General features: G+C 43.8%; 3 protein-coding genes and 2 pseudogenes across 16 annotated transcripts; 3 read left to right on the top strand and 2 right to left on the bottom strand.

Annotated features, from left to right (window-relative positions):
- The first annotated feature begins 27178 nt into the window (after nucleotides 1-27178).
- Nucleotides 27179-27331, top strand: LOC128105926 (uncharacterized; annotated as a pseudogene).
- Nucleotides 27332-71030: 43699 nt separating this feature from the next.
- On the top strand, nucleotides 71031-126292 carry Tmem45b (transmembrane protein 45B). 3 transcript variants are annotated; one of them, XM_052755894.1, is made up of 6 exons: nucleotides 71031-71112; nucleotides 111016-111215; nucleotides 114781-114990; nucleotides 115420-115604; nucleotides 116064-116209; nucleotides 117180-126292. In XM_052755894.1, exons 2-6 carry the CDS (start codon nucleotides 111032-111034, stop codon nucleotides 117289-117291), a joined length of 837 nt encoding a protein of 278 aa, XP_052611854.1. In that variant the 5' UTR covers nucleotides 71031-71112; nucleotides 111016-111031; the 3' UTR covers nucleotides 117292-126292. The 3 variants fall into 3 exon arrangements, with proteins under 3 accessions (XP_052611854.1, XP_052611872.1, XP_052611863.1); XM_052755912.1 differs by having other exon boundaries at nucleotides 116064-117295; XM_052755903.1 differs by lacking the exon at nucleotides 71031-71112 and having other exon boundaries at nucleotides 110267-111215.
- A 115-nt stretch (nucleotides 126293-126407) lies between these two features.
- On the bottom strand, nucleotides 126408-160900 carry Nfrkb (nuclear factor related to kappaB binding protein). Of its 9 annotated transcripts, none has more exons than XM_052755812.1 (26): nucleotides 160803-160900; nucleotides 158435-158608; nucleotides 155484-155685; nucleotides 153448-153575; nucleotides 151966-152140; nucleotides 151335-151472; nucleotides 150699-150772; nucleotides 149860-149944; nucleotides 148830-149004; nucleotides 148116-148221; nucleotides 147430-147556; nucleotides 147123-147188; nucleotides 144784-144863; nucleotides 144640-144686; nucleotides 143693-143753; nucleotides 143137-143311; nucleotides 141200-141306; nucleotides 139691-139814; nucleotides 138722-138801; nucleotides 138355-138572; nucleotides 137982-138252; nucleotides 136955-137167; nucleotides 133439-134206; nucleotides 129141-129247; nucleotides 127806-127941; nucleotides 126408-127692 (listed from the first exon to the last, which is right to left on the bottom strand). In XM_052755812.1, the coding sequence occupies exons 2-26, from the start codon at nucleotides 158567-158569 to the stop codon at nucleotides 127567-127569; spliced, it is 3924 nt and encodes a 1307-aa protein (XP_052611772.1). In that variant the 5' UTR covers nucleotides 158570-158608; nucleotides 160803-160900; the 3' UTR covers nucleotides 126408-127566. The 9 variants fall into 9 exon arrangements, with proteins under 9 accessions (XP_052611772.1, XP_052611799.1, XP_052611790.1 ...); XM_052755839.1 differs by having other exon boundaries at nucleotides 143693-143750; XM_052755830.1 differs by having other exon boundaries at nucleotides 144640-144683.
- Nucleotides 160901-164941: 4041 nt separating this feature from the next.
- On the bottom strand, nucleotides 164942-272891 carry Prdm10 (PR/SET domain 10). Of its 4 annotated transcripts, none has more exons than XM_052755772.1 (22): nucleotides 272609-272891; nucleotides 235741-235940; nucleotides 233019-233183; nucleotides 230498-230557; nucleotides 222625-222832; nucleotides 220837-221078; nucleotides 218174-218377; nucleotides 211635-211707; nucleotides 209459-209576; nucleotides 205228-205357; nucleotides 204028-204270; nucleotides 197691-198038; nucleotides 195678-195833; nucleotides 192071-192250; nucleotides 190976-191086; nucleotides 186688-186888; nucleotides 185514-185657; nucleotides 184915-185085; nucleotides 183536-183676; nucleotides 182155-182323; nucleotides 172304-172407; nucleotides 164942-168339 (listed from the first exon to the last, which is right to left on the bottom strand). In XM_052755772.1, exons 2-22 carry the CDS (start codon nucleotides 235807-235809, stop codon nucleotides 168136-168138), a joined length of 3441 nt encoding a protein of 1146 aa, XP_052611732.1. In that variant the 5' UTR covers nucleotides 235810-235940; nucleotides 272609-272891; the 3' UTR covers nucleotides 164942-168135. The 4 variants fall into 4 exon arrangements, with proteins under 4 accessions (XP_052611732.1, XP_052611748.1, XP_052611740.1 ...); XM_052755788.1 differs by having other exon boundaries at nucleotides 204028-204246; XM_052755780.1 differs by lacking the exon at nucleotides 272609-272891 and adding an exon at nucleotides 259158-259701.
- Nucleotides 272892-281590: 8699 nt separating this feature from the next.
- On the top strand, nucleotides 281591-281686 carry LOC128105912 (uncharacterized; annotated as a pseudogene).
- Nucleotides 281687-288358: the final 6672 nt, after the last annotated feature.

Below are 288358 nucleotides of genomic sequence, written 5' to 3'. Positions count from 1 at the left end.
TTCAGCCCTTCCGGTCCTCCAGACTGGGAGGCCTGGGGATTTTTTTAGTTCCTTGGGGTCCATCATTTCAATAGTCTGGTGGCTAGAGGAAGGGACTCCTTTTAGAACACTTCCCTTCTGTGTTTAGACCTCTGTCTTGAGAGACTTGAATGCTAAGTCGGACTTGGTGTAAAAGTTCCTAAAGTCTGCTCCTGCCCTGAAGAGGTGTTCTGCTTGCCTGTGGATAATGTCTTGGTGTGACAGAACATACTGCTCGGGCTCTTTTGTAAGAAGCTGTAACTCGGTAGGATGCCGACAGACCGCAGAATTCAAGCACAAGGATGGGAGCGAATATCTAAAGACAGCCAGGTGAGCACTGAGCACACCTAAGAGTCAGTGTTCAGGGGTCTGGGTGTAAACTCTTTAGAGACCAAAATGTGGGTAACAAAAGCCTTAGACTTCCCACAATCAGAATGTTGCAGAAAGTTCAGCAGTTGGCAAAACACTCATCTTTGCTTAAAGAGTCTGGTCGTGAGGGCTGGAGAGATGGCTCAGTGGTTGAGAACATTGGCTTTTCTTCCAAAAGACCCAGAATCTGATCCTAAAACCACAGGGGTATCCAATGCCCTACTCTGGCCTGTAAGGATACCAGGCACACAAATGGTACACAGACATGCATGCAGGCAAAACACCTATACACATTAAAAAAGTAAATACAAATAAAAAATATTCTGGTCATAATACAATTAGGACCATGTGAACACCAGCCAGAAGAGGGTTTGAATTACCAATAATTCCAGTTTAGAGGGCACAGCTCAGTAATCTCTTCTTTAACCTTTGTATTCTAGAAGGCTTATATACTCAATGAATATAAATACATTCAGTATCAAAGAAGCCAACGACAAGTAACACACAGAATCCATTCTACTTGGGTTGGTTTTTTGCTTTTGCAGCAAAATTTTGAATTCTTAGCTTATTAGAATTACAAGTGTACAAAAACTGCAAAAATAAAAACATCAGTCCCCTGTTTTATTTCAGTGTGTGTGTGTGTGTGTGTGTGTGTGTGTGTGTGTGTGTGTGTGTACATTAGTGCCATAATTCGTATGTGGAGGTCAGAGGATATGTGGAGGTCAGTTCTCTCCTTCCACCATGTGGATCTCAGGGGTCAAACACAGGTCAACAAGCCTTGGCCCACTGTGTCATCTCATTGGCCCCAAACTTATAAAGATTTAGGGACTGGATAGTGACTACAAATAGGCTCATTTTCCAATGCACAAAGTGTATCTCATCTATACAATTAGAAAATGTTTAGTTAAAGCAAATAGACGTAGACCCCGATCTTAAATACTAGGACTGCTCAAATGGCAGGTTTTTCTTTTGAAAGATACTGATAAAAATAGCAAAACATTTTTTTTTTAAAAAGGCCTCTTGGTATGTTGAAAGTCTAGATGCAATATTGTATGAAAAAGAACACTTCTGATAACTTTGCATATATTCAACTTACATACTTTGACTCTGCCAACACAGTCAAATAAAATGTAAATAGGTAGCTCTGCACATTTCCAGTCAGAGACAGGCATAGGTATTAATACACTAGATTCACCTTAAAGTAGGAATTGTTTATAAGATTGTCATCAAAGTGTTCTGACATAAATGGATATTGAAATGAGCCTTGGCTTTGTTAAGACTCAGTTTCCTAAATAGTTAAAAACCTTACAAACTCAGCAGAAAACATAAGCAATTAGCTTCATGAAACATAAAATCTGGAAGCTGGGTATGGTAGCATGTGCCTTTCATCTCAGCACTGAGAAGCCAGAAGCAGGCAGATCTCTGAGCTCAAGGCAGGCCACCCGGGGCTGCATAGTAAGACCCTCCCTCAGAGAGAGCAAAAAGCAGAAAACCTGTCTTTTAAGCCACTTCTCTTCATAAATGTCACTCAGAGCAGAACAACATTTAAAAAAAAAAAAAAAAAAAAAAACTTGTTGCTTCAGAACCAGAGAATTTGTCTCTAATTTTACAGTGGTGTATTAGTCCTAACCTTAGAAAATCTTCTGGAAAAATTCATACTTAGAAACATTTTTCATATTTTTTTGAGTAATGTCAATGTTCTAGTTGCTTTTCTGGGACTGTAATAAACATCGGAACCAGAAGCAGCCTGAGGGAGGAAGCGGCTTATATCATCTTACAGGTTCCGAGGAGAGAACCTATGGCTATTATTCTGCTAAATGGACGTGGTATTAAACTGGCTCCTAATAATACATTAGTGCATCTCTGAGGCCTCTGCAGAGAGGCTTCCTTTTGTTCTCAAATGGCGATTAGCACAGACCTACCTGATGGAGCTGTAGAGAGGAAGATTCTGCAGAACTCTAAGCCCTCACTGTAAAACTTGTGTTTATGACGAGGAATTGAAATCTTTTTATCTTCCCCGCCTTGAAAGACTTTTATGTAAATATTTTAATCCCTCCCACACAGACACCCCAAACCTGGTAAAACCTTGTTTACACAGAGGCTCTGCTACCTCCTCAGAACTTAAGTGACTGACCCCTGTCCACTTTCCTTCATTTTCTTTGTGCTGATTCTCTAAAGTGTAGACAATTTTGAAAGACTATGAGGTCAGACCCCAGGCAATAGGGAAAAGACAGTTAGCACCTGCATGTGGATGGTAACCAAGCACATCTCTCACCCTGGTGTGCTCGCTCTCTGCCTCTTACTTGCCATGAGTGTCTCTCAATCAGAGTAAAGTGTTGCCTTGCCAAGAGACTCCAAGAGGAGTGAGCTTTTGTTTTCCCTGCCCCCAAACTTATCTCTAACGCTACAAGGAAATGATATTCTCCAGACAGAACAAGGCACTTGCACATAGGAATTCATAACAGGTTTGACCGTATGCACAAGACCTGTGAATACCCAAGCCAGACAAACTCTCCAAATGGTGAGAGGAGATGAGCAAGAAGTCCCATCCTGGGCTAAGGAACTATTGGCAATTGTTGGCTGCTGGAAGAGCCAGGGTGGGGGTGGGAGTTGGTTCTCTTCAAGGCTGTGGCCACTAGCCAGTCAACCATGCTCCAGTGGACTGCCACACACACAAGAGCATATGGGTAGGACAAATTAGACTTGATGGATTTTTAAAAAGAGGAAGAAGACACAAAGTTGGGAGGGTAGAAAAGTGGGGGTGGGTCTCGGAAGAGGTGAATTTAGTCGAAATACATTGTATGAAATTATCCAAGAACAGATAAAAATATGGGAAAACAAACTTCTGGTCTTTTGTCACTTGGCTGAGTGTTAGCATTCTGGCCCGCCCAGCGTCCTGACAGCGTAAAGTCCCCTTTAAGAGAAAACTCCTATGGGGTTGAAGATTTAGCTCAGTGGTAGAGAGCTTGCCTAGCAAGCACAAGGCCCTGGGTTCGGTCCTCAGCTCCGGAAAAAAAAAAAAAAAAAAAAAAAAAAGAGAAAACTCCTGCCCCGCCTCCCCATTCCCACAAGGTGCTCACCTCTCTCTCTCTCTCTCTCTCCCTCTCTCTCTCTCTCTCTCTCTCTCTCTCTCTCTCTCTCTCTCTCTCTCTCTCTCTCTCTCTCTCTCTCTCCCTCCTTCTTCCTTCCCTTCCCTTCTCCCTTTTCATGTGAGTGAAATGTCTTTCCCACGGCTCCCACCTGCCGTGATCGCCGCCCGCTGTGTCTGCACCGCCCTCAGTGGGGCTCCACAGCTCCATCTCACCAAGGTCTCCCTCCCGCAGTCTTTACAACTCTTGAGTGTGAGGAGGGGATGAGAGAATGGGATCAGAGCGTTGGATCTCAGGTGTGCCGTTTCTAGGTGAGAAGAGGGAGAAAAGAGATGTGACAGCAAGTATTTTTGTGGGCTAGATAAGCAACTTGGCAGTCTGGATTAAAGGCAGATTTTTATTTTTATGCAAATAGAGCCAAATCGGTGGCTTTAAGGGAGGAGAGGCTTTCCACCCTACTTTGACTGCTGTAGAGAGCAAAACGGACGAGGATTTCCATTAGCAACAAATCGGCAGTGGGTGGGGTCGGGCCAGAGGTGGCTTGGTATTTCTGAGGGGTTGGGTATTTGTGGGTGGAGGCTGGTGTGACAGGCTGCTTCCTGCATTCCTGGAGGCAGATCCAGGCAGAGCCAAAAGAAAGGCACACAATTTGCAAAGATAACAGCAGTTGTAAGGGCAAGATCGTGAACATGGCAATTTAGGACAAGGGTCAGATTTAAGAAGAGGGAGATGACATTTAGGAGACCGGCTGGGAGAATTTTCATGGAGAAGGGGGAAAAGTGGGGTGGCATGAACAGAAGAGGCAGAAGTGTGGCAGGAGCCATTCTGGACAAAAGCTTGGGTGTAGGGAACTTCAGACCATGTTCCTTTGTGCTGGAGGAAAAGGGGAAGTCTCATTTATTTGTGAGCTGAACACGCCACCCATCCAATCGACACTGGCCATTATAGAGAAGGCAACACAGTCAGGCCATGCTAGAGTAGATTGCAAGATGTTTGGGCTTAATTGAATGCCCCTTTGAAGAGGATGGTTGTCCTGTGGCCATCTGGTGGAGTGAGCCAAGAAATTTTCAAATGGACAGGTTCTGTTTGGTGAAGAGGTAACGCCCTAGATCAGCAGTTCTCAACCTGTGGGTCACAAACCCTTTGGGGGTCAAACAACCCTTTCACAGGGGTCACATATCAGATATCCTACGTATCAGATGTTTACATCACAACTCATAACAGTAGCAAAGTTACAGTTATGAAGTAGCAATGAAATAGTCACCACAACTTGAGGAACTGTATTAAAGGGTCGAAGCATTAGGAAGGTTGAGAACCACTGCCCTAGATAAAGAGAGGCAGCATCCAAGGATCCTTTGGAGGGGCATCAATAGTACAATCTTCAGGAAACTCCCCACCCATTGACAGGGTTTCTGACAAGTCTGCCTTGTGGATGGTCCAAAAGAGGGTTTTTTTGTTTTTGTTTTTTTGGGGGGGGGAGGGGCTTCAAACTTCTCTCAAATTCAGTCAGCTGGTGGTGGCTGTAATGAGCTCAGTGGAGGTGGTCCCTGTAAGAGTTGCTCAAGCAGGAAGAGGAGCAATGAGTTCACGGGGTCAACAGGAAGGAGAAAAGAGCAGAGGGGGACTACCTTTGGAGAGCCCATACTTAACCTCCTGTACAGTCCACCAGTGTAATACCAGTGAGTACCAAAGGCAGACAAGTGAATGAGCAGCTCAAGAACACCACGGGTTTTTATTCGGGTGAAAAACCCACAGAGGGTGTCTCTGAGCCAAGAACCAGAACCTGCTATCTGCTTACAGACTGAGGACCATATAGGACAAACAAAATTGGGGACAGAAACTAAAAAGTGTCCTTTTATGGCCTACAGTTGTCCAACACTGGGGGTAATCAGTGAGTCAGCTAAAGACCATATCAGATGATCTAGAAGCCTCTCTCATGGCTGGTCATGAGTGATGTGGGGGGGATGGACACAACAATAGAGTGGGTAAGGCGAGAATGCAGAGAGACAGGTTACCTTAGTTCTAAGAACCAAGTACTTTGGGAATTGCCATTATTCAATTAAAATGGAGGCGCTTGACAAAATGGCATGACCATGGATAACGTCTAAATCATCAGAGCATAAAGTCACAAAAAAAACCCAACAATTCTGTGGGTCGTTAGAAATAATAGCAGGGCTATATTTCCAGCCTTTGATCCCTGAACTCATGAATCTTGACTATAGGAAAAATGGCATCATCCATGGGCTACCCACTCAGAATCTAAGTAACAGCCATTTGGAGACTCTTCACAGTAATGCCACCTACCTGGCCACTGTAGCCACAGGGATATCTTCCAGATGGCTTGCCAAAGTTGCTCCATGGGCACCTAGATTTAAATCAACAACTTTCTAAAAGTCTCTAAAAGGCCATTAAACCTTCACCTAAAGCCAACTGCTTCAAGGTAGTGGGGGACACGTTAAAACGAGGGGATACCATGAGCCAAAGTCCCTGGTATCGCCCTATTTTATGTAAAATGAGCTATTTCATCAAAGGCAGTGTTATGTAGAACACTATGACAAAAGGTGAGATTTTGGAGATGAACATTGCAAAAGCATCACATAAAAGAAAACCAAGCACATAAAAGAAAACCAAAACCACGTTTAGAATAAAGACTAATTCTAGTAAGAACAGACTGCCAAAAGTTGACATCTAAGAAAACTTCAGGAAAGAGATCCCAGACCGTTAGCTAAGAACAAGTGCAGGTACTTCTCGGTAGCTGTGAGAATGAAGAGCAGCTTAGTATAATTATAGTTAACAGTTCTTGAGATGTGTGCAAGGTGGGAAGAGAAACCACAGTAGCCAGTGATTAACAGCTAACAGACAGTCAGGGTCAGCAGCTAACAAACCACAAATCAAAGATGGATGTGGGGGTGTGGCGTGGTGGGGCTTCAGCCACTCCTAACCATCCCTAACTGGATAGGAAACCCATGAACAGTGGGTGATCAATGCCCTGGTTGGGCCAGAGGGATATGCATACAAAAACCTCCTGAGGAGAGAGCTCAGTGGCTTTCTAGTCTCTTGCAAAACACTTGGAAGTTTGTCTCACTTCCCCCCGCCCCCCAGTTTCTCAGTTTCTCACTTTTCTTTCCTTCTCCTTGATAAAGTTTGCTTCTGTTTAGAAAGGCCACATCTTTAGTCTTCACTGATATAAGACAACAAACTTGGAGCCCCTATCTCAGGTGGATCTTTGGTGAGCATAAATGTCCAGAATCCTAGGTCCTTGGGTCGTGTACAACTAGACTATGACTTTCATACTCAAAGTGCTGAATTAGTATCTTCACATTGTGGAGAACCATATGTTTGTTGATCATATATTTATAGTCATGTTATCTACAGAAAGTCATTGACTCACTAGTCTGTGATTAGAAGTCCAAGATTTCTTGGGGCCTGTGAAGGGAATCATGTGGCATGCCTCTCTGCTAGTTTTTGGTGGTTTGTTGGTCAGCTTTGGCACACGTCAACCTGTGCTGCACCACATCACCTTCAGCCTTCATGCTCACATGGCATTCTCTGTCTTTGTCTAAGTTGCTCCTTTTGGTAGACAGCAGATATACTGGATTAAGACTTCATTCTATCCATATTCAGATACATACATCATAACATTACTTTTGTGATGGCCCTATTCCCAAATCATCTCACATTATGAGGTATTAAGAGTAAGGACTTCCAGGGATGCGGGGGTGGGGGTGGGGGGTGGGGACGACAACATGGAATTCAACCTATAATATCCAATAGAACATCAACAATGCAATAAATATTTAATAAATATTTTTCAAATGTACAGAAGACTTACATCAGTACATATACTTATTAAAAGATGTGTTTTAACAAGCAGAAGGAAAATGATCCAACATGAATGTCTAATAAAAAGAAATAAAGATGACAGGAAGTAGTAAATATAGAAGTAATACTTAAAGACTCTTATCTTGCCAGTCTGTTTAGAGGTGGGTTACTGAGATGGATTACTTGGTAAAGCTGCTTGCTACCAATCCTAACAACCTGCGTTCAAACCCTGAGCCCCACAATGTAGAAATAGAGAACCAGCTCCTATAAGTTCTCCCCAGACCCAGCTACACACACACACACACACACACACACACACACACACACACGTACAAGCACTCACGCGCATACACATGCATGCACACACGTGTGTTTTCAATCTGTTTAGTCAGGTGAGATTCCCCATCTGTAATTCCAGTATGCAAGGGGGTGCAACCAGAAAATCATAAATTCAAGGCCAGTACGGGCAACTTAGTGAGTTCAAAGTCAGCATGAGCTACTTAGTGAGTCCATATCTTAAAACAGGGCACTAGGGATGTAGCTCAGAACACTAGCCTAAAATGTGAAAGTTCTGGGTTCAGTTCCCACCACCACTCCAAGAACATTGTTTACGAGATGATTACACTTTCAGGGCATTAGTTATTTTCTGTTGCTGGGAAAAAATAGCGTGACCAAAAGTGACTTATGGAAGAAAGAATTAAAGTTTCTGAGAATCTGTAATGCGCATGACAGCAAGGTAGAGTGGCAGGGACAGGAAGCTGAAAGGTCATGACCCCAACCACAAGCAAAAAGCATAGGAAGCAAATTGGAAGTTTGGGTGAGGCTATACTCAAAGCCTGTATGTGGTGGTTTGAAAGAAAATGCCCTCCAAAGGGAGTGGCACTATTAGGAACTGTGGCCTTCTTGGTAGATATGGTCTTGTTGGAGGAAGTGTGTCACTGTTGAGGTGGGCTTTGAGGTCTCATATATGCTCAAGCCATGCCCAGTGACTCAGACCACTTCCCATTGCCTGCACAAAATGTAGAACTCTCAGCTACCTCTCCAGCACCATGTCTGCCTGCACACTGCCATGTCCCACCATGATGATAATGAACTAAACATCTGAAACTGTAAGCAATTAAATGTTTTCCTTTATAAGAGTTGCAGTGATCATTGTGTCTCTTCATAGCAATAGAAACCCCAACTAAGACACTGTCCCAATGACATCCTTCCTGGAGCCAGGCCTCACTATCTATATAAACAGTGCCACCAAATAGGGACCAAGTATTCAAATTCAAATGCCTGAAACTATATGGGAAAATTCCCACTCAAACCACCACATTCCAGTCCCTGACCCCCATGGGCTTGTGGCCATATCATACCACAAAATGTGTTTCATTCAACTTACTTTTTCATGGTCTCAACACTATTTAAAAGTCCAGAGTCCCTTCTAAGTCTTAAGGCAATCTCTTAATTGCAAACCCCTGCAAAATCAAAAGGCAAATTTCATATTTCCAATGTACAATAGCATAGAATATGTACTCCAACACAGACCAAAGACCGGCTGAGACGTCCAGTCTTGTGAACTCACAACTACAGAATTCTTGGCCTTTCCATAAGGGAGACAGCTGTTGTTGGACTAGCTGGATCACAGCCTATAAGCCACTCTATATAGCCCTTTTTAATGTAGCTTCATTCTATCAGTTCTACTCCTCTAGAGAATGTTGACTAATGCATTATCCAAGAACTGTAGAACTACAGAAGGTGCAGCATGCTCATAACGGTAATGTAACAGGACAAGATGTTGTCTCATCTTGTCTCATCTAAAGCCATCTTTGGTTTCTCCCCCCTGCCTCCAAAGTCCCATGGGAAAGCACCCAACCCTGCTCTAGAAACTCGGGGTTGAAATGTCCCAGCTAACTGCATGTTCTTGGCTCTTGTTAAACTGCTTGCTTGCTTGCTTCCTGCTGCAACCGCCAACAAGGATGTAGTTTTTCCGTATTCTTCGTCTTTAAAAATAAGTATTCAAGGTTGATCTGTGAGAAGTGTTTCTTTCCAGGCAGTCACAGGCTGGCTTAATACAGACTCTCAATTTGAACTTTGGTCATGCTGAGTGATCTTTGGGTCTCTACCCCACAACAGTAATACCAGCAACCAGAATGGGAAGAAGAAGCAGGAAAAAAAAAAACAGCAAATTTGTCATAACTGAGAACTTCCTTAAAGTAATGCCAAACCCAAAACCTTAGCACCTGTAACCTGAGAGAACATCATGCAGGATAAATGTCCAAAACCTGACCTGACACCTAAGCATATCAGTTTATTATAATTTTATTATCATCATCATTGTCGTCGTTGTTGTTGTTGTTACAAAATGTCGAAGAAGACAAGACTTAATTTTTTGTTTATTTGTCTTTGGTCTGTCACTATCTTACGGCTACATTTCAAACATTTTCCATCCTTGCGTGGATTACCGTTTTACTGTGTGGCCCATTTCCTTTGCTGCACAGAGCTTTTCAGTCTAATGCAGTCCCAGCTGTCAGTCCCAGTTGACTGCATTTGTTTTTGTTGTTTGTGTGTTTGGTGTCATAGCCAATGAAAATGTTCCTCAGACCAACGTCAACAATCAACTGACACTGAATTACATCACCGTCTTTCCTCCTCAGAGTCACATAGTTTCAGGTCTTGCGATTAAGTCTTTAATCCAAGTGAGTTCTATATATGGTAAGAAAAGAGTCCAGCTATGCTCTTCTGTTTGTGGATATTAAACTTCCCATCACTGTTTGTAAAGGTGACTACTAGTAATTCACAAGTAAGGGATAAGCTCCCAATACAGAAAGAGCCAGGCCAAATAGGCTCATAGATGAGTTACTCTGAATATTTACACAGGAAATTACAGTAATCTGAGAAAATAACTGCTGAGTGGATGCCTCCTAACTCCTCTATGAACACTCTAATGCCAAAACCAATGATCTTATGATAAAATTGCTTACAAATACCTCTTACGAACATAGATACAGAAATCATTTTAAAATTCGTGAATCAAATCTCAACAATATATAAAATCTATATAGTTAACATCAATTCCATGGGTCTCAATTTATGTGACCATGTGAAATTGGCAAAAAAGAACAGATAAATGGATCAATTAAACATAGTGGAGAGCCCAGAAACAGACCCATGTGAACATAATCAACTGATTTTTGCAAAAGAAACAAAAATCAATGCAATGGAGACATGATAACCTCTTTCAACAAATGATACAGAACAACTGGAAATCCACATGGAAGAAAGAAAGAGGCAGGGAGGAGAGGAGAATGGGAATGGAAGGGCATGTAGACACCATATAAATGTCACAAAACTTAACTCAAAGTGGATCACAGACATAAACATAAAATGTAACTCTCAAATTCCTAGAAGATAACAAGGACAAAAATCTAATGACCTTGAGTTTGATAATAACTTTTTCATTGTGACACTAAAAATGTAATCCCTGAGAAGACAACAAAGCACTGTTCAGCTAGAGTTCATTGAAAGTAATGGTTTTTGGTGACACATGGAAACAAATGCCTGTAATTCCAGAACTCTGGAAGATAAGGTAGGAGGATTGCAAGTTTGAGCCCAGCAATGTATTTTGATCATGGTTTCCTCCCCCTACTCCTCCAGCTCCACCTTAACCTCCCTACCTGCCCAACTTTGAGTTCTTTTCTCTCTTTCTTTCAAAAAACAAAAGAAGAAGGAGAAGAAGGAGGAGGAGGAGGAAGAAGAGGAGAAGAAGAAGAAGGAGGAGGAGGAGGAGGAAAAGAAGGAGAAGGAGGAGGAGAAGGAGAAGGAGAAGGAGAAGGAGAAGGAGAAGGAGAAGGAGAAGAAGAAGAAGAAGAAGAAGAAGAAGAAGAAGAAGAAGAAGAAGAAGAAGAAGAAGAAGAAGAAGAAGAAGAAACAAAAACAAAACATAAGAAACACAAAAAACGAAAATCAAAACAAACAAGCACATGCCTTTAATCCCAGTACTCAGGAAGCAGAGGAAGCAGCAAGCCAACCTACAGCACAAGTATATTCATTTCTCTCTGCTCTTGACTGTTTGATTAAATGAAATCCCAGTACCAGAGATGAGCTACCTTCCTATAAGTTCTTGGTATGGCAGGCCCAAGAGATCCCCCAAAGCAACACAGCAAATGCCATTGCTGTTGCTTTCCAACAAGATCCAGATGCTAAGACCTAGTTGCTGAAGACGCCACATGCCCTGGTCACAGAACATGGAAATCAAATTGGAACTGGGCTAGAAGCTGTTCTGAAGGCTACAGTTAAAGGATTGTCCTCAACAGTCTTACTCCGCTGTGGATCCTGAGTACACTACCAGCTGCCCAGGCCTGGAGAAACAGTGGCAAGTCTGTTGCGGGGTAACTAACTGCTTTCTTATTGGCACTGAAACACATTCTACAGGAGAGAATTCATGTCTGGTACCGTGAACCTGTTCAGGAGCCTGTGGCTGGGGAAGTGACAGTCCCTAATGCACAAGCTATCTCTGTCAAACTGCTTTATACCCATAAACTAGCTCTGCTGTCCTTCAGTCAGAGAAGCTCCCTTTTACAATGACCAGTGATTCACAGCCAGTCAAAGTGCCGAGAATAAATGACTGTTGACTGTTCAGCCCGACGGGACATAATATATCAGCCAATATCAGCCCTCCAAGGCTCAAGAAACACCACAGTGGATGGGAAAGAAAGAAGAAAAAGGCCAAAGGAAATGTGCGAGTGGAAGTTAGTTAGAGGGTTCTGTCTTAATTAGGGTTTCTATTGCTGTGAAAAGAGACCATGACCACAGCAACTCTTATAAGGAAAACATTTGAGGGGGCTCTCTTAGTGTCAGAGGTTCAGTCCATTATCATCATGGTGGCTGTTCAGGCAGACGTGGTGCTAGAGCTAAGACTTCTATATCTTGCAAGCAACAGGAAGTCGACTGACAATCATGCCGAGGGAAGCTTGAGAAAAGAGACCTCAAAGCCCGCCCCCACAGTGACACACTTCCTCCAACAAGAACACACCTACTCCAATAAGGCCACACCTCCTAATAGTGCCACACCCTTTAGGGGCCATTTTCTTTCAAACCATCACAGGGCCCTTCACAATGACTGTGTGCCCCTTCAGAGCGATGTCCACGTTTCCTGGAATGTCAACAGTCTGACTGCTGAGAATGACCTTCATTTTTGCAGCAGATGGGGCAAAAGCATTTAACCTGCTTTTAAGAGAACAATGTAACAGTCAATCTTACTTGTCCTGGATTTCCCATGTACTCAGCTTTTGTAATCTAAGCTAATGCAGGCCGAAGTCTTCTATGGTTTGTGTGTGTGTTCTGACAATCGTTTGCTGAGAGAAGACAATAAACTGAAGGCAACCTTACAAAACGAACCCCTGCTATAAATGCAGAAAGCACAATTTGGATTTTGCTTGAGAGTATTTGTTCCTGAGTTAGTTGGTGTCAGTGACTTAGTCATTTGTAAAACACTGTTAAATGTTGCACGACTCCTGAATAGTCTTACAATAAAAACCCAGAGCCAGCTATCAGGGTGAAAGTTGAAAGATCAGAGAAGCAGAAACAAGCCACCTCTTAACTCACCAACTCCTCAGCCTGCAAGAGCCTGAAAAGACTGAGTTCCTGTCTCCTCCCACCTTATATTCCTTTCTTCACCCAGACACTTCCTGTCTCAACCTTCCTAGTGCTAGGATTAAAGATGTGTGATCCCAAGTGCTGGAGTTAAAGGTGTGTGCCACCACTGCCTGGCTGTTTCTCTTTTAGACTGGATTAATCTCATGTAGCCCAGCATGGCCTTGAACTCACAGAGACCCAGACAGATCTCTGCCTCTGCCTCCAAGTGCTAGGATTAAAGGCGTGCACCGTCACCACCTGACCTCTATGGCTAACTCTGTGGCTAGCTCTGTCCTCTGATCTTCAGGCAAGCTTTTATTTCTTAGATTACAAGCAATATATAATCGCATTGTTACTTTTGGTCTAAAATAATAAAAGAAGGTTATAACTAATATAAGAAAAACTATATACAAAAGGTACTATCCTTTGATATGACTAAAAACCACCCACCCCACCTCTTGGAAATGTAGGCATCATGTTCTTTAAACTACTTCCTACTGTCTCAGGGTGATGGCATCTTTAGAGGATCCTGAAAAGAAAAATTTTGGGTTAATTGTCAAGTCCTGGGAGAAGTAGCTGTATCGTTTCTTGTCCAGTCTCTGCATAATGGGAAAGTGCAGGGCTTGTCTCAAGTCCTGGCTAAGTTTTCCTGTATCCCACCTGGTCCCACAGCTGCTCAGTCCCAAGTAAACACACAGAAGCTTATATTAGTTACAAACTGTATGGCCTATGGCTCAGGCACATTATTAACTAGCTCTTATAACTTAATTCAACCCATTTCTATTAATCTGTTTTGCCACATGGCTTCATGTCACTACCTGTTCTCTCACATCTTGTTTTTCCTGGCGGTGGCCACAGCTTCTGCTCTGATCCTACCTTTCTTCTCTCTCTCTCTCTCTCTCTCTCTCTCTCTCTCTCTCTCTCTCTCTCTCTTTGGTTTTCCACCTGGCTCCGTTCTGCCCTTCCATAGGCCAATGCAGCTTTATTTATTAGCCAATGGGAGCAACACATATTCACAGCATACAGAAAGACATCCCACAGCACTTTCCCTTTTCTGTCTAATCAAAAAGCAAGGTTTTAACTTTAACACAGTAAAATTATATATAACTAAACAGTTATCAAGCAAGAATTACAGTTATAATATCTAGTCTATTTGTATTTGGCAAAATTAAAGAAAATACTCTATCATCTATCCTATTTTTGTGAGTCTAAAGTTTCATATCCAATTTACCTTTTATTATAACCAAGGAAAACTATAATAATATCTAGTCTTCAACTCCATCAAATACCCCAGAAGGATATAATATTACCTAAGTAAACAAGAAGTGCATTGTAAGCAACTTCCAAAACTCTAGAAATTGCAACAGACATCTGGTTGCTTGGACAGTTACCCAAAATTCCTCTGCAATGTTGGGGAATCCATCTTCAGCCTATAGGCAGACTTTTTAGTGAAGCAGGAAATTTGAACGATTGTCTTGTCTATTGGCAAAGTTCATCAGTTATTTTCCTCTATGTCCTGCAGAATGTCTGGCAGTTTCTTCTGTGAAGCAGTAACCTAAAAGACACTCTCACCTTGCTTTGGCAAAGTTCAGTGGTTACTCTCCTATGAGTCCTGCATGTCCAGTTTATATGACATATTGTCAAGCAGTCCAGGCAAGAGTGGTTTCTTACCCAAATAGCTAACTTTTGCCATAAAGAAAGTAAACTCCATATGGAGTTTCTTTGATGTCCATCATCTTCTCTGAAGTAATTGGTGCTGCCAGGAGCAGATGTGTCTCATTGTCCAGAAAAGTCTAAGTTTTTAAAATATTTTAAATGCCATATTCTGTAGATCTTTGAAGTGTCTGAAGATTATATATCTAATTGAAATATATCTTTGTATACCTAAACAACTCAACTAACACGACTGTAAGTTTGATTATCATAGATGGCTACTAATCTGTATTTCTTAATGATACATTACACTTTTAAATGAGTTGCATAAACATGATACCTTAAAGAAAAGTAGAATATACATACAGTATAACAAAATTCTCCTTGTATTTGTATTAATAAACAAAATCCATACTAATGTAAAGTATTTTGAGATTAACAGTTGTTTTTTGGATTAAAGTGGATTCAATAATCTACCTTTTTCTCATCATTTCTATATCCTATCTCCCTTTCTTCTTCTAGAAAGAGATTGACCATGACCAATAACAATTTGTAACCAAACCCCTAAACAAAGACAAACATCCATAATACATTTTTTGGGAAGGTGGGCATAGTTTTCTAGGCTACTTCCTGTTGATTGAGGGCACTGGTAATCTTTGGGGGACCCTGGGAAAATTTAAGATTATAGTCAAATCCTGACTGGAGTAGTCTGTGAGGCTGGATCATCTCAGCCAGCAGCCTTGAACCTGTTCTGGATGCAGAACTAAGAGAAAAATATAACAGATGTATTTTGAGATGCTGGATCATCTGGGACATTTATTTTCATTGGTATCTGGTCCCCTCATCCTGAAAATACATAGACCTTTAATGGTAACATATATATCTGCATTAATACAGATAAGTACAAACTGTAGATTGTACACAAATCAGCCAAAGATAATTTCTTGTTATGTTTTTGTGCTTGTAAAATATACATCATGTGTCTTGCAATTCTTTCAGGTTTATGTTTTCATGCCTGTAGTTAGTATTTCAGGGGGTCTTCCTCGATCAAATCTGATCATCTTTAATTTTGAATGAATCCATAGCCTCTCATTTCCTATGGAAACAAAAACATAACCTCTCCCCCAAAGTGGCATACCTTTTGACTTAAATTTTGGGGTCAAGATACTTTTAAAATATATAGATTGGTTTAATCCAGCAGCTTTTATAATCAAATGTCTTATAGTAGTCAAAAATTTTAAAGACAACAGAATATTATACATATTACAGACTTTATGTGCATTATCCATCCTTATGTGGTTCATTTTCTTTATATTACTTTACTGCCCTTTCTAAGGTTTTTATTTTATTAATTTAAAACTTTATGCTTCTTTTTTATGACTATCTATACCTTCTCTTTATTCTCCCAAACCTACATAAATTTTTACATATATTGTAAACTGCTCAGAGTTTTTTCCACCTGAATCTATCCTATTGTGTATCTATAATTGTTTTTTGACCAGAAGAGATTTTTAAACTGCTAAGCTGCATGGCTAGGAAAAAAGCAGCAGCCCCAGCATATGTCTCCATCAAGCAGCATGTAGCTCAGATCCTTTTTTTTTTTTTTTTGGTCTGTATTAGCAAAAGCTAAATCTACCATGCAGTGCTCTGTGCAGCTTGGAGACACCTCTGTGTATGCGGTGGGAATCTGCCATGCTGTGCTCAAGCTTGAATGCTGTGGCATCTGTACCATGGCTGCATGAGAGACATGAACTAGGAAGCTGCTCTTGCCTCCATTTCTGTGCATTTCAGGTCTATGTGGATCAGTGCCCCATGTTGGGTGCCAAATGTCGCTGGAGGTTTTCCTGTGTCCCACTCGGTCCCATGGCCACTCAGTCCCAAGTAAACACATAGAGGCTTATATTAATTATAAACTATATGGCCTATGGCTCAGGCGCATTATTGACTAGCTCTTATAACTTAATTCAACCCATTCCTATTAATCCACATTTTGCCATGTGGCTTCATGGCATTACCTGTTCTTTCACATCTTGCTTCTCCTGGCAGTGGCTCACAGCTTCTGCTCTGACACCGCCTTTCTTCTTTCTCCATCTCTCTTGTTTTTCCCACCTGGCTCCATTCTGCCCTGCCATAGGCCAATGCAGCTTTATTTATGAGCCAATGGGAGCCACACATATTCACAGCATACAGAAAGATACCCCACAGCAGTTAAAGATTTCTGTAGAGAATCCTATTTCTTCCCTTGTCTGATGATTTCTTTGATGTTCAGCAAGGCAGAGAGAAAACACCCTTTGTTAGGGACAGACAGACAGACAGACAGGGATAGGTGGATTCACAAGGCAGCATTTATGAAGGCACAGATTTAGGCTCACACAGCAGACAGACAGGAACCATGGAAGACAAAGGGAAGACAAGAGGAGGATTCTGACCCAGGCTCTCTCTTGGTTAAATGACATGAAGGGGAAGTGCTCTCATTACTTTGATTGTTTTGTTTTGTTTTTTGAGACAGGGTTTCTCTGTGTAGCAATCCTAGCTGTCCTGGAACTCGCTTTGTAGACCAGGCTGACCTTGAACTCACTGAGATCCACCTGCCTCTGCCTCCCAAGTCCTGGGATTAAAGGCATGTGCCACCACCTCCTGGCTTCATTACTTTTTTTTTTTTAATGCAACACCAATGCATTATTGGTGACTCTAGTTTATTATTGTTGCATTCAAACTGACTGCATTTTGGTGCTTTATGTGAGGGATCTATAATGCATTTAATCTATGCAGCACTGGGATAAATAAAATGTTGCAGAACATTTGCTTAACTAGGCAGAGTTGTGCTGCATTTGTTTAACTATATAAAGACATGTTGCTGTTTACCTTGCCTGCTTGAGGCACCTGATTGGTCTAATAAAAAGCTGAACAGCCAATAGTGAGGGAGGAGGTATAGGTGGAACTTCGGGACAGGGAAAGTAAGTAGTTGGGGAATTTAAGCTCTGGGAAAGAAGGAAAAAGAGACGTCAGGGAGACCCCAGGAAGATGCCAGGGGCCAGCTAGACAGACATGGAGGAAGCAGAAAAGTAAGACATACAGAATGGAAGAAAAGTTAAAAAAAAAAAAAAAGCCCTGAAGCAAACATAGATGAATAGAAACAGGTTAAATAAAGTTAAAAGAGCTAGTGAGACAAGCATAAACTAAGGCTGAACACTCATAACTAATAATAAATCTCCATGTCTTTATTTGGGAGCTGATTGGCAGCCAAAGAAAAATTTCAACTACAATATGATTTATTTTGATTTTCTATGTTTGATATGTTTTTATGAGAAATACAGACAGGAATGTAAAGATCAAAGAGGAGGAAGAAATGAACCACTGAATGCAGGAATGGGGAGAAGAGGTCAAGAATGAGCTAGTGCTTGACATTTTTAAAGACCACATTAATCAGAGGAAGTACTGTTGGTATAGCTTTCATTTTTCATTTTTCCTTCTTCTTAAAAACCTTTTGTTCATTAGCACCAAGGCCTGCAGAAAGGAAGTCGACCATTTCTATAATTTTTTACTGAACATCTGCTTCTAAAAGCTTCAGTGGAAGGACAGTATGAAGCCTTAGTCGAGGCATAGCTGAACATTTGCTCTGTGTACTGCTCTGGAATAAAGAGTGGGGCGGGTGTGCATCCGACACACAGCAGACTAAGGTGCTTCTCATCACCAAGCTTGAGGAACCTCAAAATCAACTTCCCAGAGTCTTTTATATTCTTCTTCACACATACTGAAAATATTCAGCAAGTAATTAAAGCCATTCAAGTGGCCTCAAAAGGGAAAGCGAAGGAGAGTTCCAACTCCAACTGTAATCAAAGTAAATTACTCAGGAAGTTATTAAACTATATTACGAGGAATAAAGCAAGAAAATGGGATCAGACAGATGATGTAACGAACATGTCCTAAGCAAGGATAAGTCAGAAATCACTATAGCAATTTTTTTCTCTGTATATTTTAGCTCGGGCAATCCAAAGTGCCAGTGTTGGGGACGGCAAGTTGCCTTAGTGAGTAAAGATGCTTGCCTCCAAGCCTGAGGACCTGAGTCTGTGTGTGTGTGTGTGTGTGTGTGTGTGTGTATTTGCACATATCCCATGGCATCCCATGTATGTGTGGAAGTCAGAGTACACTTAGGAATTGGTTCTCTCCTTTCATCGTGAGTTCTGGGCATTGAACTCAAGTCATCAGACTTAACATGATAAGTGCTTAACCCAATAAGCCATCTCACTGGCATCTTCTGCTTTTTTGGTTTGTTTGGTTGTTTGTTTGTTTGTTTAATAGCCCAATGAGTTTCACTAGGATTGTATACTTGGGCCTGGGTTTGTTTACAGGAGCATAGGCACCTGTTAATGGTTATGTCTCTACTTCCTCCATCAACAATTAATTGTGTCAGGCTGTGGTGGGACACTCCTTTAATCCCAGGACTTGGGAGGCAGAGGCAGGCAGATCTCTGTGAGTTTGAAGGCAGCCTGATCTACAAAGCAAGTTCCAGCATAGCCAGAGCTATTACACAGAGAAACTTTGTCTTGAAAAAAACAAAACAAACAAACAATAAAAACAAAAAACAATTAATTGCTCATGAGTCTTCAGCGATTAGTGCTCCCTAAACCTAACCCTAATCTAAACCCTAACCATAATTTAGGATTCCAGCCCCAACCCTGACCCCTTAATCCAACCTGTGGTAGTCTGGATATAATTGGCCCCCGTAAACTCATAGGGAGTGGCACTATCAGGAGGTGTGACTTTGTTGGAGCAGGTATGGCCTTGTTGGAGGAAGTGTGTCACTGTGAGGCAGGCTTTGATGTTTCCTATGCTCAAGATGCCACCCAGTGTGTGGGAGCCTACAAAGATTCCAACTTGTGGTTTGACTCAAGGTCAGAGAGTCAGAGTTTATGTTCCTCTCCAAGGCTGCATAATAGTATGCAAAGGCCTGGTTACTATGTGTCTTATACTTCAAGGCCTCATCACAAGATGCTTTGCTATGGGGTGTGGTTACCAGGTATTTTGAAGGGTCTACACTTGGTTGTACATTGTGTTTTGATCTTGAAAGGGGGAGTCTTTTGCCTCTCCCCTTGCTAGTGTATAAAAAGCCCATTATGAATAAACTTGAGGCTGCTGAGTATTGACCCAGGGCCCTCTCGAAGCTATCCTGTGTCTCCATCTTTTTCCTCATCTACGTCTATATTTCCTATCTAGCATTTTTTCAATTTCTCACTCCCCACTCCAAGCGACTTCAATAGGTCAGGGCTTGACTAAAACACTGGACCGCAACACCAGACCACCTCCTGTTGCCTGCAAGATATAGAACTCTCAGCTCCAGCACATCTGCCTGCATGCTGTCATGTTCTCCACTACGGTGATAATGGACTGAACCTCTGAAACTGTAAGCCACCTCAATTAAATGTTTTCTTTATAAGAGTTGCCATGGTCATGGTGTCTGTTCACAGTAATAAAAATCCTAACTAAAACAGGTCCCAAAGGAGCCCTCTGTAGGGACTCCAATCGCATCAATATAGAGCTGAGTCTCCTTGGAAAGAAAAAGAAAAGCTCCGGGTTGACGAGTGGTGGAGTAACAGAAAGGGACTAGCCACTGTTCGAACCATCTACAGTCACATTCAGAACATGACCAAGGGTGTTACACTGGGCTTCTGCTACAAGGTGGGGTCTGTGTATGCTCACCTCCGCATCAATGTCCTTATTCAGAAGAATGGAACTTTGGTTTAAATCTGAAATTTCTTGGGTAAAAAATACATCTGTATGGTTCAGATGCAGACAGGCATTGATCGTTTAGCCCAGAAGGATGAATTAACCCTTGAAGGAAATGATATTGAACTTATTTCAAATTCAGTGGAATGTCCAGGGAATGAAAATTTCAATAAGTCAAATAAAAAGCCCCACAGAAAGCCTCATAGATATGGGGCAGTGGTGGCATACACTTTTAATCCCAGCACTCAGGAGGTAGAGGCAGGCAAATCTCTGTGAGTCCAAGATCAGCCTGGACTAGAGTGAGTCCCAGGACTACACAGGGAAACCCTGTCTCAGAAAAATTTTTAAAAAATCCTCAGAGATAGAATCAATTATGGAGAAGATATAACGTAAGGTCTTTAGGAGAAAACATGATATAAGGTCTTTAAGACAAGGGAAAGGGACTAGAAGAGTCAAAAGACAATCAATGACAAAGATTAATCAGGAGGTACGAATACACCACTTAGGGACTGAAGAGATGACTTGGAGATAACAGCACATACTGCTCTCGAGGACCTAAATTCAGTTTCCAGTAACCACATTGGTTGGCTCACAGCCACCTCTAACTCCAGCTCTAGAAGCTCTGATGCCCTCTTCCAGCCTCTCTCTACACCCACGCACCCACATTCATGTGTACATACCCCACACAGACACACGTGCAAACACATAAACAAAACTAAAAAATAAATCTTTTAAAAATGTACTGTTTGAGATCAATGAAAAGATTAAATATATGAAGTATGGACATAAAAAGAGAAGGCCTAGAGAGACACCTCAGCAGTTAAGAGCATACACTGTTCTTGCAGAAGACCTGAGTTCAGCTCCTAGGACCCACATCAGGCTACATAGAACTGCTGGTAACTGCATCTCCAGAGTGGCATACACTCACACAAACATGAATACACATTAATTAAAATGTTTTAAGGCTCTTAAAAAAGGAGAAATTCATGCTAAAGACAGAGAAAACATTTTCAGTAAAAATCATAGCCTACATTCCCACTGAATCTATAGGTTGCTTTTAGTAAGCTAGCCATTTTCACACGATGAATTCTTCCAATCCACCAGCATGAGGGATCTTACCAACTTCTGGTGTCTTCCTCTGTTTCTTTCCTTGGTCTTTTCACTGTGAAGGTCTTTCACTTGTGGTATTTCCCTCCCTTGGTTAGGTGTACTCCAGGGCACTTGTGGTATTTCCCTCCCTTGGTTAGGTGTGCTCCAGGGCACTTGCTCACTCTCCCATCCTCTCTCTTGCTCTCACTCGCTCTCCTTCCCTCTCCCCCACCCCGCTCTCACACTGCGAATGAGATTGTTTTCTTCGTGTCTTGACATTTGTTTGTCATCCGTATACAGGAAGGCTGCCAATGTTCACATGTCAATTCTGTATCTGCAAAACCTGTGAGTAGGGATACTTTCACTTCTAGTTGTCTCCCTTCCGTTGCTTTCCCTGGTCTTATCGCTCTAGCTAAGACTTTAAGCACTATATTGAATAGGACTAGAGAGAGTGTTACCCTTGGCGTGTTCCCAACCCTAATGATAATGCTTTGTGGGTTTTTTTCCAGTTATCATAATGCTGGTTATAGATTTATCTTACACAGCCTTTATTGTGCTGAGATATGCTCCTTCTGTTCCTAACTTACCATGACTCCTGCCATGAAGAGCTGCTGCTTTTCATCAAAGGCCTTTTCTGTATCTATTGGGGTGACGACTATGTGATTCCTGGGTTTGTCCATTTATGTGATAAATTACATTTATTGATTTATGTATATTGAGCATGTCTAGAATGAAACCAGCTTGATTAGGGTCTAGACTGTTTCATGAGGTTTGTCAATCTTTTTATTTTTTTTTTTAATTTATTTATTTTTTTTTTGTTGTTTTGTTTTGTTTTTCGAGACAGGGTTTCTCTGTGTAGCTTTGCGCTGTTCCTGGATCTCTCTCTGTAGACCAGGCTGGCCTCGAACTCACAAAGATCCACCTGCCTCTGCCTCCCGAGTGCTGGGATTAAAGGTGTGCGCCACCACCGCCCGGCTGAGGTTTGTCAATCTTGTTTAGCTTTTCAAAAAAATCCACTCTTTGTTTCACTGATTCTATTTTTAAAATATTCCAATTCATTAATTCCTACTTCCATGCTCATTATTTCTCTCCATCTGCTGCTTTTGGAACTGGTTTGTTCTTGCTTTCCCAGTAAATCTTCCAAATGAGCTGGCTAGCGCCACTCCTAGTACTGACCCCAGAGACCCCAAGCGGATCCGTCAGAGACACTTGCACATCTATGTCTGCTGCAGTGCTGTTAACGATAGCTGAGTGATATCCCAACCTAGATGTCCAACAACAGGGGAGTGGAGAAAGAAACTGTGGTACATATAGACAGTGGAGACTTTTCAGCATGAGGGAGACTGGAGGCATGTCACTTGTTGGAAAATGAATGTAGCTGGAGATAGTTATAGTAAGTGCATTAAGCCAGTTCCCAAAAGACAGATGTTATATGCCTTCTCTCATTTGTGGTTTATAGAGTTCATACGGTTTCATAAAATCATGTACACAGATATCAAATGAAAGAAGTTAAACATGGAGAATAAAGAGGAATAAAGCAGACAAACAGGAAGGGGGATAGAAAATGGATTGTACATCTAAATTAGCTTTTCAAAAAGCTAAAATTTTTCACCAGGCCTCATGACATAAGCCTTTGATCCCAGCTACTTAGAAAGCTTATGCAGGGGTGTCTTATTTCAGAGTCTTCATGGTCTAAAGAGTGAGGACAAGCCCAATGCAAACTTAGCAAGTCCTTGTTTCAGAGTTAAAAATATTTTTTTCAAGGACTAGGACATAGTTTAATAAAGGAGTACTTATCTAGCATGTAAGAGCCCCTGGGTTCAATACATAGTGCCACAATAAATAGATAAGTAAATAAAGAGATAAATAAATAGGTAAACAAGTAAATAAATAAACAAATAGCTTTGGAGAAGACTAAGTAAAAAGAATGACAAAAGAAAATATAGATTTGAAAAAAAATATGTACAAAATAATCGGAACTTGTTCTTCTAATTTCAGTGCTCCGAGCCTGAGTGTGGAGGATGGGGATGAGGTGGAGTCCTGTCTGGACCACAGAGTGAAACCCTGTCATAGACAACAGCAACAAAATGACACACCTAGTAGGAACCACACACACAGAGAAGTTTTAGAACTCAAAAAATAGTTTGAATAGATTGAATTTTTTACGAATATGTCTTTCTGTCTGTCTATGGATACATGCATGTAAAGGCTGGTGTGCAAAAAGGTGCTGGATCCCCCTAAAGCTGGGGATTCAGATGATTGTGAGTTACCCAGTGTAGATCCTGAGAATCAACCTCAGTCCTCTGCAGGAACAGCAAGTGTTCTTAACTACTGAGCCACCTCTGTAGCTCATCAAAGATTATTTTAAAAGCCCAGTATTTTACCTGTGATCAAAAGCCTTGATTAAAACAAACAAACAAACAAACAAAAAAAAAAAAACCTTACCAAAGACAATGGCTAAACAGGGCATAAGCATGCAAAAATACGCTTGTGACATATGACTTCCAGAAATGCAAATTAATAATGAGATATCATTAAACATTTACTACAAGGCTAAATTCCAGAGCACTGACAACAATAAATGTAATCAAGGGTGTAGAGCAGACCTGGTAAGATGGCTGAGCAAGTGAAAGCCCATGGCCTGAGTTCAATCCCCCAAGAGAAGGGGGAAGAAGAGAATCAACTCCCAAGATGCTTTCTAACCATATATGTACCATGGCATAGGTGTGCCTGCATACACACACACACACACACACACACACACACACACACACACACACACCACCAACAACAACAACAACAACAACAACAATAATAACAATATAAGCAATTTTTTAAAGGATGCAATCTTTTATCTCTCCCTACTCACTCCTTAGAGCTAGAGCCAGCCTGGAAACTCAGCCTGCAGAGAAGCTCATCTCTGCAGCCTCAAGGATATGGCTGGTGGGAGGGTAGAGGCATCTGCCCAGGCCACTGGACCAGCAAAGCTTTGTTTCTCTGGCCAAGAGGTGTGGAACCCAATCCTGTCCCAGGATGTAGGTGCCTGGCAGCTGCCATGAGACCCAAGACCATGAGGATCTACAGCAAAAGACATTTCCCAGGTGGAATCCAAGACAAAATTAAAATGAACAAACCATCTTTGGAACCTCTGAAAACTGATAACAGACCAGAAAAATCCAAACAAAAGCCACTTTGGGAATAATATTTTATCTTGACTTGCCTTCTATCACCATATCTAAAAATTATGGACATAAAAAAATCTGGGAGAGTGAGCTGAAGAATTACTCAGCAAAGATATCGGACATCTGTTTTCCAATAAATGGGAAACAAAGTGTTCACAAACACTGGGTTTAATTTCTCCAAGTGCAGAATCTGCATTTACTGCAGAAACCACTGCACCTCAACCCAGCTACAATGGAAGTTTCTTTCAGCCTCCAGACATAGTGTTTAAAACAAGGAAAACAACTGGTTGAAAGAGCTCTTGAGGACTCTGGTTTTAATTTTGCTAATAGTATATCATCAAATGCCCTATCGTGGCGAGTAAAGAGTCTTCATACTGAGGACATAAGAAAGTTGTGCGTACTCAAGAAATCAAGAGAAGTGGGGGAAAGATGATGTTGGAATACAAAACCAGGAAGATTTTAAAAGCATTTTTTTCAAGGTTGAAGAGGTGAGCCAATCTTGAGAGGCAATTTAACCTCCAGCTGCCAGTATGTCTTTCATAAACCCTTCTACTGAGAAATTTTCAAGCCTGTCTGATTAGATAAGCCATCTAGCATCCAGTGCACACTGAGGCTAAATTCAGAACTCGTATGGATAGTAATAAACATGGTGGGACCCCAGTTCAACATCAGTGAAAGGAAAGAAGGGAAAAGGACATGGTGGGTGTTGCTTATGATAGACCCCAGACCCAGGGTACTACCTTCTCGGGTGGGTGCCCCAAGAACCCAGACTCCGGTCCAGTTGATGCAAACAGCAAGAGGTTTGTTGATGCGGCTGTACAATTGGGCTCCTCTTGTCCTGAGAGCAAGAGTCACGCCTACTGCAGCCACATAGGTACTTTTTAAGGAAAAAACCCACAAAAGCCATAAGATTACAATTCCTATACAATTTCGTTCCGATTGATTTATGTCTAGAGGCTAATTTCACAATATCATGGCCTGATCACAGGGTGGGTACAATCACATCCACAAGTACATTCTTCCCGAAACCTCAAGGGGGGTATCAGGGTGGGAGTGAAGGTTACACAAAGGTTACAGTGGTCTTTCCTGGAACACTTGCAATTATCCCAGTCACAGTTGAGGGCATCTCTTAACAGAAATCTCTTTACATTGCTACATTGGGGCAGGGGTGGTTGAGTAATGGCTGAGTTAGTTTGCCCTTGGAACTAGCTTTTTAGTTCCTCATTCTCCTGGGGCTTGGGGGGTATAAGCCTGAAGGGTTAGGGTCTTTCATTTATAGAACTAAGAAGTTCTTGAACCTATCAATGGGTTTTTCCCTTGGGAAACTGTTTCTTTAAGTCCAAATAATACTTCTCTGTTTACATCTTATCTTACTATTCTGATTGTAGCATGCATGATGAGAATTATAAATACTGTGCATTTTTCTTTTATAGGAACACAATTTTTTATTTTGTGCTGGGGTTGGAACCCAGAGCTTTGAAAATTTTAGCCAAGTGCATTAACATTGATTGACATAGTCAGCTTGAAACATTCAAAAATTTAAAGGCCCCAAAGAAGGGAAACCAATACTGAGAAATAATTTTTATTTATTCAACAAGTATTTATTGACTGTTTACTTACAATAAAGATGAGAATGAGAGGATTGATAGAATATTGGTGTGAAGGGTGATGGAAAGTCCCATGTTACAATATTTTGGGTCTGCATAATTGCAAATGTTGCTCATCAATTATTAATAGGAAGAGAAAATTGAAGGAAGTAGGCAAATGTTCAAGGCAGCAAGTTTCATGAGCATGTCAGGTGACAACAGTTTTTAGAGATGGAAAGTCTCAGAGCTTGGAGGCTGGCATAAAGAGCAAAGCTTTGGCTGTACTGGCTGTCTGCATGTGTGCCCTTAGACAGAGCTGTGCACAGCAGGTGCTTATTAATCTTAGCAGTTGTTAGGGGAATTCCTAGCTTTTAAACAGTTGCTAGAGAGACAGATGTGATATACAACTAGCACATCTGTAGTCCCAAATCCTCAAGGCGGGAGGAACATTTGAGTGCATAACTCGAGTTCAACATGAGCAACAGAACAAGAGTCCCACACTAATAATAATAATAATAATAGTAATAGTAATAATAGTAATAGTAATAATAATAATAATAGTAAAATGGTTGCTTTGATATTTTGTTTTACTTGAAAGGCACAATAGGAAACTTGAAGAGAAAGAATAAAATCTGAAAATGTTGATTCACAAAGTATCTCTGTCTTCATATTTTTAAGTCAGAGTTTGATTGTTTTATAGCCCGTAATGAATTAACACTTATTAGGATTTTTAATTTTGTTTTGCTTGTATAACAAAGGAAAAATTAAAGGTTTAGAAACAAAAAGATGCAGAGCAACAGGAACACTATTCATTGACACTGAAAAGAAAAATTCATGGGAAGGTCTTTTTGAGGTTTCTTGCAAGCCTAAACATAGTCTTTTGTGTATGTGTATTTTCCTAGACAGGGTTTCTCTGTGTAGCCCTGGCTGTCCTGGAACTCACTCTATAGACCAGGCTGGCCTCAAACTCAGAGATCTGTCTGCCTCTGCCTCCCAAGTGCTGGGATTAAAATCATGTGCCATACTTACCTGGCAGGGGAGATACCATGATCACGAAGGTGGCGAGGCTTATCCATTGCACTCCGGATGTGCTGACCCCTGCGATTTCCCCAAATGCGGGAAACTCGACTGCATAATTTGTGGTAGTGGGGGACTGCGTTCGCGCTCTCCCCTGTAAAAATAGAAAAAAATAAAAATAAAAAAAATAAAATCATGTGCCACTACACCTGTCTAACATACTCTTTTTAATGTTCTATCAATTGCCCTGACTAGTACTTACACAAAGCAATTTAAAATATATCTGTAGCCGGGCGGTGGTGGCACATGCCTTTAATCTCAGCACTCTGGAGGTAGAGCCAGGCAGATCTCTGTGAGTTCGAGGCCAGCCTGGGCTACCAAGTGAGTTCCAGGAAAGGCACAAAGCTGCACAGAGAAACCCTGTCTTGAAAAAAAAATCTGGCCGGGCAGTGGTGGTGCACGCCTTTAATCCCAGCACTCGAGAGGTAGAGACAGGCGGATCTCTGTGAGTTCGAGGCCAACCTGGTCTACAGATCGAGATCCAGGAAAGGCGCAAAGCTACACAGAGAAACTCTATCTTGAAAAACAAAAAAAACAAAAAAAAAAAAAAAGACAGAAAAAAAATCTGTATAACAACTTGTACATGGATGTTTATACTACTTTTATTCAAAACGCAAAAATGAGGAAGCCATCAGGATGTCCTTTAGTAAGTGGATGGATAAATAAACTGGTACATTCAGAAGATAAAATATTTGGTGCTTAAAAAAATAAGCCATGAAGAAACATGATAGAAACATTATTTATATTATTAAGTGAAAGGTACCAATCAAGAAAGGGCATGCCAAGAGCCATGACATAAGAACAGCAGATGGCAATTAATATTCAAGGTGTCAGCCCACCAGGAGGAAAACTCTCTGATGGGAAACCTCATTTAGGCAAGGCCACAAGGCTACAGACTCCAAAATATCATTTGCTTCTGTCTGTAATTACATATGCTATTGCAATTTTCCCCTAGCGGCTATGGGGAATCCTCCATTGCCTGTATTGTAGTGTGTTTTATTCATGAATGCATCCCAATTTATTGGGGATCTCTTTCTGTGGATTGTCTAGAAGATGACTTCTCCTTAAGCTGCATTGAGAGAAATGCACATAAGGGAGGCCTGGCTTGTGAAGTTCCAGAGTCACTTAAAGACTCTAGCAAGGCTATTTGAAAAGTTTTTTCACCCCAATAAGCCTCTCCACTGATGCAGCAATCCAAATCAGACCAAATCAGATTAAATTAGAAAAAGCCCAGGTTTAATGGGTAAAGCATTCCTGGGTGATTCTCTGGCACCCAAAAGAGGAGACAGGGACAAGACACCAAAAAAATGACATGTCTATTTTCTGGGAGTCAGTTTAAATACCCTATAGAAGTGGTCTTGAGCATCTCTGGGAGAGGAGCTATGTTTGGTGGGACTTTCTGAGGGGCAAGGTCTGGGCAGAGAGGTGGGGCTTCCACCAGGACATTCCAGACTCTTTGGGCATATGGATGCCAGGGTGCCAGAGGCTGAGGTGGAGCTTCCACCAGGACATTCCAGACTCTTTGGGTATATGGATGCCAGGGTGCCAGAGGCTGAGATGGAGCTTCCAGGAAATGTTGAGAGCTTCTGACACAAACTTCATGACCCTGCCAGTCCTCGCTCAGTTGGTGTCCTCAAAGCTAGTGCAGAGGCTGAAGTATCTGGAGGGCCCCTGTGGATTGGCCTTGGACATGTCTGGCAGGAGGAATGGACCCTTAAAATACTCAGGAGAGAGTGTGGGGGCCAAAGTGAGTGTGGCCCCAAAGTGGTTGAGAATATTGCCGCCAAGCAGAGTTATAGGGGGCAAGCCGATATGACTAGAAAAGAGTGTGAGAAAAATCTCCCTGCAAGAATTCAGGGAAGTGTCGGGGTTGTAAGTGGGAAAGAAGGGGTCCCCATTCACCCCCATGACAGAAATTGGCGAGGGAACTATAGGACCCAAGTGAGATGTCAAAACAGAAAACGGTACCTTCCGTGTCCAAAAGAAAGTCAATGGACTTACCTGCTACCAGCAGGGTCACCCTAGGCTCGGAGAAGGAAATGGGAGTCACCAGGTCTAGGCCATGTTAGTTCTCCACCCGGCTTAGGAATTCAAAGGCCAGAAGAGTCTCAGTTGCCAGTGTGGGTGAGGCTGGGCCTCCATCATGTCATGTGGCATAGAGGACAAGCTTGCACAGGGGGCATTCAGATCTCTAGTGTCCAGGCTGTCGGGAGACAGGTCATGGCCTCCTGGGCGCCTGCTGGCCACATTTGAAGCAGGCTTCTAACGGAGTCTACTTGGGGTGAGCTCCAGCGGAATAAAGCCACATGGTTGACCTCCCTTGTCCTCCTTGTGGGGGATCTGGTGGCCTCAGGGCAGCAGCTAAAGCTTGGATTTGGAGCATAGCCTTCTGTTTCAGCCTTCTCTGTCAGGATGACTCAGCTGTAGGTAAAAACTTTAAAAGCCATTTTTACCAATTCCTGTAGGAGAGTTTGGGGACCCTCTTCAAACTTTTTAATTTCTTTCTAATATCTGGTGCTGACTGAGAAATGAAATGGGTGGGAAGGCAGGAGTCTGGTGAGACTATGAGAAGAAACTGGGGAAGATGTGGGGGCATTAGGCCAGTGTATAGAAGGGGACCAGGATGCAGGTTGAGGCATTGGGGGATAGTGGGGGGCAGTGGGGGTGAGGGGAGGACAGGAAGACAGGTAAGGAGGAGGAATTTGGTCTTCAACTTTTGTCCCAGAGGGCATAGGAGGGAGGAGGGGCGGATAGAGGGAGGGATGTGTGGAATGTTGGCCAATGAATGAAACACGTGGCATCCAGGAAAGGGGTGGGTAGAGAGAGTTGGGGGGAAGTGGGGGAGGGACCAGTGTCCCCAGCAGCATGATCAGAGCCGAATTTTGAGGGTCCCAGTTCCAAGATAGGCTAGAATGTAGAGGTGTCATGACCCTAGCCAGCAAGACCAGTGCTGTGGGATATTGGCTTTTCTAGGGAGGGTGGGAACACAGAACCCAAAAACTGTGGACATAGGGCAGTTCTGTCCAATTATCTCCAAGCCGACAAAAATTTTCAAGATCACAGAGGATGGAAAATCTAAGGTCCCCTCCAGAAGCCACCTTGATTGGTTATCAAGGGTGTATTGTGGCCAGGCCTTAGTGCTCAGAGAAATCAAGCAATCTGGACAGATGGTATCAGCCACAATTTGAATGGATTTTGTAAAAGACACCCCAGGGGCATTTGAGGATCAAGCTTTGAATGGCAGATTCCCATTTCACAAGTCTATGCCCAGGACCTGAAGCCTAGTGCAAATCGTCCACTGTGGTAGGCCTTGGGTCAAAAACGGGGGAGGTGGAGGGTGAGAAAAGGGTCAGGGGGCCTAGCGTGGCTGTGTCTTTGGCAGGACACCCTGAAAATTGAAGGAGGCCCTGGGCCTCTAAGGCAATGACTTAGAAAGGACAACTTACACAGTCAAAAGCTGATCTTAGTCTGGCTGAGAGTAGGTGTGTGTGGGGGGGTGCATGCAGGGGTGGGGGTGGGGGGGAGGAGAAGGATGTTTTCCCATCCCATGCCCTGGGCCAGTGGGGGGAAAATCAGCCCCCTCGGTGGAACTTCCCGATGAAAAGTTTTTGCACTCAGATAAGCTTCTCCACCGATGCAGCAATCCAATTCAGACCAAATCAGATTGAACTAGAAAAGCCCTGATTTAATGTGTAAAGTGGTCCTGGGTGATTCTCCAGCCCCCAAAAGAGGAGACAGGGACTAGAGGCCAATAAGACCATGTGTCTGTTTTCCAGGAGGCAGTTTAAATAACCGGTGGGAGTGGTCTTGAGCATTTCTGGGGGAGGAGCTGTGTTTGGCAGGACTTTCTGAGGGGCAGGGTCTGGGCAGAGAGATGGGGCTTCCACCAGAAAACACTGTTTGCTATTTTGAGTTGAGAGTCTACAGTTCCTGTTAGCTGGGGCTGAAGAATCAGCTGTGATTAACAAGAGACCTGAACCACAGAAGTGAAATCTTTGCTTTGCTGGGACAATTGATGCTGGTCATCTGGAGCTAGTTAAGCAATTAGTGGTGATTAAAAAGAGACCAGCATCACTGAAGTGAAATCTTCTGGGAAGTGTTTTTTCAGAGTCAACACACTAAAGCTTTATTCCAGAGGCAGCCAAAGTTGTACCTCACACTGATAGCCAAATTTGGTAGTGTAAGAGTCACCCAGGTGGTACTGGTTTTGAAGACATGAAGGGATCTTAAGAATCCGCTGAGGCTTGGCACTGTGAGAAGCCAGGAGAGGCCACCGGAGATCGCAGACTCAGTTGTAGCAGGAGACTGCCATTTTGGCGATGCCTATAGCCTGGGATGCCCCCAAGAACAACAGAGGCTGAGAAGTCAAGTCAACTGGCGCCTAGAACACCAGCTGTGTGAGCTGCCAAAGAAATGACCCAAGCCCTTTGGTTCTTCTCTCCGGAAGAAAGGATTTAACTTAATTTTGGTGTTTACAGGAGCCTACAGTTGAAAGAATTTGAGCTTTTAAAAGATATTTTGAATTTTTTAAAGATACTGAACTCTCAATGTGTTTGAATTGGTAAAGACTGTGATGTTAGTTTGCAAGCCTAGGACAAACAGGCTGAGGTGCCTATTTAACATATCAAAGTGGACCTGGCCGCCAGGTTTCCCGTCCTTCCCTCAGCCCCTCCCTACCTGTCACAGGCCTCTCCTGGCTAGCAGACCCCACCCCCTACCCTAAACTTCTCCAGCCCAGGGGCTGGGCCGCCCTTCCCCCAGCGGCCTTTCCCTGTATAATCCAACCATTTTGGTTGCTTGGCCTTGTTTGTCTACTCTCTTTGGGGCCTCGTGGATGCTGCACCTGGTGCCCCTCTCTCCCATCTGCCCTCCCCATTGGCTCAGGGTCATGTCCACTCTGGACTCCCGCAGATGTCCCTTCCTCTGCCTCTGGCTATGCGCTCTCACATGTCTAAAATAAACTTTCTCCTCCACCGTACCCGGGAGCGGTCATGTCCTTTCCCTTCCTTTCCTTTTTCATTTATTTGTTTATTTATTTATTTATTTAATTTCACGAGGGACTTTTTAAAGTTAGGCTTCATATTGTGATTTAATATTTACATGCCATCTTGTGCATACATAAGAAAGGAAAGGTTCTAATTAAAAAATCTTGTGTTCTGATGTAAAGTTGACAAGGAGTCAATTGTCAGCCCCTAACCCTGACATTGTTCTTAAGTTTGTATTGTTGTAATGAACAATAAGATAGAGAATGGTTACATAGTTTACCCGCTGTTACGTTCTAAGTGGCGGTTCATCATCTTCGCTTCTTTTTCTTTCCGGAGAGCTGTTGCCTGCCTATGGCGAGTTTGTGGGTTATTTAGAGATGTTATGTAGATGTGACAAATACTTCCTTCCGGTGTGTTTCTCACTTTTTCACTTTGTGTATATGTGTATGATTTTTCTGAAAGGTTGTTTGTTTGTGTTGGCTGTTAATTGTCATACTCTTGTGCCCATTTTTTTGATTATTTAATACACAGTTTGTGCCCCAAAAAAGCCAATACAAATGTTTAATTCTTTTCTGTGTTTGCACGCTTGTGAAGGCCAGAGGCCAACCTCAGGTCATTGTTCCTCAGGATGGCCACTCTTTTTTTCTTTTTTTTAGGCAAGGTCTCTCAGTGGAACCTGGGGCTTGCTGATTATGGTAAATTGCCTGTGCAACAAGTTCCAGATATTCTCCTGTCTCTACCTCTGCAGCACTGGGATTACAAATATTGCCACCATACTAGCTCTTACTGTGGGCTTTGGGGCTTGAACTTGGTTCTTCATGCTGGCATGGCAGGCACTCTACAGATGGAGCCGTCTCCCCGGCCCCTCCCTTTTCTCTTTCCTAATATAGTTCTTTAATGAACAAAAGGTCTTAATTTTAATGACATTTTATTTATCTATCTTTTCTTTTGTTTCTTGTCTTTTTGAATTTTTACCTTTGTGTGTGTGTGTGTGTGTGTGTGTATGGAGGCTCACCTATACCACTGTGCACATGTGAAGCATAAAGGATAACTTTTTAGGAGTTGGTTTTCTCCTTCTACCATGATATCTGGGGATGGCACTCAGGTCATCAGGCCTGTGTGGCAAGCACCTTTACCCACTGAGTCATCTTGTCAGCCCAGGTTTTTCCCTTTTCTATCATTGTAGACAATATTTTTTGTCCTCAAATAATAAATACATTTTTCTTACTATCTTTGAAAGGCATTATTGTGTAGCTTTTCCATGATCATTTCTATAATTGATTGTAGCTGTGTGTGTCAGTGTGGTAATAGTGATGGAGAGTTTAAGCTAAAAGGACTCCACATGAATATGCAAATGGTTGGATTGCTTGTTTGAAACTTTTTTCCCTAGTGCCCAAAACTACAAATGTCAAAAACCAAGAGACTCTGTATGTGCGGGTCACTTTCTGAACTGATTTTTTTGAATGGTTGTTGTTTTTGGGTTGGCTGTTAGTTGTTTTTGTCTTGTGCCAATCTCCTTAGCTCCTTGCTATACAGTGTGTGCTAGAAAAGTCAAGACAGATGTTTCTTTTCTTTGGGTTTCTAATTTTTAAAATAATTACTTGTTACCTCAGCAACTTTCTAAGGTGTCTAATGAGTTTTGTTTTCCCTATCTTTTCCTTCTGAGTATCATTATAAAGTGATGGTTTTTATATGTTCAATGTACTTTTATAAAGTTTGAGCATTTTATTGGATTTTAGATTGTCTCATTTTTAGACAGAATGTCTATTCATGAAAGCTTCTATGTGCTTTTTTGACAATTCCTGTCTTGACCTAGATTTTCCAAAGTCAGACACTGAGAACAAGGCTTGGATATAGGTGATTTATTTGGGAAAGTATTCCAGTAAGGAGAGTATAATAATAAAAATGAGTTGATCGTGGGGCTAGAGAGACTGCTCAGTGGTTAAGACCACTTGCTGCTCCTACAGAGGACCCAAGTTCAATTCCCCACACCCACCTGGCAATTCACAACCTTCTGTAATGACAGTTCCAGAAGATCTGACGTCTTCCTCTGGCCTCTTTGGGCACTAGGCATTTACATGGTTTACATACACACATACATGCACATAAGCTAGAAATAAATATTTCTAAAGTTGACCAACAGCAATTTTTTTTTTATTTTCAGATTGACACATTTAAAGAAGTGATTTGTTCACTTATTCATTTATTTAGTTATTTGCTGGTGGTTTTTAACTAGGATCTCTCTGTGTAGCTCAGGTTGGCCTTGAACTTGCTATGTAACTCCATCTGGCCTTGAACTTAGAGCACTCCTCTTGCCTCAGCCTCCCAAAGTGCAGAGATTGCAGATATGTCATTGCTACTTATTTGTGGTGCTATTTACCAGGCAAGAGAGAACACGAGGTACAATAAAACGCACTACAAGAGTTTTATTGGGGGCCGGGGAGTGGGACTGTGCAATAGACCTACTAGAAACAGTTTGGAAGAGAGGGTGAGGGGCAGGGGAACGGGTGGGGAATCTGCTTTTATAGGTCCCCCCCAACCTTGTACACGTGCTCATGTGCATATGGGCTTACGTAGCTATGCCACACATGCACATAGATTACATGATCATGCTGCATGCAGATTATGTGACCACAGGGTGCATGGATTACATAGGTCATAAGGCCCTGGATTGACTAAGCATTCTGCCTGGCTGCTGGACAACACATACACTATCATGTAGCTAGGGGGTGGCTAGGAAATTATAATAGTCAATGTGGCAGGGCCCTGTGCTGTTGTTCCCTTTGTGGGAGGGGGCCAAGTAGTCGCAGAGTCAACGACACAGACTCTGGGAGAATGTCGAAACAACAAGCTCAGTTTATTCAGGGAGAGGCAAGCCTTATATATTCTCAACCCCACCCTGGGGGGAAGTCTGATGAATATGCATCTGCTGATGTGACATGGCTGCCTCTCATTGGTCCAGGTCATCTCCAGATCATGTTTCAACAGCTGTTGCTAAGGCGGGTAGGCAGACCCAGCTTGGCTCTCAGAAAGTATCTTTTTTTACTTGTTTGGGCCGGGTGGCCCTCAAGCCTGTTAGGGATGAGTCATCCCACAAATCACCACACCTGTCTTAAAGAAAATACTTTAAATAAGTCTGTGCAAAGGGAGGGAAAGGTTGAAATATTTATGCTGTGGTTGCCGTTCCTCATTGATGAAGGCTGGTCTTGGAAGCACTAGTTCCTCAAAATTCCCACTGGACTGGCACAATCATTGAGTAGACTGTGAAGCCTCAGAGAAGCCACAGGGCACACTGCAAGAGACCTGCAGTATGAGTGTACAGGAAATCCTCTCCATGTCTGTACAGGGCCAACAGAGACTGTAAACTAGTTGCCACAGCCATGAGGGAAAGAACAGTTGAGGGTGTGGAGTTATTGAGGTGTTAATTGCTCAGGAGGTGCTAATTGCCACCCATCTTGAGCTGCAGACACACCTCTTTTGCGCAGTACATTGAAGGGCCTTCTGCAGTCCAGGGGCCAGGTAGCTTCAGAAAGTACTCCACTGAGAGAAGCAACAGAGCATGCTCTAGTCCCCACTGCTCAGCTGGCCATAGGTTACAATTGAGATAGTCATCATGTATCCTTGACTACCTCAGTCTAACTTTGGAAGCAACATGCTTCTGTGAAAGACCTCTTCTGTGAAGAGTTGGTCCCTTCCCTGCCTCCCTCATGTCTAATGTTACACCTACAGAGTAACCAGAGTGGCTTTCTAGAACTTCTTTGTATGCTCAAACACATACCCCAAGCAAAGAAATATATGTTGTCCAATAACATGATTGTGAAATAAATGAAGTAATAAAAATTAAAAATGCCTGATCTAATTAGTGTGCAGAACACCACGCTCATCAGCAAAAAGATAACTCCTTTATCAAGTACCTGGGACCTTTTCCAGGTAGACCATATGGTAGCCCACAAATCAAATCTCTATAGATTCTTATTTTCTTTTTGGAAACAGAACCTCATGTCGCCCAGGCTGACCTCAAACTCAACATGTAGTTGAGGATAACCTGGACTCTTGGTCCTCCTGCCCCTGACTTCCAAGTGCTGTCTGTATAGCCCTGTGCCCCCACACCTGGCCACAAATCAAACTTCTATAGACTTTAAAAGATAGATATTGTCCAAGGTACTATCAACTGTCCACACTGACATGAGGCTCAAAACCTATAATAGAAAGAAAACCAGAAATCCCAAATGTATTCAGATGTAAAAAACACACTCTTACACAACTAGTGGTCTGCCTTAACATGCCACAGCTCTTGACCTGCAATGACTTCTGGTCCCTCCCTGCCTCTGGACTCTCTTGGCCCCAGGGGAAGTAGAAGATGAGATGACAAAGCTGAAGTTACTCAACCTCCTGAGGATCTATTTTCAGGAAAATCAACTACACGGTGGTCACAGCCACACTCACTGTTTGGGTGTCTTGCTTCCCACAGTGTTTCATCTCTAGTGAGCATGGTGATACCTGAGAAGCATAACCTAGGTGTCTGTTGAAGAAAACCCTGAAAGCACTATTGTTGGGTATTAATGGCTGTTGGCAGGAAGTGTGTAGCTAGTCTGGGCCTGGAGGAGGATCACTGAAGGGACTTGGGTCTGCTATGCTCATCTCCATATTGTGCAGATTAGATGATAAACCGGCCCCCGGAGAAGTATATTTTAGGGGTAATTTTCCTTTCTCTGGGCAATAATCGAATTTGTAAATTCTAATATAGTCACCAACACAATTGTACCTATTTTCGGAAAGACTGACAAAGTAATTTTTAAAACCTGTACATAATTTTAAGAATATACTTTTGAAAAAACAAAAACAAAAAAAAATAGGGCTAAAAGAGATGGCTGAATGATTAAGAATGTTCGTTGTGCAAGCATGATGAGGAGAGTTTGAATATCAGCAGCCACATGCCTGGTGAGGTCACACATACACCAGCACTACGAGGAACAGATACAGGATTGCTGGGGCTTCCTGGCAAAAAACAGGAGCCTGGGGTTCAGCACGAGACTCTGCCTTGGATACAAGATCAACTCAAAAAAATCAGTAGCCCTCCTATACACAAATGAAAAAAGGGCTGAGAAAGAAATCAGAGGAACATCACCCTTTACAATAGCCACAAATAATATAATATACCTTGGGATAACACTAACTAAACAAGTGAAGTACCTTTTTGATAAGAACTTTAAATCTCTAAAGAAAGAAATTGAAGAAGATATCAGAAAACGGAAGGATCTCCCATGCTCATGGATAGGTAGGATTAACATAGTAAAAATGGCAATCTTACCAAAAGCAATCTACAGATTCAATGCAATCCCCATCAAAATCCCAACACAATTCTTCACAGACTTGGAAAGAAAAATACTCAACTTCATATGGAAAAACAAAAGACCCAGGATAGCTAAAAGAATCCTGTATAATAAAGCAACCTCTGGAGGCATCACCATCCCTGACCTAAAGCTCTACTATAAAACTATAGTAATAAAAACAGCTTGGTACTGGTATAAAAACTGACATACAGACCAATGGAATCAAATTGAAGACCCTGACATTAATCCACGCACATATGAACACCTGATATTTGGCAAAGAAGCCAAAACTATACAATGGAAAAAAGAAAATATCTTCAACAAACGGTGCTGGCATAACTGGATGTCAATATGTAAAAGATTACAAATAGATCCGTATCTGTCACCATGCACAAAACTCAAGTCCAAGTGGATCAAAGACCTCAACATAAGTCCAGTTACACTAAACTTAATAGAAGAGAAAGTAGGAAGTACACTTGAATGAATTGGCACAGGAGATCACTTCCTAAATATAACACCAGCAGCACAGACCCTGAGCACAACAATTAATAAATGGGTCCTCTTGAAACTGAGAAGCTTTTATAGAGCAAAAGACACAGTCAATAAGACCAAAAGACAGCCTACAGAATGGGAAAAGACCTTTACCAACCCCACATCTGACAGAGGACTGATCTCCAAAGTATATAAAGAACTCAAGAAACTAGACATTAAAATACTGAACAATCCAATTAAAAAATGGGCTGAAGAGCTAAACAGAGAATTCTCAAAAGAAGAATCACTAATGGCTGAAAGACATTTAAAGAAATGTTCAACATCCTTACTCATCAGAGAAATGCAAATCAAAACAACTCTGAGATACCACCTTACACCTGTCAGAATGGCAATGATCAAAAACACTAATGACAGTCTATGTTGGAGAGGATGCAGAGCAAAGGGAACACTCCTCCACTGTTGGTGGGAGTGCAAACTTGTACAACCATTGTGGAAATCAGTATGGTGGTTTCTCAGAAAATTGGGAATCGATCTACCTCAAGACCCAGCCATACCACTCTTGGGCATATACCCAAGAAATGCTCAATCATACCACAAAGAAACATGCTCAGCTATGTTCATAGCAGCACTATTTGTAATAGCCAGATCCTGGAAACAACCTAGATGCCCGTCAACTGAAGAATGGATTAAGAAAATGTGGTACATATACACAATGGAGTACTACTCAGCAGAGAAAAACAATGAAAGCATGAAATTTGCAGGCAAATGGATGGAACTAGAAAAAATCATCCTGAGTGAGGTAACCCAAACCCAGAAGAACAAACATGGTATGTACTCGCTCATAAGTGGATTCTAGATATAAAGCAAAGAACAATCAAACTGCAACCCACAGAACCAGGGAGGCTATACAGCAAGGGGGACCCTAGGATGACTGTGGCTTATAATAAGTTTTGGTTTTACTCAATTACTGGGCAAGCCTCAATGAAACATTTCACAATTAGGATAAGAATTTATATTGTATCAAGCTGATAATAGAAAAATAAATTTAAAAAGTGGAAAAAAAAATCCGAACATGAAAAAAAAAAGCCAAGGCTGTCTCAGAGACCTGAATTTCCCCTCCTACCTACATCACTGGCTATTCTTTTAAAGTTGCTGTTCTAAGAATACCTTACAAGTAACATCGCTGTAGTTCAAAGATACACAGAGGTGTTCCGCGTGAGTGTGTGTGTGTGTGTGTGTGAGTCAGAGTTTCAGAATGTAAAGATCCTCAAAATTCAAAAGACCCACATTGCCTGAGGATGTAAGTCATGGACAGGTCTGAATGAGACTCATCTAGATGTTGTCAGAAAAATTAAATCTTCACTTCATAATTCCTTGGTGTGGACCCTGCTGTGCATGGCTTCACTTCTGACTGGTCACGCTCTCAGCACAGGGACTCACTATGTAGCCCTAACTAAGTCGACCAGGAAGAGTTCATCTTTGACATCTTTTAGAAAGTCATTCTTCCTTGCCCATTGTCAAAAAGGTACAGGGCTGTAGCAATCGCTCATCAGTCAAGAACATTTGCTGCTCTTGCAGAGGACCTGAGTTCCTAGCATCGCACGTGGTATCTCACAGCTATCCCTAACTCCAGTTCTAGGGGATTAGATGCTCTCTTCTGGCTTCCATGACTTATGCCCATGTAGGCAAAACACTCAAACACATAAAATGAAAATAAATATAAATAAATCTTTTTTTTAATTATAAAAAGAGAGAGAGAGAGAGACTCTGCCTCACAGGACCAAGAGTGGTAGCACCCTGCTTTGGCCTCCTCATGTGCATGTATACAACACACATACACACACGTCTACACACACGAGAAACCACAGGGAGGTTAGATGTTGCTTATATGTGATGAAAACGAGAATACAATATTCTGGCCCCCCCACCCGTGTGTGTGTGTGTGTGTGTGTGTGTGTGTGTGTGTGTGTGTGTGTGTGTGTGTGTGTGTGTTGCTAAAGATCAAAACTAGGGCCTCACATATGCTAGGTAAATGTTCTACCTCTGAGCTACACTCCAGTATGAGAATATAACCTATTGAAACATATGGGGTACAACAAAAGCAGCACTAGGTAGGAGAGTTACAGCTGAGAACACTTGCCCAGAAAGATCTCAAGTCAGCAACCTAACAGGACTGAACAATGACTTAGGGGAAAAAAAAAAACTGAACTCAAATTTGCAGAAGAAAGAAAATAAATACTATAGCAAATATAACCAAATAGAGAGGAGAAAAATATGGAGGAAGTCCACAAATCTAAAAGCTGATTCTTTGAGATTAATACAATTGACAATGCTTAGATTGACTAAGAAATTAAAAAAAAGGGCTGGAGAGATGGCTCAGAGGTTAAGAGCACTGACTGCTCTTCCAAAGGTCCTGAGTTCAATTCCCAGCACCCACATGGTGGCTCACAACCATCTGTAATGAGATCTGGCACCCTCTTCTGTATACATAATAAATAAATAAATCTTTAAAAAAAAAGAAATAAAAAAAATCCGCAAGTCATAAATAAAAGGAGGAATATTATTATAGGTTTTATATAAATAAACAGGGTTGTAAGAGAGTTTGGGAAAAGATTTTACTTCAACAAACTTGATAACTGATACAGCTTTAATGTTTGTGTCCCTTCCAGAATTCACATGAACACTTACTTCATCCCAAGTGCATTGGCATCATGAGCCATGGCCCTTAGGAAGTCATTGAGTCATGATGGTTTACCTTTGTAATAGGATCAGACACCCTGTTATTATAGGGCATGATGAAGGAAGTCATACACTATGTTCCCCTCCTTTGGAGGAAAAACTGGGCCTCTTGCCAGGCATCATACCTACTCAGTATTTCTTGATATTGACCAATTCTGCCTCCAAAATTCTAATAACCTCCTGTTTACAAATCACTCAGTCTTATTATGCCAAAACAGGTGTAGTAACACACCTATTGTGTACAGGTGTTTTATTATAGCTTCACAAACAGTTTAAGACAATAAACTAGACAAAATGTACAAAGTCCTGGGAAGAGACAGTCTGCCAAAACTCAGTCATGAAGAAATAGAAAACTCTGGAGACTTACAGTCAGTAAGTCTGACTTAGTAATCAAAGAAAAAAAAGTTTAATAACTTCCCAATAAAGAAAGGCCTGCACTTAATGACTTCATCAACAAATTCTGTCAAGTGGTTGAATAACTAACACCAATCTTTCTCAGGATCTTTAAAGAAAAAGTGAAGAGGAGATGATATTTCCTCAGTCATCTCATGAGTCCTACTACACAAGAAAGCTATCGACAAATGTCCCTTGTAAATACTAATGCAAAATCGTCACCCAGATACAGGCAAACTAAATCCAGTAGCATATAAAAGAAATCAAATAATCCCTATTTTCAGATGATATGATATATGATATGTATACATAGGAGATAGCACAGATTTCACAAGAAAACTTCTAGAAACAATTTCAGCAAAGCAGTGGGGTACAAAACCAACTTCTAAAAAATCAGTAGCCCTTCTATACACTAACAACAAACACACCAAGAAAGTGATTATGCTGCAGAGTCAGTGTAATCCCAATCAAAAATGCATACAACACTCTTCGCAGAAATAGAAAAAGAAAAAAATCCTGAAATTCATATGGAACCAGAAAAGACTCCAAATAACTAGAGCAGTCCCAAGCAAAAAGAACAATACTGGAGAGATTACCATTCCAGACTTCAAGATGTATTATAGCATTATCATAATAGAAACAATATAGTATTGGCACAAAAACAGACGAGTAGACCAATGGAATAAATTAGAAAACCCATATGTAAATAAGTATTTGTAACTACAGAAACATACACTGGAGTAAAGACATCTTCAACAAATTGGACTGGGAAACTGTATGTCCACATGCAGAAGAACAAAATTAGACCCATATCTATCACCCTGCACAAAAATTAGCTCCAAGTGGATCAAAGCCCTCCCTCCATCTGAAACCTAAACTGTTAAAACTGCTAGAAGAAAACCTAAGATTTAGGTGCAGGGAAAACTTCCTGAATGGAACTCCATTTGCCCAGGAACTGATCAACAACTGGTGAGTGGACCTCATTAAACTAGAAAGCTTCATCTTGCTAAGGAAACAGTCATGAAGAAGCCCACGGAATGGGAGAGGATTGTTACCAGATACATCTGGCAGAGGATTAACATCCAGACTATACAAAGAACTCAAAAAGAGTCAAGGAAACAAATGATCCAGTTAAAAATGGGCTAGGGACTTGACCAACACCAAATAGACGCCATGGTTTTTTGTTTTGGTTGTTTCTTGGTCAGTTTTTTTTTTTGTTTTGTTTTGGTATTTTTGCCTTATTGATATTTTTTCTTTTTCTTTCTTTCTTTTCTTTTTTGTGGGGAGTATTTTAACTTTTAATTTTTGCTGTTGTTCCTGTTTGGGGGGGTTGTTTTGTTTGTTTGTTTCTTAGAGAGAAAGAGAAATAATATGAAGTTGGGTGGGTAAGAAGGTAGGGAGGACCTGGGAAGAATTTGGGAGAGGAAAGGATGTGATCAAAATATGTTGGATGGAAAAAAATTAAATAGGTTAGGGACCTAAATTGGTTTTTTAAAATCTTTTGTTTTTTATTATTTTGAGATTAATATAATTATATTGTTTCCCCTTTTCTTGACTTCCCTCCAAACCCTCCCATATACCCCTCTTTGCTCTCTTTCAACTTTATGGCCTCTTTTTTCATTAGATAGATAGATAGATAGATAGATAGATAGATAGATAGATAGATAGATAGATGGCCATTTGGTATTGAATAAGCAGTTGTGGTGCTCTTCCCTAGAGAAGACTATTCTCCCCCTGCACCTCCAGCATTCCTTACTTGCCTGAAGTTTTTTGTGTAGGGTTGAGCGTAGACAAATTTCTAAACGGTCTTATTAAATAAAAAACACAGAGCCAAATATAGGGGTGAAAGCCTTAGAGATCAGGGCAATAGTGAGAGCCACCAACCTTACCTCTCCAGCTCTGCAGCTACTAAAAAGTGAGCTACTTCCTATCTACCCGTGCCTTCATTGCCTTGCTGTTCTGTCCTCTCATTGCCTCTTAGCCCAGCTACCTCACTTCTTTGTCACTGCCTGTCTGTACAGATACAGACCTCCAGGTCTCTATGTTTGGTACTGGGATTAAAGGCGTGTGTCACCACGCTTGGCTCTGTTCCCTGGTGTGGCCTTGAACACTCAGACCCTGCCTGCCAAGTGATCGGATTAAGGGCGTGTGCTACCATTGCCTGACTTTTGTGTTTACTTAAAATGGCTTGCTTATTTCCTCTGATCTCCAGGCAAACTTTATTTATTAACATACAGATAAAATATCACCACAGTTGAGGCTTGTGAGCTTTTCCTCATCCATGTCAGCATGTCCAGTGGCGTCATCCTTGTTCGTCTCACGTTTAAGCAGTCTTGTTGGTGAGACTTTATGAGTGTAGCTTCTGAGACAAGAATGTCACTACAACCCTACCCGCCCCACCCCGTTCCTCTGGTTCTTGCAATCTCTCTACCCTCTCTTCCTCAATGACCCCCAAGCCTTAGGTGCAGGAATTGTGTTGTAGGTATATTATTTGGGGACTGGACTCCACAACTCTGCATGTTTTGATTGGCTGTGGGTTTCTGTAATAGTTTCCATCAGACAGAGAGTTCTTAATAGAAGAAATAAAAATGGCTTAAAAAATACCCCAAAAAGTGTTTACCAAAGCCAGGCAGTGGTTTAATAATCCCAGCACTCAGGAGGCAGAGGCAGGAGGATCTCTGTGAGTTCAAGGACAGCTAGGGTTACATAGAGAAACCTTGTCTCAAAAAAATCAAAAACAAACAACTGTTTATCATGCTTATCAATTAGAGAAATGCAAATTAAAACATCTCTGAGCTTTCTTCTTACACGAGTCAGACTAAAACCAGCAACACACCTGACACCTCCTCCCTTTCTTTCTTCCCTTTTCTCTTTCTCTTCTTCTCCTCCTCCTCCTCCTGCATCAGACTCCACCCGCTTTCTCTTTCATCCCCCCTCCCTTTTCCCCTTAATAAAATTTTCCACGTGAGTGCCGCCTGCATGGTGTGAGTGGCTTTCCACCCATGCCCCTTGGCTCCACCCGCCAAGGCTGCCTTGCGACGTTTTTTAAAATACAACAACAACAAACGCCGGCATGATTGTGAGGAAAGGGCAACCCTCATTCACTAATGGTGGGGATGCAAATTAGTGCAGCCACTCTGGAAATCAGTGTGAAGAATCCTCAAAAAAACTAAAAATGAATACACTGACCCAACTATACCACTCCTTGGCTTATGCCCAAAAGACTCAAGAGCGTTGCTACACTATTCACAATAGTCAGAAAATGGAAACAACCTAAATGTCCCAACACTGATGAATGGGTAATTAAAACATGACACACATACACAATGGGACACTATTCAGCTGTAAAGAAAAATGGAATCATGATCTTTTCAGGCAAGTAGATGGACCTAGAAAAGATTATATTGAGTGAGGTAATCCAGACCCACAAAGATAAACACTGCATATTCTCTCTCATCTGTGGTTTCCAGCTCCAAATATTCAGAAGTGAACACACAACTTGGAGTAACCGCAGAAACCAGGGAAATATAATCATTCAGGGGAGTTGGGGAGGGTGGCTTGAGAGAGGGATAGCAGAATACAGCTGATATGAAGTGGGAAGCAGAAAAACTGGGCAGAGGGCTCCAACTGGGGAGGAGAAAAGAGGGCAATACAGAAAGAGGAGAGAGGAAAGACAAGTAACACTAAGGTTGTTTGATGAAGCTTCAAAGAATCTTATTATTTTATATTACCTGAAAATCAAACTCTGTGTGTGTGTGTGTGTGTGTGTGTGTGTGTGTGTGTGTGTAAATGTATGCTAACAAAAATCCCAGTACCAGGCATGTGAACTCTCCTTTAGAATGGTTGGTCAATTTAGTCCAAGTGACTCTCAAAACAACATAGACTATGAATATTACCCTCAGTAGCCTCTCAGAGCCCCTATTGCTGAAGACACTGCATACTTAGGACACATGACTCAGATTATTCCAGATGGATCGAATCTGAAAGCCGTCATGTGGTCTAGTTTCCATGGTACCAGAAAATACCCTTCAAGATGCCAAGACAGAGAAGCAATTAAGAGTCCTACCCAGCTTCAACACCTATGAATCTGTCTTAGTCACTGTTCTATTGCTGTGAAGAGATACCATGACTAAGGAAACTCTTAGAAAAGGAAGCCTTTAACTGGGGGCTTGTTTACAGTTTTAGAGGCTTAGTTCATTATTGTCATGGTGGGGAGCATGGTGTTATGCATGCAGTAGTTGAGAGGGACATCCGTATTTGTAGGCAAAGAGAGAGAGAGAGCCTGGGCCTGGCTGGCATGGGCCTTTGAAACCTTGAAGTCCACCTCTAGGGACACATTTTCTCTGACAAGGCCACACCTGGTAATCCTTCTAATACCTTCACTTCCTGGTAACTAAGCGTTCAAATATATGAGCTTATGGGTCCATTCTTATTCAAAGCACCGCAGAACCACCATGGCCATCACAACAAGATATCCATAAAAGGTGTAATAAGCGGCACTTGCATGTGATAATCGACTATGTAGTTAGACCAAGGTCCCCTCAATAGGAGGGAAATCATGCCTAGTATTAGAAACATAGCTAACTTCCCAGGGCAGGTATGGTCATGAGTATTAGAAGAGAATCAATAAAGCCACTATGCTAGGCCAGCAATATTCTGACTACATTCTACATCTTATCCTTATTCCCACAGGTAACTAGCTATCACCCCTCATCAAGAAGCAATGGGGGCACATGCCTTAATCCCAGCACTTGGGAGGCAGAGGCAGGCATGTATCTAGAGTTTGACACCAGCCTGATTTACAAAGCAAGTTCCAGGACAGCCGAACCTACACAGAGAAACCTATCTCAGAAAAAAAAAAAAAAAAAAAAAAATAGAAGCTTCTCTTTATAGCAAATGGAGACCATCTCAGAAAATCACAACTAGTCACAATGCTTAGGTCAACAGATCATGGAGATCTCGGCCCCATTGGATACAACTCCTGCCTCTGTGGCTCAGGGAACATTGTAGAAGACTAAACAGAAAGATCATAAGAGCCAGAGTACAGGGTAACTGCTGTGAGGCCATCTCCCCTACAAATGACTCCATAAACAAGACCTGAGCAGTGCAATATCAACAGATGTGCTAGTGAGGAAGGGGAAATCTCCGGGGCCACACCACCCGACAAAGAATGACGGGCAACTGATGACTGCTGAAGAAGAGAGAAGTATCCTCTGCCAGGGGTGAGCTCCCTAGTCAGGCACCCAACTGTAGCAATAACGCCCGCGCTGCCATCACCCGTTCACCATGTCCGAGCAAGGGGCTGTGGATCGACAAACAGAGACAAAGACAGCGGGTCACTCGCCTCAGCAGAATGCCGAATGCCGTTTATTGAAAGAGGGAGGAAACCAGCCGGGCGGTGGTGGCGCACGCCTTTAATCCCAGCACTCGGGAGGCAGAGCCAGGCGGATCTCTGTGAGTTCGAGGCCAGCCTGGTCTACAAAGTGAGTTCCAGGAAAGGCGCAAAGCTACACAGAGAAACCCTGTCTTGAAAACCAAAAAAAAAAAAAAAAAAAAAAAGAAGGAGGAAACCTTAAATAGAGGCTTACAGCACAATGGGAAAACCCCAGAGGGCAGAAGTTCAATACTGATGTTTACAGTCTTGCATCTAAGCTGCTAATGCCCAATATGCAGGATACAGAGACAAGGACCTTCCCTTAAGCATTCAGGAGGGTGGAAACCGGCAGGGAATTAGCATAGGGAGGACATCTGGTCAAGGTTGGCAAGCAGGCAACAGCTTACTCAATATGGGAGGAGGCCAGGGCCCTACACCCAATGCAGAGTGTTCAGCCCTGAAACCATACGCATAAACAACAAGAATGGACTCAGCATGTTGTATTTTGTACTTGTGGATATATTTGCATAGGTATGTAACAATGATAATGGCGAAGAAGGAGCCATCAGTTTGAGAGTGAGGAGGACATGGAAGAAGCTGGAGGGAGGGGACTTAGAAGGGGCCAGACGAAAAGGAACGGAAAAAGTGATACAATTATATTTTAATTAAAAAATATCTATATATGCAAAGGATTATAAACTGTCCTGATTTTCCTTCTGTTGCTGTGATAAACACTGAACAAAAGCAACTTGGGAGGAAATGGTTTGGTCCATCACTCAGGGAAGCCAAAGCAGCACCTGAAGCCAGGCAGGGTCTGGAGGTGAGAACTGGAGCAGGGCAGGGTCTGGAGGTGGGAATTGAAGTAGGGCAGGGTCTGGAGGTGGGAACTGGAGCAGGGCAGGATCTGGAGGTGGGAATTAAAGCAGGGCAGGATCTGGAGGTGGGAACAGGAACAGGGCAGGGTCTGGAGGTGGGAACTGGAGCAGGGCAGGATCTGGAGGTGGGAACTGGAGCAGGGCAGGATCTGGAGGTGGGAACTGAAGCAGGGCAGGATCTGGAGGTGGGAATTGAAGTAGGGCAGGGTCTGGAGGTGGGAATTGAAGTAGGGCAGGGTCTGGAGGTGGGAATTGAAGTAGGGCAGGATCTGGAGGTGGGAACTGAAGCAGGGCAGGGTCTGGAGGTGGGAACTGAAGTAGGGCAGGGTCTGGAGGTGGGAACTGGAGCAGGGCAGGGTCTGGAGGCAGGAACTGAAGCACAGAGGAGCATTGCTTACTGGCTTCCTCTCTAGGGCTTGCTCAGTTTGCTTTTTATACAACCCAGGACCACGCCCAAGGAGGCATCAATCACAGTGAGACAGACCCTCCCACATTGATTATTAACCAAGAAAATGCCTCCTCAGGCTATAGGGCAATCTGATGGAGGTATTTTCTCAATTGAGGTTCCCAGATGAACCTGACTTGTGTCAAATTGACAAAAAACTAGCCAGCACATAAACCATGACCAAGTGGAACAATATTTCACCATATATGGGAATGTTTTAATATATAAAAGTTGGTGTCGGGCAGTGGTGGCACACACCTTTAATCCCAGCACTCGGGAGGCAGAGCCGGGCAGATCTCAGTGAGTTCATTGAGACCAGCCTGGTCTACAGAGTAAGTTCCAGGACAGGCACCAAAACTACACAGAGAAACCCTGTCTCAAAAAAAAAAAAAAAAAAAAAATGGCTAATATAACATAGCACTCTAACACAGGATAATAATGTGAAATTTAAAAGAAAAAGATCACAGTCATTTCAGTTGACACAGAAAAAGTATTTAACAAACTGCATGCTCCTGAGAGCTGAGCATGATAAAGCACACTTGTAATCCCAGCACTGAGCATGGAAGTCAAGGAAGTACCAGTGGGAATTCCAAGATATACGTGGTGTTCTGAAAAGACCAAATCTAATGATAATAGGCATAGAAGGAAAAGAATCTCACTATAAAGACATTGAAAAAATTTTAAGACTCATAACAGAAAATTTCCCAGAGTTAGGAAAAGATTTGTCATTCTAGACCCAGGAGGTATTTAGAGACCAAAGAGACAAGACTAAAAAAGAAATCTTCCTCATCATATTATAATTAAAACAATACATACACAGAATAGAAAAAGTATCCGGAAAGCATCAAAAGAAAAACACCAAGCCGCTTCCAAAGGCAGGCCCAGCAGAATAACCACAGATTATTCAGTTGAAACTTTAAAAGCCAGGAGAACCTAGACAGATGTATTTCAATTTTAAAAGAGAACAATTGCCAACCCAGGCTATGATGTCCAGCAAGGCTCTCTGCAATATTGAAAGAAATTCTAAACTTGATTAATGAAAACAAGCTAAAGGAATTTATGACCACTGAGCCAGCTCTTAAAAACAAAAACAAAAACAAAAAAACTTAGAGGAGTCCTTCAGACTAGCCAGGCGTTGGTGGCACACCCCTTTAATTTCAGCACTTGGGAGGCAAAGGCAGGTGAGTTCCAGGCCAGTCTGGGCTACAGAGTAAGATCTAGGACAGGCTCCAAAGTTACACAGAGAAACTCTGTCTTGAAAATGCACCCCCAAAAAAAGAAAGAAAAAGAAAAAGAAAGGGAAGACTGGAGGGAAACCATTACGTTAAATACCAATGAAATTCAGAAAATAATTAGATCTTGCCTTGAAAACACATACTCCATGAGATAGAACCCATACCCAACACTGCTCGGGTGACCACGAATCAGAGACTAGGAAGCCCAGGAACCTAGGGTAAAGCCAAATACGGCTGCTCTACTAAAAGAATGTAATAATAAAATGACATGCTGCTGTACTAGTGGTTCTCAACCTTTGGGTCTTGACCCCTTAGGGTTGGACAACCCTTTCACAGGGGTCACATATCAGATACGGATATTTACATTGCAATTCATAACAGTACCAAAATTACAGCTATGACGTGGCAACAAAATAATTTTATGTTGGGGGGGGTCACGGCAACATGAGGAACTGTATTAAAGGGTCGCAGCATTAGGAAGGTTGGGAACCACTGTGCTTACTCAGCCATCATCCAAGAAGCTTCCTCCTACCAGCCATTATGCAGAGAGTAAGAGGCCTTGGAACCCTCAGCCCTAAACAGGATGTCTCCATCAAATCCCTCCTCTCAGGAATCTGGGAACGCTGTGTGCAGAAGAGGTGATGGAGGACACAAAGGAAACAAGGCCTGCTAAATCAGCACGATGAAATCTCATATGAATTCACAAGGACTGAGGCAGCATGCACAGGGCCTGCACAGGCCTGGACCAGAGTCCTAGAACTGAGGGAAGAAGTAGACACATGTCCCCATCCCTAACCCAGAAGCTCTCTCCAACTGATAACCACTTGCAAATAAAAAAATCTAGTTTTCTAGACAATTACTTTTTTTCTAGACAATTAAGAGACAAATTACTCCTAAGGGTGCGATGCACTCCCGGAAGTGGAGAGGGCCAACGAAAAACAAACTCAACGGCATCTTCGGAGTTTCCTTTTCTCCTAATGTCATGTTAGGGCTTTTTTCTTTTTTCTTTATGTATTTCATTTTATTTTCCTTATTTTTTTCTCTATTTTTACCCTACAGGTCCTTTTCATATATATTACGGCTTCCAGTTTAGTGTTTTTATGGGATTCCTGAGTATGCAAATGAGTGGGTCTCTGCATCTGTATCTGTTTCTAGTTCCTTTTCTTGGACTCTTTTCCTTCTATTTATTTTGTCCTATTCTGATGTGTTAGTTTTATCTTACTGTATTTTGTTTGATTATTATCCCTTAGAAGTCTGTTTTCTAACCGACAGGGGGTGGGTCCAGATGGGAGGGGGGGTGGGGAGGAACTGGGAGGAGTAGAGGGAGGGAACCAACAGGATGGAGTATGTGAGCAAAAACACTATTTTCAATAAAAGGAAAGGAAAAGAGAGAGCACACTGAGTAAGCCAGAAAGCCGAGGTCCTCCGTGGCCTCTGCCCCAGGGTCCTGCTTTGGTTCCTGCTCTGACTTCCCTTCATGGTAGACTTTTAAACTGTAAGCTGAAATGAACCTTCCTCCCCACAAAAAAAAAAAAAGAAAGAAAGAAAGGAAGAAAGAAAGAAAGAAAGAAAGGAAGGAAGGAAGGAAGGAAGGAAGGAAGGAAGGAAGGAAGGAAGGAAGGAAGAAAGAAAGAAAGAAAGAAAGAAAGAAAGAAAGAAAGAAAGAAAGAAAGATAGGAAGAAAGAAAAAGACAACACACACTCCACTAAATTGGAAAAATCTAAAAGAAACAGGTAACTTTCTAGGTGTATGTGTCCTACCTAAGTTAAACCAAGATGAGATACAAAATGTAAACTGATCTCTAATAGGCAATGAGGTGGAAGCCACAGTCAGAAAGGCTCCAACTAGAAAATGCCCAAGCCCAGATGGACTCACAAACTGGCAAAGAAGAACAACACCAAGGCTCTCCAGCTCTTCCACAAGAGAAAGGGAAGGAACCGCAGCAAAATCTTGGGCAAAGCTATCCCGCTACCCAAAGCAGATGTGGTGCCATCACATCAAAGAAGTAAACAGAAGAAGATCACAGACCAGTCTTCCTGGAGAAGTCAGACAGGGTTTCTCAAGAAAATATTTGCAAACTGAATTCAAGAAGACAGCAAACACATCATTCACCATGATCTGGTTGGATTTATTCCAAAGATAAAGGGATGATTCGATGTACATAGATCAATAAATGTTCTACACTACATAAACAGACTCAAAGACAGGAATCATGTGGTCATTTCAATAGATGCAAAAAAATGCTTTTCACAAAATCTTACATCCCTTCATGTTAGAAGTCCTGAAGAAACTCAGAATATAAGAAATATATATATCAACATAATAAAAGATTTTATATATATATATATGTCAAAAGCTACAGCTGACATTATACTAAATAGAGAAAAACTCAAAGCATTTCTAATAAATCAGCAAGGCAAGGCTGTCTACCTTCTCCATTCTTATTCAGTGGAGTACTTGGGTGGGGGAGGGCTGAAAAGATGGCTCAAGTGTTAACAGAAGAGTTAACAGCACTCAGCACTGGCAGAGGACCCAGATTCAATTACCAGCACCCATGTGGTAGCTCATAATCATCTGTAATTCTGGTTCTAGGAGACCCAGTGCCCTCTTTTGACCTACATGGGCACTAGGCACTCATGTGATACACATGCATACATTCATGCAAAACACTCATATACATAAATAAAAAGGATACTGATCAGCACGGGAGTTTGGACCTACTCCATTTCTGATCTGGGCCGGTTCACCCTTCCTTAGGCAACCTGTTGGTTCCCTGCTCCCAGGAGGTCACCATATTGATGCCGAACTTAGTGCGGACACCCGATTGGCATAGTGCACAACAGCCCAGAACTCCTGCACTCGAGCAATCCTCCAATCTCAGCCTCCTGAACAGCTGGGACTACAAGCATGTACCAATACTCTGTCATCATAGAGCCTCCATCCAGTAACTGATGGAAGCAGATGCAGAGATCCACAGCCAAGCACCAGGACAAACTCCAGGAGTCTAGTCCAAGAGGGAGAAGAGGGATTCTATGAGCAAGGGACATCAAGTTCATGATGGAGAAAGCTACAGAGACAACTGAACCAAACTAGTGGGAACTCATGAACTTTAGACCAACAGCTGTGGAGCCTCCATGGCACTGAACTAGGTCCTCTGCATAGACGAGACAGTTGTATAGCTTGATCTGTTTAAAGGGTCCCTTAGCAGTAGGATCATGATCCATCCCTGGTGCATGAGCTGGCTTTTTGGAGCCTATGGTGGGACACCTTGCACAGCCTTGACGGTGGGAGGGGGGGCGCCTTGGACCTGCCTCTACTGAATGTACCAGTCTCTGCCGACTCCCCATGAGAGGCCTTACCTTGTTGGAGGAGGGAATGGGGGTTTGGGGGTGGGAGAGGAGGGAAAAGAGGGGGATCTGTGATTGGTATGTAAAATGAATAAAAAATTCCAAAATTTAAAATTAATTAATTAAAAGGATACAAGGAGGAAAAGAAAAAGTCAAAGCATCTCTATCTGCAGATGATGTGATTCTATACACAAGAGACCCTAAGACTCCACCAGAAAACTCTTGGAATTAATAAATACTTTCAACAAAGTAGCAAGATACAAAATTAAGACACAAAAATCATTAACCTTTCCATATACCAATGACAGACAAACTGAAAGAGAAATCAAGTAAACAACCTATTGACAACAGCCCCAAAACATGCACTGGAGAAACCTAACCAAGGATGTGAAAGACTTCCATAATGAAAACTCTAAAACCGTGAAAAAAGGAGAAGCCAGGCCAGGTGGCTCACGCCCTTAATCCCAGCACTTAGGAGTCAGAGGCAGGAGGCTCTCTGTGAGTTCGAGGACAGCCTGATCTACAAAGCAAGTTCCAGGACAGCCAGGACTTTTACACAGAGAAACCCTGTCTTGAAAAAAACAAAAACAAGGGCAGGGGGAGAGAGAACCAAAGAAAGAAATTGAGGAAGACACTAAAGGATGAAAAGACCCCCCATCTTCTTATATTAGAAGGATCAATACTGTGAAAATAGCTATCTTACCAAAATCAATTTACAGATTCACTGCAATACCAAACAAAATCTCAATGACCTTATTAGCAGAAATTTTTTGGAACTCTTACAATTCATGCAGAAGTACAAGAGACCATGGATAGCCAAAGCAATGCTGAACAAAAAGAAAACTACTGAAAGTCTCACTATTCCTGATTTCAAGTTATACTACAGAACCACAGTAATAAAAACAGTATAATATTGACATAAAAACAGACACATGGATCAATGAACTAGACTTCAGAACCCAACTACAAGGCCATGTAACTACAGCTATCTAAGTTTTGACAAATATTCCGAAAATACACATTGGAGAACAGACAGTATCCTTAACAAGTGGTGATGGGGAAAAACAAGCCTGTAGAGGAATGAAAATTGATCTTTATCTGACACCTTGCACAAAACTCAGCTCCATTTGCACCACAGACCTCAACACAAGACCTGAAATTCTCAAACTGTTAGAGGAAAAAGTAGGGAGTATAATTCAAGATATAGGCATAGGTTGGAACTTTCTGAACAAGACTCTGATAACTTAGAAAAAAGACCAATAATCAACAAATGGATCTATTAAATTAAAAAGGTTTTGTTTTGCCGGGCGGTGGTGGTGCACGCCCTTAATCCCAGCACTCGGGAGGCAGAGGCAGGCGGATCTTTGTGAGTTCGAGGCCAGCCTGGTCTACAGAGCGAGATCCAGGAAAGGCACAAAGCTACACAGAGAAACCCTGTCTTGAAAACCAAAAAAAAAAAAAAAAAAAAAAAGGTTTTGTTTCATAAATAAAACTGCCATTTAAGATGGGTTGTGGTGGCACATTCCTTTAATCTCAGCACTCAGGAGGCAGAGGCAGATGGATCTCTGTGAGTTTGAGGCCAGCCTGGTCTACAGAGTGAGTTCCAGGGCATCCAAGGCTACAAAAAGAAACCCTGTCTCAGAAAAATAAAAATAAAAAAGTCATTCAAGTGAAGAATCATCCTATATAACAATAGAAAAATCTTTGCCAGATATATCTGGCAAATCAGTATCTATAGTTTTAATGAGACTTTCCCCCACAGGCTCATATATTTGAATGCTTGGTCCACAGCTGATGGAACTGTTTGGGAAAAATTAGATTTGGCCTTGTTGGAAGAGGTGTGTCACTAAAGGTGAGCTTTGACACTTCTCTCCTCTCTCTCTCTCTCTCTCTCTCTCTCTCTCTCTCTCTCTGCCTCCTGCTTATGGATCAGACTGTAAGTGCTCAGCTACTTCAGCCATGCTTCCTGCCATGATGGTCACAGACTCACCCTCTAAAACTATAAGCCAGCCCCCAATTAAATGCTTTCTTTTATAATTTGCCTTGGTCATGATGTCTCTTCACAGCAATAGAAAAGTAACTATGACAGTATCTAGAATATACAAAGAACTCAAGAAACTAAACACCAAGAAAATAAACAACCAATTTAAAAAGTAGGTCCTAGAGCTAAACAGAGAGTTCTCAAAAGAAGGAATGTGGTGATACTGTGTTCCCCAAAATATTGTGCACCCTAATAAACTTATCTAGGGTCAGAGAACAGAACAGCCACAACATTAAACATAGAGGTTAGGCAGTGGTAGCACATGCCTTTAATCCTAACATTCCAGAGGCAGAGATCTGCCTGGATCTCTGTGAGTTTAAAGCCATACTGGAAACAGCCAGGCATGGTGACATGAGCCTTTAATCCCAGGAAGTGATGGCAGAAAGCAGAAAGGCATATAAGGCATGAAAACCAGGAACTAGAGCTGGTTAAGCTTTTAGGTTCTTAGCAGCAGTTCAGCTGAGATCCATTTGGATGAGGACTCAGAGGCTTCCAGTCTGAGGAAACAGGATCAGCTGAGGAATTGCCAAGGTGAGGTGGCTGTGGCTTCTTCTGCTTCTCTGATCTTCCAGCATTCACCCCAATACCTGGCTCTATGTTTGTTTCTATTAATAAGACCTTTTAAGATTCATGCTACAAAGGAATATAAATGACTAATAAACATTTTTGTTTGTCTCTTTGTTTTGAGACAAAGTCTCACTATGTATCTTTGACTATTCTGAAACTCACTAGATAAACCAGGCTGTCCTCCAACTCAGAGATCTGCCTGCCTCTGCCTCCCAAGTTCTGGGATTAAAGGCCTGTACCACTATCTCTGGCTCAAACATTTTTTAAAATGTTCAACATTGTTAACCTTTGAGGAAACGTAAATGAAAATAACTTTAAGATTCTGTCTCACACTAGTCAGAATGACTATCATCAAGGAAACAAATGATGATAAATGCTAGTGAAGATATGTGGAGTTATTGTCCAATGTTAGAGTGTAAATTGGTGTATCTGCTGGGAAATCACTACAGAGGAGTCTCAAAAAGCTGAAAATAGAGACTAGAAAGACTGCCCAGTGGTTAGTAGCTTATCTTGCTCTTCCAGAGGACCTGAGTTTAACTCCAAGGACTCACATCAGGCAGCTCACAACCATCTACAGTTCCAGCTCCAAGGGACCAATGACTCTGGCTTCCATAGGCACACATGTACACACACACACAGTTTGATTTTTTTACTGTTTTAAAATTTTTGATTAAAATATAATTACATCATTTCCCCCTCATCCTTTTCCTTTCTCCCACCTCTCCAGTGTCCTCTCCCTCTGATCTTTCTCATGTCCTCTCTTACTCCCTCTCAAATTCATATCATATTACACACACATATATGCACAAATATGTAAAACAGCCTGCTAAGTCCATTTAGTGTTGCTTATGGTGTATAGAATTTCAAGACTGACAACTTGGTGTTGAATAACCAATTAGGGTGTTCATCTCTAATTCTCCATCTCGCAGGAATCATTAGTTGCTTTTACCTTTTGTCTAGGGATGGAGTCCATTGAGATTTCTCCCCTTCCATGTTAGCATGTCTATTGCGTTGTCATTGTTCAAGTCTTGTTCAGGAAACAATTTTGTTGTGGTATCTTGAATTTAGCTTCCTTGCTGTCTTAGTTAGGGTTTCCATTACTGTGAAGAGACACCATGACCATGGTAACTTTTATAAAGGAAAACATTTAATTGGGGCTGGCTTACAGTTTCAAAGGTTTAGTCCATTATCATCATGTTGGAAAGCATGGCAGTGTGCAGGCAGACATGGTGCTGGAGAAGGAGCTGAGAGTTCTACATCTTGATCTGCAGGCAGCAGAAGGAGAGTGATATATCACACTGGGTCTAGCTCAAGCATATATGAGACCTCAAAGTCCATCCCCACAGAGACACATCTCCTCCAACAAGACTACACCTACTCCAACAAGGGCACACCTCCTAATAGTGCCACTCCTTATGGGCCAAGCATTCAAACACATCTGTGGGGGCCATTCCTATTCAAACCATACTTGTCATTTCTAGGATATGCAGTCTCACAGCAAATTTCCTGGTTCTATAGCTCTTAACAACCTGTCCCCTCTTCCACAGTGTTCTCTGAGCATTAGGTAATGGAGTTGTGTTGTAAGATTTTTCCACTGGGACAGGGTACCCCCACCATCAATTTTTTTCCTTCATATTTTGTGCAGTTGCGGTTTTCCTGGTTGATCTCTGTCTGCTTTAAAGAAAAGCTTTTGTGATGAGGAGTGAAAGATATACTTTCTTTGTGTGTCTGTGTGTGTAAGGATAAGCATTTAGAATGTGACTAGGAATCATGCTGGTCTAGTAAAGTGATGGTGGTAGGTTCTCTTCTAAAGCCATGACTTCACTAACCCTGGATAGTTGACTAGGTTTCTAGTACCATGCATGACTTTCATCTTGTTGAGCAAGTTGTAAGTCCAACAAGACAGCTCTTGCTTATTGGCAAGATATGAGTGTCACTATTGCACCAATATGGTGATATTTTATTTGTACTGAAATGTGATTTTATTTGTATGTTAATAAATAAAGTTGCCTGGGGGTCAGAGCTAATAGCAAGCCATAGCAGAAACTGGGCAGTGGTGGCACACGTCTTTAATCCAGATCACATGACAGATAGATCTCTGTGTGTTCAAGGATACAGCCAGCATGGAGACACATGCCTTTAAACTCAATACCAACCACAGAAGACCTGGACGTCTGTATAGACAGGCAGTGACGAGGAGGTCACGTGGTTGGGTTTACAACCAATGAGAAGGCAGAACAGAAAGTCAATAAAAGGACAGACACACAGGAAGTAGGCCTCTTGCTGAGGGGAAGGACAGCAGCGGCAGTGAAGGGTAAGAAAGGGTTTTTAGCTCTTAGCTACTGCTCTGACCTCTTGGGCTTTTAACTAGGCATTTGGGTCTGTGTTTCTTATTTAATAAGTGTAGCTAGAGTTTTCCTGCCTGGCCCACAGTCAGGATAAATCTCTGCCACCCGCCAGTCCCACAACTGCTCAGACCCAACCAAGTAAACACAGAGACTTATATTGCTTACAAACTGTATGGCCATGGCAGGCCTCTTGCTAAATGTTCTTACAGCTTAAATTAATCCATTTCCATTAATCTATACCTTGTCACATGGCTTGTGGCTTACCGGCATCTTCACATGCTGTTTGTCATCGTGGCGGCTGGCAGTGTCTCTCTTCCGCCTTTCTGTTCTCTCAATTCTCCTCTCTGTTAGTCCCGCCTATACTTCCTGCCTGGCCACTGGCCAATCAGTGATTTATTTATTGACCAATCAGCAACACATTTGACATACAGACCATCCCACAGCAAATAAGACTGTTCATCTACACACCTTTCAAAGTATCTTGCATCGCTGATCACTGTTGTGGTTGGTAGGCATCAAAGCTGGGTAGGACTATTGACTGCTCCCCTCTTTGGCAGCTTGCATAGCACCTTCTGGTACTACAAAAACTAGTCCTAAGGGAGGAGACTTTTATGTCAGACCCAGCATCCTGTGTCTAAAGTACATGGTCTTCAGCAATAAGGAATCACCTTCGATCTCTAGGAGCCAACCAAGGATGACAATAATAACCTATATTGTTTGGGGAGCCTCTTGGACTCCTCTGACCAACAACTATTATAGGGGTTTCTCACGCACAGTGCTGGAGTTTTTGTTAGTCTGTAACCCTTGTGGGCAGCATTGTCAGCCCAACTAGCAAAAGTTCATTAAAGCTGTGTGTGTGTGTGTGTGTGTGTGTGTGTGTGTGTGTGTGTGTGTACATACACTAATAAGTATCATTTGTAATAAATATGTTTCCTTAAGGCTTTTCCAAACAAAATCATTTTTTACGTTAAAAATAGAACCACCATATTACCAGATATACTGCTCCTGGGCATAAACCCGAAGGACTCTATAGCCTCCCACAAAAATGCTTGCTCATCCATGTTTATCGTTGTTTTATTCACAAAAGCTAGGAAATGGAATCAGCTTAGATGGCCATCACCTAATGAATGGAAAATGAAAATGTAGTGCATATTGACAATGGAATTTTATTCCACTTAAAAGAAAAAAACTATGAAATTTGCAGAAAAATTGATAGCACTGCAAAGTATTAAGTGAGGTAAGCCAGGCCCAGATGGACAAACACCACACATTCTCTCTCATATGGTGATCCTTGTTTTGACTTTTTTGATTCATGTGTTGAATTTGGAGTACCTGTAGAGGTCAAGAAGTTAGAAAGGGCCCATGAGAGGGAGAGGGGCCCTTAGGAGGTGAGAGGATAGCAGAGCACATGTGCTATGACAGTGGTGAAGGAGAACACTGGGGGTTTAAGTGGGAATGGAAACAGGACAGGGAGAGAAGGGGCTAGGAGTGATTTAACTAGAGCTAAGGCTATATGAGAAAGCCACTATTTTGTAAGCTAATTTTCAAAAATAAGAAATAAATAAAATATAAAAATTAAAATTAAATAAAGGGCACAGCTACCCTTCATGGATAGTCAATGTTTCTCCAGAATATATTAAACAAAGATCTCAGTGCCAGGTACGGGATTCTTCCCTGAGTCCCATCCCCTCCTCCACAATAAAAACACAGGCTATTGCTACCACTCTTTTTTTTTTTTTTTTTTTTTTGGTTTTTCGAGACAGGGTTTCTCTGTGTAGCTTTGCGCCCTTCCTGGGACTCACTTGGTAGCCCAGGCTGGCCTCGAACTCATGGAGATCCGCCTGTCTCTGCCTCCCGAGTGCTGGGATTAAAGGCATGCGCCACCACCGCCCGGCCTTTTTTTTGGTTTTTCGAGACAGGGTTTCTCTATGTAGCTTTGCACCTCCCTGGAACTCACTTGGTAGCCCAGGCTGGCCTCGAACTCACAGAGATCCGCCTGGCTCTGCCTCCCAAGTGCTGGGATTAAAGGCGTGCGCCACCACCGCCCAGCCATTTGCTTCCACTCTTGGCCTAGCGTAAGTATGTGGTAAAGCCTTACTGCTGAAGACACAGCACTTTGGTTGTAGCACGTAGAGAAATCAAGTCAGAACTGACCTGAAAACTGCCTCCTTGTTGGCTATCTTTCACAGTTCTGGAAGGAAGGTGTTATATACAGGCTGCTTGGGAGACAAATTATCAGTGGTATTATTCATATTTGAATATCAAATGCTAGACAAGTTGTCCCCATGAGTGCAATAATGGCATAAAGGTTATGGGGTTAACCTGTAGCAGGGTCCTTGCTGTTGTTCCCTTTGGGGGTGGGAGCCAAGTAGATGCAGAGTCAAACCACACAGACTCCAGGAGAATGTCAAAACAACAAGCTCTCTTTATTCAGGAAGAGGCAAGCCTTATATACCCTCCACCCCACCCTGGGGGGAGGTCTGATGAATATGCATCAGCTGGTGTGACATGGCTGCCTCTCATTGGTCCAAGTCATCTCTAGATCTTGTTTCAGCTGCTGTTGCTAAGACCATCAGGCAGACCCAGGCTGGCTCTCAGAAAGTATCTTTTTTACTTGTTTGGGCTGGATGGCCCACAAGCCTATTAGGGATGATGAGTCATCCCACATTAACCAACTGCTTTCTGATGGGATGTGAGTCCTGAGTATGATCAAAATGGCTTGGGTGATCATAGACCCTAGGGGGAAAGCTACTACTGTTGTTTTGCTAGATGGACATATTGTCAAACTGCCTTCTACATATTTATGTTTATACCTATATATTAGTGCTGCTGCCAACCTTGGCTACAGAAGCGTCTTTTGTGGTGGGCAGCAAGTATAAAAACTCGGGCTGGGTGGTGGTGGCACATACCTTTAGTCCCAGCACTCAGGAGGCAGAGCCAGTCGGATCTTTGTGAGTTTGAGGCCAGCCTGGTCTACAGAGTGAGATCCAGGAAAGGTGCAAAGCTACACAGAGAAACCCTGTCTCAGAAAAAAAAAAGAAAAAAAATACACAAAAAAAACTCGGGAACTAGTCAAAGTGCTGTAAATAAGAGACTGTTGAGTGCTCATCCCTAAATACAACATCCATATCAATCTTCCAAGACTCAGGGAACACTGGAGAAGAGGGGACAGAAACAGTGTAAGAGCCAGAGGGCAGGGAGGAGTGCTGTAAAAAGACGTCCTCTGTATATGATATGTCTGTCACACTCATGAACTTACAGCAGACCTGCAGAGGATCAAGCCAACAAGATCAGCAAATATACCAGCAGGCAGTCCTAACTAGACTCAGTGAGTTACAAAAGAGATGGGGTTGGGGTGGAGTAGGGTGGACACAAGAAGGTGAGAGAAGACTATTGGAGTAGGAGGAGGGAGGGACATCCAAGGGAGAGGAGAATGAGAGGAAGGATTTAGGGGTGGATGAGATCAAAGTATTTTTTAATACATGTAGTCAAAAGTTTTCTCCAGTCCCACCCGGCCCCATGGTCCCACAGCCGCTTATAAAATAATCACTCAGAGGCTTAGCATTATTTACAAACTGTATGGCCTATAGTAGGTCTCTTGCTAGCTAGCTCCTATATCTTAAATTAGTCTATTTCTATTCATCTATGTTTTGTCACATGTTCCATGACTTTACCAGTCTGCTGGCATGTTACTCCTTGGGTGGCAGGCTGGTGTCTTTCCAGACTCTGCCTTTCTCTTTCCTGTCTCTCCCCTTGGATTTCCCACCTGCCTCTAAACTGCCTTGCCATAGGCCAAAGCAGCTTATTTATTAACCAATGGGAACAACATATATTCACAGCATACAGAAAGACATCCCCCAGCATATACATGTATAAAGTTGTTGAAAATAAAAAAATTTTTATTAAAAAAAAAGCAATGAAAGACATAAAGATATTCTTCTAGTTGCCTTCCTATTGTCATGATGAAACATAATGACAAAGGAAATTTATAGAAGAAAGAGTTTCATTTGGGGCTCAGGGTTTCAAAGGCAACCATGACCATCATGGCCACCATGACCATCATGGCCACCATGACCATCATGACCATCATGACCACTATGACTATCATGACCATAATGACCATCATGACCACTATGACTATCATGACCTGTAGCTAGAGTTTTCCTGCCTGGCCCACAGTCAGGACAAATCTCTATCACCCGCCAGTCCCACAGCCACTCAGACCCGCCCAAATAAACACAGAGACTTATATTGGTTACAAACTGTATGGCCGTGGCAGGCTTCTTGCTAACTGTTCTATACAGCTTAAATTAATCCATTTCTATTAATCTATACCTTGCCACGTGGCTTGTGGCTTACTGGTACTTTACATCTTCCTTGTCCTGATGGCGGCTGGCAGTGTCTCCCTCACCCAGCTTCCTGTTCTCTCCATTCTCCTCTCTGTTAGTCCCGCCTATACTTCCTGCCTGGCCACTGACCAATCAGTGATTTATTCATTGACCAATCAGCAACACATTTGACATACAGACCATCCCACAGCAATGACCATCATGACCACCATGACCATCATGACCACCATGACCATCATGACCACCATGGCAGGGAGCATGGCAGCATGCAGGTAGGAATGATGTTGAAGTAGTAGCTGTGAGCTTACATCATTATTTGAAAGTAGGAGGCATAAAGAAAAATGATTGGGAATGGCAGGGCTTTGAAAACTCTCAAACCCTACCCCTACTGATATGCCTCCTCCTAAAAGGTCATACCTCCTAAACTTTCCCAAACAGTTCAACCAACTAGGGACCAAGCATTCAAACATGGGAGCTTATCAGGGCCATTCCCATTCAAACCACCACAGAGAAGATCTGGCAAGAATTTACAACTGATCAAATTAAGAAGAGAAAGGTAAACAGACTAGCAGGTTGAGTCTAGTATGAGTCTAAGATTTTAAGCTGTTGAAAGAGACTTAAAGAGCTAGAGTGTTGCTAGAGTTTTCCTGCCTGGCCCACAGTCAGGACAAATCTCTCTCACCCGCCAGTCCCAAGCCGCTCAAACCCGATCAAGTAAACACAGACACTTATATTGGTTTCAAACTGTATGGCCGTGGCAGGCTTCTTGTTAACTGTTCTTACAGCTTAAATTAATCCATTTCTATTAATCTATACCTTGCCACGTGGCTTGTGGCTTACCGGTACTTTACATCTTCCTTGTCCTGATGGCGGCTGGCAGTGTCTCCCCAACTCAGCCTTCCACTTCTCCGCTCTATTCTCCTCCTTGTCCCGCCTATACTTCCTGCCTGGCCATGGACCAATCAGTGATTTATTCATTGACCAATCAGCAACACATTTGACATACAGACCATCCCACAGCACCTCCCCTTTTCTTTTCTTAAAAAGGAAGGTTTTAACCTTTACATATCTCCAAAGTCAGCTTGGTATATTTGGGAATTTGGGCGTAGCTTCTCTTACTACTTCCTGCTGGAGGGGGGCACTGTATCTTATGGGGACACAAAGAACATTTTAGGATTATGGAGTAGTCCATGAGGGTGTATTCGTCTGAGCCAGTTGCCTTGAAACGGTTCTGGATGTTGGATCATCTGGGCCATGGTGTCATCGGAGACCTTTCAGGGGGTCTTGGTTGGTCAAACCTGATGTGTCTTAATCTGGAACAAATCCATAGCCTCTTGCTTTCTGTGGAAACAAAAGAGACTCTTTTCCAAAGCAACATATCCTTACATCCAAATTTTGAAGTCAAAGTATCTTTAAAATATACGTACTGGTTTAACTCAGCTTCCTTTACAATCAAACATCTCTCTGTAGTTAAGAATCCCAAAGACAACACAATCCAGACTCTCTGTGTAATAGTCATCTCTACGTGGCTTATTTTTTATATTAATTTTACTGTCTCTTTAAAGACTTTATTTTTTAAAACCATGTATTTGTTTTTATACTGTATATATCACCTTTTTTTGTCTTTTTTAAGCCTACGTATATTTTACACACATTTTAAACTATTACATCTGAATCTGTCTTATTGTGAATCTATTGCTTTAAGCTACAGCAGCTGTGGCTGCTGGCTCCGCCCACCTCAGCTTCCCAACATGGCGGCAGTATGCTTACCGCCAGCTCTGGGAGCCATCGTGGGTCTATGCTTTTATCCAAGCAGCATGTAGCCCAGAAACCTCTTTTTTTGTTTTGTACTAGCAAAGGCTAAATCCACAATGCAGCTTAATGTGCCACTTGCAGAGGCTTCATTCCCGCCGTACGGGGGCAGGTCGAGCGCACACGCTAGGAACCCGCCAGTAGCTCAAACCGGCAGCTGCCGCTCATTTGAGAGAGACAATTAGGAAGCTGTTTTTAGCTCCGTTTTAGAATCTTTTTTTTTTCAGGTTTTAGGTGGAAACTCTTGCCCCACGTTGGACGCCATTTGTTGCTAGAGTTTTCCTGCCTGGCCCACAGTCAGGACAAATCTCTCTCACCCGCCAGTCCCAAGCCGCTCAAACCCGATCAAGTAAACACAGACACTTATATTGGTTTCAAACTGTATGGCCGTGGCAGGCTTCTTGTTAACTGTTCTTACAGCTTAAATTAATCCATTTCTATTAATCTATACCTTGCCACGTGGCTTGTGGCTTACTGGTACTTTACATCTTCCTTGTCCTGATGGCGGCTGGCAGTGTCTCCCTCACCCAGCTTCCTGTTCTCTCCATTCTCCTCTCTGTTAGTCCCGCCTATACTTCCTGCCTGGCCACTGACCAATCAGTGATTTATTCATTGACCAATCAGCAACACATTTGACATACAGACCATCCCACAGCAATGACCATCATGACCACCATGACCATCATGACCACCATGACCATCATGACCACCATGGCAGGGAGCATGGCAGCATGCAGGTAGGAATGATGTTGAAGTAGTAGCTGTGAGCTTACATCATTATTTGAAAGTAGGAGGCATAAAGAAAAATGATTGGGAATGGCAGGGCTTTGAAAACTCTCAAACCCTACCCCTACTGATATGCCTCCTCCTAAAAGGTCATACCTCCTAAACTTTCCCAAACAGTTCAACCAACTAGGGACCAAGCATTCAAACATGGGAGCTTATCAGGGCCATTCCCATTCAAACCACCACAGAGAAGATCTGGCAAGAATTTACAACTGATCAAATTAAGAAGAGAAAGGTAAACAGACTAGCAGGTTGAGTCTAGTATGAGTCTAAGATTTTAAGCTGTTGAAAGAGACTTAAAGAGCTAGAGTGTTGCTAGAGTTTTCCTGCCTGGCCCACAGTCAGGACAAATCTCTCTCACCCGCCAGTCCCAAGCCGCTCAAACCCGATCAAGTAAACACAGACACTTATATTGGTTTCAAACTGTATGGCCGTGGCAGGCTTCTTGTTAACTGTTCTTACAGCTTAAATTAATCCATTTCTATTAATCTATACCTTGCCACGTGGCTTGTGGCTTACCGGTACTTTACATCTTCCTTGTCCTGATGGCGGCTGGCAGTGTCTCCCCAACTCAGCCTTCCACTTCTCCGCTCTATTCTCCTCCTTGTCCCGCCTATACTTCCTGCCTGGCCATGGACCAATCAGTGATTTATTCATTGACCAATCAGCAACACATTTGACATACAGACCATCCCACAGCACCTCCCCTTTTCTTTTCTTAAAAAGGAAGGTTTTAACCTTTACATATCTCCAAAGTCAGCTTGGTATATTTGGGAATTTGGGCGTAGCTTCTCTTACTACTTCCTGCTGGAGGGGGGCACTGTATCTTATGGGGACACAAAGAACATTTTAGGATTATGGAGTAGTCCATGAGGGTGTATTCGTCTGAGCCAGTTGCCTTGAAACGGTTCTGGATGTTGGATCATCTGGGCCATGGTGTCATCGGAGACCTTTCAGGGGGTCTTGGTTGGTCAAACCTGATGTGTCTTAATCTGGAACAAATCCATAGCCTCTTGCTTTCTGTGGAAACAAAAGAGACTCTTTTCCAAAGCAACATATCCTTACATCCAAATTTTGAAGTCAAAGTATCTTTAAAATATACGTACTGGTTTAACTCAGCTTCCTTTACAATCAAACATCTCTCTGTAGTTAAGAATCCCAAAGACAACACAATCCAGACTCTCTGTGTAATAGTCATCTCTACGTGGCTTATTTTTTATATTAATTTTACTGTCTCTTTAAAGACTTTATTTTTTAAAACCATGTATTTGTTTTTATACTGTATATATCACCTTTTTTTGTCTTTTTTAAGCCTACGTATATTTTACACACATTTTAAACTATTACATCTGAATCTGTCTTATTGTGAATCTATTGCTTTAAGCTACAGCAGCTGTGGCTGCTGGCTCCGCCCACCTCAGCTTCCCAACATGGCGGCAGTATGCTTACCGCCAGCTCTGGGAGCCATCGTGGGTCTATGCTTTTATCCAAGCAGCATGTAGCCCAGAAACCTCTTTTTTTGTTTTGTACTAGCAAAGGCTAAATCCACAATGCAGCTTAATGTGCCACTTGCAGAGGCTTCATTCCCGCCGTACGGGGGCAGGTCGAGCGCACACGCTAGGAACCCGCCAGTAGCTCAAACCGGCAGCTGCCGCTCATTTGAGAGAGACAATTAGGAAGCTGTTTTTAGCTCCGTTTTAGAATCTTTTTTTTTTCAGGTTTTAGGTGGAAACTCTTGCCCCACGTTGGACGCCATTTGTTGCTAGAGTTTTCCTGCCTGGCCCACAGTCAGGACAAATCTCTCTCACCCGCCAGTCCCAAGCCGCTCAAACCCGATCAAGTAAACACAGACACTTATATTGGTTTCAAACTGTATGGCCGTGGCAGGCTTCTTGTTAACTGTTCTTACAGCTTAAATTAATCCATTTCTATTAATCTATACCTTGCCACGTGGCTTGTGGCTTACTGGTACTTTACATCTTCCTTGTCCTGATGGCGGCTGGCAGTGTCTCCCCGACTCAGCCTTCCACTTCTCCGCTCTATTCTCCTCCTTGTCCCGCCTATACTTCCTGCCTGGCCATGGACCAATCAGTGATTTATTCATTGACCAATCAGCAACACATTTGACATACAGACCATCCCACAGCACTAGAGAGTAGTGAATGAGGAATCCCAAGATCGACCTGATAAAATAGGGTTTGATTTTAGGACATAGAGACAGCTAGTAGAGAATAAAGGTCAGAACTAAAGCCTAAAAGGAAAGGACTGCAAATATGTGCTAGGGTTGGTAGAGCTGAAGCTTAAGAAGCACTGCCTGCAGAGGAAGTGTCCTGCAAGACGGATACACTTAAGGAGTCCGTCTATAATCTTATTTGGGGACTATACTTCTTTAGTTATATGATACAACTTTGTTTATTTCTTTATGGTCTCCATTTTCAATGATGTAAGAATTTCTTGGTAATGTGGAAACCATCTTTGATTAAATTAAATTACTGAATCAGCTCTGTATAAGGCTAGGCAAACTGGTTTCTGTGGTGATATATTGTGTATCCTAATAAACTTGCCTGAGGATCAGAGGACAGAGCCAGCCACTAGATAAGACATAGAAGTCAGGCAGTGGTGGCACACACCTTTAATCCTATCACTCAGGAGGCAGAGATCTGTCTGGACCTCTGAGTTCAAGGCCACACTGGGCTACATGAGATTGATCCAGGATAGGAGAGAAACAGAGCCAGGCAGTGGTGTACACGCATTTGTGTGTGTACTCACCATGCATGTGTAGGTGTCTACAGAAGCCAAAAAATGACATCAGATCCACGGGAGCTGTGGGTACAAGCAATTGTAAGCTGTGCAATATGGATACTGGAAACCAAACTTAGGCTGTGTAAGAGAGCAGAAAGCACTCTTAACTACTGATTCTCTTCTCCAGCCCCCATGATAAAGGTCTTTTAAAGAACAGCTATACTAGCAACAGCTACAAAATCAACCATTTCCCATGCCATTCCTTTAAGTGTTTTGTTAGGACACAAAATTATGGGTTTCATATGACATTTTCATACACAGATGTCACTGTAACTTGCTCATGTTTGCTCAATCCTCTCCCTCCCCTTCCCACAGTTCTCTCATACAATCCTGCCTAGGAGCAGGTAATATTTTGTCTTTCTTCCCCCTCTTATCTTCTCACATTTCCCCTCTCCCTTTTCTTTAGATCCCCTCTCATCCTCCACATAGTCTCCCTTTGACTTTTGTGCTTATTTATTTTGATTCTACATATGAGAAAACACATGTAACATTTGTCCTTCTGAGACTGAAAATACAATCTTTTGCTTGTTAAGGTCCAAATAAGGACATTCCAGATACTAGTCTGTTATATTTCTTTGTGTGTTGTGTGTGTGTGTGTGTGTGTGTGTTTTAAGATTTATTTATTTATTATGTATACAGTGTTCTGTTTGCATGTATCCCTGCAGGCCAGAAGAGGGCACCAGATCTCATTACAGATGGTTGTGAGCCACCATGTGGGTGCTGGGAATTGAACTCAGGACCTCTGAAAGAACAGCCAGTGCTCTGAACCTCTGAGCCATCTCTCCAGCCCCTATGTTTTGTTTTGTTTTTTAATTATTGCTTATTTTTAGTTTATGTGTCTGGGTGTTTTGCCTGCACATATGTCCATGTACCACATGTGTGCAGGGCCTGAAAAGGACAGAAGAGGGTATGGGATCCTCTGAGACTGGAGTTACAAACAGTTTGGAGCTGCTGTGTGAGTGCTGGGAATTGAACCCAGGTCTTCTGGACGAGTAGCCAGAGCTCTTAACTGCTGAATCACCCTTTCAGCCCTGCTCCTGTCTTTTGAGAGTCTGTGAAGTCTGGTTGCCCTTGAACTTGAAATCCTTTTGCCTCTAGCTCCTGAATGGTGGGATTTATACAGATATATGCTACCGCCCAGGAGTTTCCTCTTTATCAAAAGACAATTTGATCATAATTTATATTATTGTATTATTTTAAAGTTGATTTCTTGATACTTTGTTTTTTGGGTGTTTTTTTTTTTTTTTAGTTCACCTTTTGCAATGGGTACGAGGCAGAGTATAAGAGGGAGGGGGTCTTCATCTGTTTCCTGCTGTTGCTGTAGCTGAACAGTGATGCTGTGCAGTTTATAAAAATGGAAGTTTGGCCGGGCGGTGGTGGCGCACGCCTTTAATCCCAGCACTTGGGAGGCAGAGCCAGGCGGATCTCTGTGAGTTCGAGGCTAGCCTGGGCTACCAAGTGAGTTCCAGGAGAGGCGCAAAGCTACACAGAGAAACCCTGTCTCGAAAAACCAAAAAAAAAAAAAAAAAAAAAAAAATGGAAGTTTGTTTGTGGCATGGTTTTGGAGACTGGGAAGTCCAATATCAAAGTTCCAGCATGGGGTAAAGTCCCTCCTCCTCTGTAGAACCTGATGAAACTAGCCCATGTCTTTCTAACAAAGTCACAGATACCATCTTGGGGGCCTTACCTTGTGACCTCACTGTTTACCTCATGACCTCTGAAAGGCTCCACTTTCTATTTCCTTGAATGTCTGCTCTTGAGGACTACATTTCCTTAATTCCAAAGCAGGGGATTTGGGAGGACATATTGAGGGCAGAGTGGCAGGCATACCTTGGAGTCCAGGGACATATGCTTGCTTCCAGATACTCTGTTTTTAACTACTTCATTGAAACTGATTTCAGTGAAGTTAAGGGCAAAGTTATACTTTAAAAACTGGCTTGTCAGCCAGGCAGTGGTGGCACACACCTTTAATCCCAGTACTGGGGAGGCAGAGCCAGGCGGATCTCTGTGAGTTCAAGGCCAGCCTGGTCTACAGAGTGAGATCCAGGTCAGGCACCAAAGCTACACAGAGAAACCCTATCTCAAAAAGCCAAATCAAACAAACAAACAAAAAAAACAAACAAAAACAAACACCTGGCTTGTCTTACTATCTGGGTGCTGACTTTGATGCAGAGATCCTTTTCTAAGTTCTGGTTTTTCAACATTAAGAATCTCAGGGCTGGGGAGGTAGCTCCATCAGTAAAGTACTTACAGTGCAGGAGTGAGGACCTGAGTTCAGATCCCCAGAACTCGTGTAAAATGCTGGGTGTTAGGGGGACGCACATACCCATCAGCTCAAAGCAGGCAAGGGAGGGACCCTAGGGCTTGCTGGCCAATTGTCTAACTGAATAAGTGAACAAGCTCCAGGTTCAGTGAGTAACCTGTCAAGAAATTAGGTGGAAAGTGATAGAAGACACCCAACATGGACCTCTGCCTACACACACACACACACACACAGTATCTCTGAGCTTTGGTTGTAGTTCCATTGGTATTTTCCTAGCGTGGAAAAACCCCTGTGTTTGACCCGCCCTGAACTACATAACCCAGACATAGAAAATAACCTGTAATCCCCATGCATTCGAGGTAGAAGCAGGAGGATCAGGAGTCCAAGATCATCTTTGGCTACATAGCAAGGTTGGACCAGATAAGATTCTACCTAAAAAAAAAAAAAAAAAAAAAAGTAATAAAATTTTAAAAGCATCTTTGCTAATCAGTAGCTATATAATTAAAATGACACACATTTGTCTCATGACCCTTTGCCTACAAGGAAAATAAAGTATTACTGAGCAGAAAGCCTGAGAAGAATCTGGTAACTGAGAGTAGCCTCTCCCAGTATGATGACTGTGTAGGGTTCCTCCCTTTCCTCTATTTCAAAATCTGCAGGTGTGGTCAAACTCCAGGATGAGGCTTGACACTTCCCTCCAAGTACTAGTCCCCAAGCTGACAATATAAATGTTTATTATAAGACCTTTTTTGAAAATAGAGCAGCTTTTCATAGGTTCCTCTGCTAGTACCCCTCCCTGGTTCTTACCAGCGTGTGAAAAGAAAACCTTAGTGCTAGCGTTCTCCTGTCTTTAGGGTGTAAGGGGCAAGCACCGAGGGTGCAGAATAAGGTCAGTCCCTTAACAAGAAGTGCTACAGACAGTTGCAAAGGTTATAGCATCTTAAACACTGCAGTGAGAGCCGTGCATTTCAAGGGAGGGAGGGAACTCTTCTCGGACTTCACCCCGGAACGATCCCACCTGGTAGAATTTTGTCAAATGTGCACAGAGTGGATGGATGGATGGATAAAAAAAAAAAAAAAAACGCCGGGCGGTGGTGGCGCACGCCTTTAATCCCAGCACTCGGGAGGCAGAGCCAGGTGGATCTCTGTGAGTTCGAGGCCAGCCTGGGCTACCAAGTGAGTTCCAGGAGAGGCGCAAAGCTACACAGAGAAACCCTGTCTCGAAAAACCAAAAAAAAAAAAAGAAAAAGAAAAAAAAAAAACCCTCTCGTGTATTCATGTATATACCACCCACCAGAGGCTTCCTTGGCAAGTGAACAGTCCATGGCCTCTTGTCCCGTGTGTGCTGGCTGTGGTTCCCTGACCAGGAATTGCTTTGCATAGTAGGAAGTCTCCATAAGTAGTCCTGGATGAGCCAGGAGTCGTCTGGGCTTCAGGAACACACTCTTTAGCGAGTGCCTGTGGCCAGGCAGGGACTGCCTCTGAAGCAATGTCAAGGGGTATGAAGGAAAGAGCAGTGTTGGGCTACCTGCTTGGCTTGAGAGCTAGCAGGGTAGGGCCATCCAGGGTTGCCAGCCTCTGCAGCGGGCGGGGTGGGGCGGGGCTGGGTGCCGACGCCTGCACCTGCTGGGCACCCGCGGCCACATTCGTGGCGGGAGCTGACAAGTGAACACCTCTGAGGCTCAGATAAGGTCAGAAGTCCCCCTGGGGCAGGGGCTGGGGGGCCGGGAGAAAAGGAGGCACTGCCTGAGGGAGCTCCACCTAGGAAGGGAGGCGCTGATCGGACCGCCAGGGGACAAGAGAGGGATAAGGACGCACTGGTTGGACGAACTGGTTCGGAGGCTCCTCGGATGTAGGAAAGGTGCTTGGAGTGCAGAGGCTACCTAGTGCCTCGAAATCCGTTGGTTGCCCCTTCAGGGTGGGAGCAGTCGCCGCGGAAGTTGCTCCTCTGCACTGTCCCCGGCCCCCACCCCGAGGTCGAGGTCCTGGAATGATTCAGGTCCACACGTAGGTGCGAAGTCCGGCATCCATTCTCCCTGAGTGGAGCAGGGGACTCGGGCGGCGTGTCTACTGCGGAGACCTCGGGTTGTTTTCAGGCTGCCAGCTTGGCGTGTGCTCACTTGAACCCCATTTGTCGCTCCTTATTAGCTAAGGATCCACAAATACAGGACCGAGATACATTCCTTAGGCCAGGAAGTCTGATGAGAGACGGTTGATACAGCCCCTCACCCCACCCCCCAGCCATCATTTGGCCTCGGCAGGGAGTAAAGCCCTAAGATTGGCCCTAGTACGGAGAACCTAAAAGGGAAAGGTAGAGGCGCTATCTGAATCCAGAGGGATTGACCTTGGAAACAAGGCCCACCTTAAATGGAAAAAAAAAAAAAAGATTTTTACTTCAGTCAAGGAAAGGTGGGGCTTCATGAAATGTAGTTTTAAAAGCTTAAGAGCAGCTTCCTTTCCTAAGGTCTCAGCAACGGCCGCTTCAGTTCCTTCCCTTTCCTTTGGAGCCTCTTTCCCCCATCTCCCCACACTACTTCCCGTGTTGCCCCACCCTGGGTTCCATTTGACTTCAGGATTAGTATAGCCACCAAAGCTGGAAGGCAGATGCATTTATCTAACTACACACCCATCTAAATAGCTTCTATGGGTTATTGTTCACAAGCAAACTACGCTTTCGTTTTTCGTCAATAAGAGCTTTCTACTCAGTAGAGTCTGGATTTTGAACCCCAAGAAGCAGCTCGGTTTGTTGGCTCAATAGTATTGTGATCACCTGCTGTTCTGTGATTTCTGGGAAAGACAGCAAGGTTCCTTTGAATATGAGGGTCCTTCTGTTTTACGAAGTAGAGAGCCTGTGCAAAGTAAGCAGCGAGCAAGGCATTATCTGGTTGACAGTATTTGTATTATAGAGACCCAGTATTCTACCATCTTTCCAAAGGCTTTGGTTTGCTCTCACTGAGGAAGATGGAAACGTACCAGTGCTCTGCTTTCCCTTGTAGTCAGTCTATGGTCTCTTCCCCGGCCTTTCTGATGGATGCTGCCTGTGATGGCCAGCGGGAGAGCTGTTGAGTCTCATTTTGTCTGAGGTCTCCCCTAGAATGCTCCTGCTTATAGCTACGACTTAATCTTGGAACTTAAAAAGCTATAGCTTAAAAATGGCACTTTGAGATGAGCACTGAAGTGGAGAGAGATGGAGAAGAAGACTTCTGATTCTTCAAGGTGGCATCAGTGGCATGCTCAATTATTCAAAATACGTTAGGTGTTAGGCAGAATCAAAGCACTATCAGAAGTTATCACTCTTTTGCTTGTTGAACCCAGTAGGTAAGGACGGCTTTACCACACGTAAAGCCACCCTCATAGCTGAGGTCCCTGAGATGGCAAGCCTTTTTAATTATAGGGAAATTAAAGTCACTGGTGTGTTAACAAAAGAATAGGTAGCTCTATAAAAATATTTCCTCTCTGTAAGTTTCTACAGATGGTCGTAAAACACACAAACAATAATTTACAATAATAGGCCATACTGAAGGGGAACAAGAGACCACACACAAGTGCTGCGGTCCCCTTAAATTTCCTGTGACTCCTTCACTTGACCTCTGAACTTCGACCCTTTTAACCAGCCAGCTCTCTCTCCCAGACTTTCTCTAGAACTGGAAATAGACAAAACAGATTAAAGTAGAACTGGATGGGTTTCTTTTACTGACCTCCTTTAAGAGTAGATGAGCACAAGGTACATATTCAGAGGCCAGAAGAAAATTGAAAAGGTCTATCGGTTGCCTGTATGTGCCACAGAGTGATGCTGACACATGGCAAGCCATGGTGTTGCCCTGCCAAGGGTTTGGTTTTCATAAAGCATCATCAATATCTTGAGGGTAGAACAGCAGAATGGGGATTTGTAGAGTGCAGAGTGGGAGGTAAGAGTAGGGTCTCTCTCTAGTCCTCATGCAAAACTGAAACCAAATCATTCTGTACCTGGCCAGTGCTGCTCACTGCCCATTATGAAGTAGTCGAGCCGGGACTCCAACCTGAATGTTTTCCAGAATACTACAGTTCATACTAGGTAATCTTGTATTATTATTTTTTAAGTTTTGTGATAGAAGGTTACAATTTGTGTCTCCTAAATACTCATACATTTGTTTTTATATATTATTTATTCTTTGAGAATTTCGTAGATGTATACAATTTATTTTGGTAATATCCAGCCCACAATTTCTCCCCTCCAACTCATTCTGGACCCTAACAAACACACACACAACACATGCATGCATACACACACACACACACATACACACACCTCCCAACTTCCTCTCATCTCCTTTTTTAAAAAAAAACTCATTAAATTAAACTAGTACTCCAACTACTTCCATGGGTGTGGAGCCACCGGGAGTATGAGCAACCTACCAGGAGCCACACCCCTGAAGAAACAATGGCTCTCTCCCAAGAGTAGCCTAGTGTTCATTGATTGACAGTGGCTCCTCAGCTGAGGATGGTGCCTCATGTGCCTCTCTGCTATCTATTCTGGAATGTGGACTGTCTCGATCTTGTACAGGTCTTCAGGTCTTACACAGATAACCACAGTTACTGTGAGTTTGTGAGTAGCATCCACTAAAAAAAAAAAAAAAAAAAAAAAAAAGATTCTCAGCACTTCTCCCTGACCTTAGACCTTGGGCTCTTATAGACTTTCTGCCATTTCTTCTGCAATGTTCCCTGTACCTTGGATGGGGAGAGAGGTGATATAGATATGTAACGAGTCTTTTTCTGTCCCACCTGCCAGCTCCCAAATCATGACGGCAGACTTCTAATTGATTATGAAAGCTCGACCTGTAGCTTAGGCTTATTTCTAAGTAGCTCTTATAACTTAAATTAGCCCATTTATATTAATCTACATTCTATCATATGATGTTACCTCTCTCCCATCTTGCATCTCGTTTCCTCTCCTCTTTCTTTGTCTCCCTGGAAATCCCACCTACACCTCCTGCCTAGCTATTGGCCATCTAGCTTTTTATTACACCAATCACAGCAATACACCTTCACACAATGAACAAATATCCTGCAACATAAACACCCATTTAATGCTGAACACTCCATGGTCCCTTATTCTTTGCATTTTGACCAATTGTGTATCTCTTCATTAGCCACTGCCCATTGAAAAAAGAAGCTTCTCTGATGAGGGCTGAGAGCTGCATTAATTTATGGGTATGAATAAAAGTATTTCGAAGGCGGTTTGATACTAGATTTAGCCTAATAACAGTAGTAGGCTCTCCTCCAGGACTTATGACCTCTCCAGACACAGGTTCCTGGCCAGGTTTATGATACCAGGCATGAGCTCCCTGTAAGGTGGGCCTTACATCCAATAAAAAACAGTCAGTTACCCCATAACATTCATGCCACTATTGCAAAGTTGATAATAGCTTTCCAGGCCAACCATCACTGTAGCTCTCAAGAATTCACAGCTGGGTAAAACTGTTGATGACTTTTCTTTGATATCATACAAAGAATCTTTCAACACTGTGAAAGCTAGTCAGCAGGGAGGAAACGTCCAGTTCAGTACTGGCTTGAACATCCTATGACCAAAGTGTGTGTTGTCTTCAGCAATAGAGTCTTACCATCAAGTTCTGATGGGCAACCAAGAGCAATGCCAATAGCTTGTATTATTTTAGGGATTGCTGGGAGGCCTCCGACCAACAACACAAAGAGAAGTAGCCCATATCAGGCACTGGGATTTTTGTTTAATAGCATTGCTTCCAGAAGGAGAATTACCCCTCCATCTAGGATACTTCTATTCAAACTTTTTAAACTATGTTTTTTCAGTGAGCTTATAAAATAGATTTCCATATGGCATTTTCAAATCTCCTTAGTGTTAGTTATCCCTCCCACAACCCTTCCCTCTACAATCTCCCTCCTTACTTAACACCTCCCGTTGTTCCCCTTCCCCTTTCATATCACCTGTGTTCTACTATTCCCCTTCCCTTAAGATCTTCCTAAAGCCCTCTGCAATCACCCATTTCTAGTACCCTGGCTTTTACAGGTACCCTAAGTTACAAACACACATCTAAGTCTAAGCTGGATCCACCTATGAGACAGAGCATGTGGCATTTGTCCTTCTGGGCCTGAATTGCCTTACTTAACTGAATATTTTCCTGCTTTAATACTTTTCCTGCATGTTTCATAATTTCATTTTTCTTTATAGATGGACAAAATCCCATTGTATTGATTCCATTTCCTAGCTATTGTGATTAGAACAGCAATGAGCATGAATAAGCAAGTAACCCTGTAATCGTTTAGAGCCCTTTGGGTATAGGCCTTGGAGTGGTACAGCTGTAACATATTGATACATCTACCCCTAGCTTTTTGAGGAGTCTGAACAGTGACTTCCAAAGTGGCGGCACTTGTTTATACTCCACCAGCAGTGGATGAACATTCCCCTTTCCTAACATCCTTGCTGGCATTTATTGGTTTTGGTTTTCTTGATTTTAGCCACTCTGAATGGGGTGAGATGAAATCTCAGTGTAATTTTAATTTTCATTTCTCTGACTGCTGAGGATGATGAGAACTTTTTAAATTGTTTATTAGCCATTTATATCTATTCTTTTGAGACCTCTGTTCAGTTCCAGAGTACATACATGTTTTAAATTGCTTTCTTTGTGTCGAGTTATTTTTACATTCTACACACTAATCCTCTGTCAGATGTATAGCTGGCAAAAAAATATTTTTCCCATTCTGTAGGCTACCTCTTTAGTTGATTAACAGTTGACTCCATGGTACAGCAAGCTTTTAATTTCATGATGCCCCACTTGTTAATAGTTGGTCTTATTTACTGCAAAACCAGGTCTTATTCAGAAAGGCCTTCTCTGAGTCCATACCTGAAGTAGACTCACTTCTTCTTCCTCTAGAAATTTCAGAGTTTGGGGTCTAGTATTCAAGTCTTTGGTACATTTGGAATTCATTTTTGTACATGGTGAGAAATAATCAACTTTCAGGGCTGGAGAGATGGCTCAGCAGCTAAGAGCACTTATTGCTCTTATAGAGGACTAAGGTTTGGTTGCTAGAACTCACATTGTAGCTAACAACCATTCATAATTTCAGTTCCAGGAAATCTAATGCCCTCTTCTGACTCTGCAGGCAATACATAGATGTGGTGCACATTCATATACTCAGGTAAAACACTAACACATGCAAAATAAAATCATCTTTTACCAAAATTTTTAAGAACCAACTTCCGTTCTTCCACAGGAAGATACTCAGTTTTCATTCTTTTACAGGTAGATATCTAGTTTTTCCAGCACCATATTTTGAGATGCTGTCTTTTATTCAATGTGTACCTTTGTTATCTTTGTCAAAAAACTGGGTGGCTAAACGTATTTAGACCAATATCTAAGTCTTTAGTCTGTTCCTTTGACCAATGGGTCTATTTTGTGGTAGTGTCATACTGTTTTTATCACTGTAGTAGAATTTGAGATCAGGAGTAGTGATACCTCCAGTAGTATTTATTGTTTGAGATCATTTTGACTATCTGGTATCTTTTCTGCTCCCATATAAATTTTAAGACTTTTTTTTCTGTAAAAAAAAAAATATTGAATTGGAATTCTAATACAAATTACATTGAATATTTGGATTCATTTTAGTACAATGACCATTTTCACAATATTAATCCTACTAATCCATAATTATAGGTGGTCTTTCCATCTTATGATTTCTTCTTCAGTTTCTTTAATGTTTTAAAATTTTCATATTTCCATTTATAAGTCAAACGGTGGTAGCACACACCTTTAATCTTAGCACTCAGGAGGCAGAGGCAGGTGGATCTCCAAAAGTTTGAGGCCGATCTGGTCTACAAAGCAAGTTCCAGGACAGCCAGGGCTGTTACACAGAGAAATCCAGTCTCGAAACCCCTATCCCCAAATTTTTTTCACTTATCAGTAATTTGTTTCCTTGGTTAGGTTTGTTGCAAGGAATTTTCTTCTTAGGCTATTATGAATGTGGTTGTGTCCTTGATTTCTTTGCTGGTGTGCTTGTCATTGGTATATAAGAAGGCCACAGATTTGGATATGTTCATTATGCAACTGGGCACTTTGCTGAAACCAATCGTCAGCTCTAGGAGTCTTCTGTTGGAGTTCGAGGATCACTGTGTATAGAATCGTATCATCAGCCAACAGGGATTAATTGACTCCTTCCTCTCCTCTTTGTATCCCTTTTGCTTATTTTTCTGGTCTAACTGCTCTAGCTAAGATTCCAAGCACTGTGCTGAACAGAAATGGCAAGAGCGAACCCCCTGTCCTGTTTCCAATCTCAGCGAGAATACTCTTCGGTTTTTCTCTATTTAACACGATGGTGGCCCTACGGTTGTCGTATATGACCTTTGTTATGTTGAGATTATGTTCCCTCCACCACAAGTCTCTCAAGGGTTTTTCTCCCAAGGTTATGATGAATTTTGTCAAAGGTATTTTCTGAATATATTGAGATGAGCATGTGATTTTTGTTTTTAGTTCACTTATGTGATGGATTACATTCATTATATTAGTATATATTTATTGCTTTGGTTATATTTATTGATCCCTGAATCCCTAGAATAAAGGCAGCTTGATCATGTGGAACGGTCTTTTTGATGTATTCTTGAATTCAGTTTGCAAGTGTTATATTGAGAATTTTTGTGTCTATGTTCATCAAGGGAGCTGGTCAGTAATTATGTGGTATCAGGGCAATAGCGGCTTTTTTAAAGGCAGTGTTTGAACAGTAGGGAGAAGTGCTAGTTCCGTTGGCCCAGAGAGTATTACTTGGTAAGCAGTAGCTATGGGGGAGTTGCGGCTGAATGGAGTTGAAGATAATGAAACCGTTTGCCTGGGTGTTATTTTTCAGTCCTTCTGCTCCATGCTAAAATCGTTGATTTGAACTAGTTCTGTCTCTCATGGAGTCTCAGCTCCTCTGCTGTGCAGTGTTCTGTGAATTGAGACTAGCCAAGGCACTGTTTGCTCAGGTGTGGTTGCTGCAACCCCACCCTGCTGGCGTGGACAGCAGCCAGTGGAGGCACTGTGTAGAGGCCGTCTGTACTTCCCATGATTTCTCAGTGTTCATGGTGGTCCAAACAACAATGGCTGGAGACCCCGTGGATTAAAAAAAAATCCAGCTTTTGTGAACTTTCTGAGAGAAGTCTGGTAGCCTGGTTCACAGCCAACTTCAGAGTCTTCCCATTCTTCAGCTGCATTGACTGCTGAGTTGGTTGCTGTCCCAGCAGGTCCATCAATAGTAGAGAAGTTTGTTGGAGAGCTGAGCAAGTGGATCCTAGTGACTGAGCAGCAGCTGATGGAATATTCCAGGTCCCTGCTTTCCCTAAGTATAATCAACCATTCCTTGCAACCTGCTTAAAATCTTCCATCTTATCCAAAAGTCTGCTTTGTTTGAGTTTTTTGGTTTGGGTTTTTTGTTTGTTTGCTTGTTTGTTTGGTTGGTTGGTTGGTTGGTTAGTTTGGTTTGGTTTGGTTTTTCAAGACATGGTTTCTCTGTGTAGCCCTGGCTGTTCTGGAACTTACTCCTGTTCTGGAACTTACTCTGTAGACCAGGCTGGCCCCGAACTCAGAGATCTCCCTACCTCTTCCTCCTGAGTGCTTCAAAGACAGGGTCTCACTATGTAGCCCAGGCTAAAGCTTTCAATCCTCCTGCCTCAGCCTTCCAGTTGAAAGAAATTAATCATTTTGAAATTCTTTCTTTATTTATTATGTATACAGTGTTCTGCCTGCATGTGTCCTTGCAGGCCAGAAGAGGGCACCAGATCCCATTAAAGATGGTTGTGAGCCACCATGTGGTTCCTGGGAATTGAACTCAGGACCTCTGGAAGAGCAGTCAGTCAGTGCTCTTAACCGCTGAGCCATCTCTCCAGCCCCTCATTTTGAAATTCTTAATGAAATTAAATCATGCAAAAACATAAAAGTATTCAATGTAGCATAAAATCTGTTGTTTGGAGTAATGTTGATATAAACTGTTTAATGGACACTGAGCATTTACTCTTGCTTCTTAGAACTCTTAGAAGCTAATGCAGAGATACTTTGTTTAGCCCGCTTTATTCTCAGCTTTGTTTGGTGTCCTAGGAAGAATGGTTTAGAGCTGCATAGAGTCTTAAAGATTATCAAACCCAATCTTCTCATTTTCAAAGACGAAAACTTAGCTTCTGGGAAAATTAAACAAATACCTCACTTCGCTTCCTCAAATCTACTTCATGAAAGAATAGCAACTGAGACAGGGTCCTCTTGATGTTTACACATGCTTCTTTTGGCACGTGATCTCTGGATAATTTCCTAACTACATAAATCACATGACTTCTGACTTATGTATTGTATTGGTCTGAGGTCTGCAACACCAAGCCATATCCTTCCTGAGTGCTGGACTAAAATATAGATAGATGTTCCTTGACTTATGGTTTGGTTATATGTCCTGATAAACACATTGTAAATGGAAAATGCCATAAGTCAAAAATACATTTACTGCACTGTCCCCTGAACATCTGCCTTAGCAACACAGAATGCTGTGGGGTATAAGTTGTTTGCCCCTGTGATCACATGGCTACCTGGGAGCTGTTACTGACTGCTGCTGCCCAGCATTACAAGAGAAGGTCATATTTCATACATATGGATAGGTCAGAAAATCAAAGGTCAGGCACAGGGGTTTACTATCAACTGAATGCTTATGGCTTTCACATTAGTATGGAGTAAAAAATGCTAAGTCTAGAGGGAGACTTCTGTTGAAAACCAATAAACAAACAAAGAAAAAAAAAACCCTATGTCAAACCGTTATTTATCAGTTGGCCAGGTCCTTTCGCCCTAACTGGATAGGAGTTGTGGGTTTGCAACAGGAAGCGTTTTCGGGGCTGGTAGACCCAAGCCTTCCATTGCTCAAGACCTATGGGCTAGACTGGTGGCTGAAAAAACTTAACAGTCCCAAACCCTGAGGGCTAGGCACGTGTGGCTCTGGGCCTTTGAAGACTTAAGTTCCAGGCAGGTTGGAGGTTTGTCACTGGAGTCTTGAACTACCAGTGGTCTCAGCACTTGACACTTGTTTTCGGTGGCCCAGCAGCAGTATTACAGCTTCCAGTATTACAGCTCTGATACAGGCTGGGAGTGGTGGGACCCCCAGCTCTACAGTGACACATTCCAGCTCTCAGGCTAAAGGTGTCAGGATCCCCAACCCTTGACAACTGCCAGGACTGTAACTCCTGGCCGGGATGTCTAAGAGCCCTGTCCCTGGCGTTCTGCAGTCCTCTGAAATGTTTGCCATGACTGGGGTTCACGATTTCCCTTCTTTGGTTCATCACCTCTACTTCCCATCATTCCTACTCCATCCGCCCTCTGGAACTCTGGAGTGGCTCTCCTGTCATTGCTATTGCTGCGACTGCTGTTGCAGCCTTCAACACTGCTAGCTGTCCACTGCCTCTGCTCTGCCTGGGTTTCTCATCCTCCCTTGGTGTCACCAGCTCAGCCTGCTCTACTGCTGAAAATCAACTATGAGCAAGGAAAGACTGCTAGAAGGAAGCCTTTGATTAAGCATCGTGTTGCAATATCTCAGCTGCTATGTGTGTGTGTGCCAGTATGTGCAGGTGACAGCCTGTGTGTAGGGACAACTCTCCAGAGTCACTTTTCTCCTGCCAACTGTGAGATCCAGGGATGAACTCAGGCCTCGATGCAAGCGCTCCTACCCACTGAGTCATCTCACTGGTCCAGTGTTCATGTTCAAAGGACATTTTCTCATGCTTTGGGTTTTGCTATTCGTAATGGAAGGTTTATTGAAATGACCTTGATAAAGAATGCCGTGTTACAGCCGGGCAGTGGTGGCGCACGCCTTTAATCCCAGTACTCGGGAGGCAGAGGCAGGCGAATTTCTGTGAGTTCGAGGCCAGCCTGGGCTACAGAGCGAGTTCCAGGACAGGCTCCAAAGCCACACAGAGAAACCCTGTCTCGGAAAAAAAAAAAAAAAAAAATGCAAAAAAAAAAAAAAAATGCCATGTTACCACACATAATGTTGCACACCTGTAATCCTAAAACTCAGGAGGCTGAGGCAGAAGGATCAAGAGTTTGAAGCCAGCCTAGAAAACAGTAAGTTCCAGGACAGCCTGAGCAACATGGAAAGGTCCTGTTTCTGAGACAAAAGAAAGAAGAAGGAGGGAGAATGCAATGAAAGAAACAGGAAGGAAAGAAGAAGGCAAGTGTCATGGTCTGTGAACTCAGCTTGTACAATGGTGGGCTTCTTTGTGTAGTAATTAATTAGTTAGAGCAGGTTTTTGGTTGGTTTACCATTAAATGTCTCCAGGAGCTCTCTACTATAATTTGTTTCTCATAAATAGCTCTACTCTAGAAGTTTATTCCTTTTCAAATATATTTTACACTTATTTGTGTGTGTGTGTGTGTGTGTGTGTGTGTGTGTGTGTGTGTGTGTGTGTACCTGTCTGTCCATTTGTGAGTGCATATACTTGCCACAGTGCACTCATGGAAGTCAGAGGACAAGTCACAGGAGTTAGTTATCTCCTTTTACCAAGTGAGTCTAGGTGTATTGGGTGGTTTTGTGTATCAACTTGGCACAAGCTAGAGTCATCAGAGGGAGGAGCCTCAGCTAAGGAAATGCATCCTTGAGATCCAACTGTAAGACATTTTCTCATTTAGTGATCAATAGAGGAGGGCTCAGCCCATGGTGGGTGGTGTCATTCCTGGGTTGCCAGTACTGGGTTCTATAAGAAGGTGGACTGAATGAACCATGGGAAGCAATCCAGTAAGCAGCACTCCTCCATGGCCTTTGCATCAGCTTCTGCCCCTGGGATCCTGCCCTATTTGAGTCCCTATCCTGACTTCTTTCAGTGATGAACAGCAATGCTGAAGTGTAACACAAATAAATCCTTTCCTCCTCACTTGCTTTTTTGGCCACGGTGTTTTGTCACTATAGGCAGACTTTTCTTCCCACCCGCCAGTTCCAAATAACCAACACAGAGACTTAATAGCAATTATAAATGCTCAGCCAATAGCTCAAGTTTGTTGCTAGCTAACTCTTATAACTTAAATTAGCCCATTTACAATCATCTACATTCTGCCATGTGGCGGGTACTTCTTTTTCATCTTGCACCTCTTGTTTCCTCTCCGTGTCTGGCTGGTAACTCCTCTGACTCCACCCTTCCTCTTCCCAGTGTCCTTAGTCTAGTTCTCTCACGTAACCTTATTCTGTCCAGCTATTGGCCAGTCAGCTTATTAAACCAATCACAGACACATATATTCACACAGTGTAAAGGAATATTCCACATGTCACAGCAATACCTAAGACAAATTGGTACCAGGAGTGGGGTATTGCTGTGACAGACCTGACCATGTTTTTGAGAGGATTGTGGAAGGACTTTGGAACTTTGGGCTAAGAAAGTTGTTGAGCATTAAGACTTCAGTGGGATGTTATATGGGATCTTGGAAGATAAGAATGTTAATAGCAGTGCAGAAAAGGGAGGCGTGGCTTGCAAAGTTTCAGAGGGAAGTCAAAAGACTCTATCAGGGCCACTTGTTATTTTGAATTAAGATCCGGTGGTTTCAGTTAGCTGGGGCTGAACAATGAGCTATGATTAACAAGATACCAGAACTACTGAATTGAAACCTTTATGTTACTAGGACAATTGACGATGGTTAGCTGGAGCTAAGAAATTAGCGATGATTAAGAAGAGACCAGCATCATTGGTGAAGTCTTCTGAGAAGTGTTTCCTGAGAGCACAGAGAAGCTGTGTTCCAGAGTCAGCCAAGGTTGTACCTTGTACTGGCAGCCAGACTTGGTAATGTGTAAGCATCACCCAGGTGGTACTGGTTTTGAAGACATGATGGGGTCATAGAGAGCAGCTGAAGCTTGGCATTGTGAGAGACCAGGAAAGGCCATTGGTGAAGGTGCAGCCTCAGTGGCAGCTGAAGGCCCAGGACTGAAGGGGTCATGCAAAGAAACTGAGGCTTGGCATCACGAACAGAGCCTGTGAGAGGCTATTGGTGAAAGTGCAACCCAGCTGCAGCAAGGGACCCCAGCACTTTGGAGATGCCAGGAGCATGGAAAGACCATCAAGAACAGTAGCAGCAGTGGAGTGGAACCAGCTGGAGTCTAGAAAACAAGCTGTGTGTGCTGCATAGTGCCGAGCCAGAGAAGTGACCCAAACACTTTGGAGGAGTCCAGAAAATCATGAGTGAATCCCAGATATTGGATGGCTGGAATTTTTTTTTTTTTTTTTGGTTTTTCGAGACAGGGTTTCTCTGTGTAGCTTTGCGCCTTTCCTGGAACTCACTTGGTAGTCCAGGCTGGCCTCGAACTCACAGAGATCCGCCTGGCTCTGCCTCCCGAGTGCTGGGATTAAAGGCGTGCGCCACCACCGCCCGGCATGGAATTTTGTTTTGCTTTGATTTGATTGTGACTCTGCCCTAATTTTTCCCTCTTGAAGTAAGAACATATTTTACTGGAGTCCACAGTTGAAAGACTTGAATTTTAAAAGACTTTCAACTTTTTAAAAAGAGATTGACTATTTTTTTAAAAAAAGATTTATTTATTATGTATACAGCATGTATGACCAGAAGAGGGCACCAGACCTTATTACAGATGGTTGTGAGCCACCATGTGGTTGCTGGAAATTGAACTCAGGACCTCTGGAAGAGCAGTCAGTGCTCTTAACCTCTGAGCCATTTCTCCAGCCCCCGAGATTGGCTATTTTAAAGGAACTAAAATTTTAATGTGTTTGAATTTGTAAAGACTGTAGGACTTTTAAAGTTATTTAAGATCTTGGGGATGAATAAGAAAGGAAGGGTTGTGGGTTGGGGATTTAGCTCAGTGGTACAGCACTGGCCTAGCAAGCACAAGGCCCTGGGTTCGGTCCTCAGCTCCAGAAAAGAAAAAAAAAAAAGAAAAAGAAAAAAAAAAAGGAAGGGTTGTGGTTTAATAGTTTAATAGTGATGTGTTTGTAAGTTGACAAGAGGTAAGTTGACAAGAGGTCAGTTGTACTGGCCGGTTTTGTGTGTCAACTTGACACAAGCTAGAGTCATTAGAGGAAGGAGCTTCAGCTGAAGAAATGCCTCCATGAGTTCAGCTATAAGGCATTTTCTCAACTAGGGTTCAATAGGGGTAGGGCCCAGCCCATGGTGGGTGGTGCCATCCCCGGGCTGCTGGTCCTGGGTTCTATAAGAAAGTGGCTGAGCAAGCCTTGGGAAGCAATCCAGTAAGCAGCATCTCATCATAGCCTCTGCATCAGCTCCTGCCTCTAGGCTCCTGCCCTGTTTGAGTTCCTGTCCTGACTTCTTTCAGTGATGAACAGCAATGTTGGAGTGTAAGCCAAATAAATTCTTTCCTCCCCAACTTTTGGTCATGGCGTTTCATCGAAACAGTAGAAACCCTAAGGTACCAGGTAACTCATCAGACTTGGGAGCAAGTGCCTTAATCTACTGAGCTATCTTGTGGCGTATTCTTTTTCAAGAGGAGGCTGTTAATTTAGAATATTAGCAGGATGTGGTGGCTTATGCCTGTACTCTCAGCTACTTGGGAGTCTAAGGGAAGAGGTTTTGCAAATTCAATGTCAGCCTTGGAAACTTAGCAAGGCCCCGTCTCAAACTTTTAAAAGGGTCTAGAGGAACAGCTCAGTGGTGGAATGTTCATTCCCTAGGTTCAATACTCAGTGCCACTAGTAATACTGAGTAACTTTGATTTTCTTTTTTTAACTATATAGTTCTGTCAGTAGTAGAGGTGGTGTGTTATTACTGTGTCAAATCCTGAGATAATCCTCTTATAAAAAAGTTTCTTTCTGCTTACCACAAGCCAAAACCACTATGGTGTATGATCATTTGTCCTGTGGCTTTGGGCCTGTGGTGGATCATCATGAACAGAATGTGTGACAGAGAAAAACTGTTGACCTCATACTGGGATGGGGCAGAAAGAAAGAAGGAGCCACAGTGGCTCTCCCTGTGGAGAGCACATCCCAGATGATCTCCCAATACCATCACACTGTGAACCCAGCCTTCAACACATGGGCCTTTGGGGACACCGTAAGTTCTAACTACAGCAGATCCAGGCGAGCACATAGCTGTGCAGCAAGTGAAGCCGGATTCTGTTCTTGACTCCGTTCCTACTTTGAAGTTGCTGATATGCTTCTGTGTCTCTTCTTTCCTACTGAAAAAATATGAATTTATATTTAAAAACAAGATTTCAGAGCAGTGAAACCTCTTGAAACATACAAAAACCTGATTTTTTTAGGATCAACACTTGTAAACACTGAATGGACTCAGCAGGTTGTTATTTATATATTAAATTTGTTTATATATATACATAATAATAATTATTAAAGAGAAAGAGGCCATGAATTTCAGAGGGAGTGGAGGTGATATGGGAGGATTTAGAGGGAAGAAAGAGGAAAATGATGTAAGTATAGGACATGTGTTAAATGAAAAATGACTAGATAAAGTATTTGTTACCCACATATACTGGAATAAGTATTAATAATTAGTGGGTAATAAGTACTAATTCTGAGTAAATTAGGACCTTTGGAGATATTGCACATCATGCCAGAGGAAGATTAAATGGAAAGACATGATAAGAGGTGGGACACTTGGCCAGCCCTGGAGGCTTCCAGACTTCCTAGAGGAGACAAGTGCTGAGTATTAAAAACTGAGTTGCTGTGAGTCAGGTGGAAAGAAGTGGAAAGCGCATACAAGGTGGTAGGAATAATGAAAGCAAAGTAAGGTTCATGGTAAAGAGAACAGGCCAATGAGTGGGAAGGAACTATGTCCTGCACGCATGCAGTGAAAATTGATGCGGACCACCTCACAGGGTAGGCAGTTCATGAAGTACTTTACACTTGATTGTCGTATAGTTAGGTTTATTACATATGGTGACCAGACAGAAGGAAGTTTGATGAGGAGCAGGACTTGAAGTATTGTAAGTAGTCAAGACAAAAAAAAAAAAAAACCTGAGGAATGAAATGAGGTTATTGTTGCCAAAACAGAAAGGAAAAAGAAATGCTAAATATTTAGGGAAACAAAATAAGCAGCATTTTGAGAAGAGATAAATGTGGCAATGGGGAATCCTAAGATGGGATGGTAAGTCCAGGAGGACTTCCAGGATCCTGGCTTTAAGAGTCCTCAAGTTTGGGATTGAGAAGGAAAGCCAACGTGGTGTCAGGGAAGATGGTGAATTGGTTTGGGACATAGTGACTTTGAAAGGTCTAAACACATCTATGTGCTTTTATGTAACTGTCACATTAGCAGAGTGTCAGATAATGAATCTGATGAGATCAGGCTAGAAACGAAGTTATAGGAGTCATCACCATGGAAATGGTACTTGATCTGTAGCTATACACTCTCATAAGGGAAATAGGAAATGGAAGTAAGCTTGCACACAACAAATGACCATTGAGAAAAAGAAAAAAATTAGCAGAGCAGCCTGCAGAACAAGAGAAAAAGTTCTCCAGCTATTCATCTGACAAGGGATTAATATACAGAATCACATGAAAACTCAAAAACATCAACACCAAAAGAAGTAATCTGCCAAGCCTACTGGCACATGCCTGCGTCCCAGCATAGGAGGCAGGAACAGGAGAGTGGAATGAGTCCAAAGCCACTTAGGTGAGTTCCAGACCTGGTAGATTACATTATAATACCCTGTCTGAAAACAGACAAAAGACAAACACAATAACACTATACAGACAATAGTGGCCAAATGAACTGGACGGTTTAGGGCCTCAGGGCTATGTGTATTCACAGCCTGGGAATTTGATTTGATGACTTTACAGAGATATTTTCATTATTACACCCCTTTCTAAATTCAATATTGTATTTCCCTTAGCAGAGAGAGAGAGAGAGAGAGAGAGAGAGAGAGAGAGAGAGAGAGAGAGAGAGAGAGAGAGAGAGACCTACCAAGAAACCAAGATCCAACTATCAAACTAGGCAGGAACTGAGCCCTCCTCTCTAGTCTGGTCACACTTCTGAGAGCAGGGACGGGCCTTCGTGGACTTTACAACCATGATCATATAGGAAAATCATGCAATGAGCGAGCAATTATCCACACCACACCAGCAGTCTGTTACTAAGCAGCTCCCAGAACAGGGCAAAGTAACAAACAGCAGAACTGGCTGTATTCCAGATTGAACCTGGACAGAAAATATTGAGTTCCTGTCAAAAAGGATAGACTCAAAGTAAAAATGAATTCGTTAGTTAATTTAATATACATGTATTCTGGGGCAGAAAAGATGGCTCAGTGGTTAGAAGTGCTCAGTGCTCTTGAAGATCCCGATTTGGTTCCCAGTCCCCACACAGGGTGGCTCACAACCACCTGTAACCACAGCTCCAAGGGGTATGACACCATCTCCAGGCTTCCTCAGGCCACACACTCACACAGACACTTGCACATTCACATAAATAAAAATAAACCTAGAAATACATGTTCTAAAGCATGCTAACCAAACAGACCAAATGTACACTCCACGCCCATTACAAAAATATCCTCAGCCTCCACCCTGTTAGCATTTGATGATATGAAACAGTATTTGTTCCCCTTCATGGAGTCAGCAACTAAAAAACAATAGACAGTAGTTTTAGTTCAACAAGTATACTGCTCTGAGGATAGAAATCCAGGTTTCTCCCCACTGATACTGAGACCAGGTATTAAAATCACCAGATTAAAGAAGAAATGCCTGTTTATAAACCACTTACTCTAGTTATTCTTAGCTAATTCTCACAAGATTCTCCCAAAGATGAGGGTGTGGTGGCTACTCTTCATTCATAAGTAGATCCAGTTTAGAACTACATAGGCATTCCAGGTACAATTCAATGGAGGGCATTCCATCAGGTCATCCTGAATGAGCATGGCACCCTCCCATGGGCCAGGGCTCCAGTAACATGAAAGGGTAAAGGATTCCTGAAGAGTGCTGGCACTCTTTTTCTCTGCTGCCTGGCACACCACGCTTGAACTGCTCTGCTCTGCCACACCCTGCCTGCCACGATGGACTGAGGCATCTGAGCAAAGCAAGCCTCCCTCCCCTGAGTTGTCCATGACAGACATTCTGTTTCAGTACCGAGAAAACTAATACAGTAGGAGTCCCCGTTTTACAAATGCTGAAATGCAGAAATCTAGGAAACTTGACCAAAGGTTTTTACAGCAAAAGTAGCAAAACCAAGATTGAGCGCACGTCTGACACTCTATCCTTTGTGCTTTATGACAGTATTTCCCCTCAAAGGAAACTCTGGGAACCCAGGTGCCTTCAGGAAATAGGATGCGCTTACACGGACTTAACCCTTCTCTTGAATATTCTCTGTCTTGGACTTCCTCGGGCCATGTGTGAGTTTGTGCAAACGTTCCAGGGATTCTTGGGCATCTAGGGCCACCACGTCTGTTTGGTTTGACCTTTCAGTATACTCTTTTATCAAGTTCCAAATTTCAAAGTTGAATACCAGGTGGGCCATGGAAGATGATGACTCATGATCTTTCTTGCTAAATGAGGTGAGAGAGCAAGGATGATGAAAATAGGTAGTAGTATTATATTCCTGCCCTGATTTGCCGCATCAGGAATCAGCTGCTAACATCTGTTGGGCTTTGCAAGTGGCGAGTGGTATGGGCCCTTCCTGGAACCCCGCCCACATTAACTGACTAAGGCTTGCTCGTTTTTCAAGGAAGCTTTTGAGACATTTCCTGGCTCCTGTCTTTGTGTCCCTTCCCCTGAGTGACAGGGATCCTCTCTTTATTTTCACTCTCTCTAGACTCTAGAAAAGGTTTCATTACATGTGTCATGCCGGCTTAACTAATTGCACATCAACACAGCTTGAACAGGTTAAAAGCAAGGTCCTCCCTTGAAGAGTCACAGAATCTGCTTTCAAGCGCAGAAAGCTGGGGCTGGAGAAACAGCTCACTGTGTGACATGCAAGCATGAAGGCCTGAGTTCAGATCTCTAAAACACACAGGAATTCAGACATGATGGTGACATAGGAGGTGAAGACAGGAAGTCCCCAGAAACTAGAGAGCCGGCTAGGCTGGCCTGCAGAGAAGATAACAAGAAGCCTGATCTCAAACAAGGTTGAAGGAAAAACTGAAACACAAGGTTGTCCTCTGTCTTACAGAGAGAGAGAGAGAGAGAGAGAGAGAGAGAGAGAGAGAGAGAGAGAGAGAGAGAGAACGAAGAAGGGAGGGAGGTTGGTTTAAAAAAAAAAAAGTACAAGAGGAAACAAGGCACCAAGACATTCATTGAAGGAATAGAATCATCTTTTCAACAGATGGCTGGGACACTTGACATTGACATGAAAGAATGGAACTGGAACCTTAGTTTATAACACATACAAACATTAATTCAGAATGAATCAGCCACATGATATAGGTGCTAAAAATATAAAACTCTTAGAAGGAAGCCCAGGAGTGAATTTTTAATGACCTTTGGTTAAATGGTGGTTCTTTGGATATGACATCAAAAGTAAAGCCAAAGAATAAAAAATAAAAAAGATTATAGGCAGACTTTTCTGCCCTGCCAGCCAGTTCCCAAATAACTACACTGAGACTTATTATTAATTATAAATGCTCGGCCAATAGCTCAAGCTTGTTACTAGCTAACTGTTACATCTTAAATTAACCCATATCTCTTATCTACTCTCTGCCACGTGGTTTGGTACCTTTTCTCAGTACAGCAAGTTCATCTCCTTCTCTTCCAGTCTCCTTGAGATTCTGAGACTGCTCCTTTCTTCTCTTTCATACTCTCTTTTTGTCCGCAAGTCCCACCTAACCTCTACCTGTCCAGGTATTGGCCAGTCAGCCTCTTTATTAAAACAATCACAGTGACATATATTCACACAATGTAAAGGAATCTTCCACAAAAGATAAATTAGGATATATATTAAAAAAACTGCCATGCATGGTAGCTCAAGTCTTTAATCCCAGCACTCAGGAGGCAGAAGCAGGCATATCTCTGTGAGTTCAAGGCCAGTCTTGTCTACATAGTGAGTTTCAGGTCAGCCAAGGCTACACAGTGAGACCCCGTCTCAAAAAAAAAAATCTGTATTTTAAGAATACCATTAAGAAAGTGAAAACATAATTTACACAAGAAAATATTTAGCAAGTCATTTCTCTGACTTGTATGTATCCAAAATACATTAAAATTCAATAGTAAAATGGCAATCCAGTTACAAATGGACAACACAACTGAAAGACTTCTCTCCAAATAAGACGTACATGAAAAGCACATAAAAGCATACAGATTCTCAGCATTAGCAGCCATTGGAGAGACAAAGTAAAAGTGAGACACAACTTCATGAAACCTTCTAGGATGGAAAAAATGAAAAAAGACAATGTAATTACTGGCAAGCATGTAGAGGTGCTGGGGACCCCGGACATTACTGGTGGGATCGTGAAATGGGGAGGAGGCCACTTGGGAAAATCCTGACTAAGGGAAAATCCTGATGCTAAAGTAGGACTGAAGATAGAGTTGAGTGGTGGCATGATTACCTGGTATCTCAGAATCTCTGGCTCCCTAACACCGTGGAAACAAACGAACCAACAAAATTAAAGGGTTACCATTTGGAGTTGGACTTTTTGAATTTTGGAAAACTCTTAGGTGTATTGCAGGTGTGCTAGAGGTAAGTCAAGGAGTTAAGGAAAAATACATCATGAGAGGAAGGAGTGCTGGGACAATCTTTTTTTGTTGTATCAACATCAAAAGAATGTTTTTGGTAGGTAAACCCTTTATAAGATATGTTAGAGAAGGTTATTCAGGAAAACAGCGTAAAGAATTAAAAAAATAATTTTACTTATTTGAGGATTTCATAATATACATTTTGTTTGTTTGTTTGTTTGTTTTTGGTTTTGGTTTTTTGAGACAGGGTTTCTCTGTGTAGCTTTGCGCCTGTCCTGGAACTCACTTGGTAGCCCAGGCTGGCCTCGAACTCACAGAGATCCGCCTGGCTCTGCCTCCCGAGTGCTGGGATTAAAGGCGTGCGCCACCACCGCCCGGCAAGATTTCATAATATATTTTGATCATATTCTTTCCTCTCCCCCAACTCCTCCCAGATCCTGCCTTACCTCCCTACCCACCCAACTTCATGTTGTAGAGACGGTTTTTATTAGGGTTGTCATTGTTTTCTTTGAAGTTAATTCCAGTTGATTGATACAGTAGCTTTAGAATTCATATCAGCACAGTTAATTGGCAGGGATTAGCAGACCAGTTCTCTCCCTACAGGTGACAGCCAATACATTTCGTAATAACTCTGTGCTCAGTTTGTGAATGGACCACATTTTTAGGTACTGTCTCAATCTTTTTGTTTGTTTGGTTTGGTTTTTGGCTTTAGCAAAGGACGAGAACTACTGGTCTTGCATGCGTCCTTGTGAGTAGGTGTCTCTCCAAGTCTACGTTGGACTTGATGTCAGTTGTGTACAGCCCCAGCCTTGAGTGGGGCCACACAGGCAGCAAGAGCAGACAAAATTTTAAAAGAAAGGCACATTGGTTGGTTAGGTCATAAGTGTTGAGTAATTGTAACGTGGGAGGAATAAAAATGGCAAAGGAAGATTTTTTTTAAAGATATTCATGATGGCCGGGCGGTGGTGGCTCACGCCTTTAATCCCAGCACTCGGGAGGCAGAGCCAGGCGGATCTCTGTGAGTTCGAGGCCAGCCTGGTCTCCAAAGCGAGTTCCAGGAAAGGCGCAAAGCTACACAGAGAAACCCTGTCTCGAAAAACCAAAAAAAAAAAAAAAAAAAAAAAAAAAAAGATATTCATGATGAATAGAGGTGAATCCTGGCATACAAAAAAAATGGTTTTACTCCTGAGAAGTAAGGAAACTCTCAAATATAGGTCTAGTATAAGAAGGAATATACCTCAAAGACTATGACTCAGAACAGGCATCTCAGAGCATCCCAATCAATTATCACTTATCTGGTTGGCTGGGGTATCTTCTGAAGAGAAATTTCAGACCTTTTACTGGTTTACAGGAGAGCACTGTCTGAGACAAGCTGCCTAACTCTTCCAGCACAAGAGCTGCCATCACAGGAGGTCACAAACAGGGGGGGCGGGGGGGGGGGGGAGAAATTGGCTCTATTTAAGAGGCTAAGCTAGCCAGGCATGGTGGTGCACACCTTTAAGGGCAGAGGCAGGTGAATCTCTGTGAGTTCCAGGCCAGCCAAGGCTCCATGGCAAGACCCTATCTCAAAACATAAAACAAACTGAAAAGAGACTGAGAAATCTCAAGATACTTTGATCTACAATGCTCTGGCTCTTCACAATTACTGAGATTCTAGCCTGTGTCAAATGCTTAACACAGAGTTTTTCTGGGAACTTTAGTTTATAGCTGCCATTAGCCAAACGTCACATTTTATGCATGCAGAGGCCAAATGCTATTCCATGCCCTCTAGTGTGAGGAAGGCTTCTTCCTAAGGTTTGATTTAGATGAAAGGGAGGAGGCAAGAAAGCAGTCTCAGGAGGCAGAAGTAGTTGGCAAAGCAATTAAGGAAAAACTTCCTGGATCATAACAAACCTATTGACCATCACAGTCTAGATCTGGTTTTTCTCTTTTGTGCTCTGTATCTGACATAATATTTACATGTGGCATATAACAGAAGTATTATATCTAAGGTTAATTAAGAATTCAGTGTGGTGTAAAGAGTAATAGTGGGTATACATGAAATTGTGAAAGAATAAATATATTTTTTAGAAGAACTAAAGGTAGTAGCTGAAGGAAATGGGTTTTGTTTTTATTTATTTAATCAACAAAAAATGTTATTTATGCATCAGTTTTATATTAGGGTACTGTATTTTTAAGTGTTTTTTTAATTGAAAAAAATTATCAAACAATATATTCTAATTATAGTTTCCCTCCTCCAACTCCTTCCAGATCCTCCCCACCCACCCAACTCTATGCCTTTTCTTTTTCTCTCTCTAGAAAACAAAGTCGGCAACAACAACAAAAATAAATAGAATTTTTTTTTAAAAAAATTCTAAAAAATTTTAAAACACACACACACACACACACACACACACACACACACACACACACACACAAAACAAAACATAAAAACACAATATTGGGCCGGGTGGCAGTGACACACACCTTTAATCCCAGCACTCGGGAGGCAGAGCCAGGCGGATCTCTGTGAGTTCGAGGCCAGCCTAGTTTACAGAGCGAGTTCCAGGACAGGCACCAAAACTACACAGAGAAACCCTGTCTCGAAAAACAAAAACAAAAACAAACAAACAAAAAAGCTCAAACAAAGCCATCTGAGACACAAAGTCTACAAAAATAGCTGAGTTCATTTTGGGTTGGCTGTCTACTGCTGAGCATGGGGTCTACCCTGAAGTGTGATTAATATCCCAGTGAAAAATACTCGTTTTCCATAGGAGAACACTAATTTTTCCTTTGCAAGTGGGTTATTAATTGGAGATAACTTCTTGATTAGGGATAAGAGCTTCAACCTACATCACTAAAGAAAACTAACTCTCCCTCCCACACCTGCTAACAAAGGCCAATAGCTACTCAGCTAATGGTGGGGTTTTGTCTGGCTTGAACATGAGTAGGTCATAACCACACTGTCATAACCACCATGAGTCGTGGGCACAACCGTCCCATTGTGCCTGGAAAATGTTTTCCTTGATGTTATCCAGCACCTCTGTCTTTTACAATCTTTCCACCCACTCTTCTGAGAAGATCCCTGGGCCTTGGGTAACGGGGTGTGCTATGTACATCCCATTTAAGGCTGAGCATGGCACAGTCTCTTTTTCTCTGCACGTTTACCAGTTGAGGAGCTCTTCATTGATTGCCATCTACTGCAAGGAGAAACTTCTCTGGTGAGGGCAGCAGGTGGGCACTCACAACTCAGAGGCTGCATCCACATGGACAGTTTATTATAATAAAGAGATGAAGAGGCAGAGACAGAAAGAGGGAGCTAGAGAGAGGAAGGGAGAAAGCGGAGCATCGAGGGATGCACACCTTGTGGGAGTAGAGGAAGAGGAGAGAGAGAAAAGGGGCAGAATTTTTCCTTAAAAAGACACTTTTACATCAGGACACAGGGTGGTGCCAAGGGGCGGGATCAGAATATTTACATTTCTCCCTTTTGATTATTATAAAAAGAGGTGAGTTGGGAGAGCAAGTAGGGAACAAGGGTGCTGAATTCTCGAGGCTACATCAAGCTGGAAAAGTGGTGTGGGGGAGCCAGGAGTCACGCATGGTGGGAGGTGCGAGTGAAGAAGCATTGTTAGCTGTCATGGTGGAAATCTCCGTTGTGGAGATCTCAGGTGTCTGTTCCTTGAGGTTGTGGCAGTGAATTGAAGGATGATGTGTTCTTCAGGATGGAAGGAGCCATCATATATATCTGTCATTTCTCTGGAGGTGGTGGTGCATCCATCCCAGTTGGTGTCCTCGGTTGGGAGTGCACCCTCAGAGCTGGTGCCAGCTGGTGCAGGGACTGGCGTATCTGGAGAGCCCCTTGGCCCAGGCAGGAGGAGGGAAGTGCAAAATATTCTCAAAAATGGATGAGGTCAAAATGGGCTCTGGAGACTGTTAATTTTTATCAGATTAGATTTTTTGATGCAGTAGAAGAACTTTCCCCAAGGACCTGTAGGTATCTGTTAGACATCTGGAATAGATTTACATCATAGCAAAAGGGTTGAAAATCCATAGAAATTAAGGACTCTTAAGAACGGTCTGTAGTCAATGTTGTATCAGTTTATCAAAGCTGCATTTATCAATATTAAAATTTTGAACCTCTGGAGTTATATCTGAAACCACTCTATCCTGTACCATGAAGTCTGTGAATGAGGCATAGCTGTCTGTAATTTTAATAGGAAACTTATTAATGAACTGTCAGTAATCTTGGGATTGGGGCTGTCAAACTGATACACCCTAGTCATCAAACATCATCAGATCTGAGAAGGATAAATTTAAGAAGTAAGACAGTTTTCCAGCTACCCAGGCAGCAATCCCAAGTCTCTCCATGGTCGTTGGGGGGTGGGGGGCAGAATCCCCAAAGGCAGCATTTGTTCAGCTGATAGGCTCAGAAGATCTGACAGATTTTTCTGTGGAGTAGCAATTTGGGGAGATTGACCTACCTGTCTTGGCAGTGGGGGACATCAATCCCCACTGATCCAGTAATTCGAGTCTGGACAGGACCTCAGCATTTCGCTGTGTGGCTGGCCTTGCCATAACTTCCAGGTGAAGGTTCTGTGGCCATCTATCTTCTTAGGAGACATACAGGATGCTGCTGTCAGGAGCTGACATGCCTCTTTATCATGAAAACTTTTTATATTAAACGCTATATTTTCAAATCTCTATAGGTGTTTGAGGAGTGAGGGAACAAAACCTGTTAGATGTATGTATAACTTTGAGAGCATATATATGACTTAAATCTGAATATACGGGTTTCCTAGTTAGTTACAGCTCAGTGAAGTTAGCAAGGATGGGGGCTAACCTTCAAGTACAGGCAGATTATAATCCTGAACAACTTATATAAAAATAATTATTTCTTAACTCATACAATATCTCCCTGGTTCTGCATAAAGAAGGTCAAGTGTCTTATCTTATTGAAGAACCATTTTAATTAATAAATATCAATGGGCATTGGATGGCCAATCGGTTCTCTATGCCAGGGGATTTTCTTTCCTAACTTAGCCCTCCAGCCTGTCCTGGGAACAGGGAGCACAGAATGACCTGGTCTCCATAGCTGCTTCAAGCTGAACTGGGGCACAGGTGTTCAGGACCCAAGCAATGGGATATTTGTCAGAAGCATGTGTGTGACCTGGCTGTAGAGGCAGGGGACAATTACATTTGGTCCACATCACATAGACAAGAATCTCTGTTGGCATCCATGGCAGGGAAAGCGCTGCGGGTTCCATAACTGCTGCTTTCTGCCAGCCTGCTGGAATACAGACTAGAGATGGGAGTTAAAATTCATAAATTTATTTGGAGCCTTTAGGCCTGTAGTTTGGGTAACTGGAGACCAGGAGAGAAAAAAAAAAACGCCATCTTCAGGAATAGACAGGTGAGAAAAACCCCTGAACTGGGGCAGGGATGGGACATCTGAAAAGCAGCAGTAGACTCATGCCTATAGGTTTTAAATCCTGAGCTTATGACCCAAATAGTATCAGAATTGTATTAATGTTAAAATCTGAAATTTAAAATCTTAAGCGTTAGTGCTGCTACCCTATTCTGGCATAGGACCGTGCTGTCCCCGCCTACCCAAGTGGCTGTGGAGGAACTAACACCAAGCCATGACTGAGCTTCTGCTCCACCCACGCTGCCCCTAGTAAAGATGGCAGTGAAGTCATATGACCTGCCAGTTTTGACCTTAGCCAAGATGGTGGCTAGACCATGTGGTTGCCCTATTTAAGATGGCGCCACCTAATCATGTGGTTGCCCTTATTTAAGATGGCGACTCATGATCACCTCTATCAAATATGGCGCCTGACCATGTGTTCATGTGGTTTTTTGTTTTGTTTTTTTTTTGTTGTTTTGTTTTGTTTGTTTGTTTGTTTTGTCAAGACAAACCGAACAGGGAAGAAACAGGCAAAATGAAGCATTTAAAAGTTAGTGAGAAACAAGTTAATGTGGCCACCTCTCAAGCTTCAGTAGGAGCAGCCAGTGGGGCGAGGGAAGGACCCCACGCCAAAGTCCTACAGGTGGAACAGGAAGGAGGTCGTGGCAACAAAGTCAATTGACAGAGAGAAAAGATTTAAGTGATAGAACTACAGACAAAGAAAGGAAGCAGAGGCAAGGGGTGTACATGCCGATAAAGGAACCTGGAGACAGGTGATGATGCAATTGCTTAGCAGAGGCTGGAGGACCATGGAGGGGTGGGCGACCTGGAGGGAGCTGGGAATGGGTAGGTGCATTTTTCCACAATGAGGACACAGTACAAGACAGCCAAAGGACCATCATCACAGAGGCCATGGGCCATGGAATTCAGAGGGCACAAGTCGCCTTCATATGCCATCGCATAGGGGCAGGGGCCGAGGAGTTGTGAGGCCAAAAGACAGTGAGCAAAACGAAACTGACCTCTAGTGTTCCAGAGAGTCAGCGAGAATGAATGGCTCAAGATAGTTAATGGACTGTCACCACAATGGCTATCGGCTGTGGAGGACATAGGCCCGAGGGGCTTAGAGCCCGAAAGACAAGTGGTACCAGCACCACGAGAGACGAGCAAATCCTCAGTTGTGGGGAAATGGCCAAAAGGGGCGTTTACCAGTTATGCTGGTGTTGGATGAAGTGAGTGTTGAAGGTCCCAGGGCTCCTAGCATGTCTCAGGCGGCAGGCAGGAGAAATGCACCAGGAGGACCCCTGCCGAGTCACTAGCACCAATGTTAGAAATTATTACACGGCGGGGGTGGGGTGGGGGGTGTGGGGGAGTGAGGGGTGGGGGAGGTAGGGATCCCGCGTGTGCAGGAAAATGTGCTGGGCAGATGCAGCAGTGGGCATGGTGGCGACCCTCTCCACGGGGGCATGGCCGTGGGGCAGCGGGTGGGACATTCACAATCCAGAAGCTGCATCCACATGGAGAGTTTATTATAATAGAGAGATGAAGAGACAGAGAGACAGAAAGAGGAAGACAGAGAGAGAGAGAGAGGACGGGAGAGGGGGGGTCAGGGGTGCATACCTTGTGGGAGTGGAGGGAGAAAAGGGGCAGAGTTTCCCTTAAAAGGAGACTTTTACGTCAGGACACAGGTGGTGCCAAGGGGCGGGATCAGTATATTAACCAATTATATTTAAGAGAAGGGAGAACTTCTCATTGTTGGATTCTCTGTATGAGATTCTCTAGTAAGTGTGAAAGAAGAATTTTTAGGAAGTCCATAAGCATTTGGAGAGAGCTTCACCCTGAGAGAAAAGGAGAAAGAGGTGGCTGAGGTATTTCTGTCAGCCATAGAGAAGACGGGAGGGAGAGAGCAGCCAGAGGCATCTGGAAGAGTCCACAGCAGGGAGAGAACATAGTAGATTTGGTCCATGAGAGGAGGGAGGTGGGGAGCAAGAGAAGAGGACCAAAAGACAGGGCAGGTCAAGAGAAGAGGACCAAGAGACGGGGCAGGTCAAGAGAGGGGACCATGAGAGGGGGTAGGTCAAGAGAGGGGACCAAGAGGACCACGAGAACGAGGGACAGCAGGTGGCTGAAATGGCAGGGTTACATAGGAATGAGAAGCTGGGAGAAGGGAAGCCCATGAGTTGGAGAAGCTTAGGGTGGAGGGTGGGGTGAGAAGAGCTGAAAGGAACCACAGGTCCTGAGTCTGGATACCAGCACGGTTAAATTCAATTTTATTTAGAATGCATTCCAGGGGTGAGCTGGGGTGGACAAAGTGAAATTGCCCACAAATTGGCTGTGAGATAAGCTGGAGTGGGGGGACACAGGAGGAAACTGCAGGCCGGAAGGCTGTCCATTCTACCTTCTGTCAGTCATACCTCCTGTGGTAAAAAGCACAATGGCTTTGACATCAAGCACGGCAGCAGACAGCAAGTGCCAGGCCAGGAGCAGAAAAGGAGAGGAGAAGGAAGAAGGGAAGTTCTCACAGAGCGAGGGAACCGGAATGAAGAGCAGCCTGAACTCTTAGAATGGAGCTGCCGAAGGCCTCTGTAGCTCATAGACAGGAAACAACAGATGGTCTTAATGTAGGGGACCCTTCTAAGGGTCTAAACATTTTCCACTTTTCCACTCCAAAAGAAGACAATGGGGTCTTTAGATGATTGACACCCATCAGGGAGGTTTTTGTGGATCAAGCAGGTCTAGAAAAAAAAAAAAAAAACCCAATGTCTCTATGACTTCAGGTTCCCTTTTGGAAAGGTGGTCAAAGCCACAAGGAGACCAAAGCTGAATTCCTAGCATCCCAGGACATCAGCAGGTCTGAGCAAAACTCAGGAGAACCTTTGAGCCTGCAGCTCAAGGAGTTTGTGTTGATGGTCAGTTTTGGATTACGGGAAGAGGTCCTTAGTGGAGCCTCGGGGAAATTCACCAGCCAAAGGCAGAGAGAGGCCCAGGAAGGAAGGGCACAGATGGACCAGGTAAAACGCTGGAGTTCTGATGCTGAAGCTCTGGCAAGAGGGAGATGGGCAGGAGCCTGATGGGGAAGAGTGAACGGCTTTGGCTGGAAGGGGAAGAAGCCCATGGAAGGGGAAGAAGGGCACACAGTAGCGAGGGAGGGAGCCCCCTGCCCAGGAGGATCCACTGAGGCTTACCTCTCGAGCTCTTGGCCAAACAAAATGTCTGAAAATGGATGTAGGAACACAGCAAGTACAAGCCCTCCTGTAGGGTGATTTGTCTCATTTGTCTTTGTTTGGGGAAGGAAGAGGAGAAATGGGGACTCAAGGGTCAATTGATTCTTCAGGTAAGACATGTATTAATACTACAGCTATCACGGTAGGGGCCCAAGGCAAGAGGCTTCAGTTCTGCCAGAAAATCAAGGTGTCTACTTGTTGTAGTTAGGGTTTCTATCATTGCAACAAAACACCATGACCAAAAAGCAGGGCAGGATCCTGGAGGCAGGATCTGATGAGGAGACTGCTGCTTGCTGGCTTGCTTCCCATGGCTTGCTCAGTCTGCTTTCTTATAGAACCCAGGATCACCAGCCCAGAGATGACACCACCCACCATGGGCTGGGCCCTCCCTCAGTGATCACTAATTGACAAAATGCCTTTCGGCTGGATTTCATGGAGGCATTTCCTCAACTGAGACTCCTTCCTCTCTGATGACTCTGGCCTGTGTCAAGTTGATATAAAACCAGCCAGTACACTACTATAAAATATTTTGAAGGAATGGGAAGTCCTGCACTGTAAGGAAGCAGGCGTGGCTTGGCTAACACATGATCTGTGCTGTGGGACATATACACCTTTGGCTACACGACATAGATCGGACAGACACTAGATAGGGGAGAGAATGGCTAGTGTGTGACCTGCAGTCAGGCTGCCTTAGACCGTCGGGCATGGGCCTAGCTGTGTTTTCCACCCTATTCACAGTCCTCTTTGCTTCAGGCCTACATGTTACCGGAAGTTCTAGGTTTTCTAATGGGCAAAGCTACTTCTAGCATTTTAGAAGATGAGGCCATCTCAGTTTCAGAAGGCCAAGATCCTCCAGCTAGTGACCAAAGGGCAGAGCCGCTGTCAAGCAAAAAAGGATTACCCAGAAGCCTTAACATCTAATGGAGTTTTCAGACTTGCTTGCGCCCCACACCTTTCTTCCTTATGGTCCCTCCTGTTGTGATGGTGCTGTCCATCCCAAGCCTATTTAGGAAATAGATAGCTCCTCATTTTAAAGCACCACAGGCAGAGTTCTACGTCTTGCCCACAGCCAACTGAGATTACCTGGGGTGTGGGAGTTGAGGCTTGCCTTAGTCAGTGTTCTGTTGTGGTGAAGAGACACCATGACCAGGGCAACTCTTATGAAAGAAAGCATCTAATTGGGGGCTGGCTTACAGTTCAGAGGTTTAGTTCATTATCATCATGGTGAGAAGCATGGTAGCACACAGGCAGACATGGTACTGAAGAAGGAGCTCAGCGTTCTACATCACAACGTGATCGCAAGCAACGAAAGAGAGAGACTCTGGGTATGGAATGGGCTTTTTCCAAACCTCAAAGCCCCACCCCCAGTGATACACTTCCTCCAGCATAGCCATACCTCCGAATTCTTTCAAATAGTGCCACTCGATGGTGACCAAGCACTCAAATCTTTGAGCCAATGGGGGCTATTCTCATTTAAACCACCACAATGCTGGAATGGGCTAAGACTTCAACACTGTTGGGACATGTATGTGAACACACTTTGCTTGTGAGAAGACGTGAATCTGAAGGGAGAATTAGGCAGGATGTGATAAGATAAATTACATCCTTCAAATTCATGTGCTGAAGTCCTGATTCCTAGTAACTTAGAATGTGAGATTTGGTGGTAGGGGCCTTTAAGAAGCAATTCTGGCCAGGCGGCGGTGGTGCACGCCTTTAATCCCAGCACTCAGGAGGTAGAGCCAGGCGGATCTCTGTGAGTTTGAGGGCCAGCTTGGTCTATAGAGCAAGATCCAGGACAGGCACCAAAACTGCACAGAGAAACCCTGTCCTTGAAAAACCAAGGGGGCGGGGGGGGAGAAGCAATTCTGTTAGATATGAAGTCATTGGGTGAGCTCTCATCTAATACAACTGGAGTTCTTTCTAAGAGGAGTGTTTGAACCCAAGCACATACCAAGGGAAGTCTATGTGGTGGAGGCAGGAGAAAGGGATGTATCTATAAGTCAAACAAAGAGGACCCAGACAACAATCACAACTTTTGTTTTGGGTTTTAATCCTCAGAACTGTAAGAAAACAAATTTCTACTGTTCAACATCCCTACCCCCAGTGTCGTGCTTTGTTATGGCAGGCCTAACAGACTACACAACCAGTTTAGTTTCATATAGTGAACAATAAAAAGGAATTATTAGTACTGAGGATGTAGCTCTGTGGTAGAGGGCTTGCCTTGAATTTCATCCCTAGCCTGGGGTGGTTAGTGGGGATAGAATTATTCATAAGTGTATTAGTTACTTTTCTGTTGCTGCGATAAAATACCATGACCAAAAGCAATTTATAGGACAAGAGTTTCCTTGGGCTTATGGTTCCAGAGGGAGAAAGAGAGCTCATAATGGTGGGAGAGGCAGGAGGGGGAGCAGCCAAAGCAGGGAGCTGAGAGATCAGCACTGCAGCCACAAACATGATGCAGAAAGCAAGCTAGAGGTAAGTGGGTGATGCTATAAACTCTCACAGCCTGCCTCCAGTGACATACTTCCTATACCAAGGCCGCACCTCCTAAACCTCCCCCGAGGAGCACTGCCAACTGGGGACAACCGGAGACCACGTGCCCAAATAGCAGAGCGTAGGAGGGCATTTCTCATTCAAACCTCCACATTGCACTCCCTGGCCCCCACAGTCTTATGGCCATATCATAATGCAAAATGCATTTAGTTCAACTTCAAAAGTTCCCACAGTCTTTCACAGTCCCAGGATTATTAAAAGTCCAAAGTCTCTTCTGAGACTCAAGGCAATCTCTTAACTGTGATTCCATGTAAAATCGTAAAGCACATTGTATGTGCTTCACAACATACAATGGCACAGAATAGGTATTACATTCCAAAGGGGAGAAATTGGGACACAGTGAGGAAATACTGGACCAAAGCAAAACCAAAACCCATCAGAGAATCCTTTTCCTCTCATGTCTTCTACCTTTTCATCCACGGAGTTCAGGATTATAGATTGGGGAGAAGAGTAAAAAGGAGTACAAGAAAATCAGGCCCACCCCATCACTCCAGCTGTGCTGTTCTTCCAACGTTCTCCCTAGATACTGAAACAGAAACTGCTAACTAAACCATCGAGCACATTCTCACCGCTGCCGACCTTGAAATACTCATCCCTTCCTGCCCCTGCCATACAGTGCACATGATTATAAAAGGCTAGAGCATACACTGAAGTGAGAAAGTTGGGGATGTCCCTTTGTGAAAGCACTGTCTTGTGTTTGTTTCTCTGCTGGTGGATCTTTCGTTGTAGTGGAAAGTTCTGTTGTGCAATGGCCACTCTTCCTGTGTATATCACCAAGCACATCGCTGAAGTGCTTACTTTTTTATTTGGTACTTATTTTAAAGAAATACATAGTATACATATGATATTGAGGAAAAAAAACAAAACTTACTAGTCAAAGGATTCATTTTTTTTAATGAAGCAGCCATTTCCCCTCATTTGAGAGGGTGACGGGACAGTAGAAGGATACCTCAGTTGGAGAGAAGACCATTCAGGCAGGCCTATTTAGTTATCCAAATTATTAGAAGTCTATTCTAATAATGTTCCACAATGTAGCTCCTCCAGTGAGGCAATCCATTAATCTGTGAATGGAAGAAATCTTCCTCCTCTGTCTCTATCCACAATCAGGTCAAGGTTTGCAGCCTGCCATGTAGGCCTGCCTCGCACCAGTGTGAATTTAAGACCAATTAAAAGGTAAGGGCGGGGTTGGGGATTTAGCTCAGTGGTAGAGTGCTTGCCTAGCAAGCACAAGGCCCTGGGTTCGGTCCTCAGCTCCGGGGGGGGGGGGGGGGGGGGGGGGGGGGGGGGGGGGGGTGTTAAAAAAGGTAAGGGCAGTGCTCAGCAAACTGGTATCAAGCACACAGATGCAGATAAGGACTCAGAGTTTACATAACCTATTCAGGAAAAAAAAAAAAATGAGGAAGGCCAGGGAGAAGGAGAAGCCAGTTCACCTACAAAGCTCCAGCATGCATTGGCAAAGCTGGTTTTTCTGCACCATTAAAGCCGATAAAATGGAGTATCACAGGCTTGATCTTAACAAGAATCCGAGTTAACCATTAAGCAAAAGAATGAAAGGAGGCTTTGCAGTTGTATCAGAATAAAGATATGGTAGGTAACTTCGTTCTGCAAAACAGAAGGAAAAAACGATAATGTATACACCAACCACTTCATAGAATCGGGAACTAACCAATTATTAGCAGCAAACTGGGAGAAGCATTTATTCTTGGGAAGCTTCTATCTTCAGGTAAGAAATGTATGCCCAGAGACGTTATCACTTGCTCAGTCGATACCTTTTAAGTAAGATCAGTTGACTATGAAAATGCTGGTACACAAAGACTGAATTCCAAGGGATGGCTGAGGGGCTGAAAAACTCTTGGCTTTATTGAGCACAAGAAATGAACATGTAATGAATACTCAGGAATGAGGGGGGAAAAACAACCAGCTTTGCTAGCCCCTCATTGCAGTCCCACTCACGGTGAGCACCAGACTAATGAGGAATTTAGCAAGGAGAGCTTTGCAATAAAGTTATATAGAAGGACTGAGAAAATCTCTCCACATATCCCCCATGAACATGTTGAAGAGACCTGAGAAGTTCCAGAAACAGGTGAAGGTCTAGAAAAACAGGAAAGCTGGCCATTGCCAACCCATATACAGATGGGTTGACATAGTCTGGATGCCATGCAGAACTAAAGTACTGAAGCAAATCTCTACCCAAATAATTGCTTGACTACTCTAAATAATTTGTTATGAAAATAGAGATGAGCTGGGTGGTGGTGGCAGCACATGCCTTTAATCCCAGCACGTGGGAGGCAGAGGCGGCCTAATCTCTGAGTTGGAGGCCAGCCTGGTTTATAGAGAGAGTTCCAGGATGGCCAGGGCTACACAGAGAACCCCTGTCTCAAAAAACAAACAAAAGAAGATTCATGAATCCTCATTATGGAGCTGGAGAGATGGCTCAGTGGTTAAGAGCACTGGCTGCTCTCCCAGAGGTCCTAAATTCAATTCCCAGCAACCACATGGTAGCTCACAACCATCTGTAATGGGATCTGATGCCCTCTTCTGTCATGCAGGCATACATGCAAACACTCATATATATAAAATACATGAATAAATAAATCTTTTTTTTAAAAAGGAAAATAAGGTATAACCTTTATGAAATCAAGCTAATAAAGGAGAAGAATTATAGCTAAATGAAGACAGAATCTGTACCTCATGCAGGAAACAGAATCCATAATCCAGGCAAGTCACTGTCTAGAGTTGCTACAATTAAAATGGACAAGACATAGAAACAGTAAATTATGAACTACTCCAAAGATCAAAGATGAAGGAAATTGGAACAAATTCTAAAGGGCTATATTTAATAGACAAAGACTTGAATGCAATTACTTTTAATATGTTCAGAGAATTGAAACTGTTTGAGGGATTAAAAGAAAACTACTGAACAAATAGGATGCCTGGAGAAATGCAAACTCCAAAAAGAGTGGAAATTCTGCCACTGAAAAGTACAGTGACCAAAGGGAAGAACCCATGAGAGCAGGGCGTTATGGTAACGCACAACTGTGATCCTAGAATTTGGTAAGCTGAGGCAGGAGGATTGTAAGTTCAAAACCAGCCTGGGCTATAAAATGCGACCTGTCTCAAAGGTGGGGGGAAATGGTAAAGGAGATGGAGGAGGGAGAAGGTGGGGGAGATGGGGTGGGAGGGAAGGAAGGGAGCAAAGAATCAAATAACTTGAAAAAATAAATAAAAACAATCTAGTTTGAAGGTGGAGTAAGAAAGAATGGAGATAAATAACAGAGCCAGCAACTCAGGAGAAAAAACGAAATTTCCCCACATACATGTAACATGAGCTCCAAAAGAAGAAGAAGGGAGCCGGGCGGGCGGTGGTGGCACACGCCTTTAATCCCAGCACTTGGAAGGCAGAGGCAGGTGGATCTCTGTGAGTTCGAGGCCGACCTGGGCTACAGAGTGAGTTCCAGGACAGGCACCAAAACTACACAGAAAAACCCTGTCTCGAAAAACCAAAAAGAAAAAAAAAAAAAGAAGGAGGAGGAGGAGGAGGAGGAGGGAATGAAGACATACTAACTGAAATATCTTCCAAATTTGATGAAGAACTTTACACTATAGACCCAAGAAGCTCAACCAACATCAACTTTTAAAGAGAGAACACCAAAGAACCAGGCATAGTGGTGAGCATTTGTGACCCTGGCAGGCAGAGATGTTAAGTTCAAGGCCAGCTTGTCCTACACAAGACACCATTTCAAAACAAAAACAAAACATACAGAGAACCTCTCACACACATGCATCATAGTCAGTGACATGGCTGAAGTCTACTGTCAGCAAGGAAAATTTTGAAAAGCAGCAGGAAAGGACTCATTCCATTTAGAGGAATTATAATAGGATTGATGATTTTTTTTTTTTTTTTTATCAGAAAGTACCTCAGTAACACCAAGAGTGCCATGACCTTACACAGCCTTAGAGACTGATCTAGCTGGGGTGATGGGAAATGAAAAAATGACACACATACAGAAAAGTTTGCATCTCATGAGCAATGTACTCTGATGGAGTTGTACCGAGAGGAGCTCGAAGACTCAGCTCATTAACCTTATACATCTGCATCCAGGAGGAGTCGGGGGTATTGCACACAGCTAAGCAAGGATGTGGGTTTAGCTAGATCTCTGTAGGGGAGCAATCTAAGGCTGTAAACATCTGGGAGGAGGAAGTTGCCAACCTCATTTTCTACACAGTCAGCACACACACACACACACACACACACACACACACACACACACACACCAGGGGAAGGCCATTCCCATGCATCCAAGGCACTGGAGACTGGGTCCTTGACATGGCCTTGCGTATATAAACAACACACATTCATTCAGGACTGCGTCTGCTCTTACACATTCACTCAGGGCTTCCTCTACTTCCCACACAAAAGACAATGGAATAATATTTTTTTAAGGGGGAGGGTGTTGGAGATTTGGTTCAGTGGTAGAGCACTTGGAAAAGCAGAGGAGGAATTGTGGGAGCCAGAGGGGTCAGGGATACTGGGAGAGCATGGCCTGTGGAATCAACTAAGCAGGGCTCATGGGGCTCACTGAGACTGAAGCGGCAATCTTGGAGCCTGCATGGATTTATGCTAGGTCCTCTGCATATATGTTATGGTTGTTGACTTGGTATTTTTGTGGTACTCCCAACAGTGGGAGTGGGGAGTGTCTCTGACTCTTTTGCCTACTCTTAGGACCCCTTTCCTCCTACTGGGTTCCCTTGCCCAGCCTTGATGTGAAGGTTTGTGCCTGGTTTTATGGTATCCCGTGCCGAGTTTGGTTGATGTCCTTGGGAGGCCTGCTCTTTTCTGTCAGCATAGGCTTGGAATCACTCTACTCTGCAAGATTAGATGAAGGTATAAAAATGTTAGCACATCAGGGAACTAAAGAAAACAAACAGGAAGCTCCTAGTACCTTGCCTGACTTGGCAGGGTAGAAAGAAGCCATATGAGAGCTAGGGATGTGGCTCAGTTGGTAAGGTACTGGCCATGCAGGCATGAGCTCCTGAGTTTGAGCCTCAGCAGCCATGTAAAAGCCAGTCATAGCGCATGTGTCTGTAACCCTAGGACTGGAGAGTGAAACGTGGATCTTGGGCACTTGCTGGCCAGACAGCCTAGCCAAAATTGTGAATTCCAGGTTCAAAGGCAGACCCTATCTCCAAAAACCAGAAAAGGATACCTTAAACTTATGAGTACGGAAAGTAACAGTGTGGGGTGATGCCTGAGTCTGAGTCTTCACTGCTCATGTGAGATGAATTTTTGATCTGGTAAAGGTTGCCGTATCTGAATTTTCTCAGGGACCTGCCCTGAAAAGATTTCTCTCAGGGTCCTGGGGAAGATGCTATGGCCATCATGGAGTATTCTGAGGGGAAAGAATCTATGTACACCATGCTCTTTTGTCTGTTTACTTTATTTCTCTAAGATAAAATTCTATCTATACAGCTTCAGTTTTATCCTGACACTCAGTTCCTCTCTGTCCCTTCCTTTTCTGTCCTCTCATAGCCCTAGTCATAACTAAGTTCTTATGTTCTCAACCTCATCTTCATCCTCCATTCCTCTGTCCTCCATCTTTCCTTCCTCTTCTGATCTGACCCAATCCCTACTCATCCAAAAACTCTGCCCTGTTCTCCCTTCTCCAGCCCAGGAATTCTGTCCCAGCTTTCCTTTCACCTGGTTATGCAAAAAGTCCTTTAGTCCTGAGTCAATAGCTCTGGAATGCCACTAGACCTGAAGGGAAGGGATGGTTTGAGCTTCATTTGCACAAGGAACAAAGCTATGTATCTACATACCCACATGTCTCCTAGTCTTAGAGGCAGGCATTGTCTCTGTAGGGGTGTTACCTAGTTCAGATCAGCAGTAGGTCTGAGAAGCTTATACTGTTTGCCATTATGGCCTAGGAATTATGGGCACCCAAGAAATTGATAGTAGGAAACAGCTGATGTATTAAACACCAATCTTCCCTGATATTTGACTTTCCTCTAGAATAATTCCTTGACCGTTCTAGGTATAGCTTTATCAGATATAGCTGAATCTCTATTTCATATACTTGTGGCCCACAGCTTTGCCCCAAAGGTGATCTGCCTATTTTGCAAGATGCCCCAGCCCTATTGAGAGAGAGAGAGGAGAGGAAAGAGAGAGAAAAAAAGAGAGGGGGAGAGAAAGGAGGGAAGGATATATATATATATATATATATATATATATATATATATATATATATAGAGAGAGAGAGAGAGAGAGAGAGAGAGAGAGAGAGAGAGAGGGGGACAGAGAGAGAGAGAGACAGAGAGAGAGAGAGAGAGCAGGAGGGAACCAACATTGACCTCTGGCCATTGTTCACCCATGTAAATGCATTATGCACAGAAAGGGAGGGGGAGGGGAGTGGAGAGGGAGAGATGAGAGAGAGAGAGACTGTTAATGAATGAATAAATATGAGGAAGCTAGATTGCTTGGTGAAAACATTCATTTCCCAAAGACAGTCAATGAAGCCTAGAATGGGTGACTAGAAAACTTAACATGACAAAGAAACATGACAGCCCCAAAGAATAGAATAACATTCACACAAAAGCCATTCCAAAGAAATGGAGAGTTATCAATTACCAGAACACAATTCCAAATAACTGCTTTAAGGAAGCACAGTAAGCTTCATAGACTGATGAAGAAATCAGATAATCAATTTAAGAACAAACCAGGAAGTCCAGCAATAAGAAACCCAATGGGAAGAGGCCCCATGCCTGAGTCATCAGCCCCCGTGCCCCTGGCAGTGAAGTCCATGGCATGGGTCAGGCGTGTGTCATAGCTCCAATCTTTTTTTTTTTTTTTTTTTCCCTGAGACAGGGTTTCACTATGTAGTCCTGGCTGTCTTGGAACTCACTCTCTAGACCAGACTCACTCTCAAACTCAGAGATCTGCCTTCCTCTGCCTCTCAAGTGCTGGGAATAAAGGGTGAGCTGCCACCACCTGGCAGCTCTAATCTTAGGAACAAAATGAGAGCAATAGCCACGGTTAAACCATCTGCTTCACTAAAAGTGAGGAAATAAAAAAAATTCGAGAAGGGTCTGCATGAGACACGGAGAAATTTCCTTTGTCCTGGTTAAAAGACCAGGGAGAGGCATATCCCTGTCAGCACTCTGACAGTCACAGAGACATGGTAATGTAGAAAGAAAAAGTTAGAACAGGATTCACTACCATGTTGAGCTTTACTCCTGGTTCTGAAGTTTAAGCAGTTGAGAATTGCTTGTTCATTATGTATCATGACCATGAAAAGTGAGTCTCCACGCTTGTGTCAAGAATCTTTCTCCCATCCTGTGTTCTTTCAGTCACCACCAAGTTCCCAAGGAAAAATAACACTTTCTTCAGAACAAATCTTAGTTAACACTCATAACTTTGATAAACGGAATAAAAGCACGTCATGTCTGAGTTTTAGTAACGTATCTTCCCAGTTTGCCGGGCATGGCATTGTGCTTGCACTGGCACATCTCTAGACGCACCACCAGCTTGTATACATTGTAAAGTATCTTTTGTCCATTGTCTATGGTTTTTCCGTACTAATTTGTAAAAGTTGGGCCTGGAGAAATGGCTCAGCAGTTAAGAGTACCGCTTGCTCTTCCAGAGGATCTGGGTTTGATTTCCAGCACCCCACATGGCAGCTCACAACTGTCTGTAACTCCAGTTCCAGAGAATCAGACTTTCTCTTAGACATGCACGCAGGCAAAACACCCATACACACAAAATAAATTGCATTAAATTTGAAAAAATAAGTAAAAAAAAATGTGTAAGGGCTTTATAATGTAATTGACATTCATTGTACAGCTACCACAGTTTCCTGATTTGTTACCTTTCCAGCTTTTAAATTCAATACACTTGTGTGTTTGCACATGGGTGTGTGTGCCATGGTGTGCATGTAGAGGTGAGAGGGCAGCTTGTGGGAGTGGGTCTTCTTCCACCAACATTAGACTTGGGTCATCCAGCTCAGCGGCAAGTACCCTTACTCACTGGGCCATTCACCTGCCCCCTTTTCATCTTTGTGACATAAAAAATGATTATGTTATAAACTTTCTTCTCTCTAATTGTCTCCTTTGCATCTATGCCTCTAAAGGCTTTTACACTGAACTCAATATTTCCCTGTCCTCCACTTCTCCCACACCATTTCTTTTTAACGCAGCCTCAGGGCCAGCCGTCTTCTCTGCATCCCTAAATTACCTGACATACAATAATACTACAGTGATGTAAAAGCTTTTCACATAAAAAGAGTTGATCCTTGTTGGTGCGGCTCATAACTTGCAATCAATTTTGCTTCTGGAGGGGATGGTTTTTTTGAGGCAGGATCTCATGTAGCCTAAGCTGGCCTTTCATTCCCTAGGTTGGTGAGGATGACCTGGACCACTAGATTCTCTGCTTTCCACCTCCCAAGTGCTAGGATTGTAGGCATGCAATGTACCACCACCATGATGGGCTCAAACTACATAGAATGGAAAGACTTTTCATTCATGCAAAACAGCCGGGCATGTTGGTGTATCCTTGTGATTACAGTGCTAGGAAGATAGGCAGATCTGTAGAGCTCACTAGCCAGCCAGCCTACCATGGTGGGCTCCAAGCCAATGAGAGGCCTTGTCTTAGAGCGAGGTGGATGGTACTCCTGAGAAGCAATACCTGGGGCTGCCCTCTGGCCTCTACACACATACCCACATGGATGCCACACACACACACACACACACACACACACACACACACACACACATATACATACACATACATACATACATGGGGCTCTATGTGTCTATATGTATTTATATGTCTTCCTCATTCAGTTACCTGACAGTTGTCCCCATCTTTTAGGTGTCCTAAAACACTGATGGCAAACTTTAAGGGCCACGCTCTCCCAGGGAGTTTCTTTCTGCTGTTTGGACTATGGTGGTCAGTGAAGTACCCACTGAAGTACTTTCATCAAAGGGGCCTGAAGAAGAACAGACTGAGCCAGCAGCAACAGCGTATTGAGATCATTGAAGGTGCAGTCAAGACTTTGTTCGCAGTCATTGGTAAGGACAGAATTTTGTCTGCGGTATCTCCTCTCACACCCAGCACCTTCAACCCATTTCCTGGATCCTGTGAAATAGATGTCTTCCTAGCAGGGATAACAGGACAAGATCTTAGGTGACTACAAGTCTGTTTTATTTTGCTACCCAATGTGTACAAAGCTTTGCACCATAGCTAATGGGCCCTTATATTATATACACTATGGAAAACTAACAAGTAAACCACAGTTTTTGCCCTACAGAAGTTGCAGGAACAGAAGAAATACTATGTGGAAAACAGAAAATACAAATAAAAATTGGGGGGGGGGGAATTGGGGGGTGGGTAATTTTTTTATTGTTTAAAATTAATTTATTTATTTATTTTTCTATTATCAGCTTGATACAGTATGTATTCTTATCTTAATAGTGAGATGTTTCATTGAGGCTTGCTCAGTAATTGAGTAAAACCGGAATTTATTATAAGTCACAGTCGTCCTAGGGACCTCCATGCTATATATATAGCCTCCATGGTTCTGTGGGTTGTAGTCTGATTGATCTTTATTTTATATCTAGAATCCACTTATGAGTGAGTACATACCATGTTTGTCTTTCTGGGTTTGGGTTACCTCACTCAGGATGATTTTTTCTAGTTCCATCCATTTGCCTGCAAATTTCATGCTTTCATTGTTTTTCTCTGCTGAGTAGTACTCCATTGTATATATGTACCACATTTTCTTCATCCATTCTTCAGTTGACGGGCATCTAGGTTGTTTCCAGGTTCTGGCTCTTACAAATAGTGCTGCTATGAACATAGTTGAGCATGTATCTTTATGGTATGAATCAGCATTCCTTGGGTATATGCCCAAGAGTGGTATGGCTGGGTCTTGAGGTAGTTCGATTCCTAATTTTCTGAGAAACCGCAATACTGATTTCCACAGTGGTTGTACAAGCTTGCATTTCCACTAACAGTGAAGGAGTGTTCCCTTTGCTCCACATCTTCTCCAACATTGACTGTCATTGGTGTTTTTGATTGTAGCCATTCTGACAGGTGTAAGGTGGTATCTCAGAGTCATTTTGATTTGCATTTCTCTGATGATTAAGGATGTTGAGCATTTCTTTAAATGTCTTTCAGCCATTTGTGATTCTTGTTTTGTGAATTCTCTGTTTAGCTCTTTAGCCCATTTTTAAATTGGATTGTTTAGTATTTTGATGTCTAGTTTCTTGAGTTCTTTATATACTGTGGAGATCAATCCTCTGTCAGATGTGGGGTTGGTGAAGATCTTTTCCCATTCTGTTGGCTGTCTTTTTGTCTTATTGACCATGTCTTTCGCCCTGCAAAAGCTTCTCAATTTCTAGAGGCCCCATTTATTAATTGTTGTGCTCAGGGTCTGTGCTGTTGGTGTTATATTTCGGAAATGGTCTCCGGTTCCAATGCGTTCAAGAGTACTTCCTACTTTCTTTTCTATTAAGTTTAGTGTAACTGGATTTATGTTGAGGTCCTTGATCCACTTGGACTTGAGTTTTGGGGTAATTTTTTAAAGCAATGAAAAGCACTAAATAGGATTTAGTTTAAAATTAAAAAAAAAATAGTCCTTTTTTAGATCTCAGAGTTAACAACCACCTCACTGGCACATCTTCCACCCACAAGCAGCAAGCATCTGCCAGGAGGGGTAATCCACAGGGAGGCCAACAAGGCAGGCAACAGAAAGGATGAAAAAGTCCTCAGAGGGCTGTGAGGGATTTGAACCCTGCCTCTTTCTCCCCAAATCCCCCACTGCTGTTCTGCAGCAGCTCTTCAGGGGACTGTCAGTGACAACAGTAGCAAGCGCTCCTCCTGGAACCACGCCTGCTGAGGGCCCTGAGGGAGCTTATTCTCAGGTGGCCTCTGCCACTTGGCCTCCGCCTACCATTGTCTGGGCATGAAGCAGTGACAGGAAGGCCCTCCTGCAAGCAGAACTTAAACACCTGCCAGATATAGCCAAGACTTCCTGCAGGCACCCACAGCTCTTTGTGAAGCTCACGAGTAAGAAGACCACACATATGTCTTGATGGTAAGGAAAGCGTCAACACTGACTTTTTTTTTAAAAAAAAAAAGAAAAACCGCTAAATTGCATTTGCCATCCTGGCTGGGTGAAAGTGACATCTGTTCAGTACCTCTAATGCTCCTGCCAGATGCCAGCACCTCGGTGTTCTGAGTACTGGGAAACAGTGGGAAGCACACATAGTCCCCACTTCACAGGGCATCCATTCTATTATCAGGGGCACTTTTCCTGGATCATTTCACAGACTTCCCGATCCCTTATAGGTGAGTGCAAATTTGAATGACTTCCAGGCGTCCCTCAAAATATTTTAGATACCGAGCATAAAGGCCAATCTGCCTTTTAAACGTGATAGAAAGTGGAAGGGACAAAAGCCATGAGTGGTACAGGCTGTAATCCCTGCACTTGACAGGCAACAAGATGGCAAATTTGGGGCTAGCCTGGGCTTAACAGTGAGATTGTCTCAAAAAGCCAAAACTAAACAAAGCAAAAAGAGAGAGTGACAAGAACCATGAGCTACCTCACTTTTGTCTCTCTAGGGCCCACGGCTGGCAACTGTGAGGCCTCACACTGCTCACCAGTGTTGCAAACAAAGGCCCAAGGAAGGTTACCCACTCTGTGACAGCCCCAACACATACCCAGGAGCAGCTTCCCTCTCTCAGGCCTGAACATTGGTCATCATTGTGGCTTCTAGTCAGTGTCCTTTCAGCCTCATTCTCTCTTGGATTTCTGCATTGCTCACCGATACATAATCCAAAGAGCACAGCATGCTTTCTTTTGGGCCACCAACCAGCTCCCAAATCACGGTGCAGAGACTTATTATTAGTTATGAATGCTCAGCCTTATCTTATGCTTGTTCACAAGTCTTATAACTTATTTTAACCTGTTTCTCTTCTTCTATGTTTTGTCTCAGGGCTTTTTACCTTTCTTTCATTCTGTATGTCCTACTCTGTGTCTGCTGGCTGGTAGCTGCCTGGCTGGCCCCTGGTGTCTCCTTCTCTCCCTCATTCTCTTCTCCCTTCTTAACTCTAGATTTCTCCTCCTACTTATTCTCTCTGCCCGACAGCCCCAGCTATCCCTCTACTGCCTAGCTATTGGCTATTCAGCTTTTCATTAGACCAGTCAGGTACCTTAGGCAGGCAAGGTGAAACAGCAACACATCTTCGCAGTTAAACAAATCTAACCCATCTTTGCCTAGTTAAAGTAATATTCCACAGCAAAAGATCAGTGTCTCAGTCACACTATCATCTAAGGGGAAAGGCTCTATTCTGTCTCTGCTGGGGAGCAGATTCCCTGGTGACCAGTATGTTCTATTTCTATCGTGGCTTCTGCCCTATCCTCAAACCCCGAAGGAACATCCAGGGACAGGTGTTTGCACAGGCTTCTCAGAAACATTTTGTATGGCAGTAGTTCCGCAGTCAGTCCGCTGACCTGTTGGCCACTGTCACCCATATCTGAACCTGGCTCACATCTTCAGGCAAGTTTTGCTATCTCTTATTTGTCTTGTTGAAACCTTCCCCATTTCCGTTTTTGCTCTTACCTCCTGGCAGGGATCCTGGCAGAGCAGTTTGTTCCTGATGGGCCTCACCTCCACCTCTACCATGAGAATCAATGGACAAAGCTAATGAATTGGCAGCACAGCACCATGTACCTGTTCTTTGGTATCTCAGGACTCATCGACATGCTCACCTACCTTTACTTCAACATTGTGCCCCTGGGGGTAGACAGAGTGGTTTTAGCTATGGCAGTATTCAATGAAGGTAAATTGGACGGAGAAAGGGAAAGAAAAATGGATAAGTTGAATTTACCAGAGATCAAAATTTAAAAGAAATATTAATGTATAATGACTTTCTCAGAAAATCAATTCTCAAGACATATTGTACGTGCATGTGGGTGTTCACTCATTCATTCAACTTCTTACAAACCAGCACCATAGCTGACCTATTACACCTACTCTGTATTGCTTGTCATGGGATCTGCAGATACATTCTTTTATAGTCTCAACAGACCCACAAAGTGAACAGTCTGCATGTGTTTGCTGCTGGTTAATGTCATGTAAACTGGCTTCCTGAAATGCTAAAGAATGTTGATTTAAGTATAGGGGAAAAAATTCCAATAATCAGGAAAAGCCAGAGTGAATCTTAAGTAGAAACAAGCAAGTTTCTGACGGCTATCATTGGTTTGCACAGGTTTTCTCTTCTATTACCACGTTCACAACCGACCTCCACTGGACCAGCACATTCACTCACTCCTGCTGTTTGCTTTGTTTGGAGCAAGTATCAGTATCTTACTGGAGGTGATCTTACGGGATAATATTGTGCTGGAGCTTTTCCGAACCAGTCTCCTTATTCTTGAGGGAACCTGGTTCTGGCAGGTGATCATCCATCCACATTCAAGCTCTTCATATGGTCTGGGTTGAGAAGCCCCCTCGGAAATGCCCAAGAAAAATGCCCAAGTGACTTGTTGCCTGAAAATACAGTAGATAAAGTGGGGGTAGGAGGTGAGGGTGTGGTGTCTGGTCCAGGTGACCTTTTTATCCCCACACCACCCCTTGACCTATGTAATTTTTCTCCACTAATAGCTTGCTGGTACACTGATGGGTACTCTGTATTTACTAAAGTACATATATAAAATGCAAGCCCTAAAGTTTAGTTATTTTTAAATCATCCTATACAACAACCAAACTTAACTTTCCTGTGTGAATAGGGCTTGTGGTATGACTCATGCAGGAATTGAGATAGTGTAGAACATACAGAGCCACTCTGTGGGCCATGGGGACGATCGTATTGCTTCCCAGACAACCAACCAGAAACTCTCTCCTCTACTCCTACAGATTGGATTTGTCCTGTTCCCCCCATTTGGAACACCAGAATGGGACCAGAAAGACATGGACAATGTCATGTTTATTACCATGTGCTTCTGCTGGCACTATTTGGTTGCCCTTTGCATCACAGCTATCAACTACTCTCTTGTTTACTGGTATGTTTGAAACAAATTTTGTCACGTTTTTTCTCCCTAACTAGACTCAAAGTGTTGGTGGTTAACTTCTACTGCTTAGTGACTGCCAATTGCATGCTAAGCTCTGCACAAAGCACTCTTCATTGTAGGGCCGTTACCACAACTCTTACTTGCCAGTGAGTGTAAGGAGGCTCCGCTACATAAAACTGCCTGACTGGTCATGCTAAACCTAGGTTTCAAGTACAGTTCGGATTTTAAGCTGGTGTATAATAGGGCAATCCTCAAGCCAGCAATCGGCCTGGGTTGAAGTCCCTGCTGTCACTGGTTTGGTGGACCCATCACGTACTTCCAGACTCGTTTTGCTTACTTCCTAAATACACAGACATCAAAATATGTCCGAGAGCAGAAAGTGCTTTCTAATTCCCTTTTAATCTAATATAGAACTATTGACTCCTTGCACTTACTGTCCCAGGCACCACGTGCTGACCCCTTTAACCCTCCTCACTTTACCATTTATTGTTCCATTTTTAACAAATGGGGAAACAAGGCTCCAAAAGGCTGAGTAATTTGACCAACTACTAAATGGAAACAAAACTGAAATTTGGCATGTTATTATGGAGACCTGTTACTGTGGAAGCTGCCCCTGACTTTTCCCCCCAGGTTTTATTTCCCTAGACTCAAAGGAGATAGACTTCACCCAGAAGAACCCCAGAGATAAAAAAAAAAAGTTTCTTCCAGCTCTATTTTCTGGTCAGTAAAATAGCTAGATGGTAAGAGGACTAAATCCACTAAATCTAGTCTCAAGAATATTTTGGTTACCATTGAGTCTTTTTCTCTACTGTGAATAGAATCCTGAGAAGGCACATGTGTAGATGTGCTATCACCATGTTTAACAGACACCTGGAAATAGGCTCTGCTGTTCTCTTACATCATGGAGTTAGTGAACAGAGGACTTTAATGGCTGATTTAATGGTTCTTATGTCTACCACAGCTTTCTGAGTCGGGTGAAGAGACACGCAGAAGGAGAAATCATTGGGATTCAGAAGCTCAAGTCTGACCACACTTACCAGTCAGCCCTTTTGAGTGGCTCGGATGAGGAGTGACATCAGGCCTTGGGGAAGTGGAGACCTCACATCCTTTGTGAATAGCTAGAGTGAATGCAGCATGTCCCCTCTGCTTTCAGGCTTGGTTTAGCGTGCTCTTAGCGCTCCCTATTTGCATCCTTCATCTAATACAAAGCTAGAGGCTCCGATACAGGAAAATAGACCTCAGGTGTTTTTTATGTACTATGCTATTTGGATATTTAAGTATAATTGAACTTACAAAGTCTGTATTAGAGTAATACCATTCATACAGAAAAATGAACACCTTTCAGTAGCAAGCCTGTTCTTGTAGAGGAATTGCTGTAAGACTCTGAACACCTCCAACAGGAAGGACGTGACTGTGTGGATGAAGTGAACTGTGACTCTGACAGGACATTACATGCTGCTTCGGATAATTTGCCCCTCTTCTCTCAATCACACAGGTCCTTTCTTCTCAGAAATGTGTCAGGACGTAGGGAATGACAGACAGTGCCTTCAATTCAGAGTCAAATTCTAACATGTTTTTAAATAATAAAGAAACTCACGAGCTTTTATTGGTGAAATTATTAAGGCAACTCCACGATAACTTCAGCTGCAAGCTTTGGTATTTGAAGTGTTAACATTTAAAATATTTTCTAGTAAGTCATACCAGAGTACTGCATTTTGGCTTTGATTAGAGATAAAATTAGGTGAAAGAGAATTTTCTTATATTAAGTAGCTAGTTCATAGTTCATAGCTCAGCTGAGAGCTGAAACTCCATCTGATTCCTCAACATTATGCCATTGAGGGACATTATATAGCAAGTCTGTACCCCCTAGATAGAGGGGGGAAATCAGTTTATCGAAGGCCTTCAATTTTAAAACAGCTAAAACCAAAAGGTAAGGATTTTGAATTCTTAATATAGACTTGATGTTGTGCTATTGATTCTGGAGGTTTTGTTTTGTGTGGTTTATTTTTTATAACTTTCCTCAACAAGTATTTATTAAACATCCTAGCACTGAAATGTTTGCAAGGATTAATGAGATGTCCATCAAGGAACTGACAGTATAATGTAAGAGAGAACTCCTGAGGCTATTGTTAGGCAGTGTGATGGGCACTCTTAAGAAGTGCAGGGGCTGGGGCTGAGAAATGGCTCAGAGGTTAAGAGCACTGGCTGTTCTTCCAGAGGACCTGAGTTCAATTCCCAGCAACCACATGGTGGCTCTCAACCATCTGTAATGAAATCTGGTGCCCTCTTCCGGCCTGCAGGGATATATGCAGGCAGAACTCTGTATGCATAATGAATAAATCACACACACACAAAATAAAAGTTCAGGGGCAGGCTGGGTGGTGGTTGTGGCATCACATGCCTTTAACCTCAACACTTGGGAGGCAGAGACAGCTGGTCAAGGCCAGCCTGGTCTACAAATTGAGTACCAGGACAACCAGGAGCTACACAGAGAAACCCTGTCTCAATAAATAAATAAATAAATAAATAAATAAACAAACAGAACAGCAAACAAACAAACAAAAGTACAGGGGCTGGAGAGATGGCTCAGCATTTAAGAGCACTTACTGCTTTTCCAGAGGACCCAGGATTGGTTTTAAGCACCCACATGGCAGCTCACCACCATCTAGAACTCCAGTTCCAGGGGATCTGTTATTCTCTTCTGACCTCCAGGGGCATCAGACACACATGTGGGGCACATACATACATGCAGGCAAAACACCCACACACATAAAATTCAAATAAATTAACCTTAAAAAAAAAAAGGACTACACACAAACCACAGAGGAAGGAGCGGAGGAGAAATGGCGAGTTGGACCTTTAGAAAAGGTCCACCAGGCCTAGAAAATAGTATATACAGAGCCACAACACAACATGGGGGACTAAACATACACATTAGTTCCTGTGTCAAAAGGGGCTTCTGTGCTGACTGAAGTTGAAGGGTCTTCAAGAGCAAGTAACAGCCTTCACTGTGCAGCATCCTGTGATGCTGGGATGCACTCCATCTCAGCAGAGCCTCACAACCCTCTGTAATTTAAGCATGCGATGTCCTCCTGAGGTTGGTCAGCATAAGGACAAATAGCTACAAACTGGCAAAACCCATCAACACTATGACTTGAAAGTCTGTTGTCTTTCTCACATTCCATACCCCGTCCCCTCATAAACAACCAACAGAGGTACTTTACAGAAAGTTCTTCAGGTTAGCTAGCTGGGCTGCAGAAAGTCTCATGTAGGATCAAGAATAACTTGAAAACATTAAGTATGAGAGAACTCTTGGGCTCCCTTTTCAAGGGTCCTCTTGGTTTGACAGCTGAGCAAGAACCCAACTCATTCATCAGATATTTAAAGACCCATTCACCAGTAACAATACAAAATTGGTTCTTTCCTCAGGTCCAGGTTGGAAAAGGAACTTATTTCCTGTTTTATTTTCATAGAAAAAGATGTACTTGAGACTTTTTATATTGGCAGAACAAAGAAACAGTATTCTTGAGGGACTGTCATACAATTAAATATAAAATATTAAAATTTATTTTTGTAATTAGAACAACTCCAGCCAAGCACTCAGCCAAAATCCTGGAGTTCAGCAGAAGAGGGAGGAGGGATTATAAGAGCAAGGGGGTTCAGAATCATGATGGGAAAAACCACAGGAATAGCTGACCCAAGCTAGTGGGAGCTCATGGACTCTGAACTGACAGCTGGGGAACCTGCATGGGACCAAACTAGGCCCTCTGAATGTGGGTGAAAGTTGCATGGCTTGATGTGTTTGTGGGTCCCCTGGCAATGGAACCAAGATTTGTCCTGGGTACACGAACTGGCTTCTTAGAGCCCATTCCCTATGGTGCGATGCCTTACTCAGCCTTGATGCAGGTGAGAGGGGCTAGGTCTGGCCCTAACTTGGTATGCCAGCCTATGTTGACTACTAAGGGAGGCCTTACCCTCTCTGAGGAGGGAATGGGGGTGGGCTGAGGGTAGGTGTGGGGTAGCAGAAGAGGAAGGAGAGGGAACAGGGGTTGGTATGTAAAAGAAAAAAATTTTTAAATAAAAAATTTTAAAAAATTATTTTTGTATCTTGTGGTAGCCCACAAAAGCTTCCTGGTGAGATCTGCACTTGCTTGACACAGCAGGGCTGCATTAGGGAATGGCTTGACCACGTGCACGGTCACCAGGTGGCTGGGATGGTTTGCTCTTGGCTGTGCTGAGGGGAGGTCTTTTGCTCCACCACTTGGCATTCCTTTAAAAGCCCTTTAGAAGAGACAGAAGGGGCTGGTGGGTTTTGACCCAGGCCCTCCTGAAGCTATCCTATGTTTCTAACTGTCTCTCTCTAAATTTCTATCTACAGACTTCTCACTTCTCCCTCCTCAAGAGTACCCTGCAGGAAAAAGAGGGAGCTGGTTTCACTCAAATGGTGCCTGAACAGGGACCAGGGACTTGGTGAAAGGAGGGTTAGAGGGCCCCGTGGGAAGTTAGGACATGTCCGGTTATGGAAATTAAAGCAGGGGTAATCTATTTTCGAGAGTGAAAGGGGCTGAAAGATGCCCAAGTGAGGCTGCAGCGTATATTTCTCTCTATCAAGGTTTTTCTTTTTTTTCTCTCTCTCTTAAAATTCTATCTATAAAAATTAAGGAAAAAAAGTAAGGTAGAATTTAAGAATATAGTGTAAAAGAAAAAATTTAGAGAAAGGTAGATTAAGAATACTGGGTAAGAAAATAAGATAAGCAACAAGATGGAAGAACTATGTCCTTGATTTTCCAACTATGGAGCTATGAACGCAAAATCCTGGGGAGCATCAGAAAAATCTATTGAAGAGGAGAAAAAATGGACAGAAAAAAAGATTCCTATGGAAGCTTTTGGCCTGTGGACAGTTTAAGTCCCAAACAGCAGAGGAAAGAAATTTTCCCTGAGGTGAATGTAGATGAAATAAAATTTTCACTCTGCTGACACTGCCATGGTATAGAAACACCGTACCATCAGAATTAGTTTCCTCTTGACCATGAAGTCAAAAGTTTAGAGAAGAGAAGTCTTGAGAAAACTTGGTAGTCTTTCTCTCTCAAAAACTCAAAGCTTTCTTGGGAAATACTTAATCTCTCTTTAAAAAAACTAAAAAGCCTTTCAGGTCTTTGCTTCTCAGATTTTCTCTTTCTGTAAAGACAAAATTAGATTCACCCGTTAATGACATCTATGGAAAAATCACCTGTGGATTGCTCTAACATGGAAAATTCTCTGTTAGCACTGTCTCTTTCAAGCTAATATTAGAAAAACAGCAGATACTTCAGACCCTAGCCAGAAATCCCCCTGCAGCTAGAACCTAGCCATAGACGCTCAGGAAAGTGCAGGCGGAGGAATCAGTAAAGCCGAGCTGCCGTGGTGGCATCAGGGGCTTTAATCAGTAAAGCCGAGCTGCAGTGGTGGCATCAGGGGCTTTAATCAGTAAAGCCAAGCTGCAGTGGTGGCATCAGGGGCTTTAATCAGTAAAGCCGAGCTGCAGTGGTGGCATCAGGGGCTTTAATCAATAAAGCCGAGTTGCAGTGGTGGCATCAGGGGCTTTGTAGCTGGGGAAGGAGATAAGCTATGACAAAACCAAGAACTATCTGGGAGAAAAGCTCTCTTTTCTAGCAGGGAAGACTTCTCTGAAAAAGCTTAGTTTCAAGTGTTTTTGTTTTCCCTCACTGACCTGGTGAGGAGAGGGAGTGAAGACCTGAAGGGTTTTTGCCTCTGGCAATAAGTGCTGTCTGAGTGTGTGCAGGCAGACAGAGCAATCTGCTTGGGGACAGGGTCAGGTGAAAGGTACGTTTAGGAAAGTACACCTGTCCTAATGTAAGCTTAGGGAAAACAAAAACCTCCCTTGATTAAAAAAAAAAAAAAAAAAAGCAGAATCTTGATTTCAGTATGAACATAAACCACACAGACTGTGTAAACAGAAATGAGAAGTGTGGCATACCTGAAAGGCAACCTGGGAAATGTAGTTCAAAAGGCAGTCTGGGAAACGTAGTACAACTATATATTGTTTGCTCTTGAATATGTTTGTAATAAGTATAAATAAGTATGCTTGTAAAGAGTTGTAAATATGCCAGGCGGTGGTGGTGCATGCATTTAATTCCAGCACTCAGGAGGCAGAGCCAGGCGGATCTCTGTGAGTTCGAGGCCAGACTGGTCTACAGAGCAAGATCCAGGACAGGCACCAAAACTACACAGAAAAACCCTGTCTCGAAAACCACCCCACCCCCCCAAATACAAACAAACAAACAAACAAAAGAGTTGTAAATATGTATAGTGATGTAAGTTTGTAAGAAGTGTAAATACATATAGTAAATAGTCATGCTAGTTGTAAATATGTAATGTTTATACTAGAATTGTTGATGCTAATGAACCAGTTTGTTAAAAGCTAAAGGAACATTTAAATTTGATGTAATTTATATGATGTGGTTTGCAACAAGAGTTTATTGATTTAAAAAGGGCCTGGCACTGTTATAGCCATCTCAAGACCCATTCAAAAAAGAAATGCCATCTTTATCATCTTCTACTCCTGTACTAGGAGGTGTGGCAGCTATGGAGATGAGGTTGTAAGCTCAATAGGAACTTGGGCCAGAGCTAAGTTAAGCTCAGTACCCCCTCCTACCAGAGGCTGAGAGTCAGGGATGAGCAACATTCTTCTTTCCAGCTTCCCAACCTAAGCCAGAGGGCACTTGATATAAAGTGTATCTTCAAGACAGGTAAGGGTTGTCTGGCTGAAGGGGGTGACTTAAGGCAGATATGTTTCTAACTGTCTCTCTTCTCTATATTTCTATCTACAGACTTCTCACTTCTCCCTCCTCAAGAGTACCCTGGGGGAAAAAAGAGGGAGCTGGTCTCCCTCAGTATCTCTAACCAGTGGTTTGGGGTACCTTTATTGAAAGATCAGCCCTGGCAAAACATTCTTAAACAGTGTTAAAGTACAAGCCATGGGGCTGGAGAGCACCTCCTGTTCTTCCAGATGACCAGAGCTCAGTTCCCAGCTCCCACATCTGAATGACTTCTGACTTCCACCAGCCCCTGCACATACATGACACATACTCACAAAAATACAGATACACACAGGTATCTTAAAGTACAAGTCAATCAGAATGCTTTTCACTAAATCCTGTCTTGGATACATGGTCTGAGTAATTTTACCAGTCTGTCCACCAGAAGCTGAGGATCAATGATGCCACTGTATTGTAAGAGCTATTCCCTGCAAAATATCCACCACAGCTGCCCTACTGCCTACCTGGAACCCCTTGAGGTCTACGTATGAAGAAAGCACACACGTTAAAATACTGGCGCTTATGAATGATGACAAAAAGGCCTAGAATGAACTAAATATAATTGGTAATTAGTTTAACTAAATGATTTTAACTCATTAGATTATAGTTATCTATCATAATTACCAAGATGACATCTGTGGCTGTTAATATTACACTGGCATTCATTTTCTCTCTCCAAGGGACAGTTATATTTTGATCCCAACTAGTATCTACACTCCTATGCCTAGAGGGCAAAATACTTGCACTATTCATTATAGCCACAATTACACCCCTTAACTCGCACTCAATAATAATGTACTCAATTCCTATCACTATTCTAGTTTCTGCAGCATGTGAAGCGGCTGTAGGACTAACCCTATTAGTCAAGGGATCAAATACATACAGCACAGACTATGTACAAAATCTCAACCTATTACAATGCTAAAAAGTATTCTCCCTTCCCTATTACTTCTCTCATTTGACTCTCAAACAATAAAAATGTATGAATTAATGTGACCTCTCATAGCTTCCTAGTCAGCTTACTCTCTATAATCTTCCTATGACGAAGCGATATAAATGACCTAAATTTTTCATTACTATTTCCCATTGATTCACTGTCTTCCCCGCTAGTTATTCTCAAAACATGGCTTCTACCTCTAATACTCCTGGCCAGCCAAAACCACACCAAAAAGGAAACAGAACTAAATAAAGAAACTTATATTTCCATACTGGTATCTCTACAAATTTTACTAATTATAACATTCTCTTGCAAACGAATTAATTATATATCTTATTTGAAGCTACCTTAGTCCCAACACTTACCCAATGAGGTAATCAAACAGAATGAAGAAATGCTGGACTTCATTTCACACACTAGCTGGACCCAGCCCATTCCTCACTGCCCTTATCTTCATTCAAAACTCAACAGGAACATTAAACTCTCTTCTCCTCCCCTTAACTTTACCTCACTCAGCCAGACACGATCTGATATTTTATGACTTGCCAGTATAATAGCATTTCTCATTAAAATACCACTATAGGGAGTCCACTTATGACTTCCTAAAGCACATGTAGAGGCCCCAATTGCTGGATCAATAGTTTTAGTAGCTATTCTACTAAAACTAGGAGGCTATGGTATAATACGAATTTCTGTAATCCTAGACCCTAATTATAAACAAATCCACAGTTGAACTATAATCACAACCCTAAGTTTAAAAACAGTATTCCCACTAATAACCATCTGATGAATCCTAGCTAGTCTGGCAAACCTAGCCTTACCACCCTCAATTAACCTAACTGGAGAGCTATTAATTATAGTATCATTATTCTCCTGATCTAATTCCTCAATTATACTACTAGGCACTAATTCTTTTTTGTTGTTGTTGTTGTTGTTGTTGTTTTTGTTTGTTTGAGACAGGGTTTCTCTATAGTTTTGGTGCCTGTCCTGGATCTAGCTCTGTAGCCCAGTCTGGCCTCAAAATCACAGAGATCCGCCTGGCTCTGCCTCCTGAGTGCTGGAATTAAAGGTGAGCGCCACCACTGCCCCGCCAGGCACTAATTCTAATTACCGCTCTTGCTGTAGCCAACTCCAGTAGGAGGTCTCTTATCTATACTATTCTAACAACACATTAGGAAGTACCGAAACTAAACTCTCTAGGGAGTCAACCCTATAAACTGGCATCATGAAATAAGCCTGAATTTTATTTTTTATTTATTTATTTTTTTTTTTTTTGGTTTTTCGAGACAGGGTTTCTCTGTGCAGCTTTGTGCCTTTCCTGGGACTCACTTGGTAGCCCAGGCTGGCCTCGAACTCACAGAGATCCGCCTGGCTCTGCCTCCCGAGTGCTGGGATTAAAGGCGTGCGCCACCACCGCCCGGCAAGCCTGAATTTTAAATCTATGCTCTCTGGGATATACATATCCAATATATCTGCATGTACTAATCAGATGGGCAATCAGGTAACTTCAGTATATAAAAGTTTGGAATAGCTCTGACGCTAAATGCAAGAGTTACTTTTATGGACTTTGCTACATAAAATCAGAAGAGGTTTTAGCCAACAGTAAATATCTGAGAGACAGTATCTCCTACCATCTCTTGTTGTCCAGAAACTATCACATCATTTTCTGTTTGAAACATGATATCCAAAAATATAAAACACACGGGTAATTTTTATTCCCCTCCCTATAGTCCTCTCACTTGTCACCATTTCAGTCAATTCCCATGCCAGTCCTCCAGGCACCTACCGAGACTGTGATTTCATTTCATCCTGTCTCCTGTGGTTTGAGAGACAGGCTTCCCACCAAACTCTAATTACTCTTACGTTTCACCAGGAAACATCCCAGTGAGTCTTCCTTAAGAGTACAGCACACAGGGGATCTGACGAGGGAGGACTTAACTTTTCTAATGTAGCACCCAGGTGGGCCTCTAGCCAGCTGAAGTGAGCCAAGCATGAGTCTGAAGTTCTAATCCTCCAGCTTCTACTCTAGAGAAGAGATTATGTTACAGGCTTATGTGACTCTACCATCCCACTCAGGAGTGCTGGGGGTCCAGCCTGGGCCTCTAGTATGCTCGCTGGTGCTCTCTCCCCACTAAGTTACAGCTCCAGCACTGGGACCTGCCTCAGGATTCCAAGACCAAGTGCTCTTCTTCGTTTTCTCTCAGACTTGTATCTTCTCACTGTTAACGAGGGCTGACAATTCTAATGGACAAAACTGCTGTAAGAATCAAGGGCACCTGTAAAGCCACTCTGCAGCCCCAACCACTCTAATCCTTTTCTGTTTCTCAGCAGCTTGCTAAGTAACCCAGTTCCAACCTAACTACCACTTAAACCAGGCCATTTCTTGTCTTTGTGGCCCTAGCTCTAATTCCGCATAAAAGAAAACAATTAAAGGTGCAGAGATGAAAGATACATTTTTAATAATTTGGATACTTTCACAAAGAGACAGGGAAGCCCTGTCCCTACAGAAAGGCTTTCCCACCTGCCCCTGCACCACAGCAGGACATGTAAGATGTGACCAGTACACTAAGTACGTAGGACTTTAAAAAGTATCCCACTGAGCTGTCTGTGGCTGGTGGTGACTGAGAAGTGTGAAATGGCCAGGAATAAAAACGGCAAACTCAGACTGACTTCTTCTGAAGCGGGCACTGCCAGGTAGTGCCTAGCGCTGTCCCCACCTCCACTATTTCTTCTGTTTTCCAGTCAAGCGACCAGCTTCAAAGGTCTGGTTTGCAACTGCTGTTGTACAGCAGATAGAATGTGCAATCTCTGGCTGTAAGCAAGTGCACTCTGAGAGCAGCATTTCGGCCAGCATCCCCTACTCCCTTGTCCAACAGCTCTGAACTTCCACGTGAACAGGCTTGTCAAGGACAATGCCCACAAATGAAGATACAGGGACACCCAAGATCCCGACACTCATCTGTAGTAAGTGGTGCCAAACTAGTCTCCCTTGAGCTCATGGCCTACGTTTCCCTACTATGTAACTCCTCATTATCAAGTAAGCCACCAACCTGGTCAGAGTCCTGTTATGCTCTCATTCCGGCAAAAGGAGTAAGGGATCAGTTTAGGGGCACTAAAGCCCAGGCTTCTATTTGATAAAAGATGCACAGTAAGTTCTTTAAAAAAATAAGTTACACAAAATTTTCTGGACACAAAACTCACATCTGGACAAGTCACCAAGAGGATCAAAAACTAAAAAGTAAAATCCTCACACAGAATGAGGCTTATTCACTGCTGGCCCGCTCACCAACTGGCAGGCCTGCTCCCTGGGCATCCAACACTCGGGAGGTAACTCCGGCCTGTGTGACTGTCACCTCCCATGACTCTGATATTCTCTCCTTCTGGACTAGACAGGGCAGCCCTGGAACCCTAAAATGGAACCTTGTCAGGGCTTCATTCTGGAGTGTGGCTGCAGAATCTAGGCCACAGTTGCCATCACCCTCCACCACCCTGCCTCAAGCAGGAGAGCTCAGAAGAATGAAGCAACCTCTCTACTCCTTTCTGTCAGCTGAGATGCACGAGGCCTGGTCTCCTCAAGCTGCCTCTGTTCTCGGTCACTGTTGTTCAGGCGCTTGTTTAGGAGATGGAGCAGTGGTCACAACAACAGTGGAGACTGCTTTGGAGGAGCCAGAAGCTGTGCCCTGCTGGAGATGGGATGCAGGAACAGTCTGGATGCGCACCTGCTTACAAAGAGAGGAGGTCTCATCAGTGAACTGCAAGAAGGCTCATCAATTAAGAAAAGCGAAGGAAACAGACAAGCCTGAGATGGTCAACAGTCTGCATGAGACCTTACCTGTGTGGCCTGACCTTGTTGCTGAAGCTGCTGCAACTGCTGGGCAGTGAGGAAACTCACCGGCTTATTGCCAGCAATGAGCTTAGTACCTGCTGGCATGGTTGTGAGGATGATGTTGCGACCCAGCCCGCTGAGACTGAGGAAGGGAAACAGAAGTAAGGCATGACCACATCACTCTGGCTCAGAATGAAGTCACATACTAAATGAAGGGCAATAAAGAGGCCTGATGCCAGCAAAAACCTCAGCATTCTGGATTCAAATGGAATCTCATACTAGGGCTACCTTTCTTCTAAACTTCTATACTTTGCATGGCAGGAGCCTCCAGAGTAGTGGACAACATGGCCTAAACTCTGTACTCTGCCCTGGAAAAGGCAGGCACTGCCAGGAAGCATGTCCCTGGCAAGAAACTCTCTCAGTTGGACACATGGGAACCAGCACTGAGAGCACTACAGAGAGTACAGGTGTGAGCCAGCCTCAGTGTAGAGGCTCACAGAGGCCATCTAGCGAGACCTCACTCGGGGTCAGAGAATCTGGGCTTGCTTTACGCAGCAGGGCTGCGTAAGGGAATGATTTGGCCATTGGCATGGTTACCAGGTGTTTGAAAGGTCTACACTTGGCTGTATGGTGTGCTTTGATCTTGTAAAGGTGGGGGTTTTTGCCTCTCCCCTTGTCATATTATAAAAAGCCCTTTTGAATAAAGGACTGGGTGACTGGGTATTGACCCAGGGCCCTCCCGAAGCTATCCTGTGTCTCTGTCTGTCTTTCTTACCATCTCTCTCTATCTGTTTACCTAATATTTCTTCATTCATCTCTCGTAAGAACCCTTCGATAGGTGGGAGCAGGGCAGAGCTGGACTCCAGCAGACTCCCCCACCTCAGCAGCCAAGTAAACTCTGTCTCTTAGGAAAGAAAAAGGCCATCCCCACAGCCCCGAACAGCTTCATCATGACTAAGAATGCCAGAATGACTGCATCTGCCTTTTATCTCTGTTTACGTCAGGGCCAGAAGAAACCAGCATTCACCAAGCTGTCTTAAGCTCAGGCTCAAATATCAAAGGAGGATCCTTTGATCCTCCAACTTCCTCCAGCCGTCCCACCCAACACTCTGCATCTTCCTCATTGCCTACCACTCAATATATTACAGTTTTATTACTCCCGCTGTATTCCTCTCCCTGCTCTACAATATAAGCTGGGCACAGAATGGCTCTTTTATGCCTTAATCGTTGCACTCAAAAATAGTACTGGGGATTCGATGTGTATTACTGATGAAAATGTCAGGCGCCAACCATCTTCCCATTCTGCAACAACTGCATTTGCTCTTCCACAACAGCACTCACTTGGCCCCAAGGTTGCCTTTGATGATGGGGGCTGTGACCACGCTCTTGCCCTTCATTGGCTGGCTAATCACAGACAGAGGAACTGTGATCCTTGTAGGCAGCTTCCCCTACAAAGAAAACAATCAGCTTTTGTGAGCTAGAAAGAGATACAGCAAACCAGGTAGTGCCTATAGAGAAGCCAGAGCAGTACAGACACCTCCAATCCCCATTCCTCCAAGGGTTCCAATATTACTGCAGGCAGAACCCAAGTAACTCCAGGAAACTTGCTCACATGTTAAGTTACATGCCACTTGTTCCACTACCTAAAGAACAGCAACTGCCTGTTTGTCACAAGGGGCTCAAGCTCCAAGTCTGCCTTAAGTCTCAGAAGACTTTGGACTTGGGACTTGGGGGAAATGGGACTTCAGACTGGGTCTCTCTATATAGCTCAGGCTGTCCCTCAATTCAGTCTTCCTGCCTCAGCTTCTCTAGTGCTAGGATTACAGAATGCACCACCCACTCAGCTAACAGATCGGAACTTTTGAACAATGCCGGAAACTGCATTTTGTGTTATGTGTGTAACTAGGAGCTTTTGGGGACAAGGGGGGCAATATTATAGTTTAAATATGAAATGTCACCCACAAGCGCATATACTGACTAATTTAGAAGATTGCAAAAACTTTTAAGAGGTGAGCCTCACTGGAGGAAATCAGGAGTGTGCTTTTGAGGTTACGCCTGACTGACTCCCTGGCGCCTGCTTCACTGACGCTTCTTCTCATGAGGTGAGCAGCCTCTGAGACAGGCCGCCATCACGATGACTTTCTGCCTCACCACTGGCCCGGAATCAACAGAGCTAGACTGGGGCGGAGACCTCTGCAACTATGACCCTGAGTTAATCTCTGCCTCGTTTACAACAGGTATTTTGTCAGAGCAATATAAAATCTAAGAGTACAAGTCTTTAAAAAAGCTTTTCATTAATTTTATGTGTTTTACCAATGTGTATGTATGTGTAGTACATGTGTGCCTCATGCTAGTGGAAGCCAGAGAGGACACTGAACCCCTTGGAATTTGAGTTATGAATCGTTAAGAGCCACTGTATGGATGCTGGGTCCTCTGCAAAAACAAATGCTCTTAACGCGAGCCATCTCTCCAACTCCTGGGTATGATTCTTATATACTGCTGGATTTGCATGAACTTCTCTATCGAGAGTCATGAAAGCTGTTGGTCTACAGCTTTGCTTTACTGCATCTGGTTCTGGTGTAATGATGATGCAGACCTCACAGATCAATTAAATAAATCCATGGCTTCTACTTTTAGAAGAAAATTGAGACTATTGTTACATTCTTTCCTTCATAAACATTTGGCAGAAGCACCAGTGCAAACTCTTTAACCAGTTACATTTCCTATAGAAAGTATTAGCTCAATTTATGAGAAATAAGTCAACTGAAATTACCCACTCCTTCTTTATGTGACTTTTCATAATTTACATCTACCATGGAAACAAACACCCCTTGCCTGAACCACAAAGTGTGTGTTCACTTAGCAGTCCCAGATTCTAAGCCTCTTGGATTGGTGAATCCTATTTGTCTGGGTATCCATAACACATGGTATAGTGCTGGACACTCAGCAACTATACGGTAAGGAAGGACAGAGAACCTCTAGAGTTAAAGAGAAAATGGACAGCACCCCAGAGGGATGCAGGCTCACAGGGGTGAGCAGCAGGACAATCTGATAAGAACAAGTCACACTTCTCCAGAGATAAGAGAGGTTAGTTAGGGGACACTAATAATAAAATCAGCCAAGTGAAAAAAATCTAACTCCAAAGTTAGTAAGGCCCAAGAAGAGAAAGAAAAGAGAGAATGTATCCATGTGGGAATGCAGAGGTCAAACATCCCACGGCACTGGAGGGAAGAAAACAGTCACTATAGCACCCACTCTTAGGTGCCTAGTTTCTGACACTTGGTTAGTGATAAAACTACCCCTCCCCCAGTATTGGGGATGAAATCTAAAGCCTCCCACATGCTAAGCAGATACTCTAGCACTGAGCCACACCTGCTGGATAATTTATAACAATGTGTAAATCTTACTTGCTTTTAAAAATACAAGAGAAGTGGTAATAGAATGCTTCAAAAAGGGAAGAGGGGATGACAAAGGACATTTCCTATGAGCAAGTTATTTGTGAGTCAGAAACTCTGATACAAAGTAGCAGGTCACTACTATTAGCCATTAAAGAGCACTACAAGATGGCATCAGGCAGCAGGATAGCAGGAGATAGGTAGGGCCTTTATGTGGATCTGTACATAGCTATTTTCTGAAAAATGCAAAAAATACCTCAGTGACCTACACTCTGAGCTTCGCATCATGATTTCAAATGACTAACAAGCTATATTTTTTTCCTACACTTAAAATTTTGTGAAAATAAAGGTTATTATTTTTCACCCTGATAAAGAAGGCACAGGTACAAAACTTTGAAACCATTAAAGAAAACACTGGTAGAAGTAATCAGAGAAAATTAAATACTTGGTTAAAAAGTGACAGACTGACCAAGCGGTGGTGGTGCACGCCTTTAATCCCAGCACTGGGGAGGCAGAGGCAGGTGGATCTCTGTGAGTTTGAGGCCAGCCTGGTTTACAGAGTGAGTTCTAGGACACCCAGGGCTACACAGTGAAACCCTATCTCGAAAAACAAAGCAACAAAAAAGATGACAGACCAAAGCAGGCTTGGTGACAATCCTAGCACTCAGAAAGCTAAGGGGGTCTTGTCTACATATAGTGTTCCATGCCAGTCAGGGATATAGCAAAACCACCAAGAAAGAAATGAACAAAACCAAAACCCAAGACACGATTGAAGGAAAGGGGCTGGAGAGATGGCTCAGAGGTTAAGAGCACTGGTTGCTCTTCCAGAGGACCTGGGTTCAATTCCCGGCACCCACATGGTGGTTCACACGTGTCTATAATTCCAGTTCCAGAGCTTGACACCCTCACACAGACACACATGCTGGCAAAACATCAGTGAATATAAAATAAAAAAATAATAAATAAATCAATATAAAAACATTTTTCCCTGCAGTACTGAAGCTAAAAACCAGAGCCTTGAGCCTGCCAAGCAGCTACTCTACCACTGAGCTACATTCCCAGTTCCAAACTGAAGAAAATATTTTCTATGCACATAACAATATGCAGCCGATAGTCTTTTGGGGAGCACAATTAGCATGTCAAAACTTTCAATATGTGTATCTTTGAGACTGAAAAAATACTTGCACTAGAGCACTGCTGTGGGCACTGGCGGCAGTGAAAACAGACCCCTCAACAGAAGCTCTCCTATGTATTACTACATCACTGAAAAGGACATGGTCAATATCTGAGTATGGCCGATAATGGTCCCCCAGACAGTCTTAACTAGGTGTATACACAGAGTGTTCAGGAAAAGGGCTGGAAGGAGAAATACATTATTCATTAGCCCTTATAAAGGCAGAACAGCAGAAGGTAAAGAAAATTTTGTATTTTACCCTATACTTCTGGTATTATTCTTTATGTTTTAAGGGCACACACACACACACACACACATGCTATACTTTTCTGAACTGTATTCCAAAAGCAAACAACCCAAATCTATATGTCAAATGGAGTGATAAGAACAGACAAGTTTCCTAGTTGTCAGTCTCCCAAGGGACAGGGGTTGAACCTGAAGAACTTTCCCAGGCTGGCCTTGGGCAGTACACACCTGCAATCCCAACAGTTGCCGGACTGAGAGAAGAAGATTGACGAATGAGTAGCCAGAGTCAGGACCAGCTTAGGCACCTAACAAATTCTAAGCCAGCCTGGGCTATGTAGCAAAATCCTGTGTTCTGGCTAGTTAGTTTTATGATAACTTGATACAAGCTAGGGTCATCCAAAAGGGGGAAACCTTAATTGAGAGAAATGCCTCCAAAGATCCAGCTGTAGGACATTTTCTTAATTAGTTATTGATGGGGGAGGGGGGAGGGCCCAACCCATTTTGGGCGATGCCATCCCTAGGCTGGTGGTCCCAGGTTCTCTAAGAAAGCAGGCTGAGCAAGTCATGAAGAGCAAGCCAGTAAACAGCACTCCTCTATGGCCTCTGCAACAGTTCCTGTTTCCAGGTTCCTGACCTGCTTTGAGTTCCTGTCCTGGCTTCCTTCAATGATAAACAGCAATGTAGAAGTGTAAGCTGAATAAATCCTTTCCTCCCCAATTTGCTTTTAAACAGAGCAACAGAAACCCTAATTAAGACACCCATTTCCTTCCAGAAAATAGTTTCCTGAGCAGAGGGCTAAAATCTTTACCATCAACGTTACTCACAGATTGGGATGTGGACACAACTGTAGTGTTAACAGGGACCTGTCGCACAGTGGGGGCTCCAGTCCCGATGCTGATGGGGGTGCTTGTTGCCCCAGAAGCCACAGCCACAGTCTTAGACACAGTGGCATTTATACTGGGCAAGGACACCGTTGAAGAATGGACAGTTCCAGACCCACCAGCAACAGAGGCTCCTTGCTTTGCATGTGCTGCAACAGTAATGGTCTGGCCTGCTTTAGGAGGCATCACTCCCAGACCCTGCACAATGCGGATCGTGGCAGCAGGTTTTGCTTCTGAAGAGGCCACTGTGTTCTTTCCCTTCTGATCTGCCACACTCACACCAAGAGCTGGCATCAAGCGAAAAGCTGAATTCGAGGTTTCTGCTGGCTTGAGATCAGGAGTTACTTTGACCACGGTAGTACCTGCTGGAGCGGATGAAGCAATACTGGCTGAAGGAGCCTTGGCAGGGCTGTCAGCTGCGTGGACAGGGTTGGAAGTGACATGTAAGGTAGCCGATATGCCTTTGCCTGCAGTGCCACTTCCCGTCCCAAAGAGGTCCTGAGTCAACTTGACTGTGGTAACCTGAGACTTGGCCAACGTGGCCATCATGTCCGGAGTGATCCTCAAAACAGTCTGGCCCTTGGCATCTGTGGTGATGGAAGAGGGTGGCAGGCGCAGTACATCCTTACCCTGGATACGGAAGTTAGTGGCTGTGAGTGGAATGCTGTTGCCTGTCTGGGGCTTCACACCAAGCTGCCCAGTGATTGACACCTGGATGGGGAAATACAGTACCAATGAAAAGATTCACAGTGCTAAGCTGGTGTCACAGATTAGGCAAACCTCCACTCATAGGCATACACTTCATGTATCTTGAACTTTTTATTTTGAAAAATGGTAAACACAAACAAAAGTAAAGAAGAATGCAACAAACCATATACCCTCTACCCAGCTTCAAATATAATTACTTTGTCAATCTTATCTATCCTTTCCTGGCTTTAGGAGGGAATGAGAGAGACTGAGCTGGAGTTCTGGCAGAGTTGCCAGCAGTACGGGTAAGCTGGGGGTGAGGCATACCTTTACAAAGGGTGCTAGAAAGTAAATCCAAGGCCTCACCACTGAGCTACACCTACCAGTCCCACTCCACAAGAACTGGAATATTTTAAAGTAAACCAAGATACATCATTTTGTTAAATGTGTGTGTGTGTGTGTGTGTGTGTGTGTGTGTGTGTGTGTGTGTGTGTGTGTGTGTGTGTAACTTACTTAGCAAAGGATTTGGGGGTTTTGTTGGGTTTTTGTTTTGTTTTGTTTTTTTGTTTGTTTTTTCCAGTTTTTTGAGACAGGGTTTCCTGTGTAGCCCTGGCTGTCCTGGAACTTGCTCTGTAGACCAGGCTGGCCTTGAACTCAGAGAGATTCACCAGCCTCCCTAATGCTAGGATTAAAGGCCTGGAACACAGGATTTTTTTTTTTTTTTTTTTTTTTGAGCTAAAAACATTATTCATTGCCAGGTGGTGGCAGCGCATGCCTTTAATCCCAGCACTCGGGAGGCAGAGCCAGGTGGATCTCTATGAGTTCGAGGCCAGCCTGGTCTACACAGCGAGATCCAGCACAGGCACCAAAACTACACAGAGAAACCCTGTCTCGAAAAAAAAAAAAAAAAACAAAAACAACAACAAAACATTACATCACTATGTAGCAAGTACTATCAGCACATCTGATTGTCCCCATCCCCACACCACCCTCTGGTATCTCAAATCCATTTATTTACAGTTATCCCACCTGTTTTAAGCAACAGTGTGGTGCACTAGCTCTGAGAAGGGGCTCTGGAGTCAGACTCCCTGGGTTCATCACTTCCAGCTTCACAGTACCCAACATGTAATAGCTTGACCCTTTGGTCTACTCAAGTCTTCCTCTTGGTGGCCCTTCTACTGAACCACTACCATAGAAAGCAAATACAAATGATACTGGCCATCCAAAAGAACAAAAACAAAACAAAACAAAACAAAAACAAAAACATCAAATCTGATTGCTTCATGATTCACCTGCACACAACACTCCAGTCCAAATTCTATGCTGTCTTCCTAAGTTCTAAGCAAACTTCCTTTTTAAATGACTCATATTTACTTATTTTTGCTTCCCACCCCCCCCGCCCCCGACATTCCCTTTAACAATGCAGATCCTGGTCCCAGTCCCATCTATTCAATAGCTATACACACTGAGTCTCATCCATACTTTTTACCATACCCCATACAGGTGCTGTCCAATCTTCTGGAATACACTAAGTCTGTGTGTCCTACATTCTCCACACGCTAACTTTATGCCCTCAGTAAATGATACCACTATACCTAACCATTCCATCCAGAGCCCACAGGAACACGTCTTTCTTTTAGACTCACATTCTAGCTACCAGCAAACCACACAAGCTATATTCCCTGCTTACTACAGCTAACAAGCACCTTCCACACCTCTCACCTGAGCTGCTGCAGCTGCTCTACATAGTCTTGACTTCATTCTCGTTCCCCAAAGTGCACTACATCCAGTAGTGAGGGATTAACTACAAACCAGGTCAGGTCACTGAGGAGTCCACAATCTGCCTGTGCTTCATCGACACATTTAAGTCAGAATCAAAGCTCAACATACCGTAACCACAGTAAACCGCACCAAATGCACTGCTTGTACACTAAGCTACAGCCACAATGGTTTTACTTGTCACTCCTCAAAAGTGTTCCTGATGTAAGACCCTCAACTTCCAGGTCTACACATGTAGTAGTTTATCTCCAGGTCACCACTACATGGCATAGCAACTTCATTCATCTCCTTCAAATGTCATTCTTCAGAGAAGCCACTTCCCATCATCACGGCTAAAATAACACATGATATTCCATCTTTACCCAAGTCACCAGTGTGTCTTATTATCTGATGCTGACCTAGTTATCTGTCTCCTACTCCTGTGACATATGAGCTCCGCAAAGGGGTTTAGTTCAGTCTGTTAGCACATGCCTAAATTCCCCAAAGACAATACATAACTATTGAATACAAATGCTATTTAGTCATTGTGTGGCTTTATTTCTTTATCTACAAAATGGTGTGACAATACCTACATACAGTGCCATGACAGACTGGCTAATGTCTATAAACCACACAGTGGAATGAAGCACACAAGAAGTACTGGGTGTCAATTTTTTAAGTGCAAAGATCACACTTGTATATTCACAGCCAAGAAAGAACAAATGTATATTCCACCTTTACAAGTGACAAACTAAAAACCCTGTAAAATATACTATGGGAGCTAACTACACAAACCCAGGAAAACTGCAACATAAATCCAAACCCCAGCTACAAAATACTGAACGTAAAGGCTGCCTTTGGGGTGGGGGGCACTCACCTGATAAATTTCTTTTTATGTCTTTGAGTCAAAGACAACAAACCCTTCTCCACAGGCAACAAAGCTGTTCAGGATCATCCCATACCATCAGTCCTTTGCTTGAGCTTTAGGACACACTCAGAGTCAGGTCCACATACCTGCTTGATGATGTTCTGTCCTGTGACATTCTGGATGACGGCTGTCGTGGAGGCACTTGGAGCAGAGTTCCCGGGAGAACTCATGGCTGGCTTGCTCACTGGGCTGACTGCAGCAGGGAGATTTGTCACTGTAAGTCCTGTCTGCCCAGGTCCAGGCCGCTGCACAGAGGCCGCTGCAGCTTGCCCCTTGACTGGAACAGTTGCCACAACTGCCTAGTTCAAGAATGTGAGGTCAAGAATCCAATTAGACACCAAAATGGGACCATCTAGGCAAGCAAGGACCCTGCACAACTCCACTCAGAAAGCATTCCCTCTCTCTTTCTCTCTCTATTTATTTATTTATGGTTTTTCCGAGACAGGGTTTCTCTGTGTAGTTTTGGTGCCTGTCCTGGATCTCACTTTGTAGACCAGGCTGGCCTCAAACTCACAGAGATCCGCCTGGCTCTGCCTCCCAAGTGCTGGCTGGGATCAAAGGTGTGCACCGACACCACCAGGCCAGAAAGCATTCTCCAAGTACCATTGCTATCAGAGCCTGAAGCTCATCATGCCCTGGAATGTACACTGCATTTCTTATATTTGTATAATGTTCACAACATTTTACATTTAACATCTTATTTCATTTCTATATACTGAAGACAACTGTGATTCTTCCATTTTACATATAGGAGAGGAAAATGAGACAAAAATTGTGAATCTTCCTAAGAGTCAAACAAGTGATCAGTGGCATAGCTAAGGCAAAGGAAATTTGGAAGCACAAATTTCATTCCACTTCTACAGGGTCTTGATATAAGAATGAAGATCTTGTTTCCAACATGCAAAACAGAGTACCTAAAAGTACTTTTCCAGCTTTGAACATTTCCCTTGAAGCTTTGAACATTAAATGAGTTATTTCAAAGAGCTTCATCATCAATACCAACAACATATGACTTCTAGGTCTTCCTCAAGCTCTACCTGTTTGAGTCACTAACTAGCCCACTTCTAGGTCTACATAGTCCCTGTATCCCAATGACATGCAGCATCCACTTACCTGGGGTACTACTTTGGTTTGTGTAGCAGTGACTGGCACACGGATCTGTGGTCCGGCTGGCATCTGTGGTAGTGTCTGTGCTGGCCCTACTGACTGCTGGGAAACAGCAGGAATGCTGGGCTGGGCTACCACCCGAACCTGGGGCAGTCCGGCTGAGCTGGAGTGGCTCACAACCCGAGCAGTGGCCTGAGAACTGGGTGGAGTCTGGATGGAAGCTGGGGAAAGCATCGTTCCTAGCTGTGGCATTGTTGGTGAGGACACCAGAAGAACACTGTGAAAAATCAAGGGGAAGAAACCAAAACACAAACACTCAGTACACGCATACAAAAAGACTCTGGCGGGAAAGAACAAGAGACGAAGCACGGGTGCTTACCCTGAACTCGACTTAGCTGGCTCGGACACAGTGGTAGAACCACTCTTGTTCACTGCTGACACAGGTGGAGGAGAGATGGGGGTGGTGGGCAATGCTGGTGTGGTGGGGGTTACAGGCGTAACTGGGGTAGGTGGCATGCTGGAGTCACTGAGGCTCATCTGGCTTTGCTCAGAAGGGCCACTAAGGCCCTTCATGGAACTCTCCTTATTACTGGACTTCTAGAAAAAAAAAAAAAAAACAACAACAGGATCTACCTCAGGCATCATGAGGGTTCCTGATGCACTCACTGGGTCAGGTAAAAGTTGAGTGTCTATGTGGCCCGCCTCATCTCAGACCTCCAAGTAAGTGCCCTCAGGAGGTAACTTACCACCTTGGGCGGTGGCTTGGGTTTTTGCTGAAGAGCTTTTCTGGCTTTAGCTGCTGCTGCTTGAGCTTGGTGAATTCGTTCTACAAACAAGGACATTACACAGTTTAGGGAATTTCAACTTAGCGTGCTTAATGAGAAGGTCTTCATTAAACACCAAGGCCTCTCCAAGCAAAAGTTGTAATCCCATTTCTCAGGAGCCTGAGGCAGGAAAGCAGTACATTCAAGGCCAGCCCATTACACAGGGTAGACTCTGTCTCCAAGCAAACAAAACAAAACAAAAAGCTGGACTTGACTATGCACAACTGTAAGCCCAGAACTGGGGAGACAAAGGCAGCATCAACTCAAGTTCAAAGCCAGCCTGCCCGAAGAGCAAGTTCTACATCAACCTGGTTACACATCAAGATCCTGTCTCATGGGTAATGCCTGGGGGGCGGTCACCAACCTAAGACAGAGCGCCTGTGTGGTCTGGGCAGGCATCTCCATGACGAGTAAGGTGACCTGCTGACGTCCCACGCAACCTAAGTCAGAAGCTCATTTTTTAGTAAAAGGGGGACCTGTAGGGCCCTGGTCCCCGTTTTGGGTAACTGTTGCCTTGTTTGCTGACCTTGATCTTGATATCCTCCCTATGCTAATTCCCTGCTGGGTTCCACCCTCCTGAATGCTTAAGGGAAGTTCCTTGTCTGTGCATCCTGCATAATGGGCGTTAACAGCTTAGATGCAAGACTGTAAAACATCTGTAGCCCTTTGGGGTTCTCCCATTGTGCCGTAAGCCTGTATTTAAGACCTCTTCCCTCCTTCAATAAACAGCATTCAGCATAAAAAAATAAATTTTAAAAAATTAAAAAAAAAAAGATTCTGTCTCAAAAACAAAACAAGACAATCCAAGGCCATGTTGGTGTAACAGAGTAATAGATCTGGAACAGAAAGGCAGACGCCCCATCTAGTCAGCACACTGAAGGCCTCACATACCAAACTCCTCCTCACTCCGGTCACGATGCAGGTAGATCCATAGCTTTCGTCCAATGTCATATTTCACACAAGGGTCTTTTTCATAATGCAGTCGATCCAGTGCACCACTGACTACCGTGTTCACCTAAGAACAGAGCAAAAGGAGACATGGGACAAGTCCAACCAAGATAATACAAGTTATCTGGACTCCCAGGAAAAACCAGTAGATGTAAAAGTCACAGAGAGTAACAGACTGGATCCCAACCTAGCTCATCCTTCCACTGGCTCACTTGGAAAGGAATGGTGTACAGTTAAAATATTAATTCACCTTCACTGTAAACATACTGTGAACTAATTGACTGTAGAAACCTTTCCTTTATTATAAAATAAGGAGGGCAGGAGAGATGGTTCAGCCGTTAAGAGAACTGTTGCTCTTGGTTCCTAGCACTCGTATCAGGTGGCCCAACCAATGAGAACTCCAGCTCCAAGAGATCCAATGCCATCTTCTGGCCTCCATGACAACATACACTTACATGGCATGTGTTAATATAGACACACACACATACACAGAAATAAAATTTTTTTAAAATAAATCTTAAAAAAAAAAAAAAAAAGACAGTTGTGAGTTACCATGTGGATACCTGGAATCAAACTTGGGTCTTCTGAAGGAAGAACAGTGTTCTTAAGCACTAAGACATTTCTCTACTCACTTGGTTACAGTATTTTTAATGGTTTATTTTACTGTTCTTATTACGTGTATGATGTGAGTACACTTGCCATGGTGTATGTGTGGAGGTCAGAAGACAGCTTTCAAGGCTGCTTCTCACCATCTACCTTGTTGAGGCTGAGTCTCTTGCTGTTTCTGCCACACTGTACTCCAGGCTAGCTAGTTCAGAGATTCCAAGTGATTCTTCCTTGCCTGCCTCCACCCTTACTTTAGAAGTGGGCTTAAAGATTTGTTCCTTCATCCAGCTTCACATGTAGACTCCAGGTACTGAACTCAGTCATCAGGCTTGCACAGCAAGTGTCTTTACCCAATCAACAAGCTCACTGGCCCACGGTTTTGATTTTGAGGCAGGAGTCTTACTATGTTATCCAGGCTTTAAATTCAAAATCCTCCTGTTTCAGCCTCCCAAGGTAGATGGTATTATATAGGTGTATGCCAACATGCCTACCTAGCTTTTATTCATTCGATTTGGGTTTTTTGTTTGTGTGTTTGTTTCTTGAGACAGGGTTTCTCTGTGTAGCCCTGGCTGTCCTGGAACTCAAGAGATGCCTCTGCCTCTGCCTCCCAGGTGCTGGGATTAAATGTGCCCCACCATTCCTGACTTATTCATTCATTTATTTATTTTAACGATTTTATGTTAGGGGATGCACATAAAGCTCAGTGGTAAAGTACACTCCTGATGTGTTGACCCTGGGTTCAACCCTCAGTAGCACAAGAAAAAAAAAGTGTAACTTACATTTCCTAATAGTTTTTCTCAAATACATTCTGAAATGAAGCCAAGAAAAGCTATTTCTCTAACTCACCTGAGTGCTGGTGACATCTGGAGCAAGAAACTGCGAGTCCTTGAGCAGTTCACAGATCTCTGCTCGAGTGCCTTCTCCATTAGGCAGCCGAGCTGCAGCATCCCGAACTGACATCAGAAAATGCAAAATCCAGGAGTCAAGCAAAGCTTCCAATGAACACGACATCTCCTGACCTGCTCTGGTGTTGCTGAGCTTGGTTCCTGAGCCTCAACTGACTGGCCAGGGCACACTGTCCTCTAGTGGCTATAAACATTGCACTGAACTTCCTACACTTTTAACACACCTACAGGTAAAAATAGGTCCATGGATCCCTTAAGACTTGAGTGGAGTGGTGCTCATCCCCAAATAGAACATCTATACCACATTCCCTCCCCACAAGGCTCAGGGAATGTCATGAAGAATGGGCAGAGAGACTTTAAGAGGCAGAGGTTGGGGAGGATTGCTAGGAAACAGCACCTTTGGACATAGAAGGAGCTGTATTCAACTCTCAGAAGCTGTGGTCACTACACAAGACCTGCACAAGAGTCACTTAGTCACTACTCCAGCACGGACAGGAGGGGCTCAAAAGATCCCACTTCTAGTTGCAAACTACAGGCAGTCATGGCAGCCAGTGGAGTAAAGTCAGTTTTCTTTGGGGGAGGGAAACCTAGGCTCCCATGCTACACTGGAGTCCTACACCCACACCACACATACACCCATGCAGATGACACTAACTGAACTCAGTGGGATACACAAACACATATAGAATATACATTTTTCGTGAAAACATAAAGTTGGGAGGGCATCTGAGGTGAGGGATGAGGGAGGTGTTGGAGGAGGGAGTAAGGGGTGGGTTAGACCAAAATAAAATGAATTCATGTATAAAGGAAAAAAGATTCAGTGGTTCTCTAAATCTGGTTAAAAAAAAAAAATAGCACTTCCTTCAATTATCAACGAACATTATAAATCACATATTGATATTACTGTACTATTGCAACAGAAAGCAATTCAAATCACTTACACTCACCCCCATTGGATGTTACAAAATTTGAAATACCCGCTACTGGGTCCTATCATTCAATATCACTAACAAAAACATAGTTTTGCATTTAAATTTGTTTTAACAGCTTAATAATTACTGAAACATGACTTTTGAGGCCAGGCTCATCTACAAAGTGAGTTCTAGGACAGCCAAGACTACACAGAGAAACTCTGTCTCAAAAAAAAAAAAAAAAAAATTTAAATGTATAATTCTAATTCTGGGAAGGAGTCTACAGGTCTCACTAGACTACCAAAGGGACTCATAAAACAAGGAATTCTTTGTTCTCTTATTTTTTTTTAAAGATTTATTTTCATGTGCATTGGTGTTTTGTCTACACATGTCTGTATGAAGATGCCAGATTCTTTAGAACTGGAATTACAGACAGTTGTAAGCTATCATGTGAGTGCTGGGAATTGAGCCTGGGTCCTCTGGAAGAGCAGTCAGTGCTCTTAACCACTAAGCCATCTCCCCAGGCCCGCTTCTCTTATTTTTTGAGACAATATCACTATGTGGCTTCAAACTCACTATGCAGCCTAGGCAGCCTTCAAATCCACAACAGTCCTCTAGTCTCAGCATCCTAAGTACTGGGGTTATAGGCATGCGTCACTTCTCTCAGGAAAAAAATAAAAAAACTCTTTAGAGAAGCAAGGTCCTATACTTGATGTGATGACTAGCTCTGAGCAGTTCATCAAGATGAACAGGACTTCAGAAAGAAGCACTGATCGCTGGCCTCCATCTACTAGGGCAGAATCCACCCTGCCATCTCTTAGATTTGAAAACTTAGGAGACTGACCCTCAATCCTATCAATGGATGGTACATGCGAGGGGTTAAGGTTTGGTACAGGAATATAGATTTAATCTGAGGAAAGCTTTGGGGTAAATATAAGAAATCCCTAGTAATAAATGCACCACATACCCAGGGACAGGATGGTGACATAGGCAGGCCGGTCAGAGCGCAGCAGCGAATGCTCACGAGCCTTGTTGAGGGAGGTCTCCTTGTCAAACACGCCCTTCACTGGCCCCACCACAGACTCGAAGCCATGCATGCGAAAGGTGAATGCCTTATGGGGTTGGCTATACCTGTAACGCTCCTACCAAGAAAAGAGGCAGAAAACTGCCCTGTCAGAATGAGTGGCTGCTTTCCAGCACTCCCTTGAAATAGATGGATCAAATGAGATGATAAAATAAGGAGGAAACAAGCAATCCCACGAAGAACTATGACCCAACCACAGTAGAAAAGACAGTTCTCAGAGATGGTCACCCAGGAAATGGCAAGGAAGCAAAATGCATTTTGCTATCTCGAAGAAAACACGGTCAAAAAATTTTCTTTCCCTTTAACCAAATTAGTTCTAGCCCAACAAGCAGCCTCAACCAATGGACTATCTGAGCTGAAGAACATGAACCCCCAAGGAGATGAGATCAAGGAAAGTTGGGCTCAGTGCATCTGTCTACACAGCTTCTAAAGAGCTTACCTGCTCTTGAAAAACCCGTTTCTCTTCTCCTGTGCTAGGCCGCACCACATAGTCAGTTCTTCTGGAACATAAAGAATTCTACATCATCCCTGAGAGCAAGGAGGGTCACAGACCATCCGCCCTTTCTCAGTACCTAGAACTATTCCCTTGGCTACATGGAAAAATGGTCCTTCTAAAGTCCTTGACTCCTGTTCGGTCTACTCTCCAGTTCTTACACAGAAGTCCTGCTGATTTTCCCCACATTCTTAGGATCCTCAAGTGTTTGGAATAAACAGAAAGAGGGTGGCATCTTTACCTACTGTTTTCAGTATTGCTGAAAAGTCAGCTCATTTTAACAACAAAAATGTCATTTTTGGAGGAACAAAGCATTTCAAGTATGTCTGATGACAAGAGTGGTATTTCTGCCTTCCAAAGGACCTAGAACTTGAGTTCTAAATCCGTTACGTGAATGTATGTGTGTATATGTATGTATGCATATTTGTATATATGTAGGGCTACAGTAAGGATGGGCCTCTGAACAGGCAGGAATCAGGACCATGAGATGACTTAGCCTGAAGAGCACAGTACTAGAAGTCAAAGAATCTGAACTCTAGCCAGGGTCCCGACACCACCTTTAGCAAGTCATCGGACTTCATGGCTTTCTTTTTATAAATCAAATGAGGAACTTGAATTAGATTAATCATTCTCAAGTGGAAATCAGGAAGGTAGGTACACAAGGAAACTGCCCACCTACAGGGCAGCTCATCTATCTTTAGTGACTGCAGTCAGAGTCATCCTTACTGAGAAGCGTATGTGCCCTCCTCAAGCATGCTGAGGCATGAGTCAGTGGACTTCTAGGGTCTCTAAGGTCCACTATAGCTCAAACACACTAAAGAAGCCAGCAGATCCACAGCAGTAACGTTAAATCGTGGCTTTGTGAGAAACACCCACCACAAGAATGTACTCACACCCGAGGGACAGGCGTCATGGCATCTGAGCTGTCTTCATTTTCCTGCTGAAGAAAGGGAAGACATTACCAGGTCCACGAGCTAGACAATTTTTACTAACTTAAGGGCTCTAAAATCCTAAGTCATGAAAAAGTCCGGACATACCTTACAGAAGGTCTGATCTTTGGTTTCTAACCACAGGTGGAAGAGAGCAGCTAATTCCTTTTCACTATCTTGAAACTGACCTGTGGGGTGGTGGGGGTACACACACAAAAAAGCAAGACATTTAAACTATTATTCAGAATCCTGCCTTCTCTTCACCAGCTCTATCTATGCCAGAAAGAAAGCATGTCAGAACCTGTCACTGGTCCTTCCCACATGCTCATGCCACCACCTCACTGCCTGGACGACTGCCCAGGATGTCATTTTTCAGATCTTTTATTCAACAAGTATTTACAGAGTAGTCACTGTGCACCAGGCATTTGGATGAAGCTGAGACCATGGAATGAATTCATTCTCTGCCCTTCAGAGAAGTCACGGCAAGTGAGTAATGTTGTGGGATATTTGTACACTGTGTGAAGGTGTATTGCTGTGACTGGTGTAATAGAGAGCTGAATGGCCAATAGCTAGGCAGGAGGTATAGGCAGGACTTCCAGAGACAGAGAGGACTCTGGGAAGAAGAAAGGGAGAGGAGACACCAGGAGATGCAGAGCAAGTAAGATATGCAGGAGAGATACAAGCCACAAGCCACATAGCAGAACACAGATTAATAAAAATGGGTTAATTTAGGTTAAAAGAGCTAGTTAGGAACAAGCCTAAGCTATAGGCCAAGCTTTCATAATTAATAAGAAGTCTCCATGTCATTATTTGGGAGCTGGCAGGTGGGACAGAAAAAGACTCACATAAACAAAATCAATTCTATAGGAGGTTTACATATGGGAAGGATCCTATTCTTGTAGGTGAAAAAAATGCACTCTTCACACTGGCACAGTAGTAAGAAGACCTGAGGCAAGAAGAAGCTTAACTCTGCGACTGCCTAGAGAGACTAAACTACTTCCTCTGTGACCTCTTCTTCTGTCACTTTATTCAGACTCCTACTGGGGCATCTGCCCCACAATGGTACCTAAATCTCTTGCACAGGATAGAACCACCACAGAGTCAGTACCACACAAGTGGACTGTGTCAGAATGCAGCTCCACTTCTAAAAGCTAGAAAAGCATGCTCACCAGGATGCTTACCTTTCTTTTCACTAGTCAACTCCCAACAGCACTAACACCACTATACCCACCTCTGGGCTCTCTCTTCCCTACAACACCCTCCTTGCCTCTCACTGTGTCTCTCCAAAAGCTATTCATAATCAATCAATCAATAATCGAATGTTCCTTCACTGAACCCCAAGTTTTGTTTGCTATAAACTGACTTCCAGGTTCCGAGCCCTGGGGATGCTGTCTACTCATCCTTTTGTAGCTCTGCCCTAGGGTCAAAGGTTAAAGGTTAGTTCTTCTTCCACCCCACAACTGGTTTTAGATATTTGTTCCCAGTTCTGCTAAAAAAAAAAAAAAAAAGTAAATAAAAACAAAACAAAAGCCTATTCCAAAACAGAGTGCCTAGAAATAAATGCATACATATATAGTGAGTGAATTTATTTTTGGCAAGGTTGCCAAACACTATGAAATAGGGCAGGGACAGTATCTTAAAAAAAAAAAAAAAATGGCCAGGCGGCGGCGGTGGTGCACACCTTTAATCCCAGCACTCAGGAGGCAGAGGTAGGTGGATCTCTGTGAGTTCGAGGCCAGCCTGGTCTACAGAGCAAGATCCAGGACAGGCACCAAAACTACACAGAGAAACCCTGTCTCGAAAAACCAAAAAAAAAAAAGAAAATTGAAATCAAGATCTCACAAAGTTGAGTCACCCCCTCCAATTCCAGTACTTGAGAGGTGGGTCAGTTCAAGGCCATCCTAGCTACACAGTTAGTTAAAAGGCCAGCCTGGGCTATATAAGGTCCTGCCCTCAAAACAAAAGCACAAAGATCTCAATGGTCTGATCTGCACTGAGCTCTGCATCATGCCCAATGACCATAATCAACCATGAACTACTGAATCTCCATTCTTCTAGTGAGGCAACTGATGACTGCCAGAGAAACAAGGGGAGGGCAGGCAGAGGACGCCACACTAGGCAGAAAATAGTAACTACCGCGGGCCATCGCAGCTCTCACTGGTCACAGTTTCACACACTCCCATCTCCAAACCTCCTTCCTTCTCACCTACAACAGACACGAGCCCACTGTTGTAGAGCCCCGACCTCCTTCCCGTCTACCATCACAAGAGCTGTTCCCTTCAGAAATGCTATGACACATTGTCCCTCCTCACCTGGACTTCCCAACCCTCCTCTCCAACATTCTTCCCATCACTGTTTCCTCTCATTTAAAAAAAAAAAAAAAAAAGGAAAGAAAGAGAGAAAAAGAAGAGAGAAAAAAAAGCCTCCTGGGGGCTTATAATACTTACCAAGCAATTTCCACTGCTGAGTTTTCTCTTTGAATTCAACAAATGGAGAGAAACTAGAAGGAACCGCTGCAAGAAATGGATTATATGAACAAAACATACATCAAGACATACATGTAAGAGAGTGTTAGCCTCAGAATGGCCTGAGCTCTAGGAGAGCTTCTGAGTATTTTTTTGGTGTGCCAAGAAAGGAGAAAAAGGATGTGTCTGATGCAAATGCACTACTGTACAAGTGAGCAGCTACAGTTTACTGCAAGAATTCTTTAAACAAAGGAGGGAAAACGATAAAACCTCACAGAAAAGACCTCACCTCGGCTTTCTCCAGCAAGATACTGCAGAGCAGGCAACACCAACTCAGCCCAGTTGGGGGCAGCAGAGAACCAGCTGTTGAGGGAGCTGGATGGAGAAGACTGCCAGTCCAAAACCCGATCCTCCAGCTGAGGGAGAGGCAAAGATGAAACCCAATTAAGTTTCTCTTTACATCAACAATTCCAGGATGTGTCAGAGCAGCAGGGCATGTCATGGTTTGTCAAATGTCCAGTGAAAGTTAACTGCGGTACTGTAGGAGGGTCCAGCTGAATTCTACATCCCACCAGTGCTGGTCAGCTTTGTCAAGTTGACACAAGCTAGTCATCTGGAAGAGAGCGCCTTCCTTGAGGGATAGCCTCTATCTGACTTCAGTGGGCAAATTTGTGAGGCATTCTCTTGCTTAATAATTGGTCTGGCCCACTATGGATAGCCCACACCTGGGCAGGTGGTCCTGGGTGGTAGAGAGAGCAAGCTGAGTAAGGCATGGGAAGCAAGCCAGTAAGCAGCATTCCTCCTTGTAACTGCCTTGACTTCCCTTCCTGATGGACTGTTCGCTGAAATAAACCCTTTCCTCCTCAAGTTGCTCTGTCCATGATCTCTATCACAGCAACAGAAAGGAAGCAGAACTGGAAGCTAGAGACCACTCAAGAGCCAGCAGGTGTCAAACTTTAACATCTAAACTCTTACCATAGGAAGGCTAGCCTGACTCTCCAGCAAGATCTCTAACAGAAGAGAGAAAAAACTGGAAAATCGTTCATTGATTCCAAGGCAAGGCTTGATGTCTTCCAGGGGCCTAATAAGGAGGGAAGAAAATGTGTTTGATGTCTGGGTGCCACACAGTAGAAGGGGAGTGCCAACTACTCCACGTTATCCTCTGACTTCCACATATACAATATATACGCATGCGCGCGCGCGCGCGCGCGCACACACACACACACACACATTGTTACAAAGTGGTTTTTTTTTCCTTCAATGTAGGAAAAATCAAAATGACCAAGAACACATACTGGATTGGTTCAGGTCCCCTAAGCCTCCTTATAAGCACAAGAACTCAAGAGCTTAAGAAAAGAGAACATGGGGCCGGGCAGTGGTGGCGCACGCCTTTAATCCCAGCACTCGGGAGGCAGAGGCAGGCGGATCTTTGTGAGTTCGAGGCCAGGCTGGTCTACAGAGTGAGATCCAGGAAAGGCGCAAAGCTACACAGAGAAACCTGTCTCAAAAAAACAAAAATAATAATAATAATAATAATAATAATAAAAGAAAAGAGAACATGGTACATTCTCCCAGCAAGATCCCAGGGCAGAGTACACACAGTTAGCTCACACAAGTCCCAAGAATGGACTCAGCCTGTCTTAGCTCCCTCCCTCCCAGCACAGCCAGTTATCTCTGTGCCCCACTCACTCTTCCTTGATAGACGATATTGCCAGTGGAGAGGGGGCCTGGGAGAGAGTTGGGACCCCTTCAGTATTGCTTAGAGGCTCAGCCAGATCCTCTGCCTCAGATTTAATCAACTTTATTTTCTTCTTCTTCTCTTTTTCCTTCACCTTTTTTTTAAGAACAGCCAAATCATATAAGGCTAGGAAGGAGGAAAAAAAAAAAAAACACAACTCACAAAACTGCATTATGTGCTTAAGGGAAGTTCCTTGTCTGTGTATCCTGCATAATGGGCATTAACAGCTTAGATACAAGATTGTAAAACATAGGTAGCAACTTCTGCCCTCTGGGGTTCTCCCATGGTGCTGTAAGCCTGTATTTAAGACCTCCTCCCTCCTTCAACAAACAGCATTTGGCATAAAAAAAACCAAAAAACAAAAAAAACTGCATTATGAAGTGAGAAGTCTTACCTACATTCGCTTTCCCAAAGCCTGTCAAAGACTCAGTAATAAGACACTTAGATTTTTTTGAAAACCAAACTCAGTACATGACTTATAATTTTAACATCTAATGACATGCTGTGCTGATTTGGTTTGATTTCATTTTATTTCAGTATCCATGTATATGGTACATGTGTATGTATAAGCATGTTCATGTGCATACATATGTGCACATAGAGCATCTTCCTCAATCACTCTCCACTTTGTTTACTAAAGCAGGGTCTCTCTAGTCTAGCCAGTCCACTTGCCCAGGAGATCCCCTCTCGGCCTCCAGAGTACTGGGATTACAGCAGGCTATGACACTTACCCAGCTCTTACATGGGTGCTGGGGATATAAACTCAGGTCTTCACACTCACACTCAAGTACTGTATCCACTGAGCCCTCTCCCCACACCCTGCTGTGCTAATTTCAAATTCAGAAGGCAATTACAAAACAAAAGTGGTCAGCATAAAGGAAGCTATGGTTCCACTTATTTTCGTCACATACAGACAGTGTGCCATACAATAACAGCCTAAGTCAGGTGAAGGGATCTAAGAGGGAACCCACAGTCTTTTACCTGCTAGAGAGCCCTTCCTGCCGGCATTTACTCGAGTCATGATGTCACTGAGGGTCAGGTCCCCTGTCAAAAGGTCTGGGTGATCCTAGATACAACATCAGAGATCTGGTTATACAAGTCCAAAAAAGAACCCCAAATTGATGACGACTGTGCCAATGTACCTAACAGATACAGTACTTGAGGGACACCTGAGGTAATCATGTTGAGGCACAGAGAAACCTGGCTCCCCTTTCTGCTATAGGGCAGTTCCAGTTCATAAAGCCCTTCTGCATTCTTAGTTCACATGCTCATCAGATAGTTTCAATACTACTATAGTTTACAAGTCTGAAAATAAGATTATGAGGACTCAAGAGGTCTGCTTGCTGTCAGTATAAGCGGAGAAGACAGCAAGAACTCAGTTCTCCCTCCCTGACCTTCCCGCTTCTCCCCTCTGCCTCAGCAGCATCTTCGCCACCTTGGTGTGCCTTTACAATGACATGGCCATGGAGGCACACCAAAAGGGAGGAGCTCCAGCTTTCACTCTTGGAGCTGCCATGCATCAGCTGCAGGACCAAGGATAAACTCAGCCTCTGGGAATGAGAGGCGATCATGACTCATTCTCACACCAGTGTAACCACCAAGACTAAAGGAAGTTCACATTGTCAACCATGCCTTGCAAAGCCAAAGCACCTGATTGGCCTCTCACACCTCTGATGCTAAGTAGCCTGTCTTGCTGCTCCAGTCTCTGACAATGACAACAAAATAGCACAATGCAGGTAGTGACTACCACTGTCTCAGGACAGACAAACCAAAAGCATGAGACTGAAAACTAGGAATGGCCACTGCCACCGCAATCTTACTGGTTGATGTTTCCGCTTCTCATGGTGCTTCTTTAACATTATCTTCAGGTCACTGTCACCCAGCTCTATTTTATCTGAAAGTAAATGAACCAAACCACATGGACTAGATCATTCACTACGATGGCGCTCTAACTTAAATCTGCTTAGTCAGACAGTCAAAAGCAAGCTACTTCTGATTTTGTGTAGTATAAGCAGAAAAGTCTTCACACAGTTTCAGGATCAGTATTCCATCATTTCTCTATACACTGCCCAATAAGTGACTTCAATTATGTAGCAGACCCATAAGCATACTCAAGAGGCTTGGCATTCTCCCGTTTCCTATTCCAAATTCAAGTTCTTTGTCTTTATAGCCTAGGGAGTTGCTATGGGTCTGGCTGCACATTCTATTGCTAGTTCAAGCAAGATTATGCATTTTTAGCCCAAAATAGCAACTGATCAGCTCCTGAGGACAATTTCAAAATAAAGGAAAGCAGAGAAGCCTACCTCTAGATGGTAACAGTACTACGTGGTCCCACACTTCTCCAAATCTCTCACTTCTAAGCAGCAGTGCTGTTTCCTGTCCCCACCTCCCTAAGGGGCTCTCACTTTCTACACCACGATGTCTTGGAACTGCAGTAGCATCAGCTCAGTTCTCACCTGCAGTTTTCATATCCGTAGTGGAAAGCGTGGGCACCACCCTCAGGGGCACCGCAGGACTAGGAGAACGTGCTGGAGAGCTTGGAAGCCATGAGCTGAGATCTTCAAAAGAAAATTTTTCTTGTAAATCCAACGTGGCTGTGGACTCCAATAGGGGAGATTGGGTAAGTGGCCATTTGGGTTGAACAGGGCTAAGCCAACAACATGGAGGCCAGGGTTCCACATTCCTTTCTGACCCTTCCCCAGATGAGCTGGAGCACACTTAGGTCATTTAAACGGCTCTTCCAGGAGAGAGACTTCAACAGAGTGATGGGGTCGCATTGCAGCAGGCCAACAGTCACTACTACTCTCCTGTAAGGGGAAAAGCAGTTCTCTCAAGTGGCACAATGGGACCAGAGGAAAGACCCTGTCCTGCAGGGATCTGTCCAAGATGTTCTCATCTAACCTAAGTGCCACAGGAGCACAAGAGTAAAGAGGGCATGTAGTCACTCTTCAACACAATGTCTCAGCAACTCAACCACCAAGAGCTGGTGAGTCCCTCTCCACCCCCACACGGCTCCTTTATTGGGAAATACATGGCTACCACTGGCTCCAGTACCCTGGGCTCCCAGAAGGACCCAAAGACACTCACCCTCTTCGTCAGAGGACAGGGCGGTGTCACCACACTCCTCCTTCACTTCCCGCAAGACCTTCAAGTAACGCTGCTGGGTACGCCACTCCCGCTCCTCGGGGCTTCGGGATGGTGAATGGCGCTTGTGGCGAAAGGGAAGAGCCGGGCCACTCCTGCGAGCCATCTCCAACAAATCCTATCAGGAGACCAGATGAGGGGCCAGGTCACCATCAAATCTTACTCTTTGGATAGTCTGCAAGTCCATGTTTTTATTCTCTTCAATGTTAAAAAAGTCTAAGGTCTCACTCCTCCAAACAACAAAGAAATATACCATATTTGATCATGTATAAAGAAAAAGTATCTAAATTGCTTAGTTTGATCACTCATGACATGAAGAAACAAAATCTGAAATTCCCTGAGGCCAGTACAACAGCACAGGGGAGACAGATGCCCTGCACCTCGAGGCAGAGACTAAGGCCCAAGTACAGGAACACGTGGAAAATACTTGATAAAACCACTCGGTCTACACAGATGAGCTGCGTGGTAAACCGAAGTTTGTTTACAATGGTGCCTTATCCCAAAACATATATGTAAGGATTCCAGAACACTGACAAAAATCTGAAATTCAAAATACTTCTGGTTGTACCTTGCCAGGCGGTGGTGGCGCACGCCTTTAAACCCAGCACTTGGGAGGCAGAGGCAGATGGATCTGTGAGTTCAAGGCAAGCATCAACTACACACACAAACACACACACAAATTAACTTACCCCGTCCCCCTCCAAAAAAAAGTTAAAAAAAGGAAAAAAGAAACACTCAACTAGAATGACATGGCAAAAAATACCCAATTTTGTATTGACCTGCTTCCCTCAGAACTAAACTAAACACCAAGTACCTCTATATTAAACCTCAAGGAACAATTTAAAGAAATTGTAACAGGGTCAGCGAGGTGGCTCAGAAGGTAAAGACACTTGCCACCAAGCCTGACAAGTTTGATCACTGGACCTAGCCACACGACAGAAGAGAACAGAGTCCAGGAAGTTGCCCACTAAGTGCCACACATGCTCTGTGGCACACCCACACCCACACATAAGCACACTCTTGCACACAAATTAAGGAAATAAAAATGTAATAAAGTTAAGAACTCCTAATAACTCTGCCTCAGAGAATTATTATCAAACTGGAAGGGATCATGAGGCCACCAAATTCTGTGACAGAGGCCAGTATATACTTGTATATGGATTCCAAGTGCATCCTAGATATCCTCAATAGCCCATGATGAGTGTGGATCCCTTTGCTTTTCTTTGTAAATACTAATTCGAGGAAGTACTTTGTTTTTCATGTTTCAACATCTCTGAAATCTAAACAATTGCTCCTACCAGAATAAGGGAAAGCCCAACTTTTGGTACTGGTTCTTTTGGCTTTTGCATCAGAACCACTATTTGATGTTATGATGCTTGCCAGGTCACTGGCCACGTCGCAGACCTAGTTCTGAGCATTACTTACACTTCTGGAAGCAAGAATCTGTTTTAGCAGCCGATGGAAATACTGCTGTTGGGAGTTGAGATACCGCTTGTACTGTGACTTGAAGCAGAGCTGACGATACTTGACCACCTCAGGGTTAAAGTGTCCATCTTAAAAACACAGGTACAACTGTATGCATCAGTCCACACATATGGAATGAGTACACAAGAGATGTGGTTGTAGCACAGAAAGAAAAAAATGACTAGGAGAATCAAGAGAGACTCAAAAATAAATGAATGGTAAAAAACAATGACAGCTCAATTAAGTAAGGCTGGAAACCATAGTAACCACAGCAACACAATTATCTTCAGCAAAACTAGAAGTAAAATACAGCATCAGTCAGAGAAATACACAGAAATCTGTCTCCGCCTCCATAACTTGTCTGTATACTTACCACACAAGCATACGCTGTGGGGGATGCACAGCAGCACTGCCCACTTAACATAAGGGCCCTTACGTATCCTCTAAATCCTGCCAGGGAACCTACTCCGTTTTGCATGAGGGAAGACAGTGTCCTCCCACCAGAGACCTGAGCCATAGTGAAATAGAATGTTACCAACCAAAGGAGAACTTGTTCTTAAACTAATAACCCATCAAAGAAAAGCAGCTGTGCAGAGTGGTGTGCCTATCACCCCAGCTATTTGGAAGGCCAGGAAAGAGGATTATAAGCCCAGGTTAGGGCCACTCTGGACAACAAAGTGAGGACTATTTCTTATAAAAATAAAGGGGCTTGGGCTGCAGATCAATAGCATATGCATGTGAGAATTCAATCTCCAATACCACCCGTTAAAAAAAAAATGAGCTAGGCGGTAGTGGTGCACACCTTTAATCCCAGCACTTGGGAGGCAGAGGCAGGTAGGTGATCACTGTGACTTTGAGGCCAGCATGATCTCCACAGAGAGTTCCTGGCTAGGCCAGCCAAGACTACATAGTAAGAAAGATCTTGCCTTTAAAAAAAAAAAGGTAGCAGACACCACTTAACTAAACGACCACAAGTGGCGTTACCAATGATGGAAAACTGATACCATGCTCCTCTCAAATGGTATAATGGGAAGGAAGGAAATTTCCCATTCTTACCAAAAGCATGTGACACAAACACAGTGTGAAGTAACAAGAAAACAAATTCCCAGAAAGCAGGACAGTGTACAACAAAAATGTGCTGGGCTCTTCAAAAAAGCCAGTGTCCAGAAAGCAAAAAAAAGAACCCTTCATACATAGAACTAAACAGACACAAAATCAAAACACACTGCATGTTCCCTGAGTACTTTACGAATTTAAACAGCAACTTACAAAGACTTTCAAGAGTAGTTAAGAAAACAAAAGTGGCCAGGCAGTGGTGGTGCAAGCCTTTAATCACAGCACTTGGGAGGAAGAGGAAGGCAGATCTCTCTGAGTTCGAGGCCAGCCTGGTCTACAAAGCAAGTTCCAGGACAGCCAGGGCTACACAGTGAAACTCTGTCTTGAAAAACCAAAAAAAGAAAAGAAAAGCAAGGAATACTCTATATTATTCACTCAGTGTAAATGTTCTTACAGTCAGCTAACAGGACTGTTATGTAGGAGGGTGTCCTCTGTGAAAAGATACACACGCTGAGACAGGAGTGGTGGCTGTGTGTGAGATCCCAGGCATGCTAAAGCAAACGGACTGTGCTAAACTCCAAGGCAGCCCAGGATACACAATGAGACCCCATCTTGAAAAAAGAAAGGTGGACATGGTGGTGAAATGTCATACTTTTTTTTTTTTTCCCCAAAAGTTTAAAAATTAGTCATAAAGATCTTTAGGATGCTGGAAATGTTTTATTTCTTATGACGGTTACACAACTAAGTTCTATTATGTATTTTCTATCATAAGTCAATACAATCCTATTTTTTAAAAAGAGCACAGGCAGCAAATAAATACACAAAACCACTCTCCTCAGAGGTCACATCAGTACTTGAAAATGAAGAAGAAAATGAAAGGCATGTGCGCCTAAGTGAATGTGTACTCAACCCTATCAAAAACAAAACACTGAGCTACAGACCTCGGAAGAGCTTCTGGGCAATGTGCAGAGGGTTTCCGAAGCGGAAGTTCTCCCCACTGAACAGGGCAAGGATGAGCTCATTCTGCTGCTCCACACTGTCTGTAGGAAACTGAGGCAGGAACTGCTGGAGATGTTCACGCTGAGAGTCACTTAGTACTTCCTGCCATGTGGAGAGGCTGACGACATCGAAGAATATCTCAGGCTGGGAGAATGTGGAGAAAAAGTAAGCAACAGATAAATATGCACTTAGTGTTTTGTGTCTATGCAGCCATATTCACAGAACATAAAATTTACCATTTTATCACTATTAGACACACAGTGAAGGAGTTGTAAGTATATTCACATTTCTTATGTAGCCATCATTACAATCCTCAAGTTTTTGTAAACAGACTAAAATTCTAATGATCTTGACTCAATTCTAAAAATCAGAGATTAGCTGCCTACGGTAGCACCTACCTGTAATCCTAGTACTTGGAAGGCAGAGGCAGGAGGATTATGAGTTCAAGTTCAGCCTGAGCTGCATGGCAAGAACCTATCTCAAAACAAAACAAGAGTTTACTAAAGACAGCATACAAACTACAACATAGCAGCACATAATCCAAAGGAAAATTATCCAAGAGAGAAGCCCATTTGGAAGCCATCTCTGCCAAGCAGGGTATGATGGCAGCCATGTGAATTCAACTTAAAATAAGACGAAAGAAAAAATTATTTGGGGCAGGAGAGATGGCTCAGAGGTTAAGAGCACTGGCTGTTCTTCCAGAGGACCTGAGTTTAATTCCCAGCAGCCACATGATGGTTCACAACATCTGTAATGAAATCTGGTGCCCTCTTCCAGCCTGCAGAGATGCAGGCAGAACACTGTATACATAATAAATAAAATTTTAAAAAATTATTTGGGAGAGGAGTATCTAAAAAGAGGTGACTATAAAGACTAAAAAAAGAGAGGAAGTAGGATTGGCTTCCATTTTTTAATTAATATATATTTTATTTTACTTTGAGATATGTAGCCTTGACTGCCTGGAACTTGCTATGTGGACCAAACTGCCTTTGAACTCAAAGAGATACATCTGACTCTGCCTCCCAAGTGCTGGGATTAAAGACATGCACCAAATCCAGCATGGACTTCATTTCTAATTCACTCACTATATATTGGATGCATATGTACCAAATAATGAGCTTAACACACAGTTACAAAGTAATTTAAGAACAGCTAGTGTTCAGAAGTACACAGCTCAAGAATGTCTACCCTAGATAATGTTAAGATAGTTAAAGGGATCGGAAAGGGGAAAAACACGCTGGAAAGAGTTAGAACAATGTCACAGAAGCAACAGAATCAACAGCAAAGAAGAATAATTATCAATTGGGGGAAATGAAGAAGTAATAAAGGTAAGACAGAAAAATACATAGGAGCTTAAATGGCATTAATTCTGTACTACCCTAGGTGGTAGCAACATAAGTTTTAGGACAGATGGAACCTATTGTTTTATGGTGGTTTCATTTTTAAGATGGTCTTCAATTAGTGAGTTCCAGTGATCTTTCTACCTCAGCCCCTAAGTAGGTAAAAATACTGGTGAATGCCACTCACACCTACAGACATGCATGTTTTATCATTGCTTTAAATATATATACATATGTAAGTGTGCCTATACACAGGTTTTTGTTTACATACTCTTATCTGTGATTTTTTTTTTTTAATTAACAGTTTCAGGCAATGTTTGGCTGGACCAAGATGAGGAAAGGTTTGACAGTAGACAGAGGGACACATAACCTTTTAGATAATTATGACTTTACCCCAACAACAAAACAGAGCCATGGAAATTTAAGCAGGAAACGACAGGATAATTCAACCACCAAACACCCTTTCATGAATATATCCAATTACCTTAGACTCAATAGCTAATATCTTTCCCTCAAAACTTATTTTTGCATTCAGTTTTAGTTTTAGCATCTAACCATGTCTGGCATGAATCAGGTATGTAATAAAATAAGCATCTGATGATAGGATGGATGTCATAAAGAAATTTCCTTGAAAGAGTACACAAAGAAAACACAAATAATGGTTGGAGATGAAGCTCAGTTGGCAGAACGCTTGGATCTGGCTGGGGATGTAGCTTAGTCAGCAGAATGTTTATCTACCGTGCACAAAGCCATGGCTTCTATTCTCAGTACCACATGAACCAAGCATGGTGGTGTGCATCTATAATCCCAGTCCTTGGGAAACAGAAGGATCCCAAGTTCAAGGCCATCATCACCTACATGGTAAAGTCAAAGCTAACCTGGGCTATGAGAGAGGGAGAGAGAGCACAGCAAACACTCTCTTAACAGTTGGTGGCCTCCTTACCAATGATGACAGCACATCTGATCTGTGAAAGTAGTCAGGGCATGCTGATGTTTTATCCCGAGCCATATACTACTCCTGACCAGAAGGTCACCTTATGGACATATACGAGTCTGGGTTTCTTTAACGATTCACAACAGGGAAACCACTTGAAGGGAAACATAATTCTGCTCTTCAAATCGTCAACCTAGGCCGGGCGGTGGTGGCGCACGCCTTTAATCCCAGCACTCGGGAGGCAGAGCCAGGCGGATCTCTGTGAGTTCGAGGCCAGCCTGGTCTCCAAAGCGAGTTCCAGGAAAGGCGCAAAGCTACACAGAGAAACCCTGTCTCGAAAAAAAAAAAAAAAAAAAAAAAAAAAAACCAAATCGTCAACCTATTTTTCTAATTAGTGAAAATTATCTGTTATAATCGGGTTTACTTACATCATGCTACTACTATTCTGACTTGTTGATCAAACATGTAGACTACAGCTTATACTAACTACACTTGGAAAAAGCAGTAATGGAAAACTTGCTGAAATGCAGAAAACAAAAGGGAGCAAGAAAGGCAGAGGTGCAGAGGGAAGGGTTCAGAAGAGGCGGAGGGAAACGACTGCAACAATGTTATCACTCACATCCTCCAGAAGGTCTTCAGGCAGACTAACCCTGGTACCACCCAGAAGGCAGTCTTCCATGATCCGTGTACCATGACCATCTCCACAGGGACCCAGTTCTAGGGGATCTGTCAGCATGTGATCCAAGGAATCCATTGTTTCTTCTCCACAGGTATTTTACACAAAAATAAGCACCTGAGACAAAAAAGCAGAGATCTGGTTGATGCTAATATTCTATCTCAAATCTCTTGGGTTTTTTTGTTTTTTTAAGCAAGGGTAGGGGCTCATTTTGGATCCCAAAAATGGCCTGGAATTCACTATATAGCCCAGGCCGGTCTCAAACATGCAACAATCCCTCTGCCTCAGCATCCAAGCACCAGGATTACAGAGTGAGTCATCACCCCTGGCTCCAACCTCTTCTTACATCTCATCCTTTTCTCTAACCATGCTGCCTTCCTCCCTCCCCTCCAACACCCCATTCCACAGAGTTTTCAAGTCTTACCTTGTAAGACTTCTCAAAATGCTTTTACAACAACTCCTAAATTCTTACGTTTCTTACACTTTCATTTTATAGAAGAGTAGGACTCAGGAACTGAGTGATGAAACAGACATGATGAATCAAGTGCAGAATCCCAGCACTTAGGAGGCTGAGGCAGGAGGATCACAAGTTCCAGGCCACATGAGGCCATATCAAAAAAAATAATAAATAAATGATGGATCACGTCCATAACTACAAGCTCCAAGGCCAATAATGTATTAGAACGTAGTTTCTTTAGTAACCTCTGAATTGCTAGAAAGTTCACTATCCATGTGCAGAACTGGCAAGAGACCTCTATGGGTAAAACTTCGAGCCACAAAAACCTGATGACCTGAGTTTGATCCCTAGGTCCCACCACAGAAGGAGATAACAAACTCCTGAAAGTTGTCCTCTGACCTCCGCAGGAATTCTGTGACATATTTGCACACTTACACACATACACACACACAAATTCCCGAGGCTCCAATCACCAGACCGTTACAACCAGTTGTCAGTGGCCGTTCTGATCTTTAGATCCATGCAAATTAATGCAATTTTCTTCTTTCCTGTAATAACTGAACAGGGCTGGCCACCCTTTTTAGAAAACTAAATACAAGAACATATCTAGAGAGCATCTCCCAAAGCTGGAATCAGGAGTGAAAACTGAGACCACAGCTCACACAGTGCCAACCCACAGTGAACTCACCCTACATGGACTGGATCCATTCTTACTCCCAACTACCAACAAACAGACCAAAAAGCACTCAAAAAAATCGAAAGATGAACTGGACTTAATCCAAACACCAGATTTCTACCCTTGGGTTGTCACTAATCTGTGACATCTTACCTCACCAGGTGTCAGGCTCCTTCCCTATAGGTAGGAGAGTTGAGCCGGGACCTCCCTACCATTATTCCCACTCTTGGGAGTCCTACAGTGAAGAATCTGCAGCTAAATGAGTTTACCTAACTTTGAAAATCCTTCCCACTTCCCAAGTTCTCAAAGAGCAGGCCTGTGATGTATCTAGAATGAAGCGCTTTTCTGGGAAATGATTTCAAGTTCTGAACATATTTCAGACCTAGGAAAGATACAGTGTTACGCGGACGAAACTGTGCGGTTCCCCAGGCAACCGTGCGATCACTACATCTTCAGCACAGTGAAACGCGGGCATCCTGAATGCATGTGGTGCCTAAATCACCGAGGGAGGTGAGACAGGAACAAGACACTTGCACTTAACAAAACTTCAAGACAAGGAGAAAAAAAAAAAAAGTAGAAGCAACCTGATGCTTAGAACAAAATCCTCGTAACACACGCGGCATAGACCAGCCCGCCGTCGGGACCTCATCTGACAGGTGCACCGTTTACACAACTCTCTCCTAAGCTCCTTCCAATGCCGACGGTTGGTGAGGCTAACCGTAGTATCATCTAGTGACAGCCTCTGCCTTGCCACTTATGCCTGCACAAGAACCCAGGATACGAAACGCGGGCGGCGACCAGCGAGCTGGAACCCCGGAAGCCGTGGATTTCTAAGTCTTGGGGTGTCCCGGACTTCCTCGCTGATCAGGAAGGCCTCGTCTCTGCACCTGGGCTAGCCTACCCTCCAGACCCTCGCGAGGCACCGGCCGGCGAGGCTCGCGGGCCGCAGTCCCTGCTCGCCAGCCCCACCTGCGCGCCGCGCGCCGCGGCCCCGCCCCTCCCCCACCCGTCCTCACCCCAACCCTCGCCCACCCGGCCGCCGCAGGCCCACGCGTGGGGCCCGCCGCGCGCCTACGGGGCACGGGGATCGCGGAGCCCCACTTCTTCCCTTCGCCCCGGCTCCTTCCCTTCACCCGGCACCCTCCAATCCCCGACGCCCGGGCCCCCCCCTCCCTCACCTCAGCCCTGTCCGCGGGTCTCACCCGCTGGCTCGTCCGGCCGCGGGCTCCCGGACGCGCTCGCTCCCGCAAGGCCTCTGGGTGCGCGCACGCTCCCGTCTCCGGCAGCGGAAGGGGCGGGACCTGTGGGGCGTAACCTGAAAGGCGGGGCGGGGCGTAGTGAGCAGGACGGGCTGGGGTGGAGCCTGAGGCAGCACCTGAGCAGCTCCGCACCGGTCCGGCACGTCCCTTCCACCGGCTTTTATCCTTTCCACCCTTTCGCTGGCTGCTAAACAAGAGCACAGCACGACCAGGCGCCGTGCTAACCGCTTGGGTGACAAAATTTCTCCTCGGAGACGCAACCCATGGGGATCCCATGCCACCAAAGTCCAACGTGGCGAGCCAATGAGTGTTCCTGGGATTACTTACAGGAGTATGGGTGAGGGGGTTTCTTACAAGAGCAGAAATGACTCAAAGGCTGCTGCATAGCCGGGCGGTGGTGGCGGTGCACGCCTTTAATCCCAGCACTCGGGAGGCAGAGCCAGGCGGATCTCTGTGAGTTCGAGGCCAGCCTGTGGTACAGAGCGAGTTCCAGGAAAGGCGCAACAGAGAAACCCTGTCTCGAAAAACCAAAAAAAAAAAAAAAAAAAAGACTGCATCACCAATGTCCACCCCAGCATGCGTGACAGCTCACACAGCTGGGAACCTGGAACACACTGCATAGCCTACAGGCAGCTCAACAGGTTGGAGAGGGTCTTTTCCAGGTGCCTCCGTTGGTCTAAACCTCTTCCTGGTGAGCTCGGCTGGTTTCTGCTGCTTCCAGGCAGCTGGGCTGGTCTCAGAGTCTTTGCAGTTTTTTCCCCCTCTCACAGTCCTCTTCGCAGCTCAGCTTCCTTCCATCTGAGGGGAATCTGGTCGGCTTCAGGGACTTCCTGAAGCTATTTTGAGTTGTTTACTTTCCTGCTTAAAGAACTACCTGCAGGAGGAGAGAACTCTTACAACACCACTACTCTATCCGGAAGGCTTTGTTGAGGCCACCAGAGAGTGGAGGAACTCTTGCAGTCTTGAAGGTTGGCCAAGTAAAACAACCACCGTAGCTGGAGAAGTATGAACATGGAAAACTTACTCTTCTTACTCATTATCACAGCCCCTTTTCTCTAAATGCATCTTATTTAGAAATGTCATCTTCTCAAGTACCCCCCAGTTCTGCCCTCTGGTCCTGGGTAGACTACATAAGACTATCCATGGTTATTTCAGTTTAATAGACATATCAGAGCAGTGAGACATGCCAAGCTGATGTCCTTCCGTTGATGGAAAATAGTACTTTCCAAATAAAGCTAAATCTTTGTGCCCCTACTGGCTCCACAGATGTCCTTAGAAACCAAGTATGAATTGATGAACTATGAAATGTATGTATGAATGAAATAAACATTATGAAAACCAAGTATGAAGCATCATTCTGCGTGACCAGACAGGAGAGCATCAATACATTACTACTTTGGTCCGACTTTGTTTTTAGAGCAATGTTAGGGTCACTGCAAAATTTAACAAAGCTTAAGTTTGCCATAAATTCCCTGCCCCCCACCACACACACACACACACACACACACACACACACACACACACACACACACACACACACAGGTGGAATATGTTTTTTTTTATAGTTGATGAATCTATGCTGATGAATATGTGTGATAATTGTTTCAGTGCCCACCCCCAAATTAATCTATGCCCCACCTACTCCTCCTTACTTCTCTACTTCCGGCAACCATTGATCTTTTAACTTTCTCCATCATTTTGCCTTCAAGCTTGCCATCCTCCTGCCTTAGACTTCTGAGTACTGGCATTACCACTTTGTGCCACCACAAAGGTTGAGATCAAGTCTTCTTTTCCCAACCAGACAGTAAATAATATTGTTTGGGTTTTGGTGGTGGGTTTTGGATGCAGGCACTCTGCCTCTGAGCCACACCCCAAAGTCTTGTATTGTTTTAATATTAACTTGAAGTTCCCTGGTGATAACAAACATGGAGCGGTGTTTTCATATGTTCATTTGTTATTTGTATATTCCTTGCTAAGATGTCTTTGGATTATTTTTTCACTAGGGTTGTTTGTTTTTCTCTTTTTGTTGAGTTTATGTTCATTGCCTACTTTGGCTAACAGTCCTTTATCAGACAAATGGTCTGAAAACATTTTTCCGAGGTCTGACTCTCGGGTTCCACCTCTTGCTCTCGTTCTCTTGAATTCTGTCTTGATGGTAAACACCTTTAAACTGTGTTGGCTTTGGTTTGTTTGTTTGCCTTGTAATTTTTGTTTCATTTCACAGTGCAGACACGAGGCCTTGTACATACTAGGCAAGTGCTCCATCCTTGAGCTCTCTGCAGCTCAAGTCACCTCTGATAGCTGAACATGATGCCCTGGTTAAAAAGAATTTCCAGCCGGGCGGTAGTGGCGCACACCTTTAATCCCAGCACTCCGGAGGCAGAGCCAGGCAGATCTCTGTGAGTTCGAGGCCAGCCTGGGCTACCAGGAAAAGGCACAAAGCTACACAGAGAAACCCTGTCTCGAAAAACCAAAAAAAAAAAAAAAAATTTCCAGAGGCAGGCCTTTAGTAAAGTGCTAAATTGAGGGGGGGAGGGGAAGCAGCCTAGGGCCTAGGATTTGGTTTTAATCTTTTTAGTGAGCATATGATTCTCAGCAGTGGCAGCAGTGGCCTTCTCAAGTACTTTTCAGTCATCTTCCTCCTCATGGGGCAAAGGATGGCTGTAGCTGCCTGGATTTGGTTGTTCTGTTCCCCCAGGTCAGGGAGGCTCTGTGAGAAACTCTGCAGTTAGACATTGGTTAAGTAGTTTCTCCTGAGCTGGTTAAGAAGTAGAGTGCTCTGGTATATTTCACAATGATTTTTTTCCCTCTACTTCTGCCGGGGGCATCAGGAAATCTTTCTCAATATTTACTATGAGAACCTCATAAGCTCATAAAAACAAAGGACTCTTCCTTCCCCAATGTTTGGATCCCCTGGAGTTTTTAAAAGTGTGTGTGTGTGTGTGTCTTTCTGTTTGTGTATGGATGGGCATGTGCACATGAGAACAGGTGCCTCAGGAGGCCAGAAGCATCAGATCCCCAGAGCTCCAGTAACAAGTGGTTATGAGTCACCCAACATGGAAGTTACTGGGAATGGAATTTGGATCCTTTGAAAGAGCCCTCTAGCTCTGCCTTGGAAGTTTTTCTCTCTCAGATCCCTCCATACTGAGCCTCCAACAATTCCTCACAGTTTAGGTTTTCTTATCTCAGCTAACCCCGGTTCCCTTGAAGGGGAGCCCGTCAGTCTCCCCAATTGTGAAGGCAGTTTGTTCCATGACCTTAATTTTCGATGGGACTTAAGTTGTTAATGAAGGGCCAGCTTGAGTGTAGGAGCATGGCTCTGGCAGGCCTTGCCCTTCTCCCCAACTCCCTTTGCATTGCTAAAACAAACAAACAAACAAACAAAACACATTAGATGACATTCCTGAAGCTAGCCACCAAGGTCTAGTCCCTTATTTGGCCCCTTCCTCCTCTTGAGGCTGACTACCAAGGTTCAGCTATCAAAGTATTGAAGTCCAGCAATCAAAAGCCCCCACTTGGCTCACCCAATTAACCTGCCCAATTAAAATTAAACACCTCATCCTAACACAGGTTTTCCCCTTTACGTTTATAAACCACCATTTGCCTATTGGCCATGTATGTCTCCTCTTTATCCAGAGGCCGTCCTTTGTCACTCCAGAACAAATGTCCCTGCCCTCTCTCCCTTGTCCCTCCCGCTCTTCCTCTATCTACTGCTTGTCTCTTATCCCCTACCCTCTTTGTGCTGAGAGCTTGGTCTTGGGGGTCCTGGGCCCACAGTTCCTTTCAGTTGAGTTTTCAGTTTGTTCAGGAAGATCAAGAGAAATCTTTCAAAGTTCTGAAATGTCAGGTTGGGAACCAGAAACCAAAGTGTAGTATTTTGAGGAGGAGAGTGTTGAGACAGGGTTCCACTCTGTAGATTAGACTAACCTAGAACTCACTATGCAGACCAGGACACTATGTGCCTAAAGGGTGCAATATTTAAAAGAAAATGTTTAACCACATCAGTAGTCCCTGTACACACACACACAAAAAAAAAAAAAAAAAAATAAGAGACATGATTATTAAAAAAATATTTATTAATTTTTACACTTGCTGGGTAGCACAAGACTATTAACACTATAACTCACTGACTATACAATAAGTGTTCACATTTAAATAACAGCATAGAATCAATACTTTCAACCAATGGGCCAGCTTCAGCATCTCATTAGGTGCTTCTTAGCTCCAGATATTTTGAGAATCTTTTTTTGAAAGGATAATTCCAGGTCAGAAAATAATTCAAGAACATCAAAACAGAAAGTCTTTCCAGAAAAACAGGAATCTTACATGATGAAATATCCATTTCTCTGGGCACAGACTAAACAATAAAAATGTAAAAAATCTATATCCAACCCACTTCAAAATATTCACACTGTACTGAATACCGCAGTCTACAGTGTCATTGATGTATCTGGGGAGAGATCACCATGTAGACATACATGTCCCCAAATCAGGCTGTCAGAGGGAGGATTAGACTCTGCCATCCCTTCTGATGCCTCGGGATAAATTCATAAAATACCTGATCTTAAAGTGGTGATGTCTTCACTGTCACCCACATCTCTGGTTGATGATAGATGTTATGGTATTTATTTACTCCACATAAGAACCAAAAAAGGAAAAAAAAACTTAGAAGGAAAAGAGACAAAAAAGTCCTTCAACAGTATTTTTCCTGGGTATTTTAAAACTTAAAAAAATAAATGACACAAAGCCAACATTCCTTCAGTGATTGGCTTGTTATTTTAATCACTGGGCTATTCCTGAGAAGAAGGGAGATACCTTGCTGGCTCAAATAAAGAGAATCCAACAGGCCTAATTTATTTATTTATTTATTTATTTTGTTTTGTTTTGTTTTTCAAGACAGAGTTTCTCTGGGTAGTCCTGGCTATCCTTGAATTCTTTGTAGACCACTGTGGCCTCCAACTCAAGAGATCTGCCTGCCTTTGTCTCTCTGTGCTGGGATTAAAGGCGTGGGCCACCACACCAGCTCTAACAGCCAAATTTAAATTACAAAACCTCAAACTGTACCTTTGAGATGATCTAGTGCTCTTCGCCTTCCAAGTCCCTCTGGCTGAGACCCTGGGATAGTTAGTTATTACACCACAGGACTTTGGGAACCGGAGTCTTGCATTTTGTGACTTGGAGTCAACATTTCATGTTGAAAATATTGTTACCTTTTTGTTGTCAAAGATACAGAGTCCATTTTCAGTTTCCACACATTTTTTGAGGTAATTTTCTCAAGTTCTTTTCATGCCCAAATATTCAGACATAGTCTATGAACGAGATCTCAAAAGGAAAGTGCAGGGTCTACATAATAAAGTGACTTCAAAACCAAATGTTACTTTCAGGAAGGCATCTTTACCACACAGAAGATTATCTATTTCTTAATTCACAGACCCAGTTTTCCCTCAGAAATGTAAATAAAATAAATTAGTTAACTTCATTTGAAATGAACTTAGGTCTTCCTGATCTGGAGTGATAAATACACTCTACAATAATTATTTTTAAAATGTGTGTCACAAAAAGTTGTTAAAATACAGACTTTTCAGATGTCTTATGGGTACAAGTGGAATGTGCCATAGAGAGAGGGCAATATTCCCCACTAGAGCCACAGCAAACAAGACGCCCAAACAGGAACACGTAGAAGACATCTATCACACAGAAAACTGCTTTCCTCTCGCAACTAACTGTCACTATTCCTCCACACCCATCCTTTTACCTCGATGGATTACAATGGTCCCCTTATTTTTATTTTTGCCCTAAGTGGGAAGTTGGTCATCTTTAACAAGATCTGGGTGAGTTACAATATGCTTGAAATTTAAAATGCTTAGAAAGACGAAAGGCCACCTTTCTACCCAACTTCAAAGAATCTTCATTTTTAAGACAGCACTGAAAGTACTAAAATACACCCAATGCTGTGAACAGAAGTGGGATGTAGGGGCTAGAGTTGTAGCTCAATGGTGGGGGACCTGCCCAGCATGCAAGAGGTCCTGGGTTGATTCCCAGCATCACAAAAAGTGTTATACATACACCTCATGAACCCAGTAGGAGTGAGAAACTCAACCTTTATTAATGAGCAGTAAATGGATCCTGCGAGGCAGGACAAGGTTTCAGTTCTGTCTGTCTCTCTCTTCACATGTATATGTATATATGTGTCTACATATATATACTGCATATATACATGTAGATACATATATATTCAGTTTATATATTTAGTAATTTTTCATAGAACTACTATCTCCTTCTTAAACACAGTTAAATATAACCGGAAGCCTGGAGGCAGAGCTTTAATGTGGGGGCTTTAAATCCTGTTGAGATCATGCAGCCTTTTGTCTTCCAGGGAGTCTATGCTTGTGGAAGGTGAGGCCAGATCTGCCTGGGGTCAACATCTGTGGGGAGCACCACCACTGCCCAATAGGTTTCCCCAAACAAGGGAGTTTAAAAACAACTGCCATGATGGTGCCTGACTGTAGTCCCAGCTACTTGGGAGGCTAAGGCAGGAGGATCTCATGAGCCCATGAGTTCAAGGTTACACTGGGCAGCACAATGAGACCCCATATAGGAGAGAGAGAGAGAGAAAGAGAGAGAGAGAAAGAGAGAGAGAGAGGTCAGCAATAAGAAAATTTTTAGATGACAGTTTTTCCTTCAGAACACCATCATCAAAACTTTATCTTATCATTTTAATTTTTTCATCCAATAAGCTGCCTTTGTTAAGTTACTGAAAACTCAAATGCATGAGATAAAGTGGTTCTGACCTAATCACACCCATGAAATAAATGCTCCTTCTCTTTTGATGCCATAGCTTGGATTTCAGAAGTCCAATGACCATGGACTTGGTACATCCTGTGTCCACCTTTGGTATGAACATAATATGCCACTTAGTATTTCCACAAAGGGACAGTAAGGCTTGTCAGTGTGTTCAAAAACGAAAACAAAACAACCAACCAGCTCAAGAGCAAGGCCGAGTTTCTCCATCTGGAAGTCAACTTTCCCTTGAAAGAGCTGCATTCCATGGCAGAAATCCCAAGGGTTTGAAGAGTCAATTAGGTAAAGATGACCTTGGCAAAAATCACCCCTGGCATATTGTGTCAAAACTGTAGTTCCCAAACTCTTGAGTGAGTAATAAATCTTTAAAAAGAGGTCTAGGTGTTTGAAGCTTCAGATTTCGAATAAAAAGATGTGGTTTGAGCTCTGGACTCCAGGTGCAGGATGAAGGCTACGGCTTGGTGATATGCACTTCGCTGCTCCCGTTCCCATTGGTGGTGGTTGTGATGATGTACTGTGTGGTCTGTTGTTGGCTGGGGCTTGTAGAGTCCAGGGAGTCACTGTGTGTAGAGGGTTGAACCTGGACTGCACCGGAGAGGGTAGAGGTTTGCTTTTCCTCCAATTCTGGTTGACTTTCTGATAACACATAATGACCCTAGAGCAAAAGAAAAAGATCTTTTAAAAGAGCTGGGGTCAGCCGGGCGGTGGTGGCGCACGCCTTTAATCCCAGCACTTGGGCGGATCTTTGTGAGTTCAAGGCCAGCCTGGTCTAGATGAGCGAGATCCAGGAAAGGCGCAAAGCTGCACAGAGAAACCCTGTCTCGAAAAACCTAAAAAAAAAAAAAAAAAAAACCAAAAAAAAAAGAGCTGGGGTCTGGAAGAGAGCGAGGGAACTACTGGAAGAGAGGAGGAGCAAGTATTCAAAGCAATACTTCAAGGGGACCCAGATAGGTACCTATGAGAGATGCTTGACCTGTGTCCTTTATGGAGGGTGGACAGGTAACCGTAATTGACTCCAAAGGTAATTCAAAGGAGCACCTTTGCTGTGTCATCAGATAGCACAATGAGGAACCTTACAGACATTTGTAGCATGGTGGTACCTTACTTGACAAAAGATTTTTTTTTTTTTTTTTGAGCCAGAGTTTCTCTGTGTAGCTTTTTGCGCCTTTCCTGGAACTCACTCTGTAGCCCAGGCTGGCTTCGCACTCACAGAGATCCACCCACCTCTGCTTCCCGAGTGGTGGGATTAAAGGCATGTGCCACCACTGCCCGGCGAGTTTTTTTTTAATTAAAAAAAAAAAAAAAAGTGCTTTTTAGGAGTTGCTCCTGAGAATTTAGAAATTTTTAAAATGTTGCCAATTACGTGTTAAAATTCATCCAAAATGAATGACAAGGTCTCTGTAAAGGGGCAGATTGGTGTCTAAGACAGGTCTTCAGCATTAATGGTTCCCAGCTAATGGAATTTCAAAGCCTAATAACATTTGAAATAATACTTAATGGGGCTGAGGAGATAGCTCTGTCAGTTAAGTCTTTGCTGCAAAAGCAAAGAGAGCAGAGTTCAAGTCCTAGGACTGGACCCTGCCGCAAAGGCCAAGTGTTGTTGGCACACTCCTGTAATCCCAGCATTACTGAGGGAACTAGAAGTAGATCCTGGGCCCAGAAATCCATGAGCTCCAAGTCAGTAAGAGGCCGTTTCATTAAACAACCTGAGGTTGACCTCTGGCTGGCCTACACACACACACACACACACGTACACACACACACATACACACACACACACACACACGCACACACGCACACACACGTACACACACACATACACACGCACACACGCACGCGCGCGCGCACACACACACACACACACACACACACACGCACACACACACGATATATTAAACGAACCCTGAGTTTTAGTTTTCCAAGTAAAGATGTTTAGAATGTACCAGAACAAAGGCTGGTGAGATGGTTCAGCAGTTAAGGGCATATGTCCTCTGTTTATAAAGAGAACACAGGTTCAGTTTCCCACATCTGAACTCAGCTCCAGAGGATCCAATGCCCTCTTCTGGTCTACTCAGGTACCTGCATTTACATGCATGTACCATACCTGATCCCACAGACATACATAATTAAAAATATTTTTAAATCTTTAAAAATAAAATAAAATTTGCTCCCCTCGTCAAGTATGTACATTCTACTTGAGAACAAAGGAAGGGGGTTAGGGGTGCAGGTCAGTGGTAGCATGGGTGAGGTCCTGGGTTCAATCTATAGTACACAAAAATAAACAAACAAACAAATAAATAAATATTTTTTAAAAGAGAAGGAAGAATATAGTCTTAGAATACGGCACCTTGCACTGAATAAATTTAAGGGACTCTCACATTGTCTTTACCTTTTTCTCATTTTTTTTCCTTTGATCAAGAGAATTTCATACATATAAGCTGGGCATTTATTCATTGTATTTTTTTTTTTTTCGAGACAGGGTTTCTCTGTGTAGCTTTGTGCCTTTCCTGGATCTCGCTCTGTAGACCAGGCTGGCCTCGAACTCACAAAGATCCACCTGGCTCTGCCTCCCGAATGCTGGGATTAAAGGCTTGCGCCACCACCGCCCTTGTATTAGTTTTTTTAGATGAGCTCTTATAGAGCCCAGGCTAGCCTTAAACTCACTATGTAACTGAAGAAGACCTTGAACTCCTGATCCTTCTGTTTCCACCTCCAAAAAACGCTTGGATTACAGGCATGCACCACTACACTTAGCTTTACATTAACATTTTTGTTGTTGTTGTTGCTGTTTTGTTTTGTGAGACAGGGTTCCGACTGTGTAACTGTCCTGGAACTCACTTTGTAGAGCAGGCTGGCCTTGAACTCACAGAGATTCGCCTGCCTCTGCCTCCTGAGTGCTGGGATTAAAGGCATGTGCCACCACCGCCCGGCTATATTAACATTTTTAAAGAAATACTATTTCAGACAGAAGGGCAACTGGTCTTCCATGGAAGCAAGATGCTGATAGGTGTCCCTGTCCCTCAAGAGCTCATGTTTTAATTTTTTGTTTGTTGGTTGGTTGTTTTTTTAGTTTTCTTTTTTTTTTTTTTTTTTTTTTTTTTAAAGGCAGGGTTTCTCTACGTAGCCCTGGCTGTCCTGGAACTCACTCTGTAGACCAGGCTGGTCTGGAAGTCACTGTGTAGACTAGGCTAGCCTCAAACTTACAGAGATCCCAAGGACTCTGCTTCCCAAGTGCTGGGATTAAAGGCATGTGCCACTACCACCCCACCCCTGCTGAGAGCATTTTTCTTCAAGGTCTGTATTCTGGGGGCTGGAGAGCTGGCTCAGTGGTCAGGAGCACTGGTACTTCCAGAGAACCTGAGATTCAGTTCCCAGCATCTACATGGCAGCTCACAACTGCGTATATCTCTAGCTTCAGGGAATCCCTTGCCCTCTTCTGGCCTTCACAGGCACTGGACACTTTTTTTTTTTTTAAATATTTATTTATTTATTGTGTATACAATATTGTGCCTGCATGTGTCCTTGCAGGCCAGAAGAGGGCACCAGATCTCATTACAAGTGGTTGTGAGGCACCATGTGGTTGCTGGGAATCGAACTCAGGACCTCTGGAAGAGCAGTCGGTGCTCTCAACCACTGAGCCATCTCTCCAGCCCGGCACTGGACACTTAAGTGTACAGTGTGTACATATATAATGGGTATATTATGTATGTACATACATAAATGCAGGTACACACACACATAAAAATACTCAATCAAATTTTGAAAAAAAATACGTACTCTTTTCCAAATAACTTAGAGATAAACCAGCATAAACCCATGAAAATAAAAACATAGTGCATATAATCAACATTGTACCTGCCCAAGTTAAATATGCTAATTGATGGTTATGTCTCTCTCTCTCTCTCTTTTTTTTTTTTTTGGTTTTTCAAGACAGAATTTCTCTGTAGCTTTGGAGCCTGTCCTGGACTAGCTCTGTAGACCAGGCTGGCCTCGAACTCAGAGAGATCCGCCTGGCTCTGCCTCCCGAGTGCTGGGATTAAAGGCGTGCACCGCCACCACCGCCCGGCGATGGCCATGTCTCTTTATGTAGTTAAATTATGTAGAGTAGCTCGGAACTAGCCAAGCATGGATGCTCATGACTATCGTCATACAAGTTCCAGGCCAGCCGGGGCTACATAGCAAGACCCTGTCTCAACACTCCTCTTCTCCCACAAGAGCTCTACAAGCCAGGAATGTTGGTGGTACCTGCCTGTAATCCCAGTACACAGGAAGCTGAAGCAGGAGGATTGCAATTTTAAGGTCAACTTGGTTTACATAGTGAAATCCTGTCTCAAATACACACACACACACACACACACACACACACACACACACACACACACACCATATAGCTGATTCATTGTATTCTCTCCAGTTAAAGTCCTGTAATATTTATAAAAAGTCCATAAAATTGTAATCGTATGGATAGGTCTGGGAAGTCTGTTGTAGTTAGGAGCTGAATCGACATTCCCTGTGCACGAGTCTCCTGAGCAATGCACTAAGGATAAAAGAATAAAGAACCAGCTTTCAAACCATCAACTATGAGAACACAGACTATAACAGCCCTGGCAGAGACTTACCGGAGTCACTGCTTTCACTTGCCCAGAAGTGACAGGAGTTGCTACGCCACTGTCTGTGATCACAAACTGACCCGGGGGCAGTGTCATCATTTGAATTTCAGATGCTGAAAACAGGAAATAAACAAATTCAGTGGTCTTAGATTTTAGTGTAAGTGCTGTAAGAAGCAAATGCTTCTCTCCTTATATTATGGGTTATATCCCAGTAAGTCCATGAACTGAAAAGACAGTAAAGTGGAATGCATTTAATACACACAATCAGCTAGGCACTGTAACACACACCTTTAATCCCAATACTGGGGAGGCAGAGGCAAGGGGATTTCTATGAGGTCAAGGCCAGCCTTGCCTACATAGTAGTTGCAAGGTAGCCAAGGCTTCAAAGTAAGAACCTGTTTTAAAAAAATATTATATATACAAAAAGAACCCCACATAAATTACCAAGCATTATAGCTTAGTCCATTCTACCCTAGGCATATTTAGAACCTGTATATTAGCCACAAGGGACAAATCTACCAGGACCAGTCACAGCAACAAAGTAAGACCCCCACCTGAAAAGCAGAAACCCCAAATGGAGACGGTTGTGTTCTTGCCACACCAACAGTAATCCTATGCTGAAAATCCTGCATGCACTGGGCCTGCTGGCCCAGTCTGTAACCCAAGCACTATGGAGACTAACACAGGAGGGTCTTCTTGTTGTTGTTTTGTTTTGTTTTTGAGACAGGGTCTCATGTATCCCAGGACAGCTTCAAACTTACTGTGTTGCAGAGAATGACCTTGAACTTCTGAGTTTACAGGCATGTGCCCCCACGCCCAGTTTATGCTCTGCTATGGCTTAAACCCAAGGACTCTTGAATGCTAGACAAATGCTCTACCAGCTGAGCTACATCTCCAGCTTTGGCTACATAGTATGTTTGAGGTTTGTCTGAGCTCTATGGGACCAAAAAGCCAAGAGAAGAAAGATCCTAAATGCTAAATTGGAGACCACCCATAACTGCCAGTGCTCACATTCCTACTGAGATAGTCCCAAGGTTTCCAACGCTTGCAAGCCTTATGGCAGTGTGATCCCCACCCCTCCTTCATCCTTTTTGTTTTGTTTTTTTATACCTGGTTTCTCTGTGTAGTCCTGACTGTCCTGGAACTCACTCTGTAGACCAGGCTGACCTGGAACTCAGAGATCAGCCTGCCTCTGCCTCTGGAGTGCTGGGATTAAAGGCATGCGCCACATCTGGTCTGATGTGATTTCTTTCTTTTTTTAAATAAATTTATTTATTTATTTTCCCTGATGTGATTTCTTGAGTGACTGGACCTCTAACAATAATTGCATGTGTGTGAAGAGGCTAATACAGAGGGACCAAATATAAGAAACAACCAATGTCTCCTCACTCAAAAGTGGCTTTCCAAATATTCACAAAGATAAATACTCAACTTTTGTTTTGTTTTGTTTTGTTTTGGAGACAAGGTTTCTCCGTGTAGTTTTGGTGCCTGTCCTGGATCTCGCTCTATAGACCAGGCTGGCCTCAAACTCACAGAGATCCTCTGCCTCTGCGACTGAAGGCATGCTCTTGTTTACTTGTCTGTAACAGTGTCTTTCCATGCAACCCTGGCTGGCCTGGCTATCTTCCTGCTTCTCTGCCTACCAAGTGCTGAGATTACGGGCTGAGGTTACAGGTGTGTGCTACCATATCCAGCATAATTTCTTTTTCTCTGTATAAAATGTTTCTACCTAATTAATGAGTAGGAATAACAGAATCCAATCAGAGTACTACAACTTTGCAAGTCCTGATGAAACAAAGTACCTAGAAACTATAAACACTAGTGCCTCCTAACATCACAGGAAGAGAAGCAACCCACCCCCACACCAGCTGAGTGCCCTGGGGGAAAAGAATCTGACCCTGATTAAGCCTCTAGATCTAGCTGCTAGTCTACAGGAAATAAACAGAAGGAAGTATGTCAATCAATAACATGAGGATGCTCCCAGCAAAATCCAGAGTACGGGAACTACAGGACATGTAGCCAGTTTCCTTAACACAGACACACCAGCTGCAAGGGGAGAGAGGGGACGTCATGTGAAATGAAGCTCCAGAGATGCAGTCAGCTGCAATGCATGGCCCTTACCCCAATTCGCACAAGAAATTAAAAACCTTTCTCAGGCAATCAAAGAAGCATGGATACTGACTGGGTATCAGAACTATATCTGAAGATGTTAAAGAATTATTTCCATTTACACAGAGAAACCCTGTCCCGTGGGGGGGAAAATGAAAAAAGAAGATTTCCATTTATTTCTTTATACTAAATAATAGCAATAGCGTGAATATATATATATATATATATTTTGGTTTTGTTTATATATATATATTTATATATATATATATATATATATATATATATATATATATATATTTGTGGGGGTTTTTTTGTTTTTTTTTTTTTTTGACAGGGTTTCTGTGTGTAGTTTGGAGCCTGTCCTGGAATTCACTCTGTAGATCAAGCTAGCCTTGAATTCACAGAGATCCACCTGCCTCTGCCTCCCAAGTGCTGGGATTAAAGGTGTGCGCCACCACTGCCCAGCTGTGACAATATTTTTTTTTAAATGTTTTGGACTAGGGATTGCTCAGTAATATAGCACGTACTTAGCATATGTAAGGCCTTGTGCACCAAAAACCAAAGTTTATTGTGGGTTTTTTTTTTTCATTTATTTTCTTTTTGGTGTTTTGTTTCTCTCTCCTCTCTCTCTCTCTCTCTCTCTCTCTCTCTCTCTCTCTCTCTCTCTCTGTGTGTGTGTGTGTGTGTGTGTGTGTGTGTGTGTTACATGCATGCACATGTGGAAGTTAGAGGAAGACATCACTTATCTGCCTGTTTCAACTGTATTCCCCGTATTACGACAGGGTCTCTCACTGAACTTGAAACTCCCTTTTCACTGGGCCGCTGACCAGTGTGCTCCAGTATCTGCCTGTATCCACTTCCCAACTGGGGTTACAGGCATGAGCTTTTATTTGGGTACTTGGGATTTGAACTATGATCCTCATACTTGTGTAGCAAGTACTCTCACGCACGAAGACGCTTCCCCAGCCTCCTCTCTGTTTTTTGGAGACAAGGTCTCAAGTAGCCCAGGTTGAGGCTGAGGATGACTTTGAATTCCTGAGTTTCCTCCTCCACCTTCCAAGTTCTCAGATTACAGGTGTATGCCACCGTGTTCAGTCATTTCATTTTAGATACATACTAAAAGGTTCAGAGCAAAAGGATGTAATAGTTGGGGGTTGGGGAGAAAGATAAGGCAAGGCTAAGCAGGACTTGGGAACTGGTTAAGGCAAACAGAGGGTACAGAGGGTTCATATACTGTGCTCTCCACTGTGCATAACTCTGGAATCTTTTCCTAATAAATCATTTCAGTCCCAGAACATTTTTCTCAAGTTAGAATGTTAATTCGTGCTATGATTACTGTATGTATATACATCATTTCACTTTCTTAAGTATAAATATCAGTCGATCTGCCAGGTTCTACTGGCATTTACTGAGTAAATGTCTTTTCCTGACAGAAACTAGAATTAGTCCTCATTGCAATCACCAATATTTCACTGAAAAGATTGGAAACATAACTAAACAGTAGAGCTTGCTCTTGACTCCAGGCCAAATCTACAAAACACAGACAAGAATGATCAGAACAAAGACAGGCCCTCCCAAAGAAACCAATGATAGAAAGTCAAAATGTGGTAGTGCATGGCTGTAATCCCAGCACTTGGGAGGCAGAGGCAGGTTGTTCAAGGCCAGCCTGGTCTACACAGCAAGTTCCACAGCTACATAGTAAGACCCTGTCCAAAAAAATGATCAACTTTCCTTTCTCGGTCAGCCTCTAGTTCTCCTACTTGCTACTGCTGGGGTCTGTCATCTGGATTTCTGATCCTTCACTATCTGCAGTGCTAAAAGCTCTCATAGCTGCCAACTGATACCCAAGGCTCTTATCCAACTGCTGTATAGCTATGTCTTCCAGGGAGAAGAGAGGTAGCCTCCCAAGGAATCCTACTGGGCTCAGAAAGTCCAAGAAATCCACCAGGTCCTGGAAGTGTAGAAGTTCCAAGACTCACAAGGCCTTCCTACGCTGGGAAAGCAGCTGGAGAAGAGGCCCTCCATGGAACTAACTGCAGATTAGACGGGGAGCTCCAAAGATGCTGCTCTCATGCGTCACCATCCATGCTGGAGATGGCTCTGGGGTGATGAAGCTGCCTCTGTGTCACCTGTAAGGAACCTTTCATCCATGCTCCTGTAGGCAACCCCAACATACTCATGAGTTCACCAAGCTAGACTTGGGTGGAATCCTTTCTGTCTGTCAGTGCCCTATCTGGGATAAACAGACATGTCTTCCCTTTTCTCCAGGAAAAGTCACACAGCCTCACTGGCACCTCACCAGGGACTGACAGAACCTGGTGATGACCTGAGAAGAGTGGCTGCGTCGCGATGGTCGGTGACACACGTGACTGAAGCCAGTCCAAGTGAGGGTTGTGCATCTGGGGGAGCGATCTCAATATGACTACCTTTTCCTATGACATATAGGATGATGTGCCTCTCTGCTATAGTGGCAACTGCGTGTTTTCAGAAATAGATGACAAGATATATAGCCAACGCCAAGCTATTTGAGAGCAGGGGTGAGGGGAGAGCAGATCCCAGGACGGCCATCTTCCTCTCCATAACATGGAGTAGCATATCTTGATGATAAGTGAGGTCTACCACATAAGTACAGGAATGTCCCTCCCCAATAGCTGATGTGTAAGAGAATATATTTCAGTCCCTGAAAGTAACATGTTTGAGATAAGAGAATAAACAGACTGTGACAGTTGTAGTATGGTCTTTGCTCTGGGCAATAAGACACTCATGCAGCCTAGGCTAAACTGTCTGTCCAGAAGGAATTTTCCCACGTGAGAGTGGAATTACAGTGGGGGAAAAACATAAGGATGCTACCCTTAGCATTCACCTCTGATTTTGTGGGGGAAATGGGAAAAGGGAAGGATGAGATGAAGTTATTGTCTTGTCATATTTTACAGCTCATGGAACGCATGGGAAAGAGAATCCAAAACCTTGGAACCTGTGGGAAGAATTAGACAGCAAACTAGAAGAAAAGGAGTAGAAGCCATAGAAGAGCCCTTAGGTCTGACCTTTAATACAGAGGAAGAGAAAATCTGACTCAGCCTGTGGATGAGTGAGCTTAATCATGGCCAGTACGGGAAACTATGATGACCAAGAGTTACTCTGCCTCTGAATTGCTAGACTTGGAAAGACTTTTACAAGAAATGAAATAACCTGTCTCAGTCTGGATTACGGAACTGTGGCATGTAGGGACAGATGGGATCAGTCTGAGTGCTACAGAAGCAGAGAAACTAAGAAATAAGACTGTCTATCCTTCCTTGAAACAATACTGTATAATCTAACACAGACCAAGGAAATAGGTGTCTCATAGACTGGCTCATACAAGCCACCAGAGGCACTTGGTCATCACTGTTTGGGGTTCCCATCAACATCAGGAACCAGAGGACAACAGTGGAAGGTCAGTTATTACTAAAGAAATTGAGTAAGAGAGAGGCAGAGCTTGGTGCTCAGGTCACTGGTTCACGTTCTACTGTGTTCACCAGAGTTAAGAAGTTACTTCAGGGCTGGAGAGATGGCTCAGAGGTTAAGAGCACTGGCTGTTCTTCCAGAGGTCCTGAGTTCAATTCCCAGCAACCACATGGTGGCTCACAACCATGTGTAATAAGATCTGGTGCCCTCTTCTGGCCTGAAGGGATACATGCAAGCAGAACACTGTATACATAATAAATAAATCTTTAAAAAATAAAAAATAAAAATAAAAAATAATCCCAGAACTTGGGAAGCTGAGGCAGGAATTCAAGGCCACCTGGTATGTTCCAGTCCACGTCTGCTTGAGCAAACAAAAACAAAAACAAAAAACAAAAGCAAGTTCATAATAAAAAGCATAAAAAAAAAAAAACGAAGTTACTTCAGCATGGACTTGGGGACTGGTAGAGAGTTTTGGTGACTTTGCTGTGTCCCATAGCAAGATATGATGTTGATGAAGAAGGAGAGGCTCTGGCAGATCTGAATGACTTAGTGCAGCAGACCCATCAGGTTTATAAAGTACAAAAGCGATCAGGAGGGAGATGAGAGAGGAACAAAGCGGACAAAGGAGCCTGTTGAGTCACGCAAATGCAAATGCAGGAAGACTTGTATCACAGTGGCATTCCTAGGAAAAAAGCTGACACTAAATCAAATGCTGTGTTAGTGAACCTAGAAGGCTTTAATGCTAGAGCTATAGTTCACAGAAGACATAATGATAAAAAAAAAAAAAGGTGAAAAAGATTTAAGCTTATTCTAGGGGAAACCAGTTAACTAAGTAAAATATGCTACATAAATTGTTCCCCTGAAAGTACACTGGGTGTGGAGATTATCCACTTAGCCTTGACCCTTTCAGCAGCCAGCCACAGTGCTGGCCTGTCAGAGCAGAGCTAGAAAGCCAGTTCAGCGGCAGGTATAGCAGGCTAGAATGGGAGTCCTGGTCCCCACTTAGGCCTGAGTCTAAGAACCACCAAGACGTCTGGGGCTGGGGATCCCATGCAGCAGTATTACCCCAGGAAAAGAAGGCTGGGAAATCTTTGTGGGTTTCCACTGAGGTAGGAAATCATTGTGGAAATCCACTGATGGCAAATGGAGTAGTGTCCTCCTCCATGCTGCTACACCCAACACTGCTCTTTCCACAACTGATGCCAGTGATGGATTTTTTCATGCTATATTAGACCTCAGTAGTGTTTCTTTTTAGTATCCCCTTAGTCACTCAAGACCAAAGAACGCTTGGAGTGGACAGTAGCAGGCCTTAGAGCTCCTGCACTCCCCCTGTAAAAAAAAAAAAAAAAAAAAGGTTCTGTTATATAAAGCCCGCTGTATCTCACAGATTTGGGGAAGTATCTTAAAGAACTGCGAAATCGCCGGGTGGTGGTGGCGCATGCCTATAATCCCAGCACTCAGGAAGCAGAGGCAGGCGGATCTCTGTGAGTTCGAGGCCAGCCTGGTCTACAGAGCAAGCTCCAGGACAGGCTCCAAAGCTACAGAGAAACCCTGTCTCGAATCCCCCCGGCCCCCCCAAAAAAAAAGAACAGCAAAAACAACAGTTGAAGAGTCCAAATGGAGGCACGTGGTATGGACAGGAAAAGGAGTTTCCCCGGAGCTACAGATAGTGAATAAAGGCACGGTATGAGTTGTTTGCCAGGGGCTCCCGAGAGACCTACAAACCGTGACGCTATTGCCACTGCGGTTGGCCGCATGCCAAAACAAGGTGGTAAGACCCTATTGCTTCCAACACTGTACTTCTTGGCTCTAGGGCGTGGAAGGCTGGAATGAGGCTGGAAGCTCCCTTCTGCTAGCTGGCTTTCACTGTTCTGACTGCATGGAAGGCCCAATACACTGGAAGGAACCTATGCCTGATATTGTAAAGCCAGGACAAAATTTGTAACTGGAGAGATCATAGACTGTTACGAATTATGCACACAGGGGAGCCAAGGCTGGCAGGACCAGGGCCCACACGTGAGGGAAAACATGCTGGGCAGATGCAGCGGGGGCGGCAGCACGTGGAAAGTCATTCACACCCAGGCACTGCATCTGCTCGGAAATGGTTTATCATAATAGGAGATAAAGAGGCAGAGAAGACAGAAAGGAGAGAGAGAGAAAGAGAAGTGTGCACACCTCACGGCGGGAAGGAAGAAAGCAGAAGAGAGAGAGGTCGAGGGTGCAAAACCTCGTGGGAGGAAAAAGTGGAAGAGAGAGAGGAAGAGGAGGAGTTTTTCCATAGAATGAGGCTTTTACGTGAGGACGCAGGGCAGTGCCAAGGGGTGAGATTTCAAGGGGCAGATCAGAATATCGACAATAGACCCCAGTGGGGCAGTAACTGTATAGACAGATGTGATGTGTTTGTCTGTCAAACTCTTCCTCAACATTTTGTGTTTATGGCTCTTTTTTGCAGGGACTAGTGCTTACTGCAGAGAATCCTTACTGGTCAAACTTCTAAGACTATGGTGTAATCTAGTAGCTCAGCCAGAAATGAAAGAAAATAATCAGGCATCTCTATCACTTGCTCCATGGCTCAGGAAACATGGTGGAAAGGGGCAGAAAGAATGTAAGAGCTGGGCTGGAGAGATGGCTCAGAGGTTAAGAGCACTGGCTGCTCTTCCAAAGGTCCTGACTTCAATTCCCAGCAACCACATGATGTCTCACAACCATATATAATGAGATCTGGTGCCCTCTTCTGGCCTGCAGGCATGTATGCAGGCAGAACACTGTATACATAATAAATAAATAAATCTTTAAAAAAAAATGTAAGAGCTGGTCAAAGGCCTAAGTGTTGTGTAGCCAAGGGAGACTCACAAGGAAACGCCTAGGGCCCACAGAGTGCAGTGGCTACAAGCTCACCAGGCCTCTCTCCTGGGTTATAGAAGCAGTGAAAATTTCTGGGGAGAGACTTTCTCCAGCGGAGCTGACTACAGATTGGGTAGACAGCTCCCGGGATGCAGCTCTTGTGAGTGGTCACCTATGGTGAAATGGGCGTTTGGATGATGGACCTGCTTCGGAGTCGTCGATAAGTAACCACACCTATAAGTAATCCTCCTGCAGATAATCCCAGCAAACTCACTGGTTCACTAACCTAGAGTTGGGTGGGATCACTTCTGTGAGCTGTTGCTGGTGCCCTACCTGGGGTGAACAGAAGTTTGTTCATGTTCAACCAAGAAGTTGTCAACTCTCACCTCTGACAATCAACCTTTTCACGCTTCCAGAGCATGAACCTCAGGATTCCAGAACATACTTCTCATATATACCAACCTCTCTGCTACATGATAATCTCAAAGCCTTTAGGAGAGGCAAGACAGTAAGGCGCTTTAGCATGTAAGCTCTGGAGCCAGGATTCTTGGATTCCAACCTTCTGTTGATTAGTTATGTCTCTTGGACAAGTTATTATATGTATAGATTTTGATATACCTAGGTTAGAGTCATTCCTGCCATGCAAGAAGACCTGAATGAAGTTGTATGAGGTTATTTAATGAAGTAGTATAAGGTTATTACTATTAACATCAATATTAATCTTTATATATTGTGGTGGATGGGATGAAAATGGCCCTGATAGGCTCATAGATTTGAATACTTGGTCCCCAGTTGGTAGAGCTGTTTGGGAAGAATTAGGAGGTGTGTCCTTGTTGGAGGAGGTGTGTCATGGGGGATGGGCTTTGAGGTTTCAGAAGTCCACGCCATTCCCAGTTAGCTATTTCTGCTTCATGGTTGTGTTTCAACATGTAGGCTCTCAGCTACTGCTCCAGCAGGATGCCTGTCAGCTGCCATGCTCCCCACCATGATAGTCCTGGACTCTAACCCTCTGGAACTGTGAGTCCCAAATTAAACACTTTCTTATGTAAGTTGCCTTGGTCATGGTGCTTTGTCATGACAATAGTAAAGTAACTAAGACACATATACCCAGGGTCAAGCACAGTGATTAGTACATAAACAGGCATTCAATGAGACTCTGAGTATTGAAGGATTGAAGGAATGAAGCATTACCATCAATATATCCCCTATCCATCTATTCCACACCTTAAGTCACCTCTTCACAGATTCCAATAACATATGTAACATCTCTGGAAATATCAGACTGGCATTCTGGATCAAAACACTGACCTAAATTTTGCTTTGACATTCATTCAAATACACGTACCATAGAGAACTGAAAATGAGCAACAGATACTTCAATCCAAAAACCTATTATAAAAGCTGATGAATTAAGACACATGGCCAGAGATTTCCCCACCCATGGACTGTCCCATTCTTCTTACAATAACCACGGAAGGAGTTCCAAGCATTGGGGAGGTATGTGTGTTGTACGGAGGAATTCTGCTGCTGCTGTAGAGCCTGCCCTTGTGTGGAAGAACTGCCTTGGATATGGGAAGGGCTGAGCCCCGGCTGTGCTTGCTGAGCAGAGGGACTCAATGGCTGCCCAGCTACCTAGGGAGAAAGAAAACAAAAGAAGGAAATGTGAAGTTCCAGTAGACTTCAGACTCCTATGTAATCTTTTAAATAAGAGTAGAATTAATGAAAAGCAATCATAACTCTGAAACATTGCATTGTTTTCAAAGGGTAATCTACAAAGATATTAAAACAATTAATTTCACCGGGCAGTGGTGGCCACGCCTTTAATCCCAGCACTCGGGAGGCAGAGGCAGGTGGATCTCTGTAAGTTCGAGGCCAGCCTGGGCTACCAAGTGAGTTCCAGGAAAGGCGCAAAGCTACACAGAGAAACCCTGTCTCGAAAAACCAAAAAAAAAAAAAAAAAAAAAAAAATTAATTTCAATAAAATTGCCAGGAAGGCAAATGAGTGGAGGTATATAATTGCTTACCTAGCTAAGCTTAAACCAAAAGAGGTGAAACCACTTGCCTACTCACAAAGGTAACCACTGTGTATAAAACACAGCCCAGAAGTCACGGGTTCCATTGAACTGCCTTGGCCAATCCACCCAGTGTACAGCTAAGCACAGGTGCACACCAGCCATCTGCTGGAGAAGCAGTCTCCCAATTCCATGTCAAGTCCACACTCCACTATCTGCCATTAAGGCCTTTGTAGTCCAACTCCTAACAACTTTCCACCTCTTTCCAAATATCACTTCCTGCTCCTAAAAAGAATAACAGTTTCCTATAAATGTGTTATAATTTCCCATCTTTTTGTATTCAAATATTATTATTCAAATGTATTCAAAATGCTATTTAGAACATAATGCTTTCCCTCAATGTCGGGCCAAGTATTAAAAGACCTAATTAAAAAACTAAAGGACAAACATGTCCTTGATACCCAGCTAACCAGAGTTGTTCCCTTCTCTGAATTTCCATACCTTTCTCTACCTCCAAGTGACAGACTCAACCTTATTCCACAATCATTGTCCCAAGTCACAGAAGCAATTGACCTACTGCTGTAGAATGGAAAGGCTGGTGTTTTGCTTTGATTTGGGGATCATATACCACAGAGCTCCCCGGCAAGCCAGTAACTTTATAAAAAAATGTTTGCAATTACAACATAAAAAGTAAGGGCAACAGTAAAACTGATAAAGTGCAAATATAGTGACCTCATCTCAACGGCCAAAGATAATGAGTTCACTGCTATTAATCCGATGGTCCCTGACAGCACCTTAGCTCGCTGCATGCATCACCTACGGAGAAATATACCTGGGAGGATGACGGAGCTGCAGCGGTGGGCTCTGTGACCTGGATGTGCTGCACCTGGATGGCATGCTGCGTGTAGGTCTGAGGATCATGCAGCTGGCCGACATCCACGGTGGACTGCTGAGAGTGCTGTGGGGAAGTGGCCTGGAGGGAAAAAAGAACAGGTTCCAAACCGGATACATACTAACTGAGGTTAAAAGATCCCCTAGAGAGAGAGGTCACCTGGGAGGCAAAACTGGAGAGAGGTTTTGAGTTTGAGGCCAACTGGGGCTATAGAGTGAGACTCTGTCTTCCAAACAATAAATCAAAGTTTGGGCTTGGTGGTGTATGTCTTTAATACAGCACTCAGGAGGCAGAGGCAGGTGGATCTCTGTGAGTTTAGAGCCAGCCTCGTCTACTATAGAGCTCAAGGCCAGACAAGGCTACATCAGTAAGACCCTGTTTCAAAACAAACAAACAAAAACAAAAAAACCCCTAAAATTAGTAAATCAAGTAAAGAATTGTGGGTGACAGGGTTACAGTGATAACTACCAATTTTCAAACATTTAAACTGTATTGGTTTCAAATGTTTTAGAATGAATTATTTGAAAATGATAATGTTCACTTATGTCTTAGGTCTGCTTCCTTACGGCATAACTAAAGGGAATAGCAGTTCTGAGAGACATCCTTCTCTAGTCTCCAGTGAGCAAGAGTGAGTTAGTCACTGTCTAGTAGAGAACACAGTAATAGCTCTATTCCAAATGGAGCCGACTGGGGCTGGAGGGATGGCTTAGCAAGTAAGAGTACTTGTTGCTCTTCCAGAGGACCGGGGTTCAGTTCCCAGCACCCACACCTCACAATCACCTGTAACTCCAGTTCCAGAGGGTCTAACACCCACTTCTGACCTCCACAAGCACCCGACAGAATGTTTTAATATATATAATAATAATATATACTAAAGGAGCTGATTGATATGAAGACTGAATCAATATTACTCCCTAAAAACTCTTACTGGAATAAATTATTCAATGCCCACGTAAGTATTTCTCAAACTAGCTCATCATGAAATAGTCAGCCAGGTTACTGAGAGACAGGTTACTCTAGCTAGTGACACCTATTTCTGGAAGAGGCGTCACTAGAGCTCTACCAGCTGGCTGAGACACACAGGAGCTGAGACCTTCTGACCACAGCAGAAACCTCTTACTCTTCTGAGCCCAGAGCCATCATTAGGGGCAGAAGGAAGAAGACAGTGGAGATGTTATTCTCCTAATGCCTCAAACCCAGCACCTCTACACAGCTGCACCCCACGGAAAGCCATCGATGCTCTCGGTGACCCCTGCTACCATGTTGGTCACTGGCAATACAGCGTCCACAAAGGTAAAGAGAAATAAATGTCCCAGTACCGGAGCCACCTGCAACACTTGAAGCTGTATGTGCTGAGGTTGCTGCAGCCCAGATGCCGACTGAGACACAGGGATATACTGAATCCTCTGGTAGTCCCCCTGAGGTGTTCGGTAATCTGTCGTCAAGGTCTGGGACAGTTCTGTCATTGCCTGAGTTAGCAAGTCTGTTGTCTAGAAATTAAAACAAAAGAAAACAAAAAAACACAGAACATATTAGTAACAACATTGTAGCAACACGCTGTAGCAATTCCAGTGTTCTTAAATCCTACAACAATTCAGTTTAGCATAAGGGTCATCATAAATACAAACTGGCCTAAGAGCCTGAGTCTGACCCAGTGAAGCTGCTCTGGAGCTTCTGACATTATCACTGTGAAGGGCAGCATTAAACATGATTAAACACGTCCTGCTCCTCCTTTGGCAGAGAGATTTGGAAAGCATTGGCAAGAAGACCCTCTTGCCATAAGCACAATGCTGTAAGGTCTCGGGCTGAGGGCAGCGGCCCCACCTGCATCAGTCAATAAAATGACTGGCATGGCTTTGGCGATTAGAGAAGATGAGCACTGCAGGGAATACAACGCTCTTCCTAGTCATCCACTTACCACCACAGTCTCTCCAGTGGCACTATCTGTGGTTAAGACAGCTGGGGTGGCGCTGATCACGGCTGTCGTCAGCGGTGTGTGGATGGTGTTGGGGAGCTGGGCATACTCTGGATGTTTCTTTCGAATGTGCTGGACCATCTTGGTCTGGAAAATGAAGGAAAAAGAAACAATTACTGCAGCTAAAGCAGGAAAAGTGTAAGTTTAAGGCCTGCCTGGGATAATAGCAAGAACTTGTCTCAAAACAAAGCAAAAGGGAATGATCAGAATTAGCCACTTTCTCATAGGCAAGTCCTCTAAAGGTTCTTAAAGCATTTCATTTGATGCCTTTAAAATGTTGCCTGTTTGTTTATTTTGCTAGGCACAAATAAGGCTCACCTCCTTGGGAAGTTAAAGCAGAAAAGATCACTTGAGCCCAGAGCTGAAGGCCACCCTAGGAAATACAGAGAAATCCGATCTCCTAAATTCAATAAAAAAATCCCAAGCCGGGCGGTGGTGGCGCACGCCTTTAATCCCAGCACTCGGGAGGCAGAGGCCGGCGGATCTCTGTGAGTTCGAGGCCAGCCTGGGCTACCAAGTGAGTTCCAGGAAAGGCGCAAAGCTACACAGAGAAACCCTGTCTCGAAAAAACCAAAAAAAAAAAAAAAAAAAAAAAAAAATCCCAGCAGCACTGACAATGCTTGGGAATAACCAGCACCAAGAGCAATACAAGGGTATAGGACGGGGGAGAAGAGAGGAAGAGGAGGAATAGACACTCACACAGTTCTATACCATCAAGCAGCATCCAAAAAACCTCCCGCTTGTTCCCAATCCCACAAATGCCTGAAGCAATCAGTCACTCCTGGCCCACAGAAGTGACTTCCTTTTCAAGAACCATCGCAGTTCCTGAAGAGTGATTCCACAGGCTGAGCTTGTAAACTGTGAGGCTGACACTCGAATATAAGGTCCCGAGCAGGCCAAGACAAAGGAAAACAGCTGAGTGCTCAGAAATAAACAGTAGTAATTTGGAGGAGTCCACAACACTCCCTTCCCATTTTCTGTTGTGGTCCCTGCCTATATAGGTCTCTTCCAGGCCAGCCATTCAGCAGCAGCCACGTAAGACACCTGGATGAGAAGTCTATCTATTAGAACATCGCTGGTGTAAAGGTTCTGATGTCAGACTTGGTCAGAGCCGTACCTTGCTGCTATACTGCTTGGAGCAGTGTGGGCAGCAGACAGGAGGGGTGGCGATGGTGCCAGTCAGCTGGGTATGGGTGCTCAGCATAGGGTCAGGCTCTCCAGGGCCAGCAGGACGAAGTTTCCGAATGCTTGGTGGGAGTTCAGCTCCTGGATGGTTCTTCAGAATATGGGCTTTGCGCTTGCTGGCACTCTTATAAACCTGCAGTTTAAATATTTGGCCATGAAAGCAATGTACAGTTCTACTTTCTTACTTAAAGCAAAATAAAAAATTTCATTCTAAGGAAAGGAGAAAAATGTATTGATATAGGCCCAAATAAGACATATCAACAAGCTACGATATATGGCGGGTCATGCCTGTCATCTCAGCTCTTAAGAGACTGCAACAGGAGACTTCTGGCTGACTGCCATCTTGGGCTACTCAGTGAGTCTAAGGCCTGTGTGAAGTAGAGTGAAACCCTGTCTTAGAATAAGAAGGGTTGTTGGGTATGATGCCCACACCTAGCTCTCAAGACGCAAGGGCAAAAGGATTGCAATGTCGAGGCCAGCCTGAGCTATAGAGCAAGACCCGTCCTAAAAAACCCAGAGCTACGGATGTGAGTAGTGTATATTAGAATTAAGAGAATCTAATATAGATATGCTAGGCAATTTCCTTGAATTTTCTGTATAAATCTAAAATAATAACTATAAAAATATCCTTTCTCAAAAGTCTAAAAGATAAAACCACACCCCAACAGCCTTTGTCTTTCTGTGTAACTGCAACAATACAAGCAGAGAATTCCCCCACCAATCTTTTCACCGCCTACTCAATCTCCTAGGAACCTCAATCTACCACCTACCTTACAAGCTGACAGACTGTTTTACAGCTTGGAAATTTCAAATGAGTTCATATTCTGGGCTCTTGGTAGTAAGTATTTGTTAGCATTCAGGCATCTGTACTGGCCTGCTCTCAGGGTCCTGACAAGATATATCCTCAGCTGCAGCCACTAAGAGCACCCCTGGGCACGTTCATTACGTTTCCTTATAAAGGTGGGCCTTGCCCACTTCCCGTCTCTTTCTCTTTCTTTTCCTTCACTCTTGATCCCAGGGACCAGTCTCTGCTCCCTTCTCTGCCCCCTTCTCTCCCCTCCCCTCAATAAATCTCCCATGTGGGCCCTGTAGTATGGTGTGACTCCTTCGTGCCACTTTTAAAATACATTTGGTGCTGTGACTTGACAGGCTCTCCTGGCAGTCTGAGAGGTACCCAAGACAGCCCGACTTTCCACCTAAGGATTGCTGGGACTCTCCATCCAACACTGACAACTGGTTGTCACTGCTGGCCATTGCCCACAAGTGAGGCTTCACTTCTTGAGCACAGTGTTCGCCTTCTGGCTTTTCTTGAAGTCCTAGTACCAGGCGACTGTGTCTCTGCTTTTTTTGGATGACGATCCATTGAGCAGCCTGTGCCTCCTCATTGGTCCTTGCTGAATTTCTGGGATGCTAGAGATTCCAGCCCTTGGATCTTCTCTACATCACTCATGGAAAATGAGCCTACCGCTATACCTACCACCCAACTTAAGGACTAAACTTACCCGCCTTTGCCCCAATACCTCTTAGATATCAGTCAAATGGCCGCTTACTGGCACCCCATTTCCCAGTATTTCACAGGACCTTTGTAACTTCTGTCTGCAGTCCAATAGATGGAAGGTGGTACTCTGTTTTCAAGTTTTTCCCAAGCCCTCCTCTCCGTTCTTTCTTCCTGTTCTCCTCGGCTCCTGCGAGCTCCGAAGCCTGCAGCCGTGCCTCCCTGTTAAGCTGCACGCCCCCCGCCCAGCCTCTGCCAAAGCAGTTACACGGGCACCGTCTCCAGGTCCTTTTCCTTTACAAGTGCCCGCCAGGCAGAGCTCGTTCTCTCTGCCTCATCTCCTGCCTCTTCCTCCTCTCCTGGCCTCTAATTCCCTCTCTCGCCTCTTCTTTTCTCTCTTCTCTTCCTCTCGTCTGCCTGCCTCTCAAGTCCCCATTCTGATGCGGTCTTTCATTCTTCCACTCTTTGCCCTCCCCCTCCCAATAAACCTCTTGCACTAACTCTGTTGTGTGTGGCATGTTTGCTTAGTGGCACACCTTGGCAGGGTCCACCAAAGGTACCCACTTTACGCTAGGACCTTAACCACCTGCTCCACCCACAGCCGATCTATTCTCTTCCACCTGCAACAAATCTGCTTCCTCATTCACGACAGCTTTGCCTTCCGTTCAATACCAACAAGTGGGGCTCTGGTGGGGCCACCCACCTCTGACCATTTCCCTAGATGTGAGGCTTCATTTCTCGAGCACAGTCCTCTCCTGGCCTTCTGGCTTTTCTTGAAGTCCTGGTACCAGGCGACTGTGTTTCTCTTGGGCTCTTAGCCCTCGGCCCCTGTTCTTGCGTGACAACGTACTGAACAGCTTGTGCCCACTTAATCTGATCCTCCCTGGATCCCTGGGACACCAGAACATTCAGGCCTTTGGATCTTCTCTGCCTCCAAAAGAGCGAGGAGGTGTAGGATAGTTCCCAAGGATGAGGCAGAGAGAAGATCGCACACTCCTCGCTCCCATTGGGATGTCTTTTGGAGACCCACTGACCGTTCTTTGGACTAGGCAGTTGGAGAACGGAGAAAGAATTCTCATTTTCTTTCTTTTCTTTGCTCAAGACCTGCTTGTGTCTGTCTGCTCTTGCTCTCTAAGTATTCTATCTGTTTGCTGCAATGTGCAAATCAGAGATGGAGAAGCCAGTTTAGTCTTGCTCGGCACACACCGGTTCTCCCTTTCTATTTACTCAACTCCTGTTTAATTCTGTGTATATGTGCATGTAACTATTAACAGCAACCACATGGCTCTCCTCCATCTCGGCTGGTGACCTCATCATGATTTCTTGTGAGCTCTAGGGAGCTGACTTGGATCCACTTTGAACAGTATCTTGCCAGGTCCAAGCGGCACCAGACAGTTCCACAGAGCCTGGACAGGGAACTGAAACAGCCAGCTACCCCAGGACATGGCCAGTGTCCTAGTTTTCTCAGGTCCCCCAAAGATGACTGACACTCCCAGGCCAGCAGGAAGCAGTCTCAAGAACACGGCACCCTCATCTCTGCCTCACCTGCTACCTCTTTCTAACTCCTTACCGTTTTTTTGTTTTGTTTTGTTTTTTTAAAGATTTATTTATTATGTATACAGCATGTATGACTACAGGCCAGAAGAGGGCACCAGATCTCATTATAGATGGCTGTAAGCTACCATGTGGTTGCTGGGAATTGAACTCAGGACCTCTGGAAGAGAAGTCAGTACTCTTAACGTCTGTGCCATCTCTCCAGCCCGTCACCTTTTTATAATAAACAAAAAGGGAGGAATGTTAACATTCAGGCATCTGTACTGGTCTGCCCTTAGGGTCCTGACAGGATATACCTCGATGCAGCCACTAAGAGAACCCCATGTGCGCATTTGCTACATTTCCTTATAAAAGGTGGGCCTTGCCCACCTCCCATCTCTTTCTCTTCCTTCACTCTCGTCCCAGGGACCAGTCTCTGCTCCCTTCTCTGCCCCTTCTCTCCCCTCTTCAATAAACCTCCCACAGGGGCCCTGTTGTATGCTATGACTCCTTCTCCCCGCTTTTAAAATACAACAGTACTCTCTATTGTAAACATCACAGACAGAAGGGATAATAAGAAAACAAAGTCAGTGAATTCCTCAGAAAAAAAATGGCTTACAATTCATTTTTAAATTAAATTTTTGTAAAAAAAAAAAATTATGTGTACGTGCATGTATAAATGCAGGTGCCTACAGAGTCCAGAAGACGGTATCAGATCCCCTGGAGTGACAGGCAGTTGTGAATCACCTGATGTGGGTACTGGGAATTAAACTCAGGTCCTCTGGGAGAGCAGCAAATGCTCTCAATCACTTAACCATCTCTCCAGCCCCTAAAATATCCTTTTGTTTTAAATGTGTGTGTGTGTGTGTGTGTGTGTGTGTGTGTGTGTGTGTGTCTGCCTATCTGTAAGTGCGCCATATTTGTACAGTGCCCATAGAAAACAGGAGAGGGCATCAGATCCCTTGGAGCTGCAAGAGACTGAGCTGCCCAATGTAGATGTTAGCAACAGAATCCTTGGCAATAGTGGTAACTGCTTCTTCTTACCCACGGAGCCATCTCTACAGCCCTTGGCTTACAATGAGGCTGCCTTTCAGCCTTACTGTCTAAATGAAAAACCCCAGTAGGCATCCCTCCAAGGCCTAAGCTCCCACTCCGGCAGCCTAGCCAGGAGGAGGGTTTTATAAACCTTTACCTTATCACAATACTGACAGAAGTAATCGCGGTTGGGTTTTATGATGGGGAGGGTTAACTCAGGCACCTCTTCTATCTTCATGTCTGGATGCCTCTTGGATAAGTGATTTACCTGGAAAAGAGAGAAAGAGACCCACAGAGAGAGTGCCATTACAAACAGAAATTAAACAGAAGCCTCTGGCAATGAGTGCTAAAAGTTAAACTCTGAAGCAAATGCTCAGAACAGTAAGGCCTTTGCCCAGAGCCAGCATCATGAGACACACTGGACACCAAAGTGTCAGTGGTCACTGTTATCAGCAAATCATTCAGCAGATGACTGAAGGTTAGTTGGTCAACTGGAGTCCCATCAGCAGCCTCTGTCTAAAAGAATGAGCATTAGGGAAAGGAAAACTGCCTGCAGGAACTTCCTGAAGAATGAATCTGATGTAAACTTGGCTTTCATTATCAACTGTCTTACCGAGACTGCTGAATGGATACAAAGTACGGTTCTAGATTTGAACTGCTAAGACTTTCTAACCACCGTAGTAGAAACATATTCTGAAACTGCACTGGCCCCAGTCAGCTGAAAACAATGAGCTGTCCTGACGCTCCCCTAATCTGGGACCACACTCCCTGCACTGAAGAGAAGTTTCCTTACGTCACTGCTGACTGGACAAAGAAGACACTGATAGGGAACAGTGGGAATGAGATAAAAACCCTACCAGAAAGAATATTCAACCAAGGAGAGGAGGGAATGAGACAAGACCAAGAGATCAAGTAAAGAAAAACAAATAATAATGAATACTGACAGAGGTCTAGGGATGTAGCTCAATGGCAGAGCACATGCCAAATAGGTACAAGGCCCCCGGGCTCCGAGCATCAAAAGGGGGAAAAGGAAGGGCATGGGAACTTCCTTTCAAAAGGTCATCCAAAGAGTGATTCAGAAGGGCAAACCGTTTCTGTCACAGAAAACAAAGAAGCTCAAAGCGGGGAGCTGCTTGCTTTTCTTCTCCCCAGCCACTCACTAACACACCCACAGATCTACTTTGTTAAGGCTCACTGCCACTGGCAGGACGGGGTGGATCTGGAGACAGGAACTTGCTCATCTGGCACTGACCAGCATTCCTCGCCTCCGGAAACCCATCATGCAGAGACGGCACTTGAACGTGAAGCTGTCGTAGTCTGTGGACGTGATGCGGGGTTTGAAGGTCTTGGAACGGCTGATGCGGTCAGCTTTCTTGGCCTCCCTTTCAGGGTTATGCATCCTTTGCATGTGCTCCCGAAGTTTGTCTTTTCGCTATTTGGAGAGATTTTGTTTAAAAAGGGGCAGGAGCAAGACTAGAAAATTTTTAATTGAAGGGTAATTTTTTTTTTTAAACCAACAGTGATTCCTGGGAAACCCACCAGCCACTTCAGCCAGGGAAATAGTTAAGCTGACTGCAGATCTTCACCGCTTCCTCTTCTCCTCCAAAATCAGTCCCCAGGCTCATCCCAGCTCTGTAGCAGACACCTGCTTTGGCATCCTCTTCCTCTCTGCCCCCACCTCCAGTGTATCACACATATCTTCCCCTGCAAACTTCTTTCCGCCTGACTGATCCCATTATCTCAGCCCCTAATTCCAGCAGGCATTCCCTGGGAACCAGCCAGCCAAGCCTGCCAGAGAAGCAAGTAGACCAGCAAAGCAGGTGGACAGGCTTCAGATCTCTACTCTCCCTTCTCTCCTCCACACCCAATCCCCCAGTCTCATCCCCAGCTCTGGAGCAGACAACTGTGGCCTCTCCATACTCTGCCCTCATTCCTGGGGGACTGAGCAGACCCTGGTGGGAAACCCTGCTTTCCTCCCTCCTGTGGACCCCTCGGCCCCCACCTTCTAGGCCATCTCCATTCCTTAGTGTCAGCCCCCAGTATCTAGAAACACTCTCCCAACAATGACAAGATCAGACATCAGCACCTAGAATTATAATAGTCCTGAGCCCAAGGTTTCTCTGTGTAGCCCTGGCTGTCCTGGAACTTGCTTTGTAGACCAGGCTGACCTCAAACTCAGAGATCCTCCTGCCTCTGTCTCCCAAGTGCTAGAATTAAAAGCGTGCACCACCATTGCCTGACTATTACATATGTTTTTTTGTTTTGTTTTGTTTTTTGAGACAGGGTTTCCCTGTGTAGTTTTGGTACCTGTCCTGGATTTCGCTTTGTAGACCAGCTGGCTTCGAACTCACAGAGATCCGCCTGGCTCTGCTCCCTGAGTGCTGGGATTAAAGGTGTGCTTTACATATGTTTCATTTGTAGGGGAGACTCACATGCCATGGTGCGTGTGTGGATGTTAGAAGACCACTTGAACGAGTCAGTTCTCAGTGTGTGGGGGTCCAGTAACTGACTGAGGTTGTCAGTCTAGGCAGCACGTGCCTTTATCCACTGAGCCACCTGGCTGGCCCAACTCCTTTTGCTTTTAACTTTCTTAAGCATTGAAATAATATCTGGCGCCAGGTGGTGGTGGGGCAGAGGCAAGTGGATCTCTGTGAGTTCAAGGCCAGCCTGGCTTACAGAGTGAGTTCCAGGACAACCAGGACTACACAGAGAAACCCTGTCTCAAAAAAACAAAACAAAACAAACAATCTAGCAGAAAATAATAATCCAAAAGGATAGTGGCACATCTCAGCACTAAACAAGTGGAGGCAAGGGATCAGGAGCGGAAGGCCAGCCTTAGTGACACATCCCATTTGGGCCAGCCTCGGCTACATGAGGCCAGCCTAAGCTACATGAGATCTTTTCTCAAAGTAACCACATTAATAAAGTGTTGGAGGGATGGGCAAATACTAACATTACGACACAAGGATTTCTTTACAGAGAACGTCGTTTTTATGGGTTTGGAGATGCAGCTTATCAGTAGAGTCTGTGACTAGCACACACAAAGCCCTAAGTTCAAACCCCATATCCAATACAGAAGGTATGGAGGGGCAAAGAGGAAAAGAGGAAAGGGGAATAAAAGAGGGGAAAAGAAGACATGGGTGGTGGGGGGAGGGAAAAGGAGAGAAAAGGAAAGGACACGAAAAATGAGATGTAAAGGAAAAATGTGAATGGAGAAAGGTGAGGGCCTGGACCACTGTGCAGAGGGGATGACTGCAAGGCTAGAGTTTTGTCACAGTAGCTGAGGAGGGTGGTGCACACAGGAAGGGGATGGGGAATGGGGACGGGAAACGGGGAGACGGGAGAGGAGAGGGAAGGGAAAGGAGAGGAGACGAGACTATGGCGGTCCGTACTGTGGTGCTGTGTGCCTGTAATCCCGGGACTTGGGAGGTAAAAGCAAGAGAACAGTAAGCTTTGAGGCCAGCCTGGCCTACCCAGAAAACATCATCTGGACAAGAAAACAAAGAAAAGGGAAGGTGGGAGGGAAGGAGGCTGGAAGGGAGAGAGGGAGGAGAGGAAGAAGAAGGGGAAGGAGGGGGAGAGAGGGAAGACCCCAACTCAATTTATACTCTTCACATTGGTGGTCTTTAAAAATCATGTGCATGCATGTGCACGGGGCATGGTTTGCATGTACAGGCCAGAGGACAAGCTGTGGGACAGTTCTCTCCTCCTACTGTATGGGTGCCGAGGAACACACAGCTAAGCACGGTGGCAAGCACCCTACCCTAAACCATCCATCTTACCACACGGTTTGTTTTCTGAGACAGGGTCTCAGCTATATACCCAGGCTGGTCCTTAAGTTGCTATATAGCCTAAGCTGACCCCAAACTCATGGCAATTCCCCTGTGTCAGCCTCCATACACAGCTCATAGTGGAACTCTTCAGAGATTTCAATCATGACGATACACTGTAAGCCACCACAAATATAATCCATAATTGGTCTATAATGGATGTACCACAAAGCTTATGCTTCTTCTCTTTAATGTTCATATGCTATAAGAACATACCTCTTACTTGTCCCAATAATCTCCAGTTTCTTTTTACTTATTTAATTTTATTGATCACTAATGTGGCGAGGACATTCAAGTACCACAAGCACACAGAAGGGCACAGGACAACTTGTAGGGGTAGCTTCTCACCTTCCACTGTGGGATCTGGGTATCGAACTCAGATCCTCCGGTTTGTTGGCAAGCGCCTTCACCTACTGAACCACCTCCCATCTTCCCAGTCTCTCGGACGAGTGACCACAGCTAGCTTAGCAGTGCCTCACAATAACAAATACCTCCAAGTTCCCGCAGACTTCTTCCCGCCTTGGTTTCTTTTTCATTTTAGGCAGGTTGAGGTTTCATTTTGTTTTCTTTTGGGTTCCCTAGGCACCACCAACTGGCTTGCCATTCACTATATAGCTCAGGCTAGCCACAAGTTCAAGCTCCTTCTGCCTCTGCCTCCTGAAGAGTGGGATTCCTTGCCAAACTACTTAAGTCTTATTAGAGCCCTTGAAATCATTGCATCCTCGAGCAGTCAAACCCCTCTGCTCCGTCCCTCAGATATCTTTCTTTCCATATCCCATCCCTGCCAGGAAAGATCCTGCTTACCTACAGGCTCCCATCGGATAAATGTTCAACAATGACCACGAAGACCTCTTGATTTAATTAGTAAGTACCTGGACTGGTCTCTTAGGGGTGCCTCCACAACAATCTAGTTCTACTAACCGTTCCTTAGGACATGTGCACAAAGCCATGAAACAAGCCGGGGTCTGTCCTTAGCCTGACTTAATCCTCGGCAGGACAGTCCCCTCAGGCTGCAGGCTGGCGCCCTACCTTAAACTGCTTCCCACAGGTGGAGCACAGGAAGTCCTTGCGGTCGGAGTGCCGGAGCATGTGCAGCCTCAGTTTGTCGGGGCGGCAGAAGGCCTTGTCACACTCGGTGCACTGGTAGATCTTCTCCGAGTGGAAGCTGCGCACGTGCTTCTTCACCTGGACAGGAGAACGGGGTGCTCAGGCCAGAGGAAGAGACCGGTGGCGGCGGTGACGCTAGAGGGAGCCAACGCACCACTGAGGACTGCCAGCAGCCTGGCCAGTCATCCAGTCACAAGGGACGACTGCCCTTGGCATCACATGCTGTCCTTGTCACAAAGAAACAGCACAGGCCAGAGAGCCCTGTGCATCTGAACCTCCCAGGTAACTCACAGGGAGAAAGAGCACTGCCTCAACCTTTGTACAGGTTTCTTCTTCTTCCTTTTTTTTAAGGCTAAAATGCGAGGTTGCTTTGGATTTTAATGAATCTTGCCTATAAGAAAACAAGTCACCGTGCGGTGGTGGCATGCCTTTAATCCCAGCATTAGGGAGGCAGAGGCAGGCGGATCTCTGGACAGGCACCAAAACTACACATAGAAACCCTGTCTCAAAAAAAAAACCAAAAAAAAGAAAAAGAAAAAAGAAAACAAAAGTCATTTGTTCTCATTTTTGTTTCTACACATGCAGAGGTAATCTTGCTTTATTAGTAGCTGACCCTTTCAAATCTTCCTATAAAGCAGGTCTGGGATGTAGCTCACTATAACTGCCTGCGGTCACACACGCTTGAGTCCTAAGTTCAGTCTCAGCACTAGAAGAAATGGGTCAGGTTCTAAAGAATGAAAGATAGGAATCAGATGACATTGGCAGTCGTTCATTAGTGAACACTGATTTCCTTCCTCCTGGACTGAGACATGTTTCCTTTACTTCAGATCATTTTATAGCTGTACCCTGCCTGATTCAACTCCAGTACGTGGGTGGGGGTGGAGGGCACAGAAGGACTTAGGTTCTGAGCTCTCTTAGCTACAAATAATAAACGAAAAAGCTTTGGGAGGGGATACAACTCAATAGTATAGCACTAATATCCAATAGCCAGCACTAATGTGGGGGGTAGGGGGAGTAAGTAAGCTGTGGACAGAAGCTAAGCAGAAAATCTAGCAAACTGTTCTTTAAAGCACCTGGCTTCCCTAAGGTTGGAGTTCCTTTTGATATTGCATTATGCCTTAACAACTTAACCGTGTGAAGAAAGACTTCCAAGACTCTCTCTGTTAGAAGAGCTATGGTTAAACCACAGTTCTTTTGATTTTGTAATTTTTAAAGAATATTTTTATGAGATACTGTGATTTAATTATTTACTGAACATAAAAATATTTTCACTTAAATTAAATCAGGGACACTCTGGGACTTCTCTAGTCCGTGCCTTACACAACAGCATATTATCTGCCAACTCTCTGTTTCCTTTCAAGATACACAACCTTAGTAAAGCAAGACAGGAAACCAGAATGGTAGAGAGATGTTTCCCATCCAGAAATGAAGGAATATGTTCTATAAATTCTATGCTGTTTTATGAGTAATAGATATCTGACAAAAAAATTTAAAAGGACTTTTTAAAAATAATAACCAGAGTTGGTGTTTCAAGATTTTTTGTTTTACGTTTATTTTTAGTGCATGTGTGCTACAATGAACATGTGGAGCTCAGAGGACAATTTGCAGGGGAAAGTTATCATGTGGGTTCCAAGGACTGAACCAGATCATTGGGCTTGGCAGAGTGCATCTTTACCCCCTTGCTTATCTTGCCAGCCCCAGATCTCATGTTTATTACTAGAAATATAACTTAAGACACTTAAATAACAGTAATCTGGAGAGCTAAGGAAAATAATACTCTGTACGTAAAATGTAGTTTGAAACTATTACAAAGTTATTTCAAAAAAAAAAAAAAAGATGAAAATATAGGTGCTGGATGGTCTCAGTTTTCCAAAAACTGAAGTTTCTTTTACCCAAAGACAGAAGCAGACAGGAATCTCAGGCGTAAACACTCACCTGGATAAAATCTGGGAACCGTTTCTTACAAGTTGGGCAGGTGAAGTAGCCATCATTGATATGAATGGCCACATGATCTTTCAACAAATCAAGGCGGTCAAAGGATTCTGGGCAAAAAATGCAAGAGTAAGTCTTCTGGTCTGAATGGAGCTTCATGTGGCTCTCCAGGGAGGCACTGCTGATGAAGCCCTTGTTACAGAGGTCACAGGTCAAAGGGCAGCTCCCCTCCCGCCCATGGAAGCGCAAGTGTTGGTCCAGTTTGTCCTTTTCCCTGAAGGCCTTCCCACACTGCAGACACTTAAAAGGCCGGAAGGACTTCCGGATAAATAAATGCTGAAGAGCTGCATTCTGAAAGACACAAACAGAACCGTGTGGTGAGGACCAAGAGTGACAACCACAATCAGACTTCCTAGAAAAGCTGAACTCAAGCTCACACAAAAGGAGTCTGGTGAGAACGGCTCAGGCTGAAGCTGTCCCAAAGAAGGTTGTCTTGAAGAGACAAAGTTTTGGGGGTTCACTTCATGGGGGTTCACTTCATATCTTTTTTTAAATTTATTTATTATGTATACAGCGTTCTGCCTGCATGTACACATGCAGTCCAGAAGAGGGCGCCAGACCTCATTACAGATGGTTATGAGCCACCATGTAGTTGCTGGAAATGGAACTCAGGACCTTTAGAACAGCAGCCAGTGCTCTTAACTGCTGAGCCATCTCTCCAGCCCCTCACTTCATATCTTTATATGTGTACTTCCTTTTGAAAGGATTTAAGCAAATTTCAAAGCATTTTTTGTTTTTTAAGACAGGGGCTCACTATATAGCTCTAGCTGTCCTGGAACTCACAGAGATCCGCCTGCCTCTACATCCCATGTGCTGGGATTAAAGGCATACACCACTACAGCCTGCTCAAAACGTGTTTTCACACAGGAAAGTAAAAAAGAAAGAAAACAAACCCAGAGCAGAACAGAACAAAAATTAAAGATCTGGAAGAAAAAAACTTGGGTAAATCACACATGCATGAATGAGCCTAGAGCATGTCAGTCAAAAGTCCTTGGTGAAGGACTCTGAAACATTTCACAATCAAAGAACAGAACTGAAGGGCAATTAGGCCTTCCCCGGAGGGAGGCAGAGAAAGAAATAGGTATGGGGTTTCTTTGGGCATAAGAAATTAAATCAGTGGATTTTATGCAATGTGAATTACTGGTCTCGATGTAAGACAATGAGCTGAGAGGAAAATGAAGATTTATGGGAACGCATTTGTTGGTGGGACTTGACGTGAACACACCATAAATGGAATACATGTACTTCAGTTCTCTACCACAGGAGTTGGTCAGTTCTAGTTAGATGCCGCCTAACTAAGCTATGCCCACTGCTGTGCTTCCGGTCTAAACAGGTCGATTCTACTCTTTCCTTTTCAGAACAGACTGCCCTTCTAAGGCTGGTTAGTGATCTTGTAAATCCATGCAGTTGTCACAGGGACCCCAAGCCAGAAAAGACAGACACTCAGTGGAATCTGTCAAAGCTGCTAGACAAATACCTGGCACTCCACTGGGAGCAAATCCCTACAGATACAATTCACACAGAGAATACAGAATCAATATTTGTTCTGCCTATGTTCCTCAAAGCAGAGAGGGCAAAGGTCTAGACGGCGTTCCGGTGGACCTGTGAATGGGTGTGCCTGGGCAGCTAGAAGGGAAGAGTCACTGAGAGATTAATGGGGGAAAGCAAAATATTTATTTGTGATTCACAGAAATTTCTGAACATGGTCCAATTCACATAACAGGAAGTGTCTCCAGGCTTCTCTAACAAGGCCAAGAGAGGCATTTGAAGGTGCTACCTAGTCATTTATTTGGAGTGCTGAATGACAATTCTGTTGTCTTCCTAAGTTGACGGGGGCTACTTGAAGGATGGGAGTAGGGCATCACATTTTATTCCTTTCTGTGTCTAGATCCCTTAATAAACTACTTAATCACAGGAAGTCTCTCATATTGGCTTGAAAACTAATAAAATATATTTCAGATAAATTCTAAACTTATTCCGAGGTTCTTCTCTGCAGTACCCACGACGACCTGAAGATCAGATCTTTATGCATCAGCCAGTTGCTTGCATTTCCTCAAGCTGCTCGGCAGCTCTCTAATCCTTCCAGTTGACCCTGACACACACTTGGCAAATAGCTTCTTCCTAGTTTCCTCCCTTTCAGAATGCTGTGGAAAGATGCCAGGTAAGCAGATGCTCCTCCACAGCTCAGTGAAGATCGGGATCTGGAGCATGTCTGCCATGGAAGAATCACTTCCTTGGTCCAGCCTCGCTCAGGTTTCCAAGGACAGACCTGCTGCACAACAGAGGATGGTCCCACAGGGGAGTCCATTTCTGCTGGGTGCCAAATCCAGAACTCAGCTTCGTTTTGCTCCATTATGCTCCTCAGTCTCCTGTCATTTCTGATTAGCATGAGTACCTTCAGACTCTTGATTGGAACGGAGCAGCCACCTGGCTCTCCTTCCTTGGTCCTACTGGAACTCTTATCATCTGTCATTTCCACGGAGCCCTGAACACTGTCTGAGTGCTCAAGGGCCGGCCTGCTTCTCTGCGAGCCGATGGCACTCATGTTACAAGGCAGTGAGAGCACTGGGCTGCCCCCACCTTTGACCCACTTCCAGGCTGGCTCTGCTCAAAGGTAGTTTCCCCTGTGCACAGTGGGCTACCCCCCCCCCTTGACCTACTTGCAGGCTGATTCTGCTCTAAGGTAGCTCTTTTGTGCACAGCCACACCTGGGCCACGTCTAGAAGAACCATCACAAACAGGGAGGCTGCACACAGATGCATTATGGGTCTCCTAGTCCCTGAGCACAGTGTCACTGTACTGTAAGGTACAGTAGCTGCTCAAAGGACGCCAAGATAGTATCTTCCTTCTAAACTCCGTTACACTACAGTGACTTCTCAGAGAGGAGTCTTCACTTGTACAATGATTCTCAAGTTTGACATGAAGAGCTAAGGGAAGCCACACTATTGATTCATTTTCATACTACTGTGATCCTGAGACTAAAGCTAACGAATCAACTTATTTGTTGGGTTTTGGTTGTGTTAAAAAAAATAATAATAATTCTATCACTCACTCAGCTTTCAAAACCTTTGGTGGGCTAACCCTGCCCACCACCCCTCCCTCTGCACTCTCCTTCACCGACACCCATACCAGACACTGTCTGCACTGCACCAAGTACATCTTGTGCCTGGGCTCTGATCCTATGGTTGACTTCCTACGGAGTTAGCTACCTTCCACAGGAAGACAGTTTTCCAAGGGCCTGTCTCCTATCTACAAATTATTTCCTGCCTTCCCCATATTGGGCCTTTCATTCGTCTCAGATCCTGGAGCGGTCACAGGCCGCACTTGTACATTTGACACGGAAATGCAAACCGCCCTCTGTCAGCTGGCTCCTTATTAGACTCTGAGCCCCTAGAGCCCCAAGCTCTGAGGTTGCCCAGACACTGCTGAATATGCAGTCCGAGTCCAGCACCACAGCACAGATCACGGCGATTGTTCAGAGCTGGAAGGGGCCTTGGAGATCACTTAGTCCTAGTCTTCATCTGCACAGGAAGAATCTGCAGCCCACAATTTACTCACTTGTCTATTTGCAAATAAATTCTCAGTATTCATTAATTTGCATTTACAGAGGCATCCAAATGTGTTCTCCATCTGGATTTAGTAAGTACAGGATGCAAGGAACAGCGGGTCAGCAAACACTTAAATAACATTCTGTTACGTGAAACACAGGAAACAAACCTACCTGCAGCTCCAACTGAGCAGGCAGCATTAGAGGAGAGAAAAATAGTTACATTACCAATTGGATTGGAAGACTTCCCTTCAGTTGGTCATTACCAATCTGGATAAAAAGATGAAAAAATATATAGCCCTACTTTTTAGAATGTGTGAGAGGAAAAATCAAGACAGATCACCTAATATAGACCTCCAAAGGCTTCACACATGTGGCTTCCGCTCTGATGCAAGGAACCTAGTGCTGGAACCAGTACCCCACCTCTTGAGAACCAAAGTACACAAACAGCTATACTATGTTTTTACATTCCCAGCTTGATGACAGTGTAAGCTGTGATTCTTTTCCCTTCAAAACAATTAAATGGAGGAAGCATTTCCCTCAACTTGGTAGGCATCAGAATTACCAAAAGAACAGTGAGGTAGGTGGACAAGAGGAGAGGTGCAGACTGGGAAGTGACGTCAGTGATGATGGACAGGAGGACAGGTGCAGACTGGGAAGTGACGTCAGTGATGGACAGGAGGACAGGTGCAGAATGGGAAGTGACGTCAGTGATGGACAAGAGGAGAGGTGCAGACTGGGAAATGATGTCAGTGATGATGGACAAGAGGAGAGGTGCAGACTGGGAAGTGATGTCAGTGATGGACAGGAGGACAGGTGCAGACTGGGAAGTGACGTCAGTGATGGACAAGAGGACAGGTGCAGACTGGGAAGTGACGTCAGGTGCAGAATGGGAAATGATGTCAGTGATGATGGACAGGAGGACAGGTGCAGACTGGGAAGTGACGTCAGTGATGGACAGGAGGACAGGTGCAGACTGGGAAGTGACGTCAGTGATGATGGACAAGAGGACAGGTGCAGACTGGGAAGTGACGTCAGGTGCAGACTGGGAAGTGACGTCAGTGATGATGGACAAGAGGACATTTGTTCACATCATTTCTCCTTCAGGCCTATAGTTATGCTTTTTTTTTTTGGTTTTCGAGACAGGGTTTCTCTGTGTAGCTTTGCACCTTTCCTAGATCTCGCTCTGTAGACCAGGCTGGCCTCGAACTCACAGAGACCCACCTGGCTCTGCCTCCTGGGTGCTGGGATTAAAGGCGTGCGCCACCACCGCCCGGCTAGTTATTAATTCTTGAAACTATATAGAGCGAGACAAAAGTTGTATGTATTTTGATTACCATTTGTTCACATGATATTTCTTTCCGTCCTCTAGTTCTGAATTCTTGAAATTATATAGAATAAGCTGAGAGTTGTACATATTTCAATTCTAGGACCCTCATGAAGGATATTTAAACAGTTTTCAGAGCCCTTTGAAGCTGGCATGTGACTAAGAATGTGTAAATGTACTGTTAAATGAAATGCATTTCCAAGGTCCCTTCTAGCTTATAGGCAAAGAAGCAGACCAAAAGAGGGAGCAGACCAAGTCTGTCTCACTCACAGCCAGACCCCAGCCAGGAGTCACTATCCCTATCTCCAAAGCACACCTTCACTGCTCTGACTAATCATCATTAGAAAGAAAGGAAGAAGAGACCAGAACAACCCTAAGCTAACATGACCATCCATCTAGAAAATGTAAAGGCTAGAAAGCTTGTGTGTGTGTGTGTGTGGGGGGGGGGGTTCTCTTTTATGTACAAGTCAAGTATCTACAAATCTTTTTATACATTAGCTACCACAAACACAAGTTTATATCCTTACTTGTTGTCAACATAGACATCACACCAAACCATATTTCTTTCCATACACACTCACTGCAGTTCCTAACTCAGGCTCAAATGCAGTCCACAAAATAACAAAAGAAGCATGTTAGAAACGGAAGACAGAGGACCTCTGCAGCCCACAGTCTAGAGCCAAGACACAGACAACACAACTGGTATACTGACCAGCTCCCAAATGGCTGCTCTGCTTTAAGCTGGGCCAGGTGTAGATCCTGAACCTGACACTTGCTAGTCCCCCTTGGAACCACAAATAACCACATCTAGTTACCCATAATTTCCCTGAGAGCTATGACTAGACAGAGATTAGAATGGCTGTGAATATCAACATTTTAGGTTGGTAAATAGAGCTTAGGGGAAGAACCCTGTTTAGCCTGTGTAAGACCTTTGGTTCAATCTATAGCACCAAAAAGAAAGAGAGGAAGAGAGAGAGAAAGAGAGAGAGAGAGAGAGAAAGAAAAAAGAAAGGGGGGAGGGAGGGAGGAAGGGAGAAAATTAAGTAAAATATAAGTAATTATTGTAGTTAAGTATACCTAAGTCCTTATTTTGAAACTTTGAATTCAGAAATATAAGGAGCTAGCCTATTTTAAATATACTAGTCCATGAGCAGCCCAAAGGCAGGCCTCTGTGTGCCATACCTATGTTTGATGATTGACTCTAGGACAACCATGTCAGCTTGCCGTGAACAGAAACACTGAGAAAAAGCACTTTTGCAAAGTAAGGCAATATAAAGGGCATTTGAAAGGCTAGATGCAAGATTTTGAAGTGAATGGTCAACAGGCTGGGACACAAAGCCCTGAGAGAGCTGGCCAGGAGGAGGAAGGTAACCAGCTAGCCAGGGAGTGCATACTTTCCCACTTACTCGGATCCGTTTGGCCCTTCGCATATCATCCGCTGTCAAAGTGGTCTGGGCAGGCACTACAGTCTCTTCTTGCTGTGGCTGCAGGTGCAAGGTGTGAGTTTCTGGTTCCTGCTCCAAAGAAGTCGGGGTTTCCTGTGGCAGCTGGGGGATTGGGATGGACGCTTGTTCTGGCTGATCCAGTCCGTTCAGAGCAGCTGGTTCAGCCTCATCGAACTGCTCCTTTGTGGGGAAATGCAGCAAGTCCTGAATTTTGCAAACACCAGGAGTTACCTCCCTGTCTCCATAAAGATCAGTAGTACAAGGACTATTGGCTCAAATTTAAATCACTGCTATTTAATTACTTAAGAGGAGGGTCTCGCTACATTTCTAGGCTGGCCAAAACCTCCTAAGCTAAAACAGTCCTCTTGCCTCAGCTTCCTGAGCAGCTAGGACTATGGAACATGCCACCTAGCCTAGCTACAATTTTTTTAAAAAATGATTAGCATTATGGTGCAGAAAATAATACTCTTCCTCTGAGAAAGTTAACAGGTAAATGTGTGCAGAATGCAAAAACTATAAGACATCTCTGGTCACAGAACAAGGAAACTGACACAATCTTTCTGGAATATCAGTCATTCTAAGGGATTAAGTGAATTAAGCAAAGCCCTCCTAGAACACCTCCAGTCAATTTCAAATCTTTAGGACAGCAAAGTTAAATCTGTATTGTAAGCAACACTCGAAAATACATTTTTTGGGTCAGGCAGTGGTGGCACATGCCTTTAATCCCAGCACTCAAGAGGCAGAGCCAGGCGTATCTCTGTGAGTTCGAGGTTAGCCTGGTCTACAGAGTGAATTCCAGGATATCTAGGCCTACACAGAGAAACCCTGTCTCAAAAAAATAGAAACAAGGGCTGGAGAGATGGCTCAGAGGTTAAGAACACTGACTGCTCTTCCAGAGGTCCTGAGTTCAATTCCCAGCAACCACATGATGGCTCACAACCATCTGTAATGAGATCTGGCGCCCTCTTCTGGCCTGTAGTCATACATGCTGTATACATAATAAATAAACAAACAAATTTAAAAAAACAGAAACAACAATCCCACGTTAGTTAACAGGACAATGCTCTAATACGACAGGATTATAAACATGAGAAGGTACTTCAGCCAGGCACAGTGGAGTACCCCACAAGCGTCGAGAAGGAGCCCCTTGGACCGCAGTACCTGTGTCCCATCATCACTCTTTTCACCATTTTCACTGGTGATTTCCAAACGGATAAATTTTGGAGGACGTCCGGGTCGCCGGCCTGGGCCGAATCTCCTCTTGCCTCGACCCCTTCCTCTGCCTCTTGTTCTGGGGACAAGAGACTGGGTTACATACAGTCACCATGTGGCACCCCCAGCATCACTCCCTAAGCGGTTCTAGTTGCCCTCACTTCATCACTCCCACTAGTTCTTGCTTCTGATGGACACCACTGCGCTGCTAATGTGTGCTTCCTACATCTCTCACCTTTTCTCTACAGCCCAGAGATGTCTTAACAATTTGGGGGGAAATAAGAGCCAAAATAATGACAACACTTTGCTTTTGAAAGGATTTGAGGAACGCAAACAGGACAGGCCATGCTTGCCCTACTGCTCACTCCAGGATTCAGTCCGTTCTTCTTCCTCCTTTCCTCAGCTCCTACTCCTTCCCGGAAATGTGGCTAACTTCACATAAGTCTTGCTTTCCACAGCTTTCTAGATAGTCAAAACCAATCTCTAACTCAACTGTTCCATAACGAGTCAAGTAAACACAAACTGAAGTCATTCCTTTTAACTGATTCCCAAAAGGCAAAATGTCCCTATCAGATGAGACTCCTGGGCTGGGGATGAAGCTCGGCTGGTAGAGTGCTTGCCTAGCATCCCAGGACTGCATATGCTAGATATGGTGGCACACACTTGTAATTCCCACACTCAGGAAGTGGAAGCAGGAGGATGAGAAGTTCAAGATCACCCTCAGCCACATAGCAAGTTCAAGGTTAGCCTGGACCACAACAAACTGTCTCAAAACAATGAGAGGAGGGTGAAGGAGGAAGGGAGGAACAGAGGGAGGGAGAGAGACTGGATTACAGTCAGCAGTATAGCACTTGCCCAGCATGTGTGAGGCCCTGGCTGAGGCAAGGAGTGGGGCAAGTGGATTCAGAAAGAGCATCATACATGTATTTTGGAAGGCATGTGTGCCGGCTCACCTTGACTGCCAACCTGACTAGGCTGAGAGCACCCAGGACATTAGCAATGCACACCTGTGTTGTGTGTGCATGACTGTTTACTAAGTGGGAGAGAGCTGCTCTAGATACAGACAGCAGCACCCCACAGACTGGGAGTCTCAACGTTCTGAAGAAGAGACTGCTACAGCACAGGCATCCTCTCACTGCTGTGCGGCACTGTGAGGTGAATCAGCTCTTCTCTGTCATGCCCTTTCCACCATAGAAGACTGAAATTACAAACAAAATAATCCTCTCCGCCTTGAATTATTTTTCTCATTTACTTTGTCATAGCGATGAAGAGCTAACACGGCATGTGGGGTGCACGATATCAATGAGATCATGTTTCACTCTTCCATGCAGCCATTAAACAAATATATTTTTCCAGGAATTTTTTTTTTTTTTGCTTTTTTCTAAGATGGGGTCTTACTACGTTGCCTAGGCTGGTCCAAAACTCCTAAGCTGAAGGGATCGTCCTGTCTCTGTGTCCACCTGACTTGTCACTACAGGCACCCAACACCTCACCTGGACTCCGGGAACTTTTAAAAGATTCTTTATTATGGAAAATTCTAAATATAGGTAAATGGAGAGAAAAGAATTATGAGCCAATATATTCATACTCAATTTTAAGACTTATGACCAGTCTATGCTATCTATATCCCCACTACCTCCCTACATATATACCCATTAAAGTTCAGGCATACTTTTATCTGTAAATACCTCAGGGACCATCTCCAAATCCTAACAATTCTACATATGTGTGAATGCATATAAAAACATGATGGCATTATTACACTTAAAAATTTGATAGTTGTGCCAGGCGGAGGTGGCACACGCCTTTAATCCCAGCACTCGGGAGGCAGAGCCAGGCGGATCTCTGTGAGTTCGAGGCCAGCCTGGTCTATAGAGCAAGATCCAGGACAGGCACCAAAACTACACAGAGAAACCCTGTCATGAAAAAAAATTTTTTGATATTTGTTCATTATTAGTAGTATATATCCAAAATTGGAACTTTATTGGTCGTGACAAATTCAACAGGTAGCTAGTGAACATTTTATCTATGTGTCAAATGCTATGCTAAAGCATCAGAGACATTATAATATATGTGACAGTTCTTGCCCTCGGAGATCAACAGACACTGCAGGCATGCCAACCAGAAGTCATAATGTAGTATAAAAATATTACATTGAGCATGTACACACTTTTAGGATATGCAAACATTGTGTTGTTCCCTTCCAGACCTTCACTCCTGTGGTCACACCCTAGGCCTTGTCATTCTTAGTATAAAACTCCATTACCCCAAATCCATGCATTGTCCACCAGAAATTATCTTCTCGCTCTCCAGATCACTCCCTCTAGTATCTGGATTCAGCTTCTAGCACCCACTTCTAACCCTGTCCTTTTCTATAACCATCATTATAGTCACACTGTTTGCTTTTGATCCCCACCCCATTGCTGCTTCTTTATTTTCCCTGTGTTGACGTGTGTAATGAAACCACAAGCCTCTATTGTTCAGTTCTCTCTCTACTAGTACTCTTGTAGCTGGAAAACAGTACACATACTTTCCTATTTCGTGACCATGATCCCAAGATGGACACTTAGTATTGCAGGCAATTACATGGTTCCACCCTAGAACATCTTTTTTCACACTTTTCTAAATATGGTTTTATGTCATTGTCTATCTTTCCAGACCCTATAAAAGTGGACCTGTTCCATTACCACCTTTCTCTAAATAAGTCTCATCCTCCACTTGACTTGTTGAATAACTTCTATCAAGACTCTCTGTCTTCATTCTTACCCCTGTATTAGCTAGACTGATGTTTTCATTGTATCCTAAAGACTATCCATCACACTTGTTAAGTTTAAATTTTGTACCATCTGAGCCGGGCAGTGGTAGTGTACACCTTTAATCCCAGCACTCAGGAGGCAGAGCCAGGTGGATCTCTGTGAGTTCCAGGCCAGCCTGGTCTACAGAGTGAGATCCAGGACAGGCACCAAAGCTACACAGAGAAACCCTGTCTCGAAAAACCAAACAAAAAATTTTGTACCATCTGATCTGGCTCCTGCCTACTTCATCCCACATGACTCTCCTCTGTCTCTCTCTCTTTTTTTCTTTTCCCCCAGAGCTGAGGACCAAACCCAGGGCCTTGCGCTTGCTAGGAAAGCGCTCTACCACTGAGCAAAAACCCCAACCCTTTTTTTTTTGTTGTTTTTTGGGTTCTTTTTTTTTGTTTTTTTTTTTTGAGACAGGGTTTCTCTGTGTAGCTTTGTGCCTTTCCTGGAACTCACTCTGTAGCCCAGGCTGGCCTCGAACTCACAGAGATCCACCTGGCTCTGCCGCCCAAGTGCTGGGATTAAAGGCAGGCGCCACCACTGCCCGGCTCTCTTTTTTATATAGTGTGATTAAGCATATAATTTACTCTCATGAAGAAATCATAGTACTGGGAAAAGTGTGAAAGTCAGAGACACATATTACTTTAAATGTATACACTGTCTTAAGAATTCCTGATTCAGGGAGCTGGAGCATTAACTCAGTAGTTAAGAACATTGACTACTCTTCTAGAGTACCTTGGTTCAGTACCCTCACAACAGCTAATAATGGTCTGTAATTCAAGTTCCAGGAGATCTGACGCCCTCTTCTGGTCTCCACCAGAGCACGCATATGGTGCACAGACATGCATTCAGGCAAACCACCCATAGATATAAAATAAAATAAATAGTTAAAAAAAATAAAAATTCCCAAATCAGAATCTAGTTAAATGAAATTTATCTAGGGTAAAAGCATCTCCCAATGCAGGTATGAGTTACTCTGGAAAAAATAAATAGCAAATAAAGAAGATATTTCCCGCTGGGCAGTGGTGGTACACACCTTTAATCCCAGCACTCAGGAGGCAGAGCCAGGTGGATCTCTGTGAGTTCGAGGCCAGCCTGGTCTACAGAGCGAGATCCAGGACTACACAGAGAAACCCTGTCTCGGGAAAAAAAAAAAGAAAAAGGTATTTCCCAAGGTATTCCGCAGCCTACCTGGTTAGCGATACATATATGCATTGTGTACATACATACGTACACACATGCATACACACATACACACGTGTACACACACACACACACACACACACACACACACACACACACACACACACTTTCCCACATCAACTGTGGTTTAGAAGCATTAAGAACCAAGTCCGTGAGCCTTTGCCTCATACACCTACCTGGTAAACACGTCCAGTTTCTCATCATGAGAATTGAGATGCTGCTGCAGTTGCTCTGAGCTGATGAACCGGCGATTGCACTCATAGCAGGGCCAATTCTTCTCTTGCTCTCGAAGAACTAGCCATGAGAGAGAAGTCATAATTTATGGCTACGATCAACAGACACCAGGAAGATACAGCTCCTGCTAGCTCTACCAGTCTTTTGTTTTTCTTTTTCCAGAGCTGAGGACTGAACCCAGGGCCTTGAGCTTGCTAGGCAAGTGCTCTACCACTAAGCTAAATCCCCAACCCCATGCTCTACCAGTCTTATTTCATGGTAGACAATAACTGCTATTTGAAATAATTTCTTGTTACAAAATCAAAGGTTTGGCAGAGAAGTGGTGTTTAGAATCCTATTCTCTAAAACTTTATATAAGACATCGAAGGACCCACACTACCACACCACCCTATCTCACCCCCTCGACACACAAAAAAATCTATTAAGGAGATCTATGCTTAGATAACTTCCTGCTTCAGATCCAAGACTCATAATTAAGGGAATGTCTTAGCACAGCACATGTCAATGTCCAATACAATCTAGCAAAATGTCCAACCGTATCTCCCCAGCCTGAATGTCTGCACACCCCATGACCCAGCAGCAACTCCTTTCCCACGTGCACACCCAACCAGAGTGTGCACAGATGCCTCCTAAAACACACACATGAGAGTAAGTCCAGCTGTACTCGAGACAGTCAACAACTCCAACAGTTGTATGATGGGGAAAATCCGATAGCCTTTATGCCTGGTTCCTTGTGGGTAGCCTCTAAGTCACTGGAATTTCCTGAATGATAGGAGTCGCTCATCCTACCTGACTTTATTCTGAGGTGCCTCAAGGTGGGAGCTGATCTGGCTAGAAAACCATGACCGTGCGTTTAGAAGGTTGGTGCTTTGAGCTTGCTGATGCCAGTCGTATGTCAGAAACGAAGGGAAGCTAGCGACTGAGTTCAATCACATGGCCAACTGCTCCACTAGTCACGCCTATACAATAAAGCCTCAATAAAAGCTCTGGACAACAAAATCGAGCCTTCTGGTTGGGTACAACACATCACTGCTCCAGGAAGGTTTATGTCTTAGAGACACAATTACTCCATTCTGAGACTCTTTATGTTTCTTTATTTGGCTGGTCCTGATGTATATATATCCTTTATATAAAACTCTAATCATTGACTTTAGTACTTTCCTGGGTCCCATGATTTGTTCTAATAAATAATGAAGCCTGCAGGGGTACGGGGAGTCCCCTAAATTGTGGCGAGAAGTATAAGTGGCATGGGAACCTCAGAACCCTGGAGCTGGTGTCTGAAGTGAGTCTTGTGGAAGACTATGCCTTTAACCCTTTAATCTATGAAACGTGACCTAATTCTGGGTACTTACCATCATAACTACATCACACAACTAAATCTATAACAAGGTAGACAAACTGTTACACAGTCGTGAGTAGAGTGACTAACAGCACTGAAAATATAAAAATTAATATTCTATATAACAATGTGGATGTATCTCAAAACTGTGTACACCCAGAAGTTAGGGGTTTGGCTCAGTGGCAGAATGCTTGCTGAGTAAGCCCAAGGACTTAGGTTCAGTTCCCAGCTCGAGAAACAAAGAAAACAGCATGTCCAGGCAAAAGATGCTCAAACACAAAAAATGTGTATGTACCGTATCACCCTGTTTACGAACAATCCGTTCATAAGCAATTAGTGTGTGACATTAGAAATCAGGACAGTACACTTGGGAGTTTTTTGCTCAGGTGTGTTCACTGTGAAAATTAACCAAGCTGTATATACTTCATTATTTGTGTACCTTTCTGTAGGTAGATTATACTTCAATCACATTTACATTAAAAACAAGGTCAGTGCTTGCCTTGCTATGTATGTATTCAGATATGATTAATTCCAGATAGGAATCTTCCTCCGTCTCTAAGGTTCTAATTTGATAACAGGAGGTTTTCATTATATTAAGTACTATTTTCAAGCACCCAGGAAAGAAATGCAAACCTGCCACTGTAATTTGGTGCTAGGATTGAATGGAGATGTGTAGCTCTGAGAAACCTGCTCTGGTGAGCTATACTGAGATGGGAAAATCAGATGGTACATAAAGGTATTATATGCATGTAAAAAGGCACACACAAAAGTCCAGGCACCTTTCCTTTCTTCTTCAGATATATCATGGATTTTCTGGTTCACGAACTCAGCATAGGAAGCAGCATACCACACCTGTAAGAACCAAGGACATCATCAAGACCCAACAGATGTCACCAGCTGTGCTTTGCATACTTAAATTACTTCTCCTGCCTGCATATGTGGACATTTCATTAACACATCCATTAGCAACAACAGCCATACTGAGCCCCGAGGATACCCATCTGGCAGGTGACCCATCAGGACATCTAGGATCCAGATACATTGCCTGTTTTCTTCTTCCTTCTTAAAAATTGTTTGTGGGGCTGGAGAGATGGCTCAGCGGTTAAGAGCACTGGCTGCTCTTCCAGAGGTCCTGAGTTCAATTCCCAGCAACCACATGGTGGCTCACAACCATCTATAATGAGATCCAGTGCCCTCTTCTGGCCTGCAAGCATGCATGTAGGCAGAACACTGTATCCATAATAAATAAATAAATCTTTTAAAAAAAATTGTTTGTGTTATTTAAAAATTTCACAAGGCTAACATTCATAGTATCTTTATCTAAATAAAGTTCAAAATTCTACATTTAAATATGGGTTTTTATACAGCTGTAATCATAGACACTGTCACTCAGTTTAACACCAGAACCATGGGGCTATCTGGGGCTGTATCAAATGCTCCTGTGTTCTCCTGGGACTGGTCTTCCTTCCTATCCCCTTAGCCTCTGCATCTGTCCATTCTCCCTCGCTGTCTCCTTCCCTCCAGCCCTGTCTACATACTATCTGCATACTGCTGCTCCTCAAAGCTTAGTCTAAGCCGGGCGGTGGTGGCGCACGCCTTTAATCCCAGCACTCGGGAGGCAGAGCCAGGTGGATCTCTGTGAGTTCGAGGCCAGCCTGGACTACCAAGTGAGTCCCAGGAAAGGCGCAAAGCTACACAGAGAAACCCTGTCTCGAAAAACCAAAAAAAAAAAAAAAAAAAAAAAAAAAAAAAAAAAAAAAAAAAAAAAAAAAAAAAAAGCTTAGTCTAAATCCTGAGTCGTCTTCTTTTCTCTATGGTGTCATACCCATTTTCAACCAACCGTATGTCAATAACTCCTAAATCTTTTTTTTTTCTTTTCGTTTTTTGTTTTTTTTTTTTACCCCCAAGAGTCTCATGTATCCCAGGCTGGCCTCAAAACTCAGTAAGTAGTTGAGAATAGCCTTGAATCTCTGATCGTCCTGTTTCTAGATCCTGAGTGCTGGGATTATAGGCTTATGTGCCATATGTGGTTTATGTGGGTTTGAAGACTGAACCCAGGAATTTATGCATGCTTTGCAAACAGTCTACTGCTGAGCCACATCCCTAGCCCTTTTATATTTTTATTTTTAGACAGGATCTCACTATGTTGCTCATGCTGGCCTCCAACTTGTAACCTTCTGCCTCAGCCTGTTGAGTAGCTATGGCTGACATGCTCAGCTTTCATCTCTAGTACTTAGGCAAGAATGGTTTTTGCTGCTTTGTTTTTGTAGTGCTGGGAATGCATCCCCTTGTATGAACTAGCAAAGTGCTCTACCACTGCCAGCCCTTCTCATCTCCAAGTTTAAATGTCCTACTCCCAACAGGTGCTTGGACTTAAAACCTACAATGTCTTTTGTTTCTCCATTTGCTTCATAATCTTTAGCAAGGGCTGTCCTCAGATGTGGCACACCACCTATTCAGTGTTTCAGCTACCAGATTCATGCCAGCACCATCTCTTGCCTAGATTACCACCTGACCTTCTACTTTCCTTCTTCTTCTTTCTTTTCTTCTTCTTCTTCTTCCTTCTCCTTTATTTTATGTATATGAGCATTTTGTCTGCATATCACATTTGTGCTTTACCTGAAGAGGCTATCAAAGGGTCTGGAACTGGAGTTACAGATAGTTGTGAGCCATTATGTGGTTGCTGGAAATTGAGCCTGGATCCTCTACAAGAACAGCAAGTGCTCTTAACCCCAGAGCCATCTCTCCAGCCCCATGGTGGTCTTCTTAAAACACAAATGGCTTTCGTTGTATGTGTTTCCATTTGGCTTCTTGTTTTATGATAAACCCGAAAGGCTGAATCCCCAAACAACTCTGTAATCTCCCTGCTACACTGATACATACCTCAGCCCTTGTCACTACCTACCAACAAGCCCAGAGGACCTGCTCTCAGCTACCCAAACATGCCCAGTGCTTTCAGGCCAGGAGCTGTCCTGACCCAGGCACGCAGTGTTGGTCCCTCCCTTCTGCCATCCATCCTCAGCCTTCGTCTCTTGGCGAGCCTTCAGATCCAGCATATCCAAATTGGTCCCTGCCCTGTTACTTGCTCTCTTTGTACCATAACACTTAATCTACTTGATATTGTTTGTTTTACATCTTTCTGTTTAGCTCTCCCTCTAGATACAAGTCTGCTAAACACAGAGAAAGCCTGCTTTTTTAAATGCAGGAAATATACCAGAAGTTCAATATGTATTTAACTGCTAAATGAATTAATCATGCACAATTTTTATGTGCATTAAATATATGAGGGTATTTATATAAGGGGAACTTCGGTAGAACAACATCTGAGTTCCACTATTCCTTAACTATGCCCCTCTGGTTATACTATTTTATGAAGTTTGTCATTTTCCTATTACAAATTCTGTCCTAACCCATTAGTTCCAAGATGTATGTTTTTCCGTATCAGAAATCAGAAGCTGGGCACAGAATCTCAGGACATAGGAGAGGATGGGGCAGGCTGAGTTTTAGGACAGCACAGAAACCCTGTCTCAAAAAAACAAAACAACAAGCCAGGTGGTGGTGGCTCACACCTTTAATCCCAGCACTCGGGAGGCAGAGGCAGGCAAGATCTCTGAGTTCGAGGCCAGCCTGGGCTACAGAGTTAGTGCCAGGGCAGCCAGGGATACCCAGAGAAATCCTCCTGTTAGAGGAGGAATCAGAAAGTATGTCACACGCCAGCACCCAACAGCCTTGATGAACTAGTGCTAGGAGCCTGCGCATCACTTCTGAACAGTCCCTTAGGCTCTCCTTACTTCCTACTGGGCCCAGTGACCTGTAAACAACTGCTAGGCAGTGTAAGCAAAGCCCCCAAACCTGTCATTTCCCTCAAAAATAGAAATTTCAAAGCAAAACAAGGTTGATGAGCATCTGCAGACTCTCACTAAGGCACCAAGCAGAATCGTCAGAAAGTTCCCGATGGTTTGATCAGAGACCACATTAATTTCTATGCACAATTCAACTCTGGAGAAATTCAAACGAATGGGAAAGTGCAGTGTCCAGACCTGCAGACAGGAGAGCAGTCATGTGGGAAAATATCCCAAAAGCAAGAGTGTGATACTTACTTTGAAAATATTTCAGGGTGTCCAAGATGGTGGGATAGCCTGTGATCCCAGCACTGGGAGGCTGTGACAAGACAGCCAGTCAGTTTGAAGACAGTATGGGCTACACAGTGACACAGGTCAGCCAGGCCTACATAGTAAGACCCTGTCTTCAAAGAAAAGGACTTGGGGCTAAGTGTGCCTTGTTATTCATGCACTGTGGGGCATAATTTGTAACTGAATTCTAATCAAACATAAAGTAGCTTCCTTGATAATGATGAAGTAATCATTTTATTAATTTTGTGAGGGGACTATAACAGAAAAATGGACAACAATTTTCTTAATGGAGCATCTTGAAAGCTATTACGTCTTAGAGTCACGAAATATAGTATTATTGTATTCTAATATAGCTAGCTTATCTTTTTCCAGAACTGTTTCCTCAGATTAACTGAAGGATTTGTCTCACTTGGACAAGAATATTTTTTGTATCAATTCAGAAATATTCATACTATACAAGTACTGTAACTCTGTAATCAAAGTCTCTGTTTTATTCATTCATTCATCCACTCATTTTTTCATTTTTATTTATTTATTTTCATTCACTCATTTATTTATTTGTGTGTGTGTGTGTGTGTGTGTGTGTGTGTGTGTGTGTGTGTGTGTGTGTATACACCTGTGTACAAGTGCAACAGAGGTCAGAAAAACCCTCAGGAGTTGGTTCCATCTTACCACCTTGTGGATCCAGGGACAGAACTCAAGTCATCGGGCCTGTGTGTGCCTTTCTGTACCTGCTGAACCATCTCACAGGCCCTGGTGTCTGTTTTCTGTTTGTTTGGTTTTGGTTTTTTGAGACAGGGTTTCTCTGTGTAGCCCTGGCTGTCCTGGAACTCGCTCTGTAGACCAGGCTGGCCTCAAACTCATAGAGATCCATCTGCCTTTGCCTCCTGAGTGCTGGGATTAAAGGCATGTGCCACCACTGTCCTGCTTGGTGTCTGTTTTTCTAAAACCTTCATCTTCGTTATACCTTACCCATTTAGTTTTGCTAATTTAAACTAACAAAGACAGTAACTCATATTTTGTCTTCTGCGATGTTGAGGATTCAACCTAGAATGTTACACACAGTAGGCAAGAGTTCTCCACCAAGATATAGCTTCAACCCTTTAAGTATTTTTCAGATTATTGAGAAATTATTTTAACTTGTCTTTACTATTTGTTTCTTCCAAATAAGGTCTCTTCCTGCATTTCTCCATAGGCATCTAGTGAGGCTGAATTGTGAAAAATACTCTTCCTGTTTTCATCTAAACATGTACACTGTATTATAAAGATTTCCATTTAATTGCTTCCTTTCTATCTGTTTTTGTTTGTTGGTTGGTTGATTGGGATCTTTTTTTGAGGCAGGGTAGTCCTTGCTGGCCTATAACCAGCTGTGCAGACCAGTCTGGCACTGAACTCTGCCTTCTAGTGCTGAGATTAAAGGCAGGCGCCACCACACCCAGCTTTGTTTGGTTTTTGTAGTGCTAGGTATCAAACCCAGGGTATTGCTTATGCTAGGCAAGTACTCCACCACTGAGCCAGATTCCGCAGCCCTGGTTATTTATTATACCTAACTATTCTTATTTGGTTCTGTCCATCATTACCCCTAGAGTTCTGTCTGCTGTTTTCCAAGAGAACCCAGAACTGGGGATGCAGCTCAGTGGTTCTATACCCAGCACCCAGATAAGAGGGGATGGAGGCAAAATGAGCAAAACGATATTTCCACAACTAAGAAACATTCTTTTAAGGCCCTTTTCTTTATTATGTGTGTGTCAGAAGCTACACTTGGTGGTCTACACCTGTAGTCCCAGCAGCTGGGAGGTGGAAGGAGGAGACCAGCAGTTCAAGGTTACCCCTTAGCTATGTAGTGAGTTAGAAGCCAGCCAGAGCTACATAAGGCCCTGTCCCTTAAAAGTGTGGTTTCTAGTAGACTGACCACAATTCAGTGGATGCCCACACTCCCAGCAGAAATTGGAATCAATGGATTATTGTTTTTTTTAAAGGATACAAAGTTGGGGAATAGGGAGACGCAGGTAGATCTAAAAAGAGTTAATGGGAGGAAGTGGGAGTGACAATGACCAAAATACATTGCAGGGGATTATCAAAGAATTAATAAAAGTACTTTTAAAGACCCTAATGCAAACAAACAAAAGTTCTGTGTCAATTGAGCACAGTGGACTATGCCTATAATAAGAGTATGAGGGAGACTAAGACTGGGGGAGTTTTAATTTAAGTCCAGCCTGAGCTGTGCAGGGAGACCCCACAGGCTGGGGGTGTAGCTGAGGAGGTGACTTCTTGCCTGTCATGTACAGGTACACAAATTCAACCCCCAGCAGTAGAAAAAAAAAAAAAAAACCAGAATGTTCACTTACATACAGAATCGTAGCACAGTTTTTATTACATCATTGATTCATAAATAAATTCTAACAATTATCCTCAAAAAATTATTTTTGAAATCAGAAGCCAGCACATAGAATTCTTTGAAAAAGTTGTTAGATAAAGAAAAGAAATCTTGGACATACGTCTGAATTTCATTTTACAGAATCTCCCATTTCCCAATGCTTCCTTAGTACATACAGTGGCACTGGCGACTTCAGTCACCCTGTCGCCGCTGCCAGCTCCCCCCCCCCCCCGTCCCTCCCAACCCCCCCCGCCCCCCCCTCCCCCCACCCCCACCCCCACCTCCACTCCCCCGCAGTTACAAGGCACCTTCCCCACACTCAATGCCTTGCTGTAGGCCTTTGATGAACACAAAAGTGACCTATTTTCATTCTGTTTTGTTGAAAGGATTACTAAAAGTATTCAGTGCACAGTACAGTCAGCCCTGCTTATTTGGGGTTCCACCAACTACAGAATGAAACTATATGAATAAAATCATCACCCATACTGAAGTAAAGATTTTGCTTGCCATTATTCCTATACATTAAGTATAATGATTATTTATACAGCGTTTGTTTTGCAGGAGATGCTATAAATAGTCTAGAAATTATATGAAATGTATGGGAGAACAGTCATGGGCTCTGTGCATATACTTATAGAAGAGACTTGAGCATCCACAGACTTTTGTAACTGTGGGGAGAAGGGTCCTGGAAGCAAAAGGAAGGCTGAAATCACTCAATAACAGAAAGACAAGCCAGGAAAGGATCCTTTTATGGGAAAGAGCCCTCATCATCACGGGTTAGCAGGCTGCTGTGGATCCTGTTCTGTACCTTCAGTTCCTGCTTGGGCTCCACGTTCTTTATTGTTGTATAATACACATGGTGGCCATACTGGTAAGCTACCAGGTTCTGTTCTAGGTGGTTCTGGGCTGGGCGCACAAACATCATCCAGTTACAAAGGGTCTCATCAGACAACTCAAACCACAGGTCTTCATGCAAATCCCTGTCTTTTCTGTCTCCTTTATCAAGAGAAACCTGTAACCAAAGAGAAGGTAAACTGAACTGAAGTCCTCTAGGAAGGCAATGCACATTTGTAACCGCTGAGCCATCCCTCCAGCACCAATGGGCTATACTTTTCTTTTAAATATGTTTTTATCTTGTTTTTTGTGTGTGCCTGAGTGTTTGTCTGTGCACCAAATGCACGCAGGAGCCCACAGAGGTCAGAAAGAGCACCAGATCTACTGGAACTGTAGTTATAGATGACTGTGAGGGGCCATGCAGGTGCTGGGAACAAAAGCCTGCTCCTCTACAAAAGCAGCAAGTGCTCTTAACAACTGAGCAGTGCTCCACCACTGCCATTCCCTCTGAACTATTCTCTCTTTTTTAAAAAAATAACTTATGGCCGGGCGGTGGTGGCGGTGCACGCCTTTAATCCCAGCACTCGGGAGGCAGAGCCAGGCGGATCTCTGTGAGTTCAAGGCCAGCCTGAACTACCAAGTGAGTCCCAGGAAAGGCGCAAAGCTACACAGAGAAACCCTGTCTCGAAAAACCAAAAAAAAAAAAAAAATTTATTTAACTTTATTTTATGTGAATTGGTGTGAAAGTGTCAGATCTCCTGGAACTGGAGTTACAGACAGCTGAGAGCCGCCATGTGGGTGCTGGGAACTGAACCCAGGTCCCCTGGAAGAGCAGCTAGAGCTCCTAACCACTGAGCCATCCCTCCAGCCCCATGTGAACTATTCTTTAACACAAAGAACGCCACAGGTCAGACCTGTTCCAAGACTAAAGAGTGTCTCAGTGCAACCGTTCCAGCACACGGAGTACGTGCAGCCACAGGCTCTCCATATTCTAGTTCAAGTCTTTCTTTTGGACACAGGTCTGGATATGTAGCCCAGGCTATCCTGGAATTCACAATCCTCCTGCCTCAGCCTTACAACTGCTAGGCTTATAGGTGTGTTTACCACCACATCCAGCTCTAAAGTAAAAATTTTTTCCAGCTAGGTTCACATGTAGCCCAGGCTGGACTCAAACTCACTGTGTAGCCAAGAATGACCTTGAACTCCTGATCTTCCTGTCTTTCCCTCTTGAATGCTGGGATTACAGGGTAGACAAGCACTGGACCATGTAAGCTATATCTCCAGCCCTCTACTATCATTTTGTTCAGAATAGAAAATACAGTTGGGCGTGGTGGCATGTGCCTTTAATCCCAGCACTTGGTAGGCAGAAGTAGGTGATCTCTGTGAGTTCAAAACCAGCCTGGTCTACATAGGGAGTTCCAGGACAGCCAGAGCTACATAGAAAGACCCTGTCCATATAGATAGATAGATAAATAAATAAATAAATAAATAAATAAATAAATAAATAAATAAATAAAAGAGAAAGTACACCAAGGCCTCTATAAGAATAATAACTATTAATAAATAAATGAATAAATGAATGAATGAATGAATAAAATAAATAAAATTAAAGAAAAAATACACCAAGGCCTCTGTTAAGGGGACTTTATGTCCCCTGCCCCCAGCCCTAAAAATATTCATTTGAGAATCCTATAACTCTGATTCCTCAGAATGTAACTATACTTATGTCAATACCTTAAAGAGGTGATTAAGTTACCATGGCATTATCAGGGGAGACTGTAATCCAATAAGAGGGAAAATGAACATAAACATAGGCGGTAGAACCTGTGAGGACAAATCAGGGTGACAACCCTTGGAGAGCCAAGAAGAGACTCTGCTGAAACCTGCCCTGCCAACACCTTGATCTTGGCCTGGCAGCCTTCAGAGCTTTAAGAAATGCATTTCCATTATTTAAGGTACCTACTCAGCAGGTGTATGCAGACTGCACATGTGTGTTCATGCATGTGTAGATCAGAGGGGGACCTGGGTATCTTCCTCAATAGCTCTTTACTTTATTCACTAAGGCAGTGGACCCAGAGCCTATTGTTCAGTCTAGCTAACCAGCTCCAAGGACCCCGGCTCTACCTTCAGATTACTGGGACTGTAGGTGGGTCACCATACTGTCTAGGCTTTTTATTATTATTTACTATGTGTGTGAGTGTTTTGCCTGAATGTATGTCTGTGTACCACATGCACGCCTGGTGCCCATGGAAGCCAGAAGAAGGCACTGGATCACCAAGGACTGAAGTTCCGGATGTTATGAGCCGCCATATGGGTGCTGAGGATCTGAACTCTGGTCCTTGTGCTTGCACGGCCAGTGCGGTACCTCCCCAAGCATCCTGGGATGTTCTAGGATGGAAGCCCAGCACACTACTTCTGGCTCCCAGGAACCACCTATCACCAAATGACCACACAGTACCTCAAGCAGCCACCCTTACCGTCTCTCGGTTTACTGAGGACAGAGGGCAAGCTTCCATTTAAGCAACTTAAAGCATGACAAGAAAACTACTAGCGAAGAGCTAGTATGAAATGGAAAGAAGTGAGTGCCTCTTGGAAAGTCTTAACGGAACAAGTGAAGCAGGAGAAAGCCCGAGTTACCTTGAGATGAATGTAGCAGTCTTTCAGCTCTGACCCCCTGACCAGAGGCCCCTCCACAGGGCCAAACTGGGTGCGCTTGGGAATCCGCCTCTTGGAGAACACTCCCCCAAGGAACCTATCTATGTAGAGGACCAGAGGCAGACTTGCTCTTGCCCGAGTGAGCACAGGCCGGTTAGGGATCGGATGCAAGGGGCCATGCTTTGGGCACACAGAAGAATGCGCGTTGTTACACTCTTCACACCCTGCAAGAGAAAGAAAGCTTGAAGAAAAGTCAAATGCCTCAAAGCTTCTTGGTCCAATGACAAAAGTGCTAACCTTAAAAACATCCCAAATCTACCTTTTCAGGACAAACTTCAGTTGACTCCTACAAAGGTTCTGCCATTCTACTGGAAGGCATCACCTTCCATAGCTCAGTAAGAATGGTATAATCCCACCCCCACCCCCAAAATCATGCTAATCTCCTTATATCTGCTAAAAGTACTATGTAAGTTAAGACCTATCTCCCTGCTGGATAGTGGTTCAAACAGTGGACACAATTTACAAATCAATTCTAAGAAAAATGAAAAGCTTATTAGTTAAATGTTGAGAAATCTGATGAAACACAATTATTTTAAAACAGCTGTTGGGGGATCAACCCTGACAATACTGTTTAATCCACTTCCTTCCAGGGAGTTTGAGAAGCTGTAACACAGGGGCAGTCTAAGGCTAACAGAGTGCTATCCACTTCAGGGTGCAAGGCCTGAGGATGCTAAATTAAACATCACCAGGATCCCCTCCTTTATCACTAGACAGCACCATTAGTCTAATCCTGGAGGGCCATGCGTTTTCAACTCATGCTGGAATCCTCCTCCATTTGCCTCAAGCCAGGCGTGTTCACTCCCTTTGCTAAAAGAGCCCAGAAGATATACTCAGGGCCACAAATCAGAATAACCAGGCCAAACAGAGTTCATACTCATCATGCCCCACCCCCTCTGGCTATGTGGTGACCTGGTTTAGGTATTCACAATTTCTACAATTTTCAAGTAATGGAGAGTGACTTTGTATTAATATTTACAAGATAAAGTAGGTTTCAGTGCATTTGATTAAGGAGTTGCCTTGAAAACTTGAGAATTCAAAGAAAAACAAAACGAAGTTCTTTGTTACATGGGCTGAGTACTGGCCCCACACAGACAAGTTTTACCAGCACACAGAGAAGGCCTGTGAGGGGGGTGCAAAGCCACAAACTCTGATGAGCCTGGGTCACTCAAGTGAACGAGGTCAGTCTTTGCCACATGGGCACGGAAACCCACAAAAAATAAACAATGAGTTGGTAGGTAAACACAGAAGGCTGAGCAAGTGGCCAGAAGGACAATTTAGGGTGGGACCAGCCACCCAGAGCTAGAGTCCAGATCTCCAAGGCACTCAAAGTTATGACCTTGAGAAAGAGGCCAACCTATAAAGGTGCATCTGTGCTCCAGTGCCTGAGAGCATGTAAGCATTCTTAAAGGATTCCATGAAAGAGACAAGCAACACAGCGCAAAGACCTGACCTAGCCAACTCACTGTAGCAACTTAAGCCCTGCTGTGGACACCCCATTGCCCACTCACTTGACCCTGGACAGGCACCTAACCTGTTCTGGGTTTCAGAGTCTTTTTATCAGTAAAAACAAAAGCAATGGTCATGACCTCCCTCCCAGGGCTACTGGGAAGACAAAGAGAGATGATGTGCCAGTAGATGGGATGGACAATTGCTGTGCACACGAGTACACTCACACACATCTTCCTGGGAGAGTCCAGGGCCTGCACTTACACAAATCATGGGGGTCAAAAGGCCGGGGTGGGTCAGGCTGCCAATCATCCACATCGGTGTCTTCAGCATCCTCTTCCTCCTCTTCCTCTGTATCCTCATCCTCATCCTCTTCCTCTTCCTCTTCCTCTTTTGCATCTAGTCTGGCAATTGGGTTCTGCAGAGTTGCCAGAGGGTCGGAAGCATCCACACTCTCAATGGAAGGCAGCACCTGGTTATGTACAGGTAATGAGGCTTGGACAGAAGCTTAAGGGATAAAGCAAGCAGGCACCTGTCTTAAGTCAATTGGGACCCACATACATGCATGACATACATACTCTTGGAAGAATATGTTTTTCACACAAGCTTCTTACAAGACTCTGAAAAAACAGCTTCTGTCCATAGGTTGCAAGGAAAAATTTAACTCCCTCTCAGATGTCTAATGCCCTTATCTTTCAAGCTCCATCCTCACTCATCACCTTCTGTCTCACATCTGGGCAGACTGAGAAGCCTTGGTCTCTCTCTTTGACACACACAGGTTCAATCTAGTTTGAATTTGAATCTAACAGGTTTAAATCTAGTTCCTCTCCTTGCTTGCATAAGTCATTTCACATTGGCTTAATGGACCTGCCCTACCTCCCCAGAGACTTCAGGTGCACACACAGCATCTTTCCATTGCCTCCTTCAGAGGATGTGTGTGGGATCTTCAGTCTTCATATATGAATGAAATCTGGGGCAAGGGTCCCTCCTTCCTTTTAGAAGTGACTACCATGCAGGGAAGTGAATATATGGTTTCTTCAATTACTTTGCTTTTCTAGAAACTTGTGTGATGTACACATATATATGTGCATGAGTGGGTACATTTGCTTATGCATGCATACGTGGGGGGGGTCAGATATAAACACTGAGTTGTTATTTGAGTTTGGTTTGTTTTTTTTCAGACAGATTTCACTGGATAACCACCTTGGCTGTCCTGGAACTAGCTTCATAGCCCAGGCTTGCCTCAAACTCATATAGAGATCCACCTGCCTCTGCTTCCCAAGTGCTGAGATTAAAGGCCTGTGTCATCACTGCCTGGAGAGTTGTTATTTTTTTTTAAAGCTGATCTTTTTTTTTTTTTTTTTTAAATTGTGTATACTATGTCCTCCCTGCACGTATCCCTGCAGGCCAGAAGTGGGCACCAGATCTCATTACAGATGGTTGTGAGCCACCATGTGGTTGCTGGGAATTGAACTCAGGACCTCTGGAAGAGCAGTCAGTGCTCTTAACCTCTGAGCCATCTCTCCAGCCCGAGTTGTTATTTTTTTAATCACTCTCCATCTTTTTAAAAAATTATGTATATGTACATGAATGCAGGTGCCCACAGAGGCCAGAGATGCTGTATCTCCCTGGAGCTGGAGATATAGGTGGCTATGAATCCCCTGATGTGGGTGCTGGGATCTGAACTTGGATCCTCTGGCAGAGTAGTATATACTCTTAGCCACTGAGCCATCTCTATAGCCCCACTTAATTTTTGAGGCAGGCTCTAGTATGGAGCCTGGAGCTCATTAATTCGGCTGGACTGTCTGGCCAACAAGCCCCTGGTATTTACTTGTCTCTGACCCTGCAGCGCTGGGGTACAGGCACTCACCACCATTCCCATTTCTGTGTGTTCTGAGAACTTTCTTCCCACTGAGCCACCGGCCCTGCCCTGCTTGTTACTTGTCAGAGACAGAATTACTATGCTGCCCAGGTAAGCTCTCCAAACCCCTAGACTCGAGTGGTCCTCCTGTCTCCTGAGTAACTGGGACCACTTATTTCGCCTTCGTGTTTTGTTTTGCTTTGTCTTCAGTGCTAGGAAGGGAGCCCAGAGCTTTCTACACACTAGGCAAATGTTCTACCACTAAACTACATCCCCACTCCACTTTTAAAACTAAATACAGGGTATAACAAATTGGTACAACTTCACAGCTGGTAGTTCTCCTGGGGAACATTCGGAGAGGCTTAAGTGTTTTGGGAAGAGTGAAAGAGGTGAATGTCGGCTTCCTTGTGCTCAAGTCAGGGTCGCAAACAAGCAAACGTCCAGGTGACACACAGGATTGAAGGAGCTCAGCACACATGCACGACAGAAATGGCCCTACAAAATGAGTGTTAAAGCATTACAGACCACCTGACCATATTCAACCCATGTCCTTCTCAGTCAGGTAAGCATTTAAACGTTCCCTCTGCTCTCTTCTGTCTTCCCATATGCTGCTTTCCTCTGCTAGGAAGCTATTCCCTCATCTGCCTTCTAAACGCAACCATGTTCCAGTTCCCCAACAAGCCACATCTGGTGCCCTGAGCCTCCTATGCTCTGAAAATCTACCGCAGTTGGAGCCGGAGTCTAGTTCTCCAATAGCTCTGGGCCTCATTTCCTCCTGGGGCAGCCAGAACATTTGGGAACAGCCTAATGATATCTCCCTGTACACACCTTTCTGTCAGAACCTAGGCCTTTCCCCCGGGACTCAGGAGAAAAGTCTAAACTTTCACATGACACAAATATTCAAGGACTCAAACCCCTAATTCATCCGATCATCTCTCATGCCGGCAGACTTCCAGCTGATCATCTTGCCTGTTTATTCCCCAGTGAATTACATGTCTGTGAATGTAGCATCAGCCCACACTTAGCACATGACAGCTGCCTTCCTACGGCAAACTTAACTTGGACTTAGAGATACTGGGTCATTTTCTACTCATTCTCCGTCCTCCAAACTTAAATAGTTGATGTTTACTTACATGAGGATTTGCATTTATCTCCAGAGATTTTCATTTTATTACCCTGTTTTGGGGGTTTTTTGTTGTTGTTCTTTGTTGACACAGGATCTCAATTAGTCCAGGCTGGCCTTGAACTAGTTTATGCAGCCACGATGACCTTGAATTTCTGATCCTCCTGCCTCTACCTCCCATATGGTAGGATTCCAGGCTCGTATTATCATGCCCAGTTTAACTACTTTTATTTGTTCTTCTAGCATATCCAGATTTTGTAGATTCTCGATTCTGACATCTGACCTTTACCATGGCTCACAGTCTTGCCAAACACCACCTACTTTGTCCACAATTAGGCATTTTCTTGGGGGGGGGGGGGCAGAAGTTGAAACAGGATTTCTCAGTGTAGTCCTGGCTGTAATCAAACTCTGTAGACCAGGCTGCCTCAAACTCTGAAATCCACCTGCCTCTGCTTCCAAAGTGTTGGGATCAAAGGCGTGCTCCGCCACCCCCAACAATGATTAGGCAATTTTATGAGAGTCCATCTTGCCTCTCCAGCCACTCCTGAGAGAATAGAACATGCTCTAGAGTCAGTCAGAGAATACAGTCCTGGCCTCCCTTGAAAGTTACTAAACTTCTGATCTCAGCTTCTTCATTTAGGAAGTGAGCACGTGAATCAAAACTACTTTGATTCTTATAAAGCTTAAGTGAAACAGGGCCTGGAAGAGACGGCCCAGCCAGTAACATGCTTACAGTTTAAGTGTGAGGACTTGAGTTGGGATCCCCAGTTCAGCGATTAAGAGCACTTGCTGCTCCTGCAGAGGCCCCTGATTCATTTCCCAGAACCCAGATGGCAGCTTACAACCATCTGTAACTCTAGTTCCAGGGGATCCAACACCCTCTTCTGGCCTCTGTGGACACATAAGCACATAGTCCACATCTATACATTCAGGCAAAACACCCATACACATAAAATGAAAATAAATAAATATTTTAAAAGGCTGGGTACAGCAGCATGTACCTGTAACCTCAGTGTTGGGGGAGGAGGCAAGGAATCTGGAAGAGCCCCAGAGCTCACTGGCTAACCAGCTTAGGGGTAGGGCAGTGAGATGGCGAAGGAGCTAAAAGTGCTTCTTTGCAAGCCTGGTAACCTGAGTTCAATCCCCAAATCCCACAGTATCTTCTGACCTACACACCCCACAGCATGGAGCAAAGCAAATGAGGAAGACACCTAACACTGACCTCTGGCCTCCACACACGTGCACTCACATATGAACACATGAACATGTACCACGTGTAACACATGTATGCACCACACACATACCGATTAAGAGAAGCCATCTGTATGTAAGGACAGTAGTAAAATGTTTGGCACTTAGGAAGTACCTGGTAACGGTAAGAGCATATTTTACGTTTCTTCTTTTTGTTGTTGCTTTGTTTCAGTACTGGCACTGGAGTCTAGGACCCTATTCATGCTAGGCAAGCACTACTTACTAACTTATGTTCCCAAGCCCTAGATTTGTTGTTCTTCTTTTATGTTTTTCGAGACTATGATTTTTTTTAAAGTTAGTCTCGCTGTGTAGTTCAGACTAGCCTTCAACTTGTGAATCTCTTGCCACTGCCTCCTAAAATCTGGAATTACAGGCATATGCCACCACATCTGGCAACCCTTTCTTTAACAGTCCCACGTAGCCAGACATGGTGACTTTAATTCCAGCACTCAAGAAGCAGAGGCAGCCGGGCAGTGGTGGCGCACGCCTTTAATCCCAAACTCGAGAGGCAGAGGCAGGTGGATCTCTGTGAGTTTGAGGCCAGCCTGGGCTACAGAGTGAACTCCAGGAAAGGCCCCAAAGCTACACAGAAAAACCCTGCCTCAAAAAACCAAAAAATAAATAAATAAATAAATAAATAAATAAATAAATAAATAAATAAATAAAAAATAAAAAAAGCAGAGGCAGGCAGATCTCTTTGAGTTCAAGGCTAAACTAGTCTATATAATAAGTTCCAGGACAGCCAGGGATACATAGACCCTGTCTCAAAAATCAAAGAGAGCTCTATATAGCTCAGAATGACCTCAAACTCATGAATCTTTTTGTTTTGTTTTGTTTTGTTTTTTGAGACAAGGTTTCTCTGTGATGCCCTGGCTGTCCTGGAACTCACTCTATAGACCAGGCTAGCCTCGAACTCACAGAGATCTGCCTGCTTCTGCCTCCCGAGTGCTGGGATTAAAGGTGTGTGCCACAACCACCCAACTGAACTCATGATTCTTGTCATCACCTCCCAAGTAGCTGGGATAACAGACATGCACCTGCATGCTTGGCCTGCTGTGTTTTAACATGCATTCATTTAACCCAAAGGCCTAGACTTTTTACAACATTCTATCTCCGTATCTCAGGGCCTTTCAGAAAGGGGCAGGGAGAGGGGGATCAGGAAGATACTCTGCCTCAGCCTCAACAAACACAGCACGGATGCCTCCTGAAGGTGAGGAAAGGAACAGGGGGTTTCTGGCAGTGCAACCTCCTCACCCTCCTCAGTACAACTTGCAAGGAAGCAACTTCATTCCCACTCATCACCTCGAGCAATTTACTACACCGCCCTCTACTCTAGGCCACTTAAACTCGAGATGCTGGGGTCAGTGATGAATGTCATCACATACTGAACCACAGCACATATAAACCTCTGCTCCTTGTAAATTCTTCATCTCTCTGCAGAGCCCACCAAAAAGATGCACTTGACAACTCAGAGTAATTCTAAAGCTCCAAGTTTTCTCAACAGATATGGTTACGAGAACTCTGGTTCAGCAAAGCTGCTGCTGGCTTCTCGACGCTGCTGAGAAAGCTGACATGACAAGTGTAGCGACGACCTTTCCCACGCTTCTGCATTAGCTTTGAGGACTGCTGCTGAAGCAGACATGAACACAGAGTACCGACCTGAAGCACAACCACCGTGGAAAAGGCAGGAGAAGCATCAAAGAACATTTCCGGGTAAGAACTGTCTGTCTGTAGATAGCACAGACCTGAACACACAGTGGGCTGCTCTGCAAACTAGGTTAATTCAAATTCACCTGCTATTTACTGAGCACTAGGTATGCATCTAAGTTCCACTGAGATGAGGTATGTTCTCAGCCCCTAAAATGCAGACATGAAATTCAAGTTTTGCCACTACTTGGTTTTTCCACTATGTCACAACAGCCCCTGTGGAATTTAGTCTATTCAAGGAAGGCAGCAGAGGAGATAAACACCCCCTACTTCACCCCTCCCTGAATACTAGGCAATAAGCTAACTATGCATGCTCCTGGTAATGGCCAGGCAGTGGGTAAGTGACCAGTGTGTGCCTGATTTACACAGAGGAAAAGAACTTAAAACAAAGCTGTTAGTCCTGTACATTTCAACCACTTTCAACCACTATACAATCAAACACAGTGAAAGGAAAAAGAATTTGCTAAACTTGCTGTATACTTTCTTCCCACTTAATGGCACCCTGTGATTAATTCCAAATCTATCTCTGCATTTCAGGACACAATTCATCTGAGAAGTGAAACAGGAAAAGACACTGGACAGCAGTGAGTATGACAGAATGCTCTGTGACTCCCACTGAGCCCAATTATCAGGGAAGCATGTTTTCATCTCTGTGTGTGGGGAGTCCCACATGCTCACTTTCGGGAATAAAGAGGAGTGGGCACTTCCATGTCTACACATCACTGCTACCTCTCCTAAAGACAAAGGAATGAACACACAAGATCTTCCCATCACCAAAGACAAAAACGAAAGCTTTTCACTAAGGCAGAAAGAAAGACACAGACAGGGGTGGGGATGTAGCTCAGTGGTAGAGTGTGGGCTCCACTTGTACAAGGCCCTGAACTTGATCCCAGAATGAAGAAGAGGACGGAGGGCAAACTCAAGCAAGGCTCTAAGCCAACAACTACAGTCACACTAACTTATAATGCCATGGTTCATAGCACTATCTAAGTACAACTTTCCTTTCATACAAAACATCAAAGGACCAGATTGTTTCTGGAGATTGGAGAAAATGAAGGGCCCTTTGAGGTGCAAATGGAAACAGACCCATCAATTAAAACATGCCTCAATAGTAAAACAACAGAACACCATTTGTCTATCAGATTGGCAAAATTTGAAAAGAATTCAAATATACTAGTGGTAGAATGTTGAAAACTGGCATTCTCCTATAGTTGATGAGAATATAAATTTCTTCAATAACCCAGAAGCAATTTACAAAGAACTGTCAAAATTATTTTCTTAAACAAGGCATGGTAGCTCACACCTGTAATCCCAGACCATGAGAGGTTGAGGCAGGAGAGTATCATATTTGAGACCAGCTTAGGCCACACAATTAAGACACTGTCTCAAAAAAAATACTGTTTTCTTACTCAAAAAGACAAATCTCAAATGCATTAAACAGAACAATGCAACAAACTTCATATATGTGCCATTTAGACTCTCCCACCCTCTTTACCTCTCACTAGATTACTGTGAAACAAAAACTACACACAATATATATATGTATATGTATATATATAGCCTGTCATCTTTAAATAGTTCAATGTGTGTATATGTATTTATATATAATGACCTTTATAGTTTACATATTATCATTTCTAAAAACTTAACTATTCGTTAGTATAATTAAAAATCCATTAGTGTTACTATTTTTCCCAATTGTCTCCCTCTTTTTTTATACTTAGTTTTATCTAATCAGGATCCAAATGAAAACCATATACAGCATTTACTGATACATCCAAGTCTGTTAGTCTTCCCTCCTTTTAAAACTCACGTCATTCTTCTATTGGAAACATGAACAAATATCCTGTTTGTCTGATACAAAGACTCACTGTTTGACCCAGGCTAGTCTTGACCAGGTGGATCAGCCAATTGTCCTGTCTCATCATCCCTAGCAATATATGCTTACTTCTTACAACTTCCTTAACCAACCACTTCTTACTAGCAGGCTATTCCAATACACTCATGCACTGTGTTAGCGTTATGTTCTGCTTTGCTTTGTTTGCATTAAAGAAGTTAGATAATGGACATTAAAAAATAAATAAAATAAATAAAAATAAAAAATAACACTCAGAGATGGCATAGGGGTAGAAGGATTCTGCAGGAACATGACAGCCATTCTATACTCCCAAATGGCACAAAGCGTTTTTTATTACCTGTTGAGCTGTAGCATCCTGTTGGACATAAGCTACCTGAGTTGGATCTGTAAACAGAGTCTGGAGGAAAACAAACAAATGTATCAGTAGATCTTAGACTGCTCACCCACACAGGAAGAAATCACTCTGCTAAGCACCAACGTAGGAGAGTTATCTTGACTCATAGCTGGTAATCCTTCATTAATACAGAGATAAAAACAGTATTCTTGCACTTGCCTGGAGTCTTTCATCCAAAAGGCTCCAGAGATTGAATAAGCAGCCATCCCAAAGGCTAACATCCTTCAATATTCTACTCTCGAGCAAAGTCTTTCTTAAGGATGAATGTCACAGCTAATTAAAACGGCATGACATGAAAACATAAAAGACACGCCATGAACAGAGTCCACCATTTACATTGAATTCTGCCCGCAGAGGAGATTTGAGTCAGTAGAGATGAACTGAGAGGCGGGAACACAGAGAAGTATCAGGAACACAGGTTTGTAAGCCTTTACAATATGAACATATGTTTTTCATTAGAAAAGTAAAAAAACATAAACTGAATATACAGCCCACAGGCTCTTTTTTTTTTTTTTTTGGTTTTTCCAAACAAGATTTCTCTGTGAGGCCCTGACTGTCCTGGAACTAGCTCTGTAGAATAGGCTGGCCTCCAACTCACAGAGATCCTCCTGCCTCTGCCTCCCAAGTGCTGAGATTACAGGCCACCACCTGTAATTACAGGCCACAGGTTCCTGTTTTTTTGGTTTTTGGTTTTTGTTTTTTAAATAAAGCCAGCAGGTATAATAATAATAATAAAGAAATTTAGTCATTATAAACACATAATAACTAAAGGAAGAAAATGTCCATATTGTTACAGCTAAGATATGGTTAGTATCTGCAATCCAGAAAAAGTCTCTTTTCTATATTGTTTGAAAGAATTTAATTTGCCCAAGACTTTGATAAACCTATGGAACTAAAATAAAAACTGAGCTACACAAAGAAACCCTGTTTGGGGGGCGGGGGAGAAAAAAAAGAAAACTGGTTAAATCTGAATTCCAGAAGAACATGAAGGAAAGTTGTAGGAAGTTGAAATTTCTTCAGTTTGACATTTGAAAAATTATCAAAATTCAGACATTTAGTAACATTATAATAAACTAGCAGTTAAGTACAAGGCATCCTTTACATATGCTCTCTGGTTATACTTTATTTTGTTGTTGTTTTCTGAGACAGGGTTTCTCTGTGTTGCTCTAGCTAGCCTGAAACTCACAGAGATCCACCTGCCTCTGCCTCTTCCTTCTACTGGAATTAAAGGCATGCATCACCACCGCCAGGCTTGGTTGTACTTAAATACAGTTGGAGAAATAACACTAAGCCAAGACACTCCAAAAGGACTCATGAGCATTTGGCAAGTTCATTTCTATATGGACTAGAAATGTGTTAAAAGGAAGGGAATCTCATTTTTTCTTAGAAGTGATATGAGCCTCTTGATGAAATATTATATAAGGACAATTTTATGACAAGGGTCATACTATAAAAAATATGCATTTAAAAAAACCAAATAAAGCCAGGCAGGGTAGCAGGTGCTTTTCGTCCCAGCATTCAGGAGGCAGAGGCCAGCGGATCTCAGTGAGCTCACGAGGTCAGCTTGAACTACGTAATAGTGAGTTCCAGGACAACCAAGGCTATGTAGAAATGTAGAAAAACCCAGCCTCAAAGATAGATAGATAGATAGATAGATAGATAGATAGATAGATAGATAGATAAATGCTGTTTAGGGAATGACATTACAGGCCACTGGTAGAGCATTTCTTAGCATGCATAAAGGTCTAGGTTAAAATGCAATACAAAATGAAGAAATAATAGTAGTACAATGTGTTGCATACTTACTATATCCTCAGCCTTCATTAGTATGTGTGAGTATGGTAGTAAGGCCTGTGAATATGTACTGTAAGTAACACATATATATGTATGGAACACGTTATAAATACTCTGTACATTGTAAAGTGCCAACAATATTTGTGGAATATCTGTGTCACTCTTTTAGAAACTCTAAGTCAATGGCAAAAAACAAAAGCCATATTGTAAAGCTTTTGTGAGAATGTGCCTTGGCTTCTGTTAGAGTTCTATAAACCAGTAAGTTACTAACAAATAACAGTAGAAGCTGGTAGGACCGTTTGCTTATACACTGAACTGAAATAATCCGGAGGCTTTCATAGAGTCAACTGTGATTTACCTAAACACTGTGTCGTGTGCAGAACACAATGCTTAGTCTGGATATTCAGGAAAGGTAACAAATTGATAACCACCTCACTGGTCACTGGAGAGAAAGCCTGACATGAGACTGGGGTTCTAACTCATTTTTGCACTCAACTGAAATAAACGAATCATCTCTTTCATTGCCAAGTTAGTTATATGCTCCTTGACAGCACAAATCTTATCTGAGTGTTTACTGAATCAAAACATCTAGGATAACAACTGACCCACGGCAAACATAAGTAATTAGTGTATTAATTAATAAACAAGTCAAAACCCATCCTTCACATGCCTGTGCAGCTTCCACCGGGTGGATGTAGACCAGTGTGTGCTCTGGACCGTCCACTGATGTGTAGGAGGCACCATCTGCTGTGTACACCACCTGCTGGGGTGGACGAACTTGGTCATCGGTGTACACAATCTGAGCCACAGTGCCAGCATCCGGGACAAAGTGCACCTGGGGGAAAGCAGGCAAGTATGTAGCATCTATCCTTATAAAGCAAAAGCAAGCTCACAAAGGCATATGGTCACCAAGCGTAACTGAACTGAAATATCCCTAATGCAAGAAAAAAGAAGACTGATGTGCCTTCACCCACGCTGAGCTAGAGACCAGAAGGCAGGATGAATGGACCTTGTCAGTAATTTACTGCTTAACATTAGAGAGCTGACTTGAATTCTTTTGCCTTAAAAACCCAATGCAAATAGATAACTTCTGGTGACTCATGAGGAGGCAATTAACTGATCCTGGAAAAGCGACTGCAGATTCCTGCAAGACACCACTGACAAAATACAAAACACACATTGCTCTGTGATGTAGCCCTAAAAGCAATTGCTTTCAACACATCATAAAAATTCTATTGTATAATGGGTAATGCTTTTCAGCAGACATATTAAAATAAGGTCACTTTTACTCCTACACGTTATTTCATATGTGAAGGACATACTGCATGGAGGCACATCAGGAAATGTCACTGAATCAATGGGGGTGATGCAATTCTTCCCCCGCTAGCTAAGTAAGAAGCTGAAAACCCTAACGAAGTACTGTTAAATGGTCCTGGTCAAGTAGTTCGGCTGTCCTCAGGGAGATAATCTTCTGTGTCCTAATACCTAAAAACTAAAAGCAAAACTGAGTTGTATAAAAACCTCTCTGAGTGGTCAGCAATAGAAGATTGACTCTGAGGCTCCAGCACGGCATTTGCCTGGTGTTTGATATGGAAAGTCTGCAGGCAGACAACCGAGCACTCATCTAGGGGAGAAATAACGGATGTGCTGATGTTGCTGGGTGGGCATCCTTGCTCCTTTACTGACTTGCCTCTGGTCCTAATGTTTTCTATGGCAGTGGGAAATAGTAGATTTCACAGATGACACATAAACTAACTTAATGCCCAGAAAGAATGCCAGAGGCCAAGTATAACTGAGCACCATAGGAATCCAACAGATTTCCTGCTAGGTGATTAGCCTGTCTTCTGTATACATTCAATTTACGCCTGAAGATAAAGTATACACATGGGGGAAATTAGGTTCACAGCGTATCTGCACAGGTTTCATTGTCGTAAGGAAGTCCTGTGACTTCAGATTGATAATCTTGTAATTTTCAGTTTTCTTATTCATACCAAAGCTTTAAAATGGGGGAACAGATATTTTCCTCAAAAAAAGGAGAAGGCTAAGCTTTTCTATTTGGCTTTCCTCATGGAGCATCTATAAATAAGAATTTGCAGAACTTAGGAACAGAAATGACTGGAAAGAAGGGGTACAGTGTGGTATCCTGACCTCAACTCCCCCACAGGCAAGGACCCTGGTCATCACAGAACCTCACAAAAACATTTTGTTTGGTTTTGTTCTTTTTTTTTTTTTTTTTTTTTTTTTTAAAGACAGGGTCTCACTATGTAACCCTGACTGACTCGGAATTCACTAAGTAGACCAGACTGTCCTTAAACTCACAGAGCTCAACTTTTCTGTCTACCCAGTGGGCATGTGCCACCACGTCTCACCTTCTATCTTCCTTTTGGATAAATAAAATATAAAAAATCATGAAAGTAAGCCGGGCGGTGGTGGCGTACGCCTTTAATCCCAGCACTCGGGAGGCAGAGCCAGGCGGATCTCTGTGAGTTCGAGGCCAGCCTGGACTACCAAGTGAGTTCCAGGAAAGGCACAAAGCTACATAGAGAAACCCTGTCTCGAAAAACCAAAAAAAAAAAAAAAAAAAATCATGCAAGTAGTCATCAAAACAGTTTCCATGAGAAAAGTAGTGTTCTGAGTTATTCTGCTGAAAATACCTCTGGAACCACTTTTCTCTGAATTTTAGGCTGCAACCTTTAAATCTTATTATATAATCATTATTACTTATTACAGCATTGATTATATAGCCTAAATTAAGTAATATTTGCACATTTAAATATTTCAAGGTTAACTTTCTGATTTTGATAATGGTACTAGGATTACATAATTTAGTGAAAAATTGGATCAAAACCTTATGCTTATACTATTGTTCAAAAACGAGTTTATGGGCCAAGCATGCCTCCCATCATCACTTGGGAGGCAGAAGCAGGCAGATCTCTTTGAGTTCGAGGCCAGTCTGGACCATATAGAGAGTTCCAGGACAGACAAGACCCCGTCTTAAAAGGGACGATAGGCCACTCACGTTATAAGCACACCTTAGGCTTCATCACTCATGAAAAACTGAACCCTACACTGGCTAGTGTAAAAGAAGTCAGCAATGGTTTGAGGTTTTCAGGATCAATAGCACAGATAAAGGAGGGTAGTTAGCGTCTACCAGTAAGGTGACAGGTGAAGCCTACAGTGACCGAGGAGTTCTTCTACCTCACAGGAGACCTGTCAGGGAAGCAAAGTGCTGATGCAGTCCAGCGTCTCACATCTCACAGCCAATTCTCACTTGGGCTCCCTCCCAAGCACTCTCACTACAGAGACAGAGACGCTGGTATTTCTTTAGCTGTCAGCATCCACCCGACTAAAACACTGCTGCCAGCAGGGAGCTGGAAGAGGCTGTCCTTCACCTGTGCAGTATTCTGTTCATGGTCCGCAGACGTTGGCCACACATGGGAGCTTTCATCTTTGGAATCCATCTTCCCCCGTTGGACAGCTCCAAGTCAGAGCTACCTACAGCAGCAGCTCAGGAGAGAGGATACTCATTTATTTGACTTGTACGTCCTGTACACACGTGTTCATGGAGGGTAGGAAGGTCTCTGCAGTGTGCCTGAGAAAACACAGGAAAGGTTTGAGTGGGTGGTTGCATTTTAATAAATTACTTTCAACTGACAGAGGGTGAAAAGTTTCATTACAAGGCAACACACTTAGGCAAAAGGGTAAAAATATAATATTTGTGGCAATAATATAATGTATTGCATACCTACTATATTTTGGACAATCATTAGATGTATGTATGTGTTTATACACATGCATTGTATATAGAATGTAACCCTCATTAAAAATATTGAAGGCAATCTTAGTTCTTTTGAGAAAAAAATTTTTTTCCATATATTAGCTGCAGGTTATATTGGGCTTATGCTCCAATCTGATTGCTGTATAGCCCGAGATTTTTCATGGTACACATAACCTCGTATACCACTACCACTTCTATTCAGAATGAAGAGCAGAATAATGAAAATGGTAAAAACAAGGGAGAAGCAGCTGATGAAAGAAACTGGACTGTCCAGGTCATGGTTTGGTGAATGCAAATACAAACCTCGTCTTCCATCCTGTCAGTACAGGAGTGAATAGTGGGCAAGTTGAAGCCTTTCCAAACATCAACACGCAAAAAACCTACATTTGAAACCTCTTCTACTTTCTAAGATAAGACTCCTTAAAAAGTTATTTTCTAAAAGATTTACTCTGAAGCTGCATATGCCGACTACAGAGCAGCCACCTCAGCACCTGTGGCCAGCCTGTTCCTGCCCTCCTCACCCTGCCCTACCCTGTCCCTACCATGTTCAACAGTACCTGACATATTGCCAAAGAGTGGAACTTAAAGGGGCACGGGGAACTTTCTAGACAAACGGGAATACCCTGTTTCTTAAATCTGGACTGAAAAGGTTGTTATGCAGGAAATAAATGTGTCAAAAACCTTCATTGAGATTCTTCAAATAACATGATTTACCAAGTTTACTTTCCTTGTATGTGGCATACGCATATTATATATTAGTATATAGTTACTAATATATTAGTTACTCTTCTTCTGCTGTGATTAAACACCATGACCAAGGCAACTTAAAGGGAAGAGTTATTTGGGCTTTCAGTTCCAGATTCGAATCCCTAATTGTACAGTAGAGGCAGCAGGAAGGCATTTTAGCTGACAGTATGCCAAGAGCTCACTTCTTGAACATAAGCACAAAGCAGAGAGACCAACTGGAAATGGCCAAATGGCTCAAGTCTTTAAACTCTCAAAGGCTGCCTCCAGTAACACGCTTTCTCCAACAAGGTTACTGGGCCTAAACCTCCCCAAATAGCACCCTAACCTCCCTGAATAGTTGTACCAACTGGGGATCAAGCGTTTAAATACAGTGTGGGACATTCTCATTCAAACCACCACAATGTGCTTGCATGTGTGTGTGTGGTGGGGGGGTACACTTGCACACACGTGCGTGTGGAGGGCCAACGCGACACTGTCTTCCTTAATCACTCCCCACTTTATTTACTGCCAGGTCTCTCACTGAACACAGCTCACTGGCCAGCTTGCCCTGGGAATTCCGTCTCTCCCTTCCACATGCTGAGACTGCAGCCTGCCACCAGCTGTGCCTGGCTTCTGTGTAGCTCTGGGGACCCACACTCCAGTCTTCATGTTTACAAGAGCTTTTCCCACTGCACCATCTCTCCAGTCACAGTTTCTCTCTTTTCTCTCTTCACCTCAACCATTTCAGAGTCAATTACAAACACTGCTTCTCTGCCTTTTTTCCCCTTGGTGGGGTCTTGCTAAATTACCTAGGCTAGTCTCAAACTCCTGGGCTTACATGCTCTTCTGTGGTCTTCTTTCCGAATGACTAAAGTTACAGGTGTGTGCCATCCTCCAGCTTACCTCCAAACTCTTAAGGAACTCGTTCCTAAAACTGAGACCTTTCTCTTGGAGGCACAGGACCACGGTCAACATCACAGAGATGACACTTGAACTGCCATTTCACTTTACTCCCAGACCTTCCTAATGTTTTGTCAGCCGTCTAATTCACCGTCCTCAACAGCCACAAGAACATTTTCCTCTCTGGCTCTGATCCAATCTGGCACCAAACACTGTTCACTGTGTGTGCTCACTGTCATGTCCCTGTCTCCTTCAGTCTAAGAGCTTCCTGTTCCTGGTCTTCTGTGACCTTGACACTTTTGAAACACACAGAATGGTCTTCAGCTTATCTGATGTTTCTCCATGGTTAGATTCAAGGTATTTTTATCCCAAAAGATATGCAGTACCCTTCCGATATGAGAATTAGAAAAAGTTTTCAACCTGATCCTTCTATATACTCAAGTGCACCTAGCCGTGAGAATACTTCATGGACCGGGCAGTTACACCCATGACCTTGCAAAATGGACACAGCCCCAAGTGCCCGCTCTTTGTTTTCATTTCTAGAAAGGCGCTTTGTACTTAGAGGGAAAGTGGAACCCAGGACCTCACAAGGCGATAAGCAAGCACTTCACACTAGCTAATGCCTAGCCTGTTCTATTTCTTTCATCTTAATTTTATTTATGTCTAGTTTAATAAGTATTAAATACAATCAGCTGAAAAGTGAAAGAATACAAAGGACATGGTGGACAATCACCCTCCCAGAATCTCTTAGCCATTTTTCAGGAACTTTACAAAATCTGTTTTTCCTTCCAAAGGCATTTCATTCACATACAAGCAAATATATATACAATACATGTTTGTCTCCAACCACAAACAAATAAACTATTGATTCTTACAAAGTAGCAACTCTTCCACACTTGTTTGTTCTATGCAACAGCCTATCTCGTGCACTGTCCCATCCACATATATTTTCTTCTTTTTTTGTGTGTGAATATATTGTGTTTATTAAACCACCCTTATGTCAATAAATGTCTAGGTTCTTGGGACCTGGGAGATATCTCAGTACATAAAGTACTTGCCTAGTAAACACGAGGACCTGAGTTCAAGCCCCAGGAACCATCTAAGAAGCTCAGTGTTGTACTTGGTAAGTTCTACGCCAGTAAAAGACTCCGGGGATGGGAGGTGTGGGGTGGTAGTCAGTTTCTCAGGATTGACGCCTCCACAAGTAAGTGTACATCTATGCATCCACATCCATAGCCAATTCTTACACACAAATGAGTACTGGGGTTAAAGACATGGACCACCACACCTGGCCATTTAGGTTTTCTTTGATCTTTTACTATGACATGTGACATGATGCCAATGAACTTAGGACATCTCTTGGGATTGCGGAGGTTAGTATCTCATATTCTTGTTTCTAAGAAGATACCGCAGCAGTTGAAGTGGCTGTGTGCATGGAGATCATTATTAGTTCTGAATCATCTGAGAGATGGTGGAGGAGAGGATGCCTAACCTAGAGGTGCTCTGAGATCACTTCCTAGAGATGAAATGTAATAGATGTTAGGAAGAAAGCAAAAACCAGAAGAAACAGGACAATCATTCCAAACTGAAATGTCATTGTTAAATCTTACTGGATCAAGAAAGGGTACATGATGTAAGACATCTGCAGCTACATAAAGCAGGGGTTGGGAGTGGCTGGTATGGGACTAACTCCTTATGGTGTACAGAACAGGAAAGACATGGAACAGTCACTTTGTTTCTAGGAAAGTAACTGTAGTAACCTTCAGCAATAAGGATGAGAATCACATCCACAGAGGCAGTTCCCAGTAAGTTCAGTATGCCCATAGCAAATAAAGCTGGTGTGGTATCAGGAAATACATTTTTGGTCTTTGTCGCATTTATCTGGCAGGTAAATCTTAAAACCCTGGTCTCTCCAAAGGGTGCTAATGTTAGTAACCTGGGGAGGTTCAGGATAGGTGCTGGTTGCCAAAAAGGCCAAGGCAAGACTAAAGTGGCTTCTGTTCTCTGCATGTTGTCATCTGTCCAGGCTCCTCAAATACCTTCTCAGTCATTTTTAGTTCCCATCCTGCCATTCACTCACTGTCCTGTCCCAAACTCTAAAAAAGTCGGGGATGAGACAGATAACAGACAAAGGCCAAAGGCCAATGATTTAGTCAAGCATAAGTCTCCAAATTACAGTTTAGCTAGCTTCAGGATGGCGTCCTGGGAAGAAGCACATCTGGAGAGAACAGGAAGCCCTCCTCCTACCTTGCCCTGTGCAGTATGTCGTCATCTGGAGTTCACTGGCATCATTTGTAATATCCTTAACAACAAGCCAGTAAACATCAAGTGTTTCCCTGAGTTCTATGAGCCACCCTTGCTGTGGGATGTCCTATATGTTGTGAATATATGTTGCTATGATTGATTGATAAATAAAACACTGATTGGCCAGTAGCCAGGCAGGAAGTATAGGATAGGCAGGACAAACAGAAAAGAGAGGTTGGAAGGTGGAAGCTGAGGGGAGACGGCAGCCTGCCGTCCAGGGAGCAACATGTAAAGGCAACAAGTAAAGCCACAGAACATGTGGCGACATATAGATTAACAGAAATGGGCCAAGTTAAGTGTAAGAGCTAGTCAGTGGTAGGCCTGAGCTAATAGCCCAGCAGTTTAATTAATATAAGTTTCTGAGTGATTATTTTATAAGTGGTTGCGGGGTCCGTGGTGCTGGGCAGGACTGGAGAAAACTCCAGCAACACACCCTAATGAAGAAATAGAAGTAAAGAAGGGGTGTGGGAAATGTCAACTTAGGACAGGCCATCAGAAGCACAGGTAAAACAATCTGGAACTGTGGCTGTATCTCAAATGGGCAGCAGCCTTGAGGACTGAGCCATCAACCTGGGGGAGCTAAGCTATCTACAGGAAGACAGCATCCCAGCTGGATTAGATTTGGTTGGTTTGGGGTTTTTGTTGTTGTTGTTTGTTTGTTTTTTCCTTTTTTCCAAGACAAGGTTTCTTTGTGTAGCCCTAGCTGTCCTGGAACTTGCTCTGTAGACCAGACTGGCCTTGAACTCAAGAGACCCACATGCCTCTTCCTCCTAAGTGCTGGCATTAAAAGTGTGCACCACTGCCTGGCTGGCTGGTTTTTTGTTTGTTTGTTTTTATGAAATATAATGGAATCTCTTAGCATCAGCATCTTCAATTCAATAAAACATGGAAATACTTGTGATCGCCCGCATAATGGCAAACGTTCAAGAAATGGTGGCAAAGCTTTGCACCCCCGGTGAACACTGAGTGCATTCGTTAGTCTGCGGTGAGCACTGAGGAGGAAAGGGTGACCACAGCCCTGCCCCACAGGACTCAGCATCTAGTGGGAGAGCGGACAACCAGCTTCTCAGCTCACTCTCCATGACACCTACATGCTAAAACTGATAGTGGTGGAGACTATGGAGGAAGTCAATTTCTCGAATGCCCAACCTCCTCAAACACCTTCTTGTCAGTCATTTTTCAGTTCCCATCCTGTCATTTATCCACTGTCCCATCCTTCAACATCTATTATCTCATTCCCACCATCGTTGGGCCATTCTCAGCTAATGCTGCTACTCTGGAGCCTTCTGGGAGTCCAGAAGTTCCTACCTCCACTGCCTCCAACTATCAGAGAAAGGATATAAGGAATCCAACTCTATGGTGTCAAATAAGAGAACTGGCTTCAGGGCTTAAGAAACTGCAGGGGTTGGGAATGTCACTCAGTTAGTAGAGTGCTTGTCTAGCACACTCCAAGCCCTACACTCAGTTCCAAGCACTGCATAAAAGCAGTCATGGTGGCACACGACTGTACTCACAGCACTGAGGAGATAGAGGTAGGAGGATCAGAGGTTTAAGGTCATCCCCCACTACACAGTGAGCATGCGGCCAACCTAGGCTACATGAGACCCTTTCTCAAAAGAAAAAAGAAAAATTAATTCCACGTCTATAGTTCTCAATTATGTTCTGACAACAGAACATCATGACTAGTTCTGATTCCCTGTATATCATTTGAAAAGCAAGATGAATCAAAAAGGATACCACAAAAGCACTTGCCACGCAAGCCTGCCAACCTGAGTTCAATCATGAAACCCACTTAAAGGTAGAAGAAGAGTACCAACTCAACCAGACTGGCTTCTGAAATGTGCCATGGTATACACACACACACACACACACACACACACACACACACACACACACACTAACACACACACACACACACACACTAACACACTAACACACATACACACTCCTACAACAACAATAAAAAATGAATCATTTTAAAAAGTAAAGAGCCCTTATTGCACTTGCAGAGGACCTGGGTTCCATTCTCAGCACCCACATGGTGGCTCCCAACCATCTTAACTCCAGCTCCAGAGGATCCGATGCTCTCTTTTGGAGTCCTCAGGCATCAAGCACCTAAGTCATGTACACATGCATATGCAAGTGAAACACTCGCACACATAAAACAAGATAAATACATATTAAAAATAATAAAAGATAATGGTGCTAGGGAGAGGGCTCCATCGATAAAGCACCTGCCACTGTACATTTACAAATGGTTAAGTGTCAAATATTTTTAGATGTTTTTCCATAATAAAAAATTGAAATAAACGTTCATAGATAACCAGTAATAATTACTGTCCCACTTCTTCATGGTGGAGATGGGATGTGACATGTCTCTTTTTTCACAACAACTATGAATGAATCCATGGCCACCGAGAGGTAAGACTTGGCACAATCAAAAACAACCCTGCCTCCCAACCCTTCCTCTACCTGGCCAAATTAGCATTGTTAGCTCACTACCATTGCAGTCTCCTGGGCCCAGGTCTTGAACTGTGGCCTTCTGAAAGTCTCAGGACCCAATCTGCTGCTCAGGCAGCAGGCTGGCTGTAAAATCAATGAAGCTAGCACCCAGTAGTGAACAGCAGGGAACAGTGGCAGCCAACACGACAGCGTTGAATCTCCAGGTTGAATCTCGGCTGCATGCTTTACTCCTTGAGCTGCATTAGCACCAGAGTTGGAGTCAGGGGAGGACAATGGGAGCTGGTCTCAGGCAACACTAGTTACCTACGGTGCCTGCCTCTAGGACCTTTGGAGGAGGAAGGGAGGAAAGGAGACAGAAGTGGGCTGTAAGGGATGCTCCTGTCTGGCTCCCTGAGGAAATGAGAACACAGGCCATGCTGGGACCCTAGCTTAACAGCGCACTCCCATACCCCCACCCTCACCTGGTTTCTTATTTCATAAATTCTCAGGCTTTGGATCTCTGACTACTGACCTGATTCACATGGGGTTTTGTTGTTGTTTTGTTTGTGCAAGATTTAGGAAAGTCCTTGTCAAGGGTTGAATGTGAAGTGCCCCTCCCTGCAGCCTGTTGGAATACTTGGTCCCTAGCTGGCAGCGCTGTTTCCGGAGGCTGTAGACCTTCAGAATGGGGGACCTAGTAAGAGGAAGTGGGTCATGGGGACCACAAGGTAAGGTTGTACAGTTTGGCCTTGTTTCCTGCCCCTTGTTTCGTGACCAGATGAGATACAAGCAAGCAGCTGCCATACACTACCCCACCATGGAGCCATCTGTACAATGCCTTTCCTGCCACGCTGTCCCTCCATGATACCTTTTATCCACTCAAACCTCTCACACCAAAATGAATCCTTCCTGCTTTCTGTTGCGTCTTTGAAGTCAGGTGTTCCATTAAAAGTAAGTAGTCACAGTAGAAGCTCCTCCCAAATGCAAGCCTTTCCCAGAGCACCCAGCCCTGTGGGGGTGGCTAGAGGGAGCAGCTGGCTCAGAACTAATCACAAGGACAAGACATTGAAGATAAATAACTCAAATTCATCTCAGCCGGGATCCAAGGAGCTCACACTGATCAATTCAGTTCATTAATTTAGCGCCCACACCAACCCAAAGAAGTTGTTTAAAACTCAGGTTCAGGAAACCTATAGCAGCAGACAGTAACAAGCCAGGCAGCGGTGACAGCCTCGTGAGGAAGAAGCGCCACGTTCAAGTTGAGAACAAGTACAGTGAAAATAAAGAGCTTTTGTTCTGTTCACATTTGGAATGTGTGCTAAAGCTTTTACATTTAACTGATTCCTAGAACAAATAGCCTTAGAATTCAGGAAAGAAAACGCACTAAGCTTAACTCTAACTTGTGAAAGGAAACTGAAGCAGAAATACAATGGACAAATAACAAAATAATGCATATTTCAGTACAAGTTCCCTATTCTGACTAGGAAATGCAAGGCTAGTACATCCTTCGAAAATGTGCTGGCTAGTTTCATGTCAACTTGACATAAGCTAGCATCATTTTGGAAGAGGAAACTTCAATTGAGAAAATGCCTCCACCAGATTCTTTCTTTCTTTTTTTATGTGCATTGGTGTTTAACCTTCATGTCTGTGTGAGGGTGTCAGATCTTGGAGTTACAGTTGTTAGCTGCCATGTGGGTACTAGGAATTGAACCTGGGACCTCTGGAAGAGTAGTCAGTGTTCCTAACCACTGAGCCATCTCTCCAGCCCCAGGGGTGCATTTTCTTGATTGATGATTGATGATTGATGTGGGAGGACCCCTGGGCTGGTGGTCCTGGAGTGGATAAGAAAGCAGGCTGAGTAAGCCATGAGGGGCAAACCAATAACAGCACTCTTCCATGGCCTCTACTTCAGTTCCTGCCTCTAGTTCCTGCCCTGACTTCCCTGGATGATAGACTACAAGCTGTAAGATGAAATAAACCCTTTTCTCCCCAATTTTCTTTTAGTCATGGTATTTTACCACAGCAATAGAACCCTAACAAAGACAATATAGTCTCTCAGTTTTGAAAAGAATTGCAACAGATTGCTAGGACTGCTGTGGAAACATAGGACTGAGCAGTCACGTATGTATGAAACAAATACCACTACCTTCCTGCCTAGTGAGGCTTCCCAAGAGCCTTGAGAGACCCTATGTCATCTGCTCATCACCTCAGTAGCTGAAAAGGTCTACTCTTGGTGTGACTTTGGAGAGATTATCACCTCTGGTGACCCAGCACCCTCAGGGCTCTCCATCCACACAGCATGGTGTCTATCTACCATACCACTCTGACTCCAACTAATGAGCTACTGGAAACCCAGAAGTGGGGTGGGAAGAAATATAGCTAAAATATTTTTCTAATTGCAGTAGGAAGTAAAATGTAGACAATTTAACTAGGCTATATATGCCTGAGAAGCTGAAGGCTTTCATAAAGGGTTTTAGCAAATTTTTTAAAAAGGAAGAAAAAAGAGGATGGGGAATATTGCTTCGCGGTAGAACACTTGCATAGAGGGTCTGATTCCCGGTACTGCAGGGACAAGTGAGATTATGCCTCTGACTAACAAAACTGTTTATTTGCTTCTTTAGTGTTTTATTTTTTTTATTTAAGCCTTTATAGGCTTGGGATAGTTCTATATAAACAGAGATATAAAGTTAAGACGAGTAGTAAGCCCACAGCATTAAGGGCTGCTGCATGTGTCTACCGAGGGCACATGTAACAACTGGACAAATGTCAACAGTGAAGCTAAGAGCCAACGCTCCAGCTGTAAAAACAACAAAATCACTTCAGAAATAAAACGTTATGCCATTGGTCGGGGGTGGGTACTCAGAAAAGCATTCAGACACTGGTGAGTAAGCGAAGGCAGATCAATTTTTGAGTAAACAGTCTTTTGATTTATGACAGTGAGCAGTTTCAACTCCAAAACTGTTGTAGAATGCCTCTTAAAGAAATGTTCCTCGGGGCTACCTGTTGCTCTTGCAGAGCTCCCACACCTACAAGACAGCTCACAACTGCCTATAACTCCAGTTTTGGAGATGAGATCCTCACTGACCTCCACAGGAACCTGAAAACATGTGGTGCACACAATGAGCGGCTGGAAACCCAGGAGTGGGGCGGGAGGAAGGATGGCTAAAATGCTTTTTTAATTGCGTAAAAAAGTAAAATATAGACAATTTTAGCTAGGCCATATATGCCTGAGAAGATGAAGGCTTTCATAAAGGATTTCAGCAAATTAAAAAGGAAGAAAGAAAAAGAAGGTTGGCACACACATAAACAAAATAAAAACTAAATACAGAGATTAAAATCTTTAAGGAGCCGGGCGGTGGTAGCGCACGCCTTTAATCCCAGCACTTGGGAGGCAGAGCCAGGTGGATCTCTGTGAGTTCGAGGCCAGCCTGGTCTACAGAGCGAGTTCCAGGACAGGCACCAAAAAAACTACACAGAGAAACCTTGTCTTGGGAAAGAAAAAAAAAATCTTTAAGGAAGGAAAGAAGAGGAGGGAGGGAAGAAGGAAAACAGGAAGGAAGGAAGGAAGGAAGGAAGGAAGGAAGGAAGGAAGGAAGGAAGGAAGGAAGGAAGGGAGGAAGGAAGGAAGGAAGAAAAGAAGCCCTGTCAGCTCACTAGAGAGATGGCTCAGTGATTAAGAGCACTTGCTGCTCTTGCAGAGGACCTGGGTTTGGCTCCCAGCATCCACATGGCAGCTCACAACCATCTGTAATTGTAATTCCAGGAGATTTTACACTTTCTTTTGGCTTCTGCAGGCACTGCACATACATGGGTATATTTACATACATGCAGGCAAAACACGTATACACATAAAATAAAAATAAATCTTACAAGAAAAAAATGTTCTAGTTGATTTTCTGACCACCATCAAGAAAGATATTATATAACCACAAGAGCTGAACTACTATTTAAGCATAAACAAATAAAAAGACAGACTGGGAAGCAAAGAAGAGAAGCAGGGCCGGACAAGGCTCAGGAGTGAGCCGGGGCAGCCGGACAAGGCTCAGGAGCGAGCCGGGGCAGCCGGACAAGGCTCAGGAGCGAGCCGGGGCAGCCGGACAAGGCTCAGGAGCGAGCCGGGGCAGCCGGACAAGGCTCAGGAGTGAACCGGGGTAGCCACTCCTTCTCACTCATGAGTCCTTCGAGCCCTCCCCGCCAGGCCATAGCTCCTTGCTCTCCCTGTGCACAAAAGGCTTCTAGGGCCATCAACTGAAGTTCTTCTTCTAAAAAAGGGTCTTTTTTCCAGTTAGAGTTAGAGCACTCCTTTCTTCATGAGTCAAAGGAGGAAGCAGCAAATCTTTCCTGTTAGCACAGGGAATGTGGACTTTCCCCTTCTAGTTCAAATAAGAACTTTTCATGTACCAAAAACAAAGGGGCTCCTCCCATCCCATTTGATAGTCTCTCAGGAGGCAGTGGGGCTCCATCAAGTCCTTCAAAGGAATCCCTAGCATTCACTCAAAGAAAAGAAAAACCCAGGTGATGGAACTTGTTGGGGGTCCGGGTCTGTCAACCCCACATGAAAATCCTTGAGAGTTCAAAAGGGCTCCGTGTGAGTTCTAAGGAAGGACAAACCTTGATGTCTGTCTTTGCTGTTTCACAAAGGATGGCTGCTTGCCTGATAAAACACAATCTCAGAGAGAAATTTGTCAGCGGGCCTCTATTCTGATCCCAGGAGCTACTAGGTAGAGCCTCCCAGAAGCAGTGTGTTGTGTTGCCACAGAGCAGCAGGCAAACCACAGCATCTGAGTTGGGACAAATTCACTAAGTAAGTGGAACCCTTAAAAACTAAAACAGTGTCTTTTTTCCAGGCCCACTGTCCTCTCTCTGGCAGACTACAGAGGCACGGTACCTCACAGGTTGAGTTGTTTTATGGCCAGTCTGCGGTCGGGATGGGTCCACCTAAGAGCCAGCCCTTCCAGTGTAGAAGGGGCAATTTCACAGTGTATTTGAGGGACCTTGGACCTCAGCTTCTGTGTGTCCAGTGGCATGAGACCACCACACATCCCATTCCTCTGTCCACCTGTGTTCAGACTTCCTGCTATGTCTCTAGCTCTGGAATGTCGGCCCCTGTGCTGACTGCATTAGTGACCCCTTCTGCTCGAACTGCTGACTTCCCAGCCTGGTGACATTACCTGAAGCTCTGAAGGCTTCTCTGCCTCTCAGCAGCTACCAACAAACTCTCCAGCCCCACAGGGAGGAGGTAGGTGCCAGAAGCTGGGCTTGTTTTCCTAAGGATCCCCTCCCCAGGAGCTGGCCGGGACTGGGCTACTCTTGCAGGAAACTGTGATTTCAAATGTTTTCTCTGTGGTCAACACTCCTGTTACCTTGTGACTGTGTTTATCAGAAACTTGAACTTCCCAATGCCAGTACAGGTTGTCCCAGACAAGAGTGACACTGCTTTATGGCCTATCTATGACATAACAAAACAATCTCATAACCAAGATACAACTGGGATCCTGGAATATTCTTCTCTTGATAAAGAAAAGAAGCAAAAAAGCACCAAGGAAGCCTTACAACAGAGGTGGTGTCTGAAAATGCCCTACTTTTACATATCCTAACTTTGAAATCGAATGACAGTTTTCTACGTGCATAATTTTTCACATAGCAAAGAGAGAAAGTATTTAAAAAGCATATATCTAATAGAAATTTATATAGAGAATAAAAAATTAAATAATAAAGCTGGGTGTTGGTGGTGCATGCCTTTGATCCCAGCAGAGGCAGGCAGATCTCCAAGTTTAGGGACAGCCTGGTCTATCGAGCAAGTTCCAGGACAGCCAGAATTGTTATACAGAGAAACCCTGTCTTAGTGGGGAAAAAAGGAGGAGCTGGAGGAGCTGGAGGAAGAGGAGGAGCTGGAGGAGCTGGAGGAAGAGCTGGAGGAGCTGGAGGAGGAGCTGGAGGAGCTGGAGAAGGAGGAGGAGCTGGAGGAGGGCAGGACTGGACATGTGGCTCAGCAGTTAAGAGCACATACTGCTTTTGTAAAGGCCTGAGTTCAGTTCCCAGCACCTACATCAAGTAGCTCACAACTACCTGAAACTCCACTCCAGGAGTATCCAAAGCATCAAATCTGGACAGTGACTCACATACACAGACATACACATAACTAAAAAATAGTTAAATAATTAAGACAGAATCACAAAGAATCTGAGTAAACATTTTTCTCAGACAGTTACAAATGGGCAATAACATACAAAAAGATGTTTAAGAGCTGAGGGCATAGCTCAGTGATACAGCAGGAACTTATATGTGCAAAGCCCTACCTTCAGTCTTCAACACAAACACACATACACACAGTATCTCAAGGGGAATAAACACATAAAATCCCAAAGGGAATAATGTGATATGAGATGTTATGTAGTTGAACCTCTGAAAACGCAGTAAGTAGTGTGCGATAGGTACATGCCTATAATCCTAACACTCAGGAGGGTGAGGCATAAAAACTGAAAGTTCAAGGCCAGCCTATACATATACATACATTATACATATATAGAGAGAAACTGTCTTAAAAACAAATAATAAAAAGAAACGGAGGAGGAAAGAAAAGAAAAACTATGATAAGTGAACAAAGCCAGTCACAAAAGACCACTTATTTTATTGTATCTTTCAAGTCCAGACTGGTAAGTCTATACCGACAAAATGTAGACTACTGACTCCACAGGCAGGACTGGGAGGGAGCTAAGGGGTACACGTTTCTTTGAGGTGATGAAAATGTTCTCAAACTGAACATATATGTGGATGTATTTTTAGACAAAATATTGAATTAGAAAAAAATCCGATAAACTTGTTTTAAATAAAAAGTAAAAGTATCCCTCTCCCATCTCTACATAAGGCCACTGTTGATAGTCTCTTGTGAGCCCTCTCCTGGTACACAAACTCAACACACAGAAACCAGCTGAGTCTATAAGCACATGCTTAAGTAGAGTCATACAACATGAGTCACACTTTAATATGCTGTGGGCATCTCTGAAGATACTTAAAGTATTTGTAGTAAATACCACTTTTAACATGGTAGATGTGGCCAAAACTTACTCAACTATTTACCTACTGAAGGACTTTCTTTGGTGGTGGTGATTCCAGGGATAAACCTGAATGCTAGGCAAGCACACTACCACTGAACAACATCCTACTCAATGTTTTCATTTTTACCCTTATTTAAAATGTGTATGTATGATCGGCTGTGATGCAGAAAAACCATCCATACATTCAAACATAAGGAATGTCTTAGTAGAAGGAAAAGTATTGGCACAAGACACTCAAGACCAAGCTCTCAGCACAAAGGAGATTTATCTGCCCTGAGGGACAGAGGGCAGGGAATAAGAGACAAAGACAGGAGATAGAGGAAGAGGGAGAAGGGGAGGGAACAAGGGAGAGGGGGAGGGATATTTGTCCCAGAGCAGAACAAAAGACTGCCTCTGGATAGAGGGGAGACAGATGTGGCACATAGGAAAATGGCAGTTTACGAAGGTACAAGGGGAAACCCTGTGTTAGGGTGAGGGGTTTAATTTTAATTGGGCATGTTAATTAGGTGAGCCAAAGGGGGCTTTTGATTGCTGGACTTCAATACTTGGATAGCTGGACCTTGGTAGTCAGCCTAGGGAGAGGAAGTGTCCAAATAAGGAAATAGGTCTTGGTGGCTAGCTTTAGGAATGTAATGATTTTTACTAAGGCAGGGGGAATTGGGAAGAAGGGCAAGGCCTGCCAGGGCCAAGTTCCAGCTGGCCAGAGTCCTTCACTTAGGAGCTGGGCAGCTTACTCAAATGACAAGGGAGCATTTCTAGAACCCAGGAGTTTGTGGCCACCTTAAACAGTGTAGGGAAACTGCTGAATTAAAAAATATTCAAAATAAAGCCAAGTATGGTAGCATATGCCTTTGGTCCCAGCACTTGGGAGGCAGAGGCAGGTGGATCTCTGAGTTTAAGACCAGTCTGGTCTAAAAGTAAATAAAATAAAAATAAAAATAACTTAGCCACATACATGTTTATTGTTCATGTGCGTACAGGTGTTCAGGTGTTGGTTCATGTGTGTGTGTGTGTCTATGTATGTGCAGGCCAGAGATCAAAGCTGGGTATTTTTCCTCATTGCTCTCCACCTTATTATTTTGAAGCAAGGTCTCTCACTGAACCTGGAGCTCATTAACTCAACTAGACTAATTGGCCAGGATGCCTCCGGGATCCTCCTGCCCCGACCACTACAGTGCTTGTATTACACTGCCCTGCTTTTATGGGGGTACTAGGGATCAAACTCAGGTTCCCAAGCTTATACAGCAAGTAACTTACTAACTAGGCTGTTGTAATTTTAAAATGGTGGGAAGGAGTCACAATATACAACAGGGTCCAAGTGGGAGGTTTATTGAGGGAGGGGAGAGAAGGGGGCAGAGATGGGGAGCAGAGAAGGGGGCAGAGCAAAGGAAGAGAAAGAGAAAGGAGACAGGAGGTAGGCAAGACCAGCCTTTTGTAAGGAAACATAGCAAATGCGCACATGGGGTGCTCTTAGTGCTGTAGCTGAGGTATATCCTGTCAGGACCCTAAGGGCAGGCCAGTACAGATGCCTAAATGCTAACATAGGCCATCTCCCCAACTCTACTTTACTTTTATTTATTTTTAGCAGGGATAGGCTTGGACCCAGGGTCTGGTGCCAGTGTTCCCAGTGAGCTATGGCCCTAGCTCCACAGTGACTATTACTGAACTTCTTTCCAGCTTTAGGTGCTTTCTGAACCTTTTCCTTTCTTGTCTGTTTTTGGTTCTGGAAACAGGTCTCACCATGTAGTCCAGGCTCCCTTGAACTCACTCTTCTCTCGCTTCTGCCTCCTGAGTGCTAGGATTACAAGTTCCTGACACCATGCCCAGTTCCCAATTCTTTTCAATAGCATTCAGTCTGGTTTGTTGGTTTGTTAGTTTGTTTGTTTCTTGGGGGTTTTGTTTGTTAGATAGCCCAAGCTGACCTTAAACTCAGTGTGTAGCAGAGGATGACCCTGAATTCCTGATCTTCCTGCCTCTATCCCCTAAGTGCTGGGATTACAGGCATATATCAGCATGCCTGGCTGCAGCCCGTGTTTTTATAATCAAAAGTTATTTTCATTATCATAAAATATTAAATTTTAGTTGTTTGTCATCATTGAGCTAATCTTTATAGAGTTACTCAGTGTCCACTGATAATGACGGTAGCTTAAGAAGGACTGGACACAGTGACAGTTAAAACTGAGCAGACCTTTGTTTCTACACAATTGATGCTGGCACTACACTGTAAACAGTCCTGCAGCAGCCGAGACACTGCAGCAATTACACATTTTTACTGCTTTAAATTTCCAAGTCTAACGTTATAGAGCCCTCTTGGAAACTCCCATCAGCTTCATGCCTTAGCCATTCAAGAGGAAACCCTCTATTGGTACTGCCTGGTCTCACTTTGGTTTTGATACTGGGGATCAGACTCTGCCTCAGCAAGGCTAAGCATTCACTTTACACTTAAGCCTGGCCCCAAGGCCCTGGTCTCACTTTCCATGAAGCGAGAGTGATGTGCAATGTGCACTAGAAGCACGATGAAGCCTGGTCCACCTATGTATGTATCATGTTCCGGCTCTCACTCGGTCTGCTGTCTTCCTCTATCACTCACCACTTTATCTGATTTTTTTGAGACAGGGTCTCTTCACTGAACCTGGAGCTCAAGGACTGGCTAGACAGGCTGGCCAGTGACATCTAGGGATCCACCTGTCTCTCTCCAGCTCTGGGGTTACAGGCACATGCTGCTGTTCTGAACTTAGGTCCTCACACGCTTTATCTATTGCGCCATCTCCTCAACCCCCAAGCTCTCACTCCTAAAATGGACCATTTCTTTTCTTCTTTTTGCTCAAAGTTGCTCCCACCTCAACTCCCAATTGATGAACTTGTCTCACATGTCACTGGGAAACAGATTCCTTTGGGGTTTACACGCACTCACTAACCCTTCCAGTGACAATGCAGGAAACAACCCAATCAAACCAACTAGCCATGAGCCCAGGTGGCTGCAGAGCCAGCCTTCTTGGGCCCTGATGAGCCCTTCCTTGTCTCTCCTGCAGTGTTACTTCCTTCCCCATGGGAACACCAGCAAAATGCACTAGAGTCTCCTATTTGTATTGAATATACAAGCCAGGCCTTGTGGTGCAGGCCTTCACTCCCAGCATTCAGTAGGGGACACACACACACACACACACACACACACACACACACACACATACACACACACACACACACACACAGGGGGTTTGGGAATGAGGGCTGGGTTTTAGGTGATAAAGCCTTTGCCCAGGATGCATGAGGTCCTTGGTCTGATCTGATCCTAAGTACTTGAAAAACAAGTTTGAAGATTTCTAGGCATACGCTGTATGCTGATAAAATGTTTACAATAGCCGGGCGGTAGTGGCGCACGCCTTTAATCCCAGCACTCGGGAGGCAGAGGCAGGCGGATCTCTGTGAGTTCGAGGCCAGCCTGGTCTACAGAGCGAGATTCAGGAAAGGCGCAAAGCTACACAGAGAAACCCTGTCTCGAAAAACCAAAAAAAAAAAAAAAAAATGTTTACAATGAACAGTTTCCCATGGACCCTGTTTCCTACCCAACTACCTGTGTCTCTGTTCACTCCTTCTCACATGTACTGAAAAAAGATACATGTTGTTCATCTCCATTGCCTCATTTGAGAATATACTTTTTTTTAATTTATTTATTTTAATTTCATGCTTATTGGTGCTTTACCTGAATGTATATCTGTGTGAGGATGTAAGATTCCCTGAACTGGAGCCACAGAGAACTGTGAGCTGCCATGTGTGTGCTGGGAATTGAACCAGGGTCCTCTGGAAGAGCAGCCAGTGCTCTTAACCACTGAGCCATCTTTCTAGCCCCAAGAATATCCTTCAAACAAAAAAGTATATCCCAAACTGGCTTGGAACTCACTAGGTAGCCAAGAATGACCTTGATCTGATCATCATGCCTCTGTTTCCTAAGTGCTAACACACAGGCATGCACCACCACAAGTGGTTTAGGTGGTCCTGGGAGTTGCACCCAGGGTCATGTGCATGCAAGGCAAACACTTTACCAACTGAAAACACATCCCCAACCGAAAATACACTTTTTCAAATGTATGTGCCAAAGGCAAGGCTTACTCCACACTTCTCATCCCACTGGGCCTTTCGATGGCGTTCACAACTTCCTTAAAACTCTGTCCCGGCTCCGTTCCTCTGGCCTTCCTCCTGTATCCGGAACATCTGCTTCACAAGCCCTTGGCCGGCTGGAGCTGCGGCAGCTGTGTTGCGCAGCTTCTCTCCGGGTTCCTCCTCCCCTGTAGCTTTATACCCTCCCCAGGCTCATCTGCCCCTAGGACAAGGACAACAGTTGTCTCTGCCTGGATGCTCTGGGCCAATATTATGGAAAATCTAATTATTTTTCATCATCCAGCTGCCAAAGTCACTGTCACCTCCTTGGGTGGTCGTTTGCACATCCTCTCTCACCTGCCTCTCCTTTAACACTCTGTTAGGCATTACCATCAATTAAAAGGACTGGGGATCTGGGGGTGTGGCTCAGAGAGAGCACTTACCTACCTACCCTGTAAGAGGTTCTGTGTCCTATCCCTAGCACTGCAGGAAAAGAAAAAAGGCAGGAAGCCGAGCATGGTGGAGCACTCCTTTAAACCCAGCACTCAGGAGGCAGAGGCAGCAGATCTCTGCGAGTCTGAGGCCAGCCTGGTCTACATAGTTGAATCCCAGGACTACATAGAGAGACCCCGCCTCAAAAAAACTAAAACAAATGGAAACAAAAAGTCCACTTAGGATGAATTCTCATCAACTAAAAATCTACTATCAGGCAGGGCACAGTAGTGCATGCCTTTAATCCCAGCACTCAGGAAGCAGAGGCAGAAGGATCTCTGTGAATTCAAGGCCAGCCTGGTCTACAGAATGAGTTCCAGGACCAGCAGAGCTACACAGAAAAACCCTGTCTCAAAACAAAACAAAATCTGTTATAATTAAAAACGACCCACAACTGCTACCACAGTGAAGAGATTATGTGTGTGTACGGTATCAAAATTTACACTGAGCTTGAATGAACCAGAAAGGGGAAAACACCAGGGGAAAAGCAGAGTACAAGTGACTCTTTCTGCAAGTGAGAATATCCTGAGAGGATCTGAATTCTTGCCGTCTAGACAACTGAAGGTACAGAGTTCAGCTGCTCTTAAGTTATGAAAAATTAAACTCAACATCAGTTCTTGTGAATGCAAAGAATAAGCTGGAAGCCAAACACGGGGAAGGAATTAAGAAGTGTGACTCTCCACTCCACGGCCTGTCACTGGTGACTGCTAGCTTCTGAGTGTTTCCACACCCACAACCTGCCACGCTCTCAGAACAGTGCTACAAGGTCTGCTCCAACACCCCCATGCCCTGAGAGGAGGCTCTGCACCCAGTGCTTAAAGCAGGCTGCAGTGGGCATGGGCAAGTCCAGCTGTGGTGATTCTGGAGCTACGGTGCAGATCAGCCGCCTCTTCAGCCAAAGCTTCCAACTGCTTAGCTAACAGGAAAGGCCAGAGACCCAGGATGACAAGCAGTCTGTCCGTCCTTGTGGAGCTGTAAATTCTTAAGGAATTCCTGGTGCCTGAACAAGCCCTTCCAGCAGCCTGCCACTGACCAAACCTGTTCTTCCTTCAGCTCTATCACTGCTCATACCTTCGCTGGACGAGGCACCAGAGCTTGAGGCTGGCGGCCAGGTAAGTTAAGTCACTCCAACTTAACCTCTCCTGTACAAATGATACCAGCACAGTTACCCCTGCAGTAGAACGGTGAAACTAGGAAGCAAGTCAAAGATGGCTATGGTATGGCTCAGTGCTGTGGCTTAGCATGCACGAAGGTTCAAGTCCTAGTACCAAAAAATAAAAAGTATATTAAAATGGAATTATGTAAATGAAAACTACAGAAAGTACTAAATGCCATAACTCATACACCGGAACCATCAAAATGCCGCTTGTCATCAATGTGGTTGTTAATAAAATTGCCCATAGACCCTAGTAATTCATGTTCATCCTAGGATTAAAAGGAATGAGAATAGTCATAAGAAAAAAACATACCTCACATTCTTCCTGCTCTTGCATAAGCAAGGTATTCTTGAAATTCAAAGCACACAGGCTACAAACTATGAACTCGCCACTAAACGTAAAGGTTTGTCCAGTCAGAAAAACAGAAAAACAAAGGGCTGGGGGTTTAGTAGTGGAAGAGCACTTGCCCAGCTTGTATGAGGTCCTGGCTTTGATTCCCCAGAATAAAAAAAAATAAATAAATAAAGTTGAACATAGGTTTGGGGACTTCAGTTTCGGTAAAATAATGATACACTGCATCATCTAGTGAGCCCCTAATCTAATGCCAGGCCATGTTGCTGCATTACACAGAAGTGATTCTGTTCATGACATTCTAGTTTCTGTTACCCTCACTTCAGTAGGAGATCTTCATTTTCTCAGTTTATTCTAAATTTGATGGAGTAAGATGAGAACAAATGGTGAGACTATAGAGAAACCAGGACCTTCATTTGCTCTTGGTGATATAAAATACTGTAGGCACTTTGGTAAAGAGTTTGGCAATTGATCAAGAGTTTAAACAGTTACCAGATGATGCACTGGTTCCTTATGAAGACATAATAAACCCGTAACGTATTTCCCCAAAGAACGTGTACATAAATATTCATAATGTTATTCATAAGAGCTAAAAACTGGAAACAATCCAAGTACCCATCAACTAATAACAGGATGCATAAAATGTAGAATATCTATATACATACCCATAAAAAGGAATGAAGAATTGGGAGGTTAAGGCAGAAGGCCAGCAACTTTGAGACCAGCCAGGACTTCACAGACAGCCCATATCTCAAAAAACCAGCTATCCACGCTCCTACAGCAGCCTAATTAAACTGGGGGGGGGGGGGGACTGAAAAAAGGAAGGAAGGGAGGAGGGAGGGAGGAGAAAGGAAGAAGGAGGGAGGAGGAGGGAGGGAGGGAGGAGGAAAGAAGGAAGGGAGGGAGGGAGGGAGGGAGGGAGGGAGGGAGGCATGACAACGGAAGGAAGACTGACTGGGAACAGGAAGATCAGTAGGAGGGGGACAAGAAAGGATTAGGGGTAAATACGTTCAGAATATGTTATACACATGTATGTAGTAAACATAATGAAATGCAGTATTAAGTATAACTAACATGTATTCATTAGAAAACGAAAAAGGGATGAAGCACTCATGCATGAATGGTGACGGGACAATGGATGAAGCCTGGCAGTACTATACCATGTGAAAGAGCTCGTTAACAAAGAAACATGTGACGAATGTAACATGTTCCATGACTCCACTGACACAGACCTGCAGAACAGGGAAATCATAGACACACAAAATAGAGACCAGGTGCCGATGGCTTGGGAGTCAATGAGAGAATGAATGGTGCCAGCTAAGAGATACAGATGGGGGGGAGGGAGGGACAGGGGAGGAATGGGGGAGGGACAGGGGGAGGATGGGGGGGAGACGGGGGTTAGGAGAATGTTATAAAACTGGTTGTGGTGAGGGTTGCACAATGTGAGGATTTGAAAGTCATTAAGTTATACAGTTTAAATAAGTGGATTGTACAGTACATGAATTATATCTCAAAAAAGCTTTATTTAAGTGTTGTAGATGGAACTTGGGGCTGAGTGCACACTAGGCAAGAGCTATACCACTGAGCTAGACTCCAGTCCAAAGCACTTTTTGTTTTGTTTTCCTGAGACAGGGTCTCACTTTGTACGTAGCCCAAGCTAGTCTGAAACTTAGGCAAGACTCCAACCTCGGCCTCTTGCATGCTGGAATTACAGGTACGAGCCACCATGTCCAGCTCCAGGGTCTTTTGTATGATTAAAAAGATGGAAGTTTAGCCAATATAAACTTTTACAAACAGAGAAAGTGTAACTTTTGTCACCAGAGTAAACAAGGGGGCATTTCTGGTGGGTTTCTTGAGAATTCCACAACAAAAACAAAACAAAACAAAACAACAAAACCCTGAGGAAATGCTTAGGAACTAGTAACGATGAGGGAAAGGGACAAAAGAAACGTCCAGAGCTGAGGAGATGACTCAGGGGGGAACAGCTCTTGCTATGCAGGACAAAGATCAAATCCCTAGCGCTCAGGTGATGTCCAGAGCAGGCATCTTATTCAAGGAGAATCTACCCGCAGGCACTCACGGGCCAACCAGCCTGCTGTGTTCAGGATCAGTCACGGCAGAAGGCAAGGCCTGATGCCTGAGGCTGTCCTCTGGTCACACACATGTGCATGTTTGCACTCACACATGAGAAGTTGTTTTTTTAATTTTTTATTTTTTTAAGCATCAAACGGGCTGGAGAGACAGCTCGGTGATTAAGAGCACTCCATGATTAACCTGGGTTCGGGTCCCAGCTCCAACATGGCAGCTGACAACTGTCTGTCCTCTGTCACCGCGTTCTGCAGGCACCAGGCAGCACATGGTGTACAGATACACATTCAGGTAAAACTCTCACATACATAAAATAATAAAATAAGTCTAGAGAAAAAAAAGAAAAAGCATCAAACAGAGGTGAAAATTGTGTGTGTGTGTGTGTGTGTGTGTGTGTGTGTGTGTGTGTGTGTGTGTGTTTTGTTTTTAATAGAAAGGTAAAAATATTAAACTCCATTCAGTTGGTCTACCTACAGTTCCAAGGTTCATGAACCAGTTTTTCTGGTTTCAAACAGAGGCAGGTGAAAGGCAAATTCCAAGGTCTGACCCTTGAAGAATCTCTCGCAATCAGTCGCACAGAGAGGAAAAAGCAGAGGAATCTTTGAAAATCTCCAGGTGATCCTTGTGTAAGCCAAATCTAGTTCCTGCACAGCAGGGAAAGAAAAATGCACAATCATTCTAGAAGTAACTTGAGGGCTGATTACAATGAGGCCTCTGATAATCATGGGGCAAAGAGCTCAAAATTCTTGGCCATTTAATGATGCGAATAAATATTCTTACACAAACTTCCAAAGGCCAAAGCTCCCACCTCAAAAAGGGAAACAAACAAACAAAAAGAAAAAAGAAACTTGGGCTGTCAATAAAGCTCAGAGGTTACAGAAAGGCACTTAACACCAAACCTACCACCTGAGTTCAATCCTCGGAATCACCACTGGTGGAACAGAACCTGCTCCTGCAAGTTGTCCTTTGACCTGAGCATGTGCACGTGGATGGATGGACACGGACACACACACACACACACACACACACACACACACACACACACTTAAAATCTTTTTTGTTGCTAAACAGTAACTTAACAAGAACGTTTACATCTTCCTTCAAAGAATGCAACTCACCGGATTCTTTAATCTAACTGTGGGTCTTTATGTCTTAGAATCCTGGAGGAGGTAGGGGTGAACTCTCTTTACCAACCAGGTTGTTTTCTGGGGATTTACTTTCCAGCTTCCCCTTACTACATGGAAACAAGCAAATCGGTACCAGACACCTCTGACACCTGAACTGAACTCTGAATGTAAATATGGACTCACGGAAGTCATTTGAAGACTGAAAACTGGCTGCAAATGACTCCCTGACCAGTACCGGGCCACCCTGTTATCCACTACAGATAGAGTCACAAGGCTCTCAGCGCTTACCCTTGAGCACCCTCACGAACAGCAGCATTACTGTAGACAACTCCCAGAGATCGGAGATCGATGCCACCGGTGGTAAGGTGTGCCTCTGCACAGATCGCTGTGTGCCTCTGCACAGATCGCTACGTGCCCCGCTTGTCTCAAACGCCTTAGTTAAAGCAGCACTCGCAGTAGCTAAGTAGGAAACTTGTAAACGGGTCTTCTGCAGCCTCAAAAGCTGCAGGTAACTATGCCTCAAATATAACAAATCCAACCCCAAAGATAAAATCCTGGAAGTATAGACAGAGGCATGGTCTGAAGTAGTAACTGTTTCCTTACTAAGTTCACTCGAACTTAACCCCTGGGGAAAAAAGTCTTGTTCTGAGACTGAACCATTATTCTGACTCAGGACTAAAAAACTAACTGATACTGGTTTGAAGCCATCCCTTATAGCTAATTCACAGCCCATGTAGACAGGCTAATGAGGGCCTCACCTGCTTCTCACTTCCACATTTTCACTCCTTGACATAGTTACAAGTGAAATGGGTAAAAATAAGCATTTTATTAACAAAATGATCAATCCAGCTAGATGACATATTGAGGCACTTACTGCTTTTTAAAAACTCTATCTTAGGTTAAGGATCTAGCTTAGTGGTAGAAAACTTGCCTAGAATGCATAAGGCCCTATATTCTACCTCCAGCACAGCAAAAAAGAACAAAACCAAAACTCTACAGCTGGGCATGGTGGTGAACGCCTTTAATCCCAGCACTCAGGGGGCAGAGGCAGGAGGATCTCTGATCTCTGATCTGTGGAGCTCCAGGAGAGTCAGGGCTACACAGAGAAACCGCATCTCAAAAACAAAACAAAACAAAAAATCTTTATCTTGGGTAAGGAGATGGCTCAGCCTTGGGTAAAGCGCTCATCAGCCAAGCATGAGAACCTGAGTTTGGATGCCTAAAACCTACATGAAAGGCCAGGTGTGCTAACACACGCCTGTAATTCTAGCACTGGGGAGGCAGACAGACAGGATCAAGAGAACTTGTTAAATTGAAACTGTGGCTACCACAGGCTGGCCATTAGATCATGAAACTGACTTATCCAGAAAAGTCTTACTTCATTATTAAACAAATGACTTGGAAATAAATATCTCTTTACTATAGGCATGAGTTTTCTCTTTCCTGATCCATTTTACAAGATGTTTAACTTCAAAATGATAGAATTTCTAAATGATGTGATGAGATTTTTTTTTTATTTTTATTTTTATTTTTTTAAAGACAGGGTCTCACTAGTAGCCTTGGCCTGGTATTTGCTGTGTGTTCTAGGCTGCCTTGAACTCACAGAGATCCACCTGCTTCTGCCTCCCAAGTGCTGGGACTAAAGGCGTGAGCCACCACTGCTAGCTAATTCACTTTTTTTTTTTTCCTGCATGAAGAGGCATTTAGAAATCAGCTCAGAGCCACTGAAATGACTCAAAAGCACTTGGCAGCAAACTTGAGGACCCGAGGCTGACTCCAAGGCCCACACAGTTGAAGAACACCAGCTCAGCAGTCTGCTGACCTCCACACGTGTGCTGTGCCTTTTGTCCAGGTGGAGCCTAGATGTTGGACTCATTTATATATGCACTACAGGAGTTCAATGAGATCACAAAACGGAGAACTCTTGACAGATGCAGCTCTTCATTTTAAAAATCAGCATAATCACAGTTCCATTGGCTCAAAATGCAGACTGTGGAAATTCAATGTTACCCAAGTAAACAAGGAGTGGGACAGTAATAATAGAGTGGCTGCCATTACTGAACATCTTGCAGGTGCCAGGCACTGTGAAATGCCCTTTAAATATCAGCTTTCAAAAAACTCCTCACCACAACCAAGAACGGCTGCTTGTCCAAAGTCAAAACACTACGTGGGGCTTAACTCCAGACCCATGACCACAGCGCGGGACCTCTTCCCCCACTGCAGCAACAGCTTTCACCCCTGGCAAGGCTGCCAGGCCCCAGCAGCGTTTGCATTTGCTGCTGTCTCCCGGTTTCCACCAGATGATGAAATCACAAGGCTAGACTGCATCTCAAGGGAAGGAAAGCAGGCTGTAATTTCCTCAACCCACAAAGAGCTTTAATTGAGCAAATTGCTCAAAAGCCAGCGAACTAAGTAACTACAAAGCCATAGTGAAGCGTTCCCGTTGGACAAAGAAGGAAACGTGTGTGTGTGTGTGTGTGTGTGTATGTGTGTGTGTGTGTGTGTGTGTGTGTGTGTGTGTGTACTTGAGAGTGCAGACCAGAGTGTGCACTTGTAAGTGGACATCAGAGGACAATCTCACGTGTCACTTCTCAGGCACTGTCCACCTTTCTGATGTTTCCTAAGACAAGTTCTCTCATAGGCCTGGATCTCACCAGCAGTGAGCCTCACAGATCCTCCTGTCTTCGCCTCCTTGGTACTGGGATTACAAATTCCACTGGTACCTAACTCTATTTTATACTTTCTTAATAATGCTGCTTTCCAAAGTAATTGTGCCAAAAAACACACTCCTACCAGTGTTGTATGAAGATCACTACTGTCAGCATCCTTACAATTTGGAGTTGCCTACTTCAACTTGGGTGTACGGGAATATGTCATTGTGGATTTAGTTTGTTTCTTAGTTACTCACAAGGTTGAGCAGATATAGACAAAGAGAGATAGAGATAGAGATAAATATATCTTAGACATGTGGGTTTCTCATTTTCCATGTTCTGTTGAAGATGCTGCCTGTCAATCCATTAGCACATGCAGCGCCTTGCTCAAGAATCTCTTCTCTATGCAGAGGCCACGCATATACTCTCCTCCATTAACTTCCAAAAGCTTTCTCATTTTGCTCTTCACCTGCTTCCTGGGTGTTTGAATATGTATGAGCCTATTTCTGGACTGCTTATGGTGTTCAACTGATATATCATTATTAATTTGTCAAAAGCAGTATTACATTGTTTTAAGTACTACTTCTTGGTCTCTAGCAGAGAAGTTCCCAATTCTCTTTCAAGAGCAGTCTGCCCTTTCTTAGAAGCAACTTGTCTAATTCTATATTTCTGCTGGGCCTACACTAAGCACATAAATGTTTTCAGAGTACTAACACCATGTTACTCAAAGTCACTCCAGAAAGTCTCTAGTATTTTTTCTACAAAATCTTACACATTGTTTGCTGAATTAATGTTATCTGCAGGGGTAGAACTGTAGACCAGCAATAGAAGTCTAGCCTGCCCTGTGTTAGACCTGCATTTGATCACCAGCACCACCAATATTCATATGTATCTGCTACAGTGTATAACTGTTGAAAACCATGGATCTGGAGGTGGGGGTATGAAAAATATTTTTTTGTGTGTAAGAAAGAAAGATGACCAAGTGGTGGTGGCACTTGCCTTTAATCCCAGCACTTAGGAGACAGAGGCAGGCAGATCTCTGAGTTCGAGGTCAGGGCTACACAGAGAAACTCAGTCTCAAAAAAACCAATTAAGACGGGGGGGGGGGGGGGGAGGCTAAATTAAAAGTCTCCTAAAGAAATGACAGGTGCAGTAAGTGGCACCTGTTAGCATTTAGGCATCTGTACTGGCCTGCCCTTAGGGTCCTGACAGGATATACCTCAACTGCAGTCACTAAGAGCACCCCGTGTGCATTCGCTATGTTTCCTTACAAAAGGCGGGCCTTGTACACCTCCCGTCTCGCTTTCTCTTCCTTTGCTCCCATCCCTAGTGAGCAGTCTCTGCCCCCTTTTCTGCCCCTTCTCTCCCCTCCCCTCAATAAACCTCCTACATGGGCCCCGGAGGTGTGACTCCTTCCTGCCTTTTTTTAAAATACAACAGCACCCACATGGTAGTGGTAACTGTCGAACTGGACTCAAGGCCCACTCGACAGAAGAGAAATCAAGCCTGGTACTGGATACCTAGCCAACTACCTAGGGTTAGTGAATCATGGATCTTATAAAAGAATCCACTACTGTTACTTTGCTAGAGCAGCACAATCCCTAACTACATTCTAAATCCTATCCTATATTCTCATCAAAGAAGCTTCTCTGTATAGCAAATGCAGACCATTACAGAAAACCACGACTGGATACAATGCAGAGATCAAGGGATCATGGAGATCCTGGCCCCAGCAGATAAATCTGCATCATAGCTCCTGCATCTACGGCTCATAAACATCATGGAAGAGAGGGAGGAAAGACTGTAGGAGACAGAATCCCAGGAAGTCTGCCATGAAACACTCGCTCCTAGAAATGGCTGCATAAACAAGACCAGAACAACAACTCTATCAACAGACCTATTAATGTGCTTTTGTTCTGTTGTTTTGTTTTGAGACAAGATCTCACTATATAGCTCTGACAGTCCTGGAACTCCAGACTGGCCTCAAACTCACAGAGATCTGCCTGCCTCTGCCTCCTGAGTACTGGGATTCAAGGTGTGCCACTACGGCTGGCTGGCATGTTAATGTGGAAAAAGGAAAATCTCAACCAGGTCACACCCCTAGACAAAGATCTACAGGCAACTAATGACTGCTGAGAGAGGAAGAATTACCATCTCCCCAGTATAAACCTCCTAATTAGCTAACCAAAACAAAGTGGTCAGCCCTAAAACCATACACACACAAACAAAAAAGAGACTCAGGAAGCTGTTTAGATTATATATTTGTGCACGCGCACACACACACATACATATTATCAAAGAGAGAGACTATCAATTCAAGAAAGAGGAGTTATAACTACATTTTAGTTTAAAAAGTATTAAAAAATAAAATCCAGGAGCTGGAGGGCTAGGGGTGTAGCTAGTGGAAGAGCACTTTTCTTAGCCTGGGTTCCATCCCCAGCATCATACACACATACACACACACACACACACACACACACACACACACACACACACAACCATAAAAATCCAGAATAATTTTCAGTTCACCCACTTCAAGAGACAAAGAGATGAATAAATGATGACAAGATTGAAACTCACTAACATACACTGCATTGCCTAGGACTGAGAATGCAGAGTTCTTATGTCCATCGGCTGCCTCCTCACTCTTGTATAATTCTCTAAAGCTGTCACTTTTTTTTTTTAACTGAACACTGTTCTATTGATGTCAGGTGTTAAAGTTTTGGGGAATTTGTTTTGGTTAGTTGGTTTTTGTTGTTGTGTCTTGGGGTTTTGCTTTTTTGTTTTTGTTTTTCCGGATGGGGTTTCTCTGTGTAACAGCTCTGGCTGTCCTGAAATTCACTCTACAGACCAGGCTGGCCTCAAACTCACAGAGATCCACCTGCCTCTGTCTCCCAAGGGCTGGGATTAAAGGCATGTGCCCCGCCACCTGGCTATTTTTGTTTTTGAGATAGGGTCTAACTATGTAATGCTGGTTGGCCTGGAATTCACTTGTAGACTAGGCTGGCCTTGAATTCAGAGATCTACCACCTGTCTCCTGAGTGCTGGGATTAAAAACGTGCACTGCCATGCACCCAGCACACATTAAGAATTAAATAAGACCAGGCTGTGGTGTCGCACGCCTTTAATCCCAGCACCCGGGAGGCAGAGCCAGGCGGATCTCTGTGAGTTCGAGGCCAGCCTGGTCTACAGAGTGAGATCCAGGACAGGCACCAAAACTACACAGAGAAACCCTGTCTTAAAAAAAAAAAAAAAAATTAAATGAAAAGTTAAAAAAAGTTGGTCAAAGGGAATGAAGCAACAGCTCAGCAGTTAAGAGGGCTTACTGATCCTGCAGAGGACCAGAGTCTGGTTCCCAGCACCCACATGGTGGCTCATAACCCCAGTTCCGAGAGACCTAACATCCTCTTCTGGCCTCCAAAGGCACTGCTGCAGTATGTGCAGGCAAAACACTCAGACACATTTTTCTAAAAGTTAGTCAAACATTTGGGGGAGAAGGGGCACGCCATTAATCCTAGCACTTGGGAGGCAGAGACAGGAAGACCTCTGACTTTGAGGCCAGCATGGTCTACAGAGAGAGTTCCAGGACAACCAGGGCTACACAGAGAAACCCTGTCTCAAAAAAACAAAAACAAAACAAAACAAAACAACAACAACAAAAGAGCTAGTCAAACATACTACAAATTTTAGTTACAGGACAAAAGAAATCAAGTTTGCTCTGAGCTGGAAGTTTAATCCCAATGACTAGCCTTCAAGATGCTGAAAGGTACAGTGTAGGCCACCAGGGGAGAAAGAGCATCAACAGCCTTAGTCAACTGTAGGTTCTGCACACTACACTACCAACCTGCCAGGCAAGATGTATCCACAGGTGCAGCAGTGGTATAACTCTTATGGGAAGAACCAACGTGTTGTGCTTGGATTTGAGACAGGCTCCACGGGAAAGAATTCCTACCAGTTACTGTCAACCTGGTGAAAAGCCTGTGGCAAGAGAGATCATAGGCCCTAGTGGGAAACTACAAGTGTTGTTTTGCTACATGGATATAATATATCCATCAAATTGCTTTCTAAATATTTATATTGATGCCCATAGACAAGTACTGCTATCAGCCTTGCTCAGAATAGCTTCTTGTTGCAGCAGGTGATGGTTACCACAGAGACTCATAACTGGTTGAAGTGCTGAGAATAAGTAATTGTTGAATGCAAAGTCATAAATGGGACATCTTCAACATACACACTCTCTTTCTCTCCCTCTACATCTCCCACCCCCACACCAATGTTCCGAAAACATTCAAGAAGGGATAAGGGGGTGTTGAAGCGATGGCTCAGTGGTTAAGAGCACTTGCTGTTCTTGCAGAGGTTCTGGGTTCAGTTCCCAGCACCCACAAAGTGACTCACAACTGTCTGTAATTCCAGTCCTAGGGGATCAGACACCCTCTTCTGACCTCCACTAACAGCAGGCATACACATGGTTCATATACATACATTAAGGCAAAACACTCATACACATAAAATAAAATAAATAAACTTTTTTTTTTTTTTTTTGAGACAGGGCTCTGGAACTTGCTTTGTAGACCAGGCTGGCCTCGAACTCACAGAAATACCACCTGCCTCTGCTCTCAAATGCTGGGATTAAAGGCGTGTGCCACCACCACCTGGCAGGTTTCCTTTTTTTGGTTTTTCGGAACAGGATTTCACTGTGTAGCCTTGACTGTCCTGGAACTCACTCTTTAATCAAGCTGGCATCAAACTCACAGAGATCCACCTGCCTCTGCCTCCTAAACGCTGGGATTAAAGGCATGTGCCACCGCCTCCCAGCTAAATGAAAACTTTTTTAAAAAAACCTCTATGGTGGAGAGTAATAGAGGAAGATAGCTGATGTGTGCCTCTAGCTTCCACACACAGGAGGCACACACAGGAGCATGCACATGTGTACATAATACTGCAAAGACAGACAAAACAGATCCCATTTTATTATCAAGTTCAAACAATGAACTGACTATACATTAATTCAGTAACATTTAACACAACTGTGAGGGAGTGGTTCTGAAAATAAGACACTCTTCAAAGGAATACCTGTGGGTTTGTGAGCGCTATCATAACCACTAGAAAAACTAAACACACCTACAAATTAGCACGAATAGTTGACACTAGAAGAGCCTAAAGATAATAAGCACATTATATTATTGCTGCTTCAGAACACCTCGCCCCGTCAGGTTTAGGCTAAGCTGTTCAATAAAAATACAGGAGCTACATAATTTAAAGTTAACAGCAGAAACAGGTGAAATTAATTATGTTATTTAACGACCTAGCCCACATATTGTCCTCTCAACATTCAAAGTATTATTTTTTTCATGCTAAAATTTCAAAAACTGGTGTGTACAGTTCACACTAGCACGTTGCACACACGTGTCATACTTCAGAAGTTTAGCAGAGGCAAGCTGCTGGCTACATCGGACACTGTACAATGCTGAGCTACGGGAACACAGCAGGGGAAAGGCTGCATAAATCACAACACCAGAGGCCCCGAGGCTGAAAGACAGCAGTCAGCTTCAATACTCTAGTTTTTACTTATTTATTGGGAGTGCGTGCATGCTCCGGCGGGCCAATGGAGACTAGAGCCCAACGTGGGGAAGTGCGTTCTTTCCTTCCACCACGTGGGTCTTGGGGACTGAGCTCAGGCCACGAGGTTTGGCACCGGGCGCCTGTACCAGCTGAGGCATCTCTTCCACTCCCACCCCCACCCACACCCCCACTCTAACTCAAAGTAAATGAGTTAAACTTTAAAAATAGCCAACAGTAACCAGCTATTTCATCAGATTGCCTGGAACCTTCTGGCAACCCTCGTTTGGAGTCAAAGCCCTATGCAGTATTGGTTTTGTAACAACTGTTTCTAGCACATTTTAACTAGTCTTGTTATCATTATGAGATTAACCGTAACTTCCTTCTTCCCTAACCAGTTCCTCACACACTCCTCCTACTAAATTCACTAAACTGTTTCAAAGTTATCCAAAAAGAAGCTGCTTCCAGGAGCTGGAGAGATGCTCTGGGTTAAGGAGCACTTGCTGCTCTTGCAGGAAACCTGGTTTGGGGTCCCAGAACCTATACAGAGACTTACAACCATCTGGAACTCCAGTTCCAGGGGATACCACACCCTCTTCTGGCCTCTAGGGACACCAGGTATGCATGTGGTAGGCAAACATTTGTATACACACAAAAAATAAGCTTAAAAAGGAAGCAACTTCCAGTCACGCCTACAATAACCTGAACAGACTTTTGGTTACCCAGGCATGAGCACCAGGAAGACAGCAAATGATCTCAGAAAGCAGGGAGGGGCAATTATGTTTCAGAACCAACAGCATGGTGTAAACTTACAGAAGCTCCAGGAAATGAACTGGACTTGCACCAGCTCAGAGTATTCCAAATGAGCCTTCAGTTGGTGTTATAATGACATTTCAAAAGGAGAGGGACCAAATACTCTTCCACCACTTACACAGTGACTCAACTAAACCACATAAACAGAGAAGGGAGCTGGTCTGTGGTGGCCAACACCTTTAATCTCAGCACTGCGGAGGCAGAGGCAGGTGAGTCTCTGAATTCAAGGCCTAGGACAGCCAGGGCTACACAGAAAAACCCTGTCTTGAAAACCAAAAACATAAAAGAAGACAGAAAAATATGGACCAAAGCAACAAAGAAAAGCACCCTATTCATTTTCCTGCTTCTACCACACCGGGACCCTTGGAGATTTGCAATGGAACCACTCTGCAAAGATTTGGTTGGCCCAAGCTTGTGTGTGCAGTGATGTTGGGGGTGGGGGTGAGGGTGGGAGTGAGGGTGGGGGTGTGTGCCATGCACTGGGGACTGAACTCAGGGCCGTACACACACCAGTCACACTCCACCACTGAGCTATATCTCTAGCCCTAACATTTCATATTTCTTAACTCCCTAGGCTAAATTTCCATTTGTTAATCTGTCAGAGATTAACAAACAGAAACAAGTTCTGCATGGAGGAAAGCAGATAGCTAGACTGGGAGTGTCTACATTTCTAGAATGTTCAAGTGGCAGTAAGTATGTTGGCATTCACATTTACAACAGGATGCTTACTAGTTTTCACCACATAATTTTTACCAAATGAAATCATACAGTCACCATGCATTTACTACTGCTGAAATTGTAAACTTACTGAGGAATAGAAATTACAACTCAGTGCTTCTCCGCCCTTAGTCAGCTCTACTTGTCCAGAAACCTATCCTTTCCAGTTGTTTTTGCTTTATTGTATTCATTGTGTACATGTGTGAGTGTGTGTTTATTGGCCTGACTGCACATGTGGAGCTCAGAGATCAAGTATCTTCCTCTATTGCTCTACACCACCTTTTCTTTTCTTTCTTTCTTTCTTTTTTTTTTTGGGGGGGGGGTTGTTTGTTTCTCTGTGTAACATCCCTGGCTGACCCGGAACTGACTTTGTAGACCAGGCTGGCCTCGAGATCAGAGATCCACCTGCCTCTGCCTCTGCCTCTGCCTCCCGAGTGCTGGGATTAAAGGCGTGCGCCACCACCGCCCAGCTTCATTTTACTTTTTAAAAGCAAATCCTGGGTCAGTGAAACGATGTTAATCTCAAAAGATGGGAGGAGAAAGACCACCAACCCAAATCATCATGGCCAAATTAATTAAAGCAAGCTTTGTCATTCGTGTACGTGGGCTGCTTCCCCGAGGTGGGATTCAAGAGGGCAAGAATGCATGTGAGGAAGACAAAGCTTATAGCTCAGAGGTAGGAGGTTTCCAATGGGAAATTTGGTGGGCAAAATAGGCGGGTTACAGGAACGTAACATAAGCATAACAGGTTAGTCCTGAGGACCTCCTGAAACAACGACATGGTTGCAGGACAGCCATAACAGGTAGTCACATAACCTTCTGAAACAAAGGAGGGTTTTTTGAACTTTTTGAAACGACATGGTTGCCATTCCTGGAACAGGCAGTACAGAGCCATTTGTAGTTAAGGTTACAGGTGGGGCATAGCCCAGTCCTTGAGAAATACAGGTTTAATCATAAACAGAAATGAATCCCATTTGTTTTTACTATAACGTGGATTTTAAGCCTAAAACGGAGCAGGTTCTTCAATGGCTCAGCAGGTAAAGCTGCTGGCCTTTGAAGGCCTGGTCTCCTGAGTTTGTTCCCAGGAACCCACAGTAAGATGGAAGGAGAGGGCCTGGAGAGATGGCTCAGCGGTTAAGAGCACTGACTGCTCTTCCAAAGGTCCTGAGTTCAATTCCCAGCAACCACATGTTGGCTCACAACCATCTGTAATGAGATCTGGTGCCCTCTTCTGGCCTGCAGGCGTACATGCTGTATACATAATAAATAAATAAATCTTTAAAAAAAAAAAAGATGGAAGGAGAGAACGACTCGACAAAGTACACCTGTACCCCATCCCCAACAGCTTTAAATAAATGAATAAAGAAACAAATAAATAAGTGCTGGGTGGTAGTGGCGCACTCCTTCTCTGAGTTTGAGGCCAGCCTGGTCTACAGAGCAAGTTCCAGGACAGCCAGGGCTACACAGACAAACCTTGTCTCAGAAAACAAATATACACAAAAGGAAAAGGAGCTAGTTGTGCTGGCATACACATTTAACTAAGCCCAGGTGAGGAAGCAGGCAGGTCTTTGAGCCAGGCCAGCCAGGGTCTATCTACAAGCAGTGGTTCTCAACCTTCCTAATGCTGCAACCTTTTAATACAGTTCCTCATGTTGTGACCCCCCAACCATAAAATTATTTTCATTGTTACTTCATAACTGTAATTTTGCCACTGTTAGGAATCGTAATGCAAATATCTGTTTTCCAATGATCTGTGAAGGGTCGTTCAACCCCCAGATTAAGAACCACTGATGTATAGAGTTCAAACCAGCTGAGACTGCACACTGAGACCCTGCCTCAAAAGAATAAAACAAAGCTTGGAGTATCAGTGCTCAACTTTAATCTCCTTTAATCCCAGCACAGACAAGCAGCTCTCTGAGTTTCAGGAAAATCTAGTCTACATAGCAAGTTCCAAGACGGCCAGCACTTCATGTCTCAAAATAAGTAACGTTTTAAGTAAAATGAATAAGAAAATTACTCTTTCAGTTCAGTGGACTTCGTGTGGCAAATCACCATGAAGTATTTAGGCACCCATCTACACTTAAAACAGATACTAAGCCACACAACGTGCTCACACAAATATTTTGTGCACATTCATACTTTTAACATGCAGCTATATTAGTAAGGATTTCCTCTAGTCCTACTTTAGGGGTTCTTACTTCTTATGCTGTTTCTATGATGATTATGTGTGATTGTTAAAACTAGAAGAAAAAAACAGGCAAGAAGAAATTGGCCAGTGCCAATCAACTGAGGTTACATTGGATTTTGACACTCCATAATCACTAAGTAAAATCACTTAGGGGCCTTGCCTTACTTTTGACATTCTCACCTACGTTCAGGCCTGCAATACAATGGGCGAATTACTTTTGGTGGACCATTAGTAAAAAGAAATCATTTTAAAAAATCATTAAAACTCACTAGTAAAAAGACTTAATCTGAAAAAAAAAAAAACTCTTTAGAAAAAGGTAACTACTTCAAAAAGTGGAAGCTAGTGGATTAACTGAGTCACGGTGAAAAAAAATCTTGATCCAAAATAAAAATGTAAACCTACTAAATGGCAAGGAATCGTTCCCGTGAAAACAGTTCACTCTGTGTCAATTTCGCCTCCATTTGTAAAATGTAAACTTACTAAGTTAGTAAATATACCAGATTGAGCAAATATTGTATGTTGCTTTGCCCCCAACGAATCCTGATTTTATGTTTTCTCAATTCTGGAGCAACAAATAAGTACAGTTCATGAGTGCAGAAGGTCCTGTAGTGGCAACGGTGGAGTGGATGGGCACAAAAGAATACAATGTAATGCTGCACACCCTCGGGCCCACAAAGACCTTACTGCGGCAGTGGCGCGAACAGGACAGACAGCGAGGTTAGTCACGAGCGACTTTGTTTTTAATGAAAAGTAGATACAACTGGCCTTAAGCACAAGACTGGTGGGAGATGTACAGGCAAGCTTTAACCCGTGTAAGGATTCAGGGCATGGGATTTAGCTGGATGAATCTCATCAATGACACCACAAAGCCATCTCTCTACCCACTAACTTAAAGTGTACGTATATACTGGTTGAAAATGGGTTGAAGTCCAACTAATCCACCTAACACGGCTAAAAGAAATGGCACCCAATTTCAGCAGCCTTCGTGCGCCGGGAACGCACACCGCAGCTAGCTATTCCATTTTACCCAGGACCTAAGTAACCTGGCTCCAGACTTTCCTTGTTTTAGCATTAGCTCAAGGAGAGCCCGGCTCCCTAAAAAGAGACTGGCCTCGCCAGCTCTGCAGGTCCTCGGCCTCCGCCCTACCCAGCCCGCCACCGCCTTTGCAGACCGACCCGCCAGGGCCTTCCCCACACCGTCGCGGGCGGGGCGGCAGGGAAACGCAGGCCGGGAACCCCGCGCCAGGGCCCAGGGCCACGCGCGCCGCCACCCCCCGCACGGGTCCCGGCCGGCGGACACCCGCCCGCCCAACCGCCGCCCGGCGCGCAGGCAGCCCAACCGCCGTCCCGGCCCAACCAACGCGGGAGGGGAGGAGAGGAGCGCACGGCCGGCGGGGCATGCGAGCCGCTCGGGGGGCGCGGGGCAAGCTGCGCGCCGGGGAGACGAGGCGGGCGGCGCCGAAGCCCGCGCTGCACGGACGCGGGGCCCGGACGGCTTCCCGGAGGGGCCTCGCCCCTTTTCGCGTAGAAGGTGCAGATGGTTTGACCCCCCACCCCGAGCGAGGTGCCTCGTCCCAGCCCCGGCTGGACTGTACCATCGGGCGGTGCCGCCGGGATTGCTCCCCCCCACCACTACCATCAGGTCCCCCCCCACCCGGGTCCGCGGTCGGTTGGCCCCGGCCGGGCGCTGAGACGCAGAAAGAGCTGGGCGCCATTTTGGGTGGGACTAAGCAAAGACGAAACACTCTCCCAGGCGATGGGGTACTCTGGACCCTGGTTTATCCGGTTCCCTTAATCCTTTAGGTACTTACACGACGTGGGGTGAGGGGAGCTGGAAGATCAGCGGGTCCCGGATCCTCTCTCCCTAGGGGTGATGGAAATCAAACCCCCCCGCCGCCTCCAGGTGGTTCTTCCCGCCGCAGAGTGGGAGCAGCATAAAAGGCGGGGTCTTATTAGCATAATCTGCCTGGCAACCTGATCTCAACGCTATGTGATTGGCTAAACTCTGAAAGTCCCATGCTGTGCCTAGAGACCTGGAACGCTGGGCCGAACTGACAAGCCCAGATTTAAGAGTCATGACGAAAATCCTGGGACGTTAATTCAGTCGGCAGAGAAGGCAAAAGGAGATTCACACAATGGCCCAATGACAGAAGGCCTCTTTATTTCGTGCTCTGCTGTTCATGTAAAACCCAATAGAAGAGCGGGTCTCTGGCGGCGCTCGCCTGCGTTTGTACTCTAAGCCAATCAGAAAGCCCCACTCTATGCATTCAGGGTCAAGGCCCATCGGAGAACCCTGGCGGGCAAGTGGAGGGACAGGGTCCAATGTACCTGAGTGTCCACCGTGGAAGAACCAATGCGCTCCCAGCCCACCTAGCCCCCCACCCTTGGGTCCTGGGAAGCTCTGGAGGTGTGGGCCGTGCATCTACCCGCCCCAGCTCGGACTTGCAAGGAACCTCGTGTGCCCCCTTTCCGGGACCTGTCTCGGAAAATAAAAAAAACCCTGTCTCGAAAAATAAAAAAAAAAAAACCGGTTAAACAGACTGCACCCCACCCCCCACCCCCGGGCCTATCAGCCTTCCGGAGCAAGAGGACTCTGCCGTTCCCTAAAGCGCCTACACTACACCTCTCTTCAACCATTTACCATTCTCGAAGAGTATTTTTCGAGAAGCAATCGGGGTGAGGAAGTGTCTCGGTTGGTAGGATGCTTTGCCTGACATGCACTAAGTCCTGTGCTCAATCCCCAGCACCCCATAATCCTGGAGTGGTGGTGTATCCGGGAGGTTAAGGCAGTAGGAGCAGAAGTTCAAGGCCAGCTTGGACTACTTGAGACTGGGGGGCAGGGCGTTAATCAACACTGAGCAAACAAAAAAAGACAAACTCTTTCTTAACTGAGGACATCCACAGCCAACTGTCCTTAGACTGCCTTCTCAAGCCGGGCGGTGGTGGCGCACGCCTTCAATCCCAGCAGAGCCAGGTGGATCTCTGTGAGTTCGAGGCCAGCCTGGGCTACCAAGTGAGTTCCAGGAAAGGCGCAAAGCTGCACAGAGAAACCCTGTCTCGAAAAATAAAAAAAATAAAAAAAGACTGCCCTCTCAAGAGTACAGCCAAGTGCATAGAAAAAGCGCAGGCTTTGGAATGACTAGCTAGAAACTCCCCATTGACAACACTAATAGCAACCAAAGGTCAGAGACCTTTGCTCTTTTTGTCAGCAGAGAACGGTTTCACTGTCCATGACCTGTACTTTGCTGTGCTGTTTTGAAGATGAAGTAAGGTCATACTTTTAACATTCTCTTCTGACACTGGTTGAAACTTAGAGAAACAGGAGGGTTAGTGATGATAAAGCCTACAAAGTGACATGTAATCCCAGTTCTTGAGTGCAAAGGCAGAATTGTTTGAGGGTAACCTGGCCTACATAGTTCCAGGCCAGCTAGCAGTATTCAGCAAGATTCAGTTTCCAAACAAAAAAACCCTACAAAACTACTGGCTAAGCAAGAAAAAAGAAGTACCACAAAGCAAAAGACTTGAGGATATAAAACATCCACAGGGAGAAAAACTAAAATCCATTCAAATATATTGCTTACAGTTTTGTTTAAATAACTGAACACAGTGAAAAGCTGAGGCCGGCGTCCTGCTTTTAACGCTCAAAGGCATGACAGCCTTGGGAGGCAGGAATTGATGAGGATGTCACGAATTGTTCTTCCGTAGACCCCTTTGGGAGCAGCACTGGACATGGAATAAGGGCCATCAGTAACTAAGCCTTGCTGCTAAATTGAACAGAAAGCACGGGAGTGAGGCTGATGAGGACTCACATTTGTCGAATGCAGCCCTATTTGCTCTCCTCTCTGGGTCTATTAACAAGAAGCCATTTGCTTTTGGAATGGTTTTAGTAGCTAAAGAAGTCTCGGGGAGGATCCCTCGACATCGCCAGAGGTAGATGGGTCCTCTGTGGCCTTGGAAGGCTGCCATGCCCTGTACCCGTGGCCTCTAGAGATCCTTTTGAGATTTAACCATATTATGTCTTCTCTGATGGATTAAGAGTCTCAGAGGTCAGGTTATCAGAAATGACACAAAGGAAACGTACCAGGAGAGGTGGTGCTCTCTATCTAACTGGGTCTTAAATAAACACTCTAAAACCTTTTTCTTTTTTATAACCAGAGTAAGATTACTGCAGTATATGAGGAAGCCAGTCTTTGTTTCTGTCTGCATATTTCTTTTTCTTAATGTCTTAGTTATTGTCACATTTTCAGATGTCTTCATTACTGTTCGTGTGTGTGTGTGTGTGTGTGTGTACTGTTAGGTCTCAAACTGGGGGCAAATGGCTAACTGAGGTGTCCATTAACATATCAAAGCAGACGGTGGTCACCAACTTCTCCCTCCATCCCTACCTGTTACAGGGTTATGGCTGGCATACCCCACCACCTACCCTAAACTCCAGGCCAGCGGCTGGGCTGCCCTTCCCCAGCTGCCCTTCTCTGTACAATCCAGCCGTTTTGGTTACCTGCACTTTTTGGTCTACCGTCTACTGTCTTGGCCAGTCTCTGGGCCCAGGATTTCCCACTAGGTCAGCAGCTCCTCTCCTCCTCTCCCTTCACCCACTCTCCTCACATAGCCTAGCTCAGCCATGTTCACTCTGGGCTCTCCCAGGTGTCTCTGCCTCTGGCTATGCTCTCCCTTTCATCTACAATAAACTTTCTCCTCCACCATACCTAGGAACAGTCATATCATTTCCTTTGTTATTTCTTTACTTCATTCATGTACGTGTGTGTGCGCGGGCATGTGTGCATGTGTATGCATGCGCGTGCATGTGGAGGCCAGAGGTCAGCTACAGGTTATGGACAGCTACCCATCTTGTTTTTTAAGGTAGGTTTCCTCCGTGGGACCTGGTACTAACAGATCAAGCTGGGCAGTCTGGCCAGCGAGCCCCAGGATCTGCCTCTGTCTTCTCAGTGCTGAGGATTACAGGTGGGCACTACCAGGTTGTGCTTTTCTGTGTGGGTTATATGTTCCTCAAGTTTGAGCAGCACACACTTTATGGACTGGGTGATCTCCCCAGCTCGAAAACATTATTTATAGTATTTCAGAATGAACTTGGTGCCTCATGCCTGCTAGGCAAGGGCCTTACACTGATCCATATCCCCAGCCCTCTTTGATTTTTTTAAATTTTCAGGCAGGGTCTCATTAAGTTGCCCTGGCTGGTCTTGAACCCACTCTATAACCTCCTGGGATTATAGGCTTGTGCTATCAGGCCTGTTCTAAAGTTTTGATGGGCACAAATATTTTAATGATGCAGCAGTCTACCAATTTTTAAAATTTCAACTGTCTGAAGTCTCAGAAAACTGCTTTTTATATGGTTTTTAAAAAAATGCACACATAACGAAATTTCCTGTGCAGTGAATGCATGGAATATGTACCACATGCCATTCACTGCTCTAAACAATGAAGATAGGAGAGAACAGAAAAGTGCTCTCATTAAGATTCCAATTAAATGGAGGCAAGAGAACAAAAGTCACAAATAATTCCAAGTGATGGTGTTACAAAGAAAATAATACAGGAAAATGCCAAGGAAAAGGAATGCTGACTGTTGAAATGTATGTCAAAAAAAAAAAATTCCTCCCACTATTGGGCAATGGCTCTGTTTTGTTTTGTTTTGATTTTCCTGAGACAGGGTAGCCATGTATTTAGCACTGGCTCTGCTGAAACTCAATATGTAGACTAGGCTGGCCTTGAACTCACAGAGATCCTATTGCCTCTGCCTCCCCAGTGCTGGGAATAAAGGTGTGCACCACTATATCAACTAGGTGATGGCTTTTTTTGTTTGTTTTAATTTTTGTTTTGTTTTGTGTTTTTTGTTTTTGTTTTTTTTGAGACAGGATTTTTCTGCGCAGCCCTGGTTGTCCTGGAACTGGATCTGTAGACCAGGCTGGCCTCGAACTCACAGAGAGCCGCCTGCCTCTGCCTTCCAAGTGCTGGGATTAAAGGCGTGCGCCACCACTGCCCAGCTGATGATTCTGTTGATAGAGGTTTTCTCTGCAAACACAGGGACCTGAATTTAATTCCCAGAACCCATGTAAAAGATCCTCAGCACCTACGTAAAAGCCAGACAAGGCAGTATACAATCATAATCCCAGCTCTGGGGCCGAAATGCTGGGGGATTCCTGGACTCTCTGATGAGCTCCAAACCAATGCGACACCCTGTCTCAAAAGACATAAATGGCATTCCTGAGGATAACATCCCAGGTTGTCCTCCAGCCTCCATAAGTGGTACACACACACACACACACACACACACACACACACACACACACACTTTTAACAAGAAGTCCTCCTAAAATACTAATAAGAGTGGGAACTAGAGCCAGGCGGTGGTGGCGCACGCCTTTAATCCCAGCACTCACTCGGGAGGCAGAGCCAGGCGGATCTCTGTGAGTTCGAGGCCAGCCTGGGCTACAAAGTGAGTTCCAGGACAGGCCCCAAAACTACATAGAGAAACCCTGTCTAGAGAAAAAAAAGAAAAAAAAAATAGTGGGGACTAGAATAAGGCAAAGGAAACCAACAATGTTAAGATTTGGGGAAATATTCCAGCCCATGAAAACAGCCTAAGAGTAAAAGGCCAGTGAGATGGTTCAACAGTAAAGACATTTGCCATGCAAGCCTGATGACCTGAGTTTGATTCCTGGATCCCATCTCATCCGGTGGAAGGAGAGAAGCAAACTCTACAGTCTCTATCTGCTGACTTCCACGTGCATGCCGTTGCAGGCATGGTATGGTACAACACCCCTTCCCCATCATGCAAACACAAAAACTTTAACCATGGCATGCATGTATTCAACTATTCTTTCATTGTAAAACTGAGGGCTTACTATATATGCCAGGAGGCACTGCATTGGATGCTTTGCAATTCATCAGCTGACCTCTACACCAAAGGATAGAGCATAAAAACCCATGGCTTTCTGGAGCTTCCCCTCTGAGAAGGAATGAGAAAGGCCAGGATTGCTGGGATACAGGGCAAAGGGCAAAGTCACCAAAAACAACCTGGGGAAATAGGCAGGGGGGCATCATACAGGGCTTTGAGGCTATGCTATTGTTAGATGGTTTGAATGCATTTTAAACAAGGAAATGAACTTTTACCCCCCTTTAAGATAACTGCTTCAGGATGCTTGTTTATTGGGAGGGGGTAGAGTAAGAAATGAGACAAGGAGTCTGTCCCTGCTTTCAGCAGGAAATGATTGATGTGAGGAGGGCGTGGGTAGACTTACAAACGGACTAGATATGGGACTGGGCGGTGGCTAGTAATAACAAGACGATGATAGGGATTGACTCACAAAGTGGGACCTGGATGATTAAATGGTGATGCGTTAACCGAGTGAGATGAGGAGAGAAATGGTTAGAAATTTCACTGTTCTCAGCCAGGAGGTGGTGGTGGCGGCGGCGGCGGCGGCGGCGGCGGCGGCGGCGGCGGCGGCGGCGGCGGCGGCGGCGGCGGCGGCGGCGGCGGCGGCGGCGGCGGCGCACACCTTTAATCCCAGCACTCGGGAGGCAGAGGCAGAGGGAGCTCTGTGAGTTCGAGGCCAGCCTGCTCTACAAAGTGAGTTCCAGGACAGGCTCCAAAGCTACCCAGAGAAACTCTGTCTTGAAAACACACACACACACACACACACACACACACACACACACACACACACACACAAAAGAAAGAAAGAAAAAAAAAGAAAGAAAAGAAAAAATTCACTGTTCTCTGATATTCATGACAAATTTGAAAGCTCTTGTCCTAGTCTTGGGGCATGGTAGCACTCACCTGTATTCCCAGCACTCCAGAGGTAGAGGCAATGAGGATTGGGATCTAAAGGGTAGCCTGAGTTACATGAGATCCTAATTCAAAAATAAATAAATGAATTCAGGTGTGGTTATACACGCCTATAATCTCATCTGGAAGGAAGGCAGAGGTAGGTGAATCTCTGCAAGTTCAAGACCAGCCTTTTCTACAAATTGAGTTCCACGTCAGCCAGGACTACAGAAAGAAAGGCAAGCAGGAAGGAAGGAAGGGGTGGAGAAAGAGACAAAATAAGTGAATGGATGAATATCTTTTCAAGTTGAGGAAACACTATGGTTGCTGGGATTGAAGGGGAAGACAGGGTTTCTCTTGTACAGTTTTGGTGCCTGTCCTGGAACTTGCTCTGTAGACCAGGCTGGCCTCGAACTCACAGAGATCTGCCTGGCGCTGCCTCCTGAGTGCTGGGATTAAAGGCATGCACCACCGCTGCCCCTAAAGACTGGGTTTAGAAAGACAATTTTAGTATTCACCAGATTTTTTTTTTTTTTTTTTTTTTTAGAAACGGTCTCTAACCCAAGCTGTTCTCTAATTCCCTGTATAGCTAAGGAGGACCTTGAACTTGGAAACCTCAATCGTAAATTGTGTTTAGATGTATATGATTGTGACTGGAGACATAGGTCAGGAAGAGAGTGTTTGTCTCAGTATATAGGATTAGATGAGCCCTAATTAGATCCAGCCATTTACTGAAGATTAGAGCCTGACAGGGGACAGGGTGCTGCAGGAAGACAAGAATGTCTAGGACTGATCTGTGTGGACCTGCTGAATGTAGAGGTGGGCAACGGGAAGCTGAGCGGGGCCGGGTGCGATGGTCTGTTCCAGTCTATTCCTGTAATCCCAGCACTTAGGAGCCTGAAGCAAGCTCTTTAGTTTGAGGTCAGCCTAGGTAGTGACCCAGAAAGATCCCACCTCAAAATGGGAAGTGGCTTTGTAACTAGGAGAGGCATTGTTCCCATGTCTTACACTCCTCGAGACTCAAAAGGACAGGACAAAGTAATCACTTGAGCTCAGGGGTTCAAGACTAACCTGAGAAACAGAGCAAGACCCTGTATCCAAAAAATTCAGCTGGGTGCTAGAGAGATGGTTCAGTGGTTAACCTTGTAGAGGACCCAGGTTCACTTCCCAGCACCCACATGTGAGAGCTCACAACAGCTTGTAACTTTAACTCCAGGAAAGCCAACCACCTCTTCTGGCCTCCTTTGCCGCTTGCACTATATGCAGATACCCAAACATAGACACACATAAATACACAGTTAATTGTTTGTTTGTGAGACAGGACCTCACTATATAGTCCTGGCTGGCCTGGAGCTCACTACGTAGACCAAGCTGGCCTTGAATTTACAGAGATCAGCCTGCCTCTGTTGGGTTGTTGGGATTTAGGACATGCACCACCACACGTGCCTCGTAATTAATGTTTTAAATTCAATTAAAATGGCTGAGCAGGTCAGTAAAACAGGTGAGCCAAAAGAAGATCGTGTCTGAGGAACCAGGGGACATAGTGGTTAGAGGAAGATATAGCTGTCAGCTACAGCCAATGTCACTGAGAGATAAAAGGGAAGACAGGCTAGTCCCTTGATAAAAGCCCCCTTAGGGGAGAATTAGGAAACACAGTAGGAGATGTCTGAGAAAAGCATAAAGATGGTGACAGACATCTGCTACCAACTGTATCACAGATAAGCCACACTACTAACAAATCAGTTAACCTGCTTCTCTCCCACCCACCCCCACCTCCAGTGTGCTGGTCAAATCAACTGACCTAGGCCCAAAGCTAAGGCAGGAGGAATTAGAGTTCCAGGTCAGCTACAGGGCAAGCCCCTGTGGAGAGACAAGAGCTGAAGGGAGGGAGAGAGGCAGAGAGAGAAATACAGAGGGAGGGGAGGAGGGAGCGGGAGAGAATGAAGGCGCTACATATGCTATTTATAAAGGATTCTTTTTTTAATGTATCACAAAGCTAGCAGGAGGGGCTCTGCCTAAGCATGTGTGACGCTCTGAGGATCCCCAGCACCAAACGAGCAACAGCACCAACACAAAACACCAGAGCCACCCAGGAAAGGGCAAACTTCTGACCCAGGAAGGCAAGCCGACGGCTGGAGAGAAATGTCACTGGGCAGTGACCATAATCATGAGGAAAGTTTTCCACAGTCATGGTGGCATATGCCTGTCATGCACTCAGGAGGTGGAAGCAGAAGATTGCAGGCACAAGGTAAGCCAGGACTACCATTGAGACACTCTGTCTCAAAAAGCAAAAATGTAGCTGGGCATCATGTCACATAATATGCTGGGAGCACTCAGGAGGCAGAGCCCAGAGCATAGTCCTGTGTTTGAATTCCTCCTAGGCTATACAGCAAGACCCTTTCTTAGAAAAAAAAGAACAAAGCAAGGTTTTTCTTCAAACAGTCTCAGTGGATGCTAACACTGTGGGGTAAAATGTTGGCACTTCTGTATCAACAAAATCAGCATCAAATCCTCCACACACAAAAAAATATTTGTTTTTCTTTTGGAAAGCTGGCGTCAGAAGCAAGAACTCCAGCACGGTAGACAAGTTCTGCAAATGTTACAGAACTATGTCCTGAACCTCATAAAAGATATGTATTAGTTATAAAGGGAAAAGGAGTAGCTTCACAGTGAGAAATTTAGCAAATAACTTCATCTTCATCTATGTAAGCTGCTATGCTGAGTGAGGACTCATGGTTCCAGCTGCTTGGGAGACTAAGGCAGGAGGGTAACTTGAGCACAGGACTAGCCTGGGCGACATAGCAAGGCCTCTAATTTAACACACTTAGGGATAGACAATAGATTCTGTATGCTTCTACAGATGATCCTCTGAGAGCTGTGCAACTTTCCTTCTGAGACACAACTATCCAAAATTAGCAGCTGGAATCTAATTAGAAGGAAACAACAAACAACCTAAAATTCAGGGACATTCTATATCACTGGCCTGCTTGCTCCGTAAAAATACTAATGGATCCTTTTGTGGTTCATAAGCTTGATGATTGGGTTTTTATACCACATGTGAGATCTCCCTGGAGCCTTATTATGTGGAAACATGACTCATCTGACATGGAAAATGTATTAAGATAATAAAAGGTAAAGCCCAAGAAACTGCTCCAGATTAAAGAGACTTAAAAAGACATAATTTAATATATTCTCTGAATTGGATCAGACCAGGAACATGCATGTGTAAACATACATATGTGCACACAAAATAAATGTAAAAAAAAATGTAAAGGAAAACAAGCGAGGTGAAATGTTTGTTTGGCAGAGTCTTGCTTAGCATACATAGTTCCCTGGGCTCCATCCCAGCATTGTGTAAACCTGGGGTAGTGGAGGTGAGGCAGGAGGATCAGGAGTCCCAAACCATTCTTGGCTACATAGCAACTTGAAGGCCAGCCTAGAATACAAGAGGAGAAAGAGAGAGAGAGAGAGAGAGAGAGAGAGAGAGAGAGAGAGAGAGAACACAAAAACATTGATCACAGTGAGGAGGACTGCCTGCTTCTGGCTCCCAAGTGCCAGGATTAAAGGCATGTGCTACCTTGTCTGGCTTTGTTTGTTTGTTTGTTTGTTTATTTATTTATTTATGTGCACACTTGTCTGTGCGAGGGTGTCAGATCCCCTGGAACTGGAGTTATTGACAGTTGTGAGCTGCCATGTGGGTGCTGGGAATTGAACCCAGATCCTCTGGAAGAGCAGCTAGTGTTCTTAACTGCTGAGCCATCTCTCCAGCCCCTTGTCTGGCCTTCTTAAAGTACTTCTTATAGTAATTTCTGCCCGCTGTCAGAAGTTAATTCCACATTACAGAGTAAGTGAAGGGGCTTGTGGGATAGTTTCATGGGTAAAGGCTTGCTGGCAAGCTTGGGGACCTGAATTGAACCCCCAGGACCCACATAACAAAAGGAGCAAAATGACCCCCACAGATTGTTCTCTGACCTCTATACATGCACCCCGGTGTGTGCGCACACACATACATGTACACAGAATGAAGTGTAACAAACACTTCTTTAAAAAAAAGCAAGTGAAAACCATGTTTTGCTGAGACAGATGAAAACCACTCAAACGAGGGTTAAGAGGAATAAAATCAGATACTGGAAAGAGGCACACAGGGATCACACTTGTTTTGTACCCTCACGCAAAGACATAAATGGTGTCCCAGAGCTCTCAAGCACAGACCCAGGGATTAAAACCACATCAGCTATCAACCTGTCCTACCAACCAAGGCAAACAAGAGTCAGCCTGGACTCACCAATGAGCTGCCTACCACTGAGCTCAGACACTGCCAATCAGGTTGCCAGGCTTGGTGGAAAGTACTTTCACCTGCTAAACCACCTCAACTGCCCACTGGCGTTTTTTTGTTTGTTTGTTTTGTTTTTTGTTTTTTTATTTGTTTGTTTTGTTTTGTTTTTTATGTGTATGTGTATTCTGCCTACATATATGTCTGTGCACCACATGAGCACCTGATGCCTAGAGGAGGGTATCAGATCCTCTGGGACTGGAGTTACTTTGAGCTGCCAAGTGGGTGCTGGGAATTGAACCCATGTCCTCCGGAAGAAGCGGCCAGGGATCTTAACTACTGAGCTATCTCTGCAGGGCTCTCATTGACTTTTTAAATGTGGGTCCTAGGATTGAATTCAAGTTCTCACAATTACAAATCAAGCGTGTCACCAGCTAGCTCTAAAATCACCAGCCCTAAAATCACTATTTATCAGTAACAGAAAAGACTGCAAAAAAAAATCTGCTATTATGGGATATTTGCCTTTGTGGCCCAGACTGCCAGAGATTTTTAAAGTCACTGTAAGAAATAGGAATAGCTAAACTGTTTTTCCTGCTTCCATACACTCAATACAGCACAAAGACTTCTGTGACCCCAATACATACCCAGCACATCTCCTGCAGATATCAGATGGGTACCCTCCAATTCAGCTCTGGCATAATGTACCTGGAGATGGGGTTAGAACCCACAGGTTGAAGACTGAGTTCCTAAGAGGCCCCTCTTCAGACACCAGTCGAGGTCCCCACAAATCATCATTGAATTCAATTTGCTAAAATGGTTCACAGAACTCAGAAGGGTTAGAAATGCTAACTTAGCCCTTAGGATGCTAAGTCAGGAGGGTCACTGTGAGACCCAGGCCAGCCTGAGTTACAGTGGGAGACCCTATCCCAAACAGTTAACAACAAAATTGGCTAGCTTATTATAAATAAGATTGCAGATGGTACTGACGAGCATGCATATAGAACAGATGCATAGGCAAAGGACCTGGATAAAGATTGGGACCCACTCACTGCTCTTGATTCATAACCTTCTAGTAACCTCCAAATGTTCAGAAATCGAGAACCTCTGAACCAGCCCCCTTGGGGGTTTTGTGGAGGTTTTATTATGTAGACAGGGTTGATTAATGATTATGTCATTGGCCATTAATGGTCAATTTAACCTTTAGTGAGCAGTTTAGTCCCTCTTACTACTTCGGAAGTATAAAATGGGCCTGAAAGTCCCAGTAGTATTGGTCTTCTTAGAGACCAGTCCCATCCAAAGCAACTAAGTCCCCCATTTATCTCATTGGCATACAAGACATTTACCACACCCGACACACTCAAATGGTTTTAGGACTAATGTGGCAGGAACCAGGGACAAAACCCAGATACACATTTATGTCACAATAGCTCATCACAAAACTGGATCATGTTCATTAGAGTCATAGATGTTGGAGGAAGAATTGTAGAGACCAGAAGAAGCCTGGGAGATTAGTCAGCGGAGAGAGAAGCCATGTAAAAGATTTCCAGTCAGGGGCTGGAGAGATGGCTCAGAGGTTAAGAGCACTGACTGCTCTTCCAGAGGTCCTGAGTTCAATTCCCAGCAACCACATGGTGGCTCACAACCATCTGTAATGAGATCTGGTGCCCTCTTCTGGCGGGCAGTCATACATGCTGTATTCATAATAAATAAATAAATCTTTAAAAAAAAAAAAAAAAAAAAGATTTCCAGTCAAGTTGCCTCTCTCCCTGTGAAACAGAGTCAAAGGAAAAAACAGAAAGTGCACGAAGTGGAAAAGAATTTCCCATCAAGCATTTCACTTCAAGAAACACCTCTGTGGGGAAGATTTGCTCTGTTTTAGAAAACGAAAGTATGGCCTGATTCTAGAATCAAATTCAAAGTCAAAAAAAATTTTTTTAAAGCAAAACTTAAAGCCCTCTTTGGATATAATTGAATGTGAGAGATTTTTGGACCTTAATTTAGATGTCACTATGAGGGAAGCTTTTTATTTATACTAACAAGTTTGGCAGGTTTATGTGTACAGACAATAGCAAACCCTAGGTAGCTTTAGATGGAGGCTGCTACCTGAAAAATCAAAACTAGATTAGAGAGTCGGGACCTTCTGTCCCCATCCCCTAAAAGTTAAGCCCATCAACAATATGTAATGGTCTAATCAATTATGCCTCTATAATGAGACCTTCATAAAAACTCAAAAGGACAGAATTTGACTAACCAGTATAAGTGAACATGTTCCCAGAGGGTAGCTCACCCTCCCCCCTTGCCCTCTTCACGTCAGCATCTGGAGTTTACCAGTAACCTTTGTAGTATCCTTCCCAACAAGCCACTAAGCATCAAGGTCTATGAGCTGCTTTAGTGAGGAAATGGAACCAAGGAGGAGCTGTGGGAATGCTAGCTTAGAACAGGCCATCACAAGTGCAGGTGAAACATCCTGGGATTGTGGCTGGCATCTAAAGTGGGCAGCAGCCTTGAGGACTGAGTACTCACCCTGTGGGATCTGAGGTGTCTCCTGGAAGACAGCGTCTGAGATGGACTGTTTTGAGGATGCTGGCTCAGAACTGCTTGCTTGCTTGCCCACCCGCTCACCTGCCTGCCTTCCTGCCCGCCTGCCCGCCCGCCCGCCTGCCTGCTTGCTTGCTTGCTCTATGAGTATGTTGAAGATCCTATACCTTTGGTCACAGCATTCTACTGTGTCACTGAAGAGGACAGCAGGAGAAACTTAATCTGGAGGTTTCCTCAGTATACCCGCAGAGCTCTGTTCATTCTGGTTATAGTGATCTCATTAAAAGGTGGGCTGTGTGGGGAAAACCTTTATCAGAACTATGTCAACTGATTGCTGAGAATCAACACAAAAGGGAAACTGAGGTAGGAAGCATACTTAAGAAATAGAGGGGACAGAAGGAAAAGTCCCCTCTTCAACTTTCCTAGTTCTGGTCTCTCACCCTGGCTGGCTGACACCCAGGCAGCTTCAACACGGACCAGGCCACCTGCAGAACTCTACCCCTGCTTCTTGAGAGAAATGCCAGAAACCGGAGTGTTAAAGATGGCTTAATAAGCCTGCAGTGGTGGCGCAGGCCTTTAATCCCAGCACTCGGGAGGCAGAGCCAGGCAGATCTCTGTGAATTCGAGGCCAGCCTGGTCTACAGAGTGAGATCCAGGACAGGCACCAAAACTACACAGAGAAACCCTGTCTCGAAAAAACAAAACAAAAAAACAAACGAACAAAAAAAGATGGCTTAATAAAGGACTGGAGAGATGACTCAGCAGTGAAGAGCACTGGTTGCTCTCCCAGAGGACCCGGGTTCAATTTCCAGCACCCACATGGCAGCTCATAACTGTCTGTAATTCCAATTCCAAGTGGTCCAACACCCTCACATGGACATACATGTAGGCAAATCACCAATCCGTGCACCTAAAATAAAAATAAATCATTTTTTAAAAGATGGCTAAAGAGCCAGTGTGTGAGTCCAACCTCCTTGTGATGTATTAATAAGTGGTGACGATCCCTTTGACTGGTGTTATATCTCTGCTATGATTCCCTTCTCCAAAATAGTCTCCTTTTCAAGGACAGAACTCCGAGAAGAAGAAAGAACACACCAGTACGTCCTTCCTCTAATTCCTAAGCTTAGGTTCAGATGACGAAGCTCGAAGCCCTCAGCTCATGATCACACTGGCAGCGACTTCTGAGGCTCTCAGGTGTGTTTCTCTCCTAACAGCCACACTTAACCCCTTCACGTGCACCTTGCCTTTCTGCTCACCCACTAAACTCCCTTAACGTTCCTCTATTCTGAGTCACCCTAAAATTCTTTTCTGTGACATCCAGAACCCAGCTACGCATGGACAGAGTTCTCCATCTCTGGGGGTGGGGGATTCCTCAAGCACCCAGCAGGCAAAAGCCAGCTGAATTTCCTGCTGCCAGCGGCAAAGCCTTAGCCTGTGAGGAATGCTGGGGAGCATCCTACTGCAACACAGCCCGCAGCCTTTAGAAACCTCACCCAGACAAGAGACGGATGAACGGATGAACGCAGCAAATGTGGGAAACCCCTGAGCCAAAGCAATCCCTCCTAGATTTGAAGAAAATTTATATAGGAGAGAAATAGCATCTGTGGACTGGATATAATCCAATATTTGCTCCTTCCCCTCAAAAGGTCGTCTCTCTCTCTTTGCATTTTCTCCCCACCCTCTATCTTTCTGAAGATTGGAACTTGGACCTGTGGTGTGCAAGACAAGGGTTCTACAGCTGGTCTTCCTCCTCGGGTCACTGAATGTTTTCTTGAACCCCACCACCCATTCTACATGTAAGAATCCATATAAGCCAGGCCTGGTGACACACATACCTCTAATCCCAGCATTCAAGAGGCAGAGGCAGGTGGCTCTATGTGAGTTCTAGGTCAATGTGGTCTATATAGAGAGTTTTAGGCCAGTCAGAGCTACATACACAGTGAAACCCTGTCTCCAAGATAGAAAAGGGAATCCACACACAAATGATAAACATGGAGCTGTGCCAGCTGTAGTGGAGCGCTTCATACTCATCATTCTAAAAAGCCTCTGACTGTGGGAAAGCTTCTATTCTATTATCAAGCCTCTTTAGCTAGGAGCAGTACCTCATTAAAGATAAAAACATCTGTACTAGGAAGAAACACCACGGATGTAATGAATGCGATAATCTCCAGCCAGAAGAAAAACTTCCTTGTTCGTCAGCTAATCCATGCAAGGAAGAATTTTAATGTCATAGGCATGAAAGGGCTTTTTATAAAGAAGCCATGCTTAGGGCTAGGGATATAGCTCAGTGGCAGAGTACTTGTCTAGCTTGCCTCCCCATGTGAAATCATCAGAAACACACACACACACACACACACACACACACACACACACACACACACTACACTAAACAACAGAGAATTCATAATGGAGACAAACACTGGGTGTGTAAGGAAGGCAAGATATCACCCAACAGCAAATCAGATCTCATTTGAAAATTCATATTTGTGATATGCCCTATAAAAATCATCTGTCTTTAGTTGGGTGTGGTAGCTTATGCTTACGATCCCAGCACTTGGCAAGTATAGACAAGTACACAGCGAGGTCAAGGCCAGCCTGGGCTACATGAGAGTCTTTCTCAAAATGAACCAAAACAAACAAACAAAAATAGTAGTGAATATGGCTCAATCATGAGGAAATCACGAAACAGTATAACAATGATCCTGAGGAAGTACCCTGGGAATGTACTAAAAAGCCTTGTTTAATGACATTGCTTCTTGTGCATGTAAGAACCATACTTGTAACATCAAAGTCATACTGGTGCACACTTTTAATCCCAGCACTCGGGAGGCAGAAGCAGACAGATCTCTGAGTTCTGGGAAAGCCTAGTCTACAGAATGAGTTCTAGTATAGCCAGAGCTGCATAGTGAGACCGTATCTCAAAACAAACAAACCATGCATATAATACACACTATGAGTGTAAAAGGT

The sequence above is a fragment of the Peromyscus californicus genome, unplaced genomic scaffold, assembly GCF_007827085.1.
Source record: "Peromyscus californicus insignis strain IS unplaced genomic scaffold, ASM782708v3 Scaffold_11__1_contigs__length_118956290, whole genome shotgun sequence".
NCBI lineage: Eukaryota > Metazoa > Chordata > Mammalia > Rodentia > Cricetidae > Peromyscus > Peromyscus californicus.
Note: the sequence above shows the minus strand (reverse complement) of the source record. Positions and strands in the feature narration are given on the sequence as shown.

What these genes read in the sequence shown, in the direction of transcription:
- Tmem45b (XM_052755894.1), top strand. Translation starts at nt 111,032, where the DNA reads ATGGCAAACTTTAAGGGCCACGCTCTCCCAGGGAGTTTCTTTCTGCTG. An exon ending in GACTTTGTTCGCAGTCATTG is followed by an intron (nt 111,216 to 114,780) that starts GTAAGGACAGAA and finishes ACCTCCTGGCAG; the next exon opens with GGATCCTGGCAGAGCAGTTT. An exon ending in AACTACTCTCTTGTTTACTG is followed by an intron (nt 116,210 to 117,179) that starts GTATGTTTGAAA and finishes TGTCTACCACAG; the next exon opens with CTTTCTGAGTCGGGTGAAGA.
- Nfrkb (XM_052755812.1), bottom strand. Translation starts at nt 158,569, where the DNA reads ATGGATTCCTTGGATCACATGCTGACAGATCCCCTAGAACTGGGTCCC. An exon ending in AACGGGTTTTTCAAGAGCAG is followed by an intron (nt 143,312 to 143,692) that starts GTAAGCTCTTTA and finishes TTTTCTTGGTAG; the next exon opens with GAGCGTTACAGGTATAGCCA. An exon ending in TTGTGTCCACATCCCAATCT is followed by an intron (nt 129,248 to 133,438) that starts GTGAGTAACGTT and finishes TTTTCTTTGTAG; the next exon opens with GGGAAGCTGCCTACAAGGAT.
- Prdm10 (XM_052755772.1), bottom strand. Translation starts at nt 235,809, where the DNA reads ATGGATTCCAAAGATGAAAGCTCCCATGTGTGGCCAACGTCTGCGGAC. An exon ending in AGCCCAAGCAGGAACTGAAG is followed by an intron (nt 211,708 to 218,173) that starts GTACAGAACAGG and finishes TGGTTCTTACAG; the next exon opens with GTGTGGTATGCTGCTTCCTA. An exon ending in TCTGTCAGTATTGTGATAAG is followed by an intron (nt 186,889 to 190,975) that starts GTAAAGGTTTAT and finishes TTTAAACTGCAG; the next exon opens with GTTTATAAGAGTGCCAGCAA.